This window comes from Scophthalmus maximus, chromosome 6, assembly GCF_022379125.1.
Source record: "Scophthalmus maximus strain ysfricsl-2021 chromosome 6, ASM2237912v1, whole genome shotgun sequence".
Taxonomy (NCBI): Eukaryota; Metazoa; Chordata; class Actinopteri; order Pleuronectiformes; family Scophthalmidae; genus Scophthalmus; species Scophthalmus maximus.
Genome location: NC_061520.1, coordinates 23,837,913 through 24,126,270, shown reverse-complemented (window position 1 = coordinate 24,126,270; position 288,358 = coordinate 23,837,913). Strand labels below are relative to the sequence as shown.

General features: G+C 42.2%; 8 protein-coding genes and 1 long non-coding RNA gene across 33 annotated transcripts; 5 read left to right on the top strand and 4 right to left on the bottom strand.

Moving 5' to 3' along the window:
- Positions 1 to 25,504: 25,504 nt before the first annotated feature.
- On the bottom strand, positions 25,505 to 27,133 carry tp53rk (TP53 regulating kinase). The gene is made up of 2 exons (XM_035630694.2): positions 26,485 to 27,133; positions 25,505 to 26,107 (listed from the first exon to the last, which is right to left on the bottom strand). Exons 1-2 carry the CDS (start codon positions 26,777 to 26,779, stop codon positions 25,578 to 25,580), a joined length of 825 nt encoding a protein of 274 aa, XP_035486587.1. The 5' UTR covers positions 26,780 to 27,133; the 3' UTR covers positions 25,505 to 25,577.
- Positions 27,134 to 28,436: 1,303 nt separating this feature from the next.
- Positions 28,437 to 36,925, top strand: slc2a10 (solute carrier family 2 member 10). The gene is made up of 6 exons (XM_035630689.2): positions 28,437 to 28,717; positions 29,843 to 29,968; positions 31,170 to 32,390; positions 33,464 to 33,586; positions 35,011 to 35,146; positions 35,251 to 36,925. Exons 2-6 carry the CDS (start codon positions 29,965 to 29,967, stop codon positions 35,345 to 35,347), a joined length of 1,581 nt encoding a protein of 526 aa, XP_035486582.1. The 5' UTR covers positions 28,437 to 28,717; positions 29,843 to 29,964; the 3' UTR covers positions 35,348 to 36,925.
- Positions 36,926 to 50,749: 13,824 nt separating this feature from the next.
- Positions 50,750 to 97,942, top strand: LOC118309066. 4 transcript variants are annotated; one of them, XM_035630693.2, is made up of 8 exons: positions 50,795 to 50,905; positions 51,311 to 51,376; positions 54,990 to 55,059; positions 55,159 to 55,661; positions 55,775 to 59,195; positions 94,419 to 94,488; positions 94,588 to 95,090; positions 95,204 to 97,942. In XM_035630693.2, the coding sequence occupies exons 5-8, from the start codon at positions 58,961 to 58,963 to the stop codon at positions 96,088 to 96,090; spliced, it is 1,695 nt and encodes a 564-aa protein (XP_035486586.2). In that variant the 5' UTR covers positions 50,795 to 50,905; positions 51,311 to 51,376; positions 54,990 to 55,059; positions 55,159 to 55,661; positions 55,775 to 58,960; the 3' UTR covers positions 96,091 to 97,942. The 4 variants fall into 4 exon arrangements, with proteins under 4 accessions (XP_035486585.2, XP_035486586.2, XP_047188426.1 ...); XM_035630692.2 differs by lacking the exon at positions 51,311 to 51,376 and having other exon boundaries at positions 50,750 to 50,905; XM_047332470.1 differs by lacking the exons at positions 51,311 to 51,376; positions 54,990 to 55,059; positions 55,159 to 55,661; positions 55,775 to 59,195 and having other exon boundaries at positions 50,808 to 50,905.
- Positions 97,943 to 118,466: 20,524 nt separating this feature from the next.
- Positions 118,467 to 175,704, top strand: plekha6 (pleckstrin homology domain containing, family A member 6). 19 transcript variants are annotated; one of them, XM_047332457.1, is made up of 27 exons: positions 118,468 to 120,859; positions 120,979 to 122,095; positions 125,206 to 125,289; positions 125,937 to 126,045; positions 126,206 to 126,310; positions 128,268 to 128,340; positions 139,790 to 139,890; positions 149,304 to 149,494; positions 150,260 to 150,829; positions 151,307 to 151,793; positions 152,343 to 152,429; positions 155,710 to 155,763; positions 157,573 to 157,644; positions 158,172 to 158,282; positions 161,369 to 161,518; positions 161,993 to 162,088; positions 162,475 to 162,586; positions 162,690 to 162,829; positions 164,590 to 164,757; positions 165,276 to 165,351; positions 165,589 to 165,692; positions 166,009 to 166,167; positions 167,647 to 167,799; positions 168,250 to 168,383; positions 168,711 to 168,859; positions 170,720 to 170,826; positions 171,903 to 175,704. In XM_047332457.1, exons 2-26 carry the CDS (start codon positions 122,064 to 122,066, stop codon positions 170,815 to 170,817), a joined length of 3,615 nt encoding a protein of 1,204 aa, XP_047188413.1. In that variant the 5' UTR covers positions 118,468 to 120,859; positions 120,979 to 122,063; the 3' UTR covers positions 170,818 to 170,826; positions 171,903 to 175,704. The 19 variants fall into 19 exon arrangements, with proteins under 19 accessions (XP_047188414.1, XP_047188413.1, XP_035486566.2 ...); XM_035630673.2 differs by having other exon boundaries at positions 118,468 to 121,162; positions 121,301 to 122,095; XM_047332458.1 differs by having other exon boundaries at positions 118,467 to 122,095; positions 165,592 to 165,692.
- LOC118309069 lies at positions 127,430 to 132,460 on the bottom strand. Of its 4 annotated transcripts, none has more exons than XR_004793396.2 (3): positions 132,292 to 132,447; positions 130,301 to 132,162; positions 127,430 to 130,025 (listed from the first exon to the last, which is right to left on the bottom strand). It is a non-coding gene; the product is annotated as an uncharacterized LOC118309069 (long non-coding RNA). The 4 variants fall into 4 exon arrangements; XR_007030826.1 differs by having other exon boundaries at positions 130,723 to 132,162; positions 132,292 to 132,443; XR_007030825.1 differs by having other exon boundaries at positions 127,430 to 130,483; positions 130,723 to 132,162; positions 132,292 to 132,442.
- A 917-nt stretch (positions 175,705 to 176,621) lies between the features above and the next one.
- Positions 176,622 to 180,733, top strand: golt1a (golgi transport 1A). The gene is made up of 5 exons (XM_035630695.1): positions 176,622 to 176,744; positions 177,744 to 177,835; positions 179,946 to 180,124; positions 180,342 to 180,405; positions 180,521 to 180,733. The coding sequence occupies exons 1-5, from the start codon at positions 176,720 to 176,722 to the stop codon at positions 180,548 to 180,550; spliced, it is 390 nt and encodes a 129-aa protein (XP_035486588.1). The 5' UTR covers positions 176,622 to 176,719; the 3' UTR covers positions 180,551 to 180,733.
- A 4,182-nt stretch (positions 180,734 to 184,915) lies between these two features.
- On the bottom strand, positions 184,916 to 191,718 carry LOC124850046. Its single transcript, XM_047332471.1, has 3 exons — positions 191,687 to 191,718; positions 187,446 to 187,569; positions 184,916 to 185,281 (listed from the first exon to the last, which is right to left on the bottom strand). The coding sequence occupies exons 2-3, from the start codon at positions 187,543 to 187,545 to the stop codon at positions 185,058 to 185,060; spliced, it is 324 nt and encodes a 107-aa protein (XP_047188427.1). The 5' UTR covers positions 187,546 to 187,569; positions 191,687 to 191,718; the 3' UTR covers positions 184,916 to 185,057.
- A 7,266-nt stretch (positions 191,719 to 198,984) lies between these two features.
- Positions 198,985 to 266,181, bottom strand: LOC118309200 (dihydropyridine-sensitive L-type skeletal muscle calcium channel subunit alpha-1). Its single transcript, XM_035631041.2, has 42 exons — positions 265,827 to 266,181; positions 265,434 to 265,539; positions 259,435 to 259,574; positions 257,179 to 257,321; positions 255,792 to 255,944; positions 254,985 to 255,190; positions 253,109 to 253,212; positions 252,815 to 252,960; positions 251,360 to 251,441; positions 249,953 to 250,113; positions 248,738 to 248,963; positions 247,460 to 247,667; positions 246,029 to 246,149; positions 245,793 to 245,907; positions 239,853 to 239,955; positions 239,673 to 239,742; positions 239,461 to 239,593; positions 238,561 to 238,690; positions 238,364 to 238,423; positions 237,170 to 237,276; positions 236,997 to 237,084; positions 236,811 to 236,918; positions 236,659 to 236,711; positions 234,304 to 234,450; positions 233,911 to 234,112; positions 231,408 to 231,566; positions 230,840 to 230,950; positions 228,499 to 228,582; positions 226,235 to 226,282; positions 220,026 to 220,052; positions 219,806 to 219,931; positions 219,664 to 219,729; positions 217,079 to 217,170; positions 216,579 to 216,738; positions 215,163 to 215,290; positions 211,274 to 211,370; positions 208,201 to 208,303; positions 205,614 to 205,715; positions 204,301 to 204,431; positions 201,527 to 201,652; positions 200,726 to 200,882; positions 198,985 to 199,211 (listed from the first exon to the last, which is right to left on the bottom strand). Exons 1-41 carry the CDS (start codon positions 266,012 to 266,014, stop codon positions 200,754 to 200,756), a joined length of 4,989 nt encoding a protein of 1,662 aa, XP_035486934.1. The 5' UTR covers positions 266,015 to 266,181; the 3' UTR covers positions 198,985 to 199,211; positions 200,726 to 200,753.
- Positions 221,840 to 277,547, top strand: apobec2a (apolipoprotein B mRNA editing enzyme, catalytic polypeptide-like 2a). The gene is made up of 5 exons (XM_047332472.1): positions 221,840 to 221,852; positions 222,064 to 222,193; positions 270,305 to 270,539; positions 273,995 to 274,219; positions 274,943 to 277,547. The coding sequence occupies exons 3-5, from the start codon at positions 270,322 to 270,324 to the stop codon at positions 275,244 to 275,246; spliced, it is 747 nt and encodes a 248-aa protein (XP_047188428.1). The 5' UTR covers positions 221,840 to 221,852; positions 222,064 to 222,193; positions 270,305 to 270,321; the 3' UTR covers positions 275,247 to 277,547.
- The last annotated feature ends 10,811 nt before the right edge of the window (positions 277,548 to 288,358 follow it).

Here is a 288,358-nt window from a genome sequence, read left to right as displayed (position 1 = left end):
GTGTTTATGTGAAGTTACTTTCTTGTGATCCCTTGGGTTTTGATCACCTTGACTTTGGTATTTCCTGTTTTATTTTTGCGTTCACTTCCTGTTCTCCTGTGTCTTCTTTGGTCACTTTACATTTTCTTGTGTTTCCCTCTGATGGTCTGCACCTGTTCCTCATGTGTCTCACCTGTGTTCAATTAGCGCCGCCCTCTTGTGTGTATATAGTCTTTGTGCCTCCGTTGGTTCGTCTGTTTAGTCACGTTTCAGCTCAGCACTGTGTCTGTGCTGTTTTCTGGTGGTCCCTGTCCATGTTGCAGAGTTTTTTCCTTTGTTCTGCGGCCTGAGTTTGAGTTTTGGAAAATTTGATTTAGTTGTTACCTTAGTTATTAAAAAACCCTTTTTTTTTTTCTTATTTGCATTTAGGTCATGTTCCTTCAAACACATGTTTGTACACTTAGACCTAACTATACTATTTAACTATTGTAAAAAATAACTTAATTGATTTAAATGAATTGTACCTCGTAAAATATCAGATAGAAGCAGAATTAACTATAATTCTGCTGCTCTTGTAAACATCGAATACAATATTGAAGTGCAACTACAGGTGCTGGGCTGGCTGGCTGGATTTCTTTAGTTTTGTATTATTGTACGTAGACCTAACTATACAATTAAACTGTTAAGTAGAAGCATTTCACCAGTATGTAATGCGACTGCGACTTATCCAGGGAAAGGGGCCGTGGCCCCTCCTTGATGGCTCATTGGTTAAAAAATGGGAGTCTTTAACGTGTTGTTCATTGTTAAACGGACTGCATTTATATAGTGCTTTTTTACTCTTATGAAGCTCACAAAGTATATTACAGCACAGTTCACATTTACACATAGATTCATAGCAATTTTCTATCAGTCATGCATATTATTCATTTGGGTTCAGAGGCTTGCCCAAAAACACCAAAAAACCGACCCTATGATTAGCGGACTATCTGTTGCCCCCTTGTTGTGGTGTGATAAGCTTGGCATTAGAGTTTTCTACTATTTTAAAGGAAAGAGTCCATTCTTGCATGTGCGTAGTAGGCAATTTAGCTGTCCGTAAAATTAGTTTGTGGAAAACTCAGCTTGACGTGTCTCGATTTAGTGCTCCAGTCTGAGTTGAAGTGATACAGCGATGTGACCTTTGAGTCCAACTATAAAGGTATTCCCTTACAGAAACAACAGTTCAATGAACAGGATTTATTTAAATAATAATTTGTGGTGTGTGAGAATCTCCCATCCAGAGAGGCATCCATTTGATTCAGATGTGCTGATAATATAAAATCTGATTATTTAAACATCTTACCCCTTCATAAGTGCAGCACAGACAGTCCATTGATCCATTCTCCTCACTTCCGGGAACTATGGAGAGGCTCCATTATACGCCATTGCTGGGGGAAAAAAAAGGTCTATTGAAGTGAACAGAGTTGTCCTGAATCTCATTAGACAGCTCTGGGTTTCCAGAGAGGAAGTCACGCCCACAAACGATCCCACAGCCTCACACACCAACACATAGAAAAGCAAAACACAACACCACACTACACTAACTGAGTCACGACGACAGCCATGACCATTTCCTCATTAAGAGCAGAAACCATAGACACTGGCTGGTCAGTAGCAAGCGTGGACATAATCATTACGCAGAGGAAGGTAGCTGCTTGAGGCACCCAGGGACAAAGGGCCCCTGCAGTATGTCATGAAATATGCAGAGTAAGTTGCATAAGATGATGAAGCAAGTTGTAGCTACTACCTGGGGTGTAAAACTAATTTTTGGAGATTGTATATGTTGAAAATTTGCTGCTGAGGGTGTGCCAGTGCCACCCACACTGGCAGCTGGCATACATTAAAATCAGATGCAGTCGGTTTTTTTTAGCCCAGCACTCACCCGGCTTCTACCAATGCATCTTACGGGCCTTGGCTTGTGCAAATGCAATTACAATGATTACAGTGCCCTAATACAAAATGCCATGTCCTTTTGCTGCTTGATGTGGCTTGCTGTTAACTGCCTAACATGTTCCTGTAAAAACTGCCCAGTGTTGAATAGATGAGCTTAAAAGTTTTTAAAACCTCTGGAGAACACCAAAGAATGCGATGGAGATAACTGAAGATTTGGCTGCATCTACTGCAACCAGATTGAGTGTGACTGCTGCATGGGACACAGTGCTTTCTCATTTAGTTGCAATATTCTTGCTTGAACACCCTGACTATGTCCCATTATGTTGCTCTCATTATCATAGGATTGTCCACGGCAGTCTGCAACCACTCTCAAGACAACAGAAAGTTACTCAGTGTGGCTGGTGTTGGTAATACAGTCCATTAAGATGAAAAAGTACTTACCTTTTTTTCACCCTTCTTACTATCTCGTCAAGTACTTTGTCTCTAATTAGTGCTATGATTTTGTTTTGAATGTGGCTGCTGAGGCAGTGCACCTTTGTTTCTTTGTTTTCAATCCTCCTCAAATGTTCGTTCATGACAGGATCAAATTGTGCAATCAATTCCACCTGTGATTGGAAATTGCCATTTTGTATATATAGGACATTTGTATGCCCTCTAAATGCCTCGTTCCTTTCAGCTAGGTGCCATATTATGGCAACCCATCTGTGTATAACTCCTCTCCAGTTATTTTTATTGATCTTCTTGTTATCAGTGCACACTTATCAGTATGGCTTAGGACATTTGGCCATTGTGAGGGGTCGTCAGATGTGATCAAACCTTTTGTAGATGTGGTGATACTACTGCTAGAGGTAGGGGGTGATGTGTCATCTTCAGGATGAGAATATATTGCAGTCTTACTGGAGGTGGATGTTGACTGAAACTGAAATGACAAAAAGTGCCATATATTATCATGAAAAATGTTCAGAGGGCATGGTATATGTTATCAATTTGAATGAGAAATTTGTATGTCTCACTGATATCAGTACAAGCACTTGGAGAAAGTACTTGATCTGGGCCTTCCTGATCAAGACAGACAGGAGATGGAGGTGACTGCCCGCTGGAGGTAGATGTTGACTGCCCGCTGGAGGTAGATGTTGACTGCCTGCTGGACATAGCTGTTGACTGCCCGCTGGAGGTAGATGTTGACTGCCTGCTGGACATGGCTGTTGACTGCCCGCTGGAGGTAGATGTTGACTGCCTGCTGGAGGTAACTGTTGACTGCCTGTTGGACATAGCTGTTGACTGCCTGTTGGACATAGCTGTTGACTGCCTGTTGGACATAGCTGTTGACTGCCTGCTGGAGGTAGCTGTTAACTGCCTGCTGGAGGTAGCTGTTAACTGCCTGCTGGAGGTAGATGTTAACTGCCTGCTGGACATAGCTGTTGACTGCCCGCTGGAGGTAGAGGTTGACTGCCTGCTGGAGGTAACGGTTGACTGCCTGTTGGACATAGCTGTTGACTGCCTGTTGGACATAGCTGTTGACTGCCTGTTGGACATAGCTGTTGACTGCCTGCTGGAGGTAGCTGTTGACTGCCTGCTGGAGGTAGCTGTTAACTGCCTGCTGGAGGTAACTGTTGACTGCCTGCTGGAGGCAACTGTTGACTGCCTGCTGGAGGCAACTGTTGACTGCCTGCTGGAGGCAACTGTTGACTGCCTGCTGGAGGCAACTGTTGACTGCCCGCTGGAGGTAACTGTTGACTGCCCGCTGGAGGTAGCTGTTGACTGCCCGCTGGAGGTAGCTGTTGACTGCCCGCTGGAGGTAGCTGTTGACTGCCTGCTGGAGGTAGCTGTTGACTGCCTGCTGGAGGTAGCTGTTGCCTCCCTGCTGGAGGTAGCTGTTGACTGCCCGCTGGAGGTAGCTGTTGACTGCCCGCTGGAGGTAGATGCTGCCTCCCTGCTGGAGGTACCTGTTGACTGCCCGCTGGAGGTAGATGTTGCCTCCCTGCTGGAGGTAGCTGTTGACTGCCCGCTGGAGGTAGATGTTGCCTCCCTGCTGGAGGTAGCTGTTGACTGCACACACACACTTCCAGTGACCTTGTCCTCCCACTGTCTGTATGGAAGACAAGCCCCATGTAAGAGTGGATGCGAAAGGTTGAATCACACCTGGCCAGCCATGACAAAAATAGATTAGTCTGAAAAAGACGGACAGACAGACATGTGTGTGTGTGTGTTGTGGGTTGTGACGACATACCGTACACACAAGGCTAATATTTTACTTGGAAATTTTTTTTTTATTTCAGATATTACGTGAAAAGGGTTACATGCTTTAATGTTCAGTTAACACATCAGTTTCCTCAGTCTATCCATTCCTGTAGCTCTTCTTTATGAAACTCTTTTACGTTTTAGCTCCTGACTCTTTAATGCCCCCCTCCCTATAAATCCCAAGGGTGTCCTTCGGCATGCGGGGATCAAACCACCAACCTTCCAGGTTTGTGGACAACCTCTCTACCTCCTGAGCCACAGGTGCCCCTCAGGTGCACAGCCTCTGGTCCTGAGATGTCTAAGATCAGGAATATGGAGTCCAAATGTCTGTACACCTGTGGTTTGATTACAGTCTGTCACCTGTTCAACATGTCGTTTCTCATGTTGGATATAGATTTATCTGGGGAGCGTGTCTGCAGCTGGATTTAATGGAGTCAGTGTAAATTGTGGGTGTAGAATGGAATGTTAAGCTTACTTTGCCTTTCAGTGGAAGATGTACATCTTTACATATTATGAGTGACTTTATATCCCAAGGTGCAGGAGCTGTGACTCCTGCTAGCTGATGGGAGACCACTTCCCCCGGGCTGCTTACTTTTGTCTCCATTTCATACAGCTCAGCTTCAGTAAAGGACATGGTCCAAGCCTTTTGTCCCATTCGAGTCATGATTCACTTTAATATCGACACAGGTGGAAAAGGCTTTGGCTGTTTTGTATTTGTTTGGAGTGGGATTTATCCTCTGCGACCTGCCTCTGGTTCTCAGCCTGCTGTAATCAGGACAGCGTCAGGTGGAGACAGCCGACATCAAATGCATCGGCACAGAGGCATTAATGACAAATCTGACATCTGATACCAAACCTGTGCATCAACTTCTTTAACTGACCAGAATGGAAGCAAACCGTCGAAGAAGGAAGGTTCTGGACTGTAAAGACTTGTAAACGTGTTTCTACGTTTGGGTTCCGATGAAGCTGTACGTCGTGAGCCTTTTCAATAAGTCCTTCACCAAGCGCCAGTCTCATAAAGTTAAGTCAACTTTGGCTCTGTATGCCATATCCATCTTCGTGAGTCTGAAGACTGTTGTTCCTAGATTACTTACAAACTGCTTGTTTCCATCTGTAACAGCAGGTCATCTGCTACATGAACAGAGAAGATCAGATTCACCGTGGTAAAAGATATATAAAAGTAAGCACAGCAGGGATAGAGGAAGTGCAAAATAGTTTTTCTCTTTCGAAGAAAACGGAAAGAGTGAGATATTGTTTATCTTTGGTCCCTAGATTAAAATGAGGATTGATATTAATCATATGTCTAGTTCTGTACAGTATTTAGGACAGACTGATTTCCATGTTTCCATCTTGGTCACAGAGAAAAAGAAGATAAGAAGTGTTGTAAGGATTATGAAGTATCTCTTAGATTAGGTTAGAAAGCTACAATTACAGGCCCCATTATAATGTAGTTTTCCAACTGTTTGAGATGATGATGTCATAGACCAGGCTTGGTGGGTTTGATAATACAGTAGTATAATTACAGTAGTCCTACAATGTGGAGAGTACATGTGGTGATAAGAATCAAGTGTGTGTGTGTGTGGGTGTGGGTGTGTGTGGGTGTGTTATTGATGTACAATATCACTGCCATCAACTCATGTTAGCCATAGCCTGTAAATAAAAATGGTATGAATGTGACTTGTGCTGTATAATGGCTTAGATTGGTCGGTGTGACTATATAATATAAAAACAGACCATTTACCCTTTATTAGAAAAACAAATGGTCATTACTTTATTTTTTCCATTTCAAGGTGAATTGCAGCCAATTTATGGATGAACAGGAAGTGGACTGTCCCTCCAAAGACAGGCTCACTTCACCTCCTCATGAAAACTAAAGGCAGTTCTGTTTCTTTTTGGCAGGTCTGTACTGCCCCCTGCTGGACAACACCAACATTTAACACTGTGCAATTCTGTTGCTGCATTGAAAAAAAGACATTCGGTCACTAAAGACAAAAGGTTGATCTTCATTTAACACCTTTTTCAGTAAATATGCCAAAATAAAAACATAAAAGAAAAATTCAACTCACAATGTGTTTTTTTATTTTACTTCATGGAGTCATTCTGAAGTCTTTCATACATGTGTAGTCCACCACTGAGATACTATGGGAACTCACTCAGTGGGAGGATATGTACACACACACACACACACATACACACAAACACTGAGGACACTGCTGCTTTACATTCATCTTCATAATGACATGCTCATTGCGTCTGCCTGCCTGGTGATTCTCCCTGTCCTCCAGCAGCAGACCTCCCACGCCCCCACCCTGTCCCACTGTCAGGCCTCTGCCCTGTCCCACTGTCAGCTCTCTGCCCTGTCCCACTGTCAGCTCTCTGCCCTGTCCCACTGTCAGGCCTCTGCCCGGTCCCACTGTCAGCTCTCTGCCCGGTCCCACTGTCAGCTCTCTGCCCTGTCCCACTGTCAGCTCTCTGCCCTGTCCCACTGTCAGGCCTCTGCCCTGTCCCACTGTCAGCTCTCTGCCCTGTCCCACTGTCAGCTCTCTGCCCTGTTCTGTCCTGTCAGGGGCAGAGAGCAATTGAATCTTGCACAAAATTTAATTGGATCATTTATTTTTTTTAAACTGTTTGCACAAATAGTACTTTTTTTAAATGTATTTGTGAAAATTGTTATCGTTATGTAAAGTGTTTTTGTAAAACCTAAAAAATCTCTTACACGCACACACACAGCGCCAATCTGTGTAGTTGTCTAGTCTCATATTCTTTGGTCCTGACACACAAACTTTCAATTCAAAAAAAAATAATTCTTTAAACATTATATTTCACTCATTTTAATACAATGAGGTAAGATATGACAACTGTGAGGTGTGTTGTGATTGTATGTGTATTTAAATGTTCTACAGTTTTAAAAATGATCCATGATATGGAACATGCTGCATTACATGTTTATCTTTTTTAATTCCACGAGAATAAACCATTCACTCTTAAGAATCAGGAAAACATTATGTGATGATAACATTTACTATTGTTTCAGGGGGCAAGCATTTGTATGCAAAATGAATCATATTGCATAGAAGTATATAATATTCCAGCTCACTTCATCTACTTACTGCAAGGTAATGAAGAATTCTTTAAACCATGACCAACAGCAGAGCATCAGATCCAGAGTCTGCACAGCTACCCGTTGGTCAGAAGACGACATTAATTGCTTTTATTCCCAACGCTGTGCAAATTGTATTTGGACTTGTTTTCTTAATCTAAATTTTTGAGATATTCTATCTCTTTTCTTTGTATGTACATGGTTACAATGACAATAAAGAAACTGGTACCTTCATGGTTGGGGTTTGGTTTGATTTCAAGGTTCAAGAGAGGACGACAGTCAAATTCATTATTTCTGTCATGATCTTTCTTCCTTTTTTTTTTAAAGATAACTCAGCTACCAAGGTTCTCCAAGACATACTTATATGAAGTAGTGATGTGAGTCTATGGACAGTACGTCTGTGATGGATGGACTGTCATGAAGGCTCTACATGACCACAAGATTACTCTTACTTAAACTGTACATCTGAAAGTGTTATAGATATAAAGCAATCATTTTGTCCTGAAGCACAATCCTTGGCACCTTATCAATACATCTCTGAAGTGACTCGTGAGCGGTGGCCCATTGAACTGTTTTTCCCACTTTGTACATTTGAGGACAATGGTATGGTGATGGTTATACAACACAAATGCCAACACCGACTATTAGAAGGAAACATGATGTGAACTGGGTCGGATCTCATACACCCGACATGACCCCCTGACCTCCATCATGACTGTACAGCCTTGGATATGAGAACTTGAGCCATTGCCTCGGACTGTAACTCACTGCGCCGCTCCCCTCACTCACATATGCTCGATCTCACTTTCACACAAGAGCACAGTGCAGTCAAACAGAATGGTAACTCATGAGCCATGCTTCCTCGTGAAGGACTAATCAGCAGCTTCGTCCTGTTAGGCTGATGGATTCATCGAGCCGTGTGGAGCTGCATCAGCAGAAAAACAAAATGAAAAGCCTCAAATGTCTTTGAACACTAAGGCTTTGGTACATGTGCTACACAATACTTACTAACACTGATCAGAAGCAGTTAGCACACTACACTCATTCAGTATTTCCATCTCTTTGTGTTGCACATTGTATTAAAGACACTGTGTTTTAAACCTGCTGAAGCTCCTGGTCTCTGAGATGACACCTCAGCTCACAAGACACGTTTCACTTTAAATTCTGAAATAGACAGAAGGTTTCCGACAGTCAGTATTTGGGAAACCTGGAAAACTGTCCATTTTGGGTTTTTGGACTTGTTTTAGTTTTCTCCTTGTGGCAGAAGCAAGTGGAGGGAAAGAGTCGACAGCGTCACCTGGGGGACTTCCGGCCCCAGGAAATGATAGAATGAGGTTCACTTCATAGAAAAGGCAACACAGGTCCGTTAACACACTGGGCGGGGTTCAGGTTGGGGTCAGTTTTTGAAATTTTGAAGTGTTGAATTCAGAGGGAAAAAATTCATATTCATCATGTCAATGCAAAAAAACATGCTAGCAGGTCTCTGAAGGTGTCCGGGAGGGATGATGTTGTGTGCTGCAGCCCGCGTCACTTTTTTGTTTTCATTTTACAGAGCCAGAGAAATTAATGCTAAAAACCCTTTTTTTTCTGCATTTGCCTCATTAAAAATATTCACCAATTTTTTACAAAAACTGTGTTGGATTCAAATTGCTTACTGCCCCTTTAAGGGAGAAGTGATCAAGATAATAATATGCACATACCTAGGTGGGTGCACCGTGTGCTTGTTCCACACACCGATGGTCTAATGTGTGAAGTGAAACCGTTTCCTCTGCAGAGAAGCGTTGACTCTTACTACCTGGCAAATCTTCCCTTATAGTATCAATTCTCCAAGGTGCAATGTGGCTTTCAAAGGGAAGGGAGAGAACGCTTTGATTGGTTTAATGCATGCTATGCACAACGAGACCTAGTACAACCCCTCTGCTGGAGCAACCTTCTTTCCCCGAATCTAACAACTGTGGATTTGGACACAACCTAAAGGTACTTGTGCTATGAGCTTCAATCGTTAGAGTAGAGCCCTGAGACTCGATACAGCCGTCAGCTTTAGAATGATTTTTTTTTTTTAAATGGCCAAATTTCAGTAATTCAGTTAATTATAGCACGAAAGAGACTAGAACAAGTGGTTCGATCCTCCAAGATACTGAACCCCAGCCTGCCCTGGCTGGGCTGTCAGTGTGTGAATGGGAGGAGTGAGTGATACACAAGTGCTAGAAATAAAGCACTTTGAGTGGCCATGGGCTAGAAAAGGGCTCCATAAACGTAGTCCATCCACCATTTACATTGAGAAATGGCTCAGATAAACCTGTAAAGGAGAAGTTCTCCCCCTTCAACAGTCTTTTAGTGAGTCAGGAGCAACTGGACGTCCCTCTACTGTGAAAGGCTGAACATTCAAGTGAGCGAAGGTTTGGAGTGGAGGGGGATTTTAAAAACAGAGCATACAAACAAATGCTAGGTGTAAAAAATGAAAATCAATTAGTAGAGATTGAAACTGGCTTGAATATCTGTCAGATAATAGTAAACGCTGAATCGACCTTATGTACATGCTATGTACTGTATGTAGAGTATATAGGGCGCAACCAATAGACTATTGGGGTTGAGACTGATAACTATACATACGTCAAGGTTTTGTTATCCCATAAATTGGATTTTAAAGCACTGTGACCATCAACAAATTATCTCAGACCTGTTTTTAAATGTGACATATTATGTTCATATTCAGGGTCATACTTTTAATTTATGTTACCACTTGAAAAGGTTTACATGCTGTAATGTTCAGAAAAGGCATCAGTGTTCTCGCACTGCCCATTCCTGCAGCTCCTCTTTTCACCCTCTGTCTGAAACGCCTGAATTTCACTTAGCCCCGCCTCCCGATAAATCCCAGTCTGCTCTGATTGGCCAGCTGGCCCAGTCTGTTGTGATTGGTCAACCCATTTCAAAATGTGTAGGAAATGTCATGCCCCTTCACCAGAGAAGTGGAGATTCTCAGATTGCAGGCGGGGTTACCCCCAAAAGAGTCCGACTGTGACATCACAGTGGGAGAGAAATCTGAACCAGTCGTTCAGAGCTTCAGGCTGTAGGGTTCAGTCAGCTCACAAAAACCACAGAGGGGTCTTTGTTCACAGTTTGTGGGCCGGCCGACTGAAAAATTTGGATTTTTCCATAACATGGAAACCTGAGGGGTCTGCAATTTCTTTAAATTGGGGAGAGTAATTCATTAATTTACCAATGATGGACTCTTTTGTAGGACGGTAGCTGAGGAAAGATCCTTTTTCCTGATTGTAACACATTTACAAAAGCAGACTTTGTCTGTAGACATAAACTGTACGTGAATGCATCTTCTATGTCCACCGTTGGTCTGGAGATGTAAATGATAGTCTTTCCACACAACATAATAAGTGGCTTGTTTTATTGCTGAATGACAGCAAAGCAAAGAAAAGCACCGACTTTAAAATCAAAAAGGAGGGGAAACGAAGGAAGAGGGACGGGTGAATCGACCCCCTCAGGTACGATGCCTCAGCAGATGCTTTTAACTCAGAATGGCTTGTTTCACAATGACAAAAATTTGCGTGTGGATGTTTGTTGGAAAATGACTGACTTTTATATTTTCAGACACCTGTCAGCAATACAAAAGAACATGAGGAGAACAACATTCAAAACAAGCAGAAGGACGAGATTTTGAAAAGGAAGAAAAGATGAAACATGAACAAAAACAATGACAAGGTGGAGGGGGAAACAGAAAGAAGTGAAGACAAACATACAAATGACAAAAAAGGAGAAGCCAAAGAAAACAAGAACAGGGATGGGGAGACCATCCTTCTTCTCCTTCACTTCCTCTGTGTGTACTGAAGCACTTTCATTTTCAGAAATCTGCAAATGGAAAATATTAAAATCCAGATTGACCCTGTCAGAAAACTCTTATATTCATATATTAGGTTCCATGTTGTGGCTTCAGCTCCTGCTCAGAATAAATTTCTATACACTGACAAATGATAGTTGACAGGCAGTTCCCTGCGCTAAAGCATTGGTAATGTGTAGTATCACTACAAATTAATAAAAAAGTATGAATCTTTAGACACATAAGACCCTGATCTATGAATAAATAATTTCTCACAATGTGATTGGTCACACTGATCAAACATCCCTATCATACTTATATGATATATTTGAGTAAGGAAGGTTGTAGTGAAGTTGAAAAAGTGATTGATTTGTTACACTGGGAATGATATCTGTGTCTGATGTGTCTGATGTTTTAAATTGTGTTTTCTTTGTGGATGACACAAATATTTTATGTTCTGGTGATGACCTGCAGCAGATTTAAGAAAAAACGCAAAACTAAAATCATTTTATTTGGAAATCGTAAGATAAACACATATCCTCATCTAGAAATTGATCATGTGAAAATTTAAAGAGTGTAGGAAATTAAGTTTTGGGGTGTTTTAATTGACCATAAATTGACCATAAGTATTTGTATTAAAGATAGGAGATTATGTTGAAGTCTTGGGGAACACATAAAAGCAACTTACAAAAGATATTCACATTACAAAAGAGAGCAATTAATTGTCAAGATCACCCAAATCCCTTGACTTAAGAGGGAAATTTAACAACCTACTGTTCAAACTACTCTTGAAAGCATCACGTGCATCTCAGTTTGTGGAGTTCCTCTTTGGAACGACCTTGATGAGGAAAAAAGAAATTAGCATAATATTAAAGTTTTCAAAAAAAGATAGAAACGAATACTCATTGACAAGTATAAGATGGAGCAGCTCAATATTTAAATTGTAGAATTGAATGTAGATAAATAATGTTAATTTTGCAAAATTATACATTTAAGTTTTGTGAGAGTCTTTATTTTTTTAAATAATATGTAAATTGAAGCTGTAAAGATCGAAGGGGCGGGACCAGATAACATTCAGCTTCTTTCTGTCCCTTCTCAAATCCAAATGATGTATGTACAAGATATATGTTGTCCGAAGATTTTTGTCAGGGAAAATATTTAGTTTTTCTATTTCGTAATTGATATATTTTGATCTTCATGACCACTTCCCATTAGCATGATATTTCAGAACATTAACAGGGAACATTTAATTTAACATGATGTAATATTTTAAACCAGCATCTACTCAAATTCAGACATTTCAATTTTACAACATTTTTTACACATATGTAAATAAGTCTGATTTATCACTCCTATTTATCGTTGGCTGTGCCTTAGGCCCCCCAAAGGGTTGAGAACATCTGGTATAGGCTAGATAGTTGTCAGAGTTGAAGAGTCACCTCAATAGCTATTGTACATATTCAGATCAGGCATTAGAAATGCTATGATAGTGACTGACAACCAGTAGTGTCTGACGTTACCTGGAAGTGCCTCATGAATGCAGCAGAACCACGGTACACACTGAAAAGTGAAGAATATTACGCACTGAGAAACTGCAAGAGATGTACCACAAGGCTGTGGATAAGATACAAGCCCTGATTCAGCCAGAGAATGCTGACCACTCCTCCCGTCAATGCATGCTGGTCTGGTTCAAAAGAATCACAGATGAGCCGAACATGTCACATCATTGTCAATGAACGGACCAGAGAGCAGGTTGTGTTAAATAATTGGATCCAATACCAGTAAGTACATCAGACAATCATCACTGGATATGCTTGAGGAATGGAAGATAAGCTCTTGTGCTTCGAGACAGTGGAGCGAAGCTGGTGAAGGGATCGAGGCTTGCTGAACTGCCAGACCTCTGCTGTACGGCACATACTTTGCAACTTGTGGTGCATGATGTGTCTGGCAAGTCAGAAGGCTGTCACAGATGTCATTGCCATGCATAAGAAGTGTGCCACCCATTTCCACCACTCTGTCCTGGCCCAGCAGCGACTGAGGGGCATCCAGAAGGACCTTAGCCTACCAGAGCACAACCCCATCCAGACCGTCCCAACAAGGTGGAATTCAACACTCCACAAAGGGCGCTGGAACAAAAGCATGCTCTTAGTATCTACTCCGGTTGACTCAAAGGATTTGAATGTCCAGTGGGACATTGCCCAGTTGGCACAGTACAGCTAGGTGTAAGTTTTGCAAAGGTGGTTGAGGTTGTTTGTGTGTAGTTTATCCAACATTTTAATAAATCATAATTTACCAGCTGGGGAAAAAGTCACCTGGGCAGTGATAAAAGTTGTTTTTTTTCATGTCTAATTCATTGCAATATGCAATATGAATGCGCATTTGATCTAGTTGTGCGTTGAAAAGCAGGAAAATGAAGTGAAAGCAAACCAACCTTCTTTCATGAGAACAGAGGGGGAACAAAAGCCTGTGCTCTGTCACACATTTCAATTCAGGAAGCAATCTCTTTGGATCCAATCTGTGACCACTCCAGCCAAAGGTCAACAAATCGAAATAAGGTTAAAAATGTGAAGCTCCCTTGAAATACTTGGAAGACCCGAGCAGTTGGTCTGAGACATGACAGGGCTGAACGGGGTCAATACTGCGACATTTCATCTGGAACGCTGGAGTCAGTGAAACAGTGGAAACTCTCACTTTCGATTTCTGTCGGCCATTTCCAGAATGTTAACTAGTCGGTGGCTGTACATTTCCTCCCATCCATCTCATGGTTTCATCATTGCTAGGAACTTGTAGACCTCTATTTAACTGTGTTCAAAGTGCTACAATACATACCTGGATATTGATGCGTGTAAGTGGGAAAACACTTTTTGCGTCTAATGCTTTCTTCATTTATTCGACCTATTATCCAGGCAAAGTGCTGGCAGTCTGTGAATTTCATGAAAGTATTCTCTAATAGGAGCCGCAGAGGCCACAGGAGCACGAATCTGTAGGGATAAGAACCAGAAATGACAAACATTACATCTGTCAAATAAGGTCTTTCATTGAAAAGAATCAGTTCTTGGGCCAGAAAATGACTGACCCGCTTCACCAATACTTAACAAAATCTCACAATTGTCACACAATTGCTCAAAAGACACTGGAGATGATCAGAGTTTCGATACAGTAGAGTTTATTCTTCCATGAAGAAACAAACCCGAGCCGTTCCCGGACGACAACTGATGTTTCACAGATTTATGGCTCGTTATACAGTATGTTCGTTCTGCCCAGTTTAAAAAAACAACAACATTTACTAATGTTGGCATCGCTCCTCATTCTTGTGAGCTGATTGGCTGATCTTCATGTGCTGGCTAACCCTCATTGACCTGAGTCAGCCGATTGCTCGTCTAAACCTGTTCAAACCTGTCCGGAGGTGTCCTCAGCCTGACCTGCTAGTCTTCTGGATGAACCCTAACTGCAATCCTAGATTTAACATAGAGGGTAAAATCATTTCCGACAACAGTGGCATTCCCAAAAACCGGACTGATTTCCTCCAGGAACCCTCTGCAAAGTGATGAATTACATTTTCACATCTGGGATGTGATGATGGTGATGACGCAGTGGGTGTATGAATGTGGCTCACAGGAGACAGATGGTCACTGTGGATGTAATGGCACGACTGATAATGTTCAGCTGAGGACAAGAAAATGTCACTCCATCTTTCTGTTTCAGTTGGTTGCAATCTGCACCTTCACTGTGGGATGCCACTAGATCCTAAAAACTGAACCTTTAACAGCACAAAAGTTGGCAGTTGAAGTTTGAACCTGCCTTTCCCTCTTTCATTTGGCCCAACAATAGTTAAATATAGTATGGGAGCTTAATGACTTACTCTAAGGAAGAGCTTTAATGGATTTCCCAGAATTTTTTAAAACTTTTAACTTTATGGCACAAGCTGTATCAGAAAAGTTTTCTGATCTTTCATGCACTTTGATATCTTTTTAGGGGGAAAATTCAATTTGGGCCAGCCCGAGGGTGAATCAGTTCAGAGGGAAAATATCTAATTAAGGCATGTAATGAGATTTTTCTGTGAATGGTGTGAAATGTGCACTTTCCTCAATGGTGCAGATCACATTGTGTCTCAGGAATGCTGGCTCACTTGTCATGGAGGTGGAGTCGAGTCAGGAGTAGACTCTATTCAAAACCTTTCACCACTTCTCACCTCATATGCAGTCGAAAGAAAATCTTACAACTGAATAATATTTTCATCAGTTCGACTCAGGTACTTGATGAGAATTTGCTTATGTACCTTTTAATTCTATGATTTTGATTTGATATCATAAATGAGCAGTTTATGATGTTGTCATCAGTCTTACATGGTTTTCATGAAGGGTGGGATGATGAAATACAAAGATATTGTAAATTTACAGACCTCATGGTCTTCTCTTGAGTGTTGTAGTTGTAAGTTGCTTTGGATAAAAACATCTGACAAATGAACAAACATAAAGTCAGTGACAAAGACCAGAGGCAGTGTGGGGCAAGATGTTAGATCTCATCTTTCCATAACACAATGGACAATAGATTTTTTTCACGCATTACCATAGTTACTGTTGTGATGACCCAGTCCAGTTTGTGTTGAGCTTGTCAACCCCTTTCTGTGCAGGTGATTGAGGAGGCGTGTCTAATCCACATCAGGGCTCCTCCTCCTTATACGAGATGGCTGCAGGGTTCTGTTTGGTTAGATTCATTTCTTACACTGCACTCCGTTCATTTTTCATCTCCACACATACGATGTGCATGCATATTGTGTCACGCGAGAGCAGCCCAACAGGATCTGTGTGCAACTCTGAGCTGAGCCTTCAAAATAATCATATAATTACTTACAAATGAAACAATGTGTAGAGAACAGGGCGATTATGTCATGCTCAGCAAAGACCTAGTGGAAAAAAAAGGAAAGACAGAAAAATGACAATGTTTAGCCTTTTGCGCGGGTCTGTGATTGTACTGAACTTCTTCCTGAGAGGAACACGTACAGCACAGGGGCTTTCTTCCATTGGTAAACTGGTGAAAAAGAGTAAAAATAGTAATCAATATCAATTTCTCACCAGGGAGAGAGAAGCCTTATTCTCACTCATGGCCGCAGGAGGAGATGATGTTGTTCTGGAGTTGGTTTATTTGATTCAGAGGAAACATGTTGCCAGGGTTGAATATCACATGAGGAAACTTCAGGCTGAGCTCTAGAGGCGACATTGATGCGCCTCTGATTTAATCATTTGAATAATATTTCTCAGTACTTCTCTCCTCTGCTTTTCTCATCAAACCAACATTCAGGGAAGCAGCCAACTGATGTTCCATTGTCAGACGGTTATAGGAGCCATACCTGTGAACGACATCAGGACTTAGATATTGGTCAAAACTATTATAAAAATGGCCAAAAGCCCTCCCCTTTGAACCTTGCATCATATTCAGTATTGAACAGTATTTTATCGCTTTTGTTTTAAAAATGCTGATTGTCATTATTACATGAAATTATTCCTTATTCATTTGCATAGTACAAGAACTCTTATTGGTGAACAAAGTGAAAGCTAAAGACACAGACATTCCACTTTTTTAAATTTGAGCTGTTACATGATTGTGTAAGTGACCTATATACAAATTGAATGATCCAACTCTGAACTCATTTTCTAATTGTTGTAATGTCATTACATTGTCTAGCTTTAGGTTTGTGTGTTATGTCTCTCACGACACAGTCATCCAGTGTCACCACTTGTCACCCCTCCAGTGTCTCTCTCCCTTTCCCTCGTGTGTCGGAGACAGAGCAGAGCCTTATCCACCAGCCGCATCCCGTCCTCCTATCGACCAGCCTACTTACACTCAGCCGCTCCCACAGATCACAGAGACTATAGACACAAGGTGGGCGGGGCTAAGTGAACACAGTTTGAGACACATCAGGTACAGGTGCAGACAACCACAGGGCAGGTGACACCAAACACAAGAGAGAGGAGAACAGGAAGTGCAGAGACACGAGGAAGGTAAATCAAAGCCTAAACAGAATGTCCACAAAGAAAACCCAAACAGTCTTACAAAGTGTTCTTTAAAGTTCATGACGAGTTAATGATCCTGGCGGATCCTGACTGCAGCGGCTCCTCCTCACGCAGATGACAGTAACCATTGATAAGCTGCTGCATGCCTCTGATTCTTATTTTGTAGAAATGTACATCATATCAGATTCATGACCCAAGCTGCTAAATGTTGCTGCAAAATGGCCGTGACTTGAATGTAACAGCATTCGTTAGTTTCTCCCATTCTTTGGCTTTAGCAGGTCCCTTAACTCCAGTGCTGACGCTGCAAAAAGGAACCACCTTCCCTTTCTGTATTTGTGAAGGCAGGACCTCAATCTCTAAACTCGAAAAAAATAAATAAAAGTGTTACTCTTTGATGGCATTTTCATGAATGAACACTTCTGACACACAAGGTCGGCCTTATATGGTATTATAGGGCCGATAATTATGCTAATTTGCTATCTTCATGCATGTTTGCTCAAATACGCAGCGGGGGCATCATCATGTTTACGCAGGTCTTTAACCAACGGTTCTGAAGAGAGAAGCGTTTGATGAATACGACGTGGCCTGTTTGAACGAAATCACGGTACGAACGGATGTAAGAGAACTTTTGGATAAGAATATAAAAATGTTCTTGCATGAGGCCTGGTGTTTTTAGTCTGCAGAGTGGAGTGGAGAGGAGTTGACCTTCCTTACAACCCAACTCAAATCACATTCAGCTGTTCAAAATGACGATTTGTTCTTTTTTCAGATGGACCATCAAGCAATGCTTGAACCGCTACACTTTTCAAAGTGGAGTGATTTTTTTCCTCATAGAGCAACGTGAAAGTGAGTGGTGCTCTGCATCTACTTCTGGGGGGCCTTGATGTAATTCCTGTGGTATTTTCTCTTTTTCAAATTTCATTTTTATCTTAAGGCTTTTTTGACCCTCTTGTTGTCTGTCCTTAAGTACCTGCAGCTCTTCTCCACAGGTTGAAGAAACCTGTGTTTGGTATATTTGCTTGATGAAGGCTCAGTGAGCAGGTGTTTGTGTGTTAGTGTGAAGACCCTCTCCTCAGGCTCCCTCTGAGCACTGCGGACCACCCGGCACCTGAACTCAGCGCCCTCCGCCTCCCTGTTGGGAAAGAGTTTGAGAAAACTGAACATGGAGTAGAGGCCGTTGATGTTCAGGCTGGGGGGAGTGTTGAAGACGCCGGAGAGAGTCTGTCCATCTTTAGTGCACGTTACTGACACGTCCTGAGGACTGAAGTCTGTGATGCACAGGTGCAGAACACACTCTTCACTCAGCGCAGGATGTGGTGGATCACAAGTTGAACATCACATTAGGAGGACTTCCTGTTTCAACACACATTGGATATATTTCGTAATACATTTATGACTGGATGTGCAACATTCCCACACCAACAACGTCATATATTTCTTGCATTTCCTCCAGTCTGTGCGCCGATGTGTCCTTTGGCAAGACACTTAACCATTAACTGCCCCTAACGGCTGTACCGACAGAGTATTAATAATAGCTAATTAGCCAATCACATGGCTGCAATTCAATGCATTTAGGCATGTAGAGGTGGTCAAGACAAATTCCTGAAGTTCAAATTGAGCATCAGAATGGGGAATAAAGGGGATTTAAGTGACTTTGAACGTGGTATGGTTGTTGGTGCCAGACGGGCCGGTCTGAGTATTTTAGAAACTGTTGATCCACTGGGATTTTCACGCAAAACCATCTCTAGGGTTTACAGAGAATGGTCCGAAAAAGAGAAATTATCCAGTGAGCGGCAGTTGTGTGGACGGAAATGCCTTATTGAAAGTTTGCCACGAAGAATTAAGGCAGTACTGAAGGCAAAAGGGGGTCCAATCTTTTACTAGCAAGGTGTACCTGATAAAGTGGCCGGTGAGTGTATATGACCCTGAGGTTTTGTTTGGGTGCAGGACAAATAGGTCCCAGCTTCCTCCTCTCTCTTGTATTAAAGGACAGTGAATGTGTACGTGCAACTTATAATGAGACTCAGTGGGCAAATACATTTTTTTTACTACAAATTATACATTATTGTCACTAACTAAATGATATTCACCTTTCTCATTGAACTATATACTGCAGAATAATATCATTAATGTATGTCCCTGTGAATTCGTCTCATTTGGGTAGTGGTGTGGCCACGACTCTTTCCACTGGTGTTTTTATTAAAAACAGTTATCCAAAGATACTTTCACCATAGATATTAGGTGCTGCTACCTTGCGTGTTGATTTGGTACAGGACGTCTTTGTAGCCTGCAGCAGGAAAGCTGGAGTGGTACACACAGCAAGTGAAGACGGCCCTCTCATCCTCTCTGGCAATTTGCAGCTGGATCTTACTCCACACACTGTAGAGGTGGTTGTGATCAGAGAATGGTCCAAAGTGTCGGACGGCGTGGATCTGTTCCCCATCATTCCTGGACCATTACAGGCTGACGTCCTGGGGGTAGAAGTTCTCCACCCAACAGCAGAGAACCAGCAGCTGGTCCGTCTTGGGAATCTGAGGGATGCTGGAGATCTGGAGGGAAGATGGCTCCACTGAGTGTGGTGAGAGGAGAGGGCGGTGATAAACAGGTTGTTACTAACAGAAGATAAGAATGCCATCATATTTATAACAATGTATATGGTTCTAATGTAATGTTGGTCGAATGTAAAATACAAATGGAGTCGGTTTCATGTTTCATGGGTTGTGATTAACTTGAATGGTTGGGGCTAATTCCCTCTAATCTAGTTGGTTAAATATCCATATGTGCTGGTTACATGACATGATATTTTCATATTTTGTATTCTGAGCTTTCTATGACCTTATTTATGTTCAGATGGGGTCCCGTTAAAGACTCATCTTTTCTTCATTTCCAATCGGGGTAGACAAGGAGAAGTTGAATATGTATATATAATATATGTGTATAATATATGTATGTATATATGTATAATATGTATAATATATGCAACATACATGGAATAAACCAAAACAACTAAGGTTGTGACCAGCCTATTAAAGTGCACTAATACATATTTTGGTATAAAGAGGCGGGCGTGAGGATCAGCACCTCTAAGGCTGAGGCCATGGTTCTGTGCCTGGAAACGTAGGATTGCTCTCTTTGGGTCGGGGATGAGTTGCTGCCCTAAGTGAAGGAGTTCAAGGTTCTCGGGTCTTGTTCAGGAGTGAGGGGAGAATTGAGCGGGTGATCGACAGGCGGTTTGGGGGCTGGGGCCACAGTAGTGGAGGGTTTGTACAGGTCGGTTGTGGTGAAGTGGAGCTGAGCAGTGAGACAAAGCTTTCGATTTACCGGTCTATCTCATAAACTCTGGGTAGTGACCCAAAGAACAAGATCGTGAATACAAGCGGCTGAAATGAGTTTCCTCCGTAGAGCGGCTGGGCTCAGCCTTAGAGATGGGATTCGAGAACCGCTGCTCCTTTGCATTGCAAGGGCACAGTTGAGGTGGTTCAGGCATCTGGTCAGGACGCCTTCAAAAATTAGCATCTTTCAGCTCATTGTTTTGTATTTGTGGTCCCGGTCCACACATTGAGGTTGCAGCACCCTTAGGTGTAGTTGTGGTAAACGGTAAAAGGACAGTTTTTTCTAGTCTTATGAAGCACCTGAAGCACTTTACAGTACAAATCACATTTACACATCCACACACATTTCTATCACACACCATTCGTACACTGCCGGTACCTCAGGAGCAATTTAGAGTCAAGTGTCTTGGCCCAGGACACCTAGGATGAAGGAGCCGGGGATCAGACCATGGACCCTCTGGTTAACGGATGACCCTGAGCCACAGCCGTATCCAACATGCTGTTCTTTTTTCTACCATCAGGTGTCACAAAAATGCTCTCTCACCACGGCTCTGTGGCGATGCAGTGGGGAGACCCACAGCAGCTTGTGGATTGTCTCACTGTCTTCACACTGACTGTGGTCTCTTTTACGAAGCTCCTGCCCCTGCACACCACCACACACCGGTACGTGTTCAGGTCGTCTCTCACAGCCAGACGAACCGTCAGGACGGATGTGGGGAGGTTCCCATCTGAACGGAGACAAGCCTGGTCACTGAGCTCCTCACTGACCAATAGTGAAACAGAATCTGACTGGTCCGCAAGGTCTTCACCTCTCCTGAGTTTGTACCATTTCAGTCTGACCTCTGGCCGTGTCGCTCCCTGAATGGTGCATTGGAGGTCGGTTGGCATCTGAGCATATATGATGCAAGGTTGGCTGATTTCAGAAACACTGAGAGGAGCTGTATGGAGAGATAAGTGCACGTTGTTGTATAATGAATTAACCATAAATGTTCTCTTCAATGTGAATATGAATGATACATTATAGAGGTGACAAATGAATAAGGAAACAGGTTCACAATGATGGTTGAACTGTAATTGATTCACATGTCATGGTGAGAAATACTGACTGTCAACATCATTTGACCTTTACTGTAACTTAACACCAGACTCAAGAGAGGTGTGCTTCAGCACAGACATGTTGCATGAGACCTGACATCCACTGGCTAGAACTTCATACAGTCTTAGATATCCAATATGTGCTACGTTGTATAAATCTTTCAGTTAATTCAAGTTAGAAACAAATGAAAGGGCCGAGTCCTCTGCAGGTTGAGGTCCACCTGTGGCCCTTTGCTGCACGTCGGCCCCTCACTCTGTCAATGAAAAGGCTTTTGTGTTAAATGTTAATGATTGATACGATGATGACATTATTATAACCTGACATTATATATATATTATATTATATATTATATTATATTATATATTATATAAGAGTGACGCAGGCCAAACCTTATGAGTATTATATGTTTATTTTGTGCAACACAAAATAAACATATTGTCCTCCACACAGCAACATTTTTATTGGTTTTTTTGACCACTGGATTTTGAGGTATATAATTTTGGTGTTTGTCTTTTGTGCAAATGAAGTAAACACTGTTGAAATAAAACAAGGTGCACGTTGTCCACGTTGAGCCAACCTTTGCAGAAATGCCTGAGCAGCAGAGTTCCAATAACGATGGTAACCAGCACACTAATGATGCTGGTGACAGCTATCAGTCTGCCCGCACTGTACAGGGGCTGTGACGGAGCTGCAGGGAAAACAGATTTGTGTAAATATATAAATCAATATGGATATTGACTAGAATAGAACGAGAAGGTGCCACCTTGAACAGTGAGTGTAACAGAGCTGTTCAATGGCCACGTGTAGGTTTGATGATCCACCTGGCAGATGACATGAATCGGTCCGTCCTGCACTGCTGAGGAGGGCAGTGTGATGCCACTGCGGATACTGTAAGTGCCGTCTGGACGGTGAACCGGCATTTCCGTGCAGACACAGGAGAGCTGGCTCACGTCTGCATGGACCATGACAGAGCCGTTTTGGATGAGCCACGTCACTGACACTTTCTGTGGGTAGTAACCTGTGATGTCCCACTGTATGGTCTTCTCCTGCCCTTCTGAGACCACTGCATTGTCGGGGAGCGACACCGAAGGCCGAGCTGAGGGATCACATTGTCACTCTGATTAATCTTACAGTCGAACATACAAACCAGACCTGCCGCTGCACTGTGAGAAAAATTTTATTGAATGACACAATAACAGAAGCTTCAGGTGGGCATTTAACATATTCTCATTTTCCATATAACAGAGGGGGTCATTCAGTGGAGAAAATGCAATAAGACCCTGTCAGTAGTAAACAGGATATACTGTACATCAAAGCGAGTTCACCGTTCATTTGTAAATGTGAATCGAATCATCAGGGATTACCCTGCACCTCCAGTGAAGTGGTCTCAGTGTAGACCACGGGAGTGATGATCCTGCAGGTGTACAGACCTTCACTTCCCACACTCACGTTCTTCAGCTGCAGAGATGCGTCGCTCCGAAGCAACCCCCCTTCATCCACCGCAGAGCCCCCTCTGTTCACGTGCCCTCCCATCCTCCAACGTGTACACAACTTTCTTCTCTGCGTGTTTGTCCACCATGTTCCACTCGATGGTGAGAAAGCTCCACTCCACCACCTTTGACAGTTTGGCAAACAGGCAGCTGACAGTCACATCTTAGCCCACCGAGACCCTGAGGAGGCTGGAAACACACAAGGGTGAGCTGCAGCACCACACTGTGGACACGTCCTCAATATTGACATATTCACACATCCACACTTACCTCCACAGGAAAAAAGAATGAGTACGATTTGTATCAAGATTTTCATGTTGCAGTGGAGCTCCATTGGAATTCAGGTGTCATGTTCAGCTGAGCTACAGCGAAAGCCAACGTTTCGCACTTACAGCCGAGTGTGTTTCATCAGTGCAGAAGATAACGTGGAGGCGGCATCTTTGGATGTGTCGAGTTGGGCCGGGCTGTGGCTGCCACCCACCTGTACCCAACCTGTTTCCAACCTGTTCCCAACCTGTGTGCGGTGTTGGGTTGCTCTGATGACCTGGAGGACTTCATCCTGTCGGTGCACCCTCATGTATGACAGCCTACAGAAATAAATACGCAATAAAATGGGAGAGAAAAATAAACCCCTGGTCAGAGTTAAGGGTAGTTTATAATAAATGTGCTAAACTGAGCAAACACACGGGAAGTGTGCATTAAACATGACATATCCAAACAGTAATAACACATGACTGTGAACGCAGCACACTTCTGTATCCTGCTATTTTTTTTTAAAAATACTCTTGGGAATGAGTCTTCTAACACCGATCTGACCTCATCACTGATCCTGACCTGCTAGTAAAACTTCCTCTCCTTCTTTGTGGAGGGGTTTAGAAACGTTGGGGCTCACATCACATGGCTCCCTCTTGTAATCCAACTCGACCCACTCACTTCCCAGACTCCACCATCAGTTCTGGACAGTTTTACTTCAAATTCTTTGCAAGAACTCTCTGATCAGATCGACAATATGAAACCTTCAAGCACCAAAGACATCTTGCCAATAAAGTTCTGTGTCTAAAAACATTCTTGAGTCTGTTGGTTCATGCCTTGGTTTCCTGCAGTCCGACGCAGACATGCCACTGAGGCACAAGGCTTGTTCACTTGAAGGACAGAGACATGATCCAAAGCAAATCAAACAATTATTTGTAGTAATATTATTCAAAAGAAAACAAGACAACCAACATGCCAGATGACTGGCACTCCGCTCCTCCTAACATAAAAAGAAACAAAAAAAATACAAACAAAGTTAAACAAAATAAGGATACCAGTTGGTTCCATAAATGAACAGTGAGTTATACAGTATGAGAACATGTAAGGCCAGGACCTACAGAAGAAACAATATATTAATATAGACCTCCACCTGCCTACGCTATTGAATTCAGTTGTCCGGGCAACACTTAGCAGTTTGAAGGGAAAGGTTGCAAACCAGGAATCTCAGAGCTAAGAAAGAAAGAGTGCAAAGTGTCGAAGGAGTCGGCGAGCCTGACACTCCGCCCCTGCAGGGGAGCGCCCCGCTGCGGCTGAACCTTCACATTGAATCAGAAACATCTTTTACAGATCTTTCAGTTCTAATAAATGGACTGCACTTTTTGTGCTCTATAAATAAAGTCTGAATGATTGATTGATTGGGGGGGTGTTCTTTCCAGATTCCTGACACTATGCACAGCTGCACGAACTGCTGCTGTGTTGATATAATTCATGACATATTAACTCCGTTAGTTCATTGCAGTGTTGTCATGGCAGCGTGGTACTATGGGTTCTGTTGTCTTTGACAGTGTCTGTATGTCTTTGTGGACGACAGACCACCACTAATACGGTCAACACATGATGACATCACAAGGGGTTGTGACAGAAGGTGAAATCTATTTGGTTTAGAGCTATTTGGACTTTTAGCACTTTTAATCTGTGTAGTCCATATTCATCCATCCCATCATGCACTGAGCATCTCTCCCTCCATCCCTGGGAGCGTCAGTATCATCACATAACCACTGTTCTCTCTCCTCTCACCAGATGTTTTCGGTTCTGTTAGTTTTCTTCGGTGCTGATCATCTCCAGGACGGAGAGAAGTGCAACAGATGTTTTTATGAGATTTTTCTCATCATTGCAACTGAATTCTGCTCAAAACACTAAACCAATACCAACACCTACTCTGATCTTACCAATGGTCAGAGTCACACACTCTTCATGTATTAAGTTAATGATTTGTTGGAGTGGCATTAGACACAGTACACCACAGTGAGAGGGACCCAAACATCTGTTGAAGTGAGAAAAGACTTCTCCACCTCATAACACCAACTGTGACTGAGATAATTACATGAGTTGAGATACAGTGGTTGAAAGGTCAAGAGGAATGTGACGTGAGCCCCTGACGGGCAGCGAGTCGCTCTACTGCTCCGTCACACTGCTGAGGAACGTGCCCACGTAGTTACACTGATACAAGAAAAAACTGTCTACTACAATAAACTTTTATTTTGTCATTACGTCACACAATCAGAGCAGTTTCCACACGTCACACTGGCTCATCATCCCACCATGGACCTCTTCCTTCCTCTCAGTCGAACCTCGTCCAGCTTCTTCAGGACTGCTGACGACTTCTTGGACGATGCTGAGTAGCTCTTCAGCAGCTTCTGGAACAGAGCCTCCGTGTGGGGGTGGGTACTGAGGAACGCCTTCTCCAACACATACAGGTCCACCCCCTTGTCCTCTGGCAGGGCAGAGATGTAGCTCAACCCGAAGTCGATCAGGACCAGGTCGGAGCCTCTGTCCTCAGGGCTGCGTCTCAGAAGCATGTTGGAGGTGGTCAGGTCTCCGTGGATCACGTCCTCATCGTGCATTTTGGCCAGGATCTGACCCACCTGCTGAGCCAGCTGCTCCAGCTCCTGCTCCTGGACCAGCTCCCGGTCCTGGTCCCGGTCCAGCTCCTGGACTGTACAAGAAGCAGACTGCTGAGTGGATGCAATATGGTCACGCACAGTCGAGGAACGCAGAATCTCCTCCAGGAAGATGCAGTGGGAGGTGTAGTCCACAAAGTAGACTGCAGGGGCAGGGATGCCTGAGGGAAGAGAAGTAAGAGGAGATACAAAATATCATTATAGTTGTAATAAAGACGTGTGTTTTAACTAACATACATCTTCATTATTGATGCTCCTTCTTTACGTCTTCCCTCTCCGTCTTTACGTCTTCCCTCTCCGTCTTTACGTCTTCCCTGTGCGTCTTTACGTCTTCCCTGTGCGTCTTTACGTCTTCCCTGTGCGTCTTTACGTCTTCCCTGTCCGTCTTTACGTCTTCCCTCTCCGTCTTTACGTCTTCCTTGTCCGTCTTTACGTCTTCCCTCTCCGTCTTTACGTCTTCCCTGTGCGTCTTTACGTCTTCCCTGTCCGTCTTTACGTCTCCCCTGTGCGTCTTTACGCCCCCGCCGGACACACGTACCTGCCCTGCGGCAGCGCAGGATGGAGCGGACCTCCTGCACCGTCCTGCGGCGCGTCAGCTTCTCGTCGAGGGCGACGTGTCGGTAGCGTTTGGAGAATCTCTCCTTCACGATCGTCGGCCTCCCCAGAAACTGAGTCCGGTACACTCGAGCTTCAGCTCCTTGCTTCACCAGCTCCGCTCCCCGGAGGAACTGAGGCACCGTGGCGCTCTTCTCCGGCGCCATGTTTCCTCCTCTTCTTCTTCGTGGGTTGTGTAGCGGTGGGCACAGTAGCGCCACCAAATGGTCTGGAGTCATATCTCCTCGGTTCGATTAGTTTGTCTATGACACTGAAATATGACCTGATAACACTCATCTCAGTTACCTTTGTAGAATATCTACTGGATGAAACTGAACTTCTTTCTTGCTCATATTTGTGGAAGTGGATCGTCATAACCTGTCTGTTGTTTCTGTTGGTATCATGTTGACCTGTTGAGTCCAGTGTCTTCATGTTATTGTCTCTTGTCTCCTGTTCCTTCTCCCTTTCCTCTGAACTCTGTGAAACCATCGTCCTTCCTTCTCCTTGCCCTTGTCCAACATATTTGTATAAGTCTGTGAATAGCCATAGTCAGCATTCTGTTCCCCTATATATATAATATATATAATGTGACTGACATATTGCTCTCACACACACACCTCCAGCTCAGGAGCATTTTCCTGTAACTGAGGCAGGAAGTAACTCTAACTCTGCAGTTGCACTATTAGCCCACAAGGTGGCTCCAAAACTACTCACATGCAGAATGAGCATCAATTTTGTAGAAATTCATAATATGTATCTAACTCTGTTACACCCGTGCAGCCTCTTAACTGTTTCCCTCAGCCTCCTTATAAGATTCAGGCTGCGTTGTTTTCAGGTGTTTAAATAAATGTCCACTGTGCATCTGCTTGTGGTTTTGCCACAGGGGTCACACGGATCTCAGGGATCACAGGGATCTCATGGGTCACTGGGATCACAGGTGTCACAGGGGTCAGGGAATCTGGCTGTTGAACGGCCATCCCTACTGTAGTTGTAGTCGTAAAGTTGTTACGAGGTTAACATTTCAATAAAAAACAATGTTGATGTGTGAAAAGGAAGACTCGCCTTTGTGTAATTAATTCCGTTTTCCCTTCAGTCTTTGCTCATCCTACTACGTTTACTGTAACCGAGCAACAATCCTCGTTCCCGGGACACAACACGACCGTCGTCAGGGACACTGGACTCTTTCCTGCTCATACCACGGCGCGGACATCTCCTTTCACCACAAAAAATAAATTCTTGTTTAGAGAGAGCAGAATTACCATTTCAATTGCACCTTTAAGATCAAATGGCTTAAAAAAATGTCCGGAGCTCCCAGAATCTTTATGGAATTTTATTCAACACAATGCTTTGATTAGGTTGTAATTACACTGTTTCTAAATTACCAACAAAACGTTCAGAGTTCTATCAGCAGGCCTCAATGTCGTGGAAACTTTACATTCACAATTTTTCACCACATAAAGAATTAACTTGGAACAATGGCAATATGTGTATGTAAAGATTGAAAACCTGGATTGAAAGGGAAATTATCTTTGATGATAAAGGTAATATCTATGATTATGAAAACTTCCTGAGGACCGACTTTTTTCTGATCAAATATAAAGAAATTATTTCTGTAATAAGCTTTTCCCACAGGTACAAAAGTCATTCATCAAAACGTCTATGTTCAACTACCTTCTTTTAAAAGTGGGAGGGATTGAATTAAAAAAACTCATGAGGAAGGAACATTCAAAGCTGACCTGTTGTTATTTATTTTAATTTGTATTATAAAGATCGAACTCCATGTATCAAAGATATGCAGTGCAGATCCTGGTCCAGTTTTACACTGCGGCCCACGGGGGAATGCTGCAGTACCACGAGTGGCCACTGGAAGAGATGTGGCGCAAGGCCGAGAGGCGCTGCGGCAGCCAGTTGTTGTACTACACCCGTGAGAGGTGGAGCAGCCCGACACACCCGAGCGACTGGAGGCTGCTGTCCAGAGAGCGAGTGACTGACAGCTGTCGGACTCGTGTCCCCCCCTCCCTCCCCAGGCCTCGTCGCTCTGTGTGCTCGCGACCTCTGGCGTCAAAACTTTTTACAACAACTTTGTTCCTCTCGCAACTTGACGCCGCTGCCACGTAGCTCCGTCTTCCTGGAGCCGAGGGGCCGCCGGGCTTTCAGGATCCTCGCTGCTGTTCACGGTGAGTCCACTCTTCACGCAGACACTCAGACCCGCAGACCCACAGTCCCGCAGACGCTCAGACCCGCAGACCCGCAGACGCTCAGACCCGCAGACGCTCAGACCCTTAGACCCGCAGTCCCACAGTCCCGCAGACCCTCAGACCCGCAGACGCTCAGACCCGCAGACCCGCAGTCCCGCAGACGCTCAGACCCGCAGACCCGGGTCCGGGTCCAGGTCCAGGTCCGGGTCCGGTCCTGATGACCGGTGACTCACGGGTCACGACACAAATAGGTCAAGTGTGTGTTCTTCTTCCAGTTCTTTTGACACCTCTACTTCTGTCTGATGAATGTGGATTCGCAGAAGAAGAACATTGATGCGAAACGCATAAGAATTTCATCAAACACCACGAAACACATTCTGATCATTATGAATGTTTGTTGGATAATATAATAATAATATCAGTCACACCAGGGAGTATCTCCTACACGATCAACCTTGACCTTTGAAGTTTGAATGGTTTGTCACATACATCCGTGTTACATTATATATTAGAATAAGATCAACACTTTTTACCATCTTTAAGTAGCGTGTTACAACAGGCTGCACCTGCTAACTTTATCACCACGGTTATTAAAGATTGAAACTAACCGTCAGGAATTTGACCATGTAACCGTGGTAACCGGTAACCGTTGGCTGACCCACCTTAATGATTCAGGGAGGAGAAACTACTGCGTGGCCCCTCCAAACTGCTCTCATGTTCCTATGGGGCGTTTTTCACAGGCTGATGATGTCATCGGGGGGGATGAAACTTTGGTCCAGAAGGTCGGGGGTTCAATTCCATCTCCTTCATCTCTGTGTTGGCCTTCTTTGATAGATACCAAAACAATGCCTTTTTGCAACGATAAGAGAAGGACCTCAGAGAGAAGACGGACATGTGCTGTTGTCGGCCTGCGGAGCTGTTTAAATTGGACTCTAATTCTCAAAGAGACTTTTATATAATACAAGACTGAACAAGCTGACTGATCTACACAGCTGTGTTTTGTTGATGCCTTCTCGAGTGTATTCCCTAATGAAATCAACTAGAGGGTTGTCATGGTGACGGGGCTCTTGTGGGCTCTTTGTGGGCTGTCTTTTCTCTGAGCAGGACACAAGCAGACCAGGAGCAGCGCGGAACCTGGACGCTGACGTTTATTCTACAGATGTCTGTGAAGACACGGATCCAGTTCGGCAGTGTGACTGAAACGTGCTCAGAACGCGACCGACGCCATGGGTGAGTTGCTTGTAAATGAGTGGTTTTCCATTCTAGAGCAGATTTGTAGAATAGAACCCGGTGGTGGGACAGATCGATCACTGATAGAGAGGTGTGGGCGTGTCACAGGGGGGTGACCTGATCGCCTGCACCTTTACTTTCAACACTATACATCTGCAGAGTATTGATCACAAAGTGTCGGACAGACTCTCTGCAGCTCATTGTCACAGAGCTGGGTTTGTCTGTTTGTCAGCGGGATTACGATCGGACACGGGTGATCACATTGTGGGATCCTGGCCCAGATGCTTCAACTTGAAATTTCCTTCATATCTTCACAAGTACAAAACATTTAAAAAAATGCAGGTCAGATGCACATGGGAATGCAGGTTAGGCAGATTGCGACTCTTAAGTTGTTTGCACTGGGACGTAGATTTAGGTGAACAGGTAACATTTCAAATCCCCTTTAGCGTTGACAGACAGACATGAGGCCTGCCTCCTTTACATTAATTTCAATAGACCCTGCACACCAAAGACTCACAGGTGAACGTGATGAATGGCTGCAGGCGCTTGGGCCCTAATTAAAGCTGCAAGCAGCGATTCGCGGGCCCTCGCGTCCATGCAAGTCCGGATAAATTGCCAACTTCCTGTTGGGTGTAGTTCATGGCACCAAGAGACCTTTGTTCAAGGCTGGAGATGATACATGTGCCCCTGAAATGTCATACATGTAGGTGAAACAGTAAGGAGGGGCTTGATTTATGACAATTTGTAGGGGGCGCTACGGAGCCATTTTGCAATACACAAGCTCAAAAACAACATCAGATGAAACTACTCATCGTTTGAAATGTGCACACAAATTCATATTAATGCTAGCGATATAGTTATGCAGATACTATAGTTATGCACCAACTTAAAGCAATGTTGATGTATCGTTATTTAAATATTGTAAGGTATGCCTTGTGTTTAAATCTATTCACCTTGATTCTGTATTATTCTTAACATTTCCACACAAATGAATGTAACATGATTATTTTTTGACATTGACATAAGTTTGGGTATGACTGCCCTGACCATTCATACACACATCTGTGCGTGGATTGAACAAACACATGAGATTGAACCAACATACAATATTATAATTTCTACATATTCCAAATGACATTGGTTTGTAAGGGTATGTTTTTCCTTTTCTGAAAAAAACGAACCTGAGCATTTGTCCTCCTAGGTTGCTCCATCCCCCTATTGGCCAGTTTGGTATCCACTCTGGGAGGCCTGGTCTTTGGCTATGAGCTTGGCATCATCTCCGGGGCTCTGTTGCAGCTGAAGGCAGAGTTCTGTCTCTCGTGTGTCCAGCAGGAGGCTCTGGTCAGCTCTTTGTTGTGTGGAGCTCTGCTGGCCTCCACCATGGGCGGCTGCTTGATCGACCGCCACTGCCGCAGGAACACCATCCTCCTCAGCAACATCCTGCTCCTGACTGGCACTCTGGTCCTACTCATCAGTTCGTACTCTGCACTGGTGCTTGGCAGGATAACAGTCGGCTTCGCCATGTGTATCTCCTCCATGTCCTGCTGCATCTTTGTGTCAGAAGTGGTTACCCCAGATCGCAGGGGGTTTATGGTTATACTGTATGAGGCTGGGATCACTGTAGGCATTCTGTTTGCTTATGCCATCAACTACATCCTGTCTGACTCCAGGAGCGGGTGGAAGTGGATGTTTGGATTGGCTATAGTTCCGATTCTGGTTCAGCTGGTCTCTGTCTGGTTTCTTCCATCCAGCACTCGGGCTGAAGCAGACCTCATGAGCCCCACTGAAACCCAGCAAGCAGATGACAAGCAGAAGTGCGACAGCATGTACCTGTTCCATCGTAAAGACAACATGAGGACTCGGACTGTCATTGGACTGGGACTGGTGCTCTTTCAGCAGTTCACAGGTCAGCCCAACATTCTCTTCTACGCCTCCACCATCTTCGACTCAGTGGGCTTTCAGAGTGGTGACTCAGCAGTGCTGGCCTCTGCAGGCTTGGGGCTGGTCAAAGTGATCGCTACTCTGACCTCGATGGTGTTGTCAGACAGGGTGGGCAGGAGGCCGATGCTCATCAGTGGATGCTCTGTTATGGCACTGTGTCTGATAACCATTGGACTCCTCAGTGGACATTCACCCATGAACACTAAGAGGCCTTGTCATCTGGATTTCAATGTGAACACTACAGATCTTCCTACGTCACCTGCTGATGGTCGGTCAGACGTTGACATGCCTCTTGACGAGAGCCACGGGCGTCTCTACAACAACACAGAAGATGAAAATTTAGTATTTGATAAAGTCGGATTAAAAACTCTGGAACCTGCTTCAGAGTCGCCCTCAAGCGTCTCTGGCTCATTTGTGAGCTGGATCATTCTGATGTGTATGATGGCTGTCGTCAGTGCATACTCCGTTGGATTTGGACCAAGTTTGTATATTCATATATCATTATATATTCATTGCTTTTAGTTAGAGATGTTCCCATCCAGTTCTTCCATTCCCGATACCAATTCAGATATCTGGACTTTGCATATCGACCGATACCGAGTACCGATCTGATACCAGTGCCTTTAAAAAAAATAAAATGACATGATGCATTTTAACAGCTGTTTGCCACAAACCCTGTGTGGAAGTGATGCTTGTTATCATGGCTGTCTGGCCTGGCTCAGGTTAAACCCTTTGAAAAACAGATACATACAGAGAAAGAATTTCATAAAACTTCTGTTATTATTTAGTTGGACAGTCATTACTGAAAAAATGAAAATAAAACAAATCAATAAATCTAGGAATAAACAACAATTACTTCCTTCAAATAACTGTTGAAGTGCAGCCACCCTATCTTATAAAATAAAAGACTTTAAAAACAGTACAGAAACAGGATTAAACAGTGCAACAGCCACTTCCAAACTAAATCAATCTTGTTTGCCGTACCTGTTCGGAGGATGTACATCTGTACATAAGATGGAAGCAGTCTGAGAACAGCTTTTTAAAGAAGAATACAAGGCACACATCGCCGTTTTACTTGTGGGACTTTCCAGCAGGATATATTGCCATTTTGCGAGCGCTGCTAGCTCTGGCTAACACTCCATGACAGTTCTAAAAACAGTACTTCATAGTGGCAGTACAGCAGCAAAAGACAATTGCAGTTTAATCTGGGGAAACGAATATACTTTTAAGATGTGGTATCGGATCGGTATATCGATTTTCCTACGTGCCGTAGTCTGACCCAGCATTATCAGAGTTTTGTTTGATACTGGTATTGGTTTTGGAACATCTTTCCTTTTATTCTGTCATTTTCAAATTTGAACTTTAAGCTACAGTCAGCAAGGTATGTTTTGATCAAATTAAACCATACGGTCAGTCTAAGCCATAAGCATTTTGTAGCTGCAAGCATGCAAAGATGCCCAGTGGATCATAGCTATTCTTACAATAACATTGTCCAACATAGCTGCACCATTGAACGTGGTTTATTAGAGCTCTTGTTTTTTTTTCTTTGACCAGTGACCTGGCTTCTCCTGAGTGAAATATTTCCAGCTGCTGTCAGAGGAAGAGCATTCGCATTCATCAACTGCTTCAACTGGGCTGCAAACCTGTTGGTCACATTCACTTTCCTCAATGTTGTTGGTGAGTTCTCATACTTTCTTTCCATAGAGGACATTTGGACGAGTCACATTGGGAAAAATATCACATGACTGATGCTTTTCCCCATAAACCTGTCAGTCAGCAGTAAGCACAACCAGAATTGTCAAAGTGATTATTGAGTCTCTGCCATTGTTTTAAAGGTCCAGTTGATCCTGTGTGATCATTGTCAGTGGATCGAAAGAATCACTGCCTCATTACCCATCCAGCAGACACCGAGCAACATTACTCTTTATTTATCTCTCATCTGAGTTCAGGTTTGATCTCTATCAACTCCTGAGAAATATCTGGCTCTTCAGCTGCTTCAGTCCAGACCCAAAGTATTTGTACTGTTACACGTTTGTTCTCCAGTTGCTGTGCTTGAGCACATTCACTTTGAAGTAAAAAAATAAATAAAAGATTATGATAAAATAAAAAGATTCTACATTGAAGTGGCAATTCACCGCTTTAATTTTGAGTAGATCTACATCAAAACAAATCCAACTCATATGACGAACTATGTTATATGTGGTATAAACCACCATATATCATCGGTTTCTTAAAACAGAGCCTTCACTGGTGACAGGTGGTACGCCACAAATACTTTTTTCACCTCAGAGCATCGTGGGCTTTAAACACATGGTGACATGAGCGTGTAAAGGTCAGGGTGATGTGACATGGCAAAGAACCAGTGCCATTACTTTATAGGATGTAAGGAAATCCCTTTAAAAACACACACTTGACTGACTTACCAGGTCCACCGCTGACCTCTAGCTGCCGTGTACATAACTACCACTAGAGGTCTTTGAAATGACCATGTGTCGTAATACGCTGTTTCAAAAACAACATAGTCCGTCGTGTGAGTGGGAGGACAGGCTGTGACATTAGTATAGAGAGACAGTCATATGTGGGAACTAAGAATGAGCAGAAGACCCACATGCACATTGACCAAAAAGCAGCCGGTCGCCCAGAGCTCCATCACCAAAGGACCAAAGAGCAAACCACAGCCACAGCTGAGAACGAGTCCCAGACGTGAACAGCTGGACAGCACAAGGACCTGAAATGATCCACTGTTCTCTTCTTTGCTCATCACATAAAGCTGTAACATTCTATTGATTAGGACTACATTCTTAAGTGTTTCACTTCCACAGGCCGTACTGACAAATGCCAATGAAATAAAACCCTTGGATGGAACACCTGAATGCTTCCTGGCAAAAACAAAACTCTGAAAATATTACTAAGTATCATTAAATATCATATTTGGAAAGGGAAAATATTCAGTAACACTGATATAATTAAGATTTTACCCCTAAGAGAGAACAGAAGGGCCATTAATGGTGATTAATTAATCTGGGTTTCTTTTACCTTTAGTTCCAAGCTCAGGGGTAAATGCTGGTTCTCAGAAGGTCAACTGTGTTTCTATTCCACAGATGCCATCGGTTTGTCAAAGATGTTCGTTTTGTACGGGATCACCGCTGTGGCAGCTGCAGTTTTTGTTTACCTCGTGCTGCCGGAGACCAAAGGGATGACTCTGGAGGCCATAGATGAGGAGCTGCGTCTGAGCAGGTGCTTATTATTCACTATTATTCATTGTTGGCTGTATGACAAAGTTTATTCCGATCATGTGTGATGCCCTGCTGAGCCAGTCCTGTCTCTGCGTTGTGTTGCAGGTTTTACAGCGGGGACAAGTTCTGTGGCTGCATCAGCCGAACAAAGACTCAAACACAGTACCAGAGAGTTCACTGTCACATCACCACCTCCGGCTGAACATTCAAACTCTGTGACACCGACGAGGTGGTTCAAAGACAAAGAATACAAAAACACTGACTTTTACTCTGTGCCTCTTGACATTCAAGTCTGTGTGGTGTTTTTATGAAATGCTTTGATCATTTTTTTTCCCTTTTTTGTGTTTTGTGGGATAATATTTGTTGATCGTACGAGATGAACTTGGCACTAAATTGCACTTTTGAATGATTATTTGACAGAGTTCATGTCTCTGTCCCAGAAGAGCATCACAGTGACTCATACTCCCAACATTAAGAAAATTGGCGGTGGGATTCATGCGGGGCTCAGCTATCTTTGGAGATGGCTGGTATGTCCAGAATATCAATAACAGGACATTATGTACTTTTTACAACTGTCATGCAAGAGATTGATATCATTTGAGTTATAATAGTCAATATTTATTCATGTGAAACCTAATTGTCAAACTGTATGTTTGACAATAACGTTTTTTTGAAAGTAGATAGCGTGTGTTGACAGAATGCTATAACATGCAGCTATTCTGAATTTGATATGTTGACTGTGTTTTAGATATTTCATTCATGCTACTGTGCCATTAGGACAACATACCTCTCCTGTTAGCCATCGATGTGGAGTCTTCACATTAAATTGTCATGGTCTGGTCTTGATGTACAGCAGCACACCCAAATTGAATCAGATTTAAAGGCGGAGTCTCACGGTGATGGGGAAAATTGGTTGCTTGGATTTCAATTAGGAAAGACACAATTTAACATGAACACAGAAGCTTTATATTATAACGTCACATGTGGCACAGGAGGTAGAGTCGGTGGTCCACCAACCCAAAGTTCGGTGGTTCGATTCTAGTTTCCCCTGGTCTGCATGTTGAAGTGGCGGCTCTTCTGAATGTGTGTGAATGTGACTTGTCCTGTAAAGCACTCTGTGTGAACAATGAGAGGAGAACAGATGTAACTGTGACTTTTTGACTTGGTCATATTTTGTGATTGTACGCAGCCCAGGAGGTGACATGGGTGATTTACAAATATATATAATTTGCACATGCGCGACTTACGTATCTTGGTTCACAGTTCACATGCTTTGTCCCATCAGCCAGACAGTTTGTCTGCTCATTCAAACAGAGGGGGTCAAAGATATGTTTAAGTGTTGATTTATTTATGTTTCTTAGGATTATGTATGGCAGTGATATACAGTATATTGTGTTGTTTTCAGAAAGCAGTTCTACAACAGGTCGTACAACCTTTGCTCAGCGGGCGGCCCGTGGCGTAGGAGGTCGCCTTGGGGGTGAAGTGAACATAGAACAGTGTCGCTCTTCTTTTCGGTTGCAGCGGAATATGCAAGGAACATATTTGTATTAATCATTGTTATACTAACAACATTGTTAACAACGGCTCTGGAATGACTGCTCCTATTCAGTCTATTTGTCATGATTCTGCCCTCATGAACTCTTGGTTCTAGTGGACTTTTGCTTGATTGTTATTCCTTGTGTATCTGTTGTGTTGGTTTCTTGGTCCCTGGGTGTTGTTTCCTGTTTTGTCTTGTAATAACTTTCATTGTGTCCGGGCTTTAGTTAAATTACTTTTGTTATTTCCTTTGTATCTTGAATTTGTGATTTCCTGTTTTACTTTGTGGTTTCCTTCCTCGTGTGTCGTCACTTCCTGTTCTCCTGTCTGTTTGGAGTCTCCTGCCCTGTGATCGTCCACACCTGTTCCTCATGTGTCTCATCTGTGACCGGTCGCCTTTGCCTCTCGTGTCTATTCAGTCTCTGCGCTTCCCTTTGTCTTTGTCAGTTCGTCTGTTGATTTAAAAAACTTTGAACTTAGCCTGAACTCTGACTTGATCTACTCTCAGATGGGAAACTCAGTTTTCGGTTCCCGAACATCAGTTCTGAGTTAGTTAGATCAACTCTGATTATTTTCACACCGAGTTACACGGGTGTCCGCTGAATATAAAAAGTGGAGCTCCGATACTACGAGTCACCATGGCAACCGAGGCGAAAACAAGGTCCTCCTACGTCACGCTGTTCGAGTTGGAGATACGACTTCGTGCTTATGGAGAAAACAAGATCATTCTGAGAAAGAGGAGCATCACAGCTGCAGCCGGAGGAGAGACAGAGACAGTAAGACTGAATGAAATAATCAAATGATTTAAAACAATGTGATATTTTCTCCACATTGGTCGTGTTTAAGATGATGGTATAATGTTTAGTGTCACTGTCCGCCTTTTTGTGCTACAAACTTCACGCACGTGGAATCTTATCCAGCTCCAGAATGTCCTGGAGAAAAGGCACAGCTATGGGTAAAAAATGTGCACCTGCATATGCTAATATTTTCATGATGCAATGGATCTATCTTCTTGCTCCAAAAAAAGCCTTACATTATAACAGATTTCTGGATGATGGTCATATCATCACTTTGGCCACACTCGAGAGGATTTAAATGAATTTGTCGTCACTCTAAACAAGCACAATCCACCCATTAAAGCTGCTGTGGGCAGGACAGAGAGAAGTGTGGACATAGTCTCAGAATTCAAAACCCAACGATTCCTGCCCCTCCCCCTCCGCTCCCTCCCGCTCCCTCCCTGCTCCTCCCCTTCCCGTTCTGCCCCTCCCCCTCCCTCTCTGCCCCTCCCTCCCTGCTCCCTCCCCCTCCCTCCCTCCATGCTCCTCCCCCTCCCTCTCTGCTCCTCCCCCTCCCCCATGCTCCTCCCCTCCCTCTCTGCTCCTCCCCCTCCCGCTCTTCTCCCTCCCCTCCCTCCGCTGCACTTCGGTTTCTCCTCCACAGTTCCTCCCAGCCCTCCGTGATCGCGCACGCTACCATGGCAACCGAAGCCAGGCAAGGTACGTAACATGACGTTCCCACTGGTAAGAAGCTAACCTGAAGCTAACACGGACTGCTGTCCACATTGATAGACTATAACAGGTTTTTTAGTTATCGTTGCCTCACATTATTACTTGTGACTTTTTGTGAAAACAACATCGTCAGCGTTTTTGAACGTAGTTGACTGTAAATCAGTTTATATTAGCTTGTTTACGTACCTAGCGTTTGCTAGCACGTTAGCTACTGCAGTGTTACATGGTAGGCCTGTAAATTAACAGCTTTATCTTCAGATACATCATTTGTTTCTTTGCAAGATGACTGACGCTTTTATCTATATTTTATAACATTATTAGAGCTTTGAGACTGGTACACTGGACTCCGATGAGGAAGTGAACACGGATGCTTCCACGAGCAGTGGAGCGAGGAGAAGAGGGAGTCGCAAACGAGGCGCACCGGGCAGCGGCCGTGGGAGACGGGGCAGAGGTCGGCGTGTGGCCTGACACCCGAGGACCTGGGAGCCGAAGACACAGCTGATCTTCATGTGATGAGCCAGTTGGTCCCTGCCGCTTGCACTGGTTTCATCCCAAGATGGTTTAGCTGCAGACTGTGCTATATAAAAATGCTGTGCTGTGCAATATATATTTTTCATTTCATTTATTTATTTCAAAGCTATATTTTAATATTTATGCAACCTCAGTATTTGCTTTGCAATAAAGTGTATTTTGAAAGTGATTGGTTTCTCATTACATAAATATACAACAATGTGAAGATTACTTACTACTATCAATATACTTTTTGAATCAATTCGCCGCATCACAAATATATACATTTGGGGTAATCAGATTCACTGTTTCAGTACTACCGATGCAGTAGCTCAAAGAAAAGCACAAAAAATGTATCAAAGTACAATGATGTAATATTGTCAAGCTTTATTTTGCATGAATAAAATACAGTGGTTGTGTTGAATATTCCTTCCTCAGCTGATCCCCCAGCTGTGCACAGCTTCTGCAGCGCTGCACAGCTCGTACCTGGATGATTGACCGAGCGGAGACACGCCCCCTGGCTGTGATTGGACATTTTTTCTCGGGGGCGGTGGATTCTGGCAAATGGCATTAAAGGCAGTAGGGGGAGGTGAATGACCCAGAGTCTGTCACAAACGATCTGTCTAACATATTACTAGCAAGCATATAACGACAGTTTCAGCAAATATGAAAAAAAAATATTTTTGCAAATCCTACCGACAGCAGCTTTAAGCTCAAATGTAGCCTCAGTCTGACCTCAGTTGATTTCCTAGATACAACCACATTTAAGGGTCCAGGGTTTAAAGGAAAATATCAGACTGGACATTAAGGTGTTTTTCAAAGAGACAGATACTCATGCTCTGCTTTATAAGTCAAGTTTTCATCCTAAGCACACTTATGCAGGTCTAGTTAAATCACTGAGCTCTCATACACATCTCATTTGTACTAGACATGGGGATTTTAAAGAAGCCACCAAGGTGTTGTTCTCTGCTTTGTCCTGCATGGGTACTGTAGGTCATTTTTACAAGGAGCCTTCAAGACTTCCCAGCAGACCAAACGTCTGGTCATTAGCTCTCTTCTTCCATTCATAGGATGTGCAGCTTGTTAGAATGATACAAAATAATTTTAAACATTTTACAAATAGAACATGGCGATTACAGGATCATTGCTGCATACAGAAAAAATAATAATTTACAGGATTTGTTGGTTAAAGCTAAACTTAAACAATTACCTGACTCTAGACCTATTTGGCACTGATGATTTTTTTCAGCACCAACCCTGGGTGCGTGATGAGCACAACAAAAATGTTTTTCCAACAGAGATATGGTAATGTCCATTCGAAAAACTGTCTTTATTGAATCAGATTTCAACAATGTGGTATACAGTTTGTGGGTTAAGCAGGAAACACTATACTTCCCAGGTTTACACAACACAGGTTAAATATTTGCAAAAAGAAAGACACGCACATTCTTTTGGTAAAGCTCTTTATTGAACATGACTGGTCCCAACTTTTGGGCCATTTGAGCCAGCCATTTTGATTTCTAAGTAAGTTCATATAAATATACATATATACATATATATGTATGCATATATATGTATGTATATATAGTCGACACTAATATGTATACCGTTTGTGCATTTCTTATTCTGTTGTATAAGTCATATGCTTATTTCATGGTAGTGATCCATGTGATTTCTGCATTTCTGTTCCCAGAACCGCGTGCACTCAGGGACGTTCAACTTCATTCCATTTGAATCCCATTCCCCTGCTGCCCACGTTCTGTACTGTGCTGCAGACTATTGAAGCCTGAAAAGAGAGGAGTCGTCTCCATCCGTGTTTTAATAGACACCCCTGGAGCAAAGCCGGAAGCTGAATCAGCTAAGCAGTAGAAGTGTTATACATGCAGTCCTTTTATACAAGCCTCCCTAACAATACCTTTACCAAACTGTTGAACAAAGTAAACGCGGAGAATACAAACTATTGAAAAGAATGTCTTACCAGGACTTTTGTTTCTCTTCCAGTGCCTTCCTCTTTTTCTGTCAAAACAATTCTTCCAACAACTTCAAGTTATTCTCTAATTTATATGAGAGAGGGTGTGGCATCATTGTGGAGGCGGGTCTCTAACCTGTCCCCTCCCAGTTGCAGGTCACTAATTAGATTTTAGATATCCAACTCTCTCTCTCTGCTCTGGCTGTCTCCACAGGCACACCTCTGTTCAGTTTGCTTCCACTTCACAACGCCAGCACACCCACCTTTCACACATGCACAACCCACACCACTGACTTCACTGATTTCCACATCCCATTCTGTATGTAGCCAATTTTGATTATTTCATTTGGTCTAATCTGATTTAATAAAGTATTGTTTAAGTATTGGTCTCCCCAATTTCATGTTTTACTGCTGGGCGGCTAATATACAAAAGATCCTCAGTTGGCTATATGAAGATGAATTATACTGGTGTAAAATGGAATCCCTCATGTCACACAGCCACACTTGCAGCTATGGCATGCTCTCCTTTACCTATCTCAGGGGCAAAATGCTTGTCAAAAGTTTATCCATCTCCTTGGTCCATTATGCGACAGCCATTTATTTTTACCATCTAAACTTGACTCTGCATACAGGCTATGGAATGAAAAAGCCATCACATCATTCAGAGACCTGTTTTTAGATGGCACCTGTCGCGATCTGGCTCTTAAGGCCATGACAAAAGTACAGACAAGATTTAAACAATGAAATCCAATTTATTAAACAACTTAAGCAAACCCCAAATCTTCACTTAAGTAGTCTATGGAGTGTGTCTGTCAGTAAAATCAGTAGTGTAGGATGTGCAGGCGAGTGAAAGTGTGTATGCAAGTGTTGTGAGTGCATCCAAGGGAAACTAACCAAAACCAACGGACAACCAAAGACAGAGGCAAGACCAAAATCAGTAGCTCAGATAAAGTACCAGTTAGTGTGCACCCAGTTCCACATTCAAAACCAACGGACAACCAAAGACAGAGGCAAGACCAAAATCAGTAGCTCAGATAAAGTACCAGTTAGTGTGCACCCAGTTCCACATTCTGGTTTTGAACCTTTTATTGCTGATGCTGTGGTGTCATTGGTTGGTAGTGACAAACGTGTTTCAATCAAGCTACTACGGGATATTGGGGCGAAACACTCATTTGTTTTGGACTCCGTGTTGCATTTTTCATCAGAGACAGAAACAAATGATTATGTACTGATGAGAGGGCTGGAGATGGGTTGGATTCCTGTGCCCCGCCATGTTATGGAGCTGGGCTGTGAGCTCGTGCAGGCCATTGTTTCTGTCGGGGTGCGCCCTGAGTTACCAATTGAAGGTGTCCATATGGTTTTGGGTAATGATTTGGCTGGAAGTTGTGTGGGGTGATCTTCCGCTGCCCCCTGTTGTTGTTTTGAAGCCATTGGTGTCTGAGAAATTAGAGGATTGTAGTGTGGTTTTGCCAGGGATTTTTCCAGCATGTGCTGTTACGCGTGCACAAAGCCATAAAGAATCTGCTCCTGACCCACCTGGGTCAAGCAAGGCACTTGCTGAACATGTCCCACTGCCTGATCTCCCATCAGAGCCAGAGGGCTGATGCTTCCCTGTCAGCATTGTGGGATGAAGTGCTTCCTTTTGATAAAGTCAGGGATGTAGCTATGGGGTACCTGGTTCAAGGAGACTTGCTGGTGCTCAAGTGGGTGCCCTGTGATGGTGATTTTGTAGGTGAGGCCAGGAGAATCAGTAGTGTAGGATGTGCATGTGAGTGAAAGTGTGTATGCAAGTGTTGTGAGTGCATCAAAGGGAAATCAACCAAAACCAACGGACAACCAAAGTCAGAGACAAGACCAAAATCAGTAGCTGCTCACTGCAAAGGTGAGAGAGAGACTGCAGAAGAAAATCAGGTTTCTTGTAGCCACTGGGAACACTAGCGCCGGTGTCACCGATTGGCACAGACAAGCACTGCCACGCCCCCCAGATACCAGGGCCTAGTTTTTCAATGGTTATCCAACTCCATTTTAGATAATGGATTGGATCAAATCTAGAAAATGGGTTGTTCAAAACTAGAAAATGGATTATGGATTTGGATTATATCGCGTAATCCACTCTTGGTTTTAATCCGGATCAGACCTTCCGTTGCGTTGTTTAAAACTTTTTGAAGGATTGGAATAACTTTGATCAACAAAATCAGGATTATTCTGATCCCAGCAGAAGGCTGGATTCAGACTGGAATTCAGGTAAAAAATGTTATGTATCTTTGAAATTGTACAAATAAACATTTATGTCATGTAGTATATTTACATTTATTCATATTTTGAACCTTAATGATAACCATTCCAGTGATAAAGTAGATCAATTAGAAATTTGGCTTTTGGTACAGTAAAGTTACACTAAAGGATTTTGTCCCCCTGAAATGATCCTCAAAATAGCTGTCAAACAAAATGTATTCAATTTACACTATCACTTTATATTCATTACAATCACACAATTAAAAAAATGTTTTTAACAATTGCATGTCCAGTCAGTTTGTCTGAGTCTTCAAAAGGTAAATGAAAACCTTTGTTGTGGGTCAGATGAGAGATCTGACAATTTAAAAGACATCGTTTTCTGATTCTTTAAATAAATAAAGTTTGAGTGACTCCACTCCATTTTGTTCCTGAATTCTACCTGTTGTTGATTACATACCTAACAGACTTCCATGTGATATTCAGTTCCATTGAGATCACTGGCAATCCGGATTTGGTAATCCTGAAAAGTTTGTATCTGGACCAGGGTGATCCAATCCAATGTTGCTTTGAAAAACCGGGATGGAAGTTATCTGGATTACGTGATCCTGGATAGCAAAAAATAGGATTGCCAAATCCGGATCATTTTATCCGGATTACATTTTTTGAATAACTGGGCCCTGGATGCAGTTACAGGATTACAGAAAAAGGGGCAGGGGTCATCACAGCGCCTTTGTGAACTGACTAGTAAATATGTTATCTCGAGGCTCGCAGTTTTGTGAAGGACCATTGCAGTACATTCCCATAATTTGCCCTCTGAAGATCCATCGTGTATTTTAGATAAACCTGAAAATCTCTCAAAGCTGACATCTAAGCTATACACCAACACCTCGACCTGACCTCTCTCCACTTACCAAAATCTAACAAGAGTGGGAGACTGAACTCTGGTTTCAGTACCCGTGGTGGGAAAATTACAGGTTAATTATGTTGTGCATCGGTTTGGGCTAATTTGGTTATCAGCAATAATTTATGAAAATCAATAGAGCTTATTAATCAATGTTAATAGCAACGGGGCATCACCCGGAAACCAGGACCAATAACCAAATCATCAATTCAGTCTCAAGAATTAAAGGTGTTCACTCAAAATGTTCATATCTGGTAGATATGACCATTTGTGGAGTGAACTGAAGGTGTGAATTTGAGCACTGATTCTGTCAACCAGCCAATATCACAATGTACATGCAGACCACACAAAACAACTTATCTTTAAAGTATAACAGGATTTATTAACTTTAGCAATATCAATGTACAATCAATACTATTATCATCAAATGTCTGTTATAAGCTAAGCTACCAATCATATATCATATGATCATCATATGAAAAGACAAAAACAAGCAAGAGTGTGTGTGAGCGTGTGTGTGTGTGTGTGTGTGCACAGGCGTGTGCCCGTGAAAAGGGGAGGAGGAACAAAATGGCGGACGTGGTGCCAGAGAAAGGTGGGGCGTGAGACCTCAAGTTAAGCGGCGGCTTATTATTGAGCTGCAAACGTCCGAACCATGTTACACTGGTACCATATTGGCAACCAAACCCCACAGTGGTTGAAAATAGAAGAGGCCTCATGTGGCTCCTCCTCTTTAGTGTCTCTTTTGTGCCTCCCCTTGACGTTACGTTCATCACTGTATTCCAATAATATTGCGGTCAAAAACTGTCTGAAGATTTTGGCCCAATTTAAACGTCACTTTGGATTCCAGACAATACCCCTATTAACCCTATAAATTCCAATCCTTTATTCCCCCCTCTATTATTGATAGCACTTTTACAATCTGGGCGGTTCACGGGATTGTTTCTGTGAAGCATCTTTACGTTAATGGAATTGTTGCGGCCTTTAATCAGCTAAATTGTGTTTATAACCTGCCAAACACGCACTTTTTAAGGTACTTGCAAGTCAGAGACCTCATTCGGAATCGATTTCCTGGCGATCCCGCCTTCTACTTGGGTTGACACCATTTTCAGTATTAACCCTCACCTTAAAGGTACCATTTCAAAACTATATGCCGCTTTTTTCGCATGCAAAACCCTGGCCTCTGACAATCTCTGCATTACTTGGGCAGGGATCTCAACATAGTGATAGGTTTGGCAATCAGTTTTGAAAAAAAGTGTCCACACATCGTCTATTTGTTCCCGCCATGGATTCATACATTGTAAAATAGTTCACAGAGTCCACCGGTCCAAATGTCACGTCTGAGCAGAAAGCAGGACCCAAATGCAGATGTAGGGAAACAGAATATTTAATAATAAAACAAAAACCAGCATACAGCTAAAGGTGTCCACAAAATGCAGCAAACAAAGGCAATCCAAACACTGGAGCCAGGGGGAAAAATGCAGAAACAAACCGGGGCAAAGAACAGGAACGAGCAGGAACAGACAGGAACAGACAGGAACAGACCGGGCCAGACAACGTGAAAAAACAGGAGGAGCAGATGTCGACCGGACCACCGACGACGGACGCGTCGATAGGTCCATCGACTGGGACGAGGAGCAGGCGTCGACCGGACCGCCGACGAGGAACGCATCGATCGGTCCTCCGACGGGCGAGGAGGAGTAGGCGTCGGCCGGACCACCGACGGGCGAGGAGGAGGAGCTGATGTCGACCGGACCACAGACGACGGACGCGTCGATTGGTCCTCTGACTGGGGACGAGGAGCAGACTTCGACTGGACCACCAACGGAGAACGCGTCGATCGGTCCATCGACTGAAGACGAGGAGTAGCAGACGTCGACCGGACCACCGACAAAGAACGTGTCGATCGGTCCATCAACTGGTGACGAGGAGTAGCAGACGTCGACCGGACCACCGACGAAGAACGTGTCGATCGGTCCATCGACTGGCGACGTAGAGGGGCAGAGCTCGGCCGGACCACCGACGAGGAACGCGTCGATCGGTCCACCGACTGCAGACGAGGAGGGGCAGACGTCGACCGAACCACCGACGAGGAACGCGTCGATCGGTCCTTCGACTGCAGACGAGGAGGGGCAGACGTCGACCGGACCACTGATGAGGAACGCATCGATCGGTCCTTCGACTGGAGACGAGGAGGGGCAGATGTCGCTCGGTCCACTGACTGAAGACGAGTAACAGGCGTCGGCCGGACCACCGACGACGGATGTGTCGATCGGTCCTCCGACGGGCGATGAACAGGCGTCGGCCGGACCACCGACGACGGATGTGTCGATCGGTCCTCCGACGGGCGATGAACAGGCGTCGGCCGGACCACCGACGACGGACGCGTCGATTGGTCCTCCGACGGGCCATATGGAGGAGCAGATGTCGACCGGACCACCAACTAGGAACGTGTCGATCGGTCCTTCGACTGGAGACGAGGCACAGGCGTCGGCCGGACCACTGACGAGTGACGTGTTGATCGGCCCACCGACTCGGGACGAGGGGGGTTCGGCTGGACCAACGACGGGGAACGTGTCGATCGGTCCATTGACTGAAGACGTGGAGGACGGCTGGAGGCAAGCAAGCCGCAGGCCTGCCGACATTGTTGGCCTGTTCTTAGCTCGAGCCGAATCATCCAAAAATCCCTGGAGTTCTCGTATTATATCAAAAAGCTCCTCAACTGAAACGCCACCCTTTCCCCTACCAACTGAGGACGAGGAGGAGCAGTCGTCGGACGAACCACCGATGGGGAAAGTGTCGATTGGTCCTCCGAATGGCACCGAGGAGGAGCAGACGTCGGCCGAACCAACGACGGGGAACGTGTCGATTGGTCCTCCGACTGACGACGTGGAGACCGGCTGTACCCTCGGAACCCTGATGCTAGCAGGCCTGACGCTAGCCACCTGGGGTTCTGGCTGGATGGCACACTGGGAGGCTGGCTGGATGCTAGCAGGCCTGATGCTAGCCAATTGGGGTGCTGGCTGGATGCTAGCAGGCCTGATGCTAGCCAACTGGGGTGCTGGCTGGAAGGCACACTGGAAGACTGGGTGGGGGTCCGGAGAATTCAAAAAGTCCTTGAGCCAGCCAGGCAACGAACTCTTCAACCAGGGCCTTTGGGAAACTTTCCTGCGTGCCATGCGCAGACACCCCTCCTTATATTCCCATCCCATCTCTCTATTAAATTGTCCATGAATACAAGTCAGGGTGTAAATTAATTCACGAAGATCTAAATCAAAAAAATCACCTGCTGGGTCCATTTTGAGGTTGGATCGTTCTGTCATGATCTTGTGTTCTCATTTCCTGTTTTATTTTGAATTACTTCATTGTGTTGTTTCACTTCCTGTCCTCTGTCTAGTTTCTGGTGTCTTGTTTTTTCCTGTGTCTCCTGCCCCTGTGATTGTCTGCACCTGTTCCTAATGTGTCTCATCTGTGTTCTAATTGCCCTGCCCTCCTTGTGTGTATTTAGTCTCTGTGCTTCCCTTTGTCTGTTGTTGGATCGTCTGTTTTTTCACGTTGTCTGGCCCGGTCTGTTCATGTCTGTTCCTGCTATTTGCCCCGGTCTGTTTCTGCATTTTTCCCCCTGGCTCCAGTGTTTGGATTGCCTTTGCTGCATTTTGTGGACACCTTTAGTTGGTTTTCTTTTATTATTAAATATCTTTTGATCACCCTTGTATTTGGGTCCTGCTTCCTGTTCAGCCGTGACACCAAAAGTAAACTGGCTCGCATCTTCCCTGACATCGATCCAAATTGCGATAGATGTCACATTGGACCAGCGGGTCTGACCCACATGCTTTGGACTTGTCCTGCCCTGTCTGTGTTCTGGATATCTGTATTTGACTCACTTTCGGTCATTACATCCATTAATATCCACCCGTCACCCTTAATCGGCTTGTTTGGTGTCCTGCCAACTGACCACCCACTGCCATCCTATTTAGTTGAATTTGTTGCCTTTCTTACGCTATTAGCAAGGTGTGTGATCCTTATGCAGTGGAAGAGTCCCCACCCCCCCTCCACACCCAGTGGATAAAAGATGTCCTTTACATCATGAAATTAGAGAAAATAAAACACTTCCTCCGTGGTTCCACTAGTACATTTTCAAAGACTTGGCTGCCCTTTTTAGAACATGTCAGGTCCCTGCAGCTGGATATTGGCCCCTCGGACGGTGCGTCCCCCCACCCCACTAACGCTGCATTAACATCGTAGACCCTGCTTGTTCCAGTAGCACTCAGTTTATTTATCATGTGACTGTGACATATTCACTTATTATCTTTGATTCTATTCAAAATGTGGCTTCTTTGAATAAGTCTTGACTCACATTTAGTAGTATCTTATCTTTTTTTAAATTTATCGATTTATTTATTTTTATTGTCTCTGTCGCTGCATTTGTCGTACTGTTACTAATTTTTGTATGTATACATATTTACTTTTAACAATAACAATAGTTAATATTTTATATTATTACTTTGTAATTTCTGTCTGTTTTGTGTCTTGTATTGAAAATCTTATAAATAAATCATAAATTTAAAAAAAGTTAAGCGGTGGCTACCTTTAAACATGTGACTATAATAAGGGACAGATCGGGGACGAGTTAACTTTGGACCAGAATCTCTTCAGCACCCACGATTGTGTGTAAATGTTTGTTAATAAGAAAGCAAGGGGAAAGCGATCAAAGCAGCAGTAAGACTCATGCGAAGATGACTGAGGTCCAGCACCAGGTCTGTGACGCAGGGGCCTGGCAGGAAGCCGTGGTGCTTCCTAGCGACTGCTGATCAGTAACAGTACGAGAAAAAAAAAATGTGTCCATTCTTTTGAAAATGTACTTTTTCACAAACAAAGGTCATAAATTCTTATGATTGAATTTGTGCTCATTCAAAGATAGTGTGATAAGGGCTGACAGACTTAGAACCAGTTCAGTTATTCTTAATAATGTAGATTCCTTTATTTCCCTCCAGAAAGGGGCAACGAATAACCACAAAAACTAAATAAACAAACGGTATCGGCCAAATTATTACTGTAAACATCGGTATCGGCCCAGAATTTCACAATCGGTGCATCCCTAGTTTCTATTTAAGGCTTTAATCATGTGCCACAGTAATGTAGCCTAATGTTATTGTGTTCAAATATCTTAATTTGGGGGCTTTTCAAGTAAATATTGATTGATATGACTGCGATTAAATCAGCACAATATACTTCTGCAACGGGGTGCCACCCCTCAAAATCTCCTGCCACCCTCTTGCCACCCCATGAATATTTTTCAGCCCCTGATTGGCTTTGATATTATTTCCATTATTTCCACAAAAAAACTGAAAAGAGTATTTAATTTAGACTTTTGTGAACCCCACCTGTTGTTGCTTTTGTTCCAGAGTATTTAATAGAGTACTTGTTGGCAAAACGATGGGCATCAGATTGTTTTAAGTGTGATTCTTGTATGAAAGCTACGTCAACCTGGTGTCTACAAAGATAATCTAAACCAGCAGCACGCTTAACAGGTCTGTTCAAACTGTTTATGTTCCAGCTTGCAATATTTATACAAGAATTCTTTGTCCTAACAGACTGATTGGGAAGCAGAAAACATTTTCCTTTGAAAGAGAAGCCCAAAAGAAAAAAGAAAAACCCATACACATTTCCCAATATATCCCACTAGAGAGTGGGATGCCCCCCCTCCCTAACTTTGAGAAAGCTGGCGAAGCAACATTTGCCTCTGCTCTTCTCCCATTCAAAATAAAATGTAAGCTAACGAAGTCCAAGATTCTTTCGCATAGCAAAAGAAAAGGAGATAATAAAATAAAAGACAAAACAAATAAAGTTCATGATTACTTGGCCATCATTGCCTTTCTAATTAATTAAACGAAGGGCAAATAAATGATAAATAGTCTGTTTTGTCCTTGTACAGTTCCGTTCATATTTGAAAAAAGTAATGGAAGTTGTGATATTTCCAAATGTCAACATCTTTGTCAAGTTCTTATTGGTCAAAACACAACATACAGGTGTTCCAGTCCAGTGGGTAGTGTCTTTACCCTGTGTGAAGAAACTCTTCGGCTTCCTTACTGGTGTTGAAGGTGTGTATCTCTGATCCGAGAATCGGTTTAAGCTTGGCAGGGTACAGTAAGAACACTTTATAGTCTTGTTTCCTGGCTTCCTCCGTGGTGTGGTGACTGTAGTCTGCTGAAAAGCGGATGGATTTGCCCTCGATGGACAAAAGAGATTCTCTAGCAGCCTTGAGGATTCTGTCTCGGTCTGTGAACCATAGGATTTTGAAGAACGGGGTGCGTGGTGGACCTCCGGGGGTGCGTTCAGGGCCAATTCTGTGGGCATTCATCACCTCTAACTTTACCCCAGCCAACGTCAGAAACCATTTGGGAAGTGCTGCGTCGAGAAAAGTCAGTGCATTGGGTCCCTCGCTCGATTCAGTTAAGTTAATAATATGAATGTTGTCTCTTCGGTTTCCATCCTCTTTTGAGTGCCATGGTCTCTACCAGTGCCTCGTACCTGTGTTGGGATGCTTCCTCAACTTTTTCCATGTGGGCAGATTGCTCTTTGCGGTCTAATCTCAGCTATCTTAGTCCTTTGGTGTTTACAGACATTGCGAATGTATTTTCTCCAAGCGTCCCCAAAAAATTGGAAATCTGAGTTTAAATAAAGTCACGTTGGTCTTGAATAGCTGACTGAATCAAATAACAACAACAATAACAACAACAACAATAATAATAATAATAATAATAATAATAAAGCTGATTTTGATTCTCAGTTAATTTAATCATTCATTTTCTCACCTGTCTGTCAGGATCAGGAAGCAGTGACAAATCAGTGTTGAGACTACAGTTGTTTATTTTTGGCCTGCAGGGGGAGTGTTTGAGTGCTATTAGAATAATTCACACAGCTTCTCTGAAATCACGTGACACACACACGCACACACACACACACTCACACACACACACACACACTGCTCCTGCCACGGACTCTGTCTGAGCAGACTTCAATCCTCCTCAGTCAACTGAGCTAAGCTGCACAGAACAGAAGCGCCTGTCGTCTGTCTCCTTCTTTCTCCTCTTTTTACAGGTTGGTAATGTTTCAAAACTTCTATAACTTCATACTCATGTGGCTAAATATTTAGATTAACAGCTTATCCATTTAGTAAGGGAACTTGATGCATACTTATGGGGTTGTGGTTAGAAGTTTATCAAGAAAGTTAGTTGGACGGCCTGACACATCTCAGGAACCTGAAGTGATCTGCAGGAAGAGGCTAAGGTGGGAGTCACAAAGAAGTGCCACAAGAACAGTCTTTGTACTTTGATTTGGTTTTATACTTTAGACTTCAATGTCTGTTTGCTACACAGTCAGATTCACTCTTTTATCATAAAAAAATCGACCTAACCCTCAGTCAGACGAGTTACTCGCCTGATGCCCTAAACTTTAACACACCATACTTAATGAACATGTTAAAAATGTGTTGTTATTCCACAGGGTTTGTCTGCTGGTCATTTGGAAATGGAACAATATTTCATTCACTGACTGACATTTGTGTTAAAGGTGATATTTTACATTGAACATTTGGTACTTTGAATTTGCACATATACTGAACAAAATTATAAACTTAACACTTTTGTTTTTGCCCCCATTTTTCCTGAGCTGAACTTAAAGGGCCCATATTATGCCCCCTTTTACAAAAGTTACATTTGTTTTCAGGTGTGTGCACTACATGTCTTTGCCATTCCATGTCAAAACACCTCAAGGATCAAGCCACACAGCACCCTCCTCTTTCTGTATAAACAGCCCTGTGAGACTATGGTCGATTCCAGCGCTTTCCTGCTCACTCCTCGCCCCCCTCCCTCCGTGTTCTGCAAAGCTCCGCCTCGCTCCTCCTCCCTCCTCCCCGCATCTGCTGCGCAACTACGGCGTTGCGCTGCCATGACAACAGGCGCACGTAACAAGGCACATACACGACGTAGAGACCCGGGAGGCACAGCGAACACGTTCTCCATAATTACAAACAGAGCATAAGGGGCTGGGCGATAGAACGTTACTCCCGAAAATGATGGTGTAGACGCGATCTGTTTTTCCGCACTTCAAGGGGGGAGGTGCTGCTCAGGTTGGGGGCGTGGTCGCCCCAGTAGCAGGAGTCAACTTACGTCACTTGACGCCCGGGCTGTGAATGGCTCGTTTACAGACCGTCTGCACCATCAACCCAAACCACGAATCAACGGCTCATTGTTTTCTTTTCATTCTCCGTGGGCTGGCAGACACCCCAGATAACAAAATATACGTGGAGGCAGGCTGAAAAGGTGCCTGGAGCATAATATGGCCCCTTTTAAGATCTAAGACTTTTTCTATGCACAGAACAGGCTTTTTTCTCTTAAATATTGTTCACAAGTCTGTCGAAATCTGTCTTAGTGAGCACTTCTCCTTTGCCGAGATAATCCCTCCACCTCACAGGTGTGGCATATCAAGATGCTGATAAGACAGCATGATTATTGCATGTGTGCCTCAGGCTGGCCACAATAAAAGGCACCTCTGAAATGTGCACTTTCACCACAGCACAATGCCACAAATGTTGCAAGTTTTGAGGGAGTGTGCAATTGGCATGCTGACTGCAGGAATGTCCACCAGAGCTGTTGCCCGTGAATTGAATGTTAATTTCTCTACCATAAGCCGTCTCCAAAGGCGTTTCATAGAATTACATCCAACCAGCCTAACAACTGCAGACCACGTGTAACCACACCAGCCCAGGACCTCCATATTCAGCATCTTCACCTCCAACATCGTCTGAGACCAGCCACCCAGACAAACCGTCTCAGGGAAGTTCATCTGCATGCTCGTCATCCTCATCGGGGTGTCGACCTGACTGCAGTTCGTCGTCGTAACCGACTTGAGTGGGCAAATGCTCGCATTCGATGGCGTCTGGCACTTTGGAGAGGTGTTCTCTTCACAGATGAATCCCGGTTTTCACTGTACAGGGCAGATGACAGACAGCATGTATGGCGTCGTGTGGGTGGGCGGTTTGCTGATGCCAACGTTGTGGATCGAGCGGCCCATGGTGGCGGTGGGGTTATGGTATGGGCAGGCGTATGTTATGGACAACGAACACAGGTGCATTTTATTGATGGCATTTTGAATGCACAGAGATACCGTGACGAGATCCTGAGGCCCATTGTTGTGCCATTCATCCACGACCATCACCTCATGTTGCAGCATGATAATGCACGGCCCCCTGTTGCAAGGATCTGTACACAATTCCTGGAAGCTGAAAACATCCCAGTTCTTGCATGGCCAGCATACTCACCGGACATGTCACCCACTGAGCATGTTTGGGATGCTCTGGATCGGCTGTACGACAGCGTGTTCCAGGTCCTGCCAATATCCAGCAACTTCGCACAGCCATTGAAGAAGAGTGGACCACAATCAACAACCTGATCAACTCTGTGATGGAGATGTGTTGCACTGATACTGACTGGTTTTAGTTCAGCCCATGAAAAATGGGGGCAAAAACAAAAGTGTTGCATTTATAATTTTGTTCAGTGTATTATCTTCCTAAGTGTTAATAATATAGTTTATATAGTTTTCTAGATCACCCCCTGATTGACTTTGATATTATTTCCATTATTTCCACAAAAACACTCAAAATGTTTGAGAGTAACTCACGAGCCAGTCAGTCTGTTGTGTTGTGAATGAATGGATGGCCGGTTTGTGACAGAAAGTGAAGACTGAACTGTAGCGTGGAGTGTTTGGACTGATCCGGGGACGAAGGCGACCAGAAGACGTCGTCTGTGGCAGATGAAAACTAACGGGATTAACGACCTCACTCATTTTCTTTATCGCACTTGAGCATTTTTGCTACGGTATCGCTCTGATTCTCTCATTAATCACTCTCCTCCTGCTTCGTAGTTTGACTGGCTTGTATAGGTTATGATGTGAATGGTGGCGCGAGCTGAGGACCAGTCTGGTTGAGCTATTACAAGGGGGCGTATACTGGGTGTAGCCTGGGGAAGAGCTCTGGTTGAGGCTGTGTTCTTGGGCCACAATCAGATGGGAGTGACTATCTAGATGCTATTGCAGTCGCAGGCCAGGAGAGGGCTCTAGTAGTATACTCGGGGATTACGTTATCCAGGTGGCCGGAGGATTGAGAGGCTGTACCCCCACGTTGGGCATGTTGTGATTTTCTGCCAGCTCACAAGTGAAGTCAGCCCAACAGGAGTACAAGAGTCTGCGTTCTGGTAATTGATGTCCGAGGATATCCCACTCTTCTTTGTCATTTTGAATGCCCGTTTGGCAACCAGCATAATACGCACATTATCGGCACCTTCTGCTCCGGAGCCTTCCCTTTGTCCTCTGACAGTGGCAGATATTAACATGTGGTGAACAAATTGTTGTTTTATGTTAAGTGGAACAACAACTTTAGCCTCAACATTGATCCAACACTGCACTTTCTTGGTCCATGCACAACAAATGTTTGACTGACTGACTGACAGACAGATTTCTTGAATAGTTAGCAGGATTAGTAATGAAAATGAAATGTAATATAGTAAGAGGATGTCTCCAGTGGAGGAGAGTAAGACTTCTACATGGACCATGTGCTCTTTTAATTGTTATTACCTCACCAGAGCACAAAATACAAGCTGTTTTTCTTTTTTTATTTTTTACAAACATTACAAATGTAACAGATCGTGTATGGTTTTAAAATACAACTAAAACTAATTCAGTTTTACAAACTGAAATTCCTATAGAGCTCTGTCAGAACTAAAAGGTTGTTCAATTTAAACATTACCATACGCGCAATGAGCAAATAGTTGTCCTTTCAGTTAATGCATGGAGCTTTTCCTACTCACTTCATTTGATACTAATTATTCAGTTCATACAGATGTCAAGTATCCAAATATTGATGAAGAATGTTTCATAAGGTTTACACAGTTAATCATGTTCTTATTCTATAATAATGTGCAAAAGTGAACTTGTTATTAAAAAGTTTTTTGTTGTTGTATTTTTTATCTTCCAGTAATCAAGTATCCAGCTTTCACATTTTGCAGTGTTCATGGACCAGGCCATTTCTTGTGGTTATGTATTTGAGTGCCAGAGCTCCTTGTATTAAAACTACATGCTGCCTTACCAGGTGTTAAATTGATCTCACTGGTGTTTGTCATTTCTGCAGTAAATCATTGTGGAGCCATGCTGAGATCATTTGATTACTTTTTTGACTGGATAAGATGGATGTCATCAAGGTTTGTAGAAATATAACACCATGAATTAAGTTGACTCCACTCAGCTGATATGAGGCCGGTCTGTTCCGTTTCTAATCTTGAACCCTTTCACCCTCACAGCTCTGAAGAGCAACGGCGACTGGATTTGAAGGAAGTGGCCCAGGCTGTGATTAGGCCACTAAAGAGTGGGCTCCATTCCTTCAACAATGTCTCAGAGATGCTCCTCCGTGTCAATGCAGACATTGTCCTTCCTGATAGCCAGACTTTTCGTGACATTAGACAAGAGATTGAGAACATGAAGCAGCGGATGGAAGAGTCGGAGCTGGTAGCCAGAAGAGAGCTTCAGAAGCTTGATAGGGAGACTGAACATCTCACTGCAGAGCAGAGTCGTTTAGCAAAAGAGAAAAGGCAGAAAGAGCTTAAGATAGAAGGCTTAAAAATACAGCTGGAGTCACATATATCCTCTCTGGAGAGTTACAAAGGAGCTCTGGAGAGAGCGAGGGATAACCTGAAGTCAGCAGAAAACACCCGAGATAGAATGAGAGATAGGAGAGATACCGCAGAGACCGTAAGGAATGTTGGGATTGGTGTCACGTTAATCCCATTTGTGGGGTGGGTTGCTGGTAAGTAAATGCAGCATTACATTTTAGGTTATTTTAAACAAACATTTATTCAAGTGATCATATATTTTACAAATGTAAACATGTTACTAATGATCTACATAACCTCTTCTCAGGACCAATTATGATTGTGGCTGGTGAGCACGAGAGGAGCATGGCCTCTGATGCTGTGGACAGCGCTAATAGGGAGATAGAGAACTGTGAATCTCAGGTTAGCTCATACTCCCAAAAAGTGTCTGAGTACAATTCCTCGATTTGTCAAGCTCAGCGTGAAATCCAAGAGGCTGACAACAAGATTCGTGAGGTGGAGGCCACACTGCGGAGTGTGGCTGTGAAGAGGGAGGCTGTTTCTAATGTTCAACAAAAAGTGAGATGTGCTGTCCATCAGCTGGGGAAGCTGTGTGGGGTGGGGAACGTGGCAGAGCTTCAGACCAAACGCCTAATCCTGTTTGAGCCTATGGTGAAGGTAATGGAGGAAATGACCACAGCACTGAGTCAGATCGCTGGAAATGAGCTGCTGCACACTGAGGGCATAAACAGCTTGATGTGGGACATTAAAGTAAAACAGAAGAGACTAAACCAACTTGTTGCCACCAATAAGAGTATTGGTGAGGATTATTACTGATTTGCATTTCTCTCAGTCATTGCTGCATGTTAGTAAGTTGTCCTTTTTACTTGTTGAGCTTCCTAAGTCTCCCTTTGTTGAAAGTAGCAGGACAGAATGAACAGAAATACTAGTAGTACTGATGTGATGAAATGAGACTAGAAGTTGAAATGAAAAGAAAAAGTTTCACCTGCTTTTCTTGATCGGGTATTGAAATGCTCTGGGCCTAAAGAGGAGTGACATGAACAGTCTGTTTTACACATGTACTGCTAAATATCTAAAGTCATATCTTCATGTCAAATACTATGTTGTGCATTGGTAAGAGCAGATTTGGATATTAGCAAGTTATCAATAATTATCAAACAATTATTAATAATAATACAAATATTATTAGAAACTAGTAATCCAAATAGGGGCTAATTTACAGGAGTTATTACAACAAAATATGAAAGATATATCACAGACAACTTTTCTTTAATTTTAATAGTTTACTAATCTTTAGCACGACTAATTCACAATCAATAGCACTTAAATAAAATATACATCTATCATTAATGTTATTTCTGTAGTAGCGTCATGTATTGGAGTTCCTTTAGGAACTGAACATGTTAGCCTATGCATACAAGCTATATTATATTTAAGCTGTGAAATATCAATCTATCCTAGAAAGTAAGACCCGTGGGCGGGTGAGAGCTGGAATATAGTAGAAGTGTTGTTTCCTGTTATGATCACAGCTGAAGGGTTATTGCAAAGACCTTGTGTCATTCTAATGAATTCCCCTCCCAGTTCAAAGCAGTCCAGAACCATCCATAAGTACACCCGTTCGAGGCGATCAAAAGCTTTTTCATCATCTAAAGATAAAATTGCACAGTGTGAAACAATGTCTGTGGATGCATATCTTTTAGATGATAATCATGTCTTAATAAAGCCTGTCTGGTCATGATGGACTAATTTTGTAATTTTTTTAATAATTTCAAACGATAGGCTCGGACACCTGCATATACTTTAATTTCCGAGTTAAGATCCACAAGGGTCTACAATTACTACATCTACTACAATTACTGATCTCTGTTAGGTTTTTGAATAACAGTTACTATGGCTGAATTAGCATCACTGACAAAGGAACCCTTATCTACTGAAAGCAAAATCATTTACAGAAAGAGCTGCCCCAGTTCCTTCCAAAATGTCACATAGAACTCAGGTGGGCTTCCATCCCAACCAGGACATTTACCTTGTTTTATCCCTATAAGAGCTTTGTTTAGATCATTTAAAGTTATATTTCTACATAGATCAAGGGAGGGAAGTTTCAGACCCTCGAGGAAGCCTGAACACTTCTCTCTATCCAAAATAACTTCTGATGTATATAAGGAATGATAAAATGGTCAAAACTCTGTATTTATATCTTTAGTAGTTTTACAGAAGATCTTACGGCTTTTATGTTAGAGTATTTTGAAAATGTCTATAGTTTCAAAGCTAGGCTTAGGGTTAGGTGGCTGGGCCTTGCTCCAATAAAATAATAGGGCCTTCTTGTTTGATGGATATCAAATTCTGCTCTAGCTCTGAAAAGAGTATTTAATTTAGACTTAACAGACTATTTATTTTTTTTGTATCTTTTTTGAATCCCACCTGTTGTTGCGTTTGTTCCAGAGTATTTAATAGAGATCATAATAATTGATTTGACCCATTCTCCTCCTTTTTAAATCAGATGAGAAGGAGATAGAAGTGTTTGGAATGCAACCCTTGTCAGCATACCACATCAAGCGTAGGTCATCCACGCTCATCTGTGCTGCCATAGCTTTCTAGTACTGTTAAGGATACATTCAGTTTAGGAACCACAAGAGAGTCACGGGTTTAATCGACAAAGGCAGATGCAGCAGAATGATAATACTTGTTGGCAAAACGATGGGCATCAGATTGTTTTAAGTGTGATTCTTGTATGAAAGCTACGTCAACCTGGTGTCTACAAAGATAGTCTAAACCAGCAGCACGCTTAACAGGTCTGTTCAAACAGTTTATGTTCCAGCTTGCAATATTTATACAAGAATTCTTTGTCATAACAGACTGATTGGGAAGTAGAAAACATTTTCCTTTGAAAGAGAAGCCCAAAAGAAAAAAAGAAAAACCCATACACATTTCCCAATATATCCCACTAGAGAGTGGGATGCCCCCCCTTCCTAACATAGACACCTGACTTTGAGAAAGCTGGCGAAGCAACATTTGCCTCTGCTCTTCTCCCATTCAAAATAAAATGTAAGCTAACGAAGTCCAAGATTCTTTCGCATAGCAAAAGAAAAGGAGATAATAAAATAAAAGACAAAACAAATGAAGTTCATTATTACTTGGCCATCATTGCCTTTCTAATTAATTAAACGAAGGGCAAATAAATGATAAATAGTCTGTTTTGTCCTTGTACAGTTCCGTTCACATTTGAAAAAAGTAATGGAAGTTGTGATAATTCCAATTGTCAACATCTTTGTCAAGTTCTTATTGGTCAAAACACAACATACCGGTGTTCCAGTTCAGTGGGTAGTGTCTTTACCCTGTGTGAAGAAACTCTTCGGCTTCCTTACTGGTGTTGAAGGTGTGTATCTCTGATCCGAGAATCGGTTTAAGCTTGGCAGGGTACAGTAAGAACACTTTATAGTCTTGTTTCCTGGCTTCCTCCGTGGTGTGGTGACTGTAGTCTGCTGAAAAGCGGATGGATTTGCCCTCGATGGACAAAGGAGATTCTTTAGCAGCTTTGAGGATTCTGTCTCGGTCTGTGAACCATAGGATTTTGAAGAAGAGGGAGCGTGGTGGACCTCCGGGGGTGCGTTCAGGGCCAATTCTGTGGGCATTCTTCACCTCTAACTTTACCCCAGCCAACGTCAGAAACCATTTGAGAAGTGCTGCGTTGAGAAAAGCCAGTGCATTGGGTCCCTCGCTCGATTCAGGTAAGTTAATAATATGAATGTTGTCTCTTCGGTTTCCATCCTCTTGTGAGTGCCATGGTCTCTACCAGTGCCTCGTACCTGTGTTGGGACGCTTCCTCAACTTTTTCCATGTGGGCAGAGAGCTCTTTGCGGTCTGATCTCAGCTATCTTAGTCCTTTGGTGTTTACAGACATTGCGATTGTATTCTCTCCAAGCGTCCCCAAAAAATTGGAAATCTGAGTTTCAATAAAGTCACGTTGGTCTTGAACAGCTGACTGAATCAAATAACAACAACAACAACAATAATAATAATAATAATTAAAGCTGCGAGCAGCGATGATCGGGCCCTCGCACTCTTGCCGTCGGGGACGCGCCGGCAGCCGCTCCCCACGCGTCCGCCGAGTCTCGCGACGGCCGGCCGGGACGCGCCGATTTCTCTTCGCCGTGTCCTCACTTTGAAAATGCCGTTTCCCGGCGGGTTCAGTTCGTGGCACCGACAGACTTCAGGTCGAAACATCGAAACGGTCGACTTCCGGTTGACACAAGGTCAAAACTTTCACAGGCAATATCAGCCTTGTCTCACAACTAAGCCGTCCAAATTTGAGGTTTCTCCAGTGAACCTTCCAGGCAGAGGAAGTAAAAGTCACATTTCTAACGACCTGTTACCATTAGGTGGCGCTATGACTTGTGTTCAATTATGACATGTAGATGTGTTGAGAGTGGGACTGTTATCATGCCTGAGAAGTTTGGATCAGATCAGACCATGAACCTTTGATTTGGAGCAACTTCCTCTTCATGGCGAATCACGCTTCACCGCGGCCACGCCTTTCAATGTAGACTAAATCTTTTGATATCGTTTGATCAGGGAGGCGTCCTCTACGCGTTGCTAAAGTTTGAGGCAGATCCGAATAACCGCCTAAGAGGAGTTCTTCAAAGTGTGTCGCTTTCCATTCACTGCTTACGCCAAGGTAAAATCCAAAATGGCTGACTTCCGGTTGGGCGGAGCTAATCGCTCCAAGAGGCTTTTTGGTAGGTCGTCGGGAGGTACATGAGCCGACCGAATTTGGTTCTTCTACGTCAAATTTAAAGGTGGGATAATTGACTTCTAAATGTTGTAGGGGGCGCTATGGAGCCATTTTGACACAATTGGACAAAAGACAAATATTGGACATATTGTCTTGCCACTCTGAAAATGTCTGCCAAGTTTGGTGACATACAAATCATCCCAAGTGCCTCAAACATGTATCCGTATTTGATGGCGAACAGGGCGTCACCATGGCAACAGCATTTGACATATGGTCAAAACTTTCACAGTACAATATCAGCCATGTCTCACAACTAAGCTGACCAAATTTGAGGTTGCTCCAGTGAACCTGCGAGGCAGAGGACGTAAAAGAAGAATTTCAAACTTCCTATTACCATTAGGTGGCGCTATGACTTATGTCCAAAATTGACATGTAGATGTGTTTATGGCGGGACTGTTATCATGCCTGAGAAGTTTGGATCAGATTAGACCATGTACCTTTGATTTGGAGCAACTTCCTGTTCGTGGCGAATCACGCTTCACCGCGGCCACGCCTTTCGATGTGGACTAAATCTTTTGATATCGTTTGATCCGGAAGGCCTCCTCTACGCGTTGCACAAGTTTGAGACGGATACGATGAATCGCCTAGGAGGAGTTCGTCAAAGTACTTCGCCTTCCGTTCGCCCCTTACGCCAAGGTAAAATTAAAATGGCGGACTTCCGGTTGGGCGGAGCTAATTGCTCCAGAGGCTTTTTCGTAGGTCGTCGGGAGGTACATGAGCCCACCGAATTTGGTTCTTCTACGTCAAATTTAAAGGTGGGATAATTGACTTTTAAGTGTTGTAGGGGGCGCTATGGAGCCATTTTGACACAATTGGACAAAAGACACATATCGGACATATCCACGTACCACTCTGAACATGTCTGCCAAGTTTCGTGAGACACAAAGCATCATAAGTGCCTCAAATATGTATTCGTATTTTATGGCGAACAAGGCGTCACCATGGCGACAGCGTTTGACATATGGTCACAAATTTCATAGTACCACGTTAGCAACTTCTTACAACTTAGCTGACCAAATTTGATGATGATGTGGTCAACCTATAAGACAGAGGGCGTAAAAGTGTACACACATGTTACTTCCTGTTGCCAGTAGGTGGCGCTATGACCTATGTCCAATATTGACATGGCAATCTGTTCAGGGCGAGACTGTTATCATGCCTGAGAAGTTTGGGTCCGCTCGGAGCATGTACCTTCGATTACGAGCGACTTCCGTTTTCATGGCGAGGGATCGAAATTCGCCACATTTTCGCCACGCCGTCACAGCGGGGGGCTCTGACGTACACTCAAACTTTTGATATCGTTTCATCCCAAGGGTCTTTAGATGACACACGACAAATTTGAAGTTGCTCATGTGAAATTTGTAGGAGTAGTTCATTAAAATATGGCACGTGAAATATGGATTTTGACACAAAATGGCCGACTTCCTGTTGGTCATAGGAAATTTTGCCAAGAGGTTTTTTGTCAGTACCGACAAGATGTATCTGCCTCCCAAATTTCATTTATGTAGGATATGCCAAATTTTTTTTTCCTATACCTGCTGATTTTTCCAGGGGGCGCTGTGGAGGCCCTGGGCCACACCCAGCGCCGGGCCTCTGGGCCTGAGTAGCGGGAGCAGTTCTTAACGTGTGTGCCAATTTTCACGTATTTGCGTATATGGGAACAGGGTGTAAAATGAGTGAGCGATGCTGAATAAGAATAATAAGAATTAAAGCTGCGAGCAGCGATGATCGGGCCCTCGCACTCTCGCCGTCGGGGTCGCGCCGGCAGCCGCTCTCCACGCGTCCGCCGAGTCTCGCGACGGCCGGTCGGGACGCGCCGATTTCTCTTCCCCGTGTCCTCACTTTGAAAATGCCGTTTCCCGGCGGGTTCGGTTCGTGGCACCGACAGACTTCAGCCTGTAGATACGTTCGCCGGTGATATTTCATACGCGCGGGTGGCTTGGTTTTTTTGTATTGTAATGGACGCTATGGAGCTGCTTTGCAACGGCCGAACTCAAAACTCATGTCCGATCGAACCTGTCCTCGTTTGTAATATGTGTGCTGTGTTTCGTGCCTGTAGAAGCATCCCCGACACAGTGAAAAAACACCTCACGTTTCGTGGCGAATCGCGCTCCGCTGCGCCCGCACCTTTCGTCGTAGACTATAAAACCCTATATGCCGTTTGATCGGGAAGATCTCATCTACGCGTCGCCCAAGTTTGAGGTGGATTCGATTAACCGCCAAGGAGGAAGTGGTAAAAGTGCGTCGCCTTCCATTCACTGCTTACGCCAAGGTAAAATCCAAAATGGCTGACTTCCGGTTGGGCGGAGCTAATGGCTCCAAGAGGCTTTTTTGTAGGTCGGTGGATGATACACTAGCCGACCGAATTTCGTTCATCTACGTCAAATTTAAAGGCGGGGGCCGTGACTTTGAAATGTTGTAGGGGGCGCTATGGAGCCATTTTTACACAATCGGACAAAAGACACATATTGGACATATTGACTTGCCACTCTGAACATGCCTGCCAAGTTTCGTGAGACACAAATCAACTCAAGTGCCTCAAACATGTATCCGTATTTGATGGCGAACAGGGCGTCACCATGGCAACAGCGTTTGACACATGGTCAAAAATTTCACAGTACAATATCAACCACGTCTCGCAACTAAGCTGACCAAATTTGAGGTTGCTCCAGTGAACCTGCGAGGCAGAGGACGTAAAAGAATAATTTCAAACTTCCTATCACCATTAGGTGGCGCTATGACTTATGTCCAATATTGACATATAGATGTGTTTAGGGCGGGACTGTTATCATGCCTGAGAAGTTTGGATCAGATTAGACCATGTACCTTTGATTTGGAGCAACTTCCTGTTCATGGCGAATCACACTTCACCGCGGCCACGCCTTTCGATGTGGACTAAATCTTTTGATATCGTTTGATCCGGAAGGCCTCCTCTACGCGTCACCCAAGTTTGAGACGGATATGATGAATTGCCTAGGAGGAGTTCGCGAAAGTACGACGCCTTCCGTTCGCCCCTTACGCCAAGGTAAAATCAAAATGGCTGACTTCCGGTTGGGCGGAGCTAATTGCTCCAAGAGGCTTTTTGGTAGTTTGTCGGGAGGTACATGAGCCCACCGAATTTGGTTCTTCTACGTCAAATTTAAAGGTGGGATAATTGACTTTTAAGTGTTGTAGGGGGCGCTATGGAGCCATTTTGACACAATTGGACAAAAGACACATATCGGACATATCCACTTACCACTCTGAACATGTCTGCCAAGTTTCGTGAGACACAAAGCATCATAAGTGCCTCAAATTTGTATTCGTATTTTATGGCGAACAAGGCGTCACCATGGCGACAGCGTTTGACATATGGTCACCAATTTCATAGTACCACGTTAGCAACTTCTTACAACTTAGCTGACCAAATTTGATGATGATGTGGTCAACCTATAAGACAGAGGGCGTAAAAGTGTACACACATGTTACTTCCTGTTGCCAGTAGGTGGCGCTATGACCTATGTCCAATATTGACATGGCAATCTGTTCAGGGCGAGATTGTTATCATGCCTGAGAAGTTTGGGTCCGTTCGGACCATGTACCTTCGATTACGAGCGACTTCCGTTTTCATGGCGAGGGATCGAAATTCGCCACATTTTCGCCACGCCGTCACAGCGGGGGGCTCTGACGTACACTCAAACTTTTGATATCATTTCATCCCATGGGTCTTTAGATGACACACGACAAATTTGAAGTTGCTCATGTGAAATTTGTAGGAGTAGTTCATTAAAATATGGCACGTGAAATATGGATTTTGACACAAAATGGCCGACTTCCTGTTGGTCATAGGAAATTTTGCCAAGAGGTTTTTTGTCAGTCCCGACAAGATGTATCTGCCTCCCAAATTTCATTTATGTAGGATACACCGAAATTTTTTTCCCTATACCTGATGATTTTTCCAGGGGGCGCTGTGGAGCCCCTGGGCCACACCCAGTGCCGGGCCTCTGGGCCTGAGTAGCGGGAGCAGTTCTTAACGTGTGTGCCAATTTTCGTCCGTTTTCGCATATGGGAACAGGGTGCAAAATGAGCGACCGCGTCTGAACAAGAATAATAATAATAATAATAATAATAATCCTTACGGAAACAATAGGGCCTTGCACCTCGGTGCATGCGGCCCTGGGGCATGCAATGCCCCAGGTCCGCGCACCTCGTGCTCGGGCCCTAATTAAAGCTGCGAGCAGCGATGATCGGGCCCTCGCACTCTCGCCGTCGGGGACGCGCCGGCAGCCGCTCTCCACGCGTCCGCCGAGTCTCGCGACGGCCGGTCGGGACGCGCCGATTTCTCTTCCCCGTGTCCTCACTTTGAAAATGCCGTTTCCCGGCGGGTTCAGTTCGTGGCACTGACAGACTTCAGCCTGTAGATACGTTCGCCGGTGATATTTCATACGCGCGGGTGGCTTGGTTTTTTTGTATTGTAATGGACGCTATGGAGCTGCTTTGCAACGGCCGAACTCAAAACTCATGTCCGATCGAACCTGTCCTCGTTTGTAATATGTGTGCTGTGTTTCGTGCCTGTAGAAGCATCCCCGACACAGTGAAAAAACACCTCACGTTTCGTGGCGAATCGCGCTCCGCTGCGCCCGCACCTTTCGTCGTAGACTATAAAACCCCGTATGCCGTTTGATCGGGAAGATCTCATCTACGCGTCGCCCAAGTTTGAGGTGGATTCGATTAACCGCCAAGGAGGAAGTGGTAAAAGTGCGTCGCCTTCCATTCACTGCTTACGCCAAGGTAAAATCCAAAATGGCTGACTTCCGGTTGGGCGGAGCTAATGGCTCCAAGAGGCTTTTTTGTAGGTCGGTGGATGATACACTAGCCGACCGAATTTCGTTCATCTACGTCAAATTTAAAGGCGGGGGCCGTGACTTTGAAATGTTGTAGGGGGCGCTATGGAGCCATTTTGACACAATTTGACAAAAGACACATATCGGACATATTGACTTGCCACTCTGAACATGCTTGCCAAGTTTCGTGAGACACAAATCAACTCAAGTGCCTCAAACATGTATCCGTATTTGATGGCGAACAGGGCGTCACCATGGCAACAGCGTTTGACACATGGTCAAAAATTTCACAGTACAATATCAGCCACGTCTCACAACTACGCTGACCAAATTTGAGGTTGCTCCAGTGAACCTGCGAGGCAGAGGACGTAAAAGTACAATTTTAAACTTCTTATCACCATTAGGTGGCGCTATGACTTATGTCCAATATTGACATGTAGATGTGTTGAGGGTGGGACTGTTATCACGCCTGAGAAGTTTGGATCAGATTAGACGATGTACCTTTGATTTGGAGCAACTTCCTGTTCATGGCGAATCGCGCTTCGCAGCGGCCGCGCCTTTCGATGTGGACAATAAAACCCCATGCGCCGTTTGATCGGGAAGGTCTCATCTATGCGTCGCCCAAGTTTGAGGTGGATTCGATTATCCACCAAGGAGGAGCTGGTGGTAAAATACGACACCTTTGTTTTTCCATCGTTTTCCATCGTTTGCCTATTAAAATCAAAAAGGCGGACTTCCGGTTGGGCGGAGCTAATTGCTCCAAGAGGCTTTTTGGTAGTTCGTTGGGAGGTACATAAGCCGACCGAATTTGGTTCTTCTAAGTCAAATTTAAAGGCGTTAGAATTGACTTTGAAATATTGTAGGGGGCGCTATGGAGCCATTTTGACACAATTGGACAAAAGACACATATTGGACATATTGTCTTGCCACTCTGAACATGTCTGCCATGTTTCGTGAGAAACCAAGCATCATATGTGCCTCAAACATGTATCGGTATTGGATGGCGAACAGGGCGTCACCATGGCAACAGCGTTTGACACATGGTCAAAAATTTCACAGTACAATATCAGCCACGTCTCACAACTACGCTGACCAAATTTGAGGTTTCTCCATTGAACCTGCGAGGCACAGGATGTAAAAGAAGAATTTCAAACTTCCTATTACCATTAGGTGGCGCTATGACTTATGTCCAAAATTGACATGTAGATGTGTTTATGGCGGGACTGTTATCATGCCTGAGAAGTTTGGATTAGATTAGACCATGTACCTTTGATTTGGAGCAACTTCCTGTTCGTGGCGAATCACGCTTCACCGCGGCCACGCCTTTCGATGTGGACTAAATATTTTGATATCGTTTGATCCGGAAGGCCTCCTCTACGCGTTACCCAAGTTTGAGACGGATACGATGAATCGCCTAGGAGGAGTTCGCGAAAGTACGACGCCTTCCGTTCGCCGCCCACGCCAAGGTAAAATCAAAATGGCTGACTTCCGGTTGGGCGGAGCTAATTGCTCCAAGAGGCTTTTTGGTAGTTCGTCGGGAGGTACATGAGCCCACCGAATTTGGTTCTTCTACGTCAAATTTAAAGGTGGGATAATTGACTTTTAAGTGTTGTAGGGGGCGCTATGGAGCCATTTTGACACAATTGGACAAAAGACACATATCGGACATATCCACTTACCACTCTGAACATGTCTGCCAAGTTTCGTGAGACACAAAGCATCATAAGTGCCTCAAATATGTATTCGTATTTTATGGCGAACAAGGCGTCACCATGGCGACAGCGTTTGACACATGGTCACAAATTTCATAGTACCACGTCAGCAACTTCTTACAACTTAGCTGACCAAATTTGACGTTGATGTGGTCAACCTATAAGACAGAGGACGTAAAAGTGTAAAAACATTATACTTCCTGTTGCCAGTAGGTGGCGCTATGACCTATGTCCAATATTGACATGGTAAACTGTTCAGGGCAAGATTGTTATCATGCCTGAGAAGTTTGGGTCCGATCGGAGCATGTACCTTCGATTACGAGCGACTTCCGTTTTCATGGCGAGGGATCGAAATTCGCCACATTTTCGCCACGCCGTCACAGCGGGGGGCTCTGACGTACACTCAAACTTTTGATATCGTTTCATCCCATGGGTCTTTAGATGACACACGACAAATTTGAAGTTGCTCATGTGAAATTTGTAGGAGTAGTTCATGAAATTATGGCACGTGAAATATGGATTTTGACACAAAATGGCCGACTTCCTGTTGGTCATAGGAAATTTTGCCAAGAGGTTTTTTGTCAGTCCCGACAAGATGTATCTGCCCCCCAAATTTCATTTATGTAGGATACACCGAAATTTTTTTCCCTATACCTGATGATTTTTCCAGGGGGCGCTGTGGAGCCCCTGGGCCACACCCAGTGCCGGGCCTCTGGGCCTGAGTAGCGGGAGCAGTTCTTAACGTGTGTGCCAATTTTCGTCCGTTTTCGCATACGGGAACAGGGTGCAAAATGAGCGACCGCGTCTGAACAAGAATAATAATAATTAAAGCTGCAAGCAGCGATGATCGGGCCCTCGCACTCTCGCCGTCGGGGACGAGCGGGTCGCCGCTCTCGACGCGTCCGCCGAGTCTCGCGACGGCCGTTTGGGACGTGCCGATTTCTATTCCCCATGTCCTCACTTTGAAAATTCCGTCTTCCTGGTGGGTTCAGTTCGTGGCACCGACAGACTTCGGCCTGTAGAGACGTTCGCTGGTGACATTTCATACGCTCGGGTGGCTTGGTTTTTTTGTGTTGTAAGGAGCGCTAAGGAGCTGCTTTGCAACGGCCGAACTCAAAACTCATGTCCGATCGAACCTGTCCTCGTTTGTAATGTGTGTGCTGTGTTTCGTGCCTGTAGAAGCATACCCGACACAGTGAAAAAACAGCTCACGTTTCGTGGCGAATCGCGCTCCACTGCGCCCGCCCCTTTCGTCGTAGACTATAAAACCCTATAGGTCGTTTGATCGGGAAGATCTCATCTACGCTTCGCCCAAGTTTGAGGTGGTTTCGATTAACGGCCAAGGAGGAGGTGGTAAAAGTACGACACCTTTGATTTTCCATGTTTAGTCACATAAAATGTAAAATGGCTGACTTCCGGTTGGGCGGAGCTAATGGCTCCAAGAGGCTTTTTTGTAGGTCGGAGGAAGATACATTAGCAGACCGAATTTCGTTCATCTACGTCAAATTTAAAGGCGGGGGCCATGACTTTGAAATGTTGTAGGGGGCGCTATGGAGCCATTTTGACACAATTGGACAAAAGACACATATCGGACATATCGACTTGCCACTCTGAACATGTCTGCCAAGTTTGGTGACATACAAATCATCCCAAGTGCCTCAAACATGTGTCCGTATATGATGGCGAACAGGGCGTCACCATGGCAACAGCGTTTGACACATGGTCAAAAATTTCACAGTACAATATCAGCCACGTCTCACAACTACGCTGACCAAATTTGAGGTTTCTCCATTGAACCTGCGAGGCACAGGACGTAAAAGAAGAATTTCAAACTTCCTATTACCATTAGGTGGCGCTATGACTTATGTCCAAAATTGACATGTAGATGTGTTTATGGCGGGACTGTTATCATGCCTGAGAAGTTTGGATCAGATTAGACCATGTACCTTTGATTTGGAGCAACTTCCTGTTCGTGGCGAATCACGCTTCACCGCGGCCACGCCTTTCGATGTGGACTAAATCTTTTGATATCGTTTGATCTGGAAGGCCTCCTCTACGCGTTGCCCAAGTTTGAGACGGATACGATGAATCGCCTAGGAGGAGTTCGCGAAAGTACGACGCCTTCCGTTCGCCGCCCACGCCAAGGTAAAATCAAAATGGCTGACTTCCGGTTGGGCGGAGCTAATTGCTCCAAGAGGCTTTTTGGTAGGTCGTCGGGAGGTACATGAGCCCACCGAATTTGGTTCTTCTACGTCAAATTTAAAGGTGGGATAATTGAATTTTAAGTGTTGTAGGGGGCGCTATGGAGCCATTTTGACACAATTGGACAAAAGACACATATCGGACATATCCATTTACCACTCTGAACATGTCTGCCAAGTTTCGTGAGACACAAAGCATCATAAGTGCCTCAAATATGTATTCGTATTTTATGGCGAACAAGGTGTCACCATGGCGACAGCGTTTGACATATGGTCACAAATTTCATAGTACCACGTTAGCAACTTCTTACAACTTAGCTGACCAAATTTGATGATGATGTGGTCAACCTATAAGACAGAGGGCGTAAAAGTGTACACACATGTTACTTCCTGTTGCCAGTAGGTGGCGCTATGACCTATGTCCAATATTGACATGGCAATCTGTTCAGGGCGAGATTGTTATCATGCCTGAGAAGTTTGGGTCCGTTCGGAGCATGTTCCTTCGATTACGAGCGACTTCCGTTTTCATGGCGAGGGATCGAAATTCGCCACATTTTCGCCACGCCGTCACAGCGGGGGGCTCTGACGTACACTCAAACTTTTGATATCGTTTCATCCCATGGGTCTTCAGATGACACACGACAAATTTGAAGTTGCTCATGTGAAATTTGTAGGAGAAGTTCATTAAATTATGGCACGTGAAATATGGATTTTGACACAAAATGGCCGACTTCCTGTTGGTCATAGGAAATTTTGCCAAGAGGTTTTTTGTCAGTCCCGACAAGATGTATCTGCCTCCCAAATTTCATTTATGTAGGATACACCGAAATTTTTTTCCCTATACCTGATGATTTTTCCAGGGGGCGCTGTGGAGCCCCTGGGCCACACCCAGTGCCGGGCCTCTGGGCCTGAGTAGCGGGAGCAGTTTCTGACGTGTGTGCCAATTTTCCTTCGTTTTCGCATATGGGAACAGGGTGTAAAATGAGTGAACGATGCTGAACAAGAATAATAATAATTAAAGCTGCAAGCAGCGATGATCGGGCCCTCGCACTCTCGCCGTCGGGGACGCGCCGGCAACCGCTCTCCACGCGTCCGCCGAGTCTCGCGACGGCCGGTCGGGACGCGCCAATTTCTCTTCCCCGCGTCCTCAATTTCAACATGCCATCTTCCTGGCGAGTTCAGTCCGTGGCACCGACAGACTTCGGCCTGGAGATACGTTCGCCGGTGATATTTCGTAAGCGTGGGTGTCTTTCTTTTTCTGTATTGTAAGGAGCGCTAAGGAGTTGCTCTGCAACGGCCGAACTCAAAACTCATATCCGATCGAACCTGTCCTCATTTGTAATATGTGTGCTGTGTTTCGTGCCTGTAGAAGCATCCCCGACACAGTGAAAGAACACCTCACGTTTCGTGGCGAATCGCGCTCCGCTGCGCCCGCACCTTTCGTCGTAGACTATAAAACCCTATAGGTCGTTTGATCGGGAAGATCTCATCTACGCTTCGCCCAAGTTTGAGGTGGATTCGATTAACTGCCAAGGAGGAAGTGGTAAAAGTGCGTCGCCTTCCATTCACTGCTTACGCCAAGGTAAAATCCAAAATGGCTGACTTCCGGTTGGGCGGAGCTAATGGCTCCAAGAGGCTTTTTTGTAGGTCGGAGGATGATACACTAGCCGACCGAATTTCGTTCATCTACGTCAAATTTAAAGGCGGGGGCCATGACTTTGAAATGTTGTAGGGGGCGCTATGGAGCCATTTTGACACAATTGGACAAAAGACACATATTGGACATATTGACTTGCCACTCTGAACATGCCTGCCAAGTTTCGTGAGACACAAATCAACTCAAGTGCCTCAAACATGTATCCGTATTTGATGGCGAACAGGGCGTCACCATGGCAACAGCGTTTGACACATGGTCAAAAATTTCACAGTACAATATCAACCACGTCTCACAACTAAGCTGACCAAATTTGAGGTTGCTCCAGTGAACCTGCGAGGCAGGGGACATAAAAGAAGAATTTCAAACTTCCTATCACCATTAGGTGGCGCTATGACTTATGTCCAATATTGACATGTAGATGTGTTTAGGGCGGAACTGTTATCATGCCTAAGAAGTTTGGATCAGATTAGAGCATGTACGTTTGATTTGGAGCAACTTCCTGTTCATGGCGAATCACGCTTCACCGCGGCCACGCCTTTCGATGTGGAGTAAATCTTTTGATATCGTTTGATCCGGAAGGCCTCCTCTACGCGTTGCCAAAGTTTGAGGCGGATCCGAATAACCGCCTAGGAGGAGTTCGTCAAAGTACGTCGCCTTCCGTTCGCCACCTACGCCAAGGTAAAATCCAAAATGGCTGACTTCCGGTTGGGCGGAGCTAATTGCTCCAACAGGCTTTTTGGTAGGTCGTCGGAAGGTACATGAGCCGACCGAATTTGGTTCTTCTACGTCAAATTTAAAGGTGTTAAAATTGACTTTTAAGTGCTCTAGGGGGCGCTATGGAGCCATTTTGACACAATTGGACAAAAGACACATATCGGACATATCGCCTTGCCACTCTGAACATGTCTGCCAAGTTTCGTGAGAAACAAAGCATCATAAGTGCCTCAAATATGTAACGGATTTTATGGCGAACAATGCGTCACCATGGCAACAGCGTTTGAGTCGTTTCAAAAATTTTCACAGTATAACATCAGCCATGTGTCACAACTAAGCTGACCAAATATGAAGTGGATCCAATGATCCTGAAAGGCACAGGATGTAAAAGAAGAATTTCATACTTCCTGTTACCAGTAGGTGGCGCTATGACTTATGTCCAATATTGACATGGGAATCTGTTCAGGGTGCGACAGTTATCATTCATGAGGAATCTGGTAAAGATTTGTCCAAATACGGTTGAGTTATGATGATTCCAATTTTGTTAGCCGTTAGCTCGTAGTTTTTCAATAGCCGCGCGGACGGCTTCCGACGAAACGTCACCGATTTTTTTATATGACATTGTCCAATATGTATAAGTGTACTGAGCAAGTTTGAGGTTGATCGGGCGAATCTGCGAGGCAGGGGAAATAAAAGTAGGATTTGTCACGTGAAATTGCCAGTAGGTGGCGCTATGACTTATGGCCTATATTAAGATGGAGATGTGTTAAGGGCGGTCGTCTTATCATACCTAAAAAGTTTCGTTCAGATCAGACCAAGCACCTTCGATTCAGAGCTGTCACTATATGCCTCCGAAAAGACTCCCTTACATAAGGGGGCGCTATGGAGCCCCATGGCCACACCCAGTGCCAGGCCTCTGGGTCTGAGTAGCGGGAAGAATTTCTGACGTGTGTGCCAATTTTCCTTCGTTTTCGTGTATGGGAACAGTCTGAAAACTGAGCGAACGATGCTGAAAAATAAGAATAATAATAATAATAATAATCCTTACGGAAACAATAGGGCCTTGCACCTCGGTGCATGCGGCCCTGGTGCATGCAATGCCCCAGGTCCGCGCACCTCGTGCTCGGGCCCTAATTAAAGCTGCGAGCAGCGATGATCGGGCCCTCGCACTCTCGCCGTCGGGGACGCGCCGGCAGCCGCTCTCGACGCGTCAGCCGAGTCTGGCGACGGCCGGTTGGGACGCGCCGATTTCTCTTCCCCCCGTCCTCACTTTGAAAATGTCGTCTTCCCGGCGGGTTCAGTTCTTGGCACCGACAGACTTCGGCCTGTAGATACGTTCGCTGGTGACATTTCATACGCTCGGGTGGCTTGGTTTTTTTATATTGTAAGGAGCGCTAAGGAGCTGCTTTGCAACGGCCGAACTCAAAACTCATGTCCGATCGAACCTGTCCGTGTTCGTAATGCGTGTGCTGTGTTTCCTGCCTGTAGAAGCATCCCCGACACAGTGAAAGAACACCTCACGTTTCGTGGCGAATCGCGCTCCGCTGTGCCCGCACCTTTTGTCGTAGACTATAAAACCCTATGGGCAGTTTGATCGGGAAGGTCTCATCTACGCTTCGCCCAAGTTTGAGGTGGTTTCGTTTAACGGCCAAGGAGGAGGTGGTAAAAGTACGACACCTTTGATTTTCCATGTTTAGACATATAAAATCCAAAATGGCTGACTTCCGGTTGGGCGGAGCTAATGGCTCCAAGAGGCTTTTTTGTAGGTCGGTGGATGATACACTAGCCGACCGAATTTCGTTCATCTACGTCAAATTTAAAGGCGGGGGCCGTGACTTTGAAATGTTGTAGGGGGCGCTATGGAGCCATTTTTACACAATTGGACAAAAGACACATATTGGACATATTGACTTGCCACTCTGAACATGCCTGCCAAGTTTCGTGAGACACAAATCAACTCAAGTGCCTCAAACATGTATCCGTATTTGATGGCGAACAGGGCGTCACCATGGCAACAGCGTTTGACACATGGTCAAAAATTTCACAGTACAATATCAACCACGTCTCGCAACTACGCTGACCAAATTAGAGGTTTCTCCATTGAACCTGCGAGGCACAGGACGTAAAAGAAGAATTTCAAACTTCCTATTACCATTAGGTGGCGCTATGACTTATGTCCACAATTGACATGTAGATGTGTTTATGGCGGGACTGTTATCATGCCTGAGAAGTTTGGATCAGATTAGACCATGTACCTTTGATTTGGAGCAACTTCCTGTTCGTGGCGAATCACGCTTCACCGCGGCCACGCCTTTTGATGTAGACTAAATCTTTTGATATCGTTTGATCCGGAAGGCCTCCTCTACGCGTTACACAAGTTTGAGACGGATACGATGAATCGCCTAGGAGGAGTTCGCGAAAGTACGACGGCTTCCGTTCGCCGCCTACGCCAAGGTAAAATCAAAATGGCGGACTTCCGGTTGGGCGGAGCTAATTGCTCCAAGAGGCTTTTTGGTAGGTCGTCGAAAGGTACATGAGCCCACCGAATTTGGTTCTTCTACGTCAAATTTAAAGGTGGGATAATTGACTTTTAAGTGTTGTAGGGGGCGCTATGGAGCCATTTTGACACAATTGGACAAAAGACACATATCGGACATATCGACTTGCCACTCTGAACATGTCTGCCAAGTTTCATGAGACACAAAGCATCATAAGTGCCTCAAATATGTATTCGTATTTTATGGCGAACAAGGCGTCACCATGGCGACAGCGTTTGACATATGGTCACAAATTTCATAGTACCACGTCAGCAACTTCTTACAACTTAGCTGACCAAATTTGACGATGATGTGGTCAACCTATAAGACAGAGGGCGTAAAAGTGTAGACACATGTTACTTCCTGTTGCCAGTAGGTGGCGCTATGACCTATGTCCAATATTGACATGGCAATCTGTTCAGGGCAAGATTGTTATCATGCCTGAGAAGTTTGGGTCCGATCGGAGCATGTACCTTCGATTACGAGCGACTTCCGTTTTCATGGCGAGGGATCGAAATTCGCCACATTTTCGCCACGCCGTCACAGCGGGGGGCTCTGACGTACACTCAAACTTTTGATATCGTTTCATCCCATGGGTCTTTAGATGACACACGACAAATTTGAAGTTGCTCATGTGAAATTTGTAGGAGTAGTTCATTAAAATATGGCACGTGAAATATGGATTTTGACACAAAATGGCCGACTTCCTGTTGGTCATAGGAAATTTTGCCAAGAGGTTTTTTTTCAGGTCCGACAAGATGTATCTGCCTCCCGAATTTCATTTATGTAGGATATGCCGAAATTTTTTTCCCTATTCCTGCTGATTTTTCCAGGGGGCGCTGTGGAGCCCCTGGGCCACACCCAGTGCCGGGCCTCTGGGCCTGAGTAGCGGGAGCAGTTCTTAACGTGTGTGCCAATTTTCGTCCGTTTTCGCATATGGGAACAGGGTGCAAAATGAGCGACCGCGTCTGAACAAGAATAATAATAATAATAATAATTAAAGCTGCAAGCAGCGATGATCGGGCCCTCGCACTCTCGCCGTCGGGGACGCACGGGTCGCCGCTCTCGACGCGTCCGCGGAGTCTCGCCACGGCCGGTCGGGACGCGAAGATTTCTATTCCCCGTGTCCTCACTTTGAAAATGCTGTCTTACTGGTGGGTTCAGTTCGTGGCACCTACAGACTTCGGCCTGTAGATACGTTCGCTGGTGACATTTCATACGCTCGGGTGGCTTGGTTTTTTTGTATCGTAAGGAGCGCTAAGGAGCTGCTTTGCAACGGCCGAACTCAAAACTCATGTCCGATCGAACCTGTCCTCGTTTGTAATATGAATGCTGTGTTTCGTGCCTGTAGAAGCATCCCCGACACAGTGAAAAAACACCTCACGTTTCATGGCGAATCGCGCTCCGCTGTGCCCACACCTTTCGTCGTAGACTATAAAACCCTATGGGCAGTTTGATCGGGAAGGTCTCATCTACGCGTCGCCCAAGTTTGAGGTGGATTCGATTAACGGCCAAGGAGGAGGTGGTAAAAGTACGACACCTTTGATTTTCCATGTTTAGTCATATAAAATCCAAAATGGCTGAATTCCGGTTGGGCGGAGCTAATGGCTCCAAGAGGCTTTTTTGTAGGTCGGAGGAAGATACACTAGCCGACCGAATTTCGTTCATCTACGTCAAATTTAAAGGTGGGGGCCATGACTTTGAAATGTTGTAGGGGGCGCTATGGAGCCATTTTGACACAATTGGACAAAAGACACATATCGGACATATGGACTTGCCACTCTGAACATGTCTGCCATGTTTCGTGAGAAACAAAGCATCATAAGTGCCTCAAACATGTATCGGTATTTGATGGCGAACAGGGCGTCACCATGGCAACAGCGTTTGACACATGGTCAAAAATTTCACAGTACAATATCAGCCACGTCTCACAACTACGCTGACCAAATTTGAGGTTTCTCCATTGAACCTGCGAGGCACAGGACCTAAAAGAAGAATTTCAAACTTCCTATTACCATTAGGTGGCGCTATGACTTATGTCCAAAATTGACATGTAGATGTGTTTATGGCGGGACTGTTATCATGCCTGAGAAGTTTGGATCAGATTAGACCATGTACCTTTGATTTGGAGCAACTTCCTGTTCGTGGCGAATCACGCTTCACCGCGGCCACGCCTTTCGATGTGGACTAAATCTTTTGATATCGTTTGATCCGGAAGGCCTCCTCTACGGGTTGCCCAAGTTTGAGACGGATACGATGAATCGCCTAGGAGGAGTTCGCGAAAGTACGACGCCTTCCGTTCGCCGCCTACGCCAAGGTAAAATCAAAATGGCGGACTTCCGGTTGGGCGGAGCTAATTGCTCCAAGAGGCTTTTTGGTAGTTCGTCGGGAGGTACATGAGCCCACCGAATTTGGTTCTTCTACGTCAAATTTAAAGGTGGGATAATTGACTTTTAAGTGTTGTAGGGGGCGCTATGGAGCCATTTTGACACAATTGGACAAAAGACACATATCGGACATATCGACTTGCCACTCTGAACATGTCTGCCAAGTTTCGTGAGACACAAAGCATCATAAGTGCCTCAAATATGTATTCGTATTTTATGGCGAACAAGGCGTCACCATGGCGACAGCGTTTGACATATGGTCACAAATTTCATAGTACCACGTTAGCAACTTCTTACAACTTAGCTCACCAAATTTGATGATGATGTGGTCAACCTATAAGACAGAGGGCGTAAAAGTGTACACACATGTTACTTCCTGTTGCCAGTAGGTGGCGCTATGACCTATGTCCAATATTGAAATTGCAATCTGTTCAGGGCGAGATTGTTATCATGCCTGAGAAGTTTGGGTCCGTTCAGAGCATGTACCTTCGATTACGAGCGACTTCCGTTTTCATGGCGAGGGATCGAAATTCGCCACATATTCGCCACGCCGTCACAGCGGGGGGCTCTGACGTACACTCAAACTTTTGATATCGTTTCATCCCATGGGTCTTCAGATGACACACGACAAATTTGAAGTTGCTCATGTGAAATTTGTAGGAGTAGTTCATTAAATTATGGCACGTGAAATATGGATTTTGACACAAAATGGCCGACTTCCTGTTGGTCATAGGAAATTTTGCCAAGAGGTTTTTTGTCAGTCCCGACAAGATGTATCTGCCTCCCAAATTTCATTTATGTAGGATATGCCGAAATTTTTTTCCCTATACCTGATGATTTTTCCAGGGGGCGCTGTGGAGCCCCTGGGCCACACCCAGTGCCGGGCCTCTGGGCCTGAGTAGCGGGAGCAGTTTCTGACGTGTGTGCCAATTTTCGTCCGTTTTCGCATATGGGAACAGGGTGTAAAATGAGTGAACGATGCTGAACAAGAATAATAATAATAATAATCCTTACGGAAACAATAGGGCCTTGCACCTCTGGTGCATGCGGCCCTGGTGCATGCAATGCCCCAGGTCCGCGCACCTCGGTGCTCGGGCCCTAATAATTAAAGCTGCGAGCAGCGATGATCGGGCCCTCGCACTCTCGCCGTCGGGGACGCGCCGGCAACCGCTCCCCACGCGTCCGCCGGGTCTCGCGATGGCCGGTCGGGACGCGCCGATTTCTCTTCCCCGTGTCCTCACTTTGAAAATGCCGTCTTCCCGACGGGTTCAGTTCGTGTCACCGACAGACTTCAGGTTGAAAAATAAAAACGGTCGACTTCCGGTTGACACACGGTTAAAACTTTCACAGTACAGTATCAGCATTGTCTCACAACTAAGCGGACCGAATTTGAGGTTTCTCCAGTGAACCTGCCAGGCAGAGGAAGTAAAAGTCAAATTTCTAACGACCTGTTACCATTAGGTGGCGCTATTACTTTTGTTCAATTATGACATGTAAATGTGTTGAGGGTGGGACTGTTATCATGCCTGAGAAGTTTGGATCAGATCAGACCATGTACCTTTGATTTGGAGCAACTTCCTGTTCATGGCGAATCGCGCTTCACCACGGCCACGCCTTTCGATGTAGACTAAATATTTTGATATCGTTTGATCCGGAAGGCCTCCTCTACGCGTTGCTAAAGTTTGAGACAGATCCGAATAAACGCCTAAGAGGAGTTTGTCAAAGTGCGTCGCCTTCCGTTCACTGCTTAGGGATAAAATAAAATCCAATAGGGGTAAGGTAAAATCCAAAATGGCTGACTTCCGGTTGGGCGGATCTAATCGCTCCAAGAGGCTTTTTGGTAGGTCGTCGGGAGGTACATGAGCCGACCGAATTTGGTTCTTCTACGTCAAATTTAAAGGTGGGATAATTGAATTTGAAATGTTGTAGGGGGCGCTATGGAGCCATTTTGACACAACTGGACAAAAGACACATATTGGACATATTGTCTTGCCACTCTGAACATGCCTGCCAAGTTTCGTGAGACACAAATCATCCCAAGTGCCTCAAACATGTTTTCGTATTTGATGGCGAACAGGGCGTCACCATGGCAACAGCGTTTGACACATGGTCAAACATTTCACAGTACAATATCAGCCATGTCTCACAACTAAGCTGACCAAATTTGAGGTTGCTCCAGTGAACCTGCGAGGCAGAGGACGTAAAAGTACAATTTCAAACTTACTGTTACCATTAGGTGGCGCTATGACTTATGTCCAATATTGACATGTAGATGTGTTTATGGCGGGACTGTTATCATGCCTGAGAAGTTTGGATCAGATTAGACCATGTACCTTTGATTTGGAGCAACTTCCTGTTCGTGGCGAATCACGCTTCACCGCGGCCACGCCTTTCGATGTGGAGTAAATCTTTTGATATCGTTTGATCCGGAAGGCCTCCTCTACGCGTTGCTAAAGTTTGAGGTGGATCCGAATAACCGCCTAGGAGGAGTTCGTCAAAGTACGTCGCCTTCCGTTTGCCACCTACGGCAAGGTAAAATCCAAAATGGCTGACTTCCGGTTGGGCGGAGCTAATTGCTCCAAGAGGCTTTTTGGTAGGTCGTCGGAAGGTACATGAGCCGACCGAATTTGGTTCTTCTACGTCAAATTTAAAGGTGTTAAAATTGACTTTTAAGTGTTCTAGGGGGCGCTATGGAGCCATTTTGACACAATTGGACAAAAGACACATATCAGACATATCGCCTTGCCACTCTGAACATGTCTGCCAAGTTTCGTGACAAACAAAGCATCATAAGTGCCTCAAATATGTAACGGATTTTACGGCGAACAACGCGTCACCATGGCAACAGCGTTTGAGTCGTTTCAAAAATTTTCACAGTATAACATCAGCCATGTGTCACAACTAAGCTGACCAAATATGGAGTGGATCCAATGATCCTGAAAGGCACAGGATGTAAAAGAAGAATTTCATACTTCATGTTACCAGTAGGTGGCGCTATGACTTATGTCCAATATTGACATGGGAATCTGTTCAGGGTGCGACAGTTATCATTCATGAGGAATCTGGTAAAGATTTGTCCAAATATGGTTGAGTTATGATGATTCCAATTTTGTTAGCCGTTAGCTCGTAGTTTTTCAATAGCCGCGCGGACGGCTTCCGACCAAACGTCACCGATTTTTTTATATGACATTGTCCAATATGTATAAGTGTACTGAGCAAGTTTGAGGTTGATCGGGCGAATCTGCGAGGCAGGGGAAATAAAAGTAGGATTTGTCACGTGAAATTGCCAGTAGGTGGCGCTATGACTTATGGCCAATATTCAGATGGAGATGTGTTAAGGGCGGTCGTCTTATCATACCTAAAAAGTTTCGTTCAGATCAGACCAAGCACCTTCGATTCAGAGCTGTCACTATATGCCCCCGAAAAGACTCCCTTACATAAGGGGGCGCTATGGAGCCCCATGGCCACACCCAGTGCCAGGCCTCTGGGTCTGAGTAGCGGGAAGAATTTCTGACGTGTGTGCCAATTTTCCTTCGTTTTCGTGTATGGGAACAGTCTGAAAACTGAGCGAACGATGCTGAAAAATAAGAATAATAATAATAATAATTAAAGCTGCGAGCAGCGATGATCGGGCCCTCGCACTCTCGCCGTCGGGGACGCGCCGGCAGCCGCTCTCGACGCGTCCGCCGAGTCTCGCGACGGCCGGTCGGGACGCGCCGATTTCTCTTCCCCGCGTCCTTACTTTGAAAATGTCGTCTTCCCGACGGGTTCAGTTCGTGGCACCGACAGACTTCGGCCTGTAGATACGTTCGCTGGTGATATTTCATACGCTCGGGTGGCTTGGTTTTTTTGTATTGTAAGGAGCGCTAAGGAGCTGCTTTGCAACGGCCGAACTCAAAACTCATGTCCGATCGAACCTGTCCGTGTTTGTAATGCGTGTGCTGTGTTTCGTGCCTGTAGAAGCATCCCCGACACAGTGAAAGAACACCTCACGTTTCGTGGCGAATCGCGCTCCGCTGTGCCCGCACCTTTTGTCGTAGACTATAAAACCCTATGGGCAGTTTGATCGGGAAGGTCTCATCTACGCGTCGCCCAAGTTTGAGGTGGTTTCGTTTAACGGCCAAGGAGGAGGTGGTAAAAGTACGACACCTTTGATTTTCCATGTTTAGACATATAAAATCCAAAATGGCTGACTTCCGGTTGGGCGGAGCTAATGGCTCCAAGAGGCTTTTTTGTAGGTCGGTGGATGATACACTAGACGACCGAATTTCGTTCATCTACGTCAAATTTAAAGGCGGGGGCCGTGACTTTGAAATGTTGTAGGGGGCGCTATGGAGCCATTTTTACACAATCGGACAAAAGACACATATTGGACATATTGACTTGCCACTCTGAACATGCCTGCCAAGTTTCGTGAGACACAAATCAACTCAAGTGCCTCAAACATGTATCCGTATTTGATGGCGAACAGGGCGTCACCATGGCAACAGCGTTTGACACATGGTCAAAAATTTCACAGTACAATATCAACCACGTCTCGCAACTAAGCTGACCAAATTTGAGGTTGCTCCAGTGAACCTGCGAGGCAGAGGACGTAAAAGAATAATTTCAAACTTCCTATCACCATTAGGTGGCGCTATGACTTATGTCCAATATTGACATGTAGATGTGTTTAGGGCGGGACTGTTATCATGCCTGAGAAGTTTGGATCAGATTAGACCATGTACCTTTGATTTGGAGCAACTTCCTGTTCATGGCGAATCACACTTCACCGCGGCCACGCCTTTCGATGTGGACTAAATCTTTTGATATCGTTTGATCCGGAAGGCCTCCTCTACGCGTCACCCAAGTTTGAGACGGATATGATGAATCGCCTAGGAGGAGTTCGCGAAAGTACGACGCCTTCCGTTCGCCCCTTACGCCAAGGTAAAATCAAAATGGCTGACTTCCGGTTGGGCGGAGCTAATTGCTCCAAGAGGCTTTTTGGTAGTTCGTCGGGAGGTACATGAGCCCACCGAATTTGGTTCTTCTACGTCAAATTTAAAGGTGGGATAATTGACTTTTAAGTGTTGTAGGGGGCGCTATGGAGCCATTTTGACACAATTGGACAAAAGACACATATCGGACATATCCACTTACCACTCTGAACATGTCTGCCAAGTTTCGTGAGACACAAAGCATCATAAGTGCCTCAAATATGTATTCGTATTTTATGGCGAACAAGGCGTCACCATGGCGACAGCGTTTGACATATGGTCACAAATTTCATAGTACCACGTCAGCAACTTCTTACAACTTAGCTGACCAAATTTGACGTTGATGTGGTCAACCCATAAGACAGAGGACGTAAAAGTGTAAAAACATTATACTTCCTGTTGCCAGTAGGTGGCGCTATGACCTATGTCCAATATTGACATGGCAATCTGTTCAGGGCAAGATTGTTATCATGCCTGAGAAGTTTGGGTCCGATCGGAGCTTGTACCTTCGATTACGAGCGACTTCCGTTTTCATGGCGAGGGATCGAAATTCGCCACATTTTCGCCACGCCGTCACAGCGGGGGGCTCTGACGTACACTCAAACTTTTGATATCGTTTCATCCCATGGGTCTTTAGATGACACACGACAAATTTCAAGTTGCTCATGTGAAATTTGTAGGAGTAGCTCATTAAATTATGGCACGTGAAATATGGATTTTGACACAAAATGGCCGACTTCCTGTTGGTCATAGGAAATTTTGCCAAGAGGTTTTTTGTCAGTCCCGACAAGATGTATCTGCCTCCCAAATTTCATTTATGTAGGATACACCGAAATTTTTTTCCCTATACCTGATGATTTTTCCAGGGGGCGCTGTGGAGCCCCTGGGCCACACCCAGTGCCGGGCCTCTGGGCCTGAGTAGCGGGAGCAGTTCTTAACGTGTGTGCCAATTTTCGTCCGTTTTCGCATATGGGAACAGGGTGCAAAATGAGCGACCGCGTCTGAACAAGAATAATAATAATAATAATAATAATAATCCTTACGGAAACAATAGGGCCTTGCACCTCGGTGCATGCGGCCCTGGTGCATGCAATGCCCCAGGTCCGCGCACCTCGTGCTCGGGCCCTAATTAAAGCTGCGAGCAGCGATGATCGGGCCCTCGCACTCTCGCCGTCGGGGTCGCGCCGGCAGCCGCTCTCCACGCGTCCGCCGAGTCTCGCGACGGCCGGTCGGGACGCGCCGATTTCTCTTCCCTGTGTCCTCACTTTGAAAATGCCGTCTTCCCGACGGGTTCAGTTCGTGTCACCGACAGACTTCAGGTTGAAAAATAAAAACGGTCGACTTCCGGTTGACACACGGTTAAAACTTTCACAGTACAGTATCAGCATTGTCTCACAACTAAGCCGACCGAATTTGAGTTTTCTCCAGTGAACCTGGCAGGCAGAGGAAGTAAAAGTCAAATTTCTAACGACCTGTTACCATTAGGTGGCGCTATTACTTTTGTTCAATTATGACATGTAAATGTGTTGAGGGTGGGACTGTTATCATGCCTGAGAAGTTTGGATGAGATCAGACCATGTACCTTTGATTTGGAGCAACTCCCTGTTCATGGCGAATCGCGCTTCACCACGGCCACGCCTTTCGATGTAGACTAAATATTTTGATATCGTTTGATCAGGGAGGCCTCCTCTACGTGTTGCTAAAGTTTGAGACAGATCCGAATAAACGCCTAAGAGGAGTTTGTCAAAGTACGTCGCCTTCTGTTCACTGCTTAGGGATAAAATAAAATCCAATAGGGGTAAGGTAAAATCCAAAATGGCTGACTTCCGGTTGGGCGGAGCTAATCGCTCCAAGAGGCTTTTTGGTAGGTCGTCGGGAGGTACATGAGCCGACCGAATTTGGTTCTTCTACGTCAAATTTAAAGGTGGGATAATTGACTTTGAAATGTTGTAGGGGGCGCTATGGAGCCATTTTGACACAACTGGACAAAAGACACATATTGGACATATTGTCTTGCCACTCTGAACATGCCTGCCAAGTTTCGTAAGACACAAATCATCCCAAGTGCCTCAAACATGTTTTCGTATTTGATGGCGAACAGGGCGTCACCATGGCAACAGCGTTTGACACATGGTCAAAAATTTCACAGTACAATATCAGCCATGTCTCACAACTAAGCTGACCAAATTTGAGGTTGCTCCGGTGAACCTGCGAGGCAGAGGACGTAAAAGTACAATTTCAAACTTCCTATCACCATTAGGTGGCGCTATGACTTATGTCTAATATTGACATGTAGATGTGTTTAGGGCGGGACTGTTATCATGCCTGAGAAGTTTGGATCAGATTAGACCATGTACCTTTGATTTGGAGCAACTTCCTGTTCATGGCGAATCACACTTCACCGCGGCCACTCCTTTCGATGTGGACTAAATCTTTTGATATCGTTTGATCCAGAAGGCCTCCTCTACGCGTTGCACAAGTTTGAGACTGATACGATGAATCGCCTAGGAGGAGTTCGCGAAAGTACGACGCCTTCCGTTCGCCGCCCACGCCAAGGTAAAATCAAAATGGCGGACTTCCGGTTGGGCGGAGCTAATTGCTCCAAGAGGCTTTTTGGTAGGTCATCGAAAGGTACATGAGCCCACCGAATTTGGTTCTTCTACGTCAAATTTAAAGGTGGGATAATTGACTTTTAAGTGTTGTAGGGGGCGCTATGGAGCCATTTTGACACAATTGGACAAAAGACACATATTGGACATATCGACTTGCCACTCTGAACATGTCTGCCAAGTTTCGTGAGAAACAAAGCATCATAAGTGCCTCAAATATTTATTCGTATTTGATGGCGAACAAAGCGTCACCATGGCAACAGTGTTTGACACATGGTCAAAATTTTCATGGTATCATATCAGCCTTGTCTCACAACTAAGCTGACCAAATTTGAGGTTGCTCCAGTAAACCTGCGAGGCGCAGGACGTAAAAGTAACATTTTTTAACGTCCTCCTACCATTAGGTGGCGCTATGACCTATGTCCAATATTGACATGGGAATCTGTTCAGGGCGGGACTGCTATCAAGCCTGAGAAGTTTGGTAGAGATATGACCAAATATGGTTGAGTTATGACGTTCACAATTTTGCTAGCCGTTAGCACGTTTTGTCGGACACCCCCCGGGGGGGGCGTCGCACGGAACGTCGCAGAATTTTTTATATGACATCGGCCCATTGGTATAACTGTTGTGAGTAAGTTTGAGGTGGATCAGATGAATCTGCAATGCAGGGGAAATAAAAGTAGGATTTGTGATGTTATGTTGTCAGTAGGTGGCGCTATGACTTATGGTCAATGCGAACATGGCGATGTGTTGAGGGCGGGACTGGTACCATGCCTGAGAAGTCTCGCACAGATTCGACCATGCGCCTTTGATTTATAGCAGATGCTATATGCACCCGAAAAGACAAAGTGACAGAAGGTGGCGCTATGGAGCCCCTGGGGCTCAACTTGTGCCGGGCCTCTGGGCCTGAGTAGCGGGAGCAATTTCTGACGTGTGTGCCAATTTTCCTTCGTTTCGCCATATGGGAACAGGGTGCAAATTGAGCGAACGATGCTGAAAAATAAGAATAATAATTAAAGCTGCGAGCAGCGATGATCGGGCCCTCGCACTCTCGCCGTCGGGGACGAGCGGGTCGCTGCTCTCGACGCGTCCGCCGAGTCTCGCGACGGCCGGTCGGCACGCCCGGATTTCTCTTCCCTGTGTCCTCACTTTGAAAATGCCGTCTTCCCGGCGGGTTCGGTTCGTGGCAACGACAGACTTCGGCCTGTAGATACGTTCGCTGGTGATATTTCGTACGCGCGGGTGGCTTGGTTTTTTGTATTGTAAGGAGCGCTAAGGAGCTGCTTTACAACGGCCGAACTCAAAACTCGTATCCGATCGAACCTGTCCATGTTTGTAATGCGTGTGCTGTGTTTCGTGCCGGTAGAAGCATCCCCAACACAGTGAAAGAACACCTCACGTTTCGTGGCGAATCGCGCTCCGCTTTGCCCGCACCTTTTGTCGTAGACTATAAAACCCTATGGGCAGTTTGATCGGGAAGGTCTCATCTACGCGTCGCCCAAGTTTGAGGTGGTTTCGTTTAACGGCCAAGGAGGAGGTGGTAAAAGTACGACACCTTTGATTTTCCATGTTTAGACATATAAAATCCAAAATGGCTGACTTCCGGTTGGGCGGAGCTAATGGCTCCAAGAGGCTTTTTTGTAGGTCGGTGGATGATACACTAGCCGACCGAATTTCGTTCATCTACGTCAAATTTAAAGGCGGGGGCCGTGACTTTGAAATGTTGTAGGGGGCGCTATGGAGCTATTTTGACACAATTGGACAAAAGACACATATCGGACATATCGACTTGCCACTCTGAACATGTCTGCCAAGTTTGGTGAGACACAAATCAACTCAAGTGCCTCAAACATGTATCCGTATTTGATGGCGAACAGGGCGTCACCATGGCAACAGCGTTTGACACATGGTCAAAAATTTCACAGTACAATATCAACCACGTCTCGCAACTAAGCTGACCAAATTTGAGGTTGCTCCAGTGAACCTGCGAGGCAGAGGACGTAAAAGAAGAATTTCAAACTTCCTATCACCATTAGGTGGCGCTATGACTTATGTCCAATATTGACATGTAGATGTGTTTAGGGCGGGACTGTTATCATGCCTGAGAAGTTTGGATCAGATTAGAGCATGTACGTTTGATTTGGAGCAACTTCCTGTTCATGGCGAATCACGCTTCACCGCGGCCACGCCTTTCGATGTGGAGAAAATCTTTTGATATCGTTTGATCCGGAAGGCCTCCTCTACGCGTTTCTAAAGTTTGAGGCGGATCCGAATAACCGCCTAGGAGGAGTTCGCGAAAGTACGACGCCTTCCGTTCGCCCCTTACGCCAAGGTAAAATCAAAATGGCGGACTTCCGGTTGGGCGGAGCTAATTGCTCCAAGAGGCTTTTTGGTAGTTCGTCGGGAGGTACATGAGCCCACCGAATTTGGTTCTTCTACGTCAAATTTAAAGGTGTTAAAATTTACTTTTAAGTGTTGTAGGGGGCGCTATGGAGCCATTTTGACACAATTGGACAAAAGACACATATCGGACATATCCACTTACCACTCTGAACATGTCTGCCAAGTTTCGTGAGACACAAAGCATCATAAGTGCCTCAAATATGTATTCGTATTTTATGGCGAACAAGGCGTCACCATGGCGACAGCGTTTGACATATGGTCACCAATTTCATAGTACCACGTTACCAACTTCTTACAACTTAGCTGACCAAATTTGATGATGATGTGGTCAACCTATAAGACAGAGGGCGTAAAAGTGTACACACATGTTACTTCCTGTTGCCAGTAGGTGGCGCTATGACCTATGTCCAATATTGACATGGCAATCTGTTCAGGGCAAGATTGTTATCATGCCTGAGAAGTTTGGGTCCGTTCGGAGCATGTACCTTCGATTACGAGCGACTTCCAATTTCATGGCGAGGGATCGAAATTCGCCACATATTCGCCACGCCGTCACAGCATGGGCCTCTGACGTACAATCAAACTTTTTATATCGTTTCATCCCATGAGTCTTTAGATGACACACAACAAATTTGAAGTTGCTCATGTGAAATTTGTAGGAGTAGTTCATTAAAATATGGCACGTGAAATATGGATTTTGACACAAAATGGCCGACTTCCTGTTGGTCAGAGGAAATTTTGCCAAGAGGTTTTTTGTCAGTCCCGACAAGATGTATCTGCCTCCCAAATTTCATTTATGTAGGATACGCCGAAATTTTTTTTCCTATACCTGATGATTTTTCCAGGGGGCGCTGTGGAGCCCCTGGGCCACACCCAGCGCCGGGCCTCTGGGCCTGAGTAGCGGGAGCAGTTTCTGACGTTCGTGCCAATTTTCGTTCGTTTTCGCATATGGGAACAGGGTGTAAAATGAGTGAACGATGCTGAACAAGAATAATAATAATAATAATAATCCTTACGGAAACAATAGGGCCTTGCACCTCTGGTGCATGCGGCCCTGGTGCATGCAATGCCCCAGGTCCGCGCACCTCGGTGCTCGGGCCCTAATAATAATAATTAAAGCTGCGAGCAGCGATGATCGGGCCCTCGCACTCTCGCCGTCGGGGACGCGCCGGCAGCCGCTCTCGACGCGTCCGCCGAGTCTCGCGACGGCCGGTCGGGACGCGCCGATTTCTCTTCCCCGCGTCCTCATTTTGAAAATGCCGTCTTCCCGGCGGGTTCGGTTCGTGGCACCGACAGACTACAGGTTGAAACATCAAAAAGGTCGACTCACGGTTGACACACGGTCAAAACTTTCACAGTACAATATCAGCCTTGTCTCACAACTAAGTCGACCAAATTTGAATTTTCTCCAGTGAACATGCCAGGCAGAGGAAGTAAAAGTCAAATTTCAAACTTCCTATCACCATTAGGTGGCGCTATTACTTGTGTTCAAGACATGTAGATGTGTTGAGGGTGGGACTGTTATCATGCCTGAGAAGTTTGGATCAGATAAGACCATGTACCTTTGATTTGAAGCAACTTCCTGTTCATGGCGAATCGCGCTTCACCACGGCCGCGCCTTTCGATGTAGACTAAATCTTTTGATATATTTTGATCAGGGACGCCTCCTCTACGCGTTGCTAGAGTTTGAGGCAGATCCGAATAACCGCCTAAGAGGAGTTCATCAATGTGCGTCACCTTCCGTTCACTGCTTACGCCAAGGTAAAATCCAAAATGGCTGACTTCCGGTTGGGCGGAGCTAATTGCTCCAAGAGGCTTTTTTGTAGGTCGTTGGAAGATACACTAGCCGACCGAATTTCATTCATCTACGTCAAATTTAAAGGCGGGGGCTATGACTTTGAAATGTTGTAGGGGGCGCTATGGAGCCATTTTGACACAATTGGACAAAAGACACATATCGGACATATGGACTCGCCACTCTGACCATGTCTGCCAAGTTTTGTGACATACAAATTATCCCAAGTGCCTCAAACATGTATCCGTATCTGGTGGCGAACAGGGCGTCACCATGGCAACAGCGTTTGACACATGGTCAAAAATTTCACAGTACAATATCAGCCACGTCTCACAAGTACGCTGACCAAATTTGAGGTTTCTCCATTGAACCTGCGAGGCACAGGACGTAAAAGAAGAATTTCAAACTTCCTATTACCATTAGGGGGCGCTATGACTTATGTCCAAAATTGACATGTAGATGTGTTTATGGCGGGACTGTTATCATGCATGAGAAGTTTGGATCAGATTAGACCATGTACCTTTGATTTGGAGCAACTTCCTGTTCATGGCGAATCGCGCTTCGCAGCGGCCGCGCCTTTCGATGTGGACAATAAAACCCCATGCGCCGTTTGATCGGGAAGGTCTCATCTATGCGTCGCCCAAGTTTGAGGTGGATTCGATTATCCACCAAGGAGGAGCTGGTGGTAAAATACGACACCTTTGTTTTTCCATCGTTTTCCATCGTTTGCCTATTAAAATCAAAAAGGCGGACTTCCGGTTGGGCGGAGCTAATTGCTCCAAGAGGCTTTTTGGTAGTTCGTTGGGAGGTACATAAGCCGACCGAATTTGGTTCTTCTAAGTCAAATTTAAAGGCGTTAGAATTGACTTTGAAATATTGTAGGGGGCGCTATGGAGCCATTTTGACACAATTGGACAAAAGACACATATTGGACATATTGTCTTGCCACTCTGAACATGTCTGCCATGTTTCGTGAGAAACCAAGCATCATAAGTGCCTCAAACATGTATCGGTATTTGATGGCGAACAGGGCGTCACCATGGCAACAGCGTTTGACACATGGTCAAAAATTTCACAGTACAATATCAGCCACGTCTCACAACTACGCTGACCAAATTAGAGGTTTCTCCATTGAACCTGCGAGGCACAGGATGTAAAAGAAGAATTTCAAACTTCCTATTACCATTAGGTGGCGCTATGACTTATGTCCAAAATTGACATGTAGATGTGTTTATGGCGGGACTGTTATCATGCCTGAGAAGTTTGGATTAGATTAGACCATGTACCTTTGATTTGGAGCAACTTCCTGTTCGTGGCGAATCACGCTTCACCGCGGCCACGCCATTCGATGTGGACTAAATCTTTTGATATCGTTTGATCCGGAAGGCCTCCTCTACGCGTTACCCAAGTTTGAGACGGATACGATGAATCGCCTAGGAGGAGTTCGCGAAAGTACGACGCCTTCCGTTCGCCGCCCACGCCAAGGTAAAATCAAAATGGCTGACTTCCGGTTGGGCGGAGCTAATTGCTCCAAGAGGCTTTTTGGTAGTTCGTCGGGAGGTACATGAGCCCACCGAATTTGGTTCTTCTACGTCAAATTTAAAGGTGGGATAATTGACTTTTAAGTGTTGTAGGGGGCGCTATGGAGCCATTTTGACACAATTGGACAAAAGACACATATCGGACATATCCACTTACCACTCTGAACATGTCTGCCAAGTTTCGTGAGACACAAAGCATCATAAGTGCCTCAAATATGTATTCGTATTTTATGGCGAACAAGGCGTCACCATGGCGACAGCGTTTGACACATGGTCACAAATTTCATAGTACCACGTCAGCAACTTCTTACAACTTAGCTGACCAAATTTGACGTTGATGTGGTCAACCTATAAGACAGAGGACGTAAAAGTGTAAAAACATTATACTTCCTGTTGCCAGTAGGTGGCGCTATGACCTTTGTCCAATATTGACATGGTAAACTGTTCAGGGCAAGATTGTTATCATGCCTGAGAAGTTTGGGTCCGATCGGAGCATGTACCTTCGATTACGAGCGACTTCCGTTTTCATGGCGAGGGATCGAAATTCGCCACATTTTCGCCACGCCGTCACAGCGGGGGGCTCTGACGTACACTCAAACTTTTGATATCGTTTCATCCCATGGGTCTTTAGATGACACACGACAAATTTGAAGTTGCTCATGTGAAATTTGTAGGAGTAGTTCATGAAATTATGGCATGTGAAATATGGATTTTGACACAAAATGGCCGACTTCCTGTTGGTCATAGGAAATTTTGCCAAGAGGTTTTTTGTCAGTCCCGACAAGATGTATCTGCCCCCCAAATTTCATTTATGTAGGATACACCGAAATTTTTTTCCCTATACCTGATGATTTTTCCAGGGGGCGCTGTGGAGCCCCTGGGCCACACCCAGTGCCGGGCCTCTGGGCCTGAGTAGCGGGAGCAGTTCTTAACGTGTGTGCCAATTTTCGTCCGTTTTCGCATATGGGAACAGGGTGCAAAATGAGCGACCGCGTCTGAACAAGAATAATAATAATAATAATAATAATAATAATCCTTACGGAAACAATAGGGCCTTGCACCTCGGTGCATGCGGCCCTGGTGCATGCAATGCCCCAGGTCCGCGCACCTCGTGCTCGGGCCCTAATAATAATCCTTACGGAAACAATAGGGCCTTGCACCTCGGTGCATGCGGCCCTGGTGCATGCAATGCCCCAGGTCCGCGCACCTCGTGCTCGGGCCCTAATAATAATCCTTACGGAAACAATAGGGCCTTGCACCTCGGTGCATGCGGCCCTGGTGCATGCAATGCCCCAGGTCCGCGCACCTCGTGCTCGGGCCCTAATAATAATCCTTACGGAAACAATAGGGCCTTGCACCTCGGTGCATGCGGCCCTGGTGCATGCAATGCCCCAGGTCCGCGCACCTCGGTGCTCGGGCCCTAATAATAATCCTTACGGAAACAATAGGGCCTTGCACCTCGGTGCATGCGGCCCTGGTGCATGCAATGCCCCAGGTCCGCGCACCTCGGTGCTCGGGCCCTAATAAAGCTGATTTTGATTCTCAATTCATTTAATCATTCATTTTCTCACCTGTCTGTCAGGATCAGGAAGCAGTGATTAGTGTTGAGACTACAGTTGTTTATTTTTGGCCTGCAGGGGGAGTGTTTGAGTGCTATTAGAAAAATTCACACAGCTTCTCTGAAATCACGTGACACACCCACACACACCCACACACACACACACACACTGCTCCTGCCACGGACTCTGTCTGAGCAGACTCCAATCCTCCTCAGTCAACTGAGCTAAGCTGCACAGAACAGAAGCGACTGTCGTCTGTCTCCTTCTTTCTCCTCTTTTTACAGGTTGGTAATGTTTCAAAACTTCTATAACTTCATACTCATGTGGCTAAATATTTAGATTAACAGCTGATCCATTTAGTAAGGGAACTTGATGCATACTTATGGGGTTGTGGGTAGAAGTTTATCAAGAAAGTTAGTTGGACAGCCTGACACATCTCAGGAACCTGAAGTGATCTGCAGGAAGAGGCTAAGGTGGGAGTCACAAAGAAGTGCCACAAGAACAGTCTTTGTACTTTGATTTGGTTTTATACTTTAGACTTCAGTGTCTGTTTGCTGCACGGTCAGATTCACTCTTTTATCATAAAAAAATCGACCTAACCCTCAGTCAGACGAGTTACTCGCCTGATCCCCTAATCTTTAACACACCATACTTAATGAACAAGTTAAAGATGTGTTGTTATCCACAGAGTTTGTCTGCTGGTCATTTGGAAATGGAACAATATTTCATTCACTGACTGACATTTGTGTTAAAGTTGATATTTTACATTGGTACTTTGAATTTGACTTTGAATTTGCACATATTATCTTCCTAAGTGTGAATAATATAGTTTTTAAATGTATATTTATCAGACACACACAGAGAGCTGAGACCGGTCCAAAGTTGGCGGTAACACGAATGATCTGTGGAAACTTTTAGTGAAAGTGAATGTACATCTAAGGCCCAAGCTCCTTAACAGCTGCAGCTGGTGGGAGGAGACTGAGGAGAGGGTGGATGAGTTTCACCTCAGTGTGACCCGGTTCATAGTGAAAGATCTACAACCCTTTACAACCGTAGTCCAACAGTCTGACTGTACATATGAGTTGTGTTACTTGATTTTTTATACAGGCTTTATGTTATTCCCATCACTCAACACACATCATGTACTTAATCGTAGTTATTTGTTCAAAATAGTGCTGTTCAGTGATCAACAATCAGTAACAGTACGAGAAACAAACATTTGTCCATTCTTTTGAAAATGTACTTTTTCACAAACAAAGGTCAGAAATTTGATTGAATTTGTGCTCATTCAAAGATAGTGTGATAAAGGGCTGAAAGACTTAAAACCAGTTCAGTTATTCTTTATAATGTAGATTCCTTTGTTTCCCTCCAGAAAGGGGCCACGAATAACCACAAAAACTAAATAAACAAACGGTATCGGCCAAATTATTACTGTAAACATCGGTATCGGCCCAGAATTTCACAATCGGTGCATCCCTAGTTTCTATTTAAGGCTTTAATCATGTGCCACAATAATGTAGCCTATTGCTATTGTGTTCAAGTATATTAATTTGGGGGCTTTTCAAGTAAATATTGATTGATATGACTGCGATTAAATCAGCACAATATACTTCTGCAACGGGGTGCCACCCCTCAAAATCTCATGCCACCCTTTTGCCACCCCATGAATATTTTTCTAGATCAGCCCCTGATTGACTTTGATATTATTTCCATTATTTCCACAAAAAAACTCAAGTAACTCACGAGCCAGTCAGTCTGTTGTGTTGTGAATGAATGGATGGCCGGTTTGTGACAGAAAGTGAAGACTGAACTGTAGCGTGGAGTGTTTGGACTGATCCGGGGACTAAGGCGACCAGAAGACGTCGTGTGTGGGGGATGAAAACTAACGGGATTAATGACTCTCTCATTTTCTTTATCGCACTTGAGCGTTTTTGCTCCGGTATCGCTCTGATTCTCTCATTAATCACTCTCCTCCTGCTTCGTAGTTTGACTGGCTTTTATAGGTTATGATGTGAATGGTGGCGCGAGCTGAGGACCAGTCTGGTTAAGCTATTACAAGGGGGCGTATACTGGGTGTAGCCTGGGGAAGAGCTCTGGTTTAGGCCGTGTTCTTGGGCCACAATCAGATGGGAGTGACTATCTAGATGCTATTGCAGTCGCAGGCCAGGAGAGGGCTCTAGTAGTATACTCAGGGGGATTACGTTATCCAGGTGGCCGGAGGATTGAGAGGCTGTACCCCCACGTTGTGCATGTTGTGATTTTCTGCCAGCTCACAAGTGAAGTCAGCCCAACAGGAGTACAAGAGTCTGCGTTCTGGTAATTGATGTCCGAGGATATCCCACTCTTCTTTGTCATTTTGAATGCCCGTTTGGCAACCAGCATAATACGCACATTATCAGCACCTTCTGCTCCGGAGCCTTCCCTTTGTCCTCTGACAGTGGCAGATATTAACATGTGGTGAACAAATTGTTGTTTGATGTTAAGTGGAACAACAACTTTAGCCTCAACATTGATCCAACACTGCACTTTCTTGGTCCATGTACAACAAATGTTTGACTGACTGACTGACAGACAGATTTCTTGAATAGTTAGCAGGATTAGTAATGAAAATGAAATGTAATATAGTAAGATGTCTCCAGTGGAGGAGAGTAAGACTTCTACATGGACCATGTGCTCTTTTAATTGTTATTACCTCACCAGAGCTCAAAATACAAGCTGTTTTGCTTTTTTTATTTTTTACAAACATTACAAATGTAACAGATCTTGTATGGTTTTAAAATACAACTAGAACTAATTCAGTTTTACAAACTGAAATTCCTATAGAGCTCTGTCAGAACTAAAAGGTTGTTCAATTTAAACATTACCATACGCGCAATGAGCAAATAGTTGTCCTTTCAGTTAATGCATGGAGCTTTTCCTACTCACTTCATTTGATACTAATTATTCAGTTCATACAGATGTCAAGTATCCAAATATTGATGAAGAATGTTTCATAAGGTTTACACAGTTAATCATGTTCTTATTCTATAATAATGTGCAAAAGTGAACTTGTTATTAAAAAGTTTTTTGTTGTTGTATTTTTTATCTTCCAGTAATCAAGTATCCAGCTTTCACATTTTGCAGTGTTCATGGACCAGGCCATTTCTTGTGGTTATGTATTTGAGTGCCAGAGCTCCTTGTATTAAAACTACATGCTGCCTTACCAGGTCTTAAATTGATCTCACTGGTGTTTGTCATTTCTGCAGTAAATTATTGTGGAGCCATGCTGAGATCATTTGCTTCCTATTTGGACTGGAGCAGACGGATGTCATCAAGGTTTGTAGAAATATAACACCATGAATTAAGTTGACTCCACTCAGCTGATATGAGGCCGGTCTGTTCTGTTTCTAATCTTGAACCCTTTCACCCTCACAGCTCTGAAGAGCAACGGCACCTGGATTTGAAGGAAGTGGCCCAGGCTGTGATTAGGCCACTAAAGAGTGGGCTCCATTCCTTCAACAATGTCTTAGAGATGCTCCTCCGTGTCAATGCAGACATTGTCCTTCCTGATAGCCAGACTTTTCGTGACATTAGACAAGAGATTGAGAACATGAAGCAGCGGATGGAAGAGTCGGAGCAGGTAGCCAGAAGAGAGCTTCAGCAGCTTGATGGGGAGACTGAACATCTCACGGCAGAGCAGAGTCGTTTAGTAAATCAGAAAAGGCAGAAAGAGCTTAAGATAGAAGGCTTAAAAATACAGCTGGAGTCACACAGATCGTCTCTGGAGAGTTACAAAGGAGCTCTGGAGAGAGAGAGGGATAACCTGAAGTCAGCAGAAAACACCCGAGATAGAATGAGAGATAGGAGAGATACCGGAGAGACCGTAAGGAATGTTGGGATTGGTGTCACGTTAATCCCAATTGTGGGGTGGGTTGCTGGTAAGTAAATGCAGCATTACATTTTAGGTTATTTTAAACAAACATTTATTCAAGTGATTATATATTTTACAAAGGTAAACATGTTACTAATGATCTACATAACCTCTTCTCAGGACCAATTATGATTGTGGCTGGTGAGCACGAGAGGAGCATGGCCTCTGATGCTGTGGACAGCGCTAATAGGGAGATAGAGAACTGTGAATCTCAGGTTAGCTCATACTCCCAAAAAGTGTCTGAGTACAATTCCTCGATTTGTCAAGCTCAGCGTGAAATCCAAGAGGCTGACAACAAGATTCGTGAGGTGGAGGCCACACTGCGGAGTGTGGCTGTGAAGAGGGAGGCTGTTTCTAATGTTCAACAAAAAATGAGATGTGCTGTCCATCAGCTGGGGAAGCTGTGTGGGGTGGGGAACGTGGCAGAGCTTCAGACCAAACGCCTAATCCTGTTTGAGCCTATGGTGAAGGTAATGGAGGAAATGACCACAGCACTGAGTCAGATCGCTGGAAATGAGCTGCTGCACACTGAGGGCATAAACAGCTTGATGTGGGACATTTCTACCCACTGCTCCTCCCTCCCCCTTACCCCTGCATCTGCCGACCTCAACTCTCTCCCCTTCAACTCTTCCCGTCGTTCTACCCTCCTCCGCTCTTCCTTCCTTACCCCTGCATCTACCTCTCTCCCCTTAAGACCCCGTCGTTCTACCCTCCTCCGCTCTTCCTTCCTTACCCCTGCATCTACCTCTCTCCCCTTAAGACCCCATCGTTCTACCCTCCTCCGCTCTACCCTCCTTACCCCTGCATCAGCCGACCTCAACTCTAACCCCTTCAACTCTCCCCGTCATTCTGCCCTCCACTCCTCTCCCTTCCTTACCCCTGGTTCTACCCTCCACACAGAGAGCAGAAACAGCTTGATGTGGGAAATTAAAGAAAAACAGAAGAGACTAAACCAACTTGTTGCCACCAATATGAGTATTGATGATGATGATAATGATTATTACTGATTTGCATTTCTCTCAGTCATTGCTGCATGTTTGTAAGTTGTCTTTTTTACTTGTTGAGCTTCCTAAGTCTCCCTTCGTTGAAAGTAGCAGGACAGAATGAACAGAAATACTAGTAGTACTGATGTGATGAAATGGGACTAGAAGTTAAAGTGAAAAGAAACAGTTTCACCTGCTTTTCTTGATCGGGTATTGAAATGCTCTGGACCTAAAGAGGAGTGATATGAACAGTCTGTTTTACACATGTACTGCTAAATGTCTAAAGTCATATCTTCATGTCAAATACTATGTTGTGGATTGGTAAGAGCAGATTTGGATATTAGCAAGTTGTCATAATTATTTAACAATTATTAATAATAATAGAAATATTATTAGAAACTAGTAATCCAAATAGGGGCTAATTTACAGGAGTTATTACTGAAAAATATGAAAGATATATCACAGACAACTTCTCTTTCAATATAATAGTTTAATTATCTTCAGCACGACTAATTCACAATCAATAGTACTTAAATAAAATATACATCTATCATTAATCTCTACTAATCTAAACTGATAACAAGATAAGCTACAAACATGAACTGTGCACAAGCATAAACTGACTGTGTGTGTGTGTGTGTGTGTGTGTGCGCGCGCGCACTAGATAGCATAGACTAGGTGAATTAAAGCGACCGCTAACCCACCCTTGCTAACGTAACAAGTATGTGCGCGTGCACGAATCACTGGTCACTGTTTTCAAGACACAAGAAATTGTATTTTATGTTAAGGTCCATACAACACAGTATTTTGTTTTGTTAATGATGACACACAGCTGAAATCATAAAGTTTTGCCTCCTGTATTTTATTCTTCATTGCCACTGTGAACTACCCTGTCCTGAATTTCACCCATTCTCATGTGGTCACCCTATTATCTGTATGACATGTTCAAATAACTACTTCTAGTAGTCATAGTAGCACCAGCACTTGTATTATTACCATTACATTTGTTATCCTGCTATTTCAGTTCTTGTCCACTATTGCTGCTGTTCATTTCCATTATTGTTGGTGTGCGCTTTATTGTAGCTTCTGGACTGTTAGCTTTTATTGACTGTATTATATTAGATCAACTCAGTACCCCCAATCACACGTGATGGTTCATGAAACGCATAGGGAGTTGAAAACAAAATGAATATGAAACAATCATAATGAAATCTTAAAAATGTAAAACATCTGGTCAAATAAGCAGGCAGCTCAGATAAAATTTGGAAATGTTTTTGGACATAAATACATTTTGATAAGGAACTGTAAAGAAGTCACTGACTCAGACTTCCAGAGCCTCGGGTCCCTATTTGCAAACACCCCTAACCCCCTAACCCTGATCCAGGATCAAACCATGCAACGGTTCAGAAGAGATTGGAAGGTCTAAACTACCAACTGGAGCCAGGTCACGAAGTGCCTTGGAGTTAATCAGGGCGATCTTGAAGTCCATTACAAGTCGGGAGACAGTGTAAACAGGTGTTGTGTTACGTGATCAGGTGTCTTGGTTTTAGTGAGAAGCCCGGCAGCTGAGTTCTGTTCAGTCTGTAGTCGTTTAAAGGTTGTTTTGATGAAGGCAAAGAAAAAGCAGCACCAAAAATCAAGGAAAGAGGATATAAAAGCATGTACAACACTTTCTGCATCACAAACATGTCAAATACATTTCTGATAGAATCCAGATTGGACAAGTATTTTGATGTGCTGCTAAAAACTAGTTGCTATCCACCAGGACCCAAGAGTTCTTACAACAGGCTTGATATGTTGTGACAGGTAACCAGAAGATGGCAGTATTTATTTTGTGATTTGCTGGGACACAATAAAAATAATTTCTGTTTTATAAGATTGAGTTTAGAATTTTTAATTTTCTACTTTTAAAGACACCTTATCACAATGTATTGTTTTTTAACATCTTGCTGTGCAATGAAGCCTATTCTCAGTGTCAACCAAAAATAGGAAAACTGCAGTAGTCCTCCAGTTAATCCAAAATGCTGCAGCACGAGTTCTGACAGGTAGAGAAAAAAGAGATCATCTTTCTCTAGTCTTAGCGTCTCTACATTGGCTTCCTGTAAAATCCAAGTTTTGAATTCAAAATCCTGCTCCTCACCTTCAAAGCCCTTAACAATCAAGCTCCATCATATCTTACTGAGATCATAGTTTCATATTATCCCAATAGATCACTTGTCTCTGTGAACTCAGGGCTACTTGTGGTTCCCAGAGTCTGTGAGAGTAGAATGGGAGGCAGAGCCTTCAGCCACCAGGCTCCTCTCCTCTGGAACCAGGAGGCAGACGACATCTCTAAAACCTTCCTCTTTGATAAAGATTATAGAGTAGTGTGGACCATCACCTTCTCTCCCTCTCACAATGTACAAGATACATGTACAGAAGAGAGACTCCATGTTCTTCTACATGTGTCGTTAGATAGATTGGAGCGATCATATCAGATATCATCTCCTCTTTGTGATGCTGCTGTAAACCACAGCAGGTTCAACATCAACAGTTTCACCCTGTGTGCACGCGTTGTGTCTTTCTCTCTGGGCTTTTCTTTGTCTCCCTCTTCATCTTCTCTTCTGTTAGTGTTGGCTGCTCTGCTCAGGGCGGGGCTCGACCAGCACAGTGCTCATGTCTTATTGGCTCGTGCCTCCTCTCTGTGCCTCTGTCACTGCAGTGAACAGCACGGTGATGTCTCCCACCCCCCCACCCCCGCTCCCCCATTCATCCTTGTCGTCTCTCTGGCTCCGTCTCTCATCTCCTGCGCCTGCTCTGTGGCTGACGCTGGATGGGTGGTCATGTGACTTTATAATGCCCAGGGATTTTCAGTTTTTTTCCCCCAGACATGCTCTGTAGTCTCCTTTCCTCCCTCTATCATCCCAGGCTGAGGGGAGATTGCTTTTTATTGTCCTGCATCCAGCCGTGTCCAGCTCTTCTTCCAGGGAAATCTATTGTGAGCTGCTGGTGACGTTTGCCATGGTTACGACTCAGGGCTGAACGGTGAGAGTCTTATCATTCACTGCTCGGAAAATACCCTCGTTGGAATAATGTGCATGGCGACACGCAGCAGCAGGGATGTGACCGGTAAGTGAGGTGTGGGGGGTGTTTTAGTTTCTCCAGGGCTGCAATCTGTCATTTTTACTAGAACTAAAGGGACTGTGTTGGTTAGTGAGTGATTTTCACCCCAACTCAAACATTTCTCCAGAATGGTGTGTGTATATGTATTCACTGCTTTAGTTTGACTGAACAGCTCTTTTTCTTCTGCTTTGACATTGATACTTTACTGATGAAAGGAGTATTTATTTGCTGGCTGAAATATGTGTGCTGATTATGGATTTGTATGTTGAGCATCTGGTTGGAGCCTCCTGTCTGCCCTGTCTTTCTGCGTCATTGGGCAGAATACAGAGAGCAACAGGACACACGCCTCTACTGTTTGTACCGTAAACACAAAACAGCAGTAAAGACAGACATGCTGGTTGTACAGCAGCCAACATGGACCATCAGTGGCTGCCAGCTGGTCTCTGTGTCACTATGGCAACCACAGTCTGGACCAACGTTTTTGATTGAAAGGCTAATACTTCCATGTTGATATGGACAGCATGTGTTTGAATATGGACTCTCAGTTGTGTTTGTAATGTCCCAGGTAGTAGTGGTGAAATGTTTTCTTGTTAATCATCATGAAGCCTTTCAGCCAACCCAGCGACTGACAGGCAGCAACATCCACTGAACATCTGAATGTCCCTGGTCTCACCTGACAACCACATGAGGTCACGTCTTCTTAATGCGTCATCCACCATGAACCGTGCTTGATACCCTGTGTGCATGCATAGCTGGGAGCAGGGAGTGTGTGTGTGTGTGTGTGTGTGTGTGTGTGTGTGTCTCAGTCAATCAATCAATCAATCAACCAACCAACCAATAAATCAATGGAGCCATCAATCAAATTTCTTTTGTATAGTCCATATTCACAAATGACAATTGGCCTCATAGGGCGAATAAACGACATCCTCTGTCCGTCACCCTCCACCACAAAATTCACAACAATTATGAGAAAAGGCAGTGTCTAACATAATCTGAGAGATATAAAAATGTTGAAAGCATGTATGCAAAAAGAAAATGTCTCACAGAAATGGAGGGAGGGAGGGAGAGAGAGAGAGAGGCAAAGCAGTAATGACAATTGTAGTGATTGATGTACCTTATGGCAATAGCAGTAGTATATGGAGGTTGGCATATTGTAATCAGGTTCTAATCCTAATCCATGATCAGATGCAACTCAAGGACTCAGCACAGGGCAGAACGTCAGTTGCCTGATTGGGGTCCGTAAAACACATCGCCCCTCCGATGCTTTTCATCAACAAGTAGATGGAGACAGATGGACTTTATTCATTTTCTATCACAGCCATGAATCAAATAAATAGTATTCCTGACAGTCACTGTCATGACCTCCTACTGTCCTCTCGACTTCCATCTCACTGCTAATGTAGCTTCATTGCCGGGCAGGTAAGGCAGGTCTGGGAACCGTGGCTGCTGTAAGGGATGGACCAATTATTAGATCAATATACATTTTGTAAATATTGAAATCACATTTTAGATCAGACTCCAGATAAAATAAATGAATTTCAAAATGCACAATTCTGGAGGCAGCCGCCTCTCAAACTATGTCCTGCCAAAAGCACTATCTGATTGGTAACATTAGTAACATTGGAACTTATTTTCAGCGTCGTCCACTGACAGAAGGTCGGCGGTTCGATCCCTGTGTCCCCCAGTCCGCATGCCCATGTGTCTTTGGACAAGACACTTTACCCTACATTGCCTCTGACGGCTCTTCAGACAGTGTATGAGTGTGTATGACGCAGTGAATACACGTAGATGATTGTTATGGTGTAAAATACAGCGCCTCAACGACACTATCTTCTACGTATTTTATATGTATATACTGTATGTTTGTGAATGAGGTTTCCATGTTTGTACATGTGTTTTTCAGGCTTTTCTGTATTATCATAATTTTTATTAGCAGTAGAAGTAGTTATTTTTTTCAGTTGTTAATTTGATAGGGACAGAGCACATTCATGAATATTAATATATAATACTACCACTTACCTTAGCAGGTAAAACAAATAGAGATAAGGACAAAACACACACACTCAAGCCCAAGTCAAAGTGGTTACAGTTCTGGTTTGCCATGAGCCATCGTGTGAGATGAGTCTTCAACGTGGGCTACACAGGGCAGGAGGCCAACACTCACTTTCCTTTACTGGGAGCACAGTTTGTCCTAAATGGCCCCCTGTAGTAGTGGCCCTGTATTATTGCCAGTGCCAGTCTTTTAAATAAGAGTCCGCATAGAAACAACAAGCATAAAGATAGTATGTACCAAAATATGACATTACTCTCCACTGTTTAATATTCATGTTGAAAGTAGGGATAGTTGGGACCCATGGATACTTACACTTGACATCTTTGAGATTTTTCTCTCCCTTTATTTGCAGTTCCTGTATACATGTTTATATATATATACATATATATATATATATATATATATATATAAATATATATTTATATGCTTTAATTGAGAGTCAGGGAGATTTACTGTACATCTGACTGGACAAGGAAACGGCCCTGGTGAGTAGACAGGGAGGGGATGGCAGCTTCAGTTACACCCTGTCCTTTAAAGGAGATTATCTTCTTCTATTAACCCTTTGTGAACCATTTGCAGCTAATCACTGACCAGCAGGAGCATCTCTGCTTTCACATGTCATCAGACATGACTGTGTGATGCTAAATTTATTCATCTCTCAGGTTATATTGCATCCACATGAGAATGACGAGTATAGGTGCAGACGCATGCACCGATCCTCTGCTGTGGGCGTGTCTGCACGTGGTCATGGAGCTGTGCTAAAAGCCACATAGCAGCATTAAACTAATCCCAGCCAATTCCTCTCCAATCCTCCCAGCAGAGCTGTTCAGAGGCAAAGCAGGATGAGAGGCTTTGATTCAAGCCTTTTGCCCCGCTCTGTGGTGTGTGTGTGTGTGTGCGTGTTATATCCTGGCATTTGTCTTGGAATATGTACACCATGTTGCATTAGTGTGATTGTATTTTTAGTCACAAGAATTCATCTGCAACGCCTTTTGAAAAAAAACTGATTTTGTCTACAAAGTCCAAATCCTTTTCTGAAAGGGGCAAAACTAAGATACTAAGGTATATTTGTTTTATTTAATTTGCTAATGGCTGCCATGTGATGAGAATTAGGTTAAGTAACTGCGCTTTCTGACAGAAGCACACGAACACCTTCGCGCACACACACGCACACAAACACTCACACACTGCAGCCATAGCAACGGCTACAATAATGGGGCAGCCCCATTGCAGCATCTGAAGGAACAAAAGATGTGTGGAGGAGGGGCTGGAGGAGGAGGAGAGATTGAGGTGAGAGCGTGTAGCATGTTAGATTGAAGGGGAGGAGATGTGCAGAATGAAGAAGGAGTGAGAGAGAGATGCCTTGTTCGCCCTCAGGCTTTCAGGTGGAATTGTGTCTGTGCATTACAGTGTTTGCTGGGACGCACCGGAGATGCTTCAAGTTTAGGAACCACATATGATCAGGTCATCTATTTCTTTAATAGTATTTCCTACAGTAAAGTAGTTCATATTATTATTATGATTATTAAGGGCTTTGTAGGTGAGGAGCAGGATTTTGAATTGAATTCTGAATTCTACAGGAAGCCAATGCAGAGATTCTAACACTGGAGAAATATGATCTCTATTTCTAGTTCCTGTCAGAACTCGTGCTGCAGCATTTTGGATTAACTGGAGTCTTTTCACAGACTTATTGGGGAACACCCTAGCAGTAATGAATTACAGTAGTCCAGTCTAGAAGTGACAAATGCATGGACTAGTTTTTCAGCATCCTTTTGAGATAGGATGTTTCTAATGTTCTTGATATTGCGCAGGTGAAAGAAGGCTGTCTGTCCTAGAGACTTGTTTTATGTGTGAGTCAAAGGACATGTCCTGGTCAAAGGAGCTGGAGGCCAAGGTTATACCATCCAAGGTATATATTGATATATATGATCAGATAGTATTTCTCTGAGGTGTTTAGTTTTGTATGCATTTATAAGTAAAAGGTCATCCAGGCCTTTATGTCTTTAAGACAAATTTGTCTATTAGTTTCATCTGGCTTCATAGATAAATACAGTTGGGTATCATCTGCATAAAAATTGAAATTTATTTGGTGCTTTGTGATAATATTGCCTAAGGGAAAGATATATATATATATATATACATGTTCTGAGGGAAGATTTTTGCAGATACTTTCAATGGCAATCTTTTTTTTTTTTTTATCACTTACCAGTTAGTTTAAATGAACATTTTCTCTCTATGGTACTTTGGAGAATATCTTATCTGGATACAGTATACAATCAGGCTCACTTATGTGTTTGCAGCTGCTCAACAAAGTCTGTAGCGTCAATAGGTCTACAGACCGTGAGTATATCCCCACCCCCACCCCGTCACCCTGTTTACCAGTCAAGTTATATAACCATTGCCCCACCCTTGGTGCAGTTTCATCCCTGCTCAAGACTGCAGAGGTTCCTCTCTCATCAAACAGGGAAGGTCTAATCCAGTGCAGCAGCTATTAGCTCATCTGCCAGGAACAGGCCTCATAGTGATTGTGAAGTAAGAGTTTATTATTTAATCCTTGTAGATGGATAGAAAAGACTGTCGCTGAAGTTGTCATTATTGCAAGTATTAACTTTTTGATTTCGTGCAAGAGAAAAGCTCATGTATTTTTTTGGAATGTATCTAAAAGTGCCCAAAGAAAGGAAGTCACCACAATTATAAAGAATTATCCTTTTGGCATTTTCATATTAAATTAAATGGTAATCTGGCCAGTATATGATTGGGTCCAACAAGTATTTTACCACTTTCCTATTTTTACTTAGATTGAATGACTGTGACCTCTAGCCTTCCATGGAGCTGTGCAGGGAGATGAGAGAGCAGCCAGTCAAATTATGATGGGAACACACTGATTATAGAGTGGATGTACATGCGGGAGCTATTTCTGGGACTGCAAAGCGTACAACAGACACACACACAAATGGTTAGGGTAAGTTCAGGAGTACCTTTGTAATGTTGGGGGTAACTTCCCTGTTAACTCGTCTTACAGGTGGGTAGGTTTAACCACAAGCATGTTGCCATAGTAATTTGGCCTGTATCTCAAAACTGCTTAAAGCATTTTTCGTTCGTGGTTAACTCTGTGTTTACTTATATGAGCATTGCCATTGCACACAATAACCGTGTGAGCGTAAGAAATGTGAGGGGCTCACTCCACAGGCGAGGGAGTTTAGATCCGTCAGACTCTCATGAAACACTCATGATGATGTTCTTTATGAAAGATATATTCATTATCCTTGACAATGTCTAGTTCCAGTGGTCTCTGATGCCGTGGTGATGCCCTCAATGTGTCTTGCTTTGTGCTATTTTGCCACTGGACACTGTTTATGTTTTCCATCGGCAGCGTTTTTGGTGAGATGTCTACTGTTCTAAATTCAGTAAGCACTACAATTCCTAACAAGGCAAGCAAAAATGATTAGAATTGACACCTTCTAGTGTCTTTCGCCGTGGTGTTCTCATGTGAAATGGGGTTACGTCTGTGAATGTGTCGGGGAGTGAGGTTTACGCGCTGTGCAGCACTCGACTGGCTGGCCTGCGCCACGTTTACGCAATATTGCGCGATGTCTCCTCATTCGACTTGTTATGATTCTGCACCCATGACCTTTGTTGACTCTTAAAGTCTTTTTGTTTTCTTCATGGACAGTTATTCTTGTTTTAATTAACTCTTGTGGATTTTGATTGTATTACTCCCTTTTCCTTGTGTATCGGTTATATTAGTTTCTTGATTCCTTGTTGTTGGTTCCTGTTTTATTTTGAAGTAATGTTACCTGTGTTTCCGCACTTCCTGTTTCCCTGTCTTTTGTCTGTTCACTTTGCTTTTCCTGTGTCTCCTGCCCCTGTGATTGTCTGCACCTGTTCCTAATGTGTCTCACCTGTGTTCAATTGGCCCTGCCCACCTTGACCTTTATTTAGTCTCTGTGCTTCCCTTTGTCTATGTTGGTTCGTCTGTGATTTTCCAAGTCTGTGATTCCTCTGTGATTTTTGCCCCAACCTGTTTCCAGTGATTCCTGCCCTGTGATTTTTGCTGTTCTGTTCCTTGGTTCCTCTTGCTACATTCGTGGACACTCTTAGTTGGATTTTGTTTTTCTTTACACTGTAATTCTGTTTTTCGTTTATTGTTACATATTCTATAAACTCTCGGCATTTGGGTCCAGGTCCTGCAGAACCCTGACGCGACTGTGGCTAGAGGTGCAGGGAAATAGCAGAGCAGTCTACCTGTTTTTCCCCTGTCTAGGGGGGAAGGAGCACAATATAAATGAAAAGAAACAGTTTTCTTCCCAGTCCCCAAACCACAACCAAAACACTGGACTTATCATCAGTGAACAATTTATTTACAGGTGAACAAACTCTTAACAGAACTTCAGGGTGAACCCAGGCCAAAACACCTGGTGGTAGTGGACTTAGTGGAACCCTCCTGTTTAGTACCTCTGTGAAGAGGAAAATAATCAGAAGAAATAGAATTGGTGTAAACGTAGCCAGTTGGATCAGTGTAAATAAGCTTGATTAGTTGAATGAAATTAGAACTAAATCAAAACCTAAGGGCTTCAGAGGAAGTTTGTTTGGAATCATGGACCGTGGAAGAAAGGTCGGTGGGAAAAAATAGAATGGCAGGGACAGGAAGGATGTGAGGAAGACATCTGCTGGACTCTGTTGTGGACGGAACATCTGCCTCGGCATGCAGGAGAGAGTGAGGACTAGAACGCTCACAGTACTGTACAGTATTGTGTATTATTCCATAATTATTACCTGGAATTTAAGGTTTCTTTTGATTCAAGCTTTTATTTTGCACCAGCAAATTACTATATGCAAGGATCTGGGGGGGTGGGGGGAATTAAAGCAACATTCACCAACCATTATTCACTGTTTATCAGGATTTGGTGAAGTTTCAAATTTAAGCATAAATTTATAATTTCAACCTGTTAGGTTACTGGAGCTCCTTCACTTTGGGCAGCAGCTTCATGTGAGGTGGTTTGGACATATGATGAACACCTCTTCTCGGCAACTGGGATATCTGGCTGATCCTTGTATGTGAGAACCAACTTGGCAATGATTACAATTCTGACCCAAATCATACGGAACATTACATATTCTGCCTGTGAAGGTCTTGGGATCCCACAATGGGAGCTAGAAGATGTAACAGGGCAGTAGAATGTCTCACTGTTCTTAGTCTGCTGCTACCATGATCTGAACTTAGGCAACCACGATGGATCTTCCATCAACCAGTGGGGAGTTTGTACACTTTGATACCGAGTTTACAACAAGTTTATATTTTGGTGATTTGAGAAAGTTACACTACCTGCTCTCTGTGTTTTTGTTAAAGTTAGAGTAAATGGTGTCTGACATGTTTAAACAGGGTTTGGTCCTTCAAGGCTTCCTCTGAGCAGTTTTAAACACTTGCATCAGATCTTGTTGTCTTTGGACAGTAGCAGGTGTTTGGTTTGGCTTAAGTGGAGTAGGGTTGCATGGGCGTGTACAAGACTGTCACTGTGAGTTTGTAGAGCAGCCTAGATAAAGTGATTACATTTCAATGGTGCGTGCGTGCGCGCGGTTGGAGACGTGTGGACATGTGAGGGAGACAAAGTGTGAGTTGGGTGGAGGATGAGCAGCAGCCCTCTGGTCATGTACTTCATCCAGTCCTCTAAACCTCCATTTCCTCTGTCTGATGATCCATGAACCAGCTTTTTGATTTCATCCTCTTATTTCACTAAGAGTCCCCTGTGACTAATGCTGAGAAACAACAACAGCCAAAAGAAATTTTTTTAAGAGCAGATTTAAAAGATTGTAGCCTAGTGGCGAAATTCAGGTTTGTCCCAGACAAAGTCCCAAGGAGCATGAAATCAAAAAGCTGCATCTGCATGCTTTGTTCTGATGCTGGGAACAATAAGCAGACGAGTGTCTGAAATTCTGAGGGATCTGGTGGGTTCATAACGCTGGAATAGATCCCAAATGTATTTTGGTCCTAACCCATTTAGTGCTCTATAGACATGCAACTGAATTTTTAACTCAATTCTATGAGACACAGGAAGCTAATGCAGTGATTTCAGTACCGGGGAGATGTTGTGAATTAGTTATTGGTCTGGTTAGAACCCTCGCAGCAACATTTTGGATTAACTGCAGTTGTCCAGTGGCTTTTTTCGGGAGACCTGTAAAGATGCCGTTGCAGTAGTTGAGCTTACTAAAAATAAATACATGAACAAGTTTTTCAAGGATGCTGGGACATGAACTCTTCCATTTTTGCTATATTTTTGAGGTGATAGTAGGCAGTTTTTGTATCTGTGTTGGGCTACAAGAAGAATATCAAAGAGAAGTGGCAGCTCCTAAACTTTCTTTAAGGTGAAGCAGAGATGTCAGCACCAGCCCCGCCGCATCCTCCAGCTGCTTTAGTGTGAGAGTCTCAGACCAGATCTACACAAGTTAAGCGGTGCCACAACAGGGATGCTACAAGGTTATTTAAAATTGACACTCTACCTTCTAGTGACATCTGAGGGAGCAACCATTTACACTTGGAGATTTTTGCATTTATTTTCTCTACGACGGTCTCCCAGTTCTTCTTAACTATGTTTTCTTTTTCCTAACAACACTCCCAAGTACCTGCTGTCTTTATTCCAGGCTAGGTGGGAGGTCTGGGAGACCGCCATACCATTGGTGGGAGGTCTGGGAGACCGCCATACCATTCACCAACAGTGTTGGCTTCACTTTTGCTCCCGTTCACTCTCGCTGCAGATGCTATGATAAAATCACTCACAATTTTGAGAATTTGAAGAAGAAAAAATGTCAAATGAGCACTAAAAGCAGGTTTTGCCTATTGGATAAATGATTGTCTCTTGATTCTAGCACTTTTGGGTAATATCTTCCTTGGTTGAATGCTCTTATTGTAAGCCGCTTTGAACAAAAGCGTCTGCTAAATGAATGTAATGTAAAATATTGGTTTGAAGATCTGCAAGCAGGCCTGATGCTAGTCGACGTGGAGGCTGTCTTGAGGCTAGCAGGCCCGATGCTAGGTGCTCTCCCTATCTCAGGCTTTCCATGTAGGCACGTGGAAGGGCATTGTGGTCCCAGAACAGAGCCATACTGCCAAATAGAACTATTTGCTCTGGATGGGACTATTCAGTTATCTCAGGATTCGGTTCAATAAATTATACAATATGGTTTGCGATTCAATATCACCACGATTCAAAATTAACAGTTCAGTGACGTATGAATATTCCGAACTGATATTTATTTTTCTACCATTTCAAATACAAAATAAATTCTAAGCCTACAGGCCAGTTCAGTGTGAAAGGGGGGAGAGAGTGGGTAAGACACGCAGCAAAGCCTCCGGTCGTGGGGCGCCAGTGCGACCAAGTGAGGTGAGCACAAGAAAGCTAACCAGAGTCACGTCTGTAAACAGCTCATCAGAATACCGACCAATGTCTTTCAGTATGGTGTGCTTCAAACTTGCTACGATGGGGGAATCCCCCTCATGGGGCAACTTGCCAATCTTAATGATGCGCACGAGCGGCACAATCAGAGATATAGCGGGCTGCTTTCGACACAAACAACTGTTGTAGCAGTCTTTGTGTTGTTGTTTGTCTGTTCAGTCCGGAGCATCCAGTGTGAGCTCAGTTGAATACAATGCCAAATGTACCCTTTGTTGTCGAAAGTGTGTAATTAGGATAGGGATATTTTGTTGGTTGTCATCCCAGATCATCTCGTTAAACCAGGAAATATCGCAATATCCTTTTCTGACTGACGAAATAGATTGTAAAATTTTTGGATCACAATATATTGAATTTCCATTTATTTTCCCGTCTCTACTATTTTCTATTATTGAAATTAATTTACTTTGACTTAGTGCTCCTGACTGAAACACATTTGCTCTGTTGCAGGTACACCCGAGAGCCAATGGGCGTCAATCACCTTGCGACATTATTGCCAAGAATATGTAAGCAAGCAGGAACACGGCAGAGATACACAAACCACTGCCTCTGCAGTACAAAAATACAGAACTTTCAGACGTGGGTCTTGCAACAAGAGAGAGATTATGGCCGTGAGTGGCCACAAGTCCAAAACCTCTCTCCAGAGCTATTGGCAACCAAAACTTGGGGACCAGAGAAAGTGGAGCAACATCCTTGCCTCACCAAACTCATCCCCACCTGATAAAAAATGCAAGCCTACTGCTGCTGGACAATTTTCCAGTGGTTGCACAATACACTGCAACGTACAAATAAATATAAATAAATTGCCATGGAATAGAACTGTATTTTAGCTTGTGTGTAGCCCGTGTTGAAATGTTGAAAAGTAATATATTGTGTGAATACATGTAAATAAATAGCCAAAGAATACAACAGTGTTGAAGCTAGTGTCTAAGTTGAAATGTTGAAAAGTATATATATATATATTTATTTGTGTGAATAAATGTAAATAAATAGTCAAAGAATACAGTCGTATTGTAACTAGTATGGATGTCGTTTTGTAACCGTTTTTAGAAAAGCAATAGCTCAGATCACTGTTATAAGGTGAGAGTTGGTGACTGGTGGAGAGGGGCAAATTGTTGTTGTTCCGGGAGTGAGCGAGGTGACGGAGTGAGGTTGAGGTATCTCAAAGCACACGGTGAGGTTAAATGGTTGTAGTTTTGGCGTGGGCTGCGGCCCACCGAAGCCTGTGAACTGTTCCAATATAAATTCCTGGCGAACCCAGCTCCCATCTCATTGCCTTCTGTCTGAGGAACGCTACAGGGTGTTGCACAGCAACCGCCGTGCACTGTACAGGCAGCAGGTGGGACTCCTTTTTTGAATTCGTAAAAAAATGCTTTTTTGACGAAATAAAAAATTTAAATTATAGTGTGTCTACTACTTTCATTTCGCCATACTTGTTACTGTTTTATAAAAGCAATAGCTCACTTCAGGCCGTGATATACCTCGTTAGATCCCATTTAAGGGCCGCTGTTCAGCCTGTCTTGAGCTATTGCTTAAATATACCATTGTTTCACAATTACATCACATTCATTTTGCTGATGCTTTTATCCAAAGCGACTTACAATTTTGGACTCATATCATAGGTAGGCAGGTAGCATTACAGGCCTTGCCTAAGGGCCCACACTGGGTATAGCCATGCCATGACTGGGAATCAAAACCCAACCTTCTGTACCAAGGTCAGCAGGGTAACCCATTTAGCTATATCAGCCCAATCTCATATCTCGTGGTAAGTCTACCTTGGATGGTTACGACATAAACAGTTTGTGTTTGGGAGGCTGACACCCTCTCTACATTTATGGTTAGACTTTCCTCTTTGATGAAGCTTAGTAGACAACAATGTCATTGCATCTATAAATTTCAGTATTATTTTGGAAATCATAAGAATTAGTCTGAGCTTAAAGCAACAGTTATACAACTGTTCTCTCTCTCTTCTCTCCTCCTCTCCCCCTCTTTCTGCCTACCTCTCCTCTCTCCCCCATTTATCTCCTCTCACCAAATGGTCGAGGCAGATGTTCCGCCCACAACTGAGTCTGGTTCTGTTGGAGATTTCTTCCGGGTTTCTCTGTAATATTGTGAGGTCTCAACCTAACTATGTGAAGTGCCTTGAGATAATGTATTTTGTGATCTGGCGCTACACAAATAAAATTGAATCAACAAAATGCTTGATTCAGAATATGAATGGGATTTTCACTTCTGGAATCCTATTATTGAGCTCTAGTCTTGTGGAAGCGTTTTGATTGGACACCAATCTGTGGTCTTACAGTGCAGACCCAGAGTGTGTGTGAGTGAACATGAAGAAAACTGTGTGAGAGGGGTTATCATTGCACGTTAATATGGATAACATGGGTTTTAATGACAATTTTTATTTATTCACAGTCATGCACCCTCTGCTAACACTAACTCCCCCATATTAATTCCATTCCTGTCTTGCCTGGTCATCACCACCTACCTGCACAGTGCTCCCCCTGTCGGCCATATCCAATTGCTTCAATCCCAGTAATCTGTAACCACAGACTCTACTGTCCCAGAAGGCCTCAGAGGAGAGCTAATCCCTGCAATCCATGTCATATTAGGGGGGAAACTGCTCATCTGCCCTCAAAACTAAATGATACACATAAAAAATTGCCCTTTTAAATGCACAGCCACTTTGCAACTAATCTTTCTTGATTCTAATAACTTGGGCATTTTATGGCCACTGAAACATGGCTGTCTCCAGCTGAATCCGCTGCCTTAGTGGAAGCTACACTTCGTGATTATAAATATCTCCATCTTCCTTGACCCTTTAAGAGAGGAGGTGGTTTAACTGTTTTTTACAAGAAATGTTTTAAATGCTCTCATTTCCTTTGGTAATTTTATCTTGTTTGAAGTCTTCATACCCCATGTCTGGTGAATTTCTTGTTCTAGTGGAATCATTTAATCTTGTACCAATGGTTTAAGGTGCTACACATTCTTAAGGTCATACCTCTAGACTTGGTACTTTCTTCTGGTTTCTGCCCAGAGAATCTAGAACTAGGTGATGTATTTGTCTTAGACCACAAAGCTCTAATTTTTAAAGCTCCTTTACCCTCCTGTTCTATTTTACAACCGCACCACGTCATTAAGTCCCACATTTTTAACTGTTAGCTTGGTTCCATCACAAAATATGAAGCTGACTGCCAGAAATCTTGGTGTAATACTTGATGCTGATCCCTGCTAAAGGGCTCAAGTAAAGTCTGTTGTTCAGTCATGCTTCTTTCAGCTTAAAAAGATCACAAAAATCTGATCCTTTCTGTGCCCTTCCGATCTTCACAAGGTTATACATGCTTCTACTTTTTCCTGCCTTGATTATTGTAATGCACTTCATGTTGGCATCAGCCAGAGCTCCCTTCCCCTACTCTAATTGGAGCAGAGTGATGCGGAACGAATTTGAGCAGGCACCAAGAAATTCAAACATATCACCCCCATGCTAGCCAACTTACACTCGCTACCCGTCATGTTCTGTATTGATTTTAAAATGTAAATTATCGTTATTAAAGCATTGAATGGTGTTGCTCCAAATGATATCAAGGATTAATTGACCCCCTATGTGCCTGGGCAGTCCCTAAGACCAGTGGATGCAGCTCTGCCGGTGTTTCCTAGATCCCGGCTTGTGAACGATGGCGACCGGAACTTTGCTGTCGGAGGCCCCAGACTGTGGAACACTCTCCCTAATGAAATCAGACACGCCACATCATGAGCATCTTTTAAATCCCTTCTTAAAACTTTCTTTTATAGGAAAGCCTTTTTGAATATTTGATTTATTGTTGGGTTGTATCATCCCTCCTTGCCTTTTATGATACCTCTGTTTTTTTGTATTTTACTTCAGTGTTGTTGGTTTTGATGTTCTTGGTTTTTATCTGCTGTGTTTTCTGGGAAAGCACTTTGTAACCTTGATCAGAAAAGTGCTATAGAAATAAAGTTTATTATTATTATTATATGTGATGGTAAAAGTGCAAATAGAGTTATTGAGCACATTTAGATTTTTATTTATCTCAAATTAAATAATTTTTTTCTTGCATATCATTTCTTTTGCAAAATAGATTTTCCTTTGCTCCGTTTCTCAAGTTTCTCAGGAAACAGACCCAAAAATGAACGCCATACAAATCTTCTACATTACCTCATGTCAGTTTTAAAGCACACGTTTGTGCATTGTACTAATCTTCTTTTTCAGAGGGGCAACCCTGTCAAGTGTGCTACGCAATGAGGCTGCTGGACTGTTAACTAGATCGTCAACCAGTGTGGGAGTGAAGTTCTTATAACTGACCTGTACTGTGCTGACAGTAAATACCAATGTATTTTTTCTGAATTCGGTTTGGTTTGAGAATTCAAATGTAACAAATATAAATACAGTCCATTGATCATATACAACAAATATAACCAACTGCAGAATATCATCTCTGTTTTTCACAAGGCTGCTGATATTTATGCACCATTTGGATGTCTGCCTTGCAAACTATAAGCTAGCTATTATGAAACTCTATTAGTCTGGGCTGAGGAAGAAGAAACAAAGGGTAAGAATGTAGTGAAAAAGGTGTCGATGAAGTGCTTTAACTTGGTTGATATAAAAAATGTACGAGTAGGAGATGAGACAGAAGAATGGCTGGAAAGCATAGAGGGAGATGGCAGTGGGGAGGAGGAAGGGAGGGGGTGATTGTTTCTGGAGCTATGGCGGTTTCAAATTTCCATTTCTTTCAATTCTCAGCTCACATGCAGATTGAATCTCTTCCTGTCTTTTCCTCTCTCTCTTATTTTCTTCAGACCAGCGGGACTTTTTGCAGACTGGCCCATTGAATCAAAGCCCCAGCATGTTGTAGGCGGCTGCTACCAACTGGAAAACTGGAGTAAAGAAAGTAAGAACGAAGAGAAGAGAAGAAGGTGAAAAAAGGTAAGTGCAGCTACATGTGTTCATTATTTGAAACACTAGAGGGAAAGAAGGTGGAGCAGAAAGATGCAGGGATCTCCAGTTTCTGCTCTCTTTGTGTTCCGGTTCTTACATAATACTGCATGTGTGTGTGTGTGTGGGGGGGGGGGCTTGTGTCACTGTGGGGAGGGTTAAAGTTAGCTTAAGGTTAGGGAAATGGGCTGAGGGGCAAGAATTGTGGGAAGTGCAAAATTGTCTTCGGCTAACCAGTGAACGAGCAACAGCATGAAGACAGACGATCATACAAGACAGACAAGCAGCAAAGACAGACAGGGTTCATAAAAACAAGCGACGACATAATGCAGGTCATGCATTTTGTCTTAATAACTTCAGGTGCAGTAGAACAAACGTGTGTGTGTGTGGATGTGTGTGTGTGTGGATGGTCGGAGACTTGTGTGGACATGTGAGGGAGACAAAGTGTGAGTCCGGTGGAGGATGAGCGGCAGCCCTCTGGTCATGTACTTCATCCAGTCCTCTAAACCTCCTCTGTCTTATGATCCATGAAACATCACTACACATCTGTATTTAACTAAGAGCCCCCTTTGACTAATGCTGAGAAACAAAAACAGCCATAATCACAGCGTCTTGCACCCACTCCCTCAGACACAAAGGGACCTGTAGATGCTCTGGGAGTTTCAGTAGGCAGGGGGCTGGTTTACTCTTACTTTGAGTTCATTTCATGTCATCAAATGTCTTTATGTTCAGCCCATCTCTTGTTTTTATGAACCCATTGCATTAGGGGTATACTGATGATTTGACACCACTAATATCACATGTCCATCACAACACTTTCGACACCTACACTATATAATGCTTGTGGGATCCTGTTCCACTCCTCAACTGATGCCACTGGTTTGATCCAATGATTCTCTCTCGCTCCTGCAAGCATATTATATAAGCTGTGATGAAATATGACGCACGACTTCACTGCACCTTAGCCCTGCCATCAAAATTTCCACAGCACATTGTCATTGGGGCAGCTGTGGCTCAGGAGGTGGAGTAGTTTGTCCACTAACCTGAGGGTTGGCGGTTCGATCCTTGCCTCCGCCAGTCCATTTACCATTGTTGGATTGAAAGTCGCAACATACTGTATTTGCATCACTTATTGAGGGTGACATCTTGGCTTTAAACAGGGGAGGAGCCACACCCAAAATGTTAAAATCATTGATTTTGAAGTGGGGTTGTATGAGTTATGCATAGTATGCATAGTTAATATGTTACCTTATGGAGATGGTGATTAGCGATGTCATTTTACGGAGTTTGGAGGAGAAGTGGAAGTAGTGAAAGTCAGAATCCCACTGTTGAAGAGGGGACCACCAGTAAACCTCTTTTTCGTCAACATTTTTAAAGGATGTATTTTCTTCACTGCTTCAGATTTGCCACCAGACGAACGCTTAAGTTTGCACTCTTTTTTCAAGCGTCCTTCAGCCATGTATTACTTCACCAACTCGCGCCGGTGCAGAGAAGTAGCGTATCACTCCGCAAATCAGCTGTTCCACTCAGACATACCGCGGCGAATTGGCGCAGCAATACATGGCAGAAGTACGCTTGAAACCATCTTAAACGGCTGTCTGGCGGCAAACTGATGCAGTGAAATGCGTCCTTTATTTTTCTTTTCCTTAATTTAAAAATGTGGCAAAAAAAGGCATTTTTCTTCTCCTCCAAACTCCGTGAAATGACATCACTGATCACCATTTCCATAAGGTAACATATTAAGTATGCATAAGTAACTCATACAACCGCACTTCAAAATTACTGAACTATCCCTTTAACTCTCAGATCAGAACCAGTCCCCCATTCCCACAAAAACAGTAAATACAGATACAACCAAGACTAAAATTGGGAGTCGCTTAAACAATAACTTAATAATCCCTGTCCCAAGCCCAAGAACAATAACATATTTTGAACACAAATATTTTGCCAAACTTATCAAACAGAAATTACCTGTGCGTCTATAATGGCACCGAGTACTTGTGAAACAATATTCTGTCACAAACTTCAGATCTTGAATCAGGTTATTTTGCTTCTTTTTTCTGCTGCTGCCTCTTTACAATTGGGAAGAAAAGACTGTAGGAGTAATTTCCACACACATCTGAAGATGTGTGTGATAATGTGTTGTAGCAGGAAGGAAGTTATGCAGGAGGTAACTTTCTACCTGGACAGGAAATGAAGGGTAAGAAGGAGGGGGAAGGGAGATGATAAATCAGGCAACACCTGTGAGCGAAAAAGGCAAATAAACAAATAAAGAGTAAACGCTAACTAAACAGACAAATCATAGTAAACCGAACTTTGATGGACATCCAACACCCGGCCATAAAGGGACCTCGCTGGACTTAAGAGTGGGTTGTGAAGATTGACACTTGCATCTTCAACTATTCCGTGGACCTGCTGGAACAGCTCTGGGAACCCCTGACTGTGGTGGAAGTAAAGAAAAAAAGCTAAGTCGAGTCTCCAACCTTTAATCGCTAACCTTCTTTGATGTGTTGACTTTTGTTTTGTACCTTTTGTGGAATGGATTCAATGGCTGGTAGTCAACCGAGCTTCCCTAGACAATAACCCGACATACAACATGAATTCCAACGGGTAACATCAGATCATTTATGGGACAGAGCAATGTTTTGAGATCAGGTTTCGGAGAGATATCGCTAATTCCTGTCTATTTTCAGCTTGACTAGCTTGTTCTGACAGAATGCCTCATTCAGAAGAGCTTTTGAGGGGTTGGCCTTTGGAATGCCTAAGTTACAGAAACTGATACTTTGTATCAGTATCATATTTTCAAAATGCACTTTGGCCTCAATAAAACGTTTTGCTTTACTTGATTTTTCAATTTTATGGTATCTGGCTTCTTGCCACTTTGGTGGTCATTTCCACTGTGTTGAATATTTTTTTTCTTCTCCGGGGAGGAAAACCTTGCCTGCTGCATCCTGCTGCATGAATAATAAAAAGCATCAGTGTGACGATGCATTCCCTGTGGGTGTGTTGTATATGCTGTAGACTACTGTATATACACCATATAGAGTATTTGTCCCATTCTCTCTCTCTCGCTCTCATACAAATACACTGACCATCGGCATCACCAAATGAAATCCATAGACAACACACGCGCGCTAGATGACCATGCATGTGTGTATAAGTGATCAGTTTGACTAGTGAATGTTAACCCAGCAGAGGGCGATACTGGTTGTTTCTATAGAAGTCTATGAGAAAATGATGCATGGTGGCTGGTGTAGGTCAGTCCCAGTGTGTGTGTGTGTGTGTGTGTGTGTGTGTGTGTGTGTGTGTGTGTGTGTGTGTGTGTGTGTGTGTGTGTGTGTGTGTGTGTGTGTGTGTGTGTGTGTGTGTGTGTGTGTGTGTGTGTGTGTGTGTGTGTGTGTGTGAGATAGACAGACAGACAGACAGACAGACAGACAGTGAGGCCTGCAGGTCATTTTTGAGAGAGGCATCTGTTGTAGCTGCGAGGGTGGGAGACTATTCTAATTCTGGTAGCATGAGGTGTCAGTGCAGCAGCCAAACCACCTGCACTGCAGCCCACGTGAGGCTGATGCTGCCTGTGTCAAACCCACAATAACCGTGGCTCCTCATGCTGATTTTCCAGTTTGAAGAGTTTTCTGAATTGATGTATTGATTTAAATGGGATGTTTTGTTAGTGAAGCAGAGGCCCAGTCAGTTGTCAGTGCAAACAAAACACAATATTCTGATTCTTTTCATCAGCTCCCTCCGTCTCTTCTCAATCCAGTCCCCCTGGAATTATCTTGACATACAACTCATTTGTTTTGAGGGAAACATAACTGGGGATAGGTTAAGGCAACAAAAGCACTTTAGTCAAGGTTAGTGGAGGATTGTTTTGACTATTGAAAATTACAGTCAGCATGGCCATGATCCCAGCCTTGTTTAACGGGATGATGGAAAGTGTTTTATATAACTGTTGTCAGTGAGTGTAAATATTTTGTGATTTAAAAGGTCAAATTGAAAAAAACCATAAAATTCAAACTTGCTCAAAATGTTTATCAAGGAAATGTTAAACATTGTGCATCTGAAAGCCTGGTGGATAATTAGCCAGTTGATACAAACTGTGTTTGAAGGAGTTCAACGTCCTGCGTGCTATCAGTGTTTATTGCATAGTCAGACAAGCTGCTGTACTTTCAGCTCCTTAGCTCTTCCGTCTGTATCACTAGAGCACAGGAGCAGAGGCCTGTTCCCATGAACTCCACTCCTTACCCTTTGTCATATCAGCATATCCATGACAGAGGGGGGGACATGATGCTTGACAGTGAATGTGGGGAAAGATCCACCTTATGGATGGATAACATTTGTCCCCAGGGATTCTGTGACATATATCCAAAATGCAAAAGAATCAAATATGATGACATATAAGAAATGCTAATAATATTCATGAATGTATACATGTGATGTAAATACATGTGGGCAGAGAGAGAGAGAGAGAGAGAGAGAGAGAGAGAGAGAGAGAGAGAGAGATGCATGATGGGAATTCCCCCAGCAGTCTAGGGAGGTATGTTTGCGATTGAGAACACTTGACCAACAACCAGATAAGAATAGCTTGTTCACTGGTCCACCACTTGCGCATGCTGTTGTCACGTCTCCTGGAAGTCAAAAGATGGCGGGAGGAGGCTTTTCACAGACTTATTGGGGAACATCCTAACATTAATGAATTACAGTAGTCCAGTCTAGAAGTGACAAATGCATGAACTAGTTTTTCAGCATCCTTTTGAGATAGGAAGTTTCTAATGTTCTTGATATTGTGCAGGTGAAAGAAGGCTGTCCTAGAGACTTGTTTTATGTGTGAGTCAAAGGACATGTCCTGGTCAAAGATAACTCCAAGGTTGCTCACAGTAGAGCTGGAGGCCAGGGTTATACCATCCTGGATAACTATATGATCAGATAATGTTTCTCTGAGGTGATTAGTACAATGACCTTGGGTTTGTCTGAATTTAGAAGTAAAAAAAGTAATCGAGGCCTTTGTCTTTAAGACCGTCCTAAAGTTTGTCTACCTGGTTAGTTTCATCTGGCTTTATAGATGAATACAGCTTGGTATCTTCTGCGTAGCAATGGAAATGTATGTGGTGCTTTCTGATAATTTCACCTAGGGGAAGCATATATAAGGTGAAAATTATCGGTCCGGGCACAGAACCTTGTGGAACTCCATGACTAACTTTTCTATGAATGGAAGATTTGTTAGTAACATTAACAAACAGAAATCTATCTCATAAGTAAGACTTAAAGCAGTCTAGTGCTGTTCCTTTAAGGCTCTGTTCAAGGCCTGGACTATACAACTCCCTCCTAGCTGGTCTGCCGACCTCTGCAGCTCACCCAGAATGCAGCACCCCAGTTGGTCTTCAACCTACCAAAGTTCTCCCACACTACACTGCTCCTCAGTACCCTACACTGGCTCCTGGTGGTGACTCGAATCCGATTCAAGGCACTGGTACTCGCTTACCGTGTTGATATGGCTCAGGCTCCTCCCTCACTGCGAGGGGCAGAGCCACCGCTCATCTGAATCGTGTCTGTTTTCTGTCCTGGTTCCTCAATGGTGGAACATGCTCCCCATTGACATCAGGACAGAAGAAACCCTTCAATGTTTCTGCCGCAGACTGAAAACTCACCTGTTCAGACTGCACCTTACTCCTTGAATCATTGACGTCATGTTTGATTAATGTTTATGTACTTCTTGCACTTTTTGGGTAATATCTTCATGGTTGAATGAACTTATTGCAAGTTGCTTTGTGACAAAAGTGTCTGCTAAATGAATGTAATGTAAACTCCGCGCCCCCGCCACACCTATATACACACAAACATGACAAAAGGTCAATAAATCAGAGTCACAGCATGAGCAGTGACACTAGATCTTTTATTTGAAAAATGATGCACACACTTCAATATTTCCCATTATTATGAATGAACAATTCAGTCTTATTGACCTCATCACACATTAACTGCTTTTCTCCTCTCCTCTCTGCTTTAGCAACATGAACAGTGTCACATTACTACGTAGTAAACTTACATGACTGACACCAACACATGTTAGTAACATCATGTATGGTACAGTTAACCATAATGTCTGTGCTTCACTATGAAGATATATTCTTAATGCTCGTCCTGCTTTCTTCACCTTCAAACCACTTCATGCAGTTCAGTGAGGAGATACATTACAGGAAATAAATACTGCACTCATCACTGGCAACTATTTGAAAAAAGTAAAGTCTGTTAAATATAGGCTATTATAACAATAAAGTAAAAAAAAATTGGTTCACAGCAGTGTTCAGTTTCTCAGATTTTACATTTATAATAACATGGTGATAATTGAATTCATCCAAATGCCCTCAGGACTAACACTACAGATTTCCCCTTTTCCCCAAGGAGTGAAATGAGAAGAAACAAATACAAGGTCAGTTATGGTCAGTGTATCTTGCCTTGACATATACATGTGACTGTTGGCCCATGAGGGATCATACATCAGCTATTTCCTATTTGTGTGTTGAGAATGGAAAGGCTACATTTTGATCATTTTGACGATTGAAGAACCAGGATAATGGGAAGAACATAAGAGGGAAAGTATGTTTCAAATGATCACTTGGAATAAATTGCAACTGGAAACAAGTAGGCTTCTGGCACATAATGAAAAAAATACACTATATACATATATATGTATAAATAAAAGAGGTAGCTCAAATCAAGCAATCTGATTGGTTCATAGCCATGGCATATTGAGCATATACCACGGCTATGACGTTGAATCAATTTGGACAGGTCCGTATCCCTCCGCGGCTGAGGAAGTAATGACATAAGTAGACATAAGTAGACATGGTAGCGACGGAGTGAAGCTGAGGACACTTACAAGAGCTCAAAGCACACGGTGAGGTTGAATGGCCCACGCCCAAACGCCTGCAAACTTAAATTGCTAGTTAAGGGGGTTGCCAGAGCAACGCCCCTTGACTGTGGTATAATGAGAATATACCACAGCCTGTTGTGAGCTGTTGCTTAAATGTAAACTTGACTCCATAGACTTTATTTATTTATGCTAAATATATGTATCTTCTCTGAAATGTTACGTCTTCAGTGGTGTCGCTCTGCCTTTAGCAAGCAAAAAGGAGGCCTGGTTGGGACTTTCCTGATTTAACATTGGGATGTATGTTGCAGTTCCATAACCACCTTCACTGACTCAAAGGGATCCTTTCCTTGGAGTGTGGACAGCGGGTGATGTATCCATTTTCCACATATTTAGTGTTTTTTGCTGAGGTGCTTTCTTTGCATAGCTCTTACTGACTGATTATCCGTGTGTCTGTGTACCCTGCATACTTGTATTTGTTGCTAAGGACCTCTTTCCTGGCCACTGAGAAGTTGTTGTGCAGAGAGACTTCCCTTTTCTTGAAAGGCAATTTCAAACAATACCTGCTATCCTGAAGTTGCTGAGCGCTCCACTGTTTCCAGAAACTTGATGTCCTCTTTGGACATTTCCATCTCTGCCTCAGCCCTTTCATTGAACTCCTGGTTGTACAGGTTGGTCCACATGTTTTCCTTTGCCAAAAAGTTAAAGACATTGACAGATTCCAAATAGGAATCAATGCCATTTGAGACCTGTAGTATTTTCAGCTTAGCCTTGGATGAAGCTAATTCAGTCTCTCCTTTCCTCCTCAGTTGGAGTTCCTGCTCTGTAGAACATGTCTTTCTTTTTAAACTGTTATTTGTTTTACCTTGAGCTTAAAAGTCCTTAAAATGATCTTCAATTTAACCTCACGTGTATAATCTTTATTGCATTAAACCCACAACTTTGTATCATTAAACATTTTTGCTTAATCCATGTTTCATGTTTTCCCTTTGATCACATGGCAGTAGATTCAACAGCAATGTACATACATCACTTCATCAATCAAATCAATATTTTAAGAGCAATCTGTACCTGTGTTTTATCATGTACTGTTGTGAAGCACTGCCCTCCAAGCACAGACGTTATTGGACGTCCAGCAAGGGTTCCTAGTTCCTGGGGAAAGTTCATTGGTGGAAACGCAGCTCGAGAGACGGATTAGAGATCTAGGGAAACAGATGAGAGAGAGAGACACAGAGAGAGACGGAGAAGGAGATATGCCCAGAAAATTAGATAAAGATAGATATAAAGTGTATGTCAGCCACAATGAGGGAACTGACTATGCGGAGTGTTGCAGTTCTCAGCCCGTCGAGCTGCGTGTGCGTGTGTGTGTGAGAGAGAGAGAGACGTGGGGAATCAAGCGGGGTGAGAGGGGAAACGAGCAGAGAGAGAGAGAGAAGCATGCAGTCTGTAGCAGAGAGACAAGGACAGCGGTCTGTATCACACTCCTCTCCTCCATCCGCCCAGCTGCTCTCCCCCTGTCTGTTCACCCATCACATCTGCTGCACTGTCGATACATGACTGATCCGGGGAAGGATGCTGAAGTTCCGTGTGCACAGGAGAGTGAGGTAGGTGGCAAGAGCAGGGAGGAAATGACACACGGGGCCAGGACAAGGGATGGAGGGGAGGAGGGGAGGCTGATGGAGGACTGGACAGCAGGAGCTTGGAGGTCAGAAATGACTGCAATGCAGTACCAGTGAAAAACATAGGGAAGCTTATGTTATTATTATATGTATGAGTAATGTGCAGGCTTTATGTAGAGTGATGTACAGTACGATGAATACACAGTGTGTGTGGTGAGTGGTGCAGTGCTGATCACAAGCAGGAATCTTTGGATGTTAGTTTGATTTTGTGTATATATCGGTGGTAATCGTTCCTCTGTTGTTTTCTTCTTCATTCAGATTATGTGTATTAGTAGTAGATATAAGCCAAGGTTCAGTCCATCCACTACAATACTCGCATGGAGTGTGAACAACTGACTGCTATTTCAAATTCATTGCAATTGAGTATAAGTAGAATTACTAGCCTTTTCCAGAGCTTTCAGCCATATCTCACAGCCTTCCTCAGCTGGTGGACTTTGCTCTGTTATCAACTGATCTGGCTAAAATTCCAATCTAGAGGAAAACGGTGAATGTGGGTGAAAGCTGCAGGAAAATATCTACACTTTAAATTAAACTGATCGGTTTGACTCTTTTAAAGTTCAATAGAACTCTTTTTGATGTTGGTTCACTTCTTGAAAAGGATTATTAGTTCAAAAGTCTTAGGCTTTGGATTGACCCATCAACTCTCCTCTGGCCACACATTATAATATTCTAAAAACAACACGGTGGTCTGAGTTTACTTTATCATTGATCAATTGATTGACATTTCAAATCAGAAAAATCATTTCTCAGTTAATCCTACATATTACTGATAATGCTGAGATTCAGAAAACCTCTGAAACTAATCTTAAGCTCCTCAATATTTAATATTTATTTGTGTAGGTGTGAGTTGTCCATAAAGAACTCGCCATAGTTTTACTGTGTGAATCGCTGAAATAGTTACAGCCTAAAACAAGAAAGCAACTTCACTGGACTCAATTCATCTTCAAACGTGTCAACTATAATTCTCCTCAAAGTAAATCTTCATATGCGACACCCCTTTTAATTTGTCCCCAGGATTTTAAGGTAGGTTGGTCATTCCAACACGACGCTCCATTCGACTGGAACTGTCTCCCTCTTTGTCTTAGATCCAACACCTCTTTCCATTAGGACTCCCTTATTTTCTCATCTCAACAAGCCTGTTATGCTTTAAATTTTTTATGTAGCTACAAAGACAAAGTGCTTCAATGCTGATGGTTTATCATTACGTTATTGCATTCATTTTCTAACAGCTGTGTGCTGGGGGTGAGAGAAAGTCTGTCTCTGTGTTTTCGTATTTCAGTTCGTTCACTTTCTTTCATTGAGTCCATAAGAACATGACATGTGACATCTCAAAGGGCAAATTCGGAATCAATTCCAATCCAAACATTCGACATGAATGTGTGTTGTTACTTCCTTCTTCCAGTCCTTGTTCTCTCACCTCTGATTCTCTGACTCAACCAAGCATCATTTGGTTTTGTGTTGCAGCGCAGCACTGAGGGGAAAAGACAGTAACAGACAGACAGAACAGAATTTAGGACCTAGATCATTTCTCTGACATATACAGGCCGTCAATTTGTGTGGGAGTAAAGTTTTTAGAACTTCCTGCACTGTACCGACGCATGGCAGTGGAGTAAATAACAATGGAATTATAGACACCCGCTGTAAGAGAACCTGGGTATAGTAATAATTGATCATTACTAAAACAATGGTCTGACTGAAGAGGGTTTCAAGAGGGCAACATCATTAGTGAATAAAAGCAGAACTAAGGCTGTCCTGGGCAACATCTATATGAAATAAGATACTACAATGACTAAGCACTAACTCAGATAAAACTAAGATACAATATCTAGTAAATGTTATATGTCGAGACTTGATTATTAAACTCACATTCTTCTGGCTGTAGCCAGGTTTCAGTCATATAGAATAAATCAATGTGATGGGTTAGATCAAATCATTGACGAACAAAGATTTAGGTGGGAGTGACCTAATATTTAATAGTCCACATTTAACCATCCTATTTTTTTGGTTCTGTTACACAAGTTATTTTGATTATTATTTACAGACGTGACATTCAGATAATTTGAAAATGTTCTTTTTACTTTTTGTTTTCGAGAGATACTATTATTCTGAAGTAGTTCTGCCTTTTTTGTCATGTCAAATAAGAAAAGTGATGTTTGAAGCTTTCTCATTCAAAACATGCTTCGCAGTTGACTGTACCTAACTGAGTATTATGAGACTTTAATACTAATGGAGACTGCCCATCTCCAAAAATCTACAACCTGAACCCAACCTGAAGCGAACCCTCTGTTAACTCTTTTACTTTCCCATGACTGTCATTTATTCTTCAGGGGTATTTAGTCATTTCATAACTTTGTATTGATATAATGTTGCTCGTAATACACTAGCCTATTAACTGGGCCACTTTGAGTTACATAACCCTTAATTATGTCGCTGTATCAGATGAGTGCAGTGTGGTCAGTACAAGTTCATTTCCCTACATTGCCAAATCATATCTATAGTTATGTCTCACCTAAAATATTTGATATATATGATATAGAATATGGTTTAGAGAACAGTATACATCCGAGAGTGAACTGACAGAAGTCGACCTACAAATCAAATTGCAGCTTCGTCACCATGTGCGACACATGTAGATCCTCTAGCAGCAGAATGATGATGATTTACATTTTGCCTGTTGACATTTTCTGTAATTGATAATATAGTCAGAACGCTGCCGCCCATGAGATGACGGTAACTGGCCCGACCTGCAGGCCATGTGCATCACAGCTGTACTTCCTGTCTTCTGCAGAAGTAGATCTCATGAGTGGTTGCAGAGAAAGTGAAAATGCAGGCGGACAGACATATTGACAGAGATTCCTCTATTTAAAGTCAAAAGCTATGTACTAAGTGTCTGGTGACAAGGCACAAAACAAGTTCATAATTCCTTTGATAGTAATGACATATGGAACATAAACTCAAAACCCAAGTTGTAATAAACTCAAATGATATGTATGAAGATGTCCATCTTGTGTTGATCTCTGATTTATGGCTTTCAGTCAACATGACCCCAGTGGACCAGCTGGACCAGCAGTGAGCCCGATCCAGCTGGAGGAGCCTACACCAATGCACTCCTATCTGCAGTAAGTCAGTCAGCAGCAGTATTCTGTATAGATATTACTGTAAATGTAATATCTCGACTGTATATGTATGTTTAGCTTTGTCTTGTTCAGTTTCCCTACAGTAAACAGACATTACAGACTTTCTTCAAATGGTGATGCTCTGCTACTTTTTTATTTCACAAAATTGGGGGAATGAACACACAATCAGTCAGTCAGTCAGTTACAGTCGACGACTTCCGACCTGTGGCTCTCACCACTGTGGTGAAGTCCTCAGCAGTGGTGGGTGAAGTACTGAAAATCTCTCCTCAAGTATAAGATAATATTCCCAGTTGAGAAAACTACTCAAGTACAAAAGTATGTAGTTCATACATTACTCAAAGTGTCCATGTTGTGTTCTCTTTTGTTGTCTTGTCTCAGTCACACGAGAGCTCTGTCCTTTGTCATTTATTGGTTCTCTACTTTAGGAAAGAGGAAAATCAATAAACCAAATCACACACGTTTATGTTGTTCTACATGATCTCCCTCCCTTTCACTTCCGGTCACTGAGCCTCCATTGGTCTTTTCTTTGGCAGACAAGTCTAGGGTGTCTGGGCAGACGTTTTGCACCATGTAGTTATAATGTGACAGTACTCAGTGAACTAATGTGACGCTTCTGCTCTTCTGTCTAGGAAATGTGATTTGGATATGAATGGAAAGGTGAATGCTGTAAAGATCACTCACTCCAAAAGTGCCAATATGGTGTCAGACCTGTCTCCAGAAGGCCAGCCTTATACACGGGTGAGAGCGCACACGCACACACACACACACACAACACACATGGTGTCATATACTTGTTCATCTGTTATGATTACAACAAACCTTACAATTGTAGTAGAAATTGCTTGGTATTCAATGAATGTTATTTCATATATATCTTCATCCCTCTGCTGACTTGCAGACGTCTCGTGCTCCCAGGAAAGCAGCTACATTTGGGAAGCGTTCCAACTCCATGCGCAGGAATCCCAAAGCAGAGGTCACCAAACAGGGATGGCTGTACAAACAGGTAACACAGCTTCTCTCAACGCACAGGAATAAAGATGATGAAGTCAAGACTTTACTCCATAAACAAAACAACAATACAGTCACGTAAAAGAACAATTTGATGGATGCCAGACAGTTAGAGAGAGATCACTTCAAACCCATCAACTCTGATGTCAAGTGTAATGAGTATTGTTTATTGAATGTATAAACTGTACGTAGACATACAGTATATATTTTTCTAGGTATTTAATCATTGTTATTATTATTTTCTCTTTTGTTAATGAATTCACAAATATGATTAGCATTACTAATATGATTATTATTTAGTTTTATTATTATTCTTACTGGCTCAGCTACTGTCATGTGCATTTACAACTCTTTATCTATTATTATTTCTACTATTATTTATTTATTCATGTGCCGACTTCTTTCCTCCCAACCGTTCATATCACCATCTCAACATGTTTCAAAATTGATTTACGTCTTATTATTACTATTATTACTGTTTGTTTGTTTAATCATTCCATCTTGTTACTACTGTATTTGTCTTTTACCCTAATTGATTCATTTTATTTGTTTATATACATATTCTTACACTCTGTGCTAAAAACACCAACAAATCTCACGTATTATACAGCAACATTTCTCTTCTCTCTCTCTCGCTCTCCAGTCGCTCAAATCTTTATTCTTTTCTCAGACTCTTTTTTTCATGTTTTTTCTTTCTGTCAGTGCTTCCTGGTTGGGTGAAGTCAAAGTCAAAACAACAAGAAAAAAGGCAAAAATGTTAACAAAAAACTTTCAAACAGATCTTCTCCCACCTGAACAGGCTCCCAGCCAGTGGGTCCGGGGGCTGTTCCAAAGGGAGAGGGGGAAACCCCGGGTCTGAGGCCGACTGAGGAGAGCTCGCTCCTTCACAAAGTCACAATTGGAAAAAAAAACAAGACAAGACATACGAAAGAATTGGGCACTAAGCTGACTTAATTACTCATGTTTACTTACATTTATTACCATTACATCATAGTTATATTTGATCGTAGCGTCCCCGGGTGAAAGCGACTGCGCCACCTCTTAATTCATCATCAGATCAAGGGGAGCTCTGTGATGTCTTCAAAGAAAACTCACAGCTGCAGGTTCATGAGAATATCAAAAATGCCATCTTTATTAGGAGTGTTTTGAAGGCAGTAAATGAGTTGGTCAAATAACAGGTAGATGCATTAATAACAGTTCATGTAACCATCAACCTGGGATAGGAAGAGACATTTGGGATTGGAATTGTTAAGACGGACTAGTTACAAAATAAGAAAAAGTAAGAAAAACACAAAATAAACCCCTTTAGCCAATGGCTCACACGTCGCTCCCGACGCTCCTGTCGCTCCCATCTCTCCCGTCGCTGTCTACGCTCCCGACGTTCCCGTTGCTGTCTACGCTCCCATCTCTCCCGTTGCTGCAATTCCATTCATTTTTATTTATTTTATCTTTTTCTCTTTGTGTTTGTGTGGCCGCTCGTTGCAGCTCAGCCTATATGTTTCTCACCTAATGTGTAAATGTGTCCTGTCTGATTTGTCTTGCTCTACCAAATACAATTTAAAGAAAGAGAAATAGTAAAGATTAAAATAGATACTGATTAACTTTTTTTAATTTTGATTTGTGAGCTTACAGCCAATGCTAATGTGGAAAAATAGAACCAATAATGGAAAATGTTCATATTACAATTTTTTGTTTCATACTTTTTAAATAAGCATGTATCAGGCTGTGGCTATACAGTCAACACTTAACACATCAATTAAATAAATTGACAGTATTTCTGAAGGACTTTACTCGTGTTCACAAGCAGTCAAAGCACATGGACAGATAAACCTGGGCCTCTGGTGATCTGATCACAAGCACTTCACAGCTTAGAATCCATCTCCATTTCCAGTGATTAGAAACAGGACGATGATGATGATTAAAGAGTGTGTTGTTGATGTGTGTCCCGACAGGCGAGCAGTGGAGTGAAGCAGTGGAACAAGCGCTGGTTCGTCCTCGCTGACAGAAGTCTGTTCTACTACAAAGGTTTGTGCTTCAGTGGTTGTTCACTTGTCTTTCATTAGGAGGGTCCGGAACAAACTGATGTGTAAAGTCAGACGTCGTCATTTGTCCATTGGTAAATGCAGTAGAAATGCATAGTGGCACAGTAACTGTATATTGTTAAAGTATCACTCAACGTGTCCATATTGATGACACACTGTGACAGTGAGCTTTGAGCAAAGCAGCTACAGTTTGAGCTAAAGTTGACATTTCCTAAATTCCGAGGTGTTTCACTAACATTAGTGAGCCTCAGACTCAATCGTCCGTTTCATTCAGTCTGCTCCTGTAATGTACTGACAGATACCATTCAGATCTGATGTTAATGAATCAAATAGTTAAGAAATACATCCAGGTCTTTTAATTTAAAAAAAAAAAAAATTGTATCTTATTACACTTGTTAAAGGGTAAAATTCCTGGGTTCCGGCTCCTCAACATTGCTGCAATGAATAATAATGGTTAGTGTCAAATGCGAATGTGTAGTCCGTTGTGCCCGTGTGTCCTGGCTGAAGGGGAGCTCATATCGGTGAAACAAAGACTAATAAGGAACCATGGTGTTGAAGGATTCTTGTCTGGGAGGCCGGTATCTCCCCTGGTAGAGCTGATGCCTCACTGCAGGTTTGGTTCCAACCTGTGGCTCTTTGCTGCGTGCCACCCCCCACTCTCTCTCGCCCCATTGTTTGTCTCTGTCCTAAAGATTAAGGCTGAAAATGCCCCAAACAAAGCATGGAATGACTGACCTCTTCATAAGGCTGCGGGATGGTGCGGTGGTCAGCACTGTCGCATCACAGCAACCAGGGCCTTTCTGTGTGGAGTTTGCGTGTTCTCCGCGTGTCTGCGTGGGTTTCCTCTCACAGTCCAGACACATGCATATGTTGAGTTACCTGGAGACACTAACTTGACCACAGGTGTGAAAGTGAGCGTGAATGGTTGACTGTCTCTGTCTGTGGCTGACTTGTCCAGGGTGACCCCGCCTCTCGCCATATGTCATGAGGGGTTGTCTCCCATGACCCTTACAGGATCTAGATGATGGAGGGATGACTTCTTCATGTGGGCGGTGTTATGCTCATGGTATCTTCTGTCCACCTGTTTTGTCTGTAAACATATTGTTGAGGGTGCAGTCGCCTCTCAAAGCATGTGCCCACAGAGTGAGCACAATAGGACGTCATTCATTTCAGGATGGCACTGGAACATTAATGTGACATACATGAAGGACGTGCGCAAGTTGGCCTCTGCATCATTATGGCATTAAAGGTGTGGGTGGTGGTCGGGGTTCTCTCGTCCAGGAAGGATGAGCGGGAGGCAGCGTCATCATCTGCACAGTTGAGTCTCTTTAACAAAGTCCAAGTTTGTGTGTAGTCCCACGACAGGCAGATATATACATATATCTGCCTGTGTCATCTCCACTCAGCTGTGATCACAACTCTTTGTCTCTGTATCTCGAGCAGTGAGAGCAGCTCTTACACTTCCTGGTTGTTTAACCCAGACTGTTTCAGTTGGAACAACATCTTCTACATATTTTTGTAGAAACCCTGTGACTGCCTCTGTGTACTAAATGACATCACATCTACCTCTCAATATCTCCCAGTCGATGCAATCTTGGAAACCGACATCCAACTGGTCCGAGCAGGAGAAGGTTGCTCACAGTAGGTGCCGCTTGCTTCAGTCTCTGCCTGTAGGCGGGCGGGAGCAGAATGGAGTCATGACACTAATAGCAATTCACAGGTTCACTCTCACGACGGACAATAATTGAAAGAGAACAAACTGCACTACTTAAAATGGAAGTATATACTGTTGATAAGAATAGCAACGTGACCTATGAGACAAAGACAGTATAATACAATGACATTGACTTAGCTAAATGATGGCACTCGGAGTATTGCACATGTGGGAGTAGAGAGTGCAGATGACAGTATAAAAATATACATATATTTGAATATATACATACATGGTTTGTGTTTGCAAACATGATTGTTGAAGTGACATAGACAGACTATAAGTCAGTGTCAGTGTTCAGTTGTCGTGAGCTGTTTGTATGAACCCTCTACCAGAGGAGGGAGGGGTCTTCAACATCCGGAGAGGAAAACTGATGACCCTCTGAAGCTGCATTTTAGAGAGTCGACCTTGTTCCCTTTGGCAAAAACAATGAATCTGGGTATTTATTCATGTTGTTGATCAGGGTCAGAATCAGCTTGATTGGCCAAGCATGTGTAAACACACAAGGAATTAGACTCCAGTTTCCTGAGCTCTCAGACTACTTACACAGAAAAAGACAAGGACAAGAACATGACGATAACATTTAGTTATTATATACACTTATATTCTAACATAATATAGAAAAAAAGGTTTATATAAAGAATATGTATATACATCAACAGGTTGTATCCAGGGTGTGATGCGTCTGCACGGAGGGCAGGTTGGCACTGACGATTCTCTCTGCAGTCCTGACGGTCCGTTGTAGTCTCCTCCTGTCCTGATTTGTGGCCGATGTAAACCAGACAGTGATAGATGAGCAGATGAACAGAACAGACTGGATGACTGCAGAGTAGAACTGGATCAGCAGGTTGAAGGAAGTACGTCCTCTGCTGGGCCTTTTTGACGATGGTGTCTGTGTTGGATGTCCACTTCAGGTCCTGGGAGATTGTGGTTCCCAGAAACCTGTAGGTTTACACAGCGTACACAGGGCTGTTGAGTTTGGTGAGGGGGGGCAGTGTTGGGGGTCTTCTCCTGAAGTCCACTGTCTTCTCCACAGTTTTGAGCGGGTTCAGCTCCAGGTTGTTCTGACCAGCTGTTCAACCTCCCGTCTGTACGCAGACTCGTCACCGTCCAGGATGAGGCCGGTGACCGGTGTGTCGTCTGCGCACTTCAGGAGTTTGACAGACAGGTCTCCTGAGGTGCAGTTGTTGGTGTAGAGGGAGAAGAGCAGGGGGTATGAAGGTAAATATGTTGCAAAATGCAAGCGCTTGTAGACTGGATTTGTGAACCTGTATGTTGAAATTTTCAGTCACAGAAAAAATTCACATCTGTGTTCTGAATTTGAAGTCACAAAAAAAATATTCACAAATGTGTAGATTGATATTTACATTAATACAATGGCAGCTGCAAACTTGTAATCTAACATTAACCCATTATTATTTTTTAACAGCCACAACTCACTGATTACAACCCCTTGAATCTGCGCCTTGACTTTTGCAACATTTCTTGCAGTCAGCGTGTTGCAAAACTGATCTGCACTTGTAGCTGAGATGTCAGAGAGCAGGGGGGTGGGTGGGGGGTATCATATCTACCGCGGCGAATATGGTTTTAAAAGTAAGCACTCATTCACAGCCACTTGTAAGATCGCATGAAGCTGGACCCCTATCTCCCCATAGCAGAAGTCCTATAACTGAAAGTCTCTGCAGTGGCAGATTCGAGTGGTTGTAATGAGTGAGTTGTGGCTGTTAAAAAATAGAATGTTAGATTATTAACATTAATAATTATTAATTAATTAATTTTTTCTGAGTGAAAATTTCGACATACAGGTTCAAATTTATTCTACAAGTTCTCACATTGTTTTCTACAGGCTCACAAATCCAGTCTACAAGCGCTTGCATTTTGCAACATATTTACTTTCATACAGGGGGGGGGGGGGGGGCTGCACACACCCCTGGGGGGCGCCAGTGCTGATTGTCCAGGTGCTGGATGTGACGTTTCCCAGCCTCACCTGCTGATTGATTCAGGTCCAAATCTTAACATTTTAGTGCAAAGAGTTTCTGTGTGGTTAATAGGCTTAGCACTGGTGTAGCTTCAGTGCAGTGACCACAAGAGAACCTGTTGCAAATAGAAAAAAAAGATCAGTGGCATTCCATGACATTTGTCTGTGATAATGCAAAAAGTGGGGCTATATGTTTAAAAATCACTCAAATTTTGTATGGTTTAGCATTCAGACTCGTCCCTCACCCTCCTGCCCCTCCACGTCCTCAGACAGAGCTGCCTCAGCCTCCTTTCTGTCGCAAAAGCATGTGTGCTGGTAGTAGATAACTTATCTTGTGTGTGTGTGTGTGTGTGTGTGTGTGTGCGTGTGCGCTGGAGAGAGAGGGGGCGCAAAAGAGTGGGTAGGCGTGTCTTAGCCCCGCCTCCTCACTCTGCATTCTAAAGTAATGGTGGATCATAGCTCTGTGTTTTTAGTCCTTGTAAAACTAGTCTCTCTCTCCCTCCCTAGCTCTTCCATGTGCCATAGAAGTGCTAAGGCTGGGCACAGTTACCACTCGTCTGGTTGGTGCAACTCATGTTAAGTCCTTTCTAAAGATGGTCTAAGCAAAGACGTTGCAGGTAAGACCAGCTTTAGTAAAGACCAGTTGGTGCAACCAGCCCCTGGTCTGTCTCAGCTGGTGGTGGCATGTAAAATCCCCAGGCATCCAGAATGGTTGACACAGTAGAGTGAGAGAGTCCAGGTCTCAAGGAGCAGAATGACTTGGAATTGAATGTTCCTAAGATCAAAACAAGCAGTACTGATCACGAAGCATTCACCCTCTCTCTTGCTTTTTCAAGAGAGTTCGCCTGAAACGTGGAGAAGCTTGGGCAGGGTATGTCATCTGAAAATCAAATCTCTGTAAAGCAGATGATGTTAAAGTCTCTCATTGTCCTCTGAAAGGAGATCCTCGTTCGTAGCCCACACAGCTTACTATCAAAAGATTGAACATTGGCAAGCAAATAACGCCTCGGTAAACACTAGAGTATACATTACTTCCTGTGTGAGCTGGGGATCCCATTGAAGAAACTCTGGTTTAGCATGAATGATCTTTGAATCTTTGATGTCCAGAAGTGTGTTTCTATCATATCTCAAACAGATACCTATTTTATAGTAAAAATAATGCAAATAAACAGTACAATAAGCAAAAAGCTGCAGTGCTGGTAAGAAAAACAAAACAAGAAGTCAAACTCGTGACATTCTTATTGTTTTGTATAAATGACAACATTTTACAAGGATGGTAAATGGACTATATTTATATAGCGCTTTTCTAGTTTTACGGGACAAGTCCTATTCACCCATTCACACACAATCATACAGTGCTGCTGTTTACCTCACATTTGTTAACACTGGATTGACTCCGAACCTTCTACTCACTAGCGAATTTGGAAAATCCATTTTTTAAAGAGAATCATAAAGACTTCAAAGACCTCCTCTGCCAAATATTCCATTTCCATTACCAGAGATGAGATGGCAGTAAGAAACAGTGATAATGAATAGACAGGAGAAAGATTTGTTGGCACGGTTTAAATGTCCTCCACAGGCCTGTTTCAGAAACCTGGGTTAAGGAACTCTGAGTTCGAACCCGACCTCTTGGTTGACTAACTCTGAGCTGTCAAACTCAGATTTTTCAGTTTCAGAACAGTTGATAGCAATAAGTTTACGCAACTCTGAGTTCAATTAACCCAGAGTGGAGGAGATAAAAAGCCCTCATCAATGGAACACAGATAACGTTGGAATGTTGGAATGGCAACTGCAGAAAAAATGTATCCAGCCTCCTACATCTCCACAGTGGACTCAGAATATGAACACGTAAAACTGTTGCAGCCGCAAAAGAACACTTTATCAACCATCAATATATATATATATATATATATATATATATACATGACATGTCCAGTATAGATCCTTAGGAAAGGTCCTTTCGCGGCTGTCGTGCGTAGGGATGCATTTTTGTTCTCATGTTATGTGTCTGTTGTCAGTTCCATCATATTATTTTTTTCTTTTGAGACGTGTATTTACCAGCTGAATGAGGCGAATGATGAGCACTAAGTTAAAGCTTTGCTGATTTAAGAAGTCAAACAGAGATAACTCTTTGTAACCTTGATTACAAGGGCCATATTGGCTCGGGCGGATGTGGCTCAGGACGTAGAGTCATTCGTCCACCAACCCAAAGGATCCCAGCTTCCGCCAGTACACATGCCGTTGTGACCTTGGGCAAGCGATGTATGAATGTGTGAATGTGTCTTTCATGTAAAGCGCTTTAAGTGGTCTATGTGACTAGAACGCACAATATAAAAACAGTCCATTTGCCATTTACGTCGCCCGGGTCAACAAGGTCCGTATCAGGTGCTGGGGAGCCAGGGCAACCTGGTGAGAAACGGGCTTCTGAAACAAAACATAGAACGACATAACAGGATATAGCTGTAGGATGTAAGATTTAGCTACGTATAAAATCACCACGGGTTAAATCTAGTCCTCAGTGTAGACTCACGAAAGGTTTTTGAGTCATGCACAGGCCACTTTGTTTACACGTTGCTGATAAGTTGGGCTACATCCAATGCAGAAACAGTAATTAGCTGCAGTAGCTATACTGTGAAGTAGACTACTATGAGTAGATACTAATATTTAGACCTACCTGCACATTGATACTTTACTGATGGAGCCTCGATAGAAATATGAATCCCATCTATGCAGCCAATCCCACCCGGAAATCCTGAAGTATATTACATTAACTGATTAGGGTTTGGAATCTTAACGCTTCATACTAAAGAAATGAAACATTTGTTCGAGTGATACCTGTAATCCTGTGGATGAATGAGTCTTTTTGGTCTGTGACTAGGAAACACCACAGAAGTGAACAGCAAGTGCTTAAGAACAAGAGTCACATTCTGACAGCGCAACAGACCGTTGCCTTGGAAGTGTACCTTGAGTTCCATTCAACTCTGAGGCTACCTACTCTGAGTTTTCACGAACGGCAGCGTGTTTTGTGATAAGCTGTGATATTCTTATTCATTCTGTGTCTTCAGATACTAATCTTTCCTTCCACTCAACAAAATCGAGCCTTTCCTTTGCATCAACATGTATCTCTGTTAAAGTTTGTCTCCCAAATTTTGTGACCCAGAAACAACTTAGTTCTGCAAAAGGTTTCTCCTGGATCTTTCTGTATTGTGATTATATGTCTGTATGAGATTGCAGTTTTGATAAAACTAAATAATCCAAATGAATTTTGATCCTTAAATACCTTTAAAACGGCCGTCCCCCCTACTGTCACTTGTTTACTGTTATTACTGATTCCTTTCAGATACTATGATTTCATTTGATGATTCAAGTTCAGTGCTTTCAGCAAAACAATTAAATTGTGCGCCTTATGTCCTAATTGTGATAGCTCCGAAATACCAGTTCCATTTATAGTTATTGCAAACGTTACATTACCCCTGTGTGTGTGTGTGTGTGTGTGTGTGTGTGTGTGTGTGTGTGTGTGTGTGTGTGTGTGTGTGTGTGTGTGTGTGTGTGTGTGTGTGTGTGTGTGTGTGTGTGTGTGTGTGTGTGTGTGTGTGTGTGTGTGTGTGTGTGTGTGTGTGTGTGTACAAAATAAATCAAGAAAGCATGGACGGATCTTCACCAAACTTGGTGGTGGTTACTTGGGAGGCCACAACATATCATGGGTTATGGTCTCCTGCTTCAATAGTTTTCTCTCGTCATATTGGTTACCAAACCTGTATGCTGCGAATGTTCAGTATGACTGATACATGGCCAAAGTGTTTGAGAGAGGGACAATGGGGCAAAGTTCACTTCTCTACAATGGAGACGTCTTTTATGTTGTGGAAAAATTGTTTTTTATTAAACTGAATCATAGTATATGTATCATATTTACTATTATTATTTACAATGTGTGCAGGATATGCATGCTGCTCTTATGCTTCTCATTTCATAATATGATATATACTAGATCTCATATTTACAAGGTCCTGTTAAAATTTTTCATCCCATTGAGAAGACATATTTATATGTCATAATACAGATTATGACAAATAAATATATTTAGATATAAATGTAAATATAAATTTACTCATAATACAGATCTCATACAAGGAGTTTCTTATTGACCACAGTAAAAGTCCCATTCACCCATTAAGGCACTTTCTTTGTGTGAGTGAGACCTCGAGCAGCAGCGTTATGAACCAGAGAGACCAGTCAACACAACATTACAGTAGTCAAGTCGACTGAAGTCAAACCCTGGACAAGTGTTTCACAATTTCGCTGACACTTAAATTATTGAATGCTTGATATGTTCTTAAGGTGATAGTCAGCTGACTGTGATTATGTTTGTAACTTCCGGCTTGGCTGGTTGTTTTTAACCTTACGGATTGAAGCTGTTACTCTGACTACAGAGTTATCTTCTTTGTTGCTGTTTTATCCTCCCTCCTTTGTTTTTTTTGTAATAAAATATGGAGTCAAGGTAGTCATCATTTCACAGCCATGGCCGAGCAGATCCGTTTCTTTAGGTTCCTTTCTTATTGTGACATTAATTCATGCTGTTTATTCTGAACACGTCCGAGCTGTGTGAGGGAAAAGAAGGCTTGGCGACAGGGAGCGAAGGAGGGAGGAATGTGTGACAGTGCAGTTTACCACACATCGCCATGCCAGTGAGGATCTGGGGCCAAAGAATGGGCACAAGGGGAGAGCTTTCGTTGTCTTGGTTGTGTGTTATAGGATTGTGTCGGACTTATATTCATGTCTTTTCAGAGAAATATACACAGATGTTTTAAAAATCGTATATTTCAGGTGTTTTTCACCAGACTAAGATCTGGTATTCAACATCTTATATGTGTTTAATGAAAAGGCCAAAGTCATTAGATTATTTCCAATGCATTAAAAACGGTAGAGTCTAAAGCATTGATTGGTTGGTACAGTGTTTGGTGTTGTGGCATGGTGTTCAAGGTCTTTGCTTAAGGTGTATGATTTGATATTTTGAGATGTAAGAAAATTATTAATTTTTAGGGTTAGGGTTTTTTTTAGAGCTTGAGTCCAAACCCTTTCCTCCAACAATAACTGTCATGTATCACGAGGTGGAGAATGGGTATTGGATATTGTATATGGATATTTAAGCATCTCCTGGGCTGTTTAGGGATTTTAATCCTAATAAAACCACACCTCACCCTCAACACAAAGTTTGACTGTGAACTGGCTGCTCCTCGTGTCATTTGAATCGCATCAAGAGGATTGAAAGTGGATGAAGAGCTCTTCGTCTGGTTAGAGTTAAATTGATCTTTGTGTGAAAATTGTGTTTATGTTAATCTGATAACAGGTTTGGTAACCAATATGACGAGAGAGAGAAATCAAAGCAGGAGACCGGATCCCATTAGATTTTTTGGCCTAAAGTCCGTTACAGGTGCAGGTATTCTCGTCACAGCCCTAACACTTGATGGACATGACAACAATCATTACTCAGACATTAGTCAGGGATTATTTTTTTACCTTCAGTGTTGTTTTCGCTAGTAGTGGCTTCATCTGATGGCAGTGTTGCTGCCAGTTCTTCCAGTTTAAGCTTTGACAAGTTGTCTCTTTTCTGGAGTCAGAAATGTGTTTGTGTCGTGGGTCTTACGTTGATGATGGTGATGACACCAAGTCCAGCAACTGAACCTATACACACAAGCAATGGCCAGTAATTGAAACGATGAATAATAATCAGGGATAGCTAGAGTAAAATAAGCAATACAGGAAATGCAGGAGATTACCGTCATTGGTTCAGCCTCGCTCCTGTCACCCTCTTTTGTCAGGGGCTGGGAGTTCTTTTTTAAGCAGACATATTGGCAGTGGCATATTTGAGTGCTCCCAATACAGGCTGCATCCTCCATAACCTGCCAGTGTTCATCTTTCACTTCCAACACTTTGGCATCCTTGAGTTTGGTTACTGTGTGATCAGACAGCACGCCAGTAACTGCCCAGTGCAGACACCGCTCCATCTTGTTTTGCAGGATTATATTAGCCGGTGAGCTGGTAGACTCCTCTGTCACTGCTTGCTCCCCAGTGCTTTGGGATCAACAGTGTTTCAACAACTGACCAGCTGCAGAAATGACCACATGGCTGACAAAGCCAAATGCAAAGTCTTCGCAAAGCACCTGACTGAATACCTGCGAGCACAAGAGGGATTGTCAGTTGCCATGATATTTTTTTCTGCGTTATCATGGACACTGGTTATCACTTGACCAGCGATCCCCCACGTCTGCACAGCCTCTTGTCAGCTAGGTTGTCTGCTGTGTGTGGGAGTGTTTCATCTATGTGGTGGCATGTCACTGTGATGTAACCTCCTGCAGTCCAGCAGTCAGTTGTTATCGCGGCCATATCGGCTGGAAGTGACTGCGCCTTGGGCCGGCCTTTGTTTTCCTCGTACCACTTCTCAACTTCTCTTCTTACAGTGTGTTGGGCTTCAGGAAAAATGTATTAATGATATGATAAATACTTTTTACATATCACAACCAAATGCTTTGCATTTATACTTGTTGACATTTCATCAATAAACAGTAAAAACAGGATATGATTGGTTTATATATGCTTCTAAAGGCTCTAGTCTTACTGTCGTCCTCGGTCATGTTGGGATGGAGGCAGAAGTCTCAGGGATCCGAGGGTCCACAAGTGGACAAATACTCATCATTGTTCCTTCTTATCTCTTCTTGTGTTTTATATCACGATTAAGTCATATTCCGTTTACACTTTCCTTCCTGTATGTTGCACTGTGTGTGTTCTGTCCAGGTTGACTCTCAGAATCATTTTTTATGATTCAGTTTTTAAATACAGACATCAGAAAATTCTTCAATCGTGTGTGTGGGAGGCGCGAGCAAGGCAAAGGCTCAAGTGTGTTTACCTGCTGTCCCCTGTGTGTGTGTGTGTGTGTGTGTGTGTGTGTGTGTGTGTGTGTGTGTGTGTGTGTGTGTGTGTGTGTGTGTGTGTGTGTGTGTGTGTGTGTGTGTGTGTGTGTGTGTGTGTGTGTGTGTGTGTGTCTGTGTGTGTGTGTGTGTGTGTGTGTGTGTCATTGGTGCAGACAAGCTGCAGGTACAGTTGGCTGCTGGCCGAGATTCCTGCAACACTGAGTCACATTGGCTGATAATTATCTCTCTCTCACACACGCACGCACGCACGCACGTGCGCACACACGCGCGCGCTCTGTCACAAGCAGAGCAGGAATCAGCATATTGTATGATTGCACAAGCCCTTCCCTCTCCCTCCCTCCCTCTCTCTCTCCCTCCCTCTCGCTCTCTGCTCCATTGCCCTTGTTTGCTCTCACTCTTTTCTCTCTCTCTCTCACACACCCACACAAACACACTCAGTCAGTTGCAGATAGTGTGTGTACAGCGCTACGTTTGGGAAATATGAGGTAGGACCTCCTGAAATTTTCATGCCTCCTTCCATTATTTATTCAGGGCTCTCCTCCGCCACTACATCCCTGTGTGTATGTGTGTGTGTGTGTGCGTGTGCCATTACTGCTTATCACAGGGACCCTCAGACTATAATGGATATCTATTCTCAGAAGCTGTCACCGTGGGAGCTGAGAAGAGCGCGGCTCTGATTCCATTCTGTCTTTTCTTCTGCAGGTTGAAGGGACCGGCTCCGGCTCTCATTAATATTTCTCTCACACAGGAGTTTGTATTTGGTTTCTCTGATTTTCACCAGGAGGTTCTCATTCTGTGATTTCCCCCTTCGCAGATGAGAAGGAGGACTCTGTGTTGGGGAGTTTGCCGCTGCTCAGTTTTCGGATCAGAGGAGTGGAGCCTTCAGACAGCATCACCCGCAAGTTTGCTTTTAAGGTCAGTAACACCCTGAAGAAGGGGAACGTCTGTGTGTATTTGTGTTTCATGCATGGTACTGGAGAACATACATGAGTGCATATGACTTACATCAGTGGGGAACATACTGTGAGTGGGTTCTAAGTATTTTTTGTAAACCTTCATGATGCTAAAACCAACATGTAAAGGTTCTCTGCAGCATAATGTCCAAATATGTTGTTATGTTAATGAAGTGAAGGAAATAAAGAAGCATTTCACTTTAGGTTTGTTTCCGCTGAAGAATCCTTGCTGTGCTATGAGGCGTCGCCTATGAGGGGCAGATATTCTGATGTTTGAACTTGTTCCCTGTTGCATTGCTGTGGTTTAGTAAAGGCCGCTGTGGGGCTCTGGGTGACTGATAGAATCTGACTTCACTGCCGAGTTACATGAGGTTATTTATGACTGAAGGGTCCCCATGGCGATGGCAGTCAAATCAGATAAGGGTTGATATACGCTGAAGTAGGTCTTTGATTAGTTTGGGGTGTGATGTTTGCTCCCTAGTGCTGTGTTGAATGGTTGATGTTGATGATTTCATGATTTCTGTCATCATTTTGTTAATTTGCAATTGTGGAAATCCAGTAAACTGTGACCGTGGATTAAATATGAACTCTTCACATCGACTAAAGAAGCATCAACGTCGTTTTGACGGCTCACGGTGATTGGATCATGAGAACACGATTATCTGGACAGGGATGGAAAAGGCCTGAACCCTCAGACAACCACATAACAACCATCTGAGGTGTGCGAAGACACTGGGACGTGTCTGTGAGGTCAATGTCCACGTATGTACTGATCCTCAAACCAAAAATAGATTCCTGCCTGACCAGATCCTGATGAATCACAGCGCAGCACCTGACTGAACGAAGATGAGCCCATGAGGACTGAATGTAGGTTAGCTGAGTCGGAATCTGCTGAGTGAATCTTTACATAAGAGGGAGAGTTTGTCTGTTTCCCCTTCAGCGTCAGGATGAAACACACACACAGTGACAGCTCAGTCTCTCTCTCTCTCTCTCTCTCTCTCTCTGTGCGCGCGCGCTCTTACGGTAATCACTGTTTGTCATTATCAGCTTTCGTCTCTTTTCAGAACATTTAGTCCTTTCTGTTGTCCTCTTCCACTGCAAGTCCAGTGGAAGCTCTGGTGCAAAGTTCAGTGCATGTACCCAGTGTGTACACACACACACACGCACACCTGCAGTGGAGACAGACTGAGCAAATACAGTCCGTGTTGTTTGGCAGCTTGTGAGGGTCAGGGTGCAGCTCTGAGTGGACATTCATTATCTGTCCAGTGTAACTGCAGATCATGTCGCCATGAACTTGGCAGTTAATATTCACAAACTGCAACGTGTAATATTGACAGTGAGAATGGTCTCATATGTTTGTATTTGTAGTGTAACCAGACTTGTACTCAATGCGTATTAGAGGCGTTACCAACGGATGCGGAGCAAAATGCCTCTGGGCAACACTTGGATCGTCCTTCGACCAGAGAGAGCAACGAATCATGTGACGTCTGTTGAGCAACAGACCGGAGCAGAGAGGAGGTGACGTGATGAGGATTCCTCAGTGTGTCTGTGGATCAGTGTGTTTGTGGGAGGAATGTGAAAATATCAGGTACTTTGAGTCAAACACTCGTTCATCAGCGGCAGCCATCTTTGATGTTTACAAACGTCTCTTCTCTCCACGTCACGGTATAAACCCCGCCCACTATCTGATGGCTGTGATTGGACCAGCACGTTTTCTGCTGGAGGAAATCACTTCCCAATGGAGGAGATCCAGACCGAGTCTGACAGAGCAATTGAAATGGGCTCCCAGAATGCATCTGGGTCCCAGGCTCATATATTTGGCACACTTTCAAAATTATGTTACAAAGCTGCTTTCATATGTCAAAGTACAAATACAGTAGAGGGAAAAATGCAATGCATCATGAAGAGTAAAACTATAAATATATTGAAGGAAAACAAAAATAGATATTCGACGTGGTAAAAGAAGGTTAATATAAAACAACATGACAAGGCCTTTGAATCAAATTGAGTCTGAAGAAGTGACAGCTCCCGGAGCTCTGTCACTTCCTCCACACACACGCGCACACACACACACACACACACACACACACACACATCTCAGCTTCACAGAGGGAGATGAACATCTATTTTGTGTATGTTTACACATTACACATCAGTATTTTTCAAGACATTTCTTAGTTAGTTCTTGAATTCTCACAGACATAGTGTCTGACAGTTGTGATGGTTTTGTAAGTCATATACTAATTGATTTATATATATATATGTGTGTATATGTATATATATATGTATATATGTATATATATGTATATGTATATATATGTATATGTACTGTATATATATATATGTCCATCTCACATCCATCACACAGATTCTACACGTATCACATAATGACGATGATTTTCTTGTCATAGAAATGTACTGTTGATCTCATCATAACGTGATACATTTCACATTTTTACTTGATAAACTCATGTTTGAAGGATGAAACGTGTGCAGAGAATCGAGACATTGTGACTAAGGCTCATTTCCCTGTTTTGACAGTGAGATGCTGCTGTTTGAACATGAGGGATTTGATTTATTTTTTATAATGTCGAATGTCAGGTGCTGCAGCAGTTTCAGTGCCAGGTTTATGACAAATGAAAAAGCTTTTCATATTCAGTCTGCTGTATTTTGTGGAGCTTTACTCCTTTTGGAGCTTCACTCCTTCTGTAACTACACATTACAGGTAAATGAGTGTGTGGGCTCCTCATGTTCTCTCTCGCTGGACGAGTTCCATCAGGCTGTCGTGGAGGTGGGCGGGGCTCCAGTCCTGTCCCAATAAGCCTCCTGTCCAACACGTCTCAGTTCAGAATGACCCACAGAATGAGGGTAGACTGAGGGTAGACTGAGGGTACAATGAGCGTAGACTGAGGGTAGACTGAGCGTAGACTGAGGGTACAATGAGCGTAGACAGAGGGTAGACTGAGGGTACAATGAGCGTAGACTGAGGGTACAATGAGCATAGACTGAGGGTAGACTGAGCGTAGACTGAGGGTACAATGAGCGTAGACAGAGGGTAGACTGAGGGTACAATGAGCGTAGACTGAGGGTACAATGAGCGTAGACTGAGGGTAGACTGAGCGTAGACTGAGGGTACAATGAGCGTAGACAGAGGGTAGACTGAGGGTAGAATGAGCGTAGACTGAGGGTACAATGAGCGTAGACTGAGCGTAGACTGAGGGTAGACTGAGTGTACAATGAGCGTAGACTGAGCGTAGACTGAGTGTACAATGAGCGTAGACTGAGCGTAGACTAAGTGTAAAATGAGGGTAGACTGAGGGTAGAATGAGCGTAGACTGAGGGTAGACTGAGAGTAGACTGAGCGTAGTCTGAGCGTAGACTGAGGGTAGACTGAGCGTAGACTGAGGGTACAATGAGCGTAGACTGAGGGTAGACTGAGCGTAGACTGAGGTTACAATGAGTGTAGACTGAGGGTAGACTGAGCGTAGACTGAGGGTAGACTGAGGGTAGACTGAGGGTACAACGAGCGTAGACTGAGCGTAGACTGAGCGTAGACTGAGGGTACAATGAGCGAAGACTGAGGGTAGACTGAGCATGATTATGGTCGATATCTTACATTAAGCATTTTCCCAATAGAAGAAGGAAAAGGCTTCATGTGCTTAATGTAAGATAACTTCCATAGTTATAGGATTTCGGGTCAGATCTCTTTCACAGGTTGTTGGATCCTATTATTTTCATTTTACTTTGTGGAATGTCACTTTTACATGTCGCTTAAACCGAATCGACCTGCACGTATCAGCGTTTCTTTTTGCTTGGCAGGCAGCTTGGCTCTTTGGGAGTGTTGTTTTCAACGGTAGCAGTCAGAGCTGTCGAAACCTGTTGTACAGGCTGAGGCTTCGCTCCCTGACTGTGGAGGAGTGGCTTGTTAGGTCTCAGACCAAATTTCAATTCTTCAACATGGTGTTTACGTGTTTGCGTGACTTGACTGAGTCAGACTGGCAGAGTTAAAGAGTTACACATGTGGGTGTGTATGTCTGATGTGTGTGTGTGCGTGTGTGTGTGTGCGGTGGACTGTCAGTAAACAGTACAACTGTACAGCTGTGAGATTGAGATCAAGACCAGTGCTTGATGAACCTGTGGAGAGACCATCTCTTCCTCAGGTCAACATCAGCACAGGGTGGAGGGTTGTAGTACATGATGACAGAAACACTGTTCACTAACATTTGGATTGACTTTTCTTCACCTGCTTCATTGATACAGGAGTCATTAAAACAAGCTCACACAGATTTGACAGATCTCAACACTCTGTGGGAGTGGCAGTTCCAATAGGATGACTCATACGTTTAACAGGCCATAGATTTTCTAGGGAATCAGGTGACAAGTTGCCCACGTACATAGGAAACAAAGATGTTTCCTGAGCCCATTCATGTTTCACATGGAGGAACACAGTTCTTTCCATCCATTTCCATTTCCTCTACCTTGACACGACACAACTTTTACTGGGGCAGCTTCAGGTCAAAGACCACCCATCAGTTGAGGTTGTAAGAGCTAAGCTGTGTTCAGACTAAATGCATATTTCATATGGTTAAGTACACTGGGTGTCATCCTTGACTGAACTAGAGTATTGAAGCCACATCAGCAACATTACAAAGCTTATTGCTATTTAAGAAACAGTGCAAGAGTCGAGCCCTACCTCTACTTAGAGGATGCTAAGAAACTGACGCATGCGTTTGTATTCTCACTGCAATGTGCTCAACATGACTTACAACAAAAACTACTTGTTCAACTAATCAACCATACCAAGAGAGGAGAACATATCACATCAGTATAAGCATCACTTCGCTGGCTGCCTGTAAAGCTGAGGTTCGATTTTTTTAAAGACAAAAATTGCGTGGCAAAATCTTGTCTTTTAGATTTATATTCAAACTGCTGGTTGAAGTCGCAACACCAACTGCAGAAATACAGTCAAGCAGCTCTCTACATATTAGATATTCATCTGTTGATTCATTTTTAATTTTCATTTTTTTTTCATTGACAAAACATTTTAATTAATTCAACCATTTCCTTAGTATCATTATACAACATAACTGTTGTTCTGTTTTAATTACCTGTGTTGCGTATAGCCCCTTGAGCTATGAAAACAGCTAATAAAGAAAGTGTCAGGTGATAAACATCCTGTGTGTGTGTGTGTGTGTGTGTGTGTGTGTGTGTGTGTGTGTGTGTGTGTGTGTGTGTGTGTGTGTGTGTGTGTGTGTGTGTGTGTGTGTGTGTGTGTGTGTGTGTGTGTGTGTGTGTGTGAGAGAGAGAGAGAGAACAGCCAGTGAAGTGTTTCAGTAGCTCACAGTCAATGCCATGTTCTGAATGGCTGCATTGACTGCTGCATTTCCTCGAGGCTGGACTTGTCAGCTGGATGAACACACACCAACACAAGCAGACACTTTATATTAAGAACAAGAACTTGCAGGTGAAGCACTGTGCAACATATCAGCACCAGTGATTTATGAATCTTTCTTGTAATACAGAGCGAATTCTGGCTCTTGGAATAAACTCTACTCTACTCCATCGCAAAGTAAAAGTAACAGTTTTCTCAGAGTCGATCCTTTATCACTTATCTGGAGTAAAAACTGAACTCTAGTCGTCAATGTCTGCTGATTGCTGTGGGACACGGCGTATCTTTTGACGATAATGGATAATGTTTCCTTCATCTATTGGAAGATTAAGTCACGTTCCGTAGTGTGGTGAAGAAGCGAAATGGCCTCCATTCATTCATCTCTGGTTTGTTGGTCATCGATGGACACAAATCTACTTGAAGAAGTGGGAGCTCCTTTGAGCGCCACTCTCTTATGGGATGAAGATGTAGTTGTGGATTTGAGTAAGGGTTTCAAAGATGGGAAGAGCGACACAATCCCAAGTGCATGAAACTCCTTTCTTGATTTTCTTACTGCTCTCCTGGAGAAGCAAAAGTGTAGTGGTGTAGGACAACATTCTCTCCTACTCATCAAATTAGAATTTGTTGAAAGCATCTTACCCTTCCATTTCATCAAGGAAGTTCGCCATCAATCGCTGTACTCCTGAATCACTGACCTGAGAATCTGCTCCATCAGCTAAACAGCATTAATACAAAATAACCATTAAATACATCATACATACAAGTTTGAGTCTCTGAGTGATCATGTAAAATGTACAATAAATATCACAAATGTGAGGATCTGAGTCACTCCCTGTTTTGTGGTATTTATTGTACATTTGACATGATGACTCAGAGACTCGCATGAATGTGAGGATCTGACATCTGACCTGCCAGCACAGGGACAAGTAGTAATCTCTCACAGCAGCTTTATGAAGTGTTATTACAGGCACATTCCACACAAAGGTGAGAAAGTCCATTTATATCTCTGGCTGGCAGACATGATTTGACATATGATTCAAGATCAAAATAAATCTCAACTGCTTCTCTAAATCTGTACAAAGAGATTAAGTGTCATGTCAGTGATGCTAATTTGACATAATATCTGGCAAGTTGCCAAATGTGAAAAAATAATCTGGCAATCACTTTCTATCAGCGTATGAATGTGCAGTACATACAGTAGCAGCGCTGTATGAAGATGAATGGGACTATATACTGTAGCACTATGTCAGTCAGGCTGAACCGGTTCGTGTTGACAGCTGTATGTTGTTGTGCATTGTTTGAGATAATGTATTCATTTGACTACAAGTTGTGGAGTTTGAGGGAAGTATTTGCTTTTGTTGCATGTTTAGTGAGTATTTGAGTATTTTGGACAGTTTATGTTATGTCTGTTTCAGCCGGTGTTCACTTTGAAAATATGATGTCAGAGTGAACTGTGGTACTATCAGACAGGATTTTAATGTTTTACTAGTCTCCCCCGTCATTAACTTTGCCTTGGATTCAATCCTTTTGGGGTACAGTCATGTATGTTGGGCCTCTTCGCTCGCTCTCTCTCTCTCTCTCTCTCTCTCTCTCTCCCTCCACACACACACAGACACAGTTCCACCTTTGTTGCTAGGTTACTGCTGTCGTTACTGAGGTTACAGCCATTTCGGCCAATCACACCTTCTTTTACGGCTGAGGGCGGAGCCTCACAGTGCTCCAACGTGGAAGGAAATGACTCCTGTTTATCAGTGACATCTTTTCCCTCTGCTGTTTCATGATAGTACCCCTACTCCGACCAATAGGTGCACAAATACACACACACACGGACATGACCAATATTCCCAGAATAAGTATTGATTTGTCTGCTTAGTGTAGGGATAGGAATTGTGGTAATGCATATCGCTGAGACCAGTAGTTTTATGGTGTGATAATAAATAGAAATGGCTAATTTTAATGTTACTGGTGAATACCATATGACATGACATTACATGACATTACATTACATTCGTTTAGCAGACTCTTTGTCCAAAGCCACGTACAATAATTGCATTCAACCATGAAGATATTTATTAAAGATATTATATATAACCAAAAAATGCAAGAATCAAGAAAGTACATAGACGCTTCGAGTCAATGGGGAGATATTGTAGTAGAGGAGGACAGCAGCAGTAAATCCCCCATGGAGTCAGACCGTGGTGGTGATGGTGGTCGACGACTGTCTGAGGTGACGGAGAGAAGAATCTGAAGAGCCTGAACAGACTGGGCTAAGGGGAGGTGAAGGGTGGAGCAGCACAAGAGGACTGAGGCAGGGAGATGAATCATATTTAAACTGGCAGCAGCGACATGATAGGCTAACAGGACCGGTGTGTTGCAATGCTATTGGATGGATGAGAACAGCTGAGGAACAGCTGATCGCTGACATGACAGGAAGGAACTGAGAGTGAGCAAGAGTGAGAGGATGACAGGCAGGATGACAATTAAAGTACAACCAAGCAAGCATGAGAGTCGTCTTGACTGACTTACAATAGATCTATATTTAGATGAGCGGTGGCTTGGGTTGCCCAAGGACACCCTTACCCAGATTGGAGGAGCTGGGGCTCAAACCATCGGCTTATCTGTTGTTGGTCAATGGGGGTCACATTAGCATTAGCTTTACTGTCTGTCAACCCGCCTCACATGGAAGAGCAGGGAGGTCCCAGAACAGAGCCGTACCGCCAAATGTAACAACTGTAATTGCGATTATTGAAATGAATTAATTTGGACTCTGACTGAACTCCTATTGTTCATGTAGATGTGCTGACAACAGCTTTGCATTTAAAATATGTATGTCCCTTTACAGTAAATACAATCAGGAACAGAAATAAAATCTCAGTAAGTATTAATATGAACTGCTTTTCATATATGCTGGTCTTTCAAGGCCTTTTTTAAGAGGCTCCAGATATTTTCAACCATCTTTCCTCTTCCACTAACAGAAAGCTAAAAGCCTTATATATATTATGAATATATAGTATATATAGCATATAAGGTTTGAAGGTCACGCTGCCAGGTAGTGACCTTTTGACACACCAAACCTTAATCCTTGTCTCCATCACTCTCTTCTCTCCCCCTCATCTTGGACCACCATGAGGTCTGCTGGCCCTCTGGCTCATGTTGTTGTAGACATTAAAGTAGGTGCAGTGTTGATATTTTTCCTACTCTTCCTTGTATATTGTCCTATGGGGCGGGTGCATGGTTATGTGTGTTGTACTTGCGTGCTTGCATGATTGCATGTGAGCTGGATTCATGCATAACACTCGTGTCCTTTGTGGGTTGTTGAGATGTTGACTGCATGACAACTCATTGGTTTTAAAGGTTTATCCTGTGATTTTGTAATTCTAACTTTACAAACCCAGTTATGTCCAACTGGATAATTCTGAATTACCACAAGTTGGATCTTCTGTAATGTTCATTAATGTATCACTAAGAACAACATCACTGAGAAAGATAAATGCTCAAAAGAATTCAAAAGAAGAAGCAGGAGCAACCAGACAATCAGGCAGATTAGAGACAAAGGTCTGGCACTGTAAGTCAAGTCTGTTTATTTATAAAGTTCATTATCATGAAGCACAAATGATCTACGACACCCTGTCTGTCTGCTACACAAGACCAACTTCTAGCTGAACTTTGACCTTTATGCGTGGATCAGGTGCATCCCAGCCTCTCTGCTCATCTGACTGCTCATGTTTCCCTTGTTGTGGTCTCATCAAGTACTTAGCTCTCAGCGATGACTCTGCTGAGAACAATTTTATATAAGAATGATATAAATAATGTGATGTTTGTCTTTATATCATACGTCTGCATTTGCATGAGGACATGAAGTTGCTACTGATGAAGATAACGAGGATGTGGAGTATTCTGTTAACAGATGCTGCCAACCAGTCATACTGTAAACACTGAAACAGCCACTGTGTGTTACTTACTGTATGTTCTGTCTCCCTCTGCAGGTTTGGGTGGAGGATGAGGGGGAGGAGGAGGCTGACAACGGGGGGTTGAAGGATTCCGTTGTGTTTTGCATGCAGGCAGAGCACGCAGGGACCAGGACATACTACTTCAGCACCGACAGCCATGAGGAGCAGAAGGAATGGATCACAGCTATGAGTGAGGCTGCAGCAGTCAACGTTCAGCCACAACAGAGGTGCTGTTCATATACATGCACACAGTCAGTGAGAGGGTCTGTTTGATAAAGACAAAGTTGAATGCTTGATCTTCATCTCTTGGATTTGATGCTAATAAATAGAAATGTCAGTTGTCCCTGGTCAATAACATGTTACAGACTTCAGTTTAATTCCATCTAGATATTAGGGTCTGCAGTGTGGGACACAAGCTGCCAAAGAGAGTCAGTGATGAAATGAATCATTGTGCAGCAACAACATATAGAGGAGAAAAATGACACCCATATACGAACATAACGTTCCCCTACATTCGTTAGAAAGTAAGTGAGAAGTAATAGTATTCTAATATTTGAACACTCTCATTGCCAAAGATGTAAATGAGTCAAGTCTGAGCTACTGTCAGTCAGTGGAGTTTCATTGCACAACTGTCCTCTCGCTCTCGCTTGTCTCACCAACACACTCAGCAGATGTTCTGGTTCTGTTAGACATTTCTTCTGTTAAACGAGTATTTTCTCTCCACAGTCTTAGAGCTTTGCATTGTGTTGTAATGTTGATGAAGCAGATCTATCACAAAACTGTCCAATGACACGACGCAAAGTGATGGATCATTTTGTGTCTTGGTCTGGATCAAATGGGTGTTGGCATGAGGGCAATATTAACAACATATGTTGGGGATGATTTCCTGTGTTGAACACTGGCTCAGTTGCTTGGCCTGGTATTGAAGTCTCTGTTTTGCTAATATGGCTGCTGTGTATTCTAATGCTTTCTTTTTATTTCAAACTTCACAGAATAAACTCCACTAACACCACAGCCGATCTCAACCAAACTATGGTGACCAAGGCCCCTGATCCTCAACAGCATCTGCACATCCAAACACAAACTGAAACCGACAATGACAATGACCTGCCCACCCGCCCGAGGGTCAAAGGAGCTGACAAACTTGAGACACAGTCGCTGTCCGGCCCCCTCTCTGACCAGCAGGCGAAAGAGATTAACAAAAGAAGAGGAGAGGGTGAAGATGAAGGAGGGGGACATGGTCCTAACCACACCCTTTACTTAAATCATCATCCAAATGGTGGGGGCACCTACGGACCACGTTACATTATGCCCCACAAAAGCAACAACAAACAGCATTCGTCCAGGAGTCACAGTGGACATGGTGCTACTCAGGGACACCCAGAGGGGGGTGACGGTCTACTGGAGGACCCCAGGGAGCAGCAAGAGAACTTAGTGTTGAGGAGGGGCTTCGTGCCTAGGACAGTTCCAGAGCGGGTGGCCCAGAGGAAGAGTTCCATGGCCCAGCTGCAGCAGTGGGTCAACCAGCGGCGGGGCATGGCCTCCCAGGAGGACATCAACAGGTAGATCAGTAAACTAAAAGACATTGTGGCATCAATTTGTCACTGGAACTGTCTCATTTTCTGAACACTCATTCACACATTCATATGATGGTGTAATGGCATAAATGTCCTTTAATTAATGTTCATCTCCAGTACAGTTTATTATTTTTGCAATTTTGACATACAAGGATAGAAGAACCAAATGTTATGAAACTGAATTACATCTTGGTATTTCAAGTTTCACTTTATCATAACCTTGCTGAGATCCAAAGCGTCCTGACAGAACTGAAGTCATGTCGCTGAGCACGACGGTACAGCACAGACCTTCATAATCTCCATAATAATAAAAGACAAGAGAAAATGTATTTTTATTCTCTATTAAAGCTTTGCCTTTATCAAACAAAGTAAAGAGACCACACGTAAAACTATAATGTTGACTGTTTAAACAGCGGCATTCAAACTTTTTAAAAATATCCTCTATTTGTTCCCTTCTTTCAGCCCATCACGTTACTACCCAGTGAACCGAGGGGTCTCAGCTGACTACTGTGGCTATCCTGGTGATCCTCAGTATGTGGACGAGTACCCATTCTACCCGCCAGGGGTCCGGCCTGACAGCATCTGCTCTGTCTCTGGTGTGGGGGGTTACGACTGGCGCTGGACTGTCCAGCAGAAGCGTCACTCACTGAGGGATGGACCTCATCAGCTGTATGGACCCCCAATGCCCAGGGACCCATGGGGGCCACAGTACTATGGTGGAATGGAAACATCCATGAGGCGCCTGTCTATCCAGCCACGTTCTAGGTCTGTGCCTAGGTCACCGTCTTCATCATCGGGGGGGCCCTACTCACCAGTGCCACCAAACTTTGCCTCGCCGGCTCGATCACTATCTGCTCGCTTTGATCGGTTTCCAGGGAGGATGAGGGACGATGTGATCTATGCTGATCCGTCCATCTACAGCCTGAGAAGATCTCTAAGCTCACCAAAGGTGAGTAATGAGTGTGTATACACACACACACACACACACACACACCCACCCACCCCACCTCTCTTGAAAACTGCCAATTCACTTGGAGTTAGAACACAGCCATGTCATTTACACAGAACAAAAAGATGATAGCCTGATGTCTCTGATCGCCTCTGCTTGGACACTTACACACACACTTATCCATGTTGTGTCCCAGGTGTGTTAAGTGTAATATAGTACTACTAATAAGAGTAATATCTATGATCACTCTGACCATCTCTAATCACCAAGGTCATCATTTAACTTTCCAACTTTAGTATCTTGTTGTATTTTAGTGAAATACATTCAGCTACAAAGTTGATAAAACACAGAAACAAAGTTAAAGGTCAAATTTACTGATATTGTTTCAATGCGTATTATGATAAGATCAGTATTGTATATTATTTTTGCAATTCTAATCGTTTAAATATAATGACAGGCCAACTGTAACCATATTCACCTTACTATTACAATACTGTTATCTCCTATCTTCCCTTCCTTTTTTGTGATTACTTTTCCTCCTTCCTTCAGTATGACTACTCTGGCGATAGGAGGTCCTTAAGCCAAGGATTATACCAACAGAGCTACCCTGTATCCCCCTCCATCCACAATAAAATGGTATGTGCCACATATGTATTACACATGTCCTCTGTCACACAGTGTGGTGTTATGTGTAGCTTTGCTTTGCTGCTGTGACCAGCTGTTGGATTTCCTCTGCACACCTGTTCTCTGTCGATCTGTCCTAACCCTGTACACACAACCCCCCTGTCCTGTTCTGTCCTTAACATGCCACTGGACCACTCTTGCCTCAATATGAATGTATGTGTGTGTGTGTGTGTGTGTGTTGTGTACACATGACATGAGAAACATGATTTAATGATAGAGACCTACATGGGCAATTCTACCCAGGAACAATGGAATATGGGGCAGTTCAGTATCATAGGAGTCTAGAAACTAACAACCAAATTGCCAACATTGTTTCCGAATTGTATGTGACCGTGTGTCATTTAAGATACCTTGTGGAGTTTATGACCACAGGTGTGACTGTTTCATTTGTTTTTCATGCTCCACTAGCGTCTGTTATATCGATCATTACATGAAGTTTTAAAACTAGATGCGGAACAAGGACCACGCCTGAAACATACCTCATTTCTGCTAAAAAGTAAATAAGCTCACCTGTTCAGTTTCCTTCCCCTACGACTCTGTTCTTACATGAACAGCAACAGACCAGTCCACGACCTTCTCTTCAATCCTTCAGGCAGCAATCAGGAAACTTGAGAAGTCCCGGAGTCTTCCCAATCAGCGGTTCCTTCACCTCGCCTTCAACCTTGGAGGAGCTCGGAAATTAATTTTCCTTGTTCAAGGGATGACGTCCCTTGTAGACACATCTCCCCAACCTGCTCGAGGTCTCAGGATGACTCGTATCATCCAACTTTTCCCCACCTCTAAACATATCTAAATGCCAGAAGATTTTCCCTCTCAGATACTCCTACAAAAAGGCCAAGCTGTTCACAGACTCTCAGCAAAACACCACTCTATCTTTCCGTGCCTCCAAGGTTCCCAGCGCTGTGAGCACAGCGAAGACAAGTGCGTCATGGCGCATTCCTCACCCCTGGATGTCCAGCCCTCTCTGGTGGCCAGGTCATATCAGATCCACCGCAAACTTTTTCACTTTCACAAACGCTTCATTCTTCTACTGTTTTCCCTCAGTCACAAATAAACCCGAGCCCATGCATCCCACCATCCCAGCATCCTTTGCTCTTCTCTTGTTTCTGCCCTTCCTATTCCATCGTCTTCAGCCACGTTGGCTCCCCCCACCCTGTGCCCAGTCGTATCAGCCAGACCATCCCCTGTGCCATCCTCACGAAGGCAACAGATTCTGTAACTACTTTGACCTCACCCTGCTGATTCATCCATCCTCATGCAATCCCTGTTTTGCCTCACCAAATGGAGGATTTGACCATGTGGTCCTTTGTTCCAAATAAAAAGGTTAAGCAAGAAAACTCAGATTCCCATGGTCCTTGGTGTGAAAGTTCCTCCAAACTCCAGCTCACATTTGTCACTGTCGCCCAGACCCCAGGGGGTGACCAGACCAATAAAATACCGCTCTGCCCCTGTTCTCTCTCTTTCTCCTGCTGTCTATGGAGAGTCAACATCTCAATTCTCCCTTTGGAAGAAACTACTGCTCTCTGAGATCCTGACTTCATGCAGGCCAGCAGACTGCTACCACTTCCAAAAGGCAGCGATGCAAGTGCCTGCCTAAAGACCAACCAAGGCTGGAGAGTCTGGTTTTACAACAGAGGCTATGATACCAAGTCTTCGGCATCTAGTCTGTGCACACACACAGACAGACGCACACACTCACTCACACACTTATACCTGTATAAATTTAAATTTCTTTGATTAGATATTGTTATCTTTTAAATAAATGTTTCTAAATATACAGTCTGGCCTGTTTGATATTGCTGAGTCATCACAGAAATTCAGACAATTGGTACCGGCCTCTGACTCTCCATTAAATACAACCTTTGAGTCACTGTACTTCGGACCTCACCGCTGCATCAGAACCCTCTGCTCAGTCTATCAGTCTTAATTTAAAGACAAAGCCTTAGAATCAATATTCCTCCCAGCTTTCTTTGTCTTTCTTTGCTGCTCAGCTCACAACTTCTACCCTTGACTTCCATCTTTCCTGCTATGTAACCATCTGCGACATTAGAAATAAACAAGGAATCCTAACCACTTAATCAAAATACTTTGATGGTCCTCCCCGCCTTTTCTCGCCTTCATTCCAAAATGATCAAAACGACATCAGAAACGCACACGCATCAGTCCACCTGAAGTTCTCTTGGGGGCATATTAAGACACACCTGGGAGATTGAAGAGACGGCTCCCCTACTCAGAGCCCTGGTTCCCTTCAGTCTCCCCATCACCCCCATCCTCACTATACATTTAGCATTGATAACTTTGTAGGCGTGGTCCTTGTCAGTGAACAGACAGTTTTACACCCGAATATAGGTAATAGGTAATATAGGCATTGTCCCCAATAAAACCATTTCAGTTTGGCTCTAATTGACAGTTGCCAAGAAATTTAAACTTCAGCAAAATGCAGGGAAGGGTCTTCAAGTCACAAGGAGTTAGAATTTACCAATGAACTGCTGGTCCACTCAAAAACAGGCAGTCCTGGTGAGGACTGACATTGGGCCCCATGCATAAACATGTTCATATTCTTATTCTAAATTTATTTTACATCTGTTTGTACAAACTGCCCACATCGGATTCATCAAACGCTTCTATCTTGAGAAAAGTGTGTAAATTACGTGCATAAACAGAGCAGAGCTGTTAATACTGAGTCGCCTGTGAGTCGCACTGTCACTGAATCAAAGATGAAATTCATCAATATGAAAATGGCTTTAAAAAGAAAACGCTCACCACAGCAAGATGATCGATGACTACAAGGAGGTCAAGGTGGAGTCTCTGATATGGATGAAACAATACGTGGTATGATGGGCGATGTTTTCTGCTGATGCTGGATCAGTTCACCTTCACTCATTGTAATATTATACAATATGTTGCTAAAATGATTTGACATTTCTTCTCTGGCGTGTGGAGCAGTACACCACCAGCTGTGTTAAGTCTCATCCACCTGCCCTCACTTCACTGACTGTGCACTTCACCACGGCACGAGTGACGTGACCCTTGTTGTATGAATGCTCCTGTGTCAAAGAAACCCAAGAACTGTGAAAGGCAAAAAAAAGCCGGAGTATCAGAGCTGTAGACCTCCAGTTGATTGGCTGTGTTGTCTGTGGTGCTTTGCTGCAGTCCTATCTGAAACCCTCCTGTCTGTCCTGCATGTGTCTGTGTGATTTCCATGTGTGTGTGTTACTGCTGATTGGCTCAGGAGGACATATTAGACCTTCAACTCCAGCGCAACCTGGATTACCTAGACGAACAGGTACACACACACGCACACCCACACACACACACACACACACACACACACACACACACACACACTATTGATTGCCATTACATGTCACACTGTTTCTTAGTCAGCCCAGGAGGTTCCTTCACTCCTTTTCTTCCTCTTACTTCTCCATTCCTTTGTTTTGTCCTTCTTTCAAAAGTGTGCTTACAGTTCCTGCTTATTAACTGAGTTGATATGAATCTTCAGCTGCTTTGTTTACCCATATGGTGGATTACTCATCCTCATGGGCACAGCTCTGTGTACAAGTAAGAGAGGAGGGAGCAGAAATGGGAGGAAGGCTTCACCTGTGAAAGGCTGTGGCTCAGGAGGTAGAGATGACTGTTCACTAACCAGAAGGTTGGCGGTTCTATCCCTGCTTCCCCCTTGATCTTAGGCAAGACACTAACCTACCTAACCCTAAATTGCCTCTGACGGCTATTCCAGCAGTTTATAAATGTGACAGAAAAAGCTTTATGAATGTGTGTGTGAATGGGTGAATGTTACTTGTACTGTAAAGTCGAAAAGACTAGAGGAAGTAGTACGTTTACTGAGCAGCACTGCATCAGAGCTGTTTCTTTTGGGTTAACCCTTAACTTTTGAATCAACTTTTTAGCTGGGGTCTCTTCTGAAGAAACTTTTTGAATTTCTGAGCCTGCATTGGCTGGCACAGTCTAGTGCAACTTAGGCCATATATTGTATAAACCAATAGACCAGATATTTCATATCCAAACTTGCCTCTCTTTTCTTGTCTCGTCTGTATGTGGTCCATATTGTCACTCACAGACCAACAGTTATGTTCTCCTTCACTATTCATACATTCTGCTGCTGCTTGGCAACCTGTGCCTGTGAGGGTATCATACATATTTGTTTATGTGCAGCCAAAATCTTATGACTGTGTGGAATGCATGTGCAGAAAACATGCAATCCATCCACCATTGTAGAGACTTAGAGTGGAACTTCAGTAACTCGGTATTGAAGTCCTTGTTATTCCTGTAGATCGTGCCCATGCCGTCTGTGCAGTCATGTATATTGCATGGAATGTGGAGGACTTTACAGACCTCTGCATGACGGCCCATTGACCATTATAGACATAGGCAATTTACCAGCATTAAGGGAAGAGCACACTTTACCTATTTAACCTCTTCCCACATACATTACATATTTGTTTTAATATATTATTTGTAGGTATTAAGAATAATTGTAAGATGTTCATTTCAATTAATGGTGCATGTGTTATGATTGGTGTTCAGACGTCACCATTTTCATTCATAGTACTTAAAGTCAAGTTAAATTTTGTTTCCTTTGTCACATTCAATGTGGTTGTGACAATTGTGTTGAGGGTATGGTGGAGGGGTCCTGGGGTAGCTGGGAAGGAAGTCCTTTCAGTTAAATATAGCTACATTTTCAAAATATATCATGACATATCTCATCCTAGTTCTTCATTCTGAGACAAGAAGCAAAGAGTTTCTGTGACATTTGCACATAAGGCAACATGCAGGTATGCAATACCAGTATGCCAAGGGTTTTTCTTCAACACCCCAAATCCCCTACCATCCACCGTTGAAAACATGAAAACTGAGCCAACAATATCACAAAATATTCACTGAGATTCAATCTGTTCTTTGCTGGCAGAAGTTTGAAAAGGTTCTTGATGACTTTCTGATGGAATGAAAGAACTCGGTATACTGAAGAGAATATAAAAACGGAACTTTAGTTTTCCTCTCATTGGAACAGTTGTCTATACTGTTTGATTGATGTTGATGATCAGGATAATTTGATCAATCTTTGTTTCCACAGGGGCCACGTTTCCATGATGTCTACAGCAGAGAGTTACATCCCACACTGAAACTCAACGAGATTGAAACCAGTGTAAGACCCTTAACACTGCATACACATTATAAACATACAAACACACTAACATCCAGATGATTCACACTATTTTTGATACAAAAATATGTGATGGTCCCTGTTTACATATTTTGATCTGTGGTGTTGGCTTCTAAAATAATGTGAATACTACAGTATACAATTATATATTAGACGTGTTCTTACAACTTTGTGGTCATTTTGGGATTTTTACTTTTTAAATATGACTGTGTCCCCCATGTACAAATGCAACACCATATACATGGTTTTCCCAGTTTAGTGTGTACGAAGTTGATTGAACTCTTCCAATATATTAAGGATGAACTGATGTACTGAGTGTGCGCCAACATTAGTGCAGATTAACAATGACAATGCTCCCCTCTCATTTGTGGTTGTAACCTTTCAGTGTCCATATACTTTGGGCCCATACTGCCAGCACTGACTCATGTAGACGCATTCTTGTACTCTCTTTTTGTGTTGTGTTTTCTCTCTGGTTTCTGCAACATATATGTGGTGACCACCTGTTGTCCTGTTTGATACAGAAACTCTTGGGTCGACTGTGTGAGCAGAATCGAATTTTGAAAGACCACGAGGCTGTTGTCCACCGACTGAGAATGGACAAGGTACACCATTTCCTCAAAGTAATAAACCATGTGTTAAATCAATGTTTTGTCTTGTAATGGAAATATTTAAGTTATCTAATAATGATAGTTAGGTGGATTTATATAGTGAATTTTAAAAAGGCACCCTGTAAGGAAACAAAATAAATATAAACTACGGCTGCTCAATTATGGCAAAAATCAAAATCACGATTATTTTTGGTCAATATTGTAATCAAGATTATTTAAAACAATTACTCATTGTATTTGGAAACACCATGTTTTTATTGAACTTTAAAGAAAAAAATTTAACTGTCTTTTGTACATTGGATGTGAATTTCATGTGACATAATATGGATATAATACTGATAACTGAAAAAAATAATAATAAATAAATGTATAAAATATATAAATAAATAATGTAGACAATCATTGAATACCATCAGTCACAGCATTTACATACAACAGGTGCAGCTTTTCAAAACAATAAAAATACTTAAGAATTGAATGCATGTTGAGAAGATTCAGATGAAAGTAATTATCTTGTTCACTGTCCATTTTTAACATAATTAATTTAATCTTTACATTACTAGAGTAGAGCTTCACCTGTTTTATTTTGTCGGTGTGCCCGCTGTGACTTCATGTGTGATCAACGCTAACAGGGACGGATAGGCTCTATCATTTTAGTGGAGAGAGGGAGAGAGACAGGACCGAGAGTAAGACCAAATAAGCAACCTCACTTTAGAAACAAGCAAACAAACCACAATCCGCGACAATTCAATTCAAGTTTATTTGTATAGCAGCAAACCATTACATACATTATCTCAAGGCACTTTACATAGTGAGGTGGATTACAGAGAAACTCAACAGTTTCAAAGCCACAATGAGCAGCTCTGAGACTGATGAGAGAAAAAACTCTTCACTGCAAGAAATCTCTTACAGAAGAGATTTCTCGGTTGTGGGCGAAGCATCCGCTGTGACCAAAAAGCTTCTATGTTTCCAGTGTTTTTATAAAATCTGAACTCTAACCAGAGTCTGGCTCTGAGGTTCACCAGCCACACTGTTCTGGCCTCCTGCCCTTCCTTGTTCTCAACCCAGTTCTTCCTGCTCACATAAATTGCATCTTTGCTTCACCTAAAAGAAAATGAAGGAGCTGCCACTTCTCTTTGTTGCTCTTCTAGACTCTCTTACACTCAGTAAAAACATGGAAAACAGTCTCCCGGGGAGTACAAAATGGATTTACAAAAGTGGTTTAAAACAACAGGGTTAACAAAAGAAATAAAAGCATTGGAGGCAATAGCACCATGTAAAATTCTCCACTGGATGTCTCCAGTGTGCAGGATCAGGTTCCATGATGATACTCGTCGAGGAGGCTCCTAACCTTCCCAGAGAGCCTCTGGGCCCAGAGCTCCAGAATCCTCTGGACCGCTTGCACCAAGTGACCTCACTATGTAAAGTGCCTTGAGACAATGTATGTTGTGATTTGGTGCTATACAAATAAAATTGAATTGAATTGAATGGAATTGACTGCAGCCCCAACAGACAGCCCAGAGCCTGGGCATCGCTCAGCGCTGGCCCCACTGCATCCTCCAGCTGCTTTAGTGTGAGAGTCTTAGACCAGATCAGGGTCTACACTGATTAAGCGGTGCCACAACTGGGATGCTACAAGACAGAGATGCTTGTGGCCACAAGTGTTACAAATATTTTGAAAGTAAATGAATTAAATATAAACATATCCAATATACCAATTATTTATTGCCATCAAAATTTTGAATTTGACTTAGAAAATACAAATGAATCTCACATCTTTTTAATCCATTATGAACCCAGATTATATTTGCCGTACTTTATTCAACATACAGTAAACATACATATGACATGCTCATCAGCTTGTCTTTTTAAAAATGTTTACAATATTAAATAGTTTGGTCTTTGACAGTGTCTATGGTGAAAATAAAGATATTTATAAGTTTATAAGTGAAATCAAAAACGTAGGTGGTTCTGATCTAAACTATAGATAAGTAAATGGTGAATGAAGTCCAGACAGGTCATGTGACTTTAGGAGGAGACGGAGTTGCACTGAAGAGAAGTCTTGCTCTCGGAAATCATCCATGGATTAAGATCATATGATACATCATGAACTCAGCTCATGGCTCAGCTCAGCCCTGACTGCAGCAGACAGCTGTGGAGAATCATGAAACCTATCAGCATTAACACTACACGACATGTCATACAAATATACTTTTGAATATAAACAGGTGAAGAATTTGTAAAGCCAGAGTAAGAACTTTACCCACCATGCTGTAGTTATGTCACACACACACAGCATCAACACAAATGACAGAGAGATAGAATGAAACCTCGCCTGGTTATTGTTTGTTGGGGAGAATCCAAGAGATAAGATAAACATTTTACACAAAACCATGAAATGTGTTAATATAATCATACTTTTCACATTAACTTTGTTGTTGCCATCCATTTAAATACATCCATGGTTTCAAGTCTGAGGTGAGTCCCATTGAAGTCAGATTAAACGTCTGCTAACATAGGATATAGCATAGCATTCATGCAGAGCAGGATCCAGAACGCTGTTCTCTCGTCCTCATAACCCAGAGGCACAATGGGAGAAACACTACTGCCGAAAAACCGGTGGGCCGCAGATTCCGTAAGTAACGCTGAAGCCGGGAAACATCTATCTATAGTTCTACCAAGGAACTTGGAGCTAGGAATAACATCACACACATGTCAAAGCACAGCCGAGAGTGAGTTTGGGCCTTTAGGGAGGGACGTGGTAGGGAAAGAGGTGCGCTGGATTTACAAAGCAAGACAAAACGAGAGCCTCATTACGAAACGCAGCATAAAATTTGTTTTATGTCTTTTTATGTCTATTACTTTGTTTTCATAATCGTTGAAAACCATAATCGAATTTGAAAAACGATTAATTGAGCAGCCCTGATATAAACACTTCTTAGCACAACAATTGTGTGGATCTGTTGTAGTGAATGAAACCCTCAGAATTTTTTTCACCATATGTGAGGATATATACTCATTTACCAGAAAAATTAAAATGCTTGACGATTTAATGCAATGTAATACACCTGCTTTGCAATGAATCTTGCTGTTCTCAGGACAGCCTAGAAGAAGCGCTGGTGGCCACTCATCAGGAGATGGAGCTGTACCATAACCAGCCTTTGGCAATGGAAAAGCTGCAGTTCAAAAAGGAAACCCTGCAGAACCAGCTCATCAACATCAGAGGGGAGCTCTCCCAGGCCTCCAGTGTAAGAAAGAGCATCATAATCCAAGCAAACACCTAGCTGCAATTTGCAAAGATAGCTTAAAATGGATTTGTGTGCACATGTTGAACAAGTCTCTAATTGAATCATATAATAAAAAACACCTTGGAAATTAAAAATAATATTTTACACAAATTTTCTGTCATAAACATCTAAACCATGACAGCCATTAAAGCTTGTTTGTTGGGCTGCCTTACCTGTTGCTGACTATGCATACAGCATGGGGGACAGTTTATTGTAAATTTCATTTCCATTTGTGTTCCTGTGTCTTAAAGATTTGTCAATCTGTGCGTCATATCTCAGCAATAAATGTATTGAAAAAAATGTATAAGTTGAGGAGGAGGATGGCCAGAATTAAAAATCAATAGCTTAGTTGTAAGAAAAAGGCATGATTAATGTAAATCACAGATGTGAGAACCATTCTCTGAGTATGGCTGCATTTGTGTGTACCTCTCCTAGGCTTTAACCACCACTCGTCTACAGTTTGAAGCGTTAGAGGATGAAGCCAACGCAATCCATGGAGATCTATGGGAGCAGCTTAATGCAGGAGGGCAGGTATAAAGTCAAGCTGTCATCATCCCTGTGTAGCATTATGGTAGGATTTAATAAGCAACCCAATCAGCTCCTTTTAAAAGCAATTTTAGACTGTTCTATCAACTTCATCAGTTAAAAAAAGTGCCATTCTACTGTATTCAGGTCTGTTATTGAAAATTCTTCCCCTGCCCAGATGGAGATGACGGAAAAACATTTTTTTTATTACTTCTGTAGAGAAAAGACAAAATGACATTAAGGTAGTTCCTCTGAAAGAAAAGTCCATGTTCGGTATAACCGTTATAGATAATCCATAGACATTCATTATTTCAACAATTGCCATAGGGACTGTTTCTTCAATAGAGTCCATCCCTCTCCCGTATCACTTTGTCCGTCCTGACTTTTTGCAGACTGAACTGGTTCACAGGCACATTCAGAAAGAATTTTGGAGAGTCCAGGATGTTTTAGAAGGACTGCACAAGAATAACTCATCCAGAGGTACTGACACAGCCAAGCACAGAGGTAAAACAAGTTTATTTAATTATTGGAAATACCAATACCCTTATCATGTAAATTCTAATGACTCTACCCCTACGACCCCCCTCCCTCTATTTCTTTTGCACAGTGGCCAGCGGTGCGTCAGGCTCCTTTAGCACCAATAGTCCAGCCAGTCCCCTGAGCTCAATAAGCCTCACCAGTCCGCTCAGCCCCTTCTCCCCAGTGCCCGGCTCCAAGGCCTCCCCCACCAAACAGCTGGGCCCGGAGGTAAGCACCGGACACACCCAGCAGGGGACAAACCCCAATTCAAAACCTGGAACAGGCATATGCTCAGACTCTAGAAACAACCCTGAAGTGCATAGAAGATCAAGCCCTAAACCTCCCCCCAAGTCATGTACAGTTCTTAATCTAAAATCTGACCCCAAACATAGGTGTAGATCCAGAAGTTACAGAGAGTCTGAGGCAAGCCTTCATACAGAAAATGGAAATCACTATGGTTGTGAAACCTATGAACACTCCTTTCCTCTGCTGGATTTCCAAAACCATGGGGAGTCCTCAGGTAGATTAGATCCTGTGATAGAGGAAACCGACCAAAACATCAACTACAGAAACAATTTCAACTATGACCAGCTTAGGTCCCGCCAACAAAGCCTAGCCAAAACCAGAGAAGGAGAACAGATCTGTTTTCTTCAAGTACAATGCCAGGACAAATATAACAATCAGCATTTAGAGACAGTCCAAACCCACTCTGGCCTTCAGGAGATTAGTTGGTTATCCTCAGATGGTTGTATCCAAGAAGTCAGGGTTGGCTTAAGAAAAGATGTCTATCCAGACTCCCACCCACCGGAGTTCTCAGCCAGAAACCTGTCCTCCAACAGACGCTTTTCTTTTCCTGAATCCCAGATCCTGCTTCTCCATGACTCCTTTCACACTGATGTTTTATGCCATAGCCCAGACCTTTATGCACCCTCTGCCCCTTGTTTTAGAAGTACTAGCCCTAAGACCCAACACCGTCACCAGCTAGCTTCTCGGTCACTGCGCCATGCTGGTGCAGGTGCAAGGCCACTTACTTATCCCAACAATCAAGGGGATCTAGTCAAGGATCTAGGGATCTGTGCCATAACACTGTCAGATAATAATTCGGGTAAAGTGTTCATGCAGAGCAATCTTTAAAGAAAATATCCACCACCTCATAATTAACCTTATGATTCTGATAATTCACAATGTCACCTCTTCTGCCTTTAACATAGTAAATACAAGAAATATTATTACGATGTGTTATTTTCTTCCAAAATCATGCTATAACTTTCTCCCCATTTGCAAAGCCATTGGTCTTGTTGCCTTTGCAGATAGATCCTAATCTGATTTTTCAGTTGTCAATGCTTGTTCTTTGACTGCTCTACACAAATCCCATGAAACAGACAGAATTTGCATGCCTGTATGTCCTTTCATATAATCTTTGGCACCATTGTGCTCCAGTTTAATTCACAAAGATAGACATTTTAATGTCATTTGTCTTGATATGGAAGCCAGGAAATGTGGCCAGAGTTACAGGAGGTTATATTGCCCTATCACATTAAAATGGCATGTTCTCTCATTGACATCAGTCTTTCATAAACACATGTGCTATGAAACACTGTGGCCATGGGCTGACCCGTTTACAACTTTCATGTAGGAAGTATTCCACCCAAATAATATATTTAGATATGATTTGAAGATGTATATTAGTTGATTTCCGTTCAGTAGATGAGCATAATTTAAGTTGATGGCTGAAATGCAGTGGCTATAAATAGATAGATAGATATGATTTCACAGAAGTTGGCAGGACATCCCCACCTGGTGAATTTCATATCTCAGTTGCTCCTAAAGAGCCCATGAGCCCATCCCATAGAATTATCCCCATGAGTCCTTTCTACTCTGCACTTCACCTGGCTTAGTATCATCCCTCCTGATGAGCAGCACTCTCTCTTCCTCCTGTCTTTTCTTTCCTTCCTCCCTCCCTCCTACCTGCCCTTACGGTGATCTAGGAAAGTGTTCCCCCAAGACCTCCCCTCCCCAAGGCGTATTATCCTTTGGAACTCTCCCCTACCTCCCCTCCCTCCATACCCCCCCTGCCCTTCGACAGCACCGCCTGGCTACGCAGCTTGGGCCTCGATGATGGTTACCTTGATGGTGAAGAGTCTCACATCAAAAAGGTATTTGGGTGTCCATCCCTCCCTTCACCCAGTCCAAACGGTCGTTAATTTTCATCTTTTCAAAACATCATTCCCAAACTTCTAAGCCACCAGAGACCATTCATCCCCTTCCTGCAATATGTCTTGCATTGCTACTGCACAGCAGTTTATATACTCCAGGAGAAAAGGGTGTCCATTTAGGACACTCAACTTTTCTTTCTTCCTTCAATGGTCAGCACTGTCAAGATGGTTTGCAAGTGATTTGACAAAGTTGGCCTCTTTGCAAAAGCAAAAGAGATTGAAGCCACTTCAATGGAATTCCATTGAAGTGCGATGATTTTGTTCTGAAATTTTACCGTCATAATCCACATAGTTGTGATCAGGTCATAACTGTGTCTGCAATTAATGTGTTGTTCCTGCCATTAAGTGTTTCAAACATTTGCTCCCCTCACATCATTAATAACAAATGATCAATGCAATCAGCAGCTTTGGATGTGCAACCTTCAGGTATTATGTTGATTACACATTTCATATTGCAGCTCAAGTTTGGTAAACAGAACAATGCCACTGATATGCAGGACCAGGTCCAGGAGAGGCAATCCAGCATGAATAAAGGTAAAACAACATATGCTCAAGTTTCCATGTGATAATACCTCTGATAATTTCAACGTCTATAATCATAATTAAACAAGGTACACAAGGTCTATATCCTTCTGTCTTTTGAATCATTGTATCATTAAATCAAGTGACACCAAGAAGATATGCTTACTTTTCCTTACTGTGTTAGCACTGAGAATACAACTCCTTCTTCTTTCACATCTTTCTGAAATTGTCTCTCGTGTCTCTTGCCAGTAGGCATTGTTCCTCCTAGAACCAAGGCCCCCAGAGATGAATCACACACCAGCTCAACTGAAGTTTCCCGCCTAAAGGGCAGAGTGCCTAATGGAATCTCTAGGGTATGTCAACATGCATGTAAATAGAATCCAAATAGTAGTAGTACCTATCTAAACCACAGGGTATACATGTCTAGCCTCAAGCTTTCAAACAAGTGGTTTACATCTAGTTACATTGCCGTAGTTAACAGCTTAGATTATTTAGATTATAAGGTAGCATTCACTTTGGTGTAATAATACTCTAATTTAATTCAGTGCATTAAATCCCATTTTCTTGCACTGAAAGACGCATGGTAATCTGTGTCAAAGGCCACTACCATGCTCCAGGAGGCCTTGAATCTTGCCTTAATTGTGTTACTATGTTACATCTTTGTAACAGGAGCGTCCGAAGAGTGCCGTGTTTCCTGCAGAGATGAAGTCAAAAATGAGCATAGAGGAGCAGAATCAGCGAATCCGCCGCAACCAGAGCAGCTCCGTGAGGGAGAAGAGGCGGAGTCTGAACCTCTCAGGTGGCCAGTCTCCAGCCAACTACAAAGTGGTATGATCAACCATGTGATAACCCTTGACCCTAACCCTTGGCCAAAACTGAATTCTTCACTTTTATATACCACACACTGTTTAGTTACACTCTGTTTGTGTGTGTGTGTGTGTGTGTGTGTGTGTGTGTGTGTGTGTGAGTAAATGAAATAATGCAACGTGTGTCATAGTGTGTATGTTCATACTGCATCTCAAAAAATCATATTGTGAAAAAGCAGAAGAAAAAAGTTCATTATTTGAAGCAGGCATCAGAAACATGTTTTTATTTCTAATTCACTCTGATGAGTGTAAGAACCTTAATTTTCTTATTATGCTGTTGAACTTATTGAATCAAAGTGGTAAGAACATAACTGGCATGCAGCTATGTGACTGTCTCCAGGTGTGGAGGGTTTTTCCTTGGCCTGTATTTGGAGGTTAGTTAACCATGTTATTGTTATATTGTTACTCTTGCTGTTTAGGTGTCACAGACAAGTAGAAATATGTTTCTAAATAAAAAATGTGAAAACTTTCTTGCTGAGGCCTTTACTACAAAGCGAGTGGGTGGAGTCCAGAATGAGATTTCGAACTTCTGTGGAGGTGTGAACAAAATGGCCGCCTATAGCGAGAAGGTGATCTCAAATCTTCCACAGCAGCGTCTTGGGGGCCACAACAATAGAGTTCCTGATCATATCTTACAGAGCTCATTGTTCCATATCATCCCAGTAGATCACTTGTCTCTGTGAACTCAGGACGACTTGTGGTTCAGAGTCTGTAAGAGTAGAATGTGAGGCAGAGCCTTCAACCACCAGGCTCCTCTCCTCTGGAACCATGGAGACAGACACCCTCTCTACATGAACCATCTCTTAGTGATGCTGCTTTAGGTTGAGACTGCTGGGGGAACTCCCACCATGCATCTCTCTCTCCTCTCTCTCTCTCCCTCTCCTCTCCCCCCCATCTCTCTCCTCTCACCATAGGTTGAGGCAGCTGGCCATTCCACACTGAGTCCGGTTCTGCTAAAAATGTCTTCCAGTTAAAAGGGAGTTTTTTCTCTTCCACATTCATTAAGTGCTGCTCATTGAACTTTTGGGTTTCTCTGCAATATTGTGAGGTCTTGACCTCAGGAGGTAGAGAAAGTCTGTGGTTCGATCCCAGCTTCCCCCCAGTCTGCATTCTGAAGTGACTAACCCTCCAGGAGTGTATGAATGTGTGTGTGAATGGGTGAATGTGAGTTGTACTGTAAAAGCACTTTGAGTCGATAAGACTAGAAAAGTGCTCTATAAATTCAGTCCATTTACCATTTACTCTGTAAAGTGCCTTGAGATAATGTATGTTGAGGTTTGGCACCACACAAATAAGAATAATTAAAAAGAATTGCTATAGTCTAAACTCGGGGTAGGAATAGGAGAAGTCACCTACATTTTTCAAGCTGGTGATCATCATCCAGATTGCTGATTATTTCATTGTCTTATCTGAATCTGTGTGCATCTGTATGTGTGGACAGGTTCGCAGACGGCTGACTGCTCACGAGATCGACATTAAAGACCTGGAGGCAGCGGTTCGAGGCCAAGGCCAAGAGTCGCCTCGGGAAGAAATTGCTCGCCTGAGACAGCTAAAGGCTGAACCAGAACACTACGATCTGGATTTTAGCAAAGAGGTGAGATCACACTTTCACACTCTGTTCATGGCTCAGACACGTATTCTCACGTCATGCCTTCTGCATGTGTCCTTTCCTCAAAGCGTATATGAAATAAAATCCAGATTCATCCTGTACCATGTTTAAGAAAATAAAATAAAAATTCCTGGATCTGCCCATTTATCCAGAGCGACACCAAAATGTAATGTGCTCTTCCTCGGTTCATGTACCATGCCTGCACAAAATATCATGCAAATCTGTTTTTTTCGGAAAACAAAAAACGCTGATAGAAAACACATACTCTGAGGTGAAAGTAATTCAGTCAGGAGAGAAGTGATATGTGATAATATTAAAAAACAGTTTTCTTTATAATCATCATCATCATAATAAACCATGAAAGACATACTATGTTGGTCAGATCAGATTTGTGTGCATATGCTGTGAGTGGGGGAATACATGTCTTTGTTGTAGCTAATGGCTCCGGACAAGGTTCTGATCCCCGAGCGCTACCTGGACGAGGAGGACGACGCTCCTCTGAGCCCCGAGGAACAGAAGGAGAAGCAGAAGAAACTGGAGCGTATCAAGACCCTCATCGCCAAATCAAAGTGGGTTTGACTCATACGCAAAATTCATTCATCGATTGTTTGTCTTTTGTCTTTTGATTCCACTTGAAAGTATGCTGTCCTTGCTCCTTCCCTCACCCAAGGTGCTCATCTCTCTCTATGCTCTGTTTGTGTGTGTGTGTGTGTGTGTGTGTGTGTGTGTGGATCATGGCACCCAGTGCAACAGCCAGGAATTGAAAATTACATCTGAGTATATAATATGTGATTATGTGATATGTAAAACAATGATGTCAGTCAAACGGCCTCATGACTGATGAAATCCCCTCCCTCCTCATATCCTCTCCTTTCATCTCCGCCTCTAACGGACAGTTTGCAGAACGTGGTTCCTCTTCTGGACGGGCCCGTGGAGGGCGGAGCTCCCGTCAGCTCCCAGCAGCAGTTGCATGAGCAGGAGAAACGCATCGAGATCTCCTGCGCTCTGGCTGCTGAGGCATCTCGTCGCAGCCGCATTTTCTCTGGTGAGGCCTCGTTCCGTCGCTGCCATCGACACATCACCCTGTCGCTAACCCTTTCCCACCCACAGCACGTAGGTGCACAATATGCATCGGGTCATGGATCCCGTGTGATTGCCAGCTTGTACTGTCCAATAAGAGCATGGTTGCAGGTGTAGGTGGATGTGCAGTGGATGAGCTCTTAGTGAAGCCCACCCCCCACTCCACCCCCTACTCACTATGTGGTCCACTGTATAGTGAGTTGGACATTTTGTAGTGCTTTCTGAATGCTTAGTGAAATTGCATTTTTAAATATAAATGTGCATCGTCTTCCTCTTTTCACTTACAATTTGACGACCTCATGCTTTGACTTGCTAGTTTAGAGTCTTGTGAATATTTTCGATGGTGTAGTTTGTTCATCTCGAAGGGTATGAGACAAATCTGTGATTTGTGGCACAAATAATATAATAAGAGCAGGGCTGTGCATCACAACACAAACTGAGGCAAATTCTACATTCAAACGAGGCTTTAAATTTTAAGGATAAAATGCTTTATACTGAAAGTACAAGTCATACAAAGTGTAAAAGAAATATTGCCGATGAGTTCACTATATAGTCCACTACATAGAATTCACTAGATGGTGAGTAGGGGGAGTGAATGAGCCAAAATTCTCAACTTGAAACGGCAGTTTACAAACCAGTGGCCCACGTCACGGTGGGTTGCATTTCTTCTTTCCACCATGACCCATTAAACATTACTTACAGAACAACGATTATTAAATATAATGAATTGTCCCAATATAGATTCACTTAGAATGTCAATTCGATATTGTCCCAATATAGATTATTGTCCCAATATAGATTCACTTTGAACGTCAATTCGATATGGTTTACAGGTAACTAACCAATTAAACAGGATGGACTACCTATAACACTATTAATAAGTGATAGAAGACAGAGGATTATATGGTAAAACAGTGAAATGAGAACATAACCAGAACTCTTACATTTGACACACAGGAGGCCTGATTTGTTTCAGATATGGCATCAAATGTAAGAGTGTTGTCAAATTATTCTTGGACGGGGGATGAGTGTTGAGTGTTGAAAAAGCATCTTAAAGAAGCTTGATTGGAATGTGAGGGGAAGAATGCAGTGTGACTCAGTTGAGTATGGTCGTGGTCTCCGTAATCTTTTCTGACCAGTTCTGATTGATTAATCTCAAGTATTGGCATATATCATATATATTTTTATCATGTTAAAAGCCAGTTTGTTTAGAGAAACAGGCATTCTTTTTGTTGCCTTCTTCCAACTTCTTTTTAACTGAAGCACAAGCAGCGGTGGAGTACATTTCAGTTCTTTAATAGCCATGGCTGATGCCAGAGCACGGATGTCCGTTACCGACGACGAAATTACAATTACATTGCTGTATATATCAGCAATTCTGTAAAAGATATAATTTTAAATCAATTGAATTTGACCAAAACAAGGAGAGGCAGATATGTGACCTGGGTGACCAAAAGCATCAAACTTGTTGACTTGGAAAACCCTTGAAAACCTTTATTGCCAGCCCCCATCACTGGCAACATCAATAGTTAGAGGCTCATCATACAAAATGACTGGCTTTCTTGACCTCAATATCTCCACATCTACTGGTTGGATTGGCAAACGTTCATGGTTACCAGAGGATAATGGCTTTGGTGATCCCCTGTCTTTACATCTAGCACCATCATCTATAATTCTATAATTCTATACTTTGTGCATGGTAATCCAGTGTTGTCACAGTCCCTCCTCTTACCTCACTGTACTTCTCTCATTGAGTGGCTCTCTCTTTTTTGCTTTGCATTTTTTTCCCTATTCACTCCTCCCCCCTCCTTCCATCACATTCCAGCCCAGTGCGCCCCCAGCCCCCCCAACTCCCCGACCAGCCTGGCCCCTCCCCCTTCCTCTGTCGACTTCCCCAACTCTGCCCACATCATGAAGGTGTGAGTCTTAAAGGTCAGTGTCCGTTCACCACACCGTGTCATTCATTTACATTCAAGCTGATGCTTTTGTCCAAAGCCACTTAAAATAAGTTCATTCAGCCATGACCATATTACACACAAAGTGCAAAAATCACGTGGGTATAAAAACAGCTTCAAGTGCTCATTTTAGATGTTTTATGAGTGAGGTGCAGTCTGAACAGGTGAGTTTTCAGTCTGTGACTGGAGCATTGAAGGGATTCTGCTGTCCTGATGTCGATGTGGAGCTCGCTCCAGAAAACAGACAGGATTTAGATCGCAGTAAGGGCGTAGACGGGCTGGAGTGTAAAGTTTGACCATGTTCTGGATGTAGGAAGGGTCTGAACCAGTAGTCCAGGCGTGAGATGACAAGAGCCTGCCCCAACACCTGCGTCGCCTCCTTTGTGAGGAACGTACGAATCCTCCTGATGTTGTGGAGGATGAATCTGCAGGAGCGGGTCGTCACTGCAATGCTGGCAGAGAAGGACAGCTGGTCGCCAGTGTCACACCAGGTTCATCACCACAGAGTTCTTAATGGTGATGGAGAGGTCGTTGGTGGGAGGAAAAGCATCTCGGTCTCCTTGTCTACCCACTCTGTTCAGAACCTCTGCTCACGTCTTCACTTCCACAGATGGAGGTTCTCATCAGCAGTCCTCATGTCCACAAGATGAAGCTGCTGATGTACCAGTTTTGGGCCAAGTGCTCCATCACACCCTCAATCATGTGATCTAATTAAACCGGCACGTGTTCATTTCTGACAGCAGGATTTTGTCTTAAAATGGAATTTAACTCGATGCGTGATTATCTTGCACATACATTATGACTTGGTGTGTAAAAATATGAGTTAGTCTATCCATCCTCAACAGAAGGTATATTCCACACTATAGACTATAATATGTTGTGTTACACTGGCTAGTGGAACAGAAGGTTTCACTTACAATTACAACTTTGTTTTTGTAAAATGCCTTACGAGAAACTAGAACAGCACTTGTTCACCTTGATGGTACCCAGTACCCATTGACACACCATTGTATCTCTCTCACCTTGTCTGTCTTTGCTTCTTTCTGTTTATAGCTCAAGCCCTGGCTGCAGTTAAATTTGATGGAGCATCTTTCTGAGGATTAACTGGAGATGAGGAGATGGCCACAGACTGTGACTTTTATTTTTTTAGCACCTAAACTGATACAACAAAAGCATTGACATCTGTCAAAGGAGGTTTCCGAGGGGGCAAGGGCAAATTATTAAGAGACATGTAAGATCCCTCCCCCAAACTGAGATTCATCCAACCCAGGACAACCTCCCACTGTGTGACCAGTGGCACAAAGGAAGGCTGCACTTACCTTACCAGCTTCATCTTGTGTAATATTTTCTATGTAATTTAGCTCAGGACATGTTCTACAAAAGAGAGATTAATGATAAACTACTATCTCACTCATAATGGCAAAATGTCAGTCAACTAAGGTTGGATGTTGATTACTTCTTAAGGGAATACTGCATAGGATGAGAAGAGAAAGTGAATGTCACTAACGTAGACGAGTAGATGAGACTTAGACTAAGACCCCCAGAGATGTTCTTTCATGTGACCTCTACATTAACGAGAGAGAGGAGTGTGGTCGGTGACAGGCCGAGGCTACTGTAAATACTCACACTTTGACAACTGATCCGAGGACTCACTGTGATGCCTGTTCAGCCTCGACCTTCGTCCTATACTACTCCTTCTATCTTGTCTGCTGTCAATTACACTCATATGCAACCATTAGTATCACATACAGTTAATTCTAATGGGTCAGACATGATAATGTGACCTGGATTATACTTTTTTCACATCCAAAATCTTTCACTGCTGCTAACAATGTCACTGTCTAACATCAGAATATATGTTTTACCTTGCAGCCTCTACCTCTCCAATATTTGCTGTCATTCAGATGTTATTTACTCAAGCACTGGTTGGATCAGAAAGTCAAGTCCTTGGCATAGTCCAGAATGAAGAGTTCTACCATTTCTAGTTCAGGTGTTTGAGTTTGCAGATGTGGTCCGTTATGCATTTTGAACAGCAGACTGCCAACTGTGTACAAGACATTTACAACGGGACCTTATTGGCTTTGCAGAAATATTTTTTTCTATATTCTTTCAAAGCGTCCACCTGCTGCCAGTACTGCAATGCCATTTATGAAAGAGGTTGGAATCTGAAAAACGACAACAACTACAAAAGATGGTGATCATCTAGCAGTTGGACAATGAAACTGTTGGGAAGGCCACCATGAGAACATCATGAGGCACTGAGCATAAAGCTCTCATCCAGAACAGTTGCATCTCCGCACCACTGTGTGCAGCCCCTTATGAGACAGCCCCAGTGAGTCTACACATATGTAGGTAAAGTATGTTGGATATATGTTGTATACTGTATGTGGAAAGTGATAATAGAAGTGACCTTAGAAGATTTTGTTTGTTTGTGGAGGAGTTAGCTAACAATGCAGTCATTTGAGAGGAATTAGCCAATATGCTGTCGTGTAACATATCCCTACATAACATATTCCATCCCATCATGCAGTGCCAAAAGTCTAACATGCCAGGTTTTTGTATGTGTTGTGATGAATAACATATTAATGACAAGACTTACATTTGAGTTTGAATCTGGAGAACTGATTAATAGTACAGTTTTGAAATAAATATGTCATTTAAATATGAATCTATTAAATGATACATTTGTTTCGCAATTTAATTTTCAAATAAATGAAAAGGTGAAATGATTTGAGAAATATAAAACCTCATCTCATCCTTCTTCAGAGTAACACTGGTTTTAGTACAGTTCTTTTTCAATTCAATAATAGTAATCTTTTTTCTTCCTTTTTTGTAAGTTTTTCCTCAGTCTAATCCAGGGTTGAGGTCAGAGGATGTCGCACCTTGTACAAAGTGTTGAGCCCTATGAGGTACATTGTGATTTGTAAATATGGGCTATCCGTATAAAATTTGATTGATTGATAATTTGACAATGGCACTTTTATATTAGGTCATGTCTGTATTTTAAGTCAAAAATTATGTGGCTGAATGCGTGGATAAAGGGGCGTAGCCATCATTTCAGTAGGAAGACCATTTCTATTTCATGATTTATTGAAAGATCCTCCCTTATTCGATTGCTCCTCATCTTAGGAGCTGGAGAACCAAACTAACAACCCCAAACACTTGATGACTGGGAAAAGGTCAACTTCTGCAGTTGGCAGCCAGAGTACAGGGGCCAGGAATGTATTGGGACTGTCAATCAGCCCGGGACTTTGAGAGGCCTTTTATACAGTGGCCAGAATGGCGGGAGCAGAACATTTGTTGGTGGTAAATTGAACACTTACAATGTTTTTGTAGTATAAAGACAAAATGATTGTCCTGAAATTCTTCAAGACACTTTAAAATGTCTTGCTGACACCTGCCTCCTCAGTTTGTACAAGCACATCACCACTGCACTGAATCAAAATCAGACCAGGTCAGGCCGACTCCCTCACGCTGCACCTGTCACTGTTCTTTAGCTGGTTCCTGCTTCATCGTCCTCTTCCTCATCATCAACACCATGACTGTTGTCACCCTGTCCCTCAGCATCACCTCTGCAGACACTGGCCTTGACAGCTAGTAATAATAATAATATTAATACGTATTTATTTAGCACTTTGTGTGCCGACATTAAATCGACATAAGAACACAACAAGTTTGTGTGTGTGTGTTGTGATTGGAGCAAAGGTCCCAAACACTTTGTAGGTTGTTCATGCTGGTGTGTCAATCTTTACATCATGCAACAACGAGAATTTAGTCTCATTTTACCCTTGCTTCTTCTTTACATACACACACACACTTTGTTATCAATACGGTAGATGGACTATATTTATGTAGCACTTTTCTAGTCTTATTGACCACACATCTATTCACACATCCATGCTATTTACTACACTTTTTCTGTCACATTCATACACTGCCGCAATTTACGGTAAAGCGTCTTGTCCAAGAACACATCGGAATTGGACTGGGGGAAGCTGGGATCGAACCGCCAACCTCTGGGTTAGTGGACGAGCCACATCATGTTCATCATGCTTTTATACACAACGATGTTAAAGTGACCTGTCCATTGTCGAAAAAGCAGCAATTTTGTGTTTCTACTCAGTTTGATATAGTATATGACAGAAAATAAGGAAAATGTATCTTTATCAACAAAACAAAGTTGTTTTTTTTAAAGTTTTTTTTTAAGAAAGGGAATAAGTTCAAAAGAGGTAGTACATATTTTTTTAGATTCATGGATATTAACAGGTTCAATTTTTACACGCAATCAATGTTTTGCATTTTTCACAAACTAAATTTTTTTATTTTATATCTTGACGATTGTTTGAAGGAGCAGAATAGAGATATTTTTGGATTCCTTGGAATCTGATCAGTTAAAGAAAAGGTGGTGTCCAATATTTGATACTAGATGTAGCATTTGTGGATGTTGAAATTGAATAATATATACATTTTACAGTGTTCTTTGGATATTTTCATTTTAGTTTTAGTATATCCTACTATTACATGTAACCATTGCTACTTTGGGTGCAAATGAATAAACTGCTTGAACTATGCAAATTATATTAAAAAAGAGACGTATAATACACCTGCTTTCAGAAAACCACAACAAAGTGAATGTATACAAATGATGTGTTTCTCTAGATGCTTGAATTCACTACAGTAATTTAAATGATAAAACATGTCTCACTGTCTGGAATGATTATATAATTACTGTTGTTATACTGATCCAAATTCACTGCCAAAAAGTGGTTAATTCGTTACCAAGAGGCTTTCTGATGATATTCTACAGTCATGGCTATATCTGTATGTCTGAATGAATAAAAAACATACACACAGACTGGATTCTTTCACATCAAAGCTAAAAAAAAATGAGATTGTGGTTCCTGAAAACTGTTTATATTTGCATTGACCATAGTTTACAATTTACAGATAATCATAGATTGAGGAAGTCAAGTCATGTGACTTGAGATATCAGCTTGTCAAGCATTTTGTTTGAACGAATACAAAAAGTGTTAGGGCCTGGCTCCCTGCACAGTGCACGGCGGTTGCTATGCAACACACTGTAGCGTTCCACAGAATGAATGTTTTAGACGGCAGCTTGGTTTGCAAGCGATTCAAGTTCGCCATTCAAGCTGATCGTGTGCTTTGAGCTCTCGTAAGTTTCCTCAACTTCACTCCGTTGCTACTCCATAGCGCTACTCACGTCAACTTACATCATTACTTCCGAAGTCGCGGAGTGATATGGACTCGTGCAAACTGATTCGCCATAGTATATTGAGCGTATACCGAACCAATCAGATCGCTTGATTTTAGTTACCCGTTTTATAAAGCATGATACTGAACATGATAATGAGCCCATACTGTCCAATAGGTGCTGGTTGTAAGGGTAGGTGGCGCATTGGCTCTGGTCATAATTCTAAACTTGGGGGTTCAAAACTGCAGTTCACAAAACCAATGGGTGACATCACCATTGCCTTCCCATCTTCATTTGACATACATATTTGTAAATGTTCTGTATTTGTGAAGATTTGACTCAAAAGGTCGAGTTTTCACAATGTTGAAGAATCCTTCAATAATTCTTGTTAAACACCCATTACCATGGCCGAGACCTATCTGATAGATAAACTTTATGAGTAATTCTGCTATCAAACAAACAAACAAACAAACAGACAGACAAAGCCAAACAATCACACAACTTGACATCACTGAGTGACTCATTGGTTAATGTTCAGCTCATACACTGACAACATCAACGCTCAAAGGTCACATCTGAGAAAAGGATTCATTTGGTGCTGACTGTCACAACGAAACAAAGTCGGTAAGTGAGAGGAGGAAAAACAGAAGGAATTACCATGGTGGTCTTCTCAGAATTTCAGAGTAAGTTTTCTCCAGTTCCTCCTGTTGGTGATATGTGTTGACTTGATTTCCATTTATAATAATGTGCTTGAATAAATGTTGTATCTCAAGGTTTTAGACTTTAGGATAGTGAGATTATCCACCATCTAAAAGTGGTGTTTTGGGTTCATTTCATATATATATATATCGTTAGAAAGGATATTGTTGTTTTCTTTTTAAATACATGTTTACTAAATAAAGTCTGGTCTATTTAATGTTGCACAAGAGTGAGTATTGCCAACCTCTGACCTATGATAACTAACTGTATGGTGATTTTGGTTGTATTTATTAATTTATTTAGTCATCAGAATTACAAATTGATGGTTAGAATAAAGTAATCACATCAATATTGATATTTTATTATTGTTGATAGCCATAACTTATAAACTGTTAGAACAACATTTAAATGGTGCCCTGTGCATGAGGCCAGGTACCTTTATAAACTCTAGTTTTTTAATGGGCTGAGGTTTGTAGCACATTCTATAGTTCAAAACAGAATTCACCTGCATGACGTCAGAATATCAGAAATCCATGCTAAAGTCCTGTGAATGAAATTGCTGCTTTAACCTCTGTAACTGTGCCAGTGTATATCTTTGCAGACAGGTTAAGAAAGTAAGAAACTACTGAGAGTAGGATTAACAAAAAATAAATTTTGGTCTTTTAATGACATTATACAATAATTCATTTTGCTTATGCTTTGTCCAAAGCGACTTACAATCATCGAGGCAGGAAGCATTGGGATGGCCTGGTATCTAACAACAACCTTCTTTCCCAAAGTCAGCGGTGTGTCAGCCTTATTCTTAAAATCGCAGTTCTGCCTGCCTTCATCTGTTCAGCTTTGAACATGCTTCAACCCTCATGGCTAAAAGTAACATGATTACTCTTTTAAAATATCTACCCCTAGTTGAAATTGAAATTGTCATACTGTTTTATAATCTTGTTGGTTTTATCTTACACCTCATATGTATGCTTGTCTTCCAGAGATTGGTATTGGTCTGATGGGATTTGGTTTCTTTTTCTTGCTCTTTGGTATGCTGCTGTACTTTGACTCTGTCTTGCTGGCATTTGGGAACGTAAGTAATCTTTTAGTCTCTACGACACATTAGAGACACCTGCTCAGAGTCAACATCACACTTAATACTTTGTCTTTACAAATTACCTCTTTCACATAACATTTAATAAGCAGCATTAATTTGTACATCTTTAAGTAATTAGTAACTCAAATGGTCATATAAACACAATGCCATGAAATGTGCAGTGCCCAATTTCTATTTGAGTATACATTAAGTACTAAAATGACTCAGAAATGTCCTGAGGTACAGTACTAGAGATTAAATACATGATATGACTGGATTCATCTCACAAATGACAGCAAAACTAAAATAAGTGGCATCTGTTCTTATTTGATTTCACTCAGATTTTCATTTTTAAACCTTATCTAATGACTATCCTCTGGTGATTTGAAGTTGAAACTGAACTTAAAGATGTTACATGATTCTTTGTTGTTTTTTTACTCAGTTGCCTGCCTTTAAACAGTGAGAAGCAATATGTATTCACTGAAGAACAGCCTGTTGTGTATATTTTACCGCTAGCTCACAGCTACATGTTCATTTTAAACTCTCTGAAATTGTTATTTACGTTGGCTGGAGCGATATTTATGCCAATCGGAGGTCATAAAATGAATACTGATTCTGTGTGTACCTATGTAAAAACAATGTTGGACTCTGTCGTTTTCTCTGGACCCCTGCCTAACTTGAACAGTGAAGACATGTATAGCCGCACGTCATCCTTAAACCGCTGGTTGTCGAGATGGTGTCAAGATAACAATGTGAGCTTCATAGCTAACTGGCACACCTTTTGGAGAAAACCTGGTCGGATGCGGAGAGACGACGTTCAGTCCTGAAGTTTATCTTCCTGATCTGTATAATATGGCTTTATAGATAAATACAGCAGGGTATCATCAGCGTAGCAATGGAAATTTATGTGTTTTTTTCTTATAATATTGCCTGAAGGAAGCAATATGAAGTGAAAAGTATCTGCCCCAGCACAGAACCTTGTGGAACTCCATGGCTAACTTTTGTATTTATGAAAGATTTGTTGTTAACGTTAACAAACTGAAATCTATCAGATAAGTAAGAGTGCTGTTCCTTTAATCCCAATAATGTAATAATAATATATATTCACGTTTACATGCACTTTGCTTTGGACAATGTATGTTGTACAATGTTCTTGTACAATTTAATTTATTGTCAAATTTATTGTAAGTATAACCTCGCTGTTTGTAGTCAGTATTCTATTGTTTTAAGGGATGCAAAAAGCTGTAATCCCACAAGAAATTGTATTGTTTTAATTGTTCTAAATAAAACTGCATGTCATTCTAACTTTAGCAATGACATGCAGTGGCCGCAACCAAATCTATCTCTATTATCATGTAGATGTCACGCGACAGTTTCCTCCCGGAGATAATTCATGACAGGCGTGAGCCCAGCCAGTGTCTTGAGTCTCAGAGTAGAGTATCCAAATGTATGATGATTATTTGATCCAAGTCACTGTAATTCTCTTGGTTTGTTTTTGGTTTTCTTTATGAGCCAATCGTGGTAAGATCTTAACAGAACCTGTTAGCGGCCGCAACCAAATCTATCTCTATTATCATGTAGATGTCACGCGACAGTTTCCTCCCGGAGACAATTCATGACAGGCGTGAGCCCAGCAAGTGTCTTGAGTCTCAGAGTAGAGTATCCAAATGTAGGATGATTATTTGATCCAAGTCACTGTAATTCTCTTGGTTTGTTTTTGGTTTTCTTTATGAGCCAATCGTGGTAAGATCTTAACAGAACCTGCACATACCCTATCCCTATTAGCTCACACCCGATTGTACCCATCACAGCACAAATGGACAACCATTGTGTGACCAATAATTCTTTCAGTAAGTATGAAAATAAAATACTCAAAGGTTGATAATACCCCAAAATCTCTACTAACAGCATTTATTTTAAGTCTATCATTTGTGCACAGCACAGCACAGTACAGTAGAGTAGAATTGTTCTGAGGAAAGATTATAATTTCACAGATGATGAAAAAGAGACTGAAACATTTGCATATCTTGCCACTAATTAAACATCAGTCATTTTGTGAGAATATGTTAAATATTTCCCCTCCTTTTTGTGTTTGGCCTCACTTTAGATCTTGTTTCTGACTGGCTTGACGCTCATCATCGGCTTCAGAAGGACAGCCCACTTCTTCTTCCAAAGACACAAGTGTCGGGGTTCTTTTTTCTTCCTGGGAGGCGTGTCTCTGGTGTTGTGCCGCTGGCCAATAATTGGCATGCTGGTAGAAAGTTATGGCTTTGTGCTTTTATTCAGGTCAGTTCATGTGAATTCTAAATCTACATAATAATCAATATATGCATAGAGTAACGAAAGTTGAAAGATAGCAAATAGATAGTTAGATTGATTATTTCAGCTATTGATGTCAGTCATCTTTCAATTCTCCTGTATTTCATGATGTTGGAGATCATATCAGATGTAACTGATGTGATGTAAAACATGAAATGTCCCACTGTGTTGTTTCCCAATGTAGGTCCTTCTTCCCCATGGCCTTGGGATTTGTGCTGTCAGCTGTGAATATCCCTTTCCTCAACACAGTATGTTTTATTTTTGGCCCAATAGATTAACGCTTGCTTAAATATATGTTTAAAAATATGTCATAGATGTCACTGCTGGAATTTGACAGGTGATGAAATCTCTTTTTTCTGTCAGTTTTTTTCCAGCAGCTCCTCCATGGTATGAGCAGAAGAACGTTACAACAACAAAGGAGGGTGGTGACGATAGCTATTTATTGAATTGATGACCAGTAAAAACAATTCACTTCGTACAGTGTACTGTATTTTGTACCCTATATGTTTACAATTATTTAGCTGCTTAAAGCTACTCTAACTCAACACTCAAACAAATAAACACAAATAACACACACTTGCAGGTGTGCAGAATTTTTTGCAAGCACTCGCTTTTTTAATGTCTTTATATATTGTTGTTTTGTTTTATCAAGAAAAACATGTCACAAAAAAGGAACCATACTAGTAGAATATTACTGTGACTAATATGAATCCATAATAATCCATAAATAATTATATTCATGGATTTTTACAAATCTGTACACTCCACAGGGTCCACAAAGAACAGCAGCTCAAGGTTCAGGATTTAAACTAATTTTATTCGGCACACAAAGAGTACAGAAGTGCGTATATATATCCCCATTGACATCAGGACAGCAGAAACCCTTCAATGCTTCCATCACAGACTGAAAACTCACCAGTTCAGACTGCACCTTAGTAAATGGTACATGGACTATATTTATAAGGCGCTTTTCTAGTCAAACCCCAGTTCACACACATGCGCTGCTATTTAGCTCACTTTTTCTATCACATTCATACACTGCTGGAAGAGCACCCAGAGAGGTTAAGTGTATGGCCCAAGGACACATCGGCGTGCGAACTAGGGAAAGCTGGGATGGAACCGCCAACCTGAGGATTGGTAAAATCAAAAACTCAAGCTTCTAGCAACTTTTCACCATTAATGTAAGTTTCAGAGTACTGGGACAATGGTAGGAGAAAAGGAGTTGGGCTGGCTGTGTTTGTGAAGGATAGATGGTGTAACTCTGGGCACATCACTGTCAAAGAGCAGCTGTGCTGTAGAGACATCAAGCTATTAGCCGATAGCATGAGGCCCTACTAGTTACAGAGGGAGTTCTAACATGTCATTCAAGTCAAGTTTATTCATATGGCAAATTTAAAACAACCTCAGTTGACCAAAGTGCTGTACAGGCTCAAAGCACAATAGAAAACAACATAAAAGCAACATGAAAAATAAAATAGGAGAATAATAAAATGTCAAACTCAACTTTTAAAAGCCAGTGCAGAGAGGTGAGTTTTAAGGAGCGATTTAAAGTCATCAATGGCCTGAGCAGATCTTACATTTACAGACAGATTTACAAAAATACGGATGACTCTCTCAAAGTCGTTTGAAGTCATTTTTGAATTTATTGACATCAAACCACCTCTTATATGTCCGTGACATCCTCTTGAATCTTTCACAGCCCTTAGTTTGTGAAAAAAGCCAAAGAAAATGCCATAGCATCAATATTAGTGAGCATTTTGCTTTAATATGCATATTTCAAGGTTTGCATTTTCAATAGCTCTGTCAATTATGAATTTATTGACATCACACTACCTCTTATATGTCAGTGACATCCACACGTCTGTTAGTTTGTGAAAAAAAAACGTAGCAAATTTCATATGTTATGATCCTGGGTCATGTGTATCTGTGTGTTTGTGTTGTTTGCCCTCCCTGCCAATGGGGGGTGCTGCTCCTGTTGTCTGTTTTTCTGGTAATGATCGGAGGATGGTGATTGGTCAGAAACTAATCAGGCTGGATTTAAGGAGGATGCCTGCTGATGGTGACGCCTTCTCTGCTCTTCCTGACTTCCAGACTGACTGTGCTGTGTTTTGTTGGACTTTGTGTCATCGAGTGACAAATCATTGTTTGTTAGATATTGTTTAGATAACCTTTTGAATGTAGCAGTCCTGGTATTGTAGGGATGAGTAGCCATTTTGTTTTGTGAATAGTTTCCTCCTGTGTTAATGTTACGGAGGCAGGTAAGAAACCTGTGTTTTCTTTTGTGCTATTTTAGTTTGATAGGTAATTTAGTATCACTAAAAAAATGTTCTGTTTGTTGTTCTGGCTGTGCTCACCCTGAAGACAAAATACCATTTAGCAAATAAATATCTTTTTTTGTGGACTGCAAATTCTGTTCGCATGGTCGTCTCTGGAAGTTGGGAAAAAGGAGAGCAACTTTTATGTTGCGCTCAAATTACCCCCACAACTTAATTTTTTCTATATTTTTTATTTATAAAAAAAACTCTTTGAATACCACATTCCGACAAAGCATGTATTATTCAGAATAAAAGCCCTTAGATGAAGAACAAGAAAAAAAAATTCCACACACAAGACCTGAACATATTTATTACCGGCATAATTTTTTTAAATTTAATAAGGGTATGGGAAATGGCTATACGGAATTTTACTCACGGCAGATTGTCCAGATTGAAGTCCAGAACTGACTCGCTTTTTTAATGTCTTTATATATTGTTGTTTTGTTTTATCAAGAAAAACATGTCACAAAAAAGGAACCATACTAGTAGAATATTATTGTGACTATTATGAATCCATAATAATCCATAAATAATTATATTCATGGATTTTTTTTTACAAACCTGAACATATTTATTACCGGCATAATTTTTTAAAATTTAATAAGGGTATGGGAAATGGCTATACGGAATTTTACTCACGGCAGATTGTCCAGATTGAAGTCCAGAACTGACTCGCTTTTTTAATGTCTTTATATATTGTTGTTTTGTTTTATCAAGAAAAACATGTCACAAAAAAGTCCAGAACTGCCAGAACTACCCAACCCTATCTTAATCTTTATATAACAACCATAGCTACTTTCCTCTACTTTCCTCTTCCGATGAGGGAGTAAGGGGTGGTGGAGTATACAGTCTGAACCAGCAGAGGAGGACCTAGTCCAGTCCGGACTACCCTCCTTTCACTCCACCTCCCACCCTTCCTAAGAACAATTCTACCACATTGACCAAAAACATTAAAAAGAAACATACCATGATTATCATCATTTTTATAATATTTGCAAATGTAGCTCTAAAATGTTTTTTTTTGTTTTATCTCAACAAGACCAAGAGGTTTTCCTCTCATCAAGATTCAAGATTTGGTGTTTTTGTCATTTCTTTGGGCTTTTTTCTAACAAAAAGAGAGAAGTACCTAGCAGTGCAAAAAGTATATAAAATACATAATTAATACACAGTTTATATAAATATAAGAATAACAAATATTACGCAAACAACATGAATCAGCAGCAATAGGAGAGTGAAAGTGCCATTTGCAGTTTGTCAGGTGCTGTTCTTGAACAGCAGGAGTTATTGTATTATTATTATTGGCTACTGTGTGATTGAACAGTCTGTTTATGATCCTGATGTCCTGAGGAAAGAAGTTTAGCATCATGCTGGTCCTGGCAGAGATGCTTCTGTACCTTCTTCCTGACAACAGGAGGTTAAACAGAATGGGTGATGAGGGTCTGTGATGATGCTGGAGGCTCTCCGAGTGCAGCGTTGATGATAAATCTCCAGCAGATAGGGGAGAGGACCACCAATGATCCTGTTGGCTGTCTTGACTATCCTGTTCAGCCGCTGTCAATCCTGCTCCTTGCTGTTGCTGAACCAGGAAGTTAGGCCAAGGGGGAATACACTCTCAATGGGTTAGGTTTGGTTATGAGATGTGCAGTCGTATAGTCTTGGGCTTGGAGGATAGTAATAGTATAGTCTTTGGCTTGGAGGATAGCTCAGGGCTTGTGCCCTTTTCTATCCATCAAGAACGCTTGGGGGAGGAGATGGAGGACTAGCCACGGGGAGGGTTGGATGCAGCATGAGACCAGATTTTATTCATTTATTTATTTTTGCTTTTGCCTTTTTTGTGATGGCTGAGGTGTTGATGGTGGAGGTCAGGTCGTCTGCCAAGTGCATCCCCAGGAGCCTGATGTTCTTGACCCTCTTGACAGCTGTCCTTGCCAAAGTCGATAACCATCTCCTTGGTTTTGTCAACATTGTGGGTGAGGTGTTGGGATGTTTTGTGTACATTTCTTTCATTAATATTCCGGTGTTCCCACCTTGTAGGGGGAGGGGACTGTCTGTAGCACAAAGACTGACATTGTGTCTCCCAGCAGCAGGCACTCTGTCTGTTTGATTTATTTCTTTATTGTGTATCTTGTCCTTTGTCACAGTCCTTTGTTTGAGAAAAATCTTTTTTAATATCATGATATACTTTTAGGCTGGCGACCTGTCCAGGGTGTACCCCGCCTCTCGCCCAATGTCAGCTGGGATTGGCTCCAGCCCCCCCGCAGCCCTTAAATTAATTAATCGATAGACGATGGATGGAGGATATACTTCAGCAACGTACTTCTTCAATGCTTTATTGCTTTACTTATTTGTTCATTGCTATTAATTAATTGATCCATGAAATAAGATAATACCTTTGTCCCCTCCTTCTTCTATGTAGAATCTCATGGACAAAACGATCCTTCAATAATTTTCAACTGAGTTTTTTTATTGCGTTTTTAACAGTGACAGTTGTTTTGGTACCTCACTCTGAATATACAAATTGAATAAGAATACTATAATTCAAAGTTACACACCCCACACAATAAGAATATACATAAGTTCTTGTGTCATTTTCCATAACGTAGTCCAAAGGAGTTGAGGTTGTATGTGGACACATCTTGATGTTTCTTTATAGAGTGAGGGAGGACCAAGTTTGGGATCCACCATCGTGCCCTGGCAAACTTTCCATCAGATGAATGGATCTTATCAGCAGGAAAGTTCCATGAATTCTTTGCTGACGTTGCCATTGCGGCATCGGTTAAATCTCTCAAGGCTTTGAGTATTCCCTCATCTGAAGGACAAACAAGACAGAAGATTTTTAGCTTCCACTCTGACTTATTCAGACATTCTCAAAGTTACATATCTAAATTAAGACATTTAATAATAATCATTTGAATTAATTGGGAGAAAGGGTATTCAAGTATTTCCATTGTAAGATTAAAAAAAACCTAAAAGTGTGTTTCCTTTTTCTCTGTGGGTTGAGCTAGCTTGGGCACTCACAATCTTTTCAGTGGACCTTTTCAATTGAAGAACAGAATGTAATAAATTACATGAAAATGTCATTTTCTAGATTTTATATAGCTTTGCATATTGTTATTAAGAATGATTTCTCACACAAAAGGGATGCATTTATTTGATTTTGATTTCTTGGGCATTGTAGCCACTGCAGCAGTTTTCGGTGCTCACAGGGCACCTGCCAAAGCAAGTAAGCTTCCAGATGCCCAATACCTTTTTTCTTGGTCCAAAGAAACTTTCATCAGACCAGATTACATAAGAAGTTTTTTCCATTAGATTATACTTCTATTGTCAAGGATTACTTGATTACATTTTTATTATGTTTTTAAAATATGGCAATTTTGTTACTGTTAATACCAGCATCTGTTTGTATGGCTAAAATTATTTTTAAATGCTGAATATTCGTCTGTGTTCTATATAATATCTTAGTATATATAATATCTTAGAATATATATACTCAACAATATATCACTATGTATCACGTTTGATATTTAGATTAGATTACATTATTTTGTAATCCATGGGATTTAGTTACTGAAAACAAAAAATATGTTTAAAAAATTGCCATGTAATTTGTATTCAGTAACTGACTATATTTCAAAGTAATCTGATCCAACCCTGACCCCACAACTGACTGTCTCTGCTTTCACATGACCCACTTGATGCAAAGTTAATGTGCTGCGCGGCGGCATGATTATTATTGTCCAGGTATTTCCAGCACTAGTTGCATTGTGCACCAACCAACAGGTGGCCCATGTCAGCAATCTAGACTGCAACTAAGTGGCAAACTCTGAGGCTGAGAAAATGAAGCCAATGTGGCAGTGCCAAAAACTGTAGTTCACTGAATGGCCACTTGAGGCTGGCTCCAAAAGCACCATGCTAAAAAGCCCAACTTAAAAATATAAATAAATAAAATAAAATAAAATAAACGGTTTTAGTTCCAATGGCTGATTTCCCCCTTTTGTTACAACTGAACAGGGCAATTTTTGGTGTAAGTCAGGTGAGCATGGTTCTGGCAGCAGAACTTAGTCTCCTTTTTATGCAGTAGTTTGGACTGAGGACCCCCTTTTGGAGACTCTGACGTGAAAGCACGTATCGTTCTCACTCTTCTCAACGAGCAGCGGGTGCTGCCGGGCAGTGCAGGGCATGGACCCTTAAAAGTACCATTGAGTTATTTTGAGTTCAGTGTGTGTCCAAAAGAAATACAGGCTGTGTGTTTGCTCCGTGCTGAAGGAACCCACAAGTAACGATACGCTGGCGCCTAAACAGCACGAGCACAACAGAGCAGCAGCAGCTTCAGCTGGTGACGGCAACCAGGGAACGTTTAGAGGCACTCCACGTCCGAACGAAGAGCCAGGCGCTGCTGTTCGAGGGTCTGGTGTCCCGAGGGGCAGCAGCAGCGGCGATTTCTTCACCTCCCTCCCTCTCCGGTGTGGCTGTGCAGAGGATGACGTTAGCAGATGATTCTTTTATAGAGCTGTTTGAGGCGCCACGTAGGCTACGTCCCCTTAAGGAGGCGGCCCCTGAATTGGGACCAGTTCCACACAGCACTGCCGACTACATTGTGGTCAAACAGGGTACATGGTAAAATCCCGTGATCAGGCACTCTGCTCCCATCGACCGTTATCAAGTGCATCCCCCCTTTTATCGCCACTGTGTTAACACGGCAGCAATGCAGTCATCTGGAAGCAGACATCTGTACAGACAATGTAAGAGTGTAATTCCGTTGCAGACTGAAAACTCACCTGTTGATACTGTACCTTAGTCCTTGAATCAGTAAAAAAAGAAAAACAAATCTAAAATGGAACACTTGAATCCGTTTAGCCTATTTGATATGTACTTACATGATTATTGCCTGCTAAAAGAATGTAATGTAATCGAATGCCATGCATTGATGTGTATTTGCAGAAAGCTTTTACAAGCCTCAAAGTTGACTGTACCTTCACTGTTGTGCATGGACTTCAAACTGCTGGACGTGCAGACGTCGGTTGACAAAGCAGCAATCATCACGGCAACGAGTCGTAGCATGGTGACAGTCATTTTGTTGTAGCTGCTGAGATTCCTCTGCAAGCAAACAGACATGATTCAAAATGTCATTAACTATGTCGGAGGTTAGGCTGTAGCATTTAGCAATGGTTCTATCATTCTAGGTTCTATAAACAGACAGGTTCAACAAAGGGAAATGTACAGCAGTAGAGATTACTGTCTTTCTATCTGTGGATTCAGCATTTGCAATTTATTAGTGTTTTAATTATCATTTGTTAAAGTTGTGATGAAGAGGCTCTTGTTTTTTGTTGCTTGAAGTCACTTTGTTTAGAATTTTGTACACAAATTGCAGCAAGTGAGTGCGTGGCAAGAGGGTTTTTTTTCTGAGGTGAGAATTGTCATGTATGAAATCAGCCATACATGGGAAAAGCTAAATGACCACACTACAATCAGGTCCTGACTAACCCAGTGCTTCACACACAAAAATCAAAAACAAAGAGCAAGTACGGATTAGGCAGTGTCCAGATGTTGGAGGAGGAAGTGAAGAGCCATGTTAACAGCATCGTCCACAGACCTGTTGGGGTCCAGGAGTGGGTCAGTGACGGCTTTGAGATGGGACAGGACAACGCGCTCCTGTTGCCTTGACCTCTGTAGTAACGAAGTCCTGTGGGCCTTGTTTTATGGGGAACAGGAATGGTGGTGGAGGTCTTGAAGCAGGCTGGTACATGGCATGTCTCCAGTGAGGTGGTAAAAATGTCTGCACACCAGAGACAGCTGATTGGCACAGTGCTTCAGGGTGGAGGGAGCGACAGAGTCTGGTATCGAGGGTCTCAGAGGTAAGCTGGTGATCAGGTGCTGGTGTGTGGTGACATCATGGGGGATGGAGTCAGGTCTGTCCCATTGTCCTTCAAAGCGACAGTAGAACTCATTCAGAGGGGAGGCCAGATGAGGGTTTTTTGTTGAGTGTGAGACAGACGGTTTGTGGTTGGTTATCTGCCTCAGACCCTTCCAGACCGAGGCAATCATTCGCAGAGAACTGCTGTTGGAGCCTATTTGAATACAGGTATAAAGTATCTTTAACCGCCTTGCTAAACCTGTATTTAGACTCTTTAAACTGGCCTTTATCCCCACTCCTAAACACTTCCTCTTTTTCCAGAGTTCTGCTGTGAACCAGGGCTCTTTGTTGTTAGAAATAACCCTGATGCGTGATGGGATACAACTGTCCTCACAGAAACTGATATAGGAAGTCATAGCCTCTGTGTACTCATCCAGACTGTTAGTGGCAGTCCTGAACACATCCCCCACTTAAAATATAAGACATTAATCACTTTCAAGAAATGGAGAATCGCACCAATCTCAGAATCATTGTTACCCTACAAGATAAGACAAACATGGAGAGTTTCTGCCATGGACATCGAAGAAACCAGTGAAAGGACAGCAACATTTTCAGATTTATAAACAGGCAAGCTAAAATAGCAGCAGATGCTGTTTTGGGTGACATAAAGGACATTGACGATGTCTTATGCAAATGTGAGATTGTCTAGAAGACCTTTCTGATACACCAGCAATTTATACAGTGACAGATGTTATGATTCTGCCCCCATGACCTTTGTTGACTCTTAAAGTCTTTTGGTTTTTTCTTCATGGTCAGTTATTCTTGCTAGAGGATTTTGTTTTGATTATTCCCTTGTTGTACTTTTCTTTGTGTATCTGGATTAGTTTCTTGATCTCTTTTTGTTGTTTCCTGTTTTATTTTGAAGTCCCTTTCCTTGTGTTGCTTCACTTCCTGTCTCCTGTGTCTTGTTTCTGGTGTCTTTATGTTCCCTGTGTCTCCTGCCCCTGTGATTGTCTGCACCTGTTCCTGATGTGTCATACCTGTAATCAATTGGCCCCGCCCACTTTGTGTCTATTTAGTCTCTGTGCTTCCCTTTGTTGGTTTGTCTGTTATTTTCCCCGTCTGTGATCCCTTTTGCTACATTCGTGGACCCACTTAGTTGGATTTTGTTTTACCATACACTGTAAGTCTGTTTTGTTTTCCGTTCATTAAAACTGTTATTTCAATTGCCCTCTGCATTTGGATCCAGTTCCTGCATAAACCTGACAGCAGAAACAGAAATCAGCCTTACAAGGAAAGTTTTTTAAACGGGAAAGGCCTGTGTTTAGCCTGTTTGACAAAGGGACATGGCATCATGTGAATTCTGCTCGAACAGAAATCCAAGCATGCTTTATTTCACAAACGAAGAAGGTAATGAAGCAGTTGACAGCAGTCAGAAAAACATTACTGAAAGCACCACAACATGATGAATCAACATACATTTCAGGTGGAACGTGTGGAGCTACAGAGGCTGGTGAAGACAGTCATGTTCCGCAAATTGTGCTTGTGTTAAAGTAAAGCAATAAGACAGTAGAGACCTATGCATTCATGGATAATGAAAGCCAAGCCACATTCTGCTCTGAGAAGCTGGTGAGACAGTTTGACATCTTTACCATTTTTCAGGGTAAAGACACATTGTGTAAAGGAGAATATTTACATGACCTACCTGAGATTTACACTTCATTGTCCAAGACCACATGTCAGTGCAGGAAGATTTGGAAAAATGGCCAAACCTTCTCTCAGGAGAGATGGCTGCACTACTTCACCTGAAGGTGTTTTTGTGAATCTAATTTCTATTGCTAGTGTGGAGGACCCGCTGGATCAACAATTCCACCGTGATTTCACCGGGATAGAAACAGGAAATATCACGAGAAAACATTCAGTTCATGGACTCTGTTAGTAAAACTGCAAAAAGGGTGGAAGGACACAAAAGTTGAGATGAGATGTCAGAATTCCTAGCAATTGCAATATATAGTTTCACAGAGAATATCAAAGTTTCATGTCTGATCTGTTGAGTAAAGGCTGCACAGTTCAGGTACCAAATAGGAAAAAGGCTATTTGTGAAGATGAAAGAGTGTGTTGCATACCTCATCATGGGGTGCACCACCCCCAAAGGGCAAACGCTGTGTTATTTTTTCAACTGTGCAGTATATGAAGGCAAGGCATTGGTCCAGATTTGATTAACACATTCCCTTTCTTTAAAGCCCCAGTGTGTAATTTTTTGTACATTTCCGGCAGTATCTGATGGAAAAGTTGCAAACTGCAACCAACTGAACAACCGGCAGGGGACACTTTGTGGTGGCACACATCTAATTCCATATCCAGTTTCCGACAGCATCTGAAAATTCAACGGGAACCCTGGATTCTCACACAGAGGTTGGGTCCACCTCATGTAACTATATTTAACTCATTCAAAGTTGGCGAAAAAAATCTTTTCTTTTTTGTAGGTTATTATACATACTGTATATGGACACAGCTATGGACAATATATTCAATTTCTGTGAATAAGTTCTTCTAAATATTACACACTTTAGATTCCTCACACCCAATGAATGAGTGACTCTGGACATTGCTCTGACCTCAGCACCAACATCCCACAGAGATTAAAAACATCACAATGTTTTGATCAATAATTCAGTGTGCCTGTTATTTACGTCCATGGTCTTGTTTGGAATGAACAGCAGTGTGTGCATTTACCTGCAAGGCTTATTATTAATACTATTATTTAAGATTTGTTGCTTTCTTTCTGAGTCAATACAAATAAAGCTAATGCTCCACAAAATGGTCTGTTAAACATAAATAAATAATAAACTTGAACCTCTAATCTGGATCTCATTTCTGTCATATATTAAATATTTTGGTCAACATCAGAGGAGGGTCAGCCTCCTTCAAAAAATCTCACTTAAATTATTACTTTTAGTCTGGACCATATTTTTGGATGACTTACATCATCTAGTTTATTGCAAAGTCAAACAAGTCACCATATGAGAAACCACTTCCTTTTACACCCACAACCCATTGTACTTACTGTACATAACATTTTACAAGTTACATGTTGAGCTGTCAAAAGAAATGTATTCATTTTATCTATAAATGATGCACTTTACATCAGGCCCTGATCCTCCCCAATCCACTAAACCATGTGTGGTTTGACCACCAAACACCACTTTTTGTCTTATAGACTGTGCATTTGTATATTTTCTCACAGACACACACTGATGCTGGAGCTGTGAGGATGTCAATTTCAGTGATTACCTCACCCTGATATCATAAAAAAACCCCACCTTTGAGTGAATATGAACTGGGATGTTCTGCACTTACCTTTACGCTGCAGGCGAGTGCTGACTGAGATCCCCTGTACCCCTCCTGGGCCATAGTTCTGCTTTATAGGGTGACACCCTCTGCGTCATCATCACTGATCACTGGTTGGTGGTGTGTGTGGTGCCACTTATGCAGCACACACAAACTGCACCATTACTCCTCATTTCCTTCCTGGTCATTCAGGGTCAGTCTAAATCCAAAATTTTGATTTATTTTGATATGGTTTAGTTAAGACTCTAAGGTCTTTTAATAATAGACATGAAATTAGGTTTGTGGTCATCACAAAAGTCTGGAGGTCATGACAATAAAACGCAATGAAAGTGAAGTGGGCTCAACAATAGAATCTAAAAATATGCACTTGAGGGGCATGTGCAATTCTTTTATATTCTCATTTTTACATTGAGGATATACACATACAATGTAAACAGCCACAATAAATATAGTCTCATTTTCCATGTAGAGGCCTTGTCTTGGGCCTCTGTTACAATTTGTAAAATTGCCTAGCAATATCAGATCTTATTTTAGTGACCATAAGCAATAACAATTATCACTGGAAAAAAAAGGTCAGATTGTCTCACTAGCCATAACTTATTTCACATGTCATATTCTAGTACACTGTATTTAATCTTGAATAGAAATACTGTAAAATTTAGAAATCCAAATTATTCAAACATGGACTATATTTATGTAGTAATTTTCTAGTCTTATTGACCAAACAAAGCTCTTTACAGGACAAGTTCCATTCACACACATTCATACAGCGCGGCTGTTTACCACACTTTTTTTTCAAAACCAAAGGTCTGTCGAACTTTGACAGAAATTTAGGAGGCTAGATCTATAAGAACTTTGCACTATGTAAACAATTGTGCTGTAGTAGAGAATTTAATCATAAACACATGTTGTATAGATATGAATGATGATCACCACCCTTAATATTCTTACAACCTATGTGTTGTATGGACACTGATCGAGGGAAATGTCTTTTCTATTGAAAGTATCATTCTTTGCATAAAAACAATAACAGTGCAGAGCAATTAACTGTACAATGAACATTAATAGTCCTGCATTAATTTTGAGTTGAAGAAGCAATTTGTATCAAATTCTACCCTAACCCCCATGTATCAGATAATTTTTTCCTCATATTTTTAAAACCATTTTTAAAATTATAACCTTTTATAATTTAGGGTTTCATTTATAATAAGTCACATTTCCGAAGTATGCATATATGTATATAACAGAGTACAGTAACACAACCATTATGAATAGAAGATACATACAATACACACTCACATAAAAAAAACAAAAATAGTCTTGTTCTATTTCTAAATAGACATTTCAATGTATGTTTTTATGTTTTTCTTCATACTTTAACCATTTTTCCAGTGATTTTTTTTTATTAGTTTGCTTTGATTTGGGGTGTGAAAAAATTTCATATCTAGTTCTTCCATGTAAATTCCCTCCACCCAAGTGATTGAGTAGTTGTCTGGTGTGTTTTCCATATAACATTCCATATCTGTTATGTAATCTCCCCATCCAATTCTTTCTCCCATTTGACTTTAAAATAGAGCGTCCTTTTTGATTCAGTTAAACATTTATATAGAACTGATACAGCTCTGGGGATTATACTGTTATATATTTAATATATAGGATTTATAAAGCGCTTTTCATGTACCAAAAGCACTGGTACAAAAAGAAATAAATAAAATAAAAGTGGAACGGGGGGAGCTAGGGATATGCAGAGGAAAAGAGGTGGGTTTTTAGGCGTGACTGAAAGGTGGTGAGGGAGTCTGAATCACGGATCTCTTGGGGGAGGGAGTTCCACAGCCTGGTAGCAGCCCTGGAGAAAGCTCTGTCTCCCAAGCTGCGGAATTTGGGTTTGGGGATGGAGAGGAGACCGGCAGAGTTGGATCTGAGGGACCGTGTGGGTTGGTAGGGGGAGAGGAGATCAGTGAGGTATTGGGGAGCAAGGTGGTGGAGGGCTTTGAAGGTGAGGACCAGGACAGTGTAGTTGTTTTAGGACTGGGGTGATGTGGTGCCAGGATTTGGTGTGGGTGATGAGACGGGCGGCTGCGTTCTGGACCAGTTGTAGTTTTTTGATGGAGCTGGGGCTGATGCCAAGGAGAAGAGACTTACAATAATTTAGACGTGAGGAGATGAAGGCGTGAATGAGTCGTTCTGCGGCGGGGGGTGTGAGTGAGGGTCTGATCTTGGCGATGTTACGGAGGTGAAAGAAGGAGGTTTTGACTATGTGGCGGATATGGGGTTCGAGGGAGAGGGTGGAGTCGAAGATAACGCCAAGGTTGCGGGCCTGGGGGGATGGGGAGACAGTGGTGCCATCGATGGTGAGTGTGGGGTTGTTGATTTTGCTGAGTGTGGATTTGGAACTGATGAGGAGGAATTCTGTTTTTTAACTGTTTAGTTTCAGGAAGTTGTGTTGCATCCAGGTCTTAATTGCTGACAGGCAGGAGTCGACATGGGAGAGGGGGGGGTTGTGGGGTGATTTGGTGCTGAGGTAGATCTGAGTGTCATCGGCAGTGGAAGTCCAAGTTGAAGTGGCGGAGTATCTGACCGAGGGGGAGGATGTAGGTGATGAAGAGGAGGGGACCGAGTACGGAGCCTTGGGGAACGCCTTGTGTGACTGTGGATGTAGCAGAGGTGTGATTATGGAGAGTGATGAAATGCGATCTGTTAGTGAGGTATGACTGGAGCCAGCTGAGTGCAGTACCTTCAATACCGAGGTCTCTGAGTCTAGTGAGTAGGATGTCATGGCTTACGGTATCGAAGGCTGCACTCAGGTCGAGAAGGATGAGGATGTTGAGGGAACCGGAGTCAGCAGAGGTGAGGAGGTCATTGAGGACTTTTAATAGGGCAGTTTCTGTGCTGTGGAGGGGCCGAAAACCAGATTGAAGGGGCTCAAAGAGTTTATTGGCGTGGAGATGGGATTGTAATTGAGTGGCAACAATGCGTTCCAGAGTTTTAGAAAGGAAGGGGAGGTTGGAGATTGGGCGATAGTTATGGAGGGAGGAAGGATCGAGACCAGGTTTCTTTAAAAAAGGGGGGACAGTGGCAGTTTTGAAGGCAGAGGGGACAGTTCCGTGGGACAGTGAGGAGTTGAATAGGTTAGTGAGGTAGGGGCAGAGGATGGGGAGGCAGGACTTTAGCAGGGGAGTGGGGAGGGGGTCAAGGGAGCAGGTAGTTGATTTGGAAGAGCTGATGAGTTTGGCGATTTCGGGGGGGGTAACCAGGTCAAACTGGGAGAGGCGGCAGTGGGGAGGAGGGGTCAGGGGAGATGGGGAGGATAGGGTCCATGGTATGTGCTGGAGTAGATGCAGGGGGTGTTATGGGGGATAATGATTGATTTATTAGGTTGATTCTATCAGTGAAAAACCGGAGGAATGAGTTGCAGAGATCAGGGGTAGAGGTAGGAAGGGAGTTGGTGCGGTCCTGTAGGAGGTTGGTCACTGTGTAGAAGAGGGTTTTGGGGTTTTGCTAGGGGTCCGTGAAGATGGTGGAGAGGTATGCAGATTTGGCAGCGATGAGGGCATCTTTGTAGGCAGTGTTGTAGGTTTTGTATGCTTCGTGGTGGACCGTGAGTGGTGATTTTTTCAAGTTGGCAGCCAGTTCGTTACATGTCACGGAGTGCGGGTGTGAACCAGGGTGAGGAGGTGTTGAAGGAGACTGTTTTTGTTTTGAGGGGTGCCAGGGTGTTAAGGGAAGTAGACAGGATGGAGTTTAGGTGGTTTGTGAGATCGTCAGGGGAGATTAGGGTTGAGTCCAGGGGGAGGTTGGTGGAGAGCAGGTCAGAGAGATGGTGAGGGACAATGGATTTGAGGTTGCGGAAGGTGATTTCTCTGGAGAGGCGGGGTCGGGGGGTGGGAGAAGGGACGGTGAACCGTATGAGTTTATGGCCAGAGAGGGGAAAGAGGCATGAGTGGAGGTCGAGCACCGGTGTGTTAATGGTGCAGACGAGGTCGAGGATGTGTCCTTTGTCGTGGGTGGGGAAGGTGACATGCTGGGTGAGTGCTAAATTTTCCAGGAGAGTGGTGAATTCAATGGAGAGTTTGCAGGTGGGGGAGTCCATGTGGATGTTTAGGTCACCGAGTAGCAGCAGACGTGGGGAGAGGGATGAGGCTAGTGTGAGGAACTCTGTGAAGTCAGAGAGGAAGGAGGGGTTTGGTTTAGGTGGCCGGTAGATGAGGACAACTGTCGTGGAGGATAGGGCTTTGAAGGCAAGGAATTCAAAGGATGATACTGAGGGGAGGGTGAGTTCTGAGATCCGGAAATTCTGATTGAAAATAACGACGAGTCCACCTCCGCGGCGGGAGGGGCGGGGTTTGGAGATGTAGCTAAAACCAGGGGGGGATGCTTGGTTGAGGGAGAAGAAGTCGTTGGGTTGTTGCCAGGTTTCAGTGATGAGAAGGAAATCCAGGGTGTTGTCGAGGATTAGTTCATGGAGGGCAGGGGCTTTATTGTTAAGTGATCGGGTGTTGAGTAGCGCAAGGTTGGCAGAGATAGAAGGTGGTGGGATCGGGGCAGGCCGGAGAGGTCTGAGGTTGTCCCGGTTAGAAGTGCGGGGAGGTGCTGGGGAGAGAGGCAGTAGGTGGATTAGCAGATGGTTGGACGTCGAGTAGCTTGGTTTTGGTGTTTGGTGAAGTGGTAGATGTAATCAGAGGGCGGTGAGCACTGAGGTCCAGTCTGGGTTTTGTATCCTGCCAGGCGGGTTGCGATGTCAGAGTACCACAGACGGCAGCGCTCTGATGACGCAGCAGAGGTGCGACGGGGCGTGCAGCTGAGCAGATGGATTGAATGGATTGTCCGTGCTGGGAATAAATAAATCTGCGGCGAGAGCCTCTGTGGATGTAGCGTGGTCGGCGTAGGAGTCCGAGGTGTTTAATCAATGAGATGCAGGATGGGATGGTGAGGTTGAAGAGGTCAAACAGCTGCGGAGTTGAGTATTTGGCCATGGTGCCGGGAGGGAAATCCGGAGGGACCGAGAGCTCCGTGTTAACGATTAGCCGTGGACTTGGCGAGTAGAGGAGGAAGGCTGTTGCCAGGATTGTCCACGGAATGACAGGAGAAGATGTGCAGCCACTGAAGATGTGGGAAGAACAACGCGGAGTGAGAGGGACGGGGGCGACCAGGTGAGCCGATGTAGCAGCTAGCATGAACCACCACTCGATGACTGAACGAGGGCGACCTGCTAGCAGCTAGCTGCGAGATTGTTGTCCGGCCAGGGAGTCCTAGCGACTACGGGGAGCAGCTGAGAGACTGTCCATGAGTGAAGCCCTCGGTATCAGCCAGCCGATGCCCAGAGGTTGAGACGGCCGGTGTACGGGGGCAGCAGCAGCAGGAGACGGAGCAGCGGCGAACAGACAGCGCCAGCGTCCTCTCACGTCAAAGCCGATGAAAATCTCGGTTCATTAGATATATTTGCATCACCAATTTAATTTAATTGTTTTGTCATAATAATCCCTTACTTGTAAGTTTCTAAAAGAATCTAGGTTTCATAAACCCTAATATCTTTTTAAGTCTTGGGTCATATTTCCGTCTTTTACAATCGTATGCATGGCTGTAATCCCTTTTAAATCTTTTTGTTTAAATCTCGTGTCTAATTTAGCAGGTTCAAATTTTCTATCAAATGAATTCCCATTTCAGAAGTCCCAGTTCTTTGCCCAGTTTTAACTGTTTAATTAAAGATTACCACATTTCCATTGTGAAGGATGTTATTGGAGCAATGTCCAACTTGTTTTTTACACATGCAGGTATTTTTCTTTCCCCCCATAATAGATTGAATTTGAAACTTTTCATTTCGTAATTCAAGTTTAAAATTTCAATCATTGTTCCACCAGTACATCATAGGGCGCTGTTGTGTTGCATGAAAGTATACCTTCAAGTTCGGAAGTCCAACCCCCCCTTTGTCCTTTGGAAGCTGAAGCGTGGTGTATCACTGAGCCTTTTGCCCCCCCCACAAAAATGAACCTTGATATGAGTTTATCCCATTTGATCAATAGTGCTTGTGGTATGCTCAGAGGTAAGGACTGAAATAAGTACAACAAGCGATGGAGGAATTTTTTTTTTTTCCATTATTACTTCTCTTATTCTATCATTTAATCCCATCGGGTAGGTGGACCTTTAGTTTAATATCTCTCCTGATGTTGATATCAATACTCTCAAAGTTCCCTTTGAACAATTTGGCAACTTTTTTGTTATGTTTATTTCCAAATATTTGATTGATTTCAAATCCCAATTAATTTTAAAAGTTTTTGATTTGGAGTGCATTGAACGTGAGAATTTCTAACCCCTAACCCTAACTATTTGAGCCAATGGTTCTGTGTATAATGAAAATAATGTTGGGCTGAGGCAGCAGCCCTGTCTGGTCCTTCTCTCCAACATGAATCCTTTTATTCTAGCTGTGGGTTTGTTATATATCAATTGAACTATCTGAATTGATCTAAAACTCCCAATTAGCGCGACCAAACCCTTTTTCCGCTTTAAGACTAATCAAAGCTGCCGGCATTTCTTTTACATTTATTTTATTAACAATATGCAGTGTCTTCCTGATATTATCCTGCGTTTGGTCCTCATCCTTTCATCTGCATTGCGATGTCGTCCTTGAACACCTTCAGTTCTGAGTTCATTTTGCATGGTTTGGATTTGTTTGCTAATGTTATCCAGGCTAGTTTGAAACATGGCCATGTTGTTGGCTTCAGGAGGTAGCAAGCTTTTCGTCCGCAAGTAGTGCTATTTCTTTAACTTGCTTTTCTGGGTTTCTTTTGTTCTTTGCTTTTGATTGTCCTCCCTCCGTCCTCAAAGTTCCTTGATGGTGTTTAGGACGCTCACCACTCACACGCCCATACGATGGGATTTTTCTCTACAACAAGTTGAAACAGCCACTGATGTTTTCTTTGTTTAACATGTGGAATCTGATTAAAACCATATGCCTTACCTATCTGCACTATTTTCTTAAAATTCATTTTCAGCTGCATCCATGTTATTTTCATTCCCGTGGGATTCCACTGAAATTAAAAATAATTAATAACATTGCACGTTTTTCAGACTTGAGGAACAAGAATCAAACCCCAGCCGCCTGCTCACTGGACAGCGTCACACACAAGTTGACTAGGGGATTAACTGTCTCATCTCATCAGCTCCAGCTGTGATGCTCCTCTTTCTCAGAATGAGCTTCTTTTCTTCATAAACCCGAAGTCGTATATCCAACTCTAACAGCGTGACGTAGGAGGAACCTTGTTTTCTTAAATTAATAAACCTCATACTTTGATCAAAGAACAGGCCAAACCTTAATTTGTCAATTTTAATATCAGTAAACAGCTTCAAATTAATGCTAATGTTCCTTAGTTCTGTGTTAAAGGTTAGTAGTTGTGACACCTGGTCCTTAACGTAACCCTCCACTTGATGAAAGGAGGGCAGACAGGATTGGCAGCCGCTTTCATCCCAGTCTTTCGCATCCGTTGGGAAGCTCATGCGATCTCGATGTTACAGTCATTTGTCATGGCTTTGATGCACTCTGACAGACATACAGGCAAAAAGAAAAAAGAGAGGCAGAGGAATGAAACATTGTTAGTTATGACATTTAGAAGCTAAAGCATCTGATAAATCATTCAGAAGTTCTATCTAACTCGTGTACTCACACTGTAACACCGGGTCATGTTTTACAATTTTAGTGGAGTTTGAGGCAATGCATTGCTGACGATGAAAGTGTGTGTATGTGTGTGTGTGTGTGTGTGTGTGTATTGGAGCTGTGTGTCGGAGCTTGTTGTGCAGCGTGTTAGAGCTGTTCACATCTTAAAAAATATACCCCAAAAACTTTTGGACTTTGCACTGTTGAAGGTCCAGTGCCAGATCATGTTGATCCCCCCGACTGTAGTTTTGGCCATTAACCCCTGTTCCTGAGTGGATGGGAAATGGGCCACACCAGAGCCATAGAGAGAGAGAGAGTTGTGACATTCTTAAATCTTGCCGCAGCACGGTCACGTGGTAAATGTAGTAATCGTAGTTCCAAACAAGCGTGTTTGAATGGATTTAAGCAGAATAGACAGTGGCAGCAACTATATTTCAGTAAATATAAACCCATAATGTGCAAGGTTGATGACAAGGTTGACTACATTACTCATAGCAAGTGACTGAAACCAAGTAACAACAAACTAAAAATACAAAAATAGTATGAATTTACCTGACCACAAGAAAAACTCCTTAATTAACAAAAGTCTCCAGAATGTTACCGACACATTCTGCGTTTGTTGTAGTGTCCCAAAACACACACATTTTGGCAATACTGTTAATTTTATGGTATAATTTTATTAAATATATTTATTCTGTTTCACAGAGATTATGTACCGGCATCCTTATTTTGATCACAAACCGCGGCTATATAAATTCATTGTTACTTTACATCCAAAAGCTCTATATTCATTGTAACTGCCCCTAGAGAGACATCTGACCTCGTGAGGATAAAAGCTGAGATCTGCTGGGTGCATAATGCTTTTGCCATTTTTGGCACTTACTTTCACTCATGGCCTTTTTCTGACTTTTGGACCTGTTTCAGAATCTTAAATTTGTCTTCATGTTTTGTCCACAAGCCCTTTGTTCTTTAGTTCTTACGTGTTCTTAGTAACATTTTATGAGCTAGACTTTACCTTTTCAAGCCAAAGACAAAGCAAATTAAATTAAATAGACAACAACTTTGTAAAATATGAGACTTTTATGACATCTGCAACCACGACGCTGCCTCTGGGGAACGCCACCTAGACATTTTGATCCATTATCAGCATATTCTTTGAAGCAGAAAATGGAGAATGGCGAAATTCAATATATATAACGCAACAGACAGGTGTTGGAATGCATTCACAAGGCAACTGATTCACTTCCATAGACCTTAAAGATGCATATTTCTATGTCCCCATCATCCTGAAACATGGTAAATGGAAAATAGACACTATTTTCTATTAAATAGCAAATGTTGAACCTTAAGTAACATTAGTTATGGTCAATTTTAAAACAGATGATCAAGAGCACACTGACCTGTGACTTCCGTTGCTGTTGGAGATATTTATATACTGCTGTTGATGACTCCTTCTGCCATCTGTAGTGGATGCTGACTAATGGCCTGGTTGGGACTGGCTTTCTCTCTCTCAACAAAGAAAGGGTCTGTGTGGTTTCCAAAAAGACTACCTTGTCTCTGTTTTAGAAGAGATTGCACAGTTACTTTTGCAAGTTTAAATAAAATATTATAATAAATATATTATGCATCAGTATTTACACCGACTAATACATTAGCATTAAGTGTTATTTTTGATCATTCTCGATTTATTTTTAGATGTCATGAATTACCAATGCTCACAGAGCAAAATATGAAAAAACAGCAACTGTTGGTCAGACAACAATTCACTGCATATTAAGAAAAAAACTATGAATAAAGAACGACAAACAAAGGCAAATATTGTCATGTAGCCTAATTGCAGAAAACACAGCCCCATGTTATGATTGGCTTGAGGCTGTGGTACTACATGCTTAAGTACAGCCTGATTACAGGGGTCAAGTAATCTCCAACCATGGTGTGTGTTTCCATCTTTAAACATTAGGGCAATAAGATTAGGTACAACCAAATGATGAATGAATGAATTGTGTTCACTGTTTTGATTGGGAACAACAAAATTGTTAACAATATTCACACCACTTGTTGGGAGGGTTAGGGTTAGGACCATGGAGGTGGGACGGTTGCCGTAAAAAAATGTATTTTCAAAGTCCCATAGCAGGTTGTCATTATTACTTCCATATTTTATTTCCCTCCACTATCAGTTCATCTTTCTGTCCTGTCTGTACCCTGATGATGCCGTCCACAGCAGTTTCATCAACAGCTCCACCCATCTCTTCTTCAGTCAGTAGGTCTCCTGAGATGGACCTATGGAGCTCTGGAGCTATCTCCTCCTCAATGTTCCTCAATCCAGCCTAATGGACACAGACAAAGACATGGTTTTAAAAGGAAACAAGAATGAAACTTTAGAAATCCTGTCTGAATGAAAAAGACAGGATTTAGATGAGCGGTGGCTCCGCCCCTGGCAGTGAGGGAGTAGCAGAGCCCAATGGACGGGCTGGGGTGTAAAGTTTGACCATTTTCTGGATGTAGGAAGGGCCTGAACCATTCCCAGCAAGGTAGGCGAGTACCAGTGCCTTGAATTGGATTCGGGTCACCACCAGGAGCCAGTGAAGTGTGGGAGAACTTTGGTAGGTTGAAGACCAACCGGGCCGCTGCATTCTGGGTGAGCTGCAGAGGTCTGATGGCACATGTCAGCAGACTAACTAGGAGGGAGTTGAAGTAGTCCAGGCGTGAGATGACAAGAGCCTGCACCAACACCTGCGTCGCCTTCTCTGTGAGGAACGGACGTATCCCCCTGATGTGGAGGATGAATCTGCAGGAGCGGGTCGTCACTGCGATGTTGGCAGCGAAGGACAGCTGGTCGTCTAGTGTCACACCAAGGTTCCTTGCAGCTTGAGTTGGAGTCACCACAGAGTTTCATAATGGTGATGGAAAGGTCGTTGCCAAAATGGGGTCTTTAAAAAGCTGAAATCATTTCTCTTTTTTCTCAGAGTTTGCTAATTGCCAAATCTGCTCCAATGACTGCACAACAAATGGTGCCCAGTGTAAGGCTCTGACATGCGATGATATTGAATTAGGAATTGATTAATGAGAATTCATATTCAAGTCGATAGTCTTGATTTTTGGAAACTTGATTTCATGGTTGTAGAATACATTTTAAATTCTTCATTTAACAATTAAGATATGAAAATCAAAATTTAAATTTGACAAAATATTTTTGAATTTTTACTTACCAATTCATTTTTATCTTTAATTTGTTAATTGATATTTCATTTTGATTTGATAATTTACAATTGGTGCCTAATTAACACTTTCACAAAATAGATAGTAAGCAACTAATATTATACTGCAGCTCGTAAGCCGCAGGTTATAACCTTTCACCTGCGCACTAGTGTCAGTAGTTCAGCTTTCCTCTACCACAGCAACAGACCCACTGGGCAGAGCACATTCACTACACCAGTAGGATGAATCCCCTGACAACAGACACTCTCAGACCATAGTGCCCCAGGACATCTATAATGACTTGTGTCAGCACCGACCACCTCCGTTCTTTGCACAGCAAACCCATAGCCTACTCACTGCGGCGACACCAGAAACCTCTGTACGCATTTAATGGAAACCAACTGGTGTATTTTGTGAGCATGGTGCCTCAACTCCACCCTCCTGTCTTTGTGGGGGCTGACCTCTTGGTTAGGCTCGGCATCCAGCTGGCGACAGTTAACCAGGTCCTGTAGTTAACTGTCGCCAGCCCTTACCTTGCTTCAGTGAGCTCAACCTGTGTGTCATGACGACGATGTATGAAATCCTGGGTGTGGAGACCAGTTTCAACATTCCATACCACCCCCAGTCATCCGGCACAGTAGACCGTGCCAATCGCACTATTATCAACATGCTCAATAAGTATGTTACCTCTTGTTGCAAGGATTGAGATGTTAAGTTCACCCCACACTGCACCACTGGAGTCACACCCTTTGAAATGATGACGGGGAGGGAGATGACCCTTCCGCTACACCTCCTGTATCGTCCAGAAGAAGTCAGTATTGCAACTGCCTATACAGCTGCCCTTGTTCTGAGACTGATTCATCATCTTTGTGTAAGGTCCACAGTAGACCTACACAAAACAACAGTGCAGTCAGAGTAGTGTTCAATGCTACCAATGGGCTTGGGGTTAAAGCTTCAGTGTGTAATTTTTGTACTTTTCTGGCGGTATGTGGTGGTAAAGTTGCAAACCGCAACCAACTGAGCACCCGACTGGACCGTTTTTTGGAACTGTATTTAATGCTGTGTTCCATTATACCTCGGAACTGGGACCCCGGAAGTCAGGGTGTTGACTTTTTTCCGACCTCCCGAGTCGCAGTGGAACGCAGCACAACCGGGGTAGCAAACATGGCTACTTACACGGAGGTTGGGTCCACCTAATTTAACTCATTGAAAGTTGATGAAAAAACATTGGTTATTTGTTGCAGGTGATTATACATATATGAACACATAATTATGGACAATATATTCAATTTCTGTGAATACGTTCTTCTAAATATTACACACTGTAGCTTTAATCAAGTTGGTGGGCACTAATTTCCAATTTCTTCTGTAGAAACCAAGCGTAATTAACACTTGGACTGTACCTTTGCATTGGTTCATTAAAATCCCTTTACTAGTGGACAATGTCTAGTTGTGTTCTTACCAGACATGCTGTAGTGGTTGCCAGTCAGTATCTGACACAATTTCAGTTAAAAAATTCAAACTTCAAAACAGGTTCCAGAGAAAGCACAATCAGCACCTGTGACCTCCTCCAGGAGGCTTAGTAGAACTATGCAATATCAGTGATTGGGAATGGCAACTTCCCAAATCTATCGGTAGTATATGAGGGTGGATTACAGCAGGATTGTTCAGTAAATATTAAACCTATTGTTTGCTTATTGTGTTACATAACTTGGTATTTAGTCTTTCATATACATGTGACATATACGACCATTGTAGGTCCCCTTTACCTGCTCACCTGTATCTCATGGGTAGCACTTTTCTTGGTGGGCCGGTAGCCATAGTATTCTTCCTGTCTCTTCTTCAATTTCCTGAAATAATCCTGGATAAGGAAAGTGGCATAGAACTTTCCCACTGTCACTTCATCATCTGGTAAAACACAGAAATGTATGTAAGGTGTGGAAAGGCCAAGCAATAAATTTTGCAAATGGTTATCTCACAGCCACTGCACAGTGATGTTTGATGATGTTATATTCTGAAAGGTTTGGTCTCTATTTAACCCTGTTACCCTGGCAACGCATTGTTTCCCATTAAATACAAATGTGTTTGAGGGACTTCTTGCTTAGAAGCTCCCAGAACTTGACAGACATGTTAAGAGTGGTAAATTCTGATGTCTGAAATGACGTTCTAATTGTGTCAAATTGGCTCCATAGCTTATAATACAAGTTTTCTAATTTTTTTTCTAATTCACCTATTCCTGTAGGTGGTAATCCATTTTGGCCTTTTTAGTTTTTTTGGACATTTTCTAACATCATACTATAACAAACTTCTCCCAGATAATTAATCACAGCGTCTTCATATTCGGTCGCTGTCATCACAAGACCTTTGTGATAGTAGTATGGTAGTACATAAAATAAAAATTGTATTCCATCGAACGCCATAGGCGTGGCCTTGTAGCAAAGTGTGATGTTGCTCAATGAAAGGGGACGTTGCTCTGCCTTGCAGGTTCACCAGATCCATCTCATATTAGGTCATAAAAGCAGTAACAATTTGCTGATGTGATATAGAGAAATCTGTGAGTTTTTGTGCTTGGCGTGGCGGCAAATTTCAATGTGCCGCCCTACAACTCCACGTGATCATTTCTTTACAAATTTTCACATGCAACCAATTATTATTTCGGTCATTTAGTGTAAACCCACATTATAACTTACATGTTTTTCATCTCTCAGTCATTTTACATCTACCTGAGAAAAATGTCACTCCTCTAAATGTAACAGTGCACTTTCCACCACTGTTCTTGTCTTGTTACATTATTCAATATTGAAAGTCTGACCATTCTGCACATTTGCCAGAAGTTGTGGCTAAGTCTCACCAGCAGACTTTCACTTTGTAGAAGAAATATAGTGAACTAGAAAATTACAGCATGTTGACCTAGCACGGTGGATTTAAGTAGCCTTCTTCCTCAGGACCCTATGGAAAGCTTGTTTGAGATGTCCATACAGACACAATATAGCAGAGTGCTGGTGCTTATTGTTATGCAGCACCTAGTGCTGTAGTATGTATGGATGTTCATGTGTCTCTGGATGACTGCATTTTTCTTAGTCCTCATACCTCCAATAGGTGGGATAACTTGATCCAGTAGTTTCATACTGGTGCGTTTCCAGATCTTCTTGATAATTCCCCTCAACTCCTCGTTGGCTTTTTCAAAATTACCTATAATGAAAGAAGCACAATAATGAAAAGGAAATTCAAATTTAAGTCAATCAAAAGAGAAATACAAGGACTGACAAATTAAATCCCTATGTGTTTGGGAAGCAACATCACCATGTGCACTGAAGATTCTAGTTAAATTACATTTTTCTAATAGAGGTCAGGTAGCATTACTTCTTTCAAAATGTTTCCAGTCGTGAGCTATATGTTCTACTCTATAGCATAACCGGAGCACAACCTTTCTATACATTATTTTCAATTGAGGAGGAAGAAATATTGCTCCTGTGTAGTTTCTTCACCTTAGTCACTCCCCCAAAGATCTCGGTCTTCCTGATTCAACTGCATCAGTTTTTACCATTACAGAAGTCAATGAAAAAATGAATCTACTCCTAGGAAGGGGATAAGGAAAAGGGTGGCTATGAAGGGAAGTTGGAGGAATGACTTTAACAGAACAACAAGAGATCTGTGGAGAGGACTGAAAACAATCTTCGGCCAAAGCAAGGACAATGAGAGGAGCCCAGCATCTGGAGACTGGGAGTGGGCAAATGTATCCACCTGCACCCACCAGACCACAGCCCTTTTGACACTGCTGCCACATACCCCGTCCTCCTCCCCCAGGGCAATGGGGACATCATCAGCTGCACCCCCTCCCCTTTTCTTCCTCAACAAATGCAAACCCCCATTCCCACATTCCCCATAACAGTGATCACGTAAAGAGGGAACTTGAGAAGAACAAGGCAAGGAAAGACTACAGGCCCTGATGGCATCAGCTCCAGACTGCTCTGGGATTGTGCACATCAGCTTTGTGAGGTAGTTTTAGTGAGCCTAGTCTCTCTAGTCTGAAGAGAGTGCTACTCTTTTGGAAAAGCTCTTCCAAAAGAGCTTTGTGGTGTGGTTCCAGTACCAAAGACTGAGCAGCCCAGTGAGCCCAACCACTTCAGGCCAGTAGTCTCAACCTCTCACCTCAGGAAGACTCATAAACACCTTCGGCCCCTGGCAAGTACAGAGTACACTTTGACCATTATATCTCTTTCACACCAAAATTACCGCGTTTAATTGGCAATTGGCCACTCTCACACTGCGAGCAGACCAGGGTCTGATGATCGTGTAGTGACATTTGGCGGCCATAGATGGCGGTAGAGAGTGGTGTGCGCCGTAAAACAAAGAAGAATAATAGTGTAGTAAACAACAGAAAGCATGGTAGCCAGTGAGCCGGTGGTCAACGTCACCTCATATTTTGTACTTGTCACTCTTTCGAAGTTTACAGACTCAGCACAGTGTTACAAGCCGAGCATTGTCCTTTAAGCAGGTGGCACTATGGGTGTGTATGAGAGAAGAAGAAGGTTGTGCCACAAGGAGAATGGGCTCCGCACATCATCCATGTTACTGACAGTTTATGGTCACTGTGTAGTTAGAGAAAACGCCTGATGAGGCCGTGTGTGTCGCCGAAGGGTTGAAATAAAGTGCCCCGTTCTGAACCTCATCCATGATCTGGATTGTGTTAGTTGTTAACACCAATGAGCCAAAGCTAGGCTAAGTGAGCTAGCTACATGCGAGAGGTTTCTTTACTACAGCTGGTGCGGTAACAGCAGTTACCGACGGAGGAGTCGAGCCTTCGTTGCCTCCGTCATCGCGCAAATTAGCGCGTTCACCCGGGTGTGACGTCACATCAATGCCAATTGGAGGTGAAGCCGATTATTACCCGGGTCTATTGGAGAGTCATTTGACCCGGGGCTGAATACCGATTAAGCTCTTTCACACTGCAGAAAACGCCGGGTGTTAGCGGGTTGTAACGGGGGTTTTGGCCAGTGTGAAAGGGGCTTCAGTGTATAGTAGCTTGTGCTTATTGTGACTGTAGCAGACTAAGCCTTTATTAATTGAAAGTGATGTTGATTGTGCATTGACATTTATATTTTAAGGTGAACATTGAATTGAGACTTTTATCTACTTTTTGAATATTGTTGCCTAAAGACAGGGTGGTGTCCCGTAATTAATAAATATATTAAATTAACCATCTTTGATTATTGATCATTTGCTCCTTGCTCCTCCTTTTTGTGCACAACAAAGTAGAATGGGAGGCAGAGCCTTCAGCCACCAGGCTTCTCTCCTCTGGATAAAGATTATAGTTCGAACCATCTCTTAGTTATGCTGCTATAGGCCTAGACTGCTGGGGGAACTCACCATTTACGTATATTGTGCTTTTCTAGTCACATTCACACGTATGCTAAATATCGAGCTTTTTCAATCACATTCATACACTGCAAGCAGAGCCGTCAGGGGGAATTTTTCAGTTAAGTGTCTTGCCCAAGAACATATTGGCATGCGGAATGGAGCAAGCGGGGATCAGACCACCGACATTATGGTTAGTGGATGACCCTCTCTATCTCCTGAGCCACAGCTGCCCTGAATGCTGAACGGATGGCTTTTGTCCCTGTCTGGAAATTGATTTCATACATTTCCAACCCATTTTACATACAATAATACAGACCTTCTGTCTTTATTTTCAGTGCAGTTCTAACCAGGGCAAACAATGTGGCATTGAAGGTGACTGTTCCATCACTGTTGAGAGGCATGTTCATGGAGACCAACCTCTGTAGAAACAAAAACAAGACAGACAGACACGTATGACAATGCATAAATGTTAATCATGGCTGATTTTATAAACAAGAAAAAATGTAGTACTTAATTACCCTGCATGCTGGTTTAGTATTCAGTATGCTCTAAAAGAATAGAGCCAGTGTTAAGCCCAAGTCTGCCTGCTGAGAACTGTTGCGTGAAGGTGAACAGTGTAAGCAGTATCTACCAAGTTGTACTGAATCCTGCCTGCAGAGGACAGTAAAAACTTTATGGGTCATTTAACGGACCAATACATGGGCACTCCTGGTGAGTTTGTTTGTGTGAGAGCAAGAGAAAAATAGGGTGAGCGAGCGAGAAAGGGATCAACAGCAACAATGGGGAAAAGCTGCACACAACTCTATGATGATGAGCAGCTCTATGAGGATGAGCAGACTCTACTTCCTGAGGAAGCTAAGATCCTTCATCATGTGCAGCAGGATGTTGGACCAGTAGGGCTGCAACTAACAATTATTTTCATAATCGATTCATCTGTTGATTATTTTCTCGATTAATCGATTGGTTTTTTGGTCCATAAAATGTTGTTAAATTGTGAAAAATGTCGATCATTATTTGCGAACCCCCAACATGATGTTTTGTTTTGTTCACACACCAAAGATATTCACCACAACATATGTCGCTGCGGACACCTTGAATGAATGAGATTCTTCATGTGGCACATTTAAAAATAATAGTCAAGCAACACAAATACATGTTTGTGAAGGAGTAGAAAGATGTAGTGAACATTCAGATCAGACCACTTTTTCTTAAGTTCTCCCACTGTCCGTTCTGTCCCACTGTCCGTTGACAGCCGCAGCAACACGTTGCCTCTCGCACTGCTTCTTTTAATTATTGTTCCGCTGCTGTGGCACCAAATAATGCTGTTTTCCGGGCGTCCACCTCCCTACAGGCGAGTCTATGTCAGTGTCTGAAAAGTGACGTTTTTTTTCTTCTCACCTGTGGGAACGAAAGAACCATTGGATGCCAGGGTCATTAATATACGGATCAGCATTCCTGAGGTGATTTGCATTGACTATTTATGGTTAAAATGGGCGTGTACAGGGCGAGATATGGCACACTTGTAGGTGATCTGTGATTTATAAAGGTAGAATTGCACACAGTTGTGCGTACGCACGGTTTTATAAGTCTGAATATTTTTTGGCGTATGCCATTTTCGGCTTTAGGGCGCACGGACACTTTTAGTAAGGATCCTACGCACAGTTTTATAAATTAGACCCCCAGTGATTTTCCTCTGTCTTGTCTTGTCTTGTCTGTGTGTGTTTGTCTGGAGCCGGGCGGAGCTGAGCCCACCGCCCACCGCACACCTGCCAGGCAGCAGCAATCAGGCCACCTTCACTCAACACTTAAAGCCTGGTTCAGCTCTCCGCTCTCCACCAGATCGTCTGTTTACCCACAGTGGTATACTGCTCAGACTAGGAAGACTAGTTAATTAACCTGATCCTCTGTCTCCACGTCTTATTTCTCAGACCCAGTCTCCAGCCATTACCAACCTGCTGTTAACTGTATTTCAAGCTCCAGACTCACTCTTCCCAGCTTATCACTGAACGACATCTCCCTGCCTCCACTCCTGCTAAGACGACCCTTAAGACTGCCTGAGTATTTTTTGACTTTTTTTTTGGCAGAATAAATTCTTTAGGTTGTTCACACCTAAGTTTTGCCTTCAGAGTCTTTTGTCTGCATTGTGGGTCCATTAAAGAACACTCGTTATGACAGTTTTATATTATTACATCATGGTTATTTCAGAGAGCAGTGAGAGTACAGGGATTTGTCTTGGGTTTTGAAGAGTTATAGCATTTATTAACTGACAAACAGCCTGAACGGCACGTCACTGCTAGTTTACAGCTCCACTGCTAACCCCTAACTCTCTGTTCCAGTCACCAGCCTCACTCTGTTGCCTGCTCGCTGTACACACAACTTTCACACTGAACTATCTGCACTACTTTTGTAACAATTTACTGTCTCAAACGTCTGTAATTTACAGCAGATCTTACACAGGAATTATAAATGACTATAATTTGCTTATTTTCCTGCTGCTGCCTTAATACTTAATAAAAACGGGCTGTTGAAGTAATTTTCTAAAGGGCAAGAACAGTTTCCCCACTGCACGTGTGTAATGATGCATGCGGAAAAAAACCTGACCTCAGTGTAAGTGGGGTCAATCACAATTATCTGTAGCTAGTTATTGTCAGTCACTCATCAGAGATCCAAGGTCCAAAACAAGCTGTTCTCTCCTCAGCATGAGAAACCCCAGACTTTATCAACAGAACACAATGACACCCATGAAAATGACAGAAATGATAAATGCAACATAAAAAATTATGCTAGCTTAAATAAAAAATTCATGCAAACAGGCAACACCAGATCCTTTGTGGGATCTGATGGGCAGCTACATGGACCCAAATCAGGGTCATTAGTTTTGATAATTTTAAGACCACAAACTGAAAGTTTAAATTTGATCTTGACCTTTTTTTTATTTAAATATCATTTTGATTAAATTCTATAATAATTTTTTAATAGCTTGACACTAATCAGCAGTATAAGAGCAATAAACTATCCCTGATTGTGCAGTTCAACAGCCATACATTCAGATTTGACTTCCCCACATGACTGTGAACATAGCACAGTATCCGCTTGCAATGGTGTCCACTCCAACAGCTCCGCCAGCACTATGGTAAGAAATGTTCACTGTTTATGGAATATATTTAGGAAATTGTTACCATTGTTTGGAAAGATTACAAAGATGAAGAAGAAGCTAGTGATGTTGGGTAACTAAAAACAGCAAATGGTCACGGTGTTCCTTGCAAAGTGAGCGATGTTTGACACAAAAGGCTGTTTGTTTAGCAAAGCTTTGTCAGCTTTCATACCTCATAATACCCACCCTTTTTGATTACAGTGCTTCAGCAAACATCAGGCAGAACCTTTCTCACCTTGCAGGCAATACGATGTGGACAAAACTTGCCAAAACCCAGAGGAGGAGGTATTCTCCGTAGGAGTGTCACCACATCAAGATGCTTGATACGCCCTCTGTAAGAAAGAATAAAACAATAAATCGTTTGTACATAAATATAGACCGAGGATGTTTCTCAAACAGAATTCCCACCATAAATTACTTACTTATCTTTGTGTATCAGCAGGACCAGACCACCAATTTTGACCTCTACTTTATAATATTCAATTCTTAATTGAAAGCGCCAAATATTAAGGCCAGGTTACAACTGACTTTAAAAGAAACAAGAATAAAATACAAAGTAATGCAATTATCGAAAAAAATTGCGGCCTTGCCAATTTAAAAGATTATTTTTATGCAGCTCAATTGAGACCTTCAGTGTGTCTTTGTGATTCACAGTTCATGGCAAGGTGGAAGTTAATAGAAGAGGGAGAATCTGGAGGACAACCAATACAAGCCACAATAGCTTGTGGCTGATAGATAATCTTACAGATAAAAATAAAGTATTCAAAAAGCATAACTTGAGGTTGCACAAAAAAAATTACGATAGTGTACGTACAATGTATATTTAATCCCAAACAGAACAAATGCCAGATCTAAAACATGGATGAGTAAAGGGCTAACATCATACTGTTGCTTTACTCAGAAGGGAATATTAAAGTTTTGAAACTCTCAAAAAAGATTATGGATTGGAGAACCAAGATTTCTTTAGAAGTAATTGTGACAATTTACAAATTCCGGAGTGGATGTGACTAAGGGTTAGGTTAAGTAACCCTATGTAACCTGAGGTCATTGGGTGTTTCAGGTCTTTCAACAATCATTCATCCTCACCCAGGGGACCCAGGCCGGGTTGATCAGGCCCCAGCTTGTTTCCAGTTTGCACTACCTCACCCACGGCTATCCTCTCCTGATCCACAGCCACCTAGACGCAACTTCTGCTAAATCGGTGGCCAACCTCATGGCCCTTCACCTACTGGCGCAGCATGTTGTAGGCCCTGCATGGGGACTGGCCAGCAAACCCTATGCAGCCCACATCAATGGGTTCACACCTTGCTCGCCACCCATTGCTTTGATAACTCCTCCACCAGCTCGGTGTACTTTGCCCTCTTTATCTCAACCGTCCTGCTGGCTCGCTCCTCCTCGACTGATGATCGCACCTCACCTTGAATCAGCAATCTCTTGTCCTTCCCCTGTGCCTTGTCATAGTGGGGTGTTCTGCTGCTGCCCAGGCCAGCCTTTCCACGAGGCACTGTGCCCACCAGCACCCTGTGCCTTAGCCATGAAACAGCAACGTCCACTGCCTCTGCTGCCTTCCACTTCCGTCCCGTCCTTACCTCGAATCCCAGCTTGAGAGACCTTTGGGTCGCAAGACTCTCGATGCTTTAGCACCTTCCTAGTACTGGACACCCTGAATTCTTCATTCAGGCTGCTGATAGGGAGCCTCAGCTTGTTGTTCCGTCCATACAAGGCAATACTACTCAGGCTACTCGTTAGTCCCAGCAACTTCCGAAGGGACTTTCTGACCCTCCTCTCAAAGCCTTCTACAGTGGAGATCGGGACCTCATAGACCAAAAGGGGGCAGAAAATCTGTGGGAGGATGCCATGTTGGTATAGCCATGCCTTGAACTTGCCAGGTAAACCTGACCTGTCCACTGGCTAGCAAGAAATCCAGTTGTTGGTTGGTCGCTCGGATGCTGTGTCTTTCAGTCTGCAGTCAAGCACCTTCCCCAGGCTCTTCACTGGTTTCTCTGTGATAAATGGTATCTGGGTGCTAGCAAGGGCGAAGCGGTACTTGTCAATGGCCAATCCCTTCTTTAGCACCAGAGATCTAGACTTCCCAGACTTGAAGCTCATGCACGCCCAGGTGATCAGACGCTTGGGAACAATGCTGAAGAATATCTTCCCCTCAAAACTGAGCAGCGAGATGGTTCTGAACTGATCAATGTTTTTTGAATCTTCTGCCTCTGGAATCCACACCCCTTCTGCATAGCTGCGCAACCTTGCCCCTCCTCCAGAGACTGTCAAGTAACCTTGGGCAGTTCTTGTATACCTTGTAGGGTCCCCCACTCGTCCCTGGGGAGCTTGAGCTTGCAGGTGGATTAATCAAGGACTTGCAGTGACCCAGATCTTGCTTCCTGGCTTCATCACTGAAGGTGTCTCTGAGGTGACGGTCGATCTCAGCTTTAGGGCAGGTCAGTTGGCTGTTGCACTTCTGCCCTAGCAGCTGTTTTATTAACTTTAATGGGTTTGCTAGAAAGGCAGCTTGCTTTCTGGCCCTTTTCTTCCTTCGCCTTCTATTCAACTCTGCCCTCCTCAAGGTTGTGAGCTTCTTACGGGTGATGTTATGCAGCTGCTGCCTCAAGCAGTTCAGCTGTAACTTTCTGTGGGTTCTTACTCTCAGAAGATGCAGATTGGGCTGCTAAGCCTTACTGCCCCGTTGCCATCTCTCCAGTAGTCACCACTCTGACGGTCGTCAACCAGTGTTTCCTGGTAGACACTGGTTGCTCCAGACAGTAGCTTGTAACATACCATATCATCTTGTGATGCACCTGGACACATCCTCAGTGATGTAACCTGAGGTCATTGGGTGTCTCGGGTCTTTAAACAATCAGACACCCTCACCCAGGCAACCCAGACTGCAGATTATATAAAAGTTTTCAAGACTCTTTAAATTCAAACACCCAACAAGTTAAACATAAATGTGAAAGAGAAGGAGTAATGGTTATATCTGATGATGAATGGATAAATATTTGTACATTACAATGGAAGACCACAGCCTCACACAGTTCATGAGATTCTTCATTACTCATGTTCAGAAGAGGCATGAACGTGTTGGAACAAATTGCTGGAGGTTATGTAGCCAACCATTATCATGTATTCTGGGATTGCCCAAAACTTGCGTCTTACTGGCATGAAATTCAAAAGTATCTGGAAACTATATTTCAAATTGCTATTCCATTTGATGTTCTGCCAATATATTTGGGCACTATAGCATTGAATATTCAATCTACACCAGACAAATATTTAATCAAAATACTACTTGTTGGAGGGAAGAAAGTCCCAACTAGGAAATTTACATGAAATTTACATCATGGAGAGACTAGCATTTTCTATAAAAATGCAATTAGAGAAATTTTGTGGATTGTGGTCAAAATGGGTCAGGTACATTAGCCCCTGCTTTAATTACCTTAAAGTGACTGTGTTTTGAGGAGATCTTCATGAATAAATGAGTGAGTGTGACATCTTCTGTTCAGATGTTCATAGTTGATTAAAGTAAAATGAAAGGGAGAGCAGTAATGAAAGAAAAGCTTCATTGTGTCATGGCATGATGGAATTGTCGGATTGGTGTTTTTATCATTATGTACTTATTATGTATCTACATATGAAGAATCTGATTTACCTGATTGTATTTTGAACTCCTGGACTTTGTATGATATTTTCTTCTTTCTTTGTATTTTCTGAGAACTGAGAATTAACTCAAAACTCAAGCAAAACGCACATATTCATGGCAGCACAACCTCACCTTGTTTTCCCTCCCAAAGAATCAAAGTAGCAAATTAATATAAAGGGTGTTCAACTAACACTTGCCCTGGCTACAGACCACAAAATACACCTGTGATTAGTTGTGGCTCATGAGACCTGTGCCACAGCTCAAAAAATATTTTCCAGTCCTTTACTTCCATGTCAAGTTCTCATGATACTCATGCTTCATCAACATCATACTCTGTCGTTATATTTATATCTGCTGGGAGTGGGCCTGCCTTGTACTGTCCTGCATGTATCAGAGAAGAGCAAAGCCTTTGTCTCCCCGTCAGAACTTTTCCACTAACTCTCCCATTGAAATCATTTACGTATACACAGACACTTACGTAGCCTCAGGGTCATATTCAGCCCAGATTTTCTTGAACTCATCCAAGTGCTGGGGGCCAAGAATGGACCAATCACGTGTCAGGTAGTCAAAGTTATCCATGATGACAGCCACAAATAGGTTGATGATCTGTAAAGGATAGAGGCAATGTTCGTATGAATATTATTGTGCCACTGCATCTGTGAATGATTAATTATTTATGTGTTGCTAATTCTTTCTTTCAGTCATTAAAAAACATTTTGTACTGACGATATAAACTTTTACGGCATTTCACGTGTTTTTTCCTTCCCTTTACTGGCTTTTTACTGCATTTTAAAGTGTCAACGCCATTCAGATCAAGTACATTTTCTCACGTTTTAAACATTTTAAAATGGAAAGAAAATGAAAATTTTGAAAACAACTTATTTTTGCAACCAGAGGAGTCACCCTCTGCTGTTCATTTTGAGATACTACAGTTTTCAGGCACTTGACTTGACTTTACAGACGCAGTGACTCTGTCAACTTTTATATACAGTCTACGGTCATGACATACAGTGTATGTGTATCTCCAGTGAATTATGTTTCTTCCATCATTTACTTTTAACTGTATGATGTTTTTATTTGTTGTCTTTGAGTTTGATTGTTTTCTTTACTTGTCATTTGTGTTTTGAAAGCTGTAAAAAAGTTGTCATAATTCCACAAGGCCCATTTTTTCCTCATGATCGCATGTAGTGAGGCAGGTTTCTGATATTTTGGTTGCAGAACATATGTTTTTTGTCTCGAGATTTGATAGGTAACAATGTGAATGTATTTAAATACATACCTGCATGTGAGTCAACACACAACAGAGATAATTCACTCTATTTTTATTTATGCTAACTATTTTGAGCCACAGGCGAGCAATGTGGTTGCACCGAGCACCAACTACTGGTTATTATTTTAATTTTATCATTGTTTACTTTTCATCAAATGAGCAATTTACTTGGTTTGAAAAAAAACACACTACTCACTCTGCTTTACAGATCCAGCTGTTGCTGAGAGGTTTGTATAGGCAGACTATAACACTACAGTCATGGAACAAAAATGAAGCCTGTTTAATGTTAAGGCATCAGAGACAGTGCAGCACAGATGATCATCAACTCGATGATATAAGAATAATGCATTGTATGTATTGTAAAGTCTAAAGTGAGAACTGAACTGTAATCAATGGATGGATGGATGAATGGACTTTATTGATCCCAAACTGGGAAATTCCAGACAGACAGTCTGGAAATGTTGGTCACTTTGATTACTGCAGTCAAATGCTTTCCATGAGTGGAATCCAAGCAGTCAGTGCAGCTGGTGCAGTAGCTATATTTTTGAACATGTGAAGACTGAGTTTTCAAACTGAAACGAGCAAAGTTGCTTTTTATTGTGTGTTGAGTGTGTGTTGTTTTACCAGAAAGGCACAGAGCATGTAGAAACTCATGAAGTAGATGATGGCAAAGTTAGATCCACAGGTGTACTCTTCCCCCGGCAGGTAGTCCGACTTGGGGTCACACTTCTTCCCATACATACACGCCAACATCACTTCATGCCAGGCCTCCCCTGTAGCACATCTGCACAACAGATCCAAACACACCGCTAGCCTGAAACTTTCACTGAAAAGCCAATTTGTCATAAGTCGGACATTGCCGTCTTATTGACCATTATAATTTTGAACTACTTAAATATTGGCAACGGGTATCGGGAAATTTCTAGTAACTTGATGACGTTCTGAAGTGTGAGTGTGTGTGTGATGCTGCTTTTTTTTGGCAGGAAATGTAACTGCATGCTATGGTTTGTACTGGGGGAGACCATTAAAAGGTTACATTCAGGAACAAGGCATTAATGAGTAGTGCGGGTGTTACAGAGGAAGTGCTGTTCCACAGATTTTCTATAGAGAGGTAGTCCACCAACCTAAACAACAGGAGCACAGCCTGTGGGAATGTCTGGAAGTTGTTATTCCTGGTGATGTATGTGCCATCTCCCAATGCAATTTTGCCAAATATCTGCAGAAAAGAGAAGGTTGTGTTAGGGAAAATATGTACTTTGGGATGCCGGCTTTGCATTTGGTGGTTCATAACCCAAGGATTGTATGGTTACATTGTAACCTTGGTTTTCTGAGTGACAAGACTGACTCTCCACTCTGTTACATATTCCATAAGGGGAATGATCCACCTGCTGCCAAGGTGCATGGACATTTCTTTAAGACAAACTTTTTTTCCTGGTCACACCCTACGGTTTAACTGTAAAGCACCTGTGATGGTGTGGAGTTTGATTGAAATATCTGTCAGAGCAGCACAAAAGCTGGAGAGATAGTGTCTTTACAATGTAACCATATATTCTATATCATTTCAAGACTTTCTTTCTACTCCATTACATATTCCATTTTCACAGGGTAACTCTGAGACATCCCGTGAGCTATTTATGAATATACACTATTTACATACAAACCGGGTCAAAGCCCTGCAAGATGCAAAGTCAAATGGGAAATTCTGATAAAGTGTGGGGGGAGTTGGGGTTTCATTGTCCTGGGTTCCAGGACACACAGTGACCAATAATAACTGGAGTTTGGAGCAGATTTCACACCCAAGGTGTGATAAGGTGAAAGACCATGAGTTGTATTGCTTTCCTTTGTCTCTTGAACAAACATTTTGTGAGGAGTGAGTCCTGGAGACCTGCCTAGGCCCTGAACACCCGTCTCTTCCCTTTGAAGTCTGTCTTCCAATTTTCCCTGTGGGAGCTTCAGAATTGGGGGAACACAGAAGTGTTACTGCCTTGTTAACTACCAGCCACATGAGCATATGAGCCTTGGTGGATACAAGACAAGTAACTCCCTGCTGCTTTTAGCAGAAGTGTCTGCCCTCATCATGGGACCCACCAAGTGTTTTTGCTCACAAACCACAGGCAATATAAGGAATCACAGCTGCCGAAGCCAGCAGAGATGACAAACATTGTTATACCACTTTCACACCTAAATTACCGCATAGACCAGGGTTTTTTAAACGCGGGTTGACCCGCGTTTAATCGGCAATTGGCCTCTTTCAATTGGCCAACTGTCATGTAGTGACAGTTGGCGGCAATAGATGGCGGTAGAGAGTGATGCGCGCCGTAAAACAAAGAAGAAGAACAGTGTAGTAAACAACAGAAAGCATGGTCGCCAGTGAGCCGGAGGTCAACGTCCCCTTATATCTTGTACTTGTCACTCTTTCAAAGTTTACAGACTCAGTGCAGTGTTACGAGCCGAGCCTGGTCCTTTAAGCAGGTGGCGCTATGGGTGTGTATGAGAGAAGAAGAAGGTTGGTGCTGCACGCTGGTTGTGCACGTGGCTGCAGCCACAAGGAGAATGGGCTCCGCACATCATCCATGTTACCGACAGTTCATGGCTACTGTGTAATGAGAGACCTGATGGGCCTCTACATGCGAGAGGTGTCTTTACTACAGCTGGTGAGGTGACAGCAGTTACCGATGGAGGAGTCGAGCATTCGTTTCCTCTGTCATCGCGCAAATTAGCGCGTTCACCCGGGTGTGACGTCACATCAATGCTGATCGGAGGTGAAGCCGATTATTACCCGGGTCTATTGCAGAGTCATTTGACCCGGGGCTGAATGCCGATTAAACGTTTTCACACTGCAGAAAATGCAGGGTGTTAGCGGATTGTAACAGGTTTTTTGCCCAGTGTGAAAGGGGCTTTACTGGGAAAGGTCACCAGTAAGAGGAAAAACAGTTAAAGGTAAACAGCAATCCAGGGAGGCTGCCCAAAGACAGCTGCCCAACTACTGTATAACAGATAAAGTGGATACAAGGCTGTATCCCACACACACACGCAGTATTTTTTTCTTTAGGAATCTCAATACACAGATCATCATACACTGCAGTACTGCCGTACACATGGAATATGTAACAGAAGTGAGAGATAGTCTTGATATGATATAGAATATTAAATATAACATAATCTCCCTTGCCAACAAAATGCCATGTGCAACAGTACAGTTCAAGTTTCAAAATGACTATTCTCTTTAAAAATCCTTAACTATAGCCTCAGGGTTTCTGCTGTTACCAGCTTCACTGTGGCTGATAAAGCGTACTGATAAATAATCAGGAAGACTTTCTTTATGACCCATCCATAACAATTCTCGCCTCTCTAATAAGCTGACTGTGTTTTGGGTAATCCAATCACATTTTGGCTCAATCCCAATCAGCCAATCACATTGAAGTTGTAATGGTAAATCGATGCATTTATAAAGTGCTTTTTTAGTCTGATTAGCCACTTCAATTTTTCAATTGAAGTCTCTCCGAATTGGGATGTGTTTCTAGCACTGTTTTTGATGTCCACATTTTATCACATTTGTGTGAAGCCTTTTTTTTTCTTAGGTTGTAAATAATTTGTGATGAACTACGACACAGCCTCACTGTTGTTGTTTTACATTAATTTCAGTACAATCACACTCAAATGCAGTCAAAACCGTACATCAAAAGTGTGTGTGTGTGTGTGTGTATACCTGCATTCCAACCACAGCATATATGAAGAACAGCATGAGGATGAGTAGTGCCACATAGGGAAGAGCCTGTAACACAATGACCAATGCCACTATCAGACAGATTCTGACAACAGGCTGAATCATGCTGAGTGATGACACTGACCTGAAGGGATTTGATGAAGGTCCACAGAAGATTCCGTATCCCCTCAGAGCGATTCAAAAGTTTCACCAGACGCATTACACGAAACAGTCTGAAGAATGTGATTGAGACACTCATGTTCTCAGAAGACTTCTCAGAGAGAGAGAGAGCAGATGGGACATTACACAGTGCCAACTACTTAATTCAACCAAACTCAAATTTAAGACGAGTTAATGGAACTCACCGCAATTGCTTGCATGGGATCAACTGCCTGCAAAAACAAACACACTTTTAGGTATCCACAATCTTAAAGTGTCAAACTATCTTCATGCTCTTGTTGCAAAGTTTGTTAGTTTCAGTACAATTGCAAATGATTAAAGGATGATTACTAGTACCTCACAGCAGTCAAATCTTCTAAAAATCAAATGTTCAGATTTAAATTTCCCTGTGAAATTTCTAACACAGTATTAGATTGATTTGACAACAAGCACTGAACATGACAATGATTCACAGTTATTAGTTTTTCTCAACAATCTGTTAAACCAACAAGAAAAGAGAATTGTAATACTGTTATCAACACCAACACTTTTAATCAATATGTACAGATGTCTCTGGTTTATTTTGACCTGCTTTCTGGCAGTAAGGCAGTCTGCACCTGGTTGCCTGAATTCTGTTGACAGGATTTTAGGAAAATACACCCTCCGACCACAAAGTGGCGCTCTCCATATTGCTGCACGTTGACTCCACAGGGATTAAGCAACTGTTACAATGAATTGAAAATAAACTGAGAATTAGCCAAAATATGAGATATTTGTGTGTTTTTATGTTTCTGGGGAATGAAACTCACAAGACTTTCTTTTTGTTCGAGCTGATATTCATCATATTTATTCAGCAGTTTCTCCCGTGGAACTGGATGAACGGTAAGACGACACATGACGGTCCTGTTTTTTTATGAATCTATTTGTCCACCACAATGGACACTGCCTTAGCACATCAGAGAGCAGGTCAAAATAAAGCAGACACATCTGTTGTAATAGACTCAGTAAAAATCATTTTTTTCAATCAATGAGCTAAATTCTTCAATTTGGAAATTATTTCAGGTATTTGTGTTATTTTCCAGTCATATAATTATATTTCACACAGTCAAATGTAACTTTTGGTTGTCGCTGTAACCAAGTTAATTGTCAGACATCAGCTTTTCCTCTCGAAAAAAGATTAGGATCTTTATTCATGGTGCTGATGATGTTGCTTGTAATTGACAACTCCGCCTCTTCCATGAACGCTCTTGTAGCCAGGTAGAAAACCCCTAAATTAACTGAGAAGGTTCAGAACCAGTTTCTTTGTACAGTTAAGCTAATAGGTTCAGTGAAGCCAGATAACAAAAAGATATCCTCGGTATGCTGAACTTTGTAGTCCAGGAGCCTTATGTAATTAATTTGTGACTGGAGACAGGGTAAGAAAACTTGTCGGCTAATAGCTGTTCACTCAGGACCACTTCAGTCAAAATTAATTCATTTCAATAATCACAATAGGTTAAGTAGCCTTGGCTAAAATACCTCTAGATATCTGGATATAAATAATTAATGTAGACACATCAAAATGTAAATAGTCTGTGAAAAGGGTTAAAATGTATAAATATGGTAAAAAAAAAAAATACATTGATATAAATAAGGTTAACAATGTACCTGGAAAAGTTTAAAAAATATAAGAGCCTTAATCTTTACAGTTCATAAATTGAAGGTTGGAGTTCGTGCAAAGTAACCTAGTTTGTTTGATATGCACCCGAGCCTGCGCGTGTTTAGCCTTACAGCCTAAGAGGTTCACCACCTAACTTGGTGCACCACCTAACATGTCACTCTTGGTTTGTCCTCATTTTAATTGGAAGGTCCTAAGACAAACAGCCAACCCGATTCCATCCTCAGGTAGAGGGGCGGGGCTCATTCGTGGCTCCCGGGCTTGCAGAAATGCAGAAGTTGATGAGCACCGTCGAGTGAACGCGGCGTTAATGTTCATGACGTCGCGGTTGACGACCAGTTGTCCGAAGGGTCTGGACTGTTGTCACCTACAAGAGGTAAATACGAGTCTGTGTGTGTTTTTATATACTGTGACTAAATGTTGTAGTGTAAAAAACGAAGTCTGTTGCTAATCGCGACTAGCCGTTAGCCTAGCATAATTGTCACAATGGCTTCGCTCTCACGTTGATAGCTTTGCAGTTGAAGCTGCTGTTAAATCGCCAAGAAACTGCACATGGACTTGTTGCTTAGCTGGTCAATGTGATTCAGGACACGGACAGTTGTGGCTGTGAGAGGACTAGGACAAGCTCCTCTGGACCACGGTGGACCACGGTATGCCTCCCGTGGACTGTCGCTGCTGGTTGGCACCGCCTGCCGACCGCGAACATTCCCGGATGTTGTGAGTACTAACATTGACCTGGCACGTGGCTTTTTATTCCACTGCTTGTGTAAACTAGTCAAACAGCCACGACAGCTTTAGGCCTCCACGCTCCCAAGCACCACTCAGGCCTGCAACGTTCATTTTGGATTGAAGTTGCACTTGAGTGTGTGTGTGTGTGCGTGCGTGCGTGCGTGCGTGCGCGTGTGCTAAAGACCCCCAAAACAACTATTCCAGTTAATACTTAGTGTTATTTTCTTATTTGAATGGTGTTGGCTTAGTAGTCAGTGCTTGAGTGTGTAATATATATATATACTGTATATATTTTAATTAATTGTTGTTTGCCTCTCTTACTGGAAGAATAATGGCTGAATTCAGCACCTTCAAATGATATGGGAAATGGACTGTATTTATATAGTGTTTCTCTAGGCTTGTCGACCATTAAAAGCACAGGTCAAGTCACATTCACCCATTCACACACCGCTATTCTTCTGTCACATTCATGCATTGCTACAAGTGTCTTGCCCAAGGACACTTCCGCCGCATGCAGGCTGGGACAAATGGGGATCAAATCCTGACCTTTTAAAGGTGACATATTATGCTAAAATCACCTTTTCAGCCTTTGTGCACATATATGTGGGTGTCTGCCGGCCCACAAAACGTGGAAAAAACCCACAAAGCCGTTATTTTGTGGATTTGCTAAACCCTACAGACGGTCATTGAATGAGCCATTCACAACCCTGGCACCCTATTGCGTAGAAAAACGTTTTTTGCAAGATGGCGCAACTCCAACTGTCCATGGCAAAGCTACAGAGGAGAGAAATGTAAGTTTTTAAGACCGTGTGTGCACTGTTTGTGTGTGTCTTCGTAGTGTTCGTGCCTTGTTTGTTTAGCCGCGGTAGCATTAGCTACACTCAGGTAAACTATAGATGCGTTGTAATATAGTGGGCTTTAGTGGAGGAGACGCTGGCTTAGGCCAACAGAAATGTGCTCCACGTCCTTTAATGCGATGTGTTTGAAATTACTTAGATTTAAAACCGTGTGCCTCCTGTGTCTGGATTGTTTGTTTAGCCACATTAGCCACTTTATTCACTTGCCAGAGCAGCCACAATAACGTTGACACTATGAATGTTGGTTAGATGACTGGAAGATCTAAGCCTGTATCTTTTTCTGAGTACTCTTCAGTAACTTTGTTTGCAGGGTAGCTACCGGAGTTAGCACCACAGCTACCGTGGTTAGTTTCTGTTGTGGGCTCCGGTATAGGAGCGATACTGAGGGTCGGACTGTGTGACATCATCACGTGGCAACATTGTGTAGAAATGTACGGTTGTTTCGCGATCTTATCATATTTAACGGCCCTCGCGTGGGCAGTAGCGCCGAGATCGCAAAAATACGCAGACCCACAAGCGGCAGCCCGTTTACCACTTCCATCTCGGCGTCTCTCGTGTGTGGAGGTGGATTGTGATTTTATAGCCTGTAATGTTACGATCGGAGTCCAGTTAGCCGGCGACTAATTTACCTCATGTCTGGAGGTGGACTTATGGTTTTATAAGCTGTAATGTTGGGGCTGCAGTCCACCGCAGTGTTGGGCCTTAGTGTTGATAACTTTGCTACTAATTTTTGCTCCATTATTGCTACTGCTGCTCTGTGTAAGGTGAGGCCCGTTTTATGCGGCTATTTTAAAGGTCGGTTGCTTTCCAAACATCCGCTTTTGGATTAACTGCCTCGGATACACTTTGATCTGTTGTAGATGACGGAGAATAAGAAATTGAGCGAGGGACACCAGTTACGCCCGGTCTTTGTTATAAACAGTGCTATCGCTAGCATGGCTGTGTATTCATTATTATATTAATTAATTTACTCTTATCCCTCGGTATATTTGGTCCCGAGCTAGACAACAGGGGCTCATGCCACAAGTAAAAATAATATACTGTGTTCTGTTCATCTGGTTACATGCATATGTGTTTACACAGCACATGTTGTACATATTATATATGAATTATATTTTTAAAATACATTTTGTGAAGCACAATTTTCTTATGTTTATCTTGTTTATTTATATTTCTGCAAGAGATACCAACAAAATTCTGTTGTACAATCACAACAAAGCCTATGATAGGGGGAGATACAGCTTAGGATATATTGATTTTTGTCATTTGACACAGATTTTTTATTTATTTATTTGCCCTTGTTTCAGAGTACATCACACCAATTGGCAACACCCATGTTCCACGGTTTAAAGAACCATGTCTATTGGAGTGCAACCTCTTCATCCTCAGGGCCTGAGAAGGTGGCCAAGTGGACTTCACTGTTTAGCCACATTCAAAACATTCATGGGCATGAAGACCCCTGCTTCCCCATAGACAAAGAAGGATGACGCCACCACAAAGCCTGTTAAAACAGAACCCACATTCAGTAAGTTGTGAAACACTATTTTATTATTACAAACATGATAACAAATTCAAATGAATAATAAATAATTCTGAACATTTTAAGTAAACAACAAAGGTGGATTCAGGAAAACATTAGAAATGAATGATTGAATGAAATGTTTTACAGATTATGTGGGTGACTTGATGGTGTTTGAGGACCCAGCACCATTTGTGGAGTAGATAAAAATATCCCCATCCCCAAGGATCTGTCATCCCAATATGACAGGCCGTCAAAGGAGGAAGTGGTTGCTCTCCAGATGTCAGGCTTCAGTCAAGGGGTGGTCGGAAGCCAACATACTGCTGCATCAGGAAGCTCCTGGCGGATCCCGAGGATGGCGAATGACGGGATGACAACCCTATTGTGGCGTCTCACAGCACCAACTGCGAGAAAAACAATGAGACATTACATTTCATACATGTGCAAAAAATAAAGACATTTTGAAGAAAATAATTTTTCTCTTTTCTTCATTAGTTCTGTGGAACCCTGTCATATAGTGAAAACTGTTTTACTTTATTTCATGCAGCTGTATCTCATTACATAAATGAATTAGAAACTGTGCGTGGAGCCCTCCCCGACAGGAGACACGCCACTCAACAGTTTGGTGTGTGTTTCTGCTGTTGTTACCAGGTAGTTGGCAACATGATTTGCTAACAGGTCGTATTCTGCTGCAGTTTCCACAAGTTTTCCTGACTACAGTGACATGCACTTCAGTCAGTCAAGTCATTTAGAAGAAGTAATACAGTAACAATGGGACTTACCACTCTGAAACGTCCTGCTCCAGTCGCGGATGAAAAGCGTCGGGACTACTGGCTTGTTCATCCTCTCTGTCGTTGTCAGACTCGGGGATTAAACTGGTACGGTTGAAAATTTGCCATTGTTGCTTAGCTTAGCAACGTCTGTGTTTTTATCTTCTCTCCTCTCACCCCCTCTCATTTTTACTTTTCTTAATGAGCAGCGGGTGCTCCCATGGGTCCCTCCCCCGTCACAAAGCACTCACTCCCAGCTGCAGTCAGAGCAGCAGATGACGTTCACCCCTCCGCGTCCAGACTGCAGATGAACCGCGCATGCGCGCAGCCGCCGCTGGCTGATCCCTCCCTGGTTTACAGTCAGGGTGGGATGTAAATGTAAAATTTGGTCTAAAATAAATCACTGCGTTTATTGTGACATTAAAAAAAATAACAAGAATCGACAGAAGAAAGTTCATTTGTAGTTCTAAACATATTTAGGGTGTTTTTGAGTCCCTTTTTGTCTTTCCCACAAAGTTATTCCTCTCTCCAACAGCGTCCGTTACAACAACATGCGCATGGCCAATATGCAAATTAGGCGATGACGTCATTAGGGACTTCTAGCGACTTTTAGGACACCCAATAGCTACTTTCCTTACTGAAGAGTTGGCAACACTGGTGATAGGCAGAGGGTGAAAAGAGGTGCCGGAGGAATGGAGAGTATGAAAACACTGAAGACTTTTCTGAATAGTGGGGCATGTAAACCTTTTCAAGTGGTCATCCAAATTATAAGTATGAACCTGAATATTAGGATATGTCCCCTTTAAACACAGTTCAAGCCTTGTTCAGACAAATTCCATGCAAGATGTGAATGCCATGCATAATTCAGTAAGTGAATAGTTACAGTGCAGCCATGGAGACAGTAAAGTCCTCCAGAGGAGGCCAAGGCAGCCTGTGGGAGAGAAACACCAATTCACGTAATGTCACAGTGGAAAGAATTAGTTCTCCCAGCTATGAAGGTGTGTATGTGGGAAATACATGAATACATGAACATAGATAGCAGACAAGAAACACATTTAATGGTGCCATTCTTAAAAAGAAAAGATGAACCATATACTGCAAAGATTCTCAAGACTTACTTTATTAAATCTAAAGACAGTCTGAATCACATTAACAACATGAGTAGGCCCGGTAAGTCTTCAGAGCTTCTCCCCCAGATACTGATTTTAGAAATCCTATCAAATAATTGTGACAAAATTCTTTATGATTCAGTTACACCAGATAAATATGTTGTGTGAAACACGGCTCACAATTTTTTGAATTTGCAGTTGCTTAAAGGGCAGCTACTGTTCATGCCAGAGAGAGCCATCATGTTCAATCATGATTATCACAGATTTCTTCTTTCTTGAGAAAATGCGAAAAACTAAAAAAGCGAGGGGAACTCTACCTTTGTACTCTACCTGCAGGAGGTGTTCACCGTCACTGCCTACAGTCGATGGAGGCACGATTAGGAGTAACCTGCTACAAATGACCACTAAAAACTTAACTGCAAGGCATACCAGTTCAACTTATGCCAAGTTCACAATAGACGATTTTATGTCTGATTATCTGCTCACTGGCAAATTATGGAGCTCGCTGAAAATTGGCATGAAATTGGGGTTTGCAAATCAACACTCGATCGATGTATGAACTACCAATGACGCAATCAAAGAGACTCGCCGATTTATCGTCTGCAAGATATCTAGCAGGCTAAATATCTTGACGTGTCGAGCCCAAATCTTGTAGTGTGAGCTGTGATGTGACAACCCTACCTGTATACAGAAGGAAATGCACCCGGGATAACTAGCCTAGTCGATTGGCAAGTATTGGAATTATGTATCAGCTTTTGTTCTTTTTTCTACTTTATTTAAATTTCCTCTCTTTGTTTGTAAGTCCTGATGTCTCATTTTTTATTATTATCGATTTTTTTCATTAAATGTAGTTTTAGCCTGTAATTATTTTGATGATAATTTAGTTTTAGTGACCTCATGAGGTTTCATTGTAAGGCCCGGAACCCCCATTGACACCTCCCTTCCTTCCCCATGGACATTACACGTTATATTAACGTAATCCACCACACACACATTTAGCCATCTGTGACCCCAATATTTATTATAAATGTATTGTAAATAGTGTGAATTTTATTTAATTTATTCTATTTTATTTTATTTTATTTTATTATATATTCTTTTTCTAATACTGTGTATATATGTTGACTGCTACATGCACCTTAATAACACCAAAATAAATTCCTCGTATGTAAGCTGTTACTTACCTGGCAATAAAACTGATTCTGATTCTGACGTACACAACATCCGAACCAACAACAGTGGATTGTCCCAAAAACAAATATTCTCATTAATTGTTAATTAATTCATGTGTGTTTAGGTCAGGAGATAGTGAACTGGTTTGGATTTGTTTTAAATTAATTAGCCCACATCAGAAACTCTTATTCTTGTATTATTCATAAAAAGGTGCTATGCAAGTCAGTAATGAAAATAAACCATCTGGTGTATGTTGATATAGATTTTGTAAACTTAATTAGGGCAAAAGCATTATATTACATGTAAACTCACGTTCTCATTGTTGAAAAACAAAAGTTTACATGTGTGTATATGTCAGAAGACTTTGATTTTTTTTCTATAAGGGTTATATTATTCAACCTTGCTGTTTGGATGTGCAGTGCATTTCATTTTTGGGGGGTTTTCTTAAAGGAAACATTTTTATCACAATGGTTATTCCTGTACAATGGTTCAAAGAGTATTTATACAATGCAATTTACATATATAATATAATAACATACACAAGATGCTGTTTGGAGTTATTTTCAGTTTAATAAATGTTGAAGAATAAATGCAGAGTACGGTTTCTTTTATTTAATTTTGAGACAAAATTTGTATGGCCTCCCTGCAACAATCTGAGTTTCCCCAGGCAAAATAATTGCCTGTTCTCTATAAAAAAATCTACTTTACGAGGTGCATTCCATTTTAATTTAATGATGATATATTTTGGAGAATATTTTAGGAGTAACGATGAGGAAGGCTACTCTGCAGTTGCACTCAGCATAAACCATAAGGTTTATGAAAATTAAAAAGGTGTGTGCGCGTGTGAGCTAGGAATGGTACTCACATCAATTTCACTCAGCATGACATCCACAACACTTCCAATGACGATGACAAAGTCGAAGACATTCCAGGGATCTCCAAAATAACCCTTGGAGAAAACAAGGACAGACCAGATGTGTATGTTTGTGTCTTGAGATGACACACGTCATCATGCATGTTCATTCATGCACCTCTTCTCTCACAAAAGCAAATTTATATAAAGAATTAATACATCTTGTACATACTGGTGTGCAGCTGTGTAGGCTTGTCACGACTACTAACTTTTTTTGGACGATACAGTTTCCCAGATATTATTGAGATAAACAATATTATTTTCATTTTAAGACAAATATTTTCTGAATCTTGTTTCTCTTCTGATGGCTCTTTTGTAAGAATGTGTATGAATGTGACTGAAAATGTGCGGTAAATAGCAGAGCTCTATGACTGTCTGAATTCGTTAATGTGACTTGTGCTGTTAAAGAAGGGCTTTGAGTGGTCGATAAGACTAGAAAAGTGATATGTAAATACATTCCATATGCTTACAAAAAATTACATATTTTAGACTGGGAATGGGAATTGTACATACATTGTCAGTACCAGTGATAAGAACTGCTTTAGAATGGATGTTATTGAGTGTGTTTGTGAGTCTCATTTACTCTTAAAGTAAGAAAACTCACTTAAAATAGTCAAAGTCAGGTTAAGAATTCTGAAAACTCAGTTTTTCTATCTGATCAGAGAGCAGCTGCATTACTTACATGTGGATGAGGAACCACCAGTGACCCAACGAGTGAAAATGAAATGTGATTTTAAACAAAGCATGATATAATATAATAATAATAATAGTAATAATAACAATGTTATTTGTAAAGCACCTTTCAGAAGCAGCTTCACATTGTACTGTTACAAAAACATAAAAATGATAGATGATTAAAATCAGCGTTCCAACAATAATACAGTTTTCATCTGTATAAAAATAGATATATAAGGACGACATCACAAAAAAGCAAGTCTATAAAAATGTTTTTTTAATGTAAATGTATCCCTTAAATGCCAGGGAAAGGCGTGTCTCCGGCCTCATTACTCTGGTGGGTCGTGACTTGAAAAGTTTGACAACCCCTGGCTGTTTAAGTCTTCAAGCAGATGGTAACACTGTGCTGCGTTTCCACCACAGAGAGCAGATGAGAGGATAGAGCAGCTTGAATTGCTGGAATGTAGTTGAAATTCATTCTTATGTCAACAAACATACATGTAGACACAATCTCTATCATCGAGGTCAATAAAAATGATCAAGTTTATCATACGATAAGTCGACATAAGGACATGGTCACCTAGAATCATGAACTCTTGTGGACTCCTCTCTTCTTCATTTCTTTGATTACCCTTCTTTGTGTGTTTCTGTGAAGTTACTCACTTATGTTTTGTTCATCTTGAGTTAGGTATTTCCTGTTTTATTTTGCATTCAAATTCCTATTTTCCTGTTTCTTATTTGGTCACTTTACGTTTTCTTGTTTCTCTGTCATTGTCTGCACCTATCTCTGCCCTATTGTGTACATAGTCTTTGTGCTTCCTTTGTCCTTGTTGGTTCGTCTGTTGTGTTTCTGCTCTGTTCCCTAGTGTCGCCTGTCCACATTCCTGAGTTTTCGCCATTGCTCATTATCTGAGTTATATTTTGTTTATTTTTCCTTTAGAGACTAAGTCTGTTTTTTGTAATTTTATTTATCAAACACTCCTTTTCCCTTACCTGCACTTGGGTCCTGATCCATGATACCTGACACGCAATTATCGTTACTCGTCGACCTCGGTTTAAAAGTCACTGTGCACCACTGCTCTATGCTCTCATGCTGCAAAACCCTGCAAAGGTCCAGATTTGCACCTGCAAAGCTCAGCATCCTGCAATTATCCTACAAGTTCTGCTTTAGCAACCATAGCTTTGTTACACTGTGTTCATGTCTGCTAGTTACTTTGGCTTAGTAGTTAGCTTTATCTTAGCAAGTAGCAATGGCTTCTCGCTCTCCCTCTTACCCGACATGCTCCTTCTTGCTTGGCGGGTCTCAGGTTCTGCTCCCCCCCCTAGTGTGTTCATACGAAATGACTGTCTGGCAACAGACTACATAATCCTGGACAAGGCGCCAACTACACTGTCGGTGTTGTGATTGGTTACATTGCTACCAATTTGCCCTTGATATTTAGCCTGCAAGAAATCTAGTTGAAGTGGTCGACATGTCAGTGAGCCTCTCAAATCTCGTTTTTGAAGAGTTCATACATTGTGTTTGGCGAGTGCCATTCGAACACCGACTTGTCTCGGATCTGGGGCAGTTAATATTTAAATATAACTAAATCAGAGCGTGTGTTGAGGTTTGACTAACCTTGGCTTTGAAGGCCATGAGTTTGAGGATCATCTCCACAGTAAAGAGCACAGTGAAGATCACATTCAGCATATCAGACAGGTGAGTTACATGGTCTGACTGGTTGCAGTGCTGTAGGTTACAGAAAAAGAAAGACAGCTGTATGAAAAGAGAGTGATTAACCAAAGGGCTCAGCAGCATTTGGACCTGGACCACACGATTTTCAGCTTTTTCCAACACTTTATTTTACCCCCTAATAATATAAGTATCTAGTCTGGTATGTAATTTATATACTGAGACCTGACTAGACAGTGTTTTTTTTTTTTTTACCCTTGCCACTACATCTGAGCAAAAGGAGGCAGTTACTTTCCTGTGCACCAGTTTTGGGGTTTCTTCACGTATCCGATTTTATACTATTTAATCATTTAATTGACGTCATGACACAAAATATCAATCATAATTAATAAGTAATTTTAGTAGGCTAAGAAAACAAAAACAAAAAGTTTAGCGACATGCTCAATTTGCCTTTCAATCATGAGACAGACAATCAGTGTATTAAATGTAGATGTGATGTGTGTGGTATTCTTACCTGCATTCCCAGACACATGGTGTTTAGCATAATGAGCAGGAACATAAGGTACTCAAAGTAGCAGGAGGTGACGATGTACCACACCTGATACTGGTAGGGGTTCTTGGGGATATAACATCGCAGTGGTCGGGCTTTAAGTGCATACTGCACACACTGGCGCTGGAGGGGTTAAAAAGTTGATGAGCTGCAGGGCTTAGACAAGTAAACATGATAAATCAATATTTCAAACAGGATGATGACTTCAGACAAGAAATAGTTGAAAGTGAAACATCAGCTGTCAGGGGCAATTTATGTTTCAGTTTTCCCAAGGACATTTTGACATTCGGACTAGAGGATTGAACCACCGACCCACTCCCTCTCCTGAGTCACAGCCGGAAACTAATACGTGATGAACGAATAATTCAGAAGCCACACTCCCTTTATTTGACCAACAAATAATTATTTTTTTTAATTCAAAATAGTATACCTCAGGGCCATAGGATAGTCTCTGGATTTTTTTCAATGTAATGGAGAAGGAAAATCTAATCTATTTTTAATTAAAGGTAAAAGGTTTTAATTCAGAAGGCAAGGCAAGTTTATTTGTATATCACCATTCATACACAAGGTAACTCAGAGTGCTTTATAGAAGTATTGAAGTTCATATAGACAAAGACATTCAAATTTTGAATAAAAGCAAAAAATATTTAGACATTAAAATGAAAGCATTACATTAAAATAGATATTAAAACCACAGAGATAAAACATGATTTAATAGCAATAAACGTGTATTTAAAAGACAAGAAATAATTATTAAGATTTATTTATAGGAAAGCTACAGAGAACAACAGTGTTTTTAGGCCTGATTTAGATGAGCTGAGCATTTGAGCACATCTCAGGTGTTCAGGAAGTTTGTTCCACAGGTGAGGAGCATAATAATTGAATGCTGCTTCACTTTGTTTGGTTATTTTTCTGGGAACACACAGTAAACCGGTCCCTGACAACCTGAGGGGTCTGGATGCTAAATAGGGAATTATAAACTCTAGGATATATTTTGGTCCAAGACCATTCATTGCTTTGTAGACCAAGAGTAAGATTTTGAAATCTATCCTTTGACTCACAGGAAGCCAATGTAGTGATTTAAGGATTGCTGTGATGTGGTCCAGTTTCCTGGTATTACTCAGGACTCTGGCAGCAGCATTCTGGACCAGCTGCAGCCGTCCAATTGATTTTTTGTTAAGACCTGTAAAGACACCATTACAATAATCTGACCTTCTGAAGATGAATCCATCAACAAGTGTGTCTGTGTCTTGTTTTGACAGAAAACCCTTGATTCTAGCAATGTTCTTTAGGTGGTAATAGGCAGACTTCGTCATTGATTTTAGGTGGTTGTTAAAATTCAGGTCAGAATCAATAATTACACCTAGATTTCTGGCTTGATTCGTAGCTTTCAGTGACATGGATTTAAGGTGAGCATTGACCTTTCTTTTTTGGGGCCAAAACAATCACTTCTGCCTTATCTGCATTGAGCTGAAGAAAGTTCCTGAAGAAGACCTCCGACTGTTATTCAGACGTTTATTGATGCTTTAACTCAGGAAGCAATATAGGTCTTGAAAGTAAGTTATACCATGGAATCGTATTGCTTAATAAGGACACTACAGACTATGTGAAACAGCGATGGGAAAAAGAGTTGGACATTGAAATAAATGAAGACGTGGCCTAATGCCTGGGAAACACAATCGTAAATTGTTAAAAATGTCTTCTAAAACAGATGACCAACTCCATAAAAAAAAGAATTGGGAAAAAAACGGTGGGAAAAACGGTGAACTTATTTAGCCAATGAGACACATCCCTCATAATTACTGTATGTTAACTTATGTGATTTGTTTTTGTATAGGGTTATTTTGCCTTGACTTACTGACTCCCCCTTGACCCCATTTTTGTTCAGTTTATGTTCTTGTGTTCTTGACCTCTTTCGGTAACTGTCTTTATGATGTGAAAAACGTTCCTAAATGAAGAGTAAATAAAAAAGATAAACGTTACCAATTTAACTGCTGCGGCTGATTGGTGTATAGGTGGTTTATTAGGCTAAAGAGTGACGTATGTCTGTGATGAAAATCCCAGCTTTGTTTGTAGTATACATATAGCAGGTAGAGACATCACATTTCTGTTAATGTATGGTCTGCTTCTCCATACACTTGCTAATGCGATCACCCTTAAGTACAAGGCTTTTATTGCACATGTGAGCTTTGTTATTCCAAGTAAAATGTACACAATTTAGCTGTGGCTACTGCTCTCAACGCGCATGGCTGCCTGCTCTCTCTCTGTGTGTGTGTGTGTGTGTGTGTGTGTGTGTGTGTGTGTGTGTGTGTGTGTGTGTGTGTGTGTGTGTGTGTGTGTGTGTGTGTGTGTGTGTGTGTGTGTGTGTGTGTGTGTGTGTGTGTGTGTGTGTGTGTGTGTGTGTGTGTGTGTGTGTGTGTGTGTGTGTGTGTGTGTGTGTGTGTGTGTGTGTGTGTGTTTTGCCTACCTGGTTTTTGTCCAGCTCACAGTTCTTATACTCCTGCTCTCCTTGCTCCTGGAAAGTAACAATGACGAAGCCCACAAATATGTTCATCATGAAGAAGGCGATAAGGATGAGATAGATGACAAAGAAGATCGAGATGGCCACCCGGTTGTTGTATACAGGGCCTTTATCCTCCAAGTTTGAATCAATGGCTTTATATAGTATCCTATGTAAATGGGAAAAAAAGATGTTCACATACATACACACACACACACGCACGCACACACACATACAGACACACAGTGGATTTTTTTCTTATTGATGATTTTCCTCCACACTGCTAACTAAACTACATTCACATTGGTAAGATCACTGAATGCTGAAATTAATAGAAAGCATCAAAGAATGATAACTCACTTTGGCCATCCTTCAAAGGTAGAAATGGTGAAGAGAGTCAGCATGCCATTGAGGATATTGTCAAAGTTTAGTTCTGAATTTGTCCATTCCCTCTTGTGGACCTCCATTTCATGAAGTGCTCCTTCCTGGTACTTAATATACCAGCCTCTGAAGGACAGAGTGGGAGGGAAAGACAGAGATGCAGGGTCACTGTCAAGATCATACATTTTAATGCACAAAATCCTTCTGTTTGTATATTGTATGTTTCAAACATACAATGATACAGGACTGATGAGTAGAGAGGAATGTCTTGAAAAGAGACTGTAATGCTTACAACTACATACAATATCACAGGCTTCATCATTGGATGTAATGCTTTTTAAGCAGAGCAGAACTACTGCCTCCTTAAAAGCCTTTGGTACATAGCCTGTTAATATAGATAAATTGATCTGATCTAATATGGAATTATTAATTAAAGGTAATACATCCTTAAACAGCCTTGATGGAATAGGATCTAAAAGACAGGTTGATGGCTTGGATGAAGTGACCAGTGAAGTCAGCTCAGCCATATCTATAGGGGAAAAGCAATCTGAATATAAATTAGCAGATACTGTTGGTTCTGAGGCTACTGTGTTGGACAGTGTGTCTGTGCTATTAGTGGGAAGAAGCTGATGATTTTTTTCTCTGATGGTAATTATCTTATTAGTAAAATAGCTCATAAAATCATAACTACTTAGAGTTGGAGGAATAGACTGTTCAGTGGAGCTTTTACTATCTGTCAGCCTGGCTACAGTGCTGAAGAGGAACCTGGGGTTGTTTTTATTTTCCTCTATTAGTGAAGAATAATATGTGGTTCTGCCATTTCATAGGGCTTTCTTAAATGTAATTAGACTATTATTCCAGTCTAGGTAAAAATCATCTAGTTAAGTGGAATGCCACTTCCTTTTTAACCTACTGATGTCTGTTTTAAAGCACATGTTTGTGCTTTGAACCTTGGAGCTATCCACCATTTGAATATAATAGTAATAGCAAGGTCCTGTGTTCGAAACCAACCAGGGCCTTTCTGTGTAGAGTTTGCATGTTCTCCCTGTGTCTGCGTGGGTTTTCTCCGGGAACTCTGGTTTCCTCCCATAGTCCAAAGACATTCAGATTGGGGTTAGGTTAATTGGAGACTCTAAATGGGCGGTAGGTGTGAACGTGAGTCAAGGATTGTTTGTTGTTGTATGTTTCCCTGTGATAAGCTGGCGACCTGTCCAGAGTGAACCGCCCAATTTACATGGTCTGGGGACCACCTCTAGGTCTTTAAAATGATCAAAATCATAAATGAAATGATCAAAATCAGTTGAGATTTAGCAGCTGAGCTGTGGTTGAGTTGACTTGGAATGACTGATAATTTAATGCATGAAAACAAAAGGTGGCACATTTAACATGAAAAGTTCAGTAAAAAAACTTTCATATTAGCATTAATGTCAAGTCAATCGCACAAAAAATAACAAGGTAAGAAACCAGATCCCTTAATGCCATAAAAACAAAGTGACAAAACATTAAACATGAAAAAAAGAAGTAAATCATCAACAAGATGTTGGCCATATATCAATTAAGTATCAATTAATTGAATAAATATATATATATATATATATATATATATATATATATATATATATATATATATATATATATATATATATATATATATATATTCTTAATGATTGTAAATATAACTAGTTTAAATTTGCTACATGTTTTAGGACACCATACTATGCTCAGGGCCTTTCGTCAGGATTCTGCTTCTGGAGGTTGTTGTGGGTCTCTTTTCAATGATCTAGCCTACATGAATCACCCAAACATGCACCTCTCCTTAGCCGCCACAAATTCCTGAGCAATCAGTCTTCTTTTTCAGTTGTCAAGCTTATCTTTATGAATATGACACAGGCAATATATATATATATATATATATATATATATATATATATATATATATATATATTACTTTTACTTTTTCAAAAGGTTCATTTCACTCAACTCACATCACCGGCTGATGCTTCCAGAAGACACTTAAAGACACAAACAAACTCTTACACATTAAAAATGAATAGAACGCTTGTCCAACTCTAAATTATAGGTCGTATAAATGCGAGCGCGGGGGAACAGTTACAGGAACTGTTGGGGACATGGAAGAGATACGAGGAAGTGATAAGCAATGCTAGCCAAATTTAAAGCACCCTCGGTCTTCACACTCAGTCTTCCTTACATCCTTCACACACCACTTCAAAGTTAGTATGTCTAAAGAGTAATTAGTTATTTTGTCAATTATGCCTATTGTTATTGCAGGACAATGCAGCATAACAGTTCAATGAAACACAACAAAGTCCTTACTTGCATGTTTCTTCTGTCATTTTGTCAGGATCTGTGCAGGTATAGAACTTGCCCTGGGAAGGCAACAAAGTGACTTTCTCCATGAATAGGCAGATAAACCAAGATAATTTATGAAATACAGTTCTAATCTAAACGTTTTCTTCTCATCTTACTTTGAAAAGTTGGACTCCAATGCAGGCAAACATGAAGTCTAGTAGCATGGTGACCAGTACAATATTTCCAATGGTCTTGACAGCAACAAACACACACTGGACCACATGCTACAAAGACAAATTACAAATATATGATTAATCAGGTCAGTATGAGGACATTTGTACTTTGTACTGGATGTCTCATACCTTGAGTCCCTTGGCTCTGTTGATGGCCCTCAGGGGACGGAGTACCCTTAACACCCTGAGAATCTTCACCACTGAGATGGCACTAGATCTAGATGATACAAACAAAGACATATATGAAATTGCTTCTTTTTTAAATCCAGGACTAATTGGATACATTTCTAGACTCAACTTACTCCATGCCCATTGAGAGGAGAGACACACTGACCACCAGAAGATCCAAGATGTTAAAAGAGTTCCTGCAGAAAGACCCTTTGTGAAGTACAGCACCATATGTTGTCATCTGAAGAAAGAAAATATTTTCAATGCCACAACTGTACTTCAGATAACTTTTATTCTGTTATAACATAGCTTATAAAAACAAAAGGACAATCATGCACCAAAAAGCAAAATTAATGGATATTAAAACTATTACACTGTGAATATAGTGACGACCAATGAAAGGTAATACTAATCTACTGTATAACAAATAGTATATTTTTTAAATTCATTTTGAGTCATCATGATTGATGCTAGAACATGATAATGTTCTAAAAAATGAATGAAGAAATCCATTTTGGTTGGTTATTACATAATTCACCATATTATTACATTGTCATGAAAAAGGAGTGCAACCTCACATTTTGTAAGAACCGCTGCATTAGCAGAAATTTATTACATATTGCATTCAGGGTTTTTATTACAAAATGCGGAAGATTATTACATAATGCAGGTGTTATTACATAATGAAGTGAATATTTTTTTAGTTTTGACATTTTATTAAATAATGCGTTGTTATTACAAATGTGTTGTTACAAGGTGTGGAAGAGAAGAATAATAACAAAGGTTAGTTAGTTGCCAATACATTAGTAGGTGGTTCAGAACATAGCCAAAAAAAAAACTGCTAGTTTAAGAAGCTTAAAGCCTTAATAGAAGCTTAAAGACATCTTAATCAGAATTCACTTTGGCTCCTGCACCCTTCCATTTGAATTGACTGAGTGCAGAGATTTTTGATGTTGATTAATTCAAACCTGGTTTATTTGGCAGTGTTTTGAGTTCCAATGATATGTTTGGTTGTAGAACATTAAATTATTTTGTTACTTAGATACTTTTGAGTGACAAACAAAAGGAAACCAAACATGAAGCATCTGTAAAAGGTGTTTCACACAAATTTCCAGAACAGCTTTAGTTACCACTGGCATACATTCTCAAAGTCTGTGGAGCTTTATTGGGGGGGAACAGCATTCTTATAAAAATATTTGATTAATTTCAGTTGGGTAGAGATATATGGATCCAACCCATTTAGTGACCCCTCACAAACTGTGTAAATAACTACCCCATTCGGTTTCTTTAATTTGTCACCCATTAAATCCTGTGGTACCTGTAATTACCTTGAGCACAATTTCTGCAGTGAACACTGAAGTGAAGACTATATCAGCGTAGGCCAACACCTAAAAATGTCACAATATTTATAATATAATTAAAATTATTTAGCATATATTAAATGCTGAAAATATGAATGATTACTGTAATTCCATAATAACATTGTAACTTCAACATTTATTACAACACAACAGCCATTTTTTACCTTATTCCTGAAAGACATGGGGTCAATAGGATCCTCAGCGGCCAAGGAAACAGATGACAGCAGGATGAAGAGGAGGATGATGTTGGTGAACGTAGTTGCATTGATAATACGATGGCAGAGCTTCCGGAACCTGAAATGATCAAAAGACATTTTTAGTGTCTTAAATTTGGTGAGGCAAATTAAGCCATTTAAGGAAATCAACATTTTGAATCTCCCACAAATGGATTTTTAACAGGATAATTCAGAATAGACTATAACCATCCTCCCAAGATAAACTTTTTGACTGTTCACCATAGACTATATCTTTAATCTATGGAGATATCTGACTCCTGGAAGAACAACCATATTCAGAGAACATCTCTTGTTAACATTTGAAAGCAAAAATTCCATGTAAACCAGTTTGGCTAGCCTTTTTCGATGACCTTCACTTGGAAGGTCATAGACCCCAACCAAGCTAGCACTAGGCCTGCTAGCCTCCAGCCTGCCACTACGTCGGCTAGCATCGGGCTTGCTAGCTCTCACCCAACCCAACCCGATTTCACACCAATGGATGGCTTTTCTGCCCTAAACCTGGAGGATCCCAATGTCCTCTTCAGTGGAACTCCCCAGGCTCATATCAGAAAATACCTACCCCCCTGAAGCTTGGCAACCAGTAAAAATTGACAAATTACAATGTTTTACTCTGACACTAGCTGTAAAAACGTGTTTAGATTCTGTTATTTCAATATTGACATTTAAATTATTTTATCATGAGAATGATGAATCAATTTCATCATTCTCTGCGTTTTCAATCGATTTATGATTTGTATCACTAGTAAAAACAAGTCCCACCTAAAGCGTTTTAAAAGTCTATGACTACATTTTTATTTCTTTCAACACCAATAATTCCTAGCAACATACTTGTTCTGAGGTCCAAAGATAAAAAAAGAGCTGGCATCTGGCATTGGCACTGCTTCCTCCTTTAACTGCAGATCTGCCATTGGACGAGGTCGGGGGCTTTCTGGTATATCAGGGTCTTCCTCTTCATCATCACCTAGCCAACAGAAAGAGGAACACATTAGCTGAATTTTAAATAGCTCAATTAAAAATAAGATAGGGGTTTAAGATTTTACCAGGAAAGTCTGCTGGAGGGAAAGGGTCTTTAATCTCATTGACATTCGACTCAAACTCGTCAATTTTGAGCTGCAGATTGGAAAATGAAACACTTTTAAGGTAAGAAAGAAAAATATCAAATTATAATTATTATTTTGAGATTCATTTACATGGTCAATGAATGCGCTCGTATGCCTCACCTTGGCAGTAGTAGGGATGCCCTCTATGCCCTTGGCCCTTTGCTCAGCCAACTTCTTTGCCAGATTTGCTTTCTCTTCTGACACCTTATCGGGTATATCAGCTCTATTAATGAACAGAGAGATTGATATAACTGGTTGTTGCTTTTACAACTTAAATAATGTTATTCCGATGAAAAAGGGATAATTTCCTGTTACAATTGTACAACATCACAATTGTCCGATGGGTTGTTGTAGAGACGGATAAGAGGCAAAGCTTCCAGTGGGCCTTCCTCTGTGCTGCTATTGTATTATTGTACTCTAATTTTTAATGCCCATCCCTAAAATGCCCTTCGAAAACAACTAACATAAAACATCAGAGGATAAGCGTAAAAAGGGTAAACTTTTATTCACATCGGCAGTAATGACACCCGATTACAGCAATCGAAGGTCACAAAGATGAATATTTATTCAGTGTACTTAGCAAAAACCCCTGGACCCCTGCTCATCTTGAACAGTGATGACATGTATAGCCACACATCCTCATTAAACCGCTGGTTGTCGAGGTGGTGTCCAGATAACAGCGTAAGCTTCATAGATAAGTGGCGACCTTTTGGAGAATTCCTGGTCTGGTGCAGAGAGAAAACATACTTTGGATGGTGCAGCTCTCATTTCTATAAACCTGACTTAGTTAGCTGTATGGTCAAACAGACTGGTGACAGTCCAGACATTCACCCCCACAACACCTCATAGAAACTGTGTCTGCCCAACCAATTCAACTATGTAAACCAAAAGTAAATAAGAGAGGTGGGACACATTCAGACCTTATAAAAATCAACACTAAACAATAAAAGAACCAAAAAATAGAATGATTAAATGTGGATTATTAAACATTAGGTCACTTCCATCAAAATTTTTGTAAGTGAGTGATCTGATAACTGATGGTCACTTTGATTTATTCTGTATAGCTAACACCTGGCTACAGCCAGAAAAAAAATGTGAGCTTTAAATGAATCAACACCTTCCACTTAAATAATACTCATATTCCTCGGACCACAGGCCGAGGAGGAGGAGTAGCAGCAATTTTCCTATCAGACTTATTAATTAACCCCCAAACCAAAAACAGCTTTAACTAATTTAAAAGCTTAACTCTTAGCCCCATATGCCCAAGCTGGAAATGTCAAAAACCAGTTCTGATAGTCATATATCGACCACCAGGCCCTTACTCTGAATTATCTGAATTTTCAGACTTTTTATCTGAGTTGGTGCTTAGCACAGATAAAGTTATTATAGTGGGTGATTTCAACATTCATGTGGATGTTGCAAACGACAGTCTTAGTTCAGCTTTTATTGCACTAATAGACACAATTGGTTTAATTCAACGTGTAAACAAACCCACTCGCTGTTTTAATCACACCCTTGACCTAATAGTATTTCCTTGAAACCCTCTGTTAGATCACTTCTGATTCACATTTGAATTCTCAATTATTGAGTACTCTGAATTCTGAGAAAAGTTCTATTACAGCAGGTGTCTATCAGAAAACTAAGTAAATTCAAGTAAAATATTCAATCGTTATTTACTCAACTGTCATGTGTCAGTACAGTAAAGGATAGTTATCAAAACTTTACTCTCACACAAATTGACTATCTCGTTGATAGTAGAACAGCCTCATTGAGTACCACACTCGACACTGCTGCATTCTGAGAAAGTAGACAGTCAAACAGAGGAGGATAGCTCCATGGCACAATGCACAAACATCTGCTTTAAAGTAGACGTCACGTAGGTTAGAAAAATTGTTTAATTGCATATTAGAAACCCCTTCGAAATGCCAGAACCACATATTATTCTTCACTAAGAGGGAAATAAAAATAACCCCAGATTCCTCTTCAGCACTTTAGCCAGGCTGACAGAGTAAAAGCTCTACTGAACAGTCTATTCCTCCAACTCTTAGTAGTAATGATTTCATGAGCTTCTTTACTAATACGTTTATTACTATCAGAGAAAAAATTAATCAGATTCTTTCCACTAATAGCACAGATACGCTGCCCAACACAGTAGCCTTAGAACCAACAGTATTGCCTAATTTATATTTAGATTGCTTTTCCCCTATAAATCTGTCTGAGCTGACTTCACTGGTCACTTCATCCAAGCCATCAACCTGTCTTTTAGATCTTATTCCATCAAGGCTATTTAAGGATGTATTATATTAGATCAGATCAACGTATCAATATTAACAGTCTACGCACCAAAGGCCTTTAAGGTGGCAGTAGTTAAACCTCTGCTCAAAAAAACGACTCTGGACCTAGATATCTTAGCTAACTATAGACCCATATCAAACCACCCCTTTATCTCTAAAATCCATGAAAAATCTCTTGCTAACCAGTTATGTGACTATTAACTCAGGAATAGTCTGATGGAAGACTTTCAGTCAGGGTTTAGAAAACATCATAGTACAGAAACAGCACTGCTGAAGATTTCCAACGACCTTCTCATGGCCTCAGATAATGGACATGTTTATATTCCCGTCCTATTTCCTCCTAGTGCTGCATTTGATACTATTGATCACAATATTCTATTACAGAGACTTGAACACATTATTGGTATGAAAGGAACAGCACTGCAATGGTGTAAGTCTTATTTATCATAAATCTTCCATTCATACAAAAGTTTGCCATGGAGTTCCACAAGGTTCTGTGCTGGGACTGAGTCTTTTCACTTTATAATGTATATGCTTCCTTAAGCCAATATTATATGAAAGCAGCTCATAAATTCCCATTGCTACGCAGATGATTCCCAGCTGTATTTATCTATGAAGCCATATGAAACTAATCAGTTCCGTCTTAAAGACATAAAGGCCTGGATGACGTATAATTTTTTTCTTCTAAATTCTGACAAAACCGAGGTCACATCATATTTTACAGAGCTCATAGTTCCATACTATCCCAATATATAACTTGGCTCTGTAAACTCAGGGCTACTTGTGGTTCCCAGAGTCTATAAAAGTAGAATGGGAGGTGCCTTGAGACAATGTATGTTGTTGATCTAGATCAGAGCATCACTAAGCTCCTGGACAGTCAGTGGCAGTACTGTGGCAGTATTTGGATTTAGGTCAGGGGAACGAGGGCCAATTGCATCAATGCCTTCATCATGCTCCTTCTCGCACAAAGTGGCAGATACCAGTCTTGCTGCTGGGTTGATGCTCTTCTATGGCCCTGTCCAGCTCTCCTCATGTAACGGCCAGTCTCCTAGTGTCTCCTCCATGCTCTTGAGACTGTGCTGGGAGACACAGCAAACCTTCTTGTGGTCGCATGTATTGATGTGCCATCATAGAGGAGCTTTACTTCCTGTGCAACCTGATTGGGCTGCAGATAGAGCCTCATGCTACCAGTAGTGACAAGGACGCTCTCAAGGACCATAATCAGTCAGGAAGGATAAGGAGAGAGCAACTCTCTGTGGCTGCCACATGCAAAACCATTCCTTTTAGGGGGCTTCACTTGCATTTACCTCCATTGCATCTGTTGTCACATTAATTTGCACCAAAGCAGGTGAAATCTATTCATAATCACTTGTGCTTCCTAAATGGACAGATTAATAACCCTTAACTGACTTAGTGTTATACTGTAAGGATTAAGTGTTCTCTTAATCCTTTTTCTCTTTTGTGAGTAGTGCATCAAAATTCTAATTAGTCTTAATGTATATAGCAAGATTGTTATAGTTTTGCCAATTTTTTTTCTAAATTTAGGTGGGGTCCAGCATTAGGCCTAAAAATGTAACCTCAGCAATTGATTGATTTGCTGTCCATTAATCTTGATATCTAGTTTAGTTGGTATGGACACTGTTGTTGTTGTTGTTGTTTTAAATTGAACAAACAAGTCAACAGGTTATCTCTTCCAAGTACCTTGAGAGTTGTTTTGCAACTACGTGAGCTGTTTTTACATGAGCATATATGAATGTGTCATCTGCAAAGACCAGCCCCTTGACATGAACCAGGAAAGTCATTTAAACATAAGCTGAAGCTGTCGTGGAATTTCCTCCCTGAGAAACTCTTAAGATTAGTCTTCTCAGGCACCAAGCAAGGTCATCTTATTTATGGCAAGCCGAAACAATCAGAGCAGCTGAAGTCTCTCTCGAGGTGTCATAGTCGCGGGGAGATGATACTGTAAACTCTTAAGATTAGTCTTCTCAGGCACCAAGCAAGGTCATCTTATTTATGGCAAGCCGAAACAATCAGAGCAGCTGAAGTCTCTCTCGAGGTGTCATAGTCGCGGGGAGATGACAACATTACTCAAAGCTAAATACACTACAGAGACCGGGGATGGGCAGACTATCTTGAGTCGCCAAACGCTGTGAACATGTTGAACTGTGTTGCGAACCGGAAGTCTCCTCAATATTGTGCTCTTATAATAAATACTCCTGCTTAAGACATCCCCGGTCTCCGTCTTCCTGATTCAGCATCCACTCCATCAATTATTCCATTTCAGAAGCGTATCAGCCCTATTACTGATCAATGTGGAATTCCTGTTTTGATCTTTAAAATATACTTGATGAATACTTCATTTTTTTGTTCATGATGATGACATTGTTCATGGTTCGGTTCTGAAGATATGATTCAAACCAGAGAAACTGTACTCAGAGTTTGAGATAAGGATGATTTACAGTATCAAAGGCTTGTCTAAGGGGGCATCAGTTAGCTCACTTAATAGTATCAGTACCCCATGTGCGGAGGCCTGAGTCCTCCTGCATTTGCTGCATGTCCTCCCTACTCTCTCCCCCCTTTCTTGTAATTTCGTTCCTATCAATAAAGGCTTAAAGGGGTCATATTATGCTCCAGGCACCTTTTCAGCCTGCCTCCACGTATATTTGGTTATCTGGGGTGTCTGCCAGCCCACGAAGAATGAAAAGAAAACAATGAGTCGTTGATCCGTGGTTTGGGTTGATCTTGCAGACGGTCTGTAAACGAGCCATTCACAGCCCGGGCGTCAAGTGACGTAAGGTGACTCCTGCTACTGGGGTGACCACGCCCCCAACCTGAGCAGCACCTCCCCCCTTGAAGTGCGGAAAAACAGATCGCGGCTCCCGGCTTGCGGCGGCTCCCGGCGTTCGGTCGCGGCTCCCGGCGTTCGGTCGCGGCTCCCGGCTGCCGGCGGTCGGTCGCGGCTCCCGGCTAACGGTCTATCGCCCAGCCCCTTGTGCTCTGTGTGTAATTATGGAGAACGTGTTCTGGGCCTCCCGGGTCTCTACGTCGTGTATGTGCCTTGTTACGTGCGACTGTTGTCATGGCAGCAGACGAGGGGAGGAGCGAGGAGGAGCTTTGCGGAACACGAAGGGAGGGGGGCGAGGAGTGAGCAGGAAAGTACTGGAATCGACCATAGTCTCACAGGGCTGTTTATACAGAAAGAGGAGGGTGCTGTGTGGCTTGATCCTTGAGGTGTTTTGACATGGAATGGCAAAGACATGTAGGTCACACACCTGAAAACCAATGTAACTTGTGTAAAAGGGGACATAATATGGGCCCTTTAAGAATTGCCAAAATATATCTTTAAAAAAAAGAGGTTTGTCTAAGGTCAAGGAAGACTGCCCCCACCAAGTTTATCAAGAGGGAAACAGGTTGTACTCTGTGGAAGAAATAGGGATTAGCTATCCGTAAACCAGAGCTTATCAACCAACATCAGTGTTGGAAATTACTAACGCTGTGGTGTCTGAATAACACCATGTTCAAGATGTGGTGGAAAGACAGACCAAAAGATCAGAGGCTAATATACCAGCAGATTAATGCACATTGTTTCTGAATGGCATGCTCAACTATGACATATTTGAGTTTAGGTGTACAAATATTTTGGATATGTAGTGTAAATTATTGCAGGAAAAGTCCTGCTCTTCATACTTGTGGGTGAGATTACAATTTATCATAAAAATTGACCAGATTAATTTCCCATTTTGTTTGAAAACACAGGAAATCTTACCTGAGTGCTTTCTTGCGTTTTTGCTCCTCTGCTTTCTCTTTCTGGGCTAAAGTCAGAGACTCAGCCTCTGCCAAATTATCAACAGCAATAGCCAGGAAGACATTTAGAAGGATGACTGAATAAAAGGTAGAGTTAAAGATTATGATAATAGTGATTTCAACTTAGCTGCACTTGGTATTGCAGTGTTGGTTAAATTCACTCACTAACTTACTCCCTCGCTCTTTTTGTAAGGATACAATTTCCACAGACAAAGAGGATGATGAAGTAGATGCTGACAAGTATTCCAGGCATGCCAGGTCCTCCATGAGCCATTATACCATCATACATGACAGTATTCCAGTCCTCACCTGTCAGAATCTGAAAACACAATTTAAACATTCCTGCTGTCTCAGACTGTTTCAGTCTTTATCACTGTGACAAAGTGGGTGAGAACACTCCACTTTGTCCCTCTTCTCAGTTTCAATATTGCACTCAATTTAACAATGCTTGTTTGTTAATTACTTGTCTTAAGTCATAGTTTGTAGACAAACACTATCCCAGGTTTGTTTGTGCATTGTATTATCGTATGTTACAATTCACATATCATCTTCATTAAATGAAAACAGACAAGAAGATTAAAGTTTAGTTGGTGTATATTTGTTCAGTTTGCATAAATTAATCTGTTCTTTTGTTTGATACTCACCTTACCCACCATGTGTTCCAGGGACAAAAGGAGGAAGGGATGTAACACTAACTGTATTTATACCCTTGGTGACATCAGCAGTGATAGGGTTAGGGGACCAAAACCATTTGTGAGGGGAGGTTTAGTGGGTTTGAAATGTATTATTCACTTCATTATTGATATATTAAGGAAATCAAATCGTTCATTGTATGTTTTGTAAGGAGTACTGCAAGACACCTTAGGGTTAACCCTCACCCAGCTTCAGGTGAGGTAACCCCCATGTCCCTGCCTCAAGAGGAGGTGTCGTTAGCAGGATGGAACATGCTGGGTTGGCACCTGTTAAATGAATGGGCTACTTATGCAGTGGCCTCTGTCTCTTTGGGAAAGAGGACATCAGTGTGTAGCCATGAACACATTAAGTTAATTTAAGTTGTTTTATCATGAGTTAAGTCTTGTTCAGTTAAGCTGAGTTAACTGTTATTTAGTTTCTTTTGTTTGTACATATTTTTGAGTTACACGTGTAACATGGGACCACCATTTTTATAAATAAATACTCTTGTATGCCTCCTACAAATTTAAAGGCCGCTCTGGTCAGGCATTTATCAGACAAATAAATTAAATCTTCCAAGCATGAATATTTAAATGTTTGTTACTGCTAATAATTTTAACAAATTTCAAAAATATTTCAGTTTAAATACATTTATTTTCATTAAATTATGATGAGCTGTCCTGAATAGTTATGGACCTTTTAACATCAGAGGGTACTGTTTTAAAATGCAGGAAAGTATTGCAATATTCCTTTAAAACTGACCAGAAACCAGAAGTCAAGTGAATGTTGGATGGTTTCACCAATTGATTGTTTTAATCAAAGAACCAGAATCCGTTCAACTGATGATTCAACCAGAAGAGTTTTGGCTGCATTCAAGCCTAAGATGTTCAAACACAGTGCATTTTCTTTTAGACCAGATGTAAAAAAAAAAAGAAAGAAAAAAAAGTCCCTTTTTACCTGGAACACTGTGATGATGGCCTGAGGGAAGCTGTCAAAGGTGCTGCGTGGTTTGGTTTGATTGGGGAAGTTGAATTTCCCTCCAAACACCTGCATACCCAGCAGCGAAAAGATGACGATGAAAAGGAAGAGGAGCAGCAGCAAGCAGGCAATGGAACGGACCGAGTTCAAAAGGGAAATCACCAGATTACTGAGAGACGTCCAGTATCTATAGCACACAAAAAGAATCGGTCATTTAGGCAACTGTATTCACATATTGTTTATTTTAATGTTTTGTTTGTTATGGAATTAAAGGTTGTCCAGAAGAGAAGTTTAATTTCCAACTGTAATGTGTTCTGCACACACATAAACATATCTGTATTTTACATGTTATCAAATATTCGTCAGAATAATAGTCAATGAAACAATTTAATAATTAACAGCACCCACTAGAAGAGCAATAATGTTCCTCACACCCTTAACTCCAGGCCTCTACCACAGGGAACAAGGAAATAACTCATATTGATGTTCCAGCTGGTATAACTTAGTGGACTACCCTATTCCCAGTCAGACCATGGCTAAATCCAGCGTAGGCCCTTAGGCGAGGCCCTTCATGCTACCTGCCTACCTAAGATATAAGTCAATAGTTGTTTGTCATTTTGGATAATAGCGTCAGCTTAGTGGAGCGCCCACTCTGGACGTATTCATCCTAGTCCTCCTCTGTTATAGACTAAGGAGACAAGTTATCAGAGCCCCAGAGAGATGACACAGACACCAGCCCTGGTAGGCCCCGGCCAGTAGAGTGCTAAATAATACTAAACAAGTCTAACTAGCTCTTATAATAGAAATATAAAAGGAAAAGGAAAAGGTACTCTGACAATCTGCAGCAAATTGTACAAACTCATAGATCTCAACATCATATATATATATATATTAATGAGTACATTATGACAAAAATGGCAGCAAATGCTGTATTTGACAATGTTAACGAAAATGATTGAATTAAATATCCCATATCTTTATCCGAATCTGCTGAAACATTACATTTATTTCCTGGGCCGTGCCCCATCTCTCAACGTAGTTTGGTGCATACCTGTTCTTGTACTGTACTTTTTATGTAGGTTTTGGTAAACCTTTTATGTAAGCCACATGCATATGCTTCAAGAGAACTGAACGACCAACTTTCAAACAGTAAAACCTTAAAAGAGAAGAGTAAGAAGAAGTATTACAGACGAGCTGTGTTGCATTTTCAAAGAAGACTTTCTTGGCTTGGCATATACATAATCCGCGCTATCTCACCTGGTGACTTTGAGCAGACGGAGCAGTCGTATGCAGCGCAGCACAGAGATACCCATGACTGACATGACGCCCATGTGAACAAGAATGAGCTCCATAATACCAGTGGACACCACAAAGCAGTCAAAGCGATTGAAGAGAGACATGAAGTAAGAGGGCAATCCTAGAGCATATATCTTCATGAACATCTCAAGGGCAAACATAGACAGCAGTAGCTTATTGGCATTGTCTGCCGATGGTGGATGTTTTGGGGCCAACAGCATGAAGAGGAAGAAAAGAATGAGAGATAGAAAAAAATGTTATTTAGTTGTTATGAGATTCTATATGTAATTATCAACATGGAAAATGTGAAATTTACCAATCATTTTATGCATTTTCTATAAATACCTCTGAACAGTTTCTCAAGTTATTAAAATTCCTGACCAGGTTGTAGCCTGCCTCTCTCAATGTCAGCTGGAACTTGCTCCAGTTTGGAGAGCAGTCTCTCTTCTACCATTTCTCTCCAAAACCCTTGAATGTGCTGTCTTCACTCAACTTTCCTACGTATCTCAACAAGGACAACCTTGTTGACCCCCACCAGTCTGGATTCAAGGCAGGGCACTCAACAGAGACCGCCCCCCTAGCTGTCACAGAGGAACTTCCACACTCCCTCACTCCCTCTCCTCTGTTGTCATCCACCTCTCAGCAGCTTTTGACACAGTGAACCACCTATCCAACCACCTCCTCCTACCTCAATGACCAAGGACTGCACTCACAGGGTTACTTAAGAGGATCTGTCTTTGAACCCTGCAACCTCACCACTGGGGTCCCTCAGGGCTCTGTTCTGGGCCCATCCTCTTCTCTTTGTAATTAGGATCTGTCATTCACTCACAGATTTTCCTAGCATAGCTCTGCAGATGACACCAAACTCATGGGGTCCACAATCTGAAACCCAGGTGGCAGCATGAATCTCTGCCTGTCTGGCTGACACCTCTACTTATTATATTACAGCCGACCATAGCACATCATCACTTCTTTTTACTTATTGTTTTTATGTATGTTTGTTTTAATATTGTTCAGTTGACTTATTGCTGTCTGTTATCTGTGTGTTCCTTTAATTGTTAAGTTCATTGAAACCATGTCTAATGGTGATTTTACACTTTAAATACATTTTGTTTAATTGATTGATATACAAAGGATGAAATTCATGTAGGCTTGTAAAGTGTGTGATGCTCTAACCTTGCCAGTTTGTGATTCTCTGAGACTGCTTGTGGTGTTCTGTTGCGATGGCCAGCGTATTAAAGAAGACGAGCATGATCACCCACCAGTAGAACAGTTTGGACTTCACATACACTCTGCATTTACGCCGTAACCAACGGTTCCACTTACGGGCCAGCTTACTGCATACAAATGGAAAAAAGACCAGTTGAATGAAATGATGAGACCTTAAAGTAAAAGAGCATTATTTCGATAACTTTGATGACCTTAATTATTTCCCCACCACTTTTCCACCCTTGCCCAAGCTTTTACTGTTTTTCACATCCATTAAGTAAAAGTACAAGTACAAATCCTGCTTTAAATTAGCATTGATACTTTTCTCATGAAAACTTACAATTATATGCACTCCTGTATATTGACTGCATTTTTATAGGACATCTCTAATTTTCAATCATATATTTATATATAAGGAACATGAGAAGCTTGAATATACCAAGGGCTGAAAGAAGAGCTAGAAAAGATGTGGTATGTGAAGGCAACAGTGGTGCCAATTAATCAGAGCACTCTGGACTGTAACCTCTAAACAGGGAGAGTGGTTCAATGATTCCAGGAACCACATCTTAGATCTCTGTCCAGAGATCAAGAGCCAATACTAGGAACAGCTAAGATACTGCGCAGTACCCTCAGGCTCCCAGGCTTTTGTTGTATGTCCAGAGCATTAGTATTATGTGATACCTCCTTCTCCCATATGTTTTTCCAGTACAGTTCAGTCTCACCCCTGGGTGGCTCTGTTCTCGTCTTATGAGAGTACACTTTGGATGGTTCCCTGGAGAACATCATATTTATTCTCCTGGCTTCTACTTATCTTACTGTACCTTCTCAGGTGGGTAGCAAGAGCTGTGAGCCTTTGTAACTTAGGTAGCCCTTATCTCACCAGATCTTTTTGTAGTTCTGATAGCTGACTAACTTCTCTATGGCCATGTTGCCTTGGTCTTGGCTTCTAGCCTTATTCCCTATGGGGGATACTGGTCCTTATTGCTTATAGTGCTCATCTTGTATGCAAGCAACTCGAGGTAGCTTGTTATTCTCAGTTTTGGTCACAGGGATAGTATGTGGTGCAGCATTCACATCTGCAAGCCGACTTTCAGCAGGTACTTTATCACTTAGCCTTGGTAATCGGCCACAACGTATCCTGGTATTATGATCTTCAACCTCAGGTAAGCTGCCCTTTAGGGTCTTGTTGTGGCCTGAACCCAATCTCAGAGTGTGGGGATGATATCTCCCCTTTGACCTGTTGTCCTGACTCCCCCTTGTCGTTGCATCTTTGTTGTCCTTCATCCTTCATCAATCTCTCTCTTTCTTAATATATTCCTAAAAATAAATTTCACAAACAAACTATACTGTAAAGATAACAAACAAACTCCTGACTAGTAATAGATGATCAGTTGCATTGTGTCCATTGTGCTGACACTTCCGGTCTCAGATCCTCCATTTTCCGAGTTGAGCAGGCCTGATGAAAAAAGTCACACACACACACACACACATACACACACCAGAGCAGATTTTCATTACCATCTGTAGTGTCAATCCTGCAAACTCAAGTGGGTTGAAAAAGATAACAGACGGCTCCTGATAAAAATACTCAGTAGGGCGACAAACATAATTTTCCTAAAATAGTTAGTTTTTTTTAGAGCGAGCGAGAAACTTGGGGAGATTGTGAGAGATCTATTTATTTCAAAATTAAACATTTTATATCTGTTTGTTTGAAAAAATATATTGATTTTTATTCCCCCTAACAATTGTTATCAAGCAGGTATAGTTTTGTCAGATGCATGCAAAATCATAGCTGCTGGCATATGCAGTGTTGATTCACATTTTACGGAAGAGATGCGTTTCACCCTTTGATGTAGATTTCTTGTGTTATCGAACACCTAAAGCGCTGTACAGTACAAGTCACATTCACCCATTCAAAAACACATCATAGAGCACTTCTATATACACTATAGCCCGTTTTCTAGCACAAAGTGTTTTGCCCAGGGACCGTGTGGCATGTGGACTGGAGGAACCAGTGATCTAACTATTGACCTTCTGTTTAGTGGATGACCCTCTCTTATTTCCTGAGCCACAGCTGCCCATGTAAACAAGATTAGAAAACACCGCCTGTGCTTATGCACTTACTTTGATCTAGACATGGTAAACTGTAAGAGAAACCAAAAAGAGGATGATGTGTAAATGCATTGCACAAAATGTGAACAAATTAGTGTTATATTATGTTATTTTGATATTTTGCCAAAATAAATTAGCCTCTATGGAAACCCATTGGGCCCTATTTTTCACGATCTGAAGCGCACCATCTTGAATGGGTGACATGAACGTGAGGCGTGTCCAAGTACATGCGAAACGGCCCGACCGCCACGTGCAAGTCTAAAAGTGTTGTACTTTTTCCTACTAATTAATCATAGGTGTGGCTTGGGCATGACATGCAATAAACCAATCAGCTCATAATCTCCCATCCCCTTTAAAAGGGCAGGTTGTTGCGCCATGGCGTATTGTAATTATAATGACGAATCTACCAGGAAGAAAGCTGCCACGATTTTGAGCTGCAGAGACAGACCTGCTTGTTGCCTTAAAGGCCGTAATTCTCCAACGCTACACTCGATTGGAACCAACCATTGTTGCATGTGGCATTTTTGAGGCGAAAACTCTGGAAATTTGGTATACACATCAAATACTCCCTCTGCTCAGGATGACATCTTGAGAACATATTACAAGACTACAAACACAATTCCAATGCACCATCAAATGCTGGACTGACAAGTAAAAGGATTTTAACATGAAAAACTAATTTTATTCTGAAGATATTTTGTTCAGTTTTTGTCTTACCCTGTCCCTCCTGGTCATTGTCCATGACCTCAGCGTGAGTAATCCACTCCATATAGCCCTTGAGATCCTCATCTAGCTGCTGGGTTTCTCTCAGCTTTTGAAACTCTCCACGGGACTTGGCCTTCTCTCGTTCTTTTGTGAATTCACTATTGGAAAATAAGTGAAAAGATCTGATCTCAAAAAACATAACAAATAGTGTGTGGAGCAGACACTAAAGATGGCTGGGAGTAATTGAGAGAGCAAAGTGTAAATCAAGAATACACAAAAGAAGTGAATGGTTTAGAGTTATCTTACCCACTAAGTACACCCAGAACCAGGTTGAGCACAAAGAAGGAGCCAACCAGGATGAGTGTGGTGAAAAAGATCCATGGCCATTCCATTCCTATAGCATCATTGACCTAAAAGACAAAGCAAACTTATTTGTGTATCTAAGAAAATATTGCCACATTCCTCATGTGATAATTGCACAAAAATACATGGGGTTTACATATATGAAATCAAGCAGGATATTAGTTTCATATTTGAGCATACAGAGTAGGTCACAGACATGTTTTGCCAAGCAATGCATACCAGTTATTATGTACCTTTGTTTTTGAAGGGTGCTATGAGGCTGTGTATCATCTGCATAACTGAAACAAGTTCAATGTATGCTATTATTATGTCATAATTGTGCTTTATGGGGCATTCTGAGCAATCCCACAATTTTCTAAACACTCTAGCTACTGCACTGCACTCTGTAGCCTATAGTTACTCTGTAGTTATATTCCTGTTATACTGTGTTAGCTATTGTATTATACTATTTTATATACCAACCATCTAAACCACACTGCGATCAGCTGAGGAGGTGCAGACTTTTCTCTGTGTGTTTGCCAAGGAAAGGATCAGAGAGATGTAATGAGAGAGCCATGGCTACCAACGTTCCATCAGTGCAAGCAAAAGTAGAAAGGGACTTAAATGGCTGTACTACAGAACAAAAAGAATTATAAGTGGTTCAATCAGTTGCACACTACACTGCATATGGTCATAGACCTGTTAGCAATGGATGGACGGGCAGCCTTGACATGGTCACAGGGTCAACGTTTACTTGCCAGCTCACGTCAAAACTACCAATACTATTTTTTAATTCTAAACTGTGTTAAATCAACATTACGTAGTGCTACTGTTGTGCAATGTGCTATTGTTTCCAGAGTTGTCTCCATTTTGTATTTTTGCAGTAAGTAATGTGATGAACAAGGAATTAGTATTATGTGTTAGTGTTATTGTCAGGGTTATGTTTGTTCAAAATTCGATCTTGAAAAACAAGGACAATGAGGTTACAGTTTTAGATATATTAAATTCTGTATTACATGTTTGCATATGAATGTTACACAACTGCCTGTGTAGATGCATATCACTATTGAGATACTGCACCACTGACTTCACACAAGATTTTTGTCGACCAATTGTTCAATTGTTTACCACTGCCCAATAGCAGTGCACCAAAAATGTGGCTGATCGCACCTCATTTTAAGATCACAAACCCATGGGAGTTCAGATGGCTGCAAGTGGATTTAAAAAAATATGGGGCCTAAAACTAGCAACAACATTGCGTTGCACTTGGCACCACTTTTGGCCCAGTGTAAGATGGCCTTTAGTGACAAATCAGATTTGACTCCTTTGTAAACCAGGGCATTTTGTTGAGCTTTCACATCAGGCTTGTTACCTCCTGGCTGTGTCTCTGTCCACTCGTCGCCAGCTTGTTTTGAACCTTCAGCGTGGTAAAACTCTCGGCCAGCGGATCCTTTGACCTTGTTTTAGATTGTGCTCCTTGATCATTCCCTGAGACTTATTATTGCGTCTTCTGATTCGTCTGCCTCATAAACTCTGCCTACCTGTTTGAGCCTGAGACTCAGCCTAAGACTGAGTGACAAAAGCCATCACTGAACCGTTTGCAACTACTCCGTCTGCTTACTCTGCACAGCCACCCGCAATCCTCATCTTACCCTTTAAAAAATATTTAATCTGTTGAAATTTCTTTTGAGGCTGGTTGTCTGTGTTCTGGGTCCAAAGTCTAGTATCTCGCCTAACAAAATGATTATAAAGATTATATACTTTAATTAATTTAAATTTAACAGCAAATAAAAACACTCCTTCAAAAACCACCTGCTTCAAGACTAGACAAATACCTTACCCAGTAGAGAACATCAGTCCACCCTTGTGTAGTGATACACTGGTAGACAGTCAGCATGGAAAAACCCAGGTTGTCAAAGTGGGTGATTCCATTGTTTGGGCCCGGCCACCCAGCACGGCACTCTGTGCCATTGATGGCACATCGTCGACCGTTCCCCGCTTGAGCACATGGAGCCGACTTCTCGTTCTCCACTGTCGCAATTATGTCTGAATGACAAAAGAGGGCATTGATAATGGTTTGTCTGATCGTCTAGGGAGAATTCTAAACTATGTAATGTTGGATTGTTCCACATGTATTGTACGCATGGTTCAATTAGAGATGCACTTGTCTATGTGTAAAGTAGCTTGGAGCTGTAACTACAAATCAATAACACTAGAGAATTTGTTAATACATAATAATGAATTTTCTACTATGTTTATGTAACTGCATTATCACATTCCAACAACCTCAGAGACATTTTACCTGTACTACGAACCAAGCTTACTGGCTTATTAGTGTAACATCAGGAATAACTTTGTGATGTTATGTGTAACTTCCCGATTAACCAAATATAAAAGGTGTATAGGTTTTACCTCAGCATTGCCGCCATGGCAAATTACATCTTTAAAATTCTATGGGCAGGTTATGTTTGTGGTTAACTCTGTCTTACAACCATATGCACATCAACTTAACACCCAATGTTATGAAACATTAGTCCTATATAAAATGGGTCCAGTCTCTTGTAGCCGAAATTAGTATTGAACAGAACAAATAATGCCCAAGTATTCGTGCCATATAACCCTGTTTTGTTGCATACTGTAGACCTACTTGTGCCTGTGTAGTAGCACGTCTTGTGCATTTTACACTTGAAGAGCTCCAGTCCCATAATTGAATAAATAGTGACCATGAAAAGGACCAGTAAGGTAATGTGAAACAGGGGCAGCATGGATTTCAGAATGGAGTTCATCACCACTTGCAGACCTGAGGGGTAAATTGAGATGCATCTTCAAATCACATGAACTGTCATTGACAGTGTAATGTATCAACAATTCCAATTAAGTGATTTCTGTCCAAGCAAGCAAGCAAGCATTACCCTATGATCACTTACTGCTAGTGAAATAATCAAATGCTTAAACCCTTTCAACTTATAAAAATACAGATGTCTGGTTTATTTTGACCCTGTCATGCTACTGTAGCTAGATTAGCAAAGTGCGATCAAAATGTTCCAATGAAGTGTGATGGAGTGAAAACACACTGTGAGAAGTCCTGAGACTTTAACAGACAACAACTCAAAACCCCGCCGTAAACACACATTACTAAACCTCTATCCTGAGTGACAGGCCATCGTAAAGCATCCCCTGCTTCATGGTCTATTTTACTCTAAATGGGACCATATTTACAAAATGAACATCATGCTCTTTGAAGAAGACTTAAAAACTAAAGATTTGAATGCAGGTTTAGGGGCACCTCCGCATTGGCTTCACTTTTCAGACCCAGAAGTCTGCCCACTTATTTTATACCGTCTATGGTCATAACACAATTTCCACTATGAAATGAAGACTCTGTTATGTGGAAGTATACTGTTAATGTCCAGCAGATAATTTGACAGAGTGCTGTAACTCATTTACAAAGTTTTTCATCCTGTTTCTGATTCCCCCGTCTTGACTGCATCTGCACTGCCCACATGTGCCACCTGGTGTGCATTGTAGATACTGCAGCTACTCCTGGATAAATAATTGATTTGCTGCGCAAAGCAGGTCAAAATAAACTAGAGACATCTGTACATAATACTGTTAGGGGGGCGTAATTTGCCCCCCCTTACTGTACTCAACTACTACTAAACTATTATTATTATATAATGATATATTATTATCATTATTTTGTATTATCATTATTATTATGATTAATTGTTTCTGCTATCATTCTGTAAGTATAACTGTTATTATTATCATTGTAACAAACAGTTCCTTCTCCCCTCCCATCCCTTTACCACATGCTTTTCCTCTCTCTTTCTTTTCTCTCCTCTCAATGCTATTAAGGTCGATGCCCCGTCCCTGCTATAATATTGTAAGATCCATACCTTACTAGGTCAAGTCCCTTTAGATAAGGCAAGTTGTGATTTGGTACTATACAAAATTAATTGAATTGAACTGAATTAAAATTATACAATTGAACTAAACAAAGAATCTGATTTAACATCAGACCAGTCACTTACTGGGGACTCCAGAGACCAGTCTTAGTGGTCGGAGTACTCTGAATGCACGCAGTGCTTTCATGTCAAAGCCACCACCCTTTTCACCTACTGGAGCTTCCACTCCACTGATGTGGTTAATGGCATCCACGGCCACAGTGAACAGCCTGGAGAGATAAAAACACAACATAATAGGTTTTGCAAAAAGAGTTGTTTAAAACATTAAAAGCTTTGTATATTGTATATATATCGTGAAAAACACCGAGCATTTTTCCTGTCTTTGGTCATTGACAGGTGCCAAAATGCGTCTGCCTCCCCTTTGGTTTATCTCAGTTCCTCAAATGCGACTACTTTTATCCATGCATTTTTGTCCTTCAATTTTCATCCCCCCTTCTTGAGGAATTCAAACTGAGACGAATGGGTGTGAATTTTGATGTTGTGCTGTATAATAAGGACTTACATAGTTTGAAATACTGCAGAATGTGTCAGAGGGATCTCTCAGATCACTCAGGGGTTTATCTAACATTAAATGTAGATGGTAGATGGCAAAAAACATTATAGAGGCTAAATGCTGTCATATTGAATGATCCCACTTTAAGAACTCAAATAGAGATGGACCTGGACATGCATCTGCAGGACAATGATAGTGGGGATTGAGATTGGAGGTCCTGTATAGCACCCATGCTGTACAAATAACCTTTCAAGGTCTGTATGGTTCCTCAGCATTTCTTCAGCAGTTCTTTGGGGTGTTGCAGGTGCTATATACAACAGTTCCATATTAGATCAGATCAATTTATCTCTTAACAGGCTATGTACCAAAGGCCTTTAAGGTGGCAGTAGTTAAACCTCTGCTCAAAATCCAACTGTAGACCCAGATATCTTAGCTAACTAAAGACCCATATCAAACCTGCCCTTTATCTCTAAAATCCTTGAAAAATCTGTTGCTAACCAGTTATGTGACTATTAACACAGCAATAGTTTGCTTGAAGATTTTCAGTCAGGATTTTGAAAACATCATAGTACAGAAACAGCACTGCTGAAGGTTACCAACGACCTTCTCATGGCCTCGGACAGGGGATATGTTTCTATTCTCGCCTTTTTAGATCTTAGTGCTGCATTTGACACCATTGATCACAAGATTCTATTACAAAGACTAGAACAAATTGGGATCAAAGGACTATCGTTAGAATGGTGAGGGTCTTACTTATCTTATAGATTTCAGATTGTTAATGTAACAACAAATCTTCCTTTCATACAAAAGTGAGTCATGGAGTTCCACAAGGTTCTCTGCTGGAACCAATACTTTTCACTTTATATATGCTTCCTTTAGGCAATATTATAACAAAACACCACAACAATTCCCATTGCTACGCAGATGATACCAAGCTGTATTTATCTATGAAGCCAGATGAAACTCATCAGGTAGTCAAACTTCAGGACAGTCTCAAAGACATAAAGGACTTGATAAAGGACTGAATGATAATTGTTTGCTTCTAAATTCAGTCAAAACCGAGGTCATTGTACTTGGTCCTAAACACCTCAGAGAAACATTATCTGAGCATATAGTTATCTTAGATGGCATTACTTTAGCATCCAGCTCTAATCTGAGAAACCTTGGAGTTATCTTTGACCAGGACATGTCCTTTGACTCACACATAAAACAAGCCTCTAGGACAGACAGCCTCCTTCCACCTGCGCAATATCAAGAACATTAGAAACATCCTATCTCAAAAGGATGCTGAAAAACTAGTCAAGTCAATTGTTAATTCTAGACTGGACTACTGTAAATCATAGGGTTAGAAAAAACAAATATATCTTCTTAAGGATATCAAAACTTCAAATATAACACCAGAAAGGTGACAATATGGGACCTTTAATCAAAGTTCATTTCAGAACCCTGATCACACTGTTGTTGTGAACGCGCCATTGTTTCATTGACAACGTCTCCTACATTGGCGAGTCCCAGCTGCTGCTGCTGCTTCAGAGCGCTGATCAGCTGTTTATCCAAAAGGTATCCATACTAAACATAACCCATAAACATTTGTCAATAACCTAAATGGGTTATTAACAAATGTCACAAATGTTAATGGAAAAGTAATACTATTAAATTAATGTATGTGGACATCACTAATATCATCACTAATATCTCCTGGTATATTTTATTCAATAGAAATTCATAATGTAAAATTTAATCATTATCTAATAATAGCTGATATACACGCCACAAGCACTACAAATAACTAGCAAAAACAGCACATCAGCAAAAGTTATTCAACTTACCCGACAGATACACAAACAAAGTCCAAAATGTTCCAGCAGTTTCTCAAATATGCATCTGCATGAAAAAGAAATCCATAGGCAACAATTTTCAGGAAACACTCAATGGAGAAGATGATGAGGAAGATGTACTCCAGGCTTTCCTGTAAAACAAAGAAAATGGCTTGTCTGAATCTGTATTGCTCATTAATTGACCTAAAATAAGTTAAATTAGTGATTTCCAATCTGTGTATCATTTGTTATTTCATAATTAAACATCAATCCAACAAATAAAACAAACTAACATGTTTTTCATACTTTCAATTGCGTGCACAAGTCAAAAAATGGAAACAAATTAGATTTTGATATTTATTGTTTGATTTATGTTTAGGTTAGGGTTAAAAGTTAAAAGTTAGTAACTTTTAAAATGAGTGGCAGCAAATACACTTGGGAAATGGAGATACCCGACTTAATGTAATGAATATGAGTGTGAACTTCAACAAAACATTACATGACAACCTATTTATTTTCCAACAAAGACAATAAATATCAACATCATATTTGGCCTGTGGACCATTTTTTCATTTCTATGATTGACTTGATTGAATTACGTAAAATAAGCTATTAGTTCTTTGTTAATTTTATCAATGAATAACAAAATAATAAATTGGTTTTTCATTGACTAATTGTGGATTCCCAACTGAATTTGAAACGAACAAATCATACATGGATTTTTCATGCACAGCTTTTTATGTAAATTGACTGAAAACATTTTTTCAGACTTTTTCAGGAAGAGAGCCATGAAGACATTTCCCATTGATTTACTGTGTGCTTAACTAATGTTGAACAAATCTTCTATTTTTTTTCAATTCATAATCAGGCAGTCAGTCTTTTTGTTTAGTTTTTTTAAGGCAGATCATCCATCCAATGTTGGGTTTTTCTGTAATATTGTAAGGTCTCGACCTTACTATGTAAAGTGCCTTGAGATAATTAATCTTAACAACTTATGTTATGATTTGTACTACATCTCCCTGCTCATGTTTCTGACAACTTTATAAGGGTTTTATGTCCCACGTCACACTAATCTCCTTCTGTCTGCTCCTGACACTTACAAACTCCCTCACCACTGCAGTATTTAATGGCCTCTCATTTTAGCAGTGGTATGTGGTGGATGTCTATTTAAATACATATCACACTGACAGTGTCCTTTAGTGCTGTTTAACCGATATGTCAGCCTGATATTGTCCTTGTATCCTTGTCCTTGGTTCTAAACTAATAAATGAAACTCAATTAAACTAAATAAACAAATGAAAGAAGTAGTTAATTTTTTTGTGGCTAAAAACATAAATGATTGGAAAAAGTACAGCCATAACAGGAAATAAGTGCAGCAGATAAAAAGAAAATGAAATAAACAAATCAAATGCAAATTATTAATTGGGCAAAACACACAAATAAGTATTGAAATATGCTGATGGGTGTAGACTCTGGATTTTCAAAGGGGCCATATAGAGTTTTCTCCATTCATGAAACACTCTCCATTTCACAACTGGAGAGTGTTTCTTCACTGAAAGAACAAAGAGGAGCACTGAAGGGCTAAAAAACATTTCCATCTCCAGTCATTGTAGCTCCATATCTCCATCCATACTTACTAGTTACTAAAATAATACTAAGCATCATGGTCAACGGACGTTAAGTACTGTACGTCAGCTACTTGTAACATTAGCACAGAAAAGAATTTCGGATATCTGTTTATGGAGGTAGAAAAACTCAATTATGTATTTCCCTGCCCATATCAATGGTCTCATCAGAGTGATCATTCTCCAACTTTCAGCGATAAAAAATATGGTCACGTCAGTCCATGACGCAGAAGAGACTCACTTAAACCCCAACTTAATACCTCTTCCCACGACTCGGGTACAGACCTTAGGGAGTCATTTAGGTAAAGTGAGGACATGGCAAATTTTTTTTTTGTTTAGTATAATAAATTCAGGGAGTATGGTGCAGTCTGAACAGTTGAGTTTTCAGTCTGTGACGAAAGCATTGAAGGGATTCTGCTCGTTCCACCATTGAGGAACCAGGACAAAAAACAGACAGGATTTAGATGAGCGGTGGCTGCCTGCCCCTCGTAATGAGGCAGTAGCAAACCGTTTGGCAGTAGCAGAGCGGTGTGGATGGGCTGGGGTGAAAAGGAGGAAAAACAACGTCTTGTCCAGAGTGAGCTTCAGGTGGTGTGTCAACATCCACTGAGAAATGTCAGCCAGACATGCAGAGATTCGTGCTGATACCTGGGATTCAGATTGTGGAAGGACCACATGAGTTGGGTGTCACCTGCACTGCTATGGTAGGAAAATCTGTGTGAGTGAATGACAGAGCCTAGTGATCTGGCGTACAGAGAGGGCCCAGAGCCCTGAGGGACCCCAGTATCCTTTCCAAGTAACCCTGTAAGTGCGGTCCATGAGTTAGAACGTGAACAGGGAGAGTGCAGAGCCCGAGACTTATAGTTCTTGGTGGGTGAACAGGAGAATCTGGTGGTTCACTGTATTAAAAGCTGCTAAGAGGTCGAGCAGGATGACAACAGAGGAGAGGGAGGCTGCTCGAGCTGTGTGAATTTCCTATGTAACAGCTAGGATGGCACTCTCTCTGTTGAATGCCCTGCCTTGAATCCAGACTAGTGGGGGTTGAGAAGGTTGTTTTGGTGCAAATATGCAGAAAGTTGAGTGAAGTTAGCACGTTCAAGTGTTTGAGAAAGACATGGTAGAAGAGAGACCGTCTGCAGTTTTTCACATCAGCTTTTTCGAGAGAACGTTTCTTTAGAAGAGGATTTACTCTAGCTGCTTTAAGAGTGTTGGGAAAGTAACCAGTTGGCAGAGAGGTATTGATGGGGTGGGTCAGGAACAATACACTGAAGATCTAGGAGGGGATAGGGTTAAAGGGGCAGTTAGTGGGGTGATGGGAAGTGACCAAAGATAGTACCTCACTGGGAGGGAATGGTAACAGGGTATAGGACAGGTAGTGTCAGTAGGAGGGTCAGGCGATGAGGAGTGAGTGTTACCTATCTTTTTTGCAAAGTAGTTTACAAAGTCACTCAGAAGGAGGGAGGTGGGGGAGCGGGGGGGTCGAGGAGGGTAGCGAAAATGGAAATGAAGTTTCTTGGGGTTGGAGGAGGAAGACTGAATTTTAGATTCAAAGAAAGAGCTGTTAGCAGAAGATAATGAGGCAGAGAAAGAGGAAAGAAGAGATTTATAGGCAAGAAGATCCTCACGGCATTTGGATTTGCGCTTTCAGCTGCTCGCAGGGAGGTTCTGTGAGACTGCATTGAGTTAGACAACCACGGCAGTGGAAAAGTTGGACGAGCCCGCCGAGAGGTCTGTGGCAGGGTCAGGAGCGAAGGTTGCGGCGGATAGGGACAGTATGAGTGTTGTCAGGAGTTATCCAGGTCTCTGGAGAGCAATGAAGTCCAGGGACACCAAGGATGCATAGCCAGAGATGAACTCAGCCTTGCAGATTGCAGACTGGCAGTTCCACAGGCGCCCTGTGACAAGGTCTGTGTGGACCGGGAGGGGTAGATAAGATTGGAAAGATTATGGTGCTTTTGTGAATGGGTACGTGCAGAGCCCTTAAGAGAGAGAGTAGCGACAACTCCGTTCACTCCAATGGACCAGTTTTTTCCAGCAATGGCGGATCATAGAGCTTCTAAATAGTTCCCGGAAGTGAGCAGCAGCGCATTAGAATAGCAGCAGAATGGATCAATGGACCGCCTGTGTTGCACTTATGAAGTGTAAGATGTTTAATCAATCATGTTGTATATTATCAGCACATCTGAATCAAATCAACATGCGTATTAAACCATGTTAGTGGATTATGATTTATGATGATTTATGACTTATTTATGATATAAAAAATCTTTTGACTAACTACATAGTGTTACTACATAGGCATGTCGGTCTGCTATATTGTAAATCAATACATTTATTGTATTGAATTGTGTAGCAGTTCTGTCGCTCTGAAAAATGGATTTGAATTGTGCACCAAGAATTTCCGGGAACTATCTGAAGTTTACATGAGTCATGTGACGTGCAAGCATTTTGGACTTCTGTTGTCCAGACTCTCATTAGATGGCTCTTGGTATGTGGTCTGAAGTATATACGAGAGGAGTAATGAACAGGAATGGTAAATATGCATGTGATACATCAAAGAAAAATCCAAATCAAAAGATAATTAGCTCCCACGAAGGACTCCTCAGAAAGACTCTGCATCTTTGTCTGAGTTTGTCTTTGTCAGCTGCTGAAGCTGCCACTTCGAGATTCATACCACATGGTGGTAGAGCAATTGAAACCAACTCCACTGACTACTGAGAAACAACCTAGTTTTTCAAACTTAGTCAGTGAAGACTTTTAAAATGGAAATAAAGCCACAAAAAGCGTTACTTAGATTATGTCAACAAAGAAAATTGTTAAACCTTAAACATCCGGCAGATCACAGTTAGTGAGGGTAAGCCAATTTCAGAAGCTGGATATACTAATACTAGCAGTCCTGGAGGTAAGATATCCAAGTAGTCAAATGCACAATAAATAAGGCTTGTGAAACTGGAAATGAATCTAATTTAGGAGTGCTAATCACAACATAACCTAATTTAGAATGAGACCGCAAAGACAATAAAATTAAGGCTTCTAAACTAGAAAATAAATTAATCTAACTCAAGAATAACAATCAGACCAAAACTCAGTTAGAAACAGTCTAAAAAGATAAACTGAAAACCTCAAACAGAAAGAGCACCATTAAGCAGAGAGAGAATGCCAATTTCAGAAAGTAAATATTCTCAGATAATCCAGTCTTTGAGTAAAAAAAAAGTCAAGATGCACTATTCATCCATGTTCTCCGTCTATCTGATTATCTGCGTCGACTTCATCAATTTAACGTCACAATAAGTCCTCACAAGTTATTAGATTATGACAAAACTGTGTGTTCAAGCCTCATCAACACCATCTGAGAGGGGTTTTCTCACGTGCAAGTGTCATTTAGTCTTAGTTGTGTGCTTTTTTAAGGAAAAAAGCATGTTTAGGCACCAGTTCTATTATCAGAAAAAACCCTAGAGATTAGCATAATGTTTTTGGAGTTATTCATGTGCACAGGCAGCCCAAGCTGCTTTCAGGCATGGGTTAGCAGGACGAATTAGCATTCCCTAGCCTCTTACCCTAAACGATTGAATCTACTCCATTTCTTTTTTCCCTTTTACCCGGAAAGAAACCTGGGACAGATTTAAAACTTACAAAGAAAGATAAAATTGTTGCCAGCACACTCTCTGCCAAGTTTACTGTCATCAGCCCCTTACCTAACCCTAATCTGAACCATAAAACAAAGCAAACAGTCCTTTGAAGATGGGAGGACTGACTGAAATGTCCTCACTTTCCAAAAACTTCCTCGCTAAAACTCAAACGGATTTTCATAGTTGAAGACCAGGTCATGGAAATTGTTAATAATTGTTAGGTTGATCAAATTTTGTGAGTAATCTGATAATGAAAACAACTTTAGTAAAACAGAATTGTGTAGTTGCTATGCATATGAAAGCCACTTTTGCAGAGTACTGGAGGTCCACTGTAAGTAGCTAGAAGACAGTATTTCTATGTAAGTGTAAATTAACAGTAAGACAGTTTTCTTGAATTAATCTTGATCAGTTGAGTATTACTCAGACATTAGTTAATAGAGTATTAATTAAATGCTAGTTGAGCACATACTGTTAAATTACCCAATATGCCTCTGTCGGCTGCACATAACTCAGTTGCTGTCATAAAAAATTCATGAGAAAAAAGAAACCTGATGGATTTATGAATCCAGTTATCTCGACAATTTCCCAAAACTGAGTACATGATAAATTGCTATATTAAATTGATACAATATATTAAATAGAAGAGTAGAAAAGTAGTAGTAGATAATTAAGTTTATTAATCAGAAGAAAGCAATGTCAGTATCCAAGGTATATTATGGTGTCCCTTTGTGCATGCACCATAAGCATGCAGACGCACCAAGTTGCTGTTGGTGTTGTTGCTGTCTTCTTCGGGCATGGGCAGGTACACAGCCAGAGCCACGCAGTTGGCAAAAATGGCCAGAAGGATTATGATCTCAAAGGGTCTGGAAGTGATTTATAGGAAGTTTACATGCCAAACACAGTAGTTCACATATAAAGTAAATACTCCCATCTCACACACAGGAAATCTTGACTGACACACACACACAGACACACACACACACACATATACACACACACACACACACACACACACACACACACACACACACACACACACACACAAAACAACAGCAGTGTTACAAACAGAGCACAAAAAATATACAGTCTGCAGTAGAACAGTCATCTGTTTTTCCCCTCTGCCAAATAACCCTTTACTGCAGCAGGATACTTCCACTCCACAATACTGATGCACGCCTTGCGGAAAGGATTCCTCAGTGTCAAGAATAGGAGAGAGCGTGCAGGCCTTGGGTTGCCTCCAGTAGCCATCAACTTCTTAAGCTTCTCCTTCTGTTTTCTCTTCAGAGTTTCTTCATCCATGATGTAGGAGGACAATGGGGGACTGGTGCTGTCTGCCATTAAAACTTCAAGAGATTTGTGCCAAGGTTACTTTGAATTTGAAGTGGTATTACTCCTTTCAGCTAGGTCTCATTCTACTCATTTGTCTCATTCTCAACTTGTCTCAGTCATCTCTCTCACAGTCTGACACTGACAATTTGACTGAGCTCTCTCTCTCTGTCCCTAAGTCTGGAATGGCAGCTGTCCCCTCTAGTTGTAAGGGATAGGTTTACAGAGCAGCTGTTTGAAGAAGAGAATAAATATAGACAATGAGCATTGCTACCATAGCCTGGTGTGACAAAAGAGGACATTCGCACAGATTGTCTTTGTGTTTGATATTTTTTAGAAGTGACTGACTGTCCCAAACTGATAGGGAAGAAAGAAAGTACAAAAGTTGTGTAAACTTCCTCTCATTTTCGTCACACTAGAGGGGACTATGGCAATGATTTTTTTTTAAACATGGAGACACCAGGGAGTTGGTAAAATTTAACATAATGTACTCATGAATCAGGGATTTTAAACTGTCTATACTTAGAATAATAATAATAATTCAAATCACCATTAATAGATGTATGATTATTTATCTTTATAATATTTAAAACTGCAAGCAGTAATATGCGGGCCCTTGCGTACGCGCATGTCAGGACGTGTCACGAGTCAGGATGTGTCACGGATTTTACTTCCCGTGTCCGCGTACACAATGTGTTGAGTACACTATGTGCTGAGTACACTATGTAAATGCCATGTAAATCGGATAATGTTTGTCGCATTTGTCTTACTTCTTTTGGTCAGTAGGTGGCGCTATGACCATGGCTGAATATTGACATGTAGATGTGTTGTGGGCGAGACTGTTATCATTCCTGAAAAATTTGGTAAAGATATGACAACATATGGCAGAGTTATGACAGTCTGATGCTTCATGGCGGCACAACGAAATTCCCCCAGGGTGTCTGACCCGAAAACTCACAGATTTCTCTAAATCACATAATCAAAGTGTTATAGCTTATTTGAACAATTTTGAGCTTGATTTGATCAACCTGCAAGGTATAGAGCATAACAGTATAAAACATGTCATCTCACTTCCTGTTCCCAGCAGGTGGTGCTATGGTGTTCGGTCAATAGTGACATGTATATATGTTGTAGGCAGGACTGTTATCATGTGTGGGAAGTTTGGGTCAGATCCGAACATGTACCTTCAATTTAAGGCAACTTCCTTTTTCATGGCGAGGATCGGAATTCACCACCCATCACGGTAAGGGCCTCTGACGAAAAGTCAGGATTCAATAATTTTTCATCCAATAGGTCTTTAGATGACACACCAAATTTAAAGTAGTTCATGTGAAATCTGTAGGAGTTTGCAAAGTTCCTTTAAAGGGCCCATATTATGCCCCCTTTTACACAAGTTACATTGGTTTTCAGGTGTGTGCACTACATGTCTTTGCCATTCCATGTCAAAACACCTCAAGGATCAAGCCACACAGCACCCTCCTCTTTCTGTATAAACAGCCCTGTGAGACTATGGTCGATTCCAGCGCTTTCCTGCTCACTCCTCGCCCCCCTCCCTTCGTGTTCCGCAAAGCTCCGCCTCGCTCCTCCCCGGGTCTGCTGCGCAACTACGGCGTTGCGCTGCCATGACAACAGTCGCACGTAACAAGGCACATACACGACGTAGAGACCCGGGAGGCACAGCGAACACGTTCTCCATAATTACACACAGAGCACAAGGGGCTGGGCAATAGAACGTTAAGGACATCCCGGGCAGCCGAGCTCGCAAGCCGGCAGCCGCGAGCCGCGAGGTCCGCCGGCAGCCGCGAGAAAATTATGGCGTAGACGCGATCTGTTTTTCCGCACTTCAAGGGGGGAGGTGCTGCTCAGGTTGGGGGCGTGGTTGCCCTAGTAGCAGGAGTCAACTTACGTCACTTGACGCCCGGGCTGTGAATGGCTCGTTTACAGACCGTCTGCACGATCAACCCAAACCACGAATCAACGACTCATTGTTTTCTTTTCCTTCTCCGTGGGCTGGCAGACACCCCAGATAACCAAATATACGTGGAGAGAGGCTGAAAAGGTGCCTGGAGCATAATATGGCCCCTTTTAGTATGAAATGTCAAAAATATGTTTTACATGTCTGATAAACGCAGTCGGGGCTTCACTTTATGGGGCGCAATAGAGGCATTTTGCCACGGCCATGCTAAAGATTAATTTTACACAAATAACATCACCAGACTGGCCAGTGTGCAAATTTTTGTGAGTTTTCATGCAGTTCAGTCACTGAAAAATCAGGGCAATGTGCAAAAAGAATAAATGTGGCAAATCCAAGAGGGCCTTCGCCAGCCTCCAACTGGTTGGTGCTTGGGCCCTAATAATAATTCTTGCAACTGTTACAACTCTCCCCATGCTTTCTATGACCTTTACATAGAAAGCGTGTGTGTGTGTGTGTGTGTGTGTGTGTGTGTGTGTGTGTGTGTGTGTGTGTGTGTGTGTGTGTGTGTGTGTGTGTGTGTGTGTGTGTGTGTGTGTGTGTGTGTGTGTGTGTGTGTGTGTGTGTGTGTGTTCGTGTGTGTGTGTGTTCGTGTGTTCGAACAGTGCCTCTGTAGGCGGGGATAGATATTGCAAGGCTTACACAATTTGCCAGTAGACATCAAGAATTTGCGCCTGGACAGTAAAACAGGAGCAGGACTGTGGGAAAATTGAAAACTAAGCCGTTCATATTTTTATTTTGTAAATTATATTGAAACTGTGTCTGATAGCCTCAATAGACTTGTAGACTAGCGTTACAATGTATAGTCAACGTATATACACCATATGTGGAAAAGTAGTTTCTATGTAGTGCAGAGTTTGTGGGGTCATTGGCAAGATGCCATGCTACGTACAGCTGCTTCCCCTATATTCCGCCATTCATCTTCATCCGATGAATACACACTGTACGTCCTACACATTTTAAATCAATCAATCAGTAAATTAATGATTAATTGATAAATAAATCCATAAATAACTAGACCTGCAACCAGGTAACAAAAGGGCCCAAGTCCTGCAAGTCCACAGGGAGAATGCAAGCCTCCGGTTGAAAGAAGCACAGAGATTTGGAGGTGTTTCCCTTGCACACACACAGATAGACCCTAAGAGATGCTCAAGCACTTGTCCTGACTGAATAAGTGCCCCTTTTGAAAGACAATGTTTAATATAATGTTCTCCATTAAATCAAAGTTTTTAAAAGAAAATTCTGTTTACAGTCCATTTAGTTCATATCAATTGTCGGTTAAAACGTGTTTTAATGCCCGACAAATGCCAACCAATCGAGCAGCCACCTCATTTGGAGACACCGCAATGGCCAAACTGAAATGACAGGTCTGGTCTACAGAAATGTTCTGTATTCTGTAATTCGATGTTTTCCCAAAATCGTTAAGCCCTAATATATAAAAAGTACAAGTTAGGGTAACCCTTGTAATAGAACACGGAATGTCCAGACAAATGGCGCAGGTTGAGAGTCGCTTTTACTTAACCTTTATATCCCTCGGTTACATGCCATGTCGTCAACACATGTCTACTGTGGTAAAACCTCAAAAGGCCTCTCTCCAGGTTACGTCAATGTTGTGCGCATTACCGTATTATCTCTAATAGTATGACAACCCTAACCTTAACTCTTCTGCCTCTGCTATTAGGGAAGCAGTTAGACAACTATTAAACAATACTGCCTTTTGCATCAGGCTTTACCTTCATCCAGAGCCATTATATGCAGTTTATACTCCACATTGCCACACTTAAGACAAATACTGCCCACTGTATGTCATTTAAATCAGTAGATAAATCCTAGTCTGTTAAAATAGAAATAAGCACACACACACACACACAGCTTTGCCTCCCCTCCCCTAAAGGTCTTAAAATAGACCTTGATCTATGAGCTGCAGCTGCCTGTGTGCGTCCACCATGGTTCACCCCATATGAGCCTTTAAAGGCAGGTACCAAAACTGATATTTTTAGATTGAAGCTTCTGATTGATGACATTTAATGCTGAGTTTTTACACTGTATCTTCAACTAAAACAACAGTGTATCAGCCTGGTTTATGGAAAAACCTCTCTTTCTCTTTCTCTCCCTCTATTTCTCTTTCTCTTTGGTTAGCTCCTTACACTGCTGTCTTCCTTCTAACTTCCCTGTCCTCTCTGCCATTCCACTCCTCCCCCTCTCACTTGCTCTCCCTTCCTTTCTGCTTGTCATTTTTTCTTCAGCTCTCCTGTTCTTAGCTTCTAACCTCATCTACATCTCTTATTTTTTCCTATATTTTACACACTTTCTGAACGCACATTTTTCAGGCAGCAATTCTTTCACTATGGCTGACAAGGGTCGTATGCTATCAAGAAGTAAAGCGGGAAAAGACAAAGAAGTGGCTGAAATGACCAAGGGTGTAAATGAAGGAGAGAAGACAGACAAAAATGGAGAGGTCCCATCACCCGAGGCGGCGGCCACCAGTGGTACAACAGCTGATGGCCAGGATGGAAATTTTCAGGTGGAGCCAATGGAATTACCTCCTTTTGAAATCATCACAGGGTAGGTTTACGTCACCAAGTCCAGTTCATGGAACAGTGTAATACAGATTGTGCTAACACTGAATTATATCATTAACATTCTACATCTGCTTTATTGACACAGTTTGTCTGTTGAAGCCTTTGCTGAGTCTGAATCAGATTCTCTGATCACAGTAGTGGGCAGGGCAGAGGTTCCCTGATCCCATATACTAGAACTAAACTGCCTGAAATTTAACAGTGCTGACGCAAATATCCACCTTTTCATACCAAAGGCAAAAACATTTAACATATGAAATAGTGAACACGAGAAGTAAGTTGCAAAACATACAATATAATAAACTTGCCTTGTGTAATATTTATCACAATAACCTATAATATAAACTATAATCTCTGTTTTATTGAGCATCTTACAAAATGCCCAAATGTTGATAAAATCCTCCTATTTAGTTTTTGCTATTTTGGCCACCATTCCAAATAATTAACTAACATAGGAACACATTTATATAACTTCAACAAAAAAGCGTTTGTTTTTAAAACAACCTGTTATTAATGTGAATATTATAATATGGCTTTATGTTGTTATTTTTAGATGGGGCATGTTGAGGTCAACACGAAAATAATGACATTAGAATTCATCTTTAATGTACCAAAAAAGCTTTCTTCTTTGTGCATTTAATCGGATTACAGTAAAAGCATAATACAGTTAAAACAGGCATTGTTTTATTCTGTTCTTCAGCAAAAGAAAAGCAGATATGACATAATACAGACTTGTTCATAGTCGTGTTGATGAAGGAAGGATGGACATACTTGAGGTGGGTTTGAGGACCACATCTCAGAATTGCATTTGTATGTCATCTCTGATGTTTGTCAGTGTTGCCAATATGGCAACTTTTTAGACCTCAATATAATAATAGTTGCTACTGATAAAGCTACTTAGAGGTTCAGAGTTCAGTTCAGCTTAAGCTTTTCTTTTTTATAAATGTATTATTTCTTTATTTCAAATAGCACCCACAGGCCTGTTTTCCCTTTGTTGTTTGTGCACCTAGCTTTGTTTAATCCATTTTGAACCCTCTGTTAATATAGGGACTGGTTACATGAAGAAGTATCAGTGCCTTGAGTGCATGCCTTACAGGACATCCAACACTTAGAAGAGCAATAATTGCTTATTTAAAATGGTGGATGGGGTAGCTTGTCCTAATATGGAGCGGAGCGGAGCCGGTGCCTTTGTCGGACAGCAGGTGTTCATTAAAATTATGACTAGACAAGTGCTGTGCAGAGTGCATTTCATGAGTAGTGGATAAGTAAAATCAATGCATCACATAGGTTTACATAGATAAGGGTGTGTAAATATGCAATGTGTTTTACGAAAGGTAAAGGTAAGGTCAGTGCATATGTTTGAATCAGTGATCGTGGTTTTTTACAGTAATGGACTGTATTTATGTAGCACTTTTCTAGTCATATAGACCACTCAAAGTGCTTTACAGGAAAGACACCCATTCACACACATTCACACAGTGCTGCTATTCACCTCTCTTTCTATCATTTTAGGGTTAAGTGTCTTGTCCAAGGATACATCGGCATGTAGACTGGCGGAAGCTAGGATCGAACCGCCAACCTTCATCCATTAACGCATATATTCATACAGAGCTGCTATTTCCAGCAAATTACATAGGGTGAACATAGGAATGAAGAATCAAAAATGATTAATCAACCAACAAACAGAACCACACAGTCATTCATTCATTCATCCATTATAAAGCATAACATGGATATCCAACCCCAGAGACAATCTCTGTGGTGTGGTGATTTGGTAAAAGTGCTTAAAGGCCTATTTTCATATTATGTAGGCACAGCTTCCAAAAGTTCAGGTTTGAGGTGTGGACCAGTGGCCCATAATGTAAAAGTCCAGTAACTAAACCCTGCAATCAAAAGCGCAAACCAGGCCAAAGTGGGTGTAGGCACACACAAACACACACACACACACAAACATGAATTAGGTTATATTGAAATCCATAAACAAAGTGGCACGTAGTGTGAGGTAGTTTTCCAACAATGCAAGTGCAAAAAACGTCCCATTGCTGGAACAAAGCAGCATGGTCCTCTGGTACCTGCACAAAGTCAAGATTTGTGTGCGTGTATATATATATATATGTGTATATATACTGTATATATTCCATATATCGCTATTTCCAATCCTGAGGAGCAATCTGTGTGAGTCGCAGCCTGTGCTGTTCAGGGGGAGTGGCCAGACATGTCATTGATGTTGAATCTCCGTCCTGAACCATGGTGGATATATTTTCTGCGATGATGACGAGCCAGATCCAGGTTAAGGTTTAATACCGGGTGTAGGTCGGACAGGTGGGGTCATAGTTGGAGAAGTTCATCCACCAAGTTTTGGAGAATCGGTGAAACAGGACTGAGTATGGATGAGAGAATGATCCAGACAAGTACAGTCAATAGAAGCAATCTGTTGATCATCATTGTGGCCAGCGATTAATTCAAATGCCGGCGGCTGCAGCAGGTAGTGGCGGCGAAGCCGCGAGTTCCAGCAAAGGACAAAGCTTAAGTCAATATATATGTAGGTTAATCCATCCCAGTCAGCAGACAAGTAGCTGAAGTGTGTTGCCAGATAGATTTCATTCTTAGATTGCGTCTAGAAGCAGTAGGGAAAGCAACAAAGCATAAATTCTACCCTATACACGAAGGGGGGTTGACATGAATGCCCAAGTACCCTCGGGCGGAAGTCCCAGCTTCTGTTAGCCACGCCCCTCGGGATCCCACATTATCAATTTATTACTGCTGCCTTACAAGATACATTGCGCAGCCAATGCGAAGGAGTGATCTGACACGTGCATTGCACAGACAGATAAAGGAGCATGAAATGAAAGAAAAGATGGCCTAATAAAATAGTTTTTGTAACGGATGTTATGGATGAATAATTACACGCTGTTTTAGTTACCTAACAGTCATTGTTTCCTTTTATCACTTTCATGAAAAATAATTAATTTTAGCAGGGTATTTTAGACACAGACGGTTAAACCACATTTATTGTGTTTGTCTGACAGACATCTGAATTCATGAATAAAAACAATTTAGATTGTGAGTTCTCACTCATGTATTTTAGTGTTCATTGTCCTAGCTATGACAACTCCCTTGTCCTAGCTGTGTAGGAGTTGCTAGAAGTTGCCAAAACACCCTTACCTATATTATATTGTGTCACTGTTAGTACCTCACGTGTGCATCATTGAATTTCTTCCCAGAAAATGTCACTTCCATAGATTTTACCATTTATACGCAGTACCACTTTCACCAAAAAAAATCTGAGCAATTCCAGCACTGCTGGTACTAGGGTACACGTTTAATGCATGGCCTCTTGCTCATCTGGGGCTGGACCCTGAATAAAACTTATTTGTTTTGCATGCAAGAATTCAAAGACTAATATGCCATTGTTTCTTTAATTTCTACTGTTTTCCACAGGGACCGAATTGATCCTTTTGCATTTAAGTTCCAGTTCAAGAATGTGGAATACTCCTCAGGCCGCAACAAGACCTTCCTGTGTTACCTGGTGGATCAAGGGAACACAGCCGATGGACTTCTGAAGGGCTATCTGGAGGATGAGCATACCGGCTGTCATGCTGAGGAGGCCTTCTTCACACATTGCCTGCCCCACAACGACCCTGCACTCAAATACACCATCACCTGGTAGATACCTCTTTTAAATTTTCAGATGGTATGTTGGACAGGGAATGCCTCACAATTTAAGTCTGGAAAATATCTTCCTTGTTTATTCTGTGACTTTGTTGAATATTTGGCCATTTAATTTCCATTTAGTATAGGCTTTGTCCTTTAAGGCTATCGCTAATGGGTTTATATAGGTACTCTCTCCATGTTCACACAAAGATTACATAAAGGGGCAGCAAGCAATTTGTTACTGTTGTGATCTAACAGCATTGGCCGGACCAGTAACCTGCTGCCTCAGGTATGGGAGACTGACGGGCTTAACACTAGGCCAAAACCCCTGAGTCGTAGTGTCATCTGCTAGCACGTCTCTTTTGCTGTCGGGGAGTGAAATTTGAAAATTGCACACAGAGCCGAAAACCCAGAATTTTTTACAGTGCACATTCAGAACTGACAGCTAGCAGACCGTGAGGAATTATTTGCTGATTTTTACAAAATGTGTATTGCTTTAGAATCGCTTCCTGCCCCTTTAAGGATTGAGTTAACCCTAACTGTATGGCTGAGTAGTAATTCCTCATGAACAGTAAACTGACCCTGACATGTATACTTGGGAATACTCCTTAAGCAATGCACTTCTTCATATACAATAAATGTCGAAGTTCTATGACAATTAATTTAATGCTTAGCATTTAATCCTCACAATATACTGATACAATGTTTTCTCCTCTTACACTTCCTTCCCCTCAGGTATGTGTCTTCTAGTCCCTGCTCTGCTTGTGCAGAAAAGATAGCTGAGGTGTTGAAGGCCAGGAAAAATATCAAGCTGACCATTTTTGCTGCTCGGCTGTTTGAATGGGAGGAAGCAGAGATCCAGGCAGGGTTGAGGATCCTCCATGCTGCTGGCTGTAAACTGAGGGTCATGAAGCCTCTAGACTTCTCCTACACCTGGGAGACATTTGTGGAGAACGAAGAACAACCTTTCAACCTGTGGGAAGACTGCAAAGAAAACTATGAATATTACCATGAGAAGCTGGCAGAAATTATACAGTGACCACAGTAAGTGTTATGGTGGATTCACACCAAACATGAAGCGAATATTTGTGACGGGTTATTCAAGCATGTTTGTCCCGCTTTATCATTTGTGTTAACACACAATGTTATGCGAGTAAACACAACCCACAAATATTAGCCCATTCTCCTTCTGACTCTGATGTTAATGAGTGATGATTCGGGAGAATCTCAACGCTAAAAATTGGCTTTCGCGACATCGTTACGCACCTGTTTAGCTTAAGTTCAAATATTTCAAATCAAGGGACTGAAGTGAAGGGTTAGGGGAAGAATTTGCTTTGAGAGAGATTGCATGTTACCAGGTTGCCAAAAGGGAACTATGCACATTGGACCTCATTCACCAATATCTTGTTTATTCTTTAATTTTTCCATAAAGTTCCAAGGAAAACACTACATCAGATTCACAACATGTTTTTAACTCCAGAATTGTTTGCACCGGTGTTCTTTTTTTCTGAAATTCTCTTTCTATTATGATTTTCTAGGTCCACACAATCAGATGTAATACATATTGTTCATCTCATTTAGCCTGCAGCTTTGTTCTTATATTGATGAATCCCATTGTCTTTGTAAATTGAAAGCTCATGCCAGTTATTCTTGATTAGCATAGGTAAATGGCCCTCCACTGCACATAAAAGGGCATGAGACTGCAGGAAAGAATTGACCATACAAATATGACAAATATACATCTCATCAACGGCTCATGCAATTTTTATCAAACTTGGAGGGTACGATATAGGGCCCTAACCCTAACCCTGGCCTATTACTCCCAAAAACGTTGTAGTCGTGTGTTAAAAGGAATGCCACTAATAAGAAAAAATGCAGTTTACAGCACACGCATCGCAATATTTCCTGACGTTTGACCCCCGCCTTAGCTTTTTGGGTTCCGCTTTCATGGGCTCCGCGAGTCGTCTCGAGGAGACTCGACAACTTTAAGATGTTTTTGCAACCCTCATCAGACTTGCAACCCATTAAAAAGACCTTAGGAAAACTGAATTTGTCTTTTCTAAGTCTGTCTTTTTTATAAGATTTCTCAATACTTTATTGTTGCAGAGATCATTATATTTTACCAACCCATTTTAAAATCTTGAGTCTGTCCTGTTGGGAATGAAATCTGAATTGTAAGCTATCCATCTCATCATAAGTTATGGCTCCTTGGACCTGTGTTCAACCTCTTGAGCAAGGTTTTAATCCATGGATTAGATTCCCGAACATGTTTATTTAAGGCAATATCACCTATTACAGCTTGCAGAGGAATATCGCTAGATATATTGCATTCAATTTCTATCCACTTTGCTGTGTAAAATGGATTGCATATGTAGACTACAATTTTAATCTGAGCTGCTCTTTAATCATTTTTAATATTTGGGAGTGAGAGAACTCACTTCTCCTTGGATAGCTGAAGCGTCTTTAACCGTATCCGAGGCTTCTTCCCTTGGCAAACAAATCTTGAATTACTCTATCCAGATTCTGAAATGACCATTTGGGAGTTCAGATGGGATTGTTTGACATAAGTATAAAAGTCTTGCAAGAACATTCATTTTAATTGCTCCCACCATCTGTGTAATACAAAAAAAAAGGCATTATGTTCCGAGACAAATCTGATTTGATATTGGAAATTAATGGTTCGTAATTCACAGATGTAATTTTGTCAAAATGTTTTGGAATATTCACTGCCACTACCTCATTACTTCAGAGTCCTATTTTATTTTAAACTCGTCTCTGATAGCTAGGGGGTGTAATTAAATGACAGTACTTGAGATGTGTGAGTGTTTAGTCTGTAACCAGACAAACCTCCATATTCTGATAATGTGATAAACTTTGGAAGGGAGGAATCAGGTTGGGCCAGGTATATTAAAATACCGTCTGCGAATAAGGCAATTTTTTGTTCCACCCTGGCCATAGTATTCAACGTATTTCCTCATTTTGTCTTACCCACTGACTTAATGGCTCTATAAAAAAAGCGACTAGGAGCGGAGACATGGGACATACTTGTCGGCAACCCTATTTCAATTCAAAGGAATTAGATAATGTTCCATTTATTCTTATCTTTGCTAGTGGTTGGTTATGTAAAGCTATAACTGTATTGATACATTTTACATGGAAATTTAACCCGAGCAATAGTCTATAAAGAAAAGACCAATCCACAGAATCAAATGCCTTTTCCACATCTAATCCTAGTATGACAGCTTCGATATTGTTCTGTTTCATGTGGTTAATAACAAGTAATATACGTCTGATAATGTCCCTGGTTTGCCTCTGTCTAATAAAGCCAGTTTGATCTAAATTAATGATTTCTGGTTAAATATTTTCTAGTCAGAGATTCGTGATTTGAGCGCTTTGGGTTCCTGAAAAGCGCTTTATAAATTCAATATATTATTATTATATTATTATTTGATTGAAGTTGAAATCACCTTAGCCTTAAGTTGAAATCACCCCCACATATATTATTCCTTATATGTTTTACAGGGAGACATCAACTCCTTCCAATTTTCCAATGACCATATTGTATCTTCCCTCGTCTTTGAATTCTGACAATTTTTCAAATACAAACTTTGTGGATATTAGTGTCGCTACCCCCCTTCTGCATCCTGAAGTAAAACATGATAAGAAAACCTGATTAAAGCCCTGCCTTTTAAGTTTAACAAGTTCTTGCTCCGTTAAGTGTGTTTCCTGTGAATATTCTATTCCTGCCTTTTCTTTTAAAATTTTCTGGCGAATTTTACTCCTTTTTACAGGGTTGAGGACACCTTTCACATAATAGGTAACTACTCTGATTGGTGCTGATGAATCTCTGTTTTGAACATAAAGGACAGTTTTATTTTTTTATTCATTTTTAAAGATATTTTTGGGGGCATTTTTATGCTTTTTTATTGATAGTTGACAGTAATTACAGGAAAGGGGGAGAGACTGGGGAGGACATTCAGCAAATAGCCAGGGTTGGAGTCAAACCCATGGCCGCTGCAGGAGGACTCCAGCCTCCGGTGGGGCGCCGATGCTACTCACTGAGCTAACCGACACCCATAAGGGACAGTTTAACCACAGCCTTACCGCGTTGATACTAAAACTTTAAGAGAACATGAACATTAATGAACAGTGAACAAAATAGGTGTTTTAAATGTCCAATAAACGTATTCACGTAAAGAGGTCGTCCTTGTGACCATAAGGGAGCTGAGATGTTGTGACGGCTCGGAGGGATAATCCCTGCACCTTTGTGGTTTAGGTGTACAGTAGAAGTAGTAGTACATGTAACCCCCGGTGCAAAACCCCTTAGTGACAGCATTATTATCAAATTCCTAGGGAAACATCTTTAAACTGTTGCAATGGTGACTATATCACGGCAATCAGATACTTTCAACCTTTTCAGGGTTTTTAATAGACAAGTTGGCCTCGTAAGCTCTGACGTCCACTAGATAGTGAGAAATGCGAGAGGATGCTGGCGCTGTCTGTTCGCCGCTTCTCTGTCTCCTGCTGCCGCTGCCCCCGTACACCGGCCGTCTCAACCTCTGGGCATCGGCTGGCTGATACAGAGGGCTTTACTCCTGGACAGTCTCTCAGCTGCCGTCAACAATCTCCTCGGCTAGCTGCTAGCAGGTCGCCCTCGTTCAGTCATCGAGTGGTGGCTCAAGCTAGCTGCTACAGCGGCTCCCCTGGTCGCCCCCGTCCCTCTCACTCCGCATGGTTCTTCCCACATCTCCAGTGGCTGCACATCTCCTCCTGTCACTCCGTGGACAATCCTGGCAACAGCCTTCCTCCTCTACTCTCCAAGTCCACGGCTAATCGTTAACACGGAGCTCTCGGTTCCTCCGGATTTCCCTCCCGGCACCATGGCCAAATACTCAACTCCGCAGCTGTTTGACCTCTTCAACCTCACCATCCCATCCTGCATCTCAGTGATTAAACACCTCGGACTCCTAGGCCGACCACGCTACATCCACAGAGGCTCTCACCGCAGATTTATTTATTCCCAGCACGGACAATCCATTCCATCCATCCGCTCAGCTGCACGCCCCGTCGCACCTCTGCTGTGTCATCAGAGCGCTGCCATCTGTGGACCTCTTACATCGCAACCCGCCTGGCAGGATACAAAACCCGGACTGGATCTCAGTGCTCACCGCCCTCTGATTACATCTACCACTTCACCAAACACCAAAACCGAGCTACTCGACGTCCAACCATCTGCTAATCCACCTACTGCCCCCTGCCCACTGCACCACCACCCCTCCCCAGCACCTCCCCGCACTTCTAACCGGGACAACCTCAGACCTCTCCGGCCTGCCCCGATCCCACCACCTTCTTACTCTGCCAACCTTGCGCTTCACAACACCCGATCACTTAACAATAAAGCCCCTGCCCTCCATGAACTAATCCTCGACAACACCCTGGATTTCCTTCTCATCACTGAAACCTGGCAACAACGCAATGACTTCTCCCTCAACCAAGCATCCCCCCCCTGGTTTTAACTACATCTCCAAACCCCGCCCCTCCCGTCGTGGAGGTGGACTCTGCGTCATTTTCAACCAGAATTTCCGGATCTCAGAACTCACCCTCCCCTCAGTATCATCCTTTGAATTCCTTGCCTTCAAAGCCCTATCCTCCACGACAGTTATCCTCATCTACCGGCCACCGTAACCAAACCCCTCCTTCCTCTCTGACCTCACTGAGTTTCTCATACTAGCCTCGCTTTGGAGACAGAGCTTTCTCCAGGGCTGCTCCCAGGCTGTGGAACTCCCTCCCCCAAGAGATCCGTGATTCCGACTCCCTCACCACCTTTCAGTCACGCCTAAAAACCAACCTCTTTTCCTCTGCATATCCCTAGCTCCCCCCGTTCCACTTTTGTTTTTTTTCTTCTCTGTTTGTTTTCTTGTTTTGGTTTGTTTTGTACCAGCGCTTTAAAATTAAATATATTATTTTTATTATTAATCCCATTGTGTTCTAGTCTCTGTAATAGAATGTTCTGATCAATTTTGTCAATTGCAGCACTAAGCTCTAACAGGACGGTGCTGTACTATGATGTTTTCTAAACCCTGACCTGATTTTTCTAGCATTTTAGAAATGAAGGGGAGTTTTGGAGGCACATAGCCTGTTAATAGAGCTAAATTGATTTGATCTTATATTGTTGATTAAAGGTAATACATCCTTAAATAGCCTTGATGGAATAGGATCTAAAAGATAGGTTAGGGTTAGGGGTTTGCCAGATCTATATGGAAAAGCAATATAGATATAAATTGGACGATACTGTTGGTTCTGAGGCTACTGTCTGTGCTATAAGTGGGATGAATCTCATTCATTTTTTCTCTGATGGTAATATTCTTATTAGTAAAGAAGCTAATGAAGTCATAACTACTTAGAGTTGGAGGAATAGACTGTTCAGTAGATTCTTCTGTAGCCTGGCTACAGTGCTGAAAAGGAACCTGGGGTTGTTTTTATTTTCCTCTATTAGTGAAGAATAAGATGTGGTTCTGGCATTTCGGAGAGCTTTCTTAAATGTAATTAGACTATTATTCAAGGCCACGTGAAAATCATCTAGATTGGTGGAACGCCACTTCCTTTCTAACCTATGTGACGTCTGTTTTAAACCACGTGTTTGTGCGTTGTACCATGGAGCTATCCTCCTCTGTCACTCCTCTTAAAAAGAAGATAGTTAGAGTGTCGAGTGTGGTAATCAATGAGGCTGCTGCACTGTCAACAAGATAGTCAATTTGTGTGGGAGTTAAGTTTTGATAACTATCCTGTAAATAACGATGTAATCTTTTTCTTGAATTTACTTACTGTTTTACTTATGGACGCCTTCTGTAATACAACTTTTCTCTGAATTTAGAGGGTTTTAGTGAGTCAATTGGTTTGGAGAAATTTCACAATTCAGCCTTTAATCTTACTTAGCCTCTTTTTTATTTTAATATAGATTTGTGCCATGAAAATATGAAGCATGATGGACAGTCACTCTTCTTGTACAATATGACGTAATCTGCTTAGAACCTGTTAGAGCTGGTAACTTGGACAATGTGGAGTCTGACCAGCACCTGGAGGCATTTGAATACCTCCAAGTGGTGGTAAAGATGAACAGTTTAATAGACCGAAGGGGTTGGAATTATTAAGGTAATGACCTTTTGAACAGGAATATCCGAAACATTTTTTTTAAAACCCTTATGTATGGCTAGTACCAGTCTCAAGTAGTGGTGTATATCATAGCATATAATCATATAATTAATTAATTACAGCAATGGATTATTTATATTGATCTTAAATCCCAATCCCAGGCATTTTTTTCCATACAGATTTCTTTATGCTATAAGATTCTTTTTCAGACAGGCAAACTTTCCGACTGTAGAAAACAAACTCTCTCTCACTCTCACACTCTGTCTGTATTTCTGTCTCTCTCTCTCTCCAGAATGGATTGTGTGCCCCATCGACCGTCACCATCAGGTTTTTTTGTAATTGTTGCTTTACAGTGATACATTAATAGTTTATAAGAATCTGAGATGGAATGGTTGTGTTTGTATGACTCACTGTGGTGCCTTTAAAATGTGTAAATTAACCACATCTTTTGTACCCACAACATCTGGTAGTGATCCCAACCCCAGTCTATGGAAGGGCTAAAATATAGGGACGAACAATGATTCACACTCACATTCTCATCTATTAACAATTAAGAATCTCCAGTTTACCAGACCTGCATGTCTTTGGACTGTGGGATGGAAGCAAAGTATCTGCAGAAAACTCACATGTACAGGGAGAACATGAAACCCAACACTGAAATGCCTCATCAAGCAGGTTCAAACCCAAAACCTTAAGTGCTAAATTACCCGAAACATGTCTTCATACTCTATAGACATGTCTATTTGTTTTACGAATGTATCTACAGTGATATTGTATAGAGCTCTCAGTGCTTACAAAGTTTAGGTAGCTTTCAGCTCAACACTGCAGACAGATGGGGAACTGAAGCTGGTGATGCTCTGAAAACACAGTGAAGATCTGGGGCACATCCAGCCTTTTTTGTTTAGGGTACATCAGCTATTCAGTTCTAATTCATGTATCCTCAAGTGTCATGGATATGACTTTGTCCTCTCTGTACTTAACCTTAATAAACAGGTTCAGTAGTCTGGTTTCTTTTTCTGTCTTCACACAGCTGATAAAACACAACACATCACAAGAGTGACAGTGTAACTCTCTTTTCTTAGTTACTGTCATTCTTCTCCAGACAAAATGAAACATTTAGCAGACAGATAAGGGGGCTGTGAAGGGACTTTGGCTCTGTTACTTCAACATGTTGAGCTTAACAGGAACTTGCATGGGCTTAGGAGACAGCTGCTTGTTAAACTGAATCTGACTGCTGGTCAAATGAACAGGCTCAGCTGAACAACATGTGTCCAAGGAGTTAAGTGCTGTATCAACAAGAAATGCATTCTAAACCAATGGGCACCTACTTTTTAGGCAGAATAAGACCATAAGGTGACACCTGAGGAAAACCGACAAAACATGAATCCTAAGAAACTATGGGTTAATGAGGGACTGGGGGCTATAAGACATAAGTGGCTTTATTGTCATTGTAAGTGAACAACGACATTTAAAGTGGTAGCTCTCTTAGACACCAACAGCAATGTAAAAACAAAACAAGGAAGATGAAACTGAATATATACAATACTAAAACTAAAATATGTGCATAAAATAAGAATACTTCAATACTTTAAAACTTTAAAATATATATACAAGATGTGCAACATGAAATGGTGCAAACAGGTGGTGTGAAGGGGTTCAGTGCGTTAGCAGCAGCATGGGGGGGGGATTGCCCTCGTTCTAGTTCTGTATCTCTTGCCTGATGGCAGGGGGACAAACAGTCTGTGGCCTGGGTGGGTTGGGTCTTTACTGATGGTGCTAGCCTTCTTGTGTAGACAGCTATTATGAATAGAGTTGAGGTTTGGGAGCTTGGTTCCCACAATCCTCTAGGCGGTTCTCACCACCCAGTCCAAGTCCCTACGGTTCTCTGCAGTGCAGCTGGTGTACCACAGTGGCACAGTGGCAGAGAACGCTCTCTATGGTGCTCCTGTAGAAGTTCACCAGGAGCTGAGAGGGGAGCTTGGCTTTTCTAAGTTTTCTCAGGAAGAAAAGCCTCTGTTGAGCCTTTTTCACCAGGTGGGAGGTGATAAGTGACCATGTGAGATTCTTTGTGATGTAGGTCCCAAGGAATTTTTTGTTGTTCACACTCTCCACCTTCTCACCATTGATGTAAAGAGGGGGAGTGATCTTCCTGGTTCTCCTGAAGACCACAACAATTACTCTGGTTTTTGTTATCTTTAAGACCAGGTTATTTTTAGTGCACCACTCCACCAGATGTTTGACCTCCTCCCTGTAATGAGTCTCCACATTCTCCGAGATTAGTCCCACTATAGTGGTGTCGTCTGCGAACTTCAGGATGTGTTAGAGGAGTGGATGGGTGTGCAGTCGTGAGTGAAGAGGGCTGGACTGAGCACGCAGCCCTGCGGTGCTCATGTGTTGAGGATCAGGGTGGAGGATGTGCAGTTGCCCACTCTGGCATTCTGTGGTCTGTTTGTGGGAAAGTCCATGATCCATGTGCAGAGTTCAGTCGTTAATGGATCTAACAGCTGGTCTAGTTCTGCAGATTAGAGGTTTATAGGATGGAGTCTTTTCCACTGACATGTGATCTGATAAACCAAGGTGTGGGGTTGGAATGGCTTTGTATACTCCTGGGATATTTGTGCATATCTGATCCAGGATATTTTTGTCCCTGGCGGGAAATTTAATGCTTTTGTGCAGTTTGGGCGTAACAATTTTTAAGTCTGTGTGGTTGAAGTCTCCAGCTACAATCACAGCTCCCTCAGGATGTGCATTCAGCTGGCTATTGATGGCGTCATGCAGCTCCTCCAGGGCTACTTTAGCATTAGTATGTGGTGGTATGTACACAGATGTGATGAAGATAGCAGTTAACTCTCTCGGCATGTAGAAGGGTTAGGGTGCCATATGACATTACATAGACTAAAAAAACCTTTCCATGTTACAGATGAACTAGCCACAGGAAATTGACTGAATAGGTTTAACAAAAGGCTTGATACATACCATGTGTGGTGCTGAGGGTAGCAATACTGTATATTTGAAAACATCTCCACTGATTGGGTTGATAGTGTAATTAAAAAATGTATGCAGTTGAATGAGGAAGACGGAGACCGTAAATGTCTTAAGCAGAAGTATTTATTACAGGAGTTCAATATTGGCGGAGCTTCTGGTTTGTACACAGATCAAAAAAGTGTCAGTGCATGATGGTGAATGTTTACCAGTGGACTAGTGGCCTGTTCTATAAAGTGAGTTTAACCTATTCTGATTTAATTGTAAAACAGGAACCTCTGGGTTGACAAACCCTGGCCGCCTGACTTGGATTTAAACGGTAATACGATGATGGTTATGATGTCGAGTTGGTGTTAAATTAACCAGAGTATGTGGTTGTAGTACACATTGATTGTGAGTGGAGAAGAGTTCAAAGTGACTCAGTGGCAGCAACAAATTCAGGGAGGCTAACCAAGTAAATTCGTGAGGAAAGTGTGCGCTAGAATCCTAATTAATAGCTAATACGATTGAGACGTGAGGAACGAAGGCTACAATATGTGAAAACAGTTCACAATTTAAGTCTACACTCCACTTCTGTAATCGGCCCCTTGCTCACTGATAATGAATGAAGATATTCTCCCTAAAGTACTTGGAGTGTACAAGTATGATGCTTGTGTGTAAAGCTTATACTTTATATCTCACACAAAAACCCTATCCTCGACCTTGATTACTCTGAGAGACGAGTCGTAACATGGGGCAGAGGGTCGAGGAAGACAGGACCACAGAATACAACACCACACAGGAGGCAGCGGAGGCAGCAGCGACAGTAGGGCCGTCAGCGACTGACTGGAGGTTTGTTGACTCCCAATGACATGCACACAGCATGGCAAAGAACAAAACAAAAGGGAAGGGGTTAGGGTTTTTAGCGTATGTGTGCATTGGTAAAAAGCTCTGTGTGCTTCAATCTATGCTATTAAACAATTCATATATCTGCCAAAACGAGTAGATGTTTATTTTCAGACATGCAAGATCAGTCTTATGAGGCCCGCGAAGCTAAGTCTGCTTCTGCTGCTGCTTCTCCCACAGCAGCAAAGAGCACTTGTGTAAATGCTGTTACACCGCTGATGACGGTTCACAGCGGTTGGCTGTCAAATTTCTGAAATACAAAGCAGTCACAAATCGTAACTGCAGTGATGGAAAAGACTTTCTTTTTTCTTTCTGTATAAACCCTTTTTAAAGATACAGTTTGCTGTATCTTTAGCTGCTACTTCTCCTGAACACCAACCTTTTGAGCTGCTCTTGACCACTGTGTAATAGAAGAACAGGGGACAGAGGCCCCGAGTGTGCCCCATCGGCTCCATAGCGCCCCCTTATGTCATTGGTTGTTGCTGTGTTTTTTGTTTTTTGTTATATATGAACACAAAAAAGGGGACATGTCAATACAATCATTGGAAAGTAGGTTCAAATATGAAAATAGTATTAAGCACAGGTACAGTACACAATTATTACAGTACACAATTGTTACGTGTGATTTTGTTGTGTGTGTGTGTATCTCCTCCCTGTCTTTCTCCAGGTTGCTGCACGAGTACACAGTTGTGTTCACTCAGCTCCTTGAGTTCATTGCATTGAGTAGATCCTGAGCTCTCTCTTCTCCTCCTGTGCTGCATGAAGACTGTATGGCTCGATAGATTTTACTCCTTTTCCTCAAAAGGAGAGTGATGATTGTGTAAATTGGTTTTGCAAGTGATATGGACTTTGTTCTTTCATTATGTAACACTGTTGTCTTCTCTCATTATAGAAGTGTTCCTCTGCTTTCTCTTCTTGAAGCCCCAACATAAGTCCATTTCTCCATACTGCGGATACACTTTAGAGTGTTTATTTAGAGTCTCATGGTGGGAGGATTCTTCTGAAGCCAGCATTTGGTAATTGCTTTTTTACTTTCAATTATGAACATTTTCAGGAGGTATTTAGGAAGGTTTCATAGGTATAAAAAGTTAAAAGAGAAGACAAATGTTATATCAAGAGTCTGCAATTAACTGTCCCACTTCCCTCCAAAGACAAAAATAATTTCTAAATCCGATTTTCTTTAATTTCTCATATTCTATATTGGACAGATGTGTCAAGCAATATTGATTCAGATGTGTCAAGCAATATTGATTCACATTCAAAGACCATATATCATAGAACTACATGTGCAATTGTCACCATGAACATGTTTTCCTGTACCTTTGAAAATTCAGTCCCAGGCCTCACTAATCAAACAAAACAAGATAGAACATTCACTGAATAATGATAACTGATAATCTTAATACAGAACAGGTCTTCCAGTTAGGAGGGTCTCTTGTCACCTCTTTATGTGGAGGGGGAATTGCCACTAGGTGGGGCCCCTCCGCTGTACTTAGAAAATAAAATATAAGAAAAAAAAAAGAAAGAATGTGGTGGCTTATTATGAAGGTCAGCTGCAACGGACCATTGTTGTTACTTATATTTTAAGTGGGGTCACAGGTTCCCCCTTACCAGGCCTTTATGTTCATAGCTTATTGTAACAGTAAATTAAGGTATTGTTTGCTTAAGAACCATTAAACCTATGAAGTGAGGATGAATTGGCATATCTCCATGAAGAAGGGGCAAAGAACGTTACTCATCCATTATGGTATCCTCTCTGTCTGGCCTCTGTGATTGTCTGCACCTGTTCCTAATGTGTCTCACCTGTGTTCAATTAGCCCCGCCCACCTTGTGTCTATTTAGTCTCTGTGCCTCCCTATGTCTTGGTTGGTTCGTCTGTGATTTTCCCCCAGTTGTCCCAATTCAGGGGCTGCTTCCTCTGGAGGGTGTATTTGTCGGCCTGTTGCGTCACAGCGTCACGACTCGGCTGTCCCAATTCGTCAGCTCCTTCAAAGGCGGCCGAAGAATGCGCCTTTCCAGCCCCGCGTAGCAAAGGATGCACCAGGTGGATCCTACCCGGCCCAGGCTATCCCAGGATTCATTGTGCGCCGACTTCAAGGGAAGTCATGGCGGAACGGCAGAGAAAGTGCCCACAACAACTTCCGGTCGCAACAGACAGAGCAGTAGAGACGGCTACAGACACAAAGAGGTTGGAAACTACAGGAGGAGTGAACAGAGTGAACATCGTGTGGCTCTTCACCGCTAGCGTCAACTCCAGGAGGAGAAGAGGGTGAAAGGTAATTGTCTGCTTCATTTGGGTGAAAGCGTTTTATGTTCTCGAACTGTGTCACCAACAGAACTGTTGGGAAGCTTGTGTGTATCAGCCAGCGCCAGGTTAGCTTCGCTGGAGGACACTAAGTGAGTTAGCTAATGCTACGTTAGCTTGTGTGTATCTACAGCTAAAGCTGCCTGTGTGTTCTCTGGGTGTCGTCACTGTCGTTAAGAGCAAATGTTGCTTGATTGTTTATCTATATCCGCTCTTAATGGGACGTTGCATGTGTGGGAGCGGGCGTAGTAGATGCTTCTAGTAGCAGTGGATGTGCATGTTGCAGTCTGTGTTCAATAATAAATGCCGCAACGCCGGGCATGAGGGGCAGGTCCCAGAGCGATGCAGAGCTTCGGCCCTAGAGAAACTGTCTCTCTGCTCCCAGACTACGGTCCGGACGATGGGCAGGAAATTAAATAAAGTACTGTTCAATGTAAGGTAACATGAACATTTCACTAAGTTGACCTCCTTTCTCTTATACCAGGTACAGCAAGTTGTACATGAAGAAGTCAAGGACCTGGAGGTTGTCTGTCATGGACCAGAGCACCGAGACCAGACGAACCCTGTCAACAGCCAGAGAAGCAGGTCAGCAGAGGACCAGGTGAGTCGGCTCATGATACTGTAGGTTGAGCATGAAGTGGTAACATACTTGTATACTTGTGTACAAAAGCTACTTAAAAAAATCCATACGGCAATGTAAAAAAAAAAATCCAAAGTGTGAACATTTATGCCAGGTGGGTTGTTTTAAATTTTTTTGAATTACAGATTCTGAACCTCAGAACTACTTGTTATGATCTTCAATAGTTAGCTAAACAAAGTCATAACAC

Bases quoted from the DNA above. Each gene is read 5' to 3' on its own strand.
- tp53rk (XM_035630694.2), bottom strand. From the start codon at position 26,779: ATGACTCCAGACCATTTGGTGGCGCTACTGTGCCCACCGCTACACAAC. The intron at 26,108-26,484 runs GTACGTGTGTCC...CTCTTCCCTCAG, and splicing joins CCTGCGCTGCCGCAGGGCAG to GCATCCCTGCCCCTGCAGTC.
- slc2a10 (XM_035630689.2), top strand. The intron at 33,587-35,010 runs GTGAGTTCTCAT...TCTATTCCACAG, and splicing joins CACTTTCCTCAATGTTGTTG to ATGCCATCGGTTTGTCAAAG. The intron at 35,147-35,250 runs GTGCTTATTATT...GTTGTGTTGCAG, and splicing joins GAGGAGCTGCGTCTGAGCAG to GTTTTACAGCGGGGACAAGT.
- LOC118309066 (XM_035630692.2), top strand. From the start codon at position 58,961: ATGGATTTGCCCTCGATGGACAAAGGAGATTCTTTAGCAGCTTTGAGG. The intron at 59,196-94,418 runs GTAAGTTAATAA...TCATTTCTGCAG, and splicing joins GGGTCCCTCGCTCGATTCAG to TAAATTATTGTGGAGCCATG. The intron at 95,091-95,203 runs GTAAGTAAATGC...ACCTCTTCTCAG, and splicing joins AATTGTGGGGTGGGTTGCTG to GACCAATTATGATTGTGGCT.
- plekha6 (XM_047332457.1), top strand. From the start codon at position 122,064: ATGCTGAAGTTCCGTGTGCACAGGAGAGTGAG. The intron at 158,283-161,368 runs GTAATAAACCAT...TGCTGTTCTCAG, and splicing joins AGGTACACCATTTCCTCAAA to GACAGCCTAGAAGAAGCGCT. The intron at 166,168-167,646 runs GTATGATCAACC...ATGTGTGGACAG, and splicing joins CTCCAGCCAACTACAAAGTG to GTTCGCAGACGGCTGACTGC.
- golt1a (XM_035630695.1), top strand. From the start codon at position 176,720: ATGGTGGTCTTCTCAGAATTTCAGA. The intron at 176,745-177,743 runs GTAAGTTTTCTC...CTTGTCTTCCAG, and splicing joins GGTCTTCTCAGAATTTCAGA to AGATTGGTATTGGTCTGATG. The intron at 180,125-180,341 runs GTCAGTTCATGT...TTCCCAATGTAG, and splicing joins GGCTTTGTGCTTTTATTCAG to GTCCTTCTTCCCCATGGCCT.
- LOC124850046 (XM_047332471.1), bottom strand. From the start codon at position 187,545: ATGACTGTCACCATGCTACGACTCGTTGCCGTGATGATTGCTGCTTTG. The intron at 185,282-187,445 runs GTACAGTCAACT...TTTGTCCTTCAG, and splicing joins GTCCATGCACAACAGTGAAG to ATGAGGGAATACTCAAAGCC.
- LOC118309200 (XM_035631041.2), bottom strand. From the start codon at position 266,014: ATGGCAGACAGCACCAGTCCCCCATTGTCCTCCTACATCATGGATGAA. The intron at 247,668-248,737 runs GTGAGATAGCGC...TGTGTGCTATAG, and splicing joins CGTCTGCTCAAAGTCACCAG to ATACTGGACGTCTCTCAGTA. The intron at 220,053-226,234 runs GTAACTATTCAC...TTGTTTTTGCAG, and splicing joins ACTGTCTCCATGGCTGCACT to GCAGTTGATCCCATGCAAGC.
- apobec2a (XM_047332472.1), top strand. From the start codon at position 270,322: ATGGCTGACAAGGGTCGTATGCTATCAAGAAGTAAAGCGGGAAAAGAC. The intron at 270,540-273,994 runs GTAGGTTTACGT...TGTTTTCCACAG, and splicing joins CCTTTTGAAATCATCACAGG to GGACCGAATTGATCCTTTTG. The intron at 274,220-274,942 runs GTAGATACCTCT...CCTTCCCCTCAG, and splicing joins CTCAAATACACCATCACCTG to GTATGTGTCTTCTAGTCCCT.